This window comes from Globicephala melas, chromosome X (assembly GCF_963455315.2).
Source record: "Globicephala melas chromosome X, mGloMel1.2, whole genome shotgun sequence".
Taxonomy (NCBI): domain Eukaryota; kingdom Metazoa; phylum Chordata; class Mammalia; order Artiodactyla; family Delphinidae; genus Globicephala; species Globicephala melas.
In genome coordinates, this window is record NC_083335.1 from 42400684 (window position 1) to 42622421 (window position 221738).

A 221738-nucleotide genomic window follows, 5' to 3' on the forward strand; every position below is an offset into this window, starting at 1 on the left:
TTAACCTAAGATGGGGTTACAGGTGGGAAATGGCAGGATGTGGCAGGAGGTGAAGCTTTGGAAGCACACACAGAGGCACTAGGGTCATTTATGTTTTTGTTGTTTTTGTTTCAAGCAGGGAAGTGGCATGGTCAGATTTATGTTTTAGAAGTATCATTCTAATGGGTTTCATTGAAGAAACAATTTTTTTAAATTGAAGTATAGTTAATTTACAATATTAGTTTCAGGTGTACAACATAGTGATTCAATTTCTTTTATAGATTATTACTCCATTTAGAGTTATTACAAAATAATGGCTATATTTCCCTGGGCTGTAAAAGATATCCTTGTTGTTTATTTATTTTATACATAGTAGTTTGTGTCTCCTAATCCCCTCCCCCATCTCACCCCTCCCACCTCCCCACTGGTAAACACTAGCTTGTTCTTTGTATCTGTGAGTCTGCTTCTTTTTTTTATAGTCACTAGTTTGTTGTATATTTTAGATTCCACATATAGGTGACATCATACAGTATTTGTCTTTCCCTGCCTGACTTGTTTCACTTAGTATAATACCCTCCAGGTCCACTCATGTTGTTGTAAATGGCAAAATTTCACGAGCACTTAGGTTGCTTCCATATCTTGGCTATTATAAATAGTGCTGCTATGAACATAGGGGTGTATGTATCTTTTCTAATTAGTTTTTTTTCTTTTAATATACACTCAGAAGTGGATTGCTGGATCATATGGTAGTTCTATTTATAGGTTTTTGGGGACCCTCCATACTGTTCTCCATAGTGGCTGCACCAATTTAGAATCCCACCAAAAATGTCCTAGGGTTCCCTTTTCTCCACATCCTCGCCAACATTTGTGAAGAACAATTATTTATTTATTGCCCGCTACATGCTAGGTCTGTGCTAGACCCCAAGAGCACAGAGAAAACTTGAAAACTACCTTCAAGTTGCTCACAGTCTAATGGGTGAGACAACTAATGAAACATAAATACAATCGAGTGCAATGAACGATGAATTGGAGGAGAGGAAGGCTGGAAGCTTGGACACCTAGTAGGAGGTGGTTGTAGCACTCATCTGATGAGGGCCTGAAGCAGAGCAGTTGGTAGTGAGGGTGGGGCAGTGCCTCCAGCCTTAATGAATCTTCCTCATATTCTCCTTCCCTTTTATCATTTCTTCCTAGCCTAGCTTTACTACTTGCCAAGTTGCTAAAAGAGAAATAAACTGTGAATAGCTTTTTTGTCCTTGGTGGGTGGGGGAGAGGTAGTATAGGTAATTCCCATTGTCATTCCACAACCTTATTCATTGCCCCCCCCCACCGCCGACCATGTTTACCAAAAGTATTACTTCAAATCATTTCTACTCTTCTCAAACACCCAACCCATGCCCACCTACCTCAGCAAATAACCTCCATTCTTGTTTTGCTGAGAAGGTGAAAGCTATTCCTGCAAAAGTCTTCTCTGCCTCAGAACTTCTTTCTATCTTCTTCCCCTTCCATTATCCCCAGACAAAGAACCTCCCCCTGCTTTTTCCTCACCAAGGTCAATACCTCTGCTCATGACCTCACACCATTCTCTTCCTATCTTCTCTGGTAACTTCATAAATTTTTGTCTCTCTCTGGCTTTCATCTTCAACCTAATCCTTGCTTTTGACACTTTTCCCTGCTTTCTAAAAACATGTGAGGAGAAGGAAGTTTGCTGACTCCAGTGAGCTGGGAAGGGGGAAGAATGTTCCCCCACTAGAGAAAGCCCTCCCCTCTGCCCTGTAGGAACCCACCACACACACAACCCGGTCAAAACTGTCTTACCAACAAGTTTGGAGGGAAGAAACGTCATCAGGGCAAAGAATTCCCAGGTTTCAGGTAAGGTTAGGACATAAAAAGTAGAACTAAGAAAATGCAGAGAATAAGAATAATAAACATTTTTACCAAAAGGGAAAGGGGGGAGGGATAAATTGGGAATTTGAAATGAACATATACACACTATTATACATAAAGTAGGTAAACAACAAGGACCTACTCTATAGCACAGAGAACTGTATTCAATATCTTGTAATAACATATAATGGAAAAGAACCTCAAAAAGTTATATATATATATATGTATAATTGAATCACTTTGCTGTATACCGGAAACATTGTAAATCAACTATACTTCAATAAAAAAATTTTAAAGTAAAGAATAATAAACCTTGGCCAGTTATTTGCAGAGTGCTTTTTGCCACATTGTTTTTTATTTTGTTTTTTTTTTTGTTTTTAAATAAATTTATTTATCTTTGGCTGTGTTGCTGCATGCGGGCTTTCTCTAGTTGCGGAGAGTGGGGGCTACTCTTCGTTGCAGCGCGCGGGCTTCTCATTGCAGTGGCTTCTCTTGTTGCAGAGCACAGGCTCGAGGTGCGTGGGCTCAGTAGTTGCCACATTGTTTTATTTATCTAGCAGAGATTGCTTCCAACGAATGGGAATTTCATGTAGCAAAATAGAAAGGATTAAGTAGAGGGGCAGACAGAGGTGAAATGCCTGAGAAGTTGGGATTGTGAGAATGAGTCAGAGAGTAGAGGGGAGGGAGTTTCCCCAAGTGTGTATGACATAGACAACAGAGCAGGAAATTGGGTGATAAGTTGGAGGAACATGTTAGGAATGTAGGGGCGCACTGCTGAAAAGGCTGAATTTTGTCATTGAAGTTGGTAAGGAATAAGGCGAAGCCACAACAGAGAAGGGCTGAAGAATCAGTGTTGTCCCAGTCAATGTCCTGAGCACCCTCTGCTGTTTCTGCTGAACATCTCAAAATGTGGAACTCATCTTACACACTTGGTTACCTCCCACCCTCTTCTCCTGCTTTTCAAGCTTCTGCTGCACCAGACCCAGCAGCTGGGATGTTATATAACCAAATATTATGTTCTATTTATGTTTTTAAATATATTCCATTTAGACCAAAACCATTCAAGCTACGGTAAAATTGGTACAGTGGAAAGAACACTGAATTAGGAGTCAGAAGACAAAGGTTCTAGTCCCAATTTTGCTATTAAATTGCTGTTAACCTTTATGAGCCTTAGGGTTTTTTGCTTCACCAGAAAGAGGGTAATATCTGTCCTATTCACATGATTAGGTTGAGAATCAAACAGGATAATGGATATGAATATATATTGAACATACTGAAATTATAAAATGCTATTTAAATGTAAGAGATTACTATTTCCATTGCTTCAACGTCCTGGTGATTCTTCTATCTGCAGTTGTTGTGAGTATTACACCTAGTAATTACACCTAGTGAGTATTACAAGAGGTAATAGCTGTCAAGTGTCTTACACTGTGTTTGGCACAGAGGATGAGCTCCAAAAATGTTAGTTCCCTTCTCCTCTCAATGCAAGTTACAAGCAAGAAATGGGGCTTCCCTGGTGGTGCAGTGGTTGAGAGTCCGCCTGCCGATGCAGGGGACACGGGTTCGTGCCCCGGTCCGGGAAGATCCCACCTGCCGCGGAGCGGCTGGGCCCGTGAGCCATGGCCGCTGAGCCTGCGCGTCCGCAGCCTGTGCTCCGCAACGGGAGAGGCCACAACAGTGAGAGGCCCGCATACCGCAAAAAAAAAAAAAAAAAAAAATGCTCACAACAACTAGGTGAGGTAAGGATTATTGTTCCCAACTCTATAAACAAGGAAACTGCATCTCGGAAATGTTAAGTAACTTGTTCAAGTTCATTAAGCTAATAAGACATGAAAGCTGGAATTCCATCCCAAATCCATCTGACTCCAATGCTGATGCTCCTCCCACTTCTCTCCTTCTTCTAGGCAGGACATCAATATTCAAAGCAGGGCACATCCTAGAAATTACCACTTCTTGTTGCACTCAAAAGTACATATTGCCATAACATCTGGCAAGTACCTTGGCCACCAACAGGTAGAGTCCCCTTTCAGTGATGCCTCTAAATCCTGAAGTTGTTTTGGAATCTAAAGAAAGCCAGGACCTGGACTTCCCTGGTGGTCCAGTGGGTAAGACTGCGTTCCCAATGCAGGGGGCCCAGGTTCGATCCTCAGCTGGGGAACTAGATCCCACATTCATGCTGCAACTAAAAGATTTTGCATGTCACAACTAAAGATCCCTCACACCACAATGAAGATCCCACACACAGCAACGAACATCCCACGTGCTGCAACTAAGACTTGGCACAGCCAAAATAAATAGATAAATAAATATATTTTTAAAAAGAAAGAAAGAAAGCCTGGACCTAACAGACAAGAGCTATCTTTTACATCAAGTAGTGAGCTCTACACATCTCGCAAGACAGGCAAGATATTTGCTTGGCAGAGGCAAAGTGACAATTTCAAGCTGAGACTATCAGTGTTAAAAGGATGCCTCACACAGTGTTCTCTGGTCAATAACCAATCAAACTCAGAGCTACCACACTGGCCACTCCTTAGATTCAACCTTATAGGGGTGAATAGAGTTGGTAGGTATCTACCTGGTATGATTTGAGGAGAACTGAAATGCTATCACTAATCAAAATGATTTCCCCTCCTGGCCTTGCCATGAGACCTGCAATTTCCTACTAATCACTTCTTTCAGGTTAAGGCATCTGTCAAAATGTAAGTGCTGTCTTCAGTCATGATATATTATAATCATTCATTTATCACTTTCATTCTAATCACCAGACAGGTATGGGATACAGGGCAAATCATATTGAAGGAGAAGACAGAGAGGAAGCTTCAGTGTGATATATAATGGGCAGCTAGAGTCAAGCAAGTCCAGATCAAGACATTTAGAAACACTAAGCACCGAAGAGATAGTGTTACAAACTCTATAAACTAAACATAAGATGGAAACCTATAAACTAAGCATAAGATGGTTCAACACAATTTGACCTTTCCCGTAATTACAACTGCAATTCTTTTTTTTTATTATTTTTTATAAACTTTGACTTCACAAAAACTAAAACTGATTGCTTAAGTTTTTAGCACTGATGAGTGCTAAAAAAATAGCACTAATTATGCTATTTTTACCCTATTTTTCATGTGTTCTTATTTGCATTACTCCTGATCTCTTTTTTTTTTTAACATCTTTATTGGGGTATAATTGCTTTACAATGGTGTGTTAGTTTCTGCTTTATAACAAAGTGAATCAGTTATACATATACATATGTTCCCATATCTCTTCCCTCTTGGGTCTCCCTCCCTCCAACCCTTCCTATCCCACCCCTCTAGGCGGTCAAAAGCACCGAGCCGATCTCTCTGTGCTATGCGGCTGCTTCCCACTAGCTATCTACCTTATGTTTGGTAGTGTATATATGTCCATGCCTCTCTCTCGCTTTGTCACAGCTCACCCTTCCCCCTCCCCATATCCTCAAGTCCGTTCCCTAGTAGGTCTGTGGCTTTATTCCTGTCTTACCCCTAGGTTCTTCATGACATTTTTTTCTTAAATTCTATATATATGTGTTAGCATACAGTATTTGTCTTTCTCTTTCTGACTTACTTCACTCTGTATGACAGACTCTAGGTCTATCCACCTCATTACAAATAGCTCAATTTCGTTTCCTTTTATGGCTGAGTAATATTCCATTGTATACATGTGCCACATCTTTTTTTTATTAACATCTTTATTGGGGTATAATTGCTTTACAATGGTGTGTCAGTTTCTGCTTTATAACAAAGTGAATCAGTTATACATATACATATGTTCCCATATCTCTTCCCTCTTGCGTCTCCCTCCCTCCCACCCTCCCTATCGCACCCCTCCAGGTGGTCACAAAGAACCGAGCCGATATCCCTGCGACATGTGGCTGCTTCCCACTAGCTATCTACCTTACTTTGTTAGTGTATATATGTCCATGTCTCTCTCGCCCTGTCACAGCTCACCCTTCTCCCTCCCCATATCCTCAAGTCCGTTCTCCAGTAGGTCTGCGTCTTTATTCCTGTCTTACCCCTAGGTTCTTCATGACATTTTTTTCTTAAATTCCATATATATGTGTTAGCATACAGTATTTGTCTTTCTCTTTCTGACTTACTTCACTCTGTATGACAGACTCTAGGTCTATCCACCTCATTACAAATAGCTCAATTTCATTTCTTTTTAGGGCTGAGTAATATTCCATTGTATATATCTGCCACATCTTCTTTATCCATTCATCCGATGATGGGCACTTAGGTTGTTTCCATCTCCGGGCTATTGTAAATAGAGCTGCAGTGAACATTCTGGTACATGTCTCTTTTTGAATTATGGTTTTCTCAGGGTAGATGCCCAGTAGTGGGATTGCTGGGTCATATGGTAGTTCTATTTGTAGTTTTTTAAGGAACCTCCATACTGTTCTCCATAGTGGCTGTACCAATTCACATTCCCACCAGCAGTGCAAGAGTGTTCCCTTTTCTCCACACCATCTCCAGCATTTATTGTTTCTAGATTTTTTGATGATGGCCATTCTGACTGGTGTGAGGTGATACCTCATTGTAGTTTTGATTTGCATTTCTCTAATGATTAATGATGTTGAGCATTCTTTCATGTGTTTGTTGGCAGTCTGTATATCTTCTTTGGAGAAATGTCTATTTAGGTCTTCTGCCCATTTCTGGATTGGGTTGTTTGTTTTTCTGTTATTGAGCTGCATGAGCTGCTTGTAAATTTTGGAAATTAATCCTTTGTCAGTTGCTTCATTTGCAAATATTTTCTCCCATTCTGAGGGTTGTCTTTTGGTCTTGTTTATGGTTTCCTTTGCTGTACAAAAGCTTTGAAGTTTCATTAGGTCCCATTTGTTTATTTTTGTTTTTATTTCCATTTCTCTAGGAGGTGGGTCAAAAAGGATCTTGCTGTGATTTATGTCATAGAGTGTTCTGCCTATGTTTTCCTCTAAGAGTTTGATAGTTTCTGGCCTTACATTTAGGTCTTTAATCCATTTTGAGCTTATTTTTGTGTATGGTGTTAGGGAGTGATCTAATCTCCTCCTTTTACATGTACCTGTCCAGTTTGCCCAGCACCACTTATTGAAGAGGGTGTCCTTTCTCCACTGTACATTCCTGCCTCCTTTATCAAAGATAAGGTGACCATATTTGCGTGGGTTTATCTCTGGGCTTTCTATCCTGTTCCACTGATCTATATTTCTGCTTTTGTGCCAGTACCATACTGTCTTGATTACTGTAGCTTTGTAGTATACTCTGAAGTCAGGGAGCCTGATTCCTCCCGCTCCATTTTTCGTTCTCAAGATTGCTTTGGCTATTTGGGGTCTTTTGTGTTTCCATACCAATTGTGAAATTTTTTTGTTCTAGTTCTGTGAAAAATGCCAGTGGTAGTTTGATAGGGATTGCATTGAATCTGTAGATTGCTTTGGGTAGTAGAGTCATTTTCACAATTTTGATACTTCCAATCCAAGAACATGGTATATCTCTCCATCTACTTGTATCATCTTTAATTTATTTCATCGGTGTCTTATAATTTTCTGCATACAGGTCTTTTGTCTCCTTAGGTAGGTTTATTCCTAGATATTTTATTCTTTTTGTTGCAGTGGTAAATGGGAATGTTTTCTTGATTTCACTTTCAGATTTTTCATCATTAGTGTATAGGAATGCCAGAGATTTCTGTGCATCCATTTTGTATCCTGCAACTTTACCAAATACATTGATTAGCTCTAGTAGTTTTCTGGTAGCATCTTTAGGATTCTCTATGTATAGTATCATGTCATCTGCAAACAGTGACAGCTTTACTTCTTTTCCAATTTGGATTCCTTTTATTTCCTTTTCTTCTCTGATTGCTGTGGCTAAAACTTCCAAAACTATGTTGAATAAGAGTGGTGAGTGTGGGCTACCTTGTCTTGTTCCTGATCTTAGTGGAAATGTTTTCAGTTTTTCACCATTGAGGATGATGTTGGCTGTGGGTTTGTCATATATGGCCTTTATTATGTTGAGGAAGGTTCCCTCTATGCCTACTTTCTGCACGGTGTTTATCATAAATGGGTGTTGAATTTTGTCAAAAACTTTCTCTGCATCTATTGAGATGATCATATGGTTTTTCTCTTTCAATTTGTTAATATGGTTTATCACATTGATTGATTTGCATATATTGAAGAATCCTTGCATTCCTGGAATAAACCCCACTTGATCATGGTGTATGATCCTTTTAATATGCTGTTGGATTCTGTTTGCTAGTATTTTGTTGAGGATTTTTGCATCTATGTTCATCAGTGATATTGGCCTGTAGTTTTCTTTCTTTGTGACATCCTTGTCTGGTTTTGGTATCAAGGTGATGGTGGCCTCGTAGAATGAATTTGGGAATGTTCCTCCCTCTGCTATATTTTGGAAGAGTTTGAGAAGCATAGGTGTTAGCTCTTCTCTAAATGTTTCATAGAATTCACCTGTGAAGCCATCTGGTCCTGGGCTTTTGTTTGTTGGAAGATTTTTAATCACAGTTTCAATTTCAGTGATTGTGATTGGTCTGTTCATATTTTCTATTTTTTCCTGATTCAGTCTTAGCAGGTTGTGCATTTCTAAGAATTTGTCCATTTCTTCCAGGTTGTCCATTTTATTGGCTTGTAGTGATCTCTCATGATCTTTTGTATTTCTGCAGTGTCAGTTGTTACTTCTCCTTTTTCATTTCTAATTCTATTGATTTGAGTCCTCTCCTTTTTTTTTTGATGAGTCTAGGTAATGGTTTATCTATTTTGTTTATCTTCTGAAAGAACCAGCTTTTAGTTTTATTGATCTTTGCTATCATTTCCTTCATTTCTTTTTCATTTATTTCTGATCTGATTTTTATGAGTTCCTTCCTTCTGCTAACTTTGGGGTTTTTGGTTCTTCTTTCTCTAATTGCTTTAGGTGCAAGGTTACGTTGTTTATTCGAGATGTTTCCTGTTGCTTAAGGTGGGCTTGTATTGCTATAAACTTCCCTCTTAGAACTGCTATTGCTGCATCCCATAGGTTTTGGGTCATCGTGTCTCCACTGTCATTTGTTTCTAGGTATTTTTTGATTTCCTCTTTGATTTCTTCAGTGATCACTTCGTTATTAACTAGTGTATTGTTTAGCCTCCATGTGTTTGTATTTTTTACAGATCTTTTCATGTAATTGGTATCTAGTCTCATAGCGTTGTGGTCGGAAAAGATACTTGATACAATTTCAATTTTCTTAAATTTACCAAGGCTTGATTTGTGACCCAAGATATGATCTATCCTGGAGGATGTTCCATGAGCACTTGAGAAAAATGTGTATTCTGTTGCTTTTGGATGGAGTGTCCTATAAATATCAATTAAGTCCATCTTGTTTAATGTATCATTTAAAGCTTGTGTTTCCTTATTAATTTTCATTTTGGATGATCTGTCCATTGGTGAAAGTGTGGTGTTAAAGTCCCCTACTATGAATGTGTTACTGTTGATTTCCCCTTTTATGGCTGTTAGTATTTGCTTTATGTATTGTGGTGTTCCTATGTTGGGTGCATAAATATTTACAATTGTTATATCTTCTTCTTGGATCGATCCCTTGATCATTATGTAGTGTCCTTCTTTGTCTCTTCTAATAGTCTATTTAAAGTCTATTTTGTCTGATATGAGAATTGCTACTCCAGCTTTCTTTTGGTTTCCATTTGCATGGAATATCTTTTTCCATCCCCTTACTTTCAGTCTGTATGTGTCTCTAGGTCTGAAGTGGGTCTCTTGTAGACAGCATATATATGGGTCTTGTTTTTGTATCCATTCAGCCAATCTGTGTCTTTTGGTGGGAGCATTTAGTCCATTTACATTGAAGGTAATTATCGATATGTATGTTCCTATTCCCATTTTCTTAATTGTTTTGGGTTCGTTATTGTAGGTCTTTTCCTTCTCTTGTGTTTCTTGCCTAGAGAAGTTCCTTTAGCATTTGTTCTAAAGCTTGTCTGGTGGTGCTGAACTCTCTCAGCTTTTGCTTGTCTGTAAAGGTTTTAATTTCTCCATCAAATCTGAATGAGATCCTTGCTGGGTAGAGTAATCTTGGTTGCAGGTTTTTCTCCTTCATCACTTTAAATATGTCCTGCCACTCCCTTCTGGCTTGCAGAGTTTCTGCTGAAAGATCAGCTGTTAACCTTATGGGGATTCCCTTATGTGTTATTTGTTGGTTTTCCCTTGCTGCTTTTAATATGCTTTCTTTGTATTTAATTTTTGACCATTTTATTAATATGTGTCTTGGCGTGTTTCTCCTTGGATTTATCCTGTATGGGACTCTCTGTGCTTCCTGGACTTGATTAACTATTTCCTTTCCCATATTAGGGAAGTTTTCAACTATAATCTCTTCAAATATTTTCTCAGTCCCTTTCTTCTTCTCTTCTTCTTCTGGAACCCCTATAATTAGAATGTTGGTGTGTTTAATGTTGTCCCAGAGGTCTCTGAGACTGTCCTCAGTTCTTTTCATTCTTTTTTCTTTATTCTGCTCTGCAGTAGTTATTTCCACTATTTTATCTTCCACGTCACTTATCCGTTCTTCTGCCTCAGTTAGTCTGCTATTGATCCCATCTAGAGTATTTTTCATTTCATTTATTGTGTTGTTCATCATTGTTTGTTTCATCTTTAGTTCTTCTACGTCCTTGTGAAATGTTTCTTGCATTTTCTCTATTCTGTTTCCAAGATTTTGGATCATCTTTACTATCATTATTCTGAATTCTTTTCAGGTAGACTGCCTATTTCCTCTTCATTTGTTAGGTCTGGTGGGTTTTTATCTTGCTCCTTCATCTGCGGTGTGTTTTTCTGTCTTCTCATTTTGCTTATCTTACTGTGTTTGGGGTCTTCTTTTCACAGTCTGCAGGTTCATAGTTTCTGTTGTTTTTGGTGTCTGTCCCCAGTGGCTAAAGTTGGTTCGGTGGGTTGTGTAGGCTTCCTGGTGGAGGGGAGTAGTGCCTGTGTTCTGGTGGATGAGGCTGGATCTTGTCTTTCTGGTGGGCAAGTCCACGTCTGGTGTTGTGTTTTGGGGTGTCTGTGGACTTATTATGATTTTAGGAAGCCTCTCTGCTAATGGGTGGGGTTGTGTTCCTGTCTTGCTAGTTGTTTGGCATAGGATGTCCAGCACTGTAGCTTGCTGGTCGTTGAATGAAGCTGGGTGCTGGTGTTGAGATGGAGAACTCTGGGAGATTTTCGCCGTTTGATATTATGTGGAGTTGGGAGGTCTCTTGTGGACCAGTGTCCTGAAGTTGGCTTTCCCATCTCAGAGGCAGAGCACTTACTCCTGGCTGCAGCACCAAGAGCCTTTCATCCATACGGCTCAGAATAAAAGGGAGAAAAAGTAGAAAGAATGAATTACTAGAAGTAGAAAGAAAGAAAGAAAGGAGGGAGGAAGGGAGGGAGGGAGGAAGGAAGGAAGGAAGGAAAGAGGGAAGGAAGGAAAAAAATAAAGAAAGAAGATAAAGTAAAATAAAGTAAGATAAAATATAATAAAGTTATTAAAATAAAAAAATAAGGCTCGCCGTGCGTTCTCCTGGGGAAGTTGTCCCTGGATCCTGGGAACCTGGCAGTTGCAATTCTTTTTTATTGCCATATAATTCAGTCGTTAGAAGTGTACAATTAAATGGCGTATAATATATTCAAAGTTGTGCAACCCTCACAGCAATCAATTTTAGAATATTTCCATCACTTTTCCCCAAAAAAACCCCATATCAGTCACTCCCTTTACCCCCCACTCCCTCCCAACCCTAGGCAACCACTAATCTACTTTTTTTTGTGTGTGTGTGGTACCCGGGCCTCTCACTGTTGTGGCCTCTTCCTTTGCGGAGCACAGGCCCCGGACACTCAGGCTCAGCGGCCATGGCTCACGGGCCCAGCCGCTCCGCAGCATGTGGGATCTTCCCGGACCAGGGCACGAACCTGTGTCCCATGCATTGGCAGGTGGACTCTCAACCACTGCGCCACCAGGGAAGCCCACTAATCTACTTTTGGTCTATGTAGATTTTTCCTATTCTGGACATTCTCCATAAATGGAATCATACAATATGTGGTCTTTTGTGTCTGGCTTCTTTCACTCAGCATAATGTTATTCTCAGCATAATGTTATCAAGGTTATTGTTTGTTGTAGCATGTATCAGCACTTCATTCCTTTTTATGGTTGAATAATATTCCCTTGTATGGATATAACACATTTTGTTTAGCCATTCATCAGTTGATAGACATTTGGGTTGTTTCCACTTTTTGGCTATTATTGAGTATTGCTGCTATGAACATTTGTGTACAAATTTTTGTATGGACATATGTTCTCAATTCTTTTAAGTATATACCTAGGAATGGAATTGCTGGGTTATATGGTAACTCTCTGTTTAACTTTTGAGGCACTACCAGACTGTTTATCAAAGTGGCTGTACCATTTTACATTCCCACCACACCAATACTTGCTATTGTCTTTTTGATTATACCCATACTAGAGGGTATGAATTTGTATTTCATTGTGTCAATCCTTTTTTGAAATACCAAATATCCAATTCTTTAAAAAAATCTTTAATGCCTCTATTTAGTTGGTTTCCTAAGTATATGCTTGATCTGCCTATTATTAAAGCATCCAGGACTGGGATCAGCTAGAACTGATTTGGTTCCTCGGGTTGGAGGGCTATAAGGGAGGGCCTATCAGGTAAAACATTTCTAACACCAAACCAAGACACAAAGATGACTAAGCCACATTTCCTGTTTAATAGGGGAGCCAGTCACGTACCCAAAACAACTACAAAACAAAGTAGAATGAGGAAAGTGCTATAATAAGGCAAGGGAAGTACAGAAGGGTATCAGGACAAACCAGGTGCAGTTCTCTCAAAATACAGTGCTAAGCAACTCCAAACATCACCAAAGCAAACTGGCTCTCCACCCCTACCCAGCCACAGCGTGAATCCAGAGTCTTCTTGGAAACAGTTACAAGAGCAGGGAACAAGGCTCTTAGAGATATACTGTACTGAGCCTGAGAAGTATATTTGTCATCTTCTCATTTCAATTACTATTCATACTTACTACCCACTGGCTGGCTCTTTCAGACTTGGCCTCATTACTTTCAGTCTTACATCAATTTGTAAGACTGCACTGAAGAATGGTTGTAAAGTACTTTGTAAATCTAAAGTGCATTATAAATAATAATCTCCTATTGCAACCTTCTTAGCAACAAAAAACAAGTCTTATCCCGGAAGTTCCTCATTGCCCTCTCCCCAATCTACCATTTTACCTGAATTGTTCCCATCACACCTCTTTGCACCAGTACACCCCAACTTCTGGAGATGATGCTTACAATCAGCTAAGCCTTCAGAGAACCTTTGCAGTCTTAGAAGCATTTTGATTCTGTATTTTGCTTTGGAAATAGAAAGCAAGCCAAGGAGATTGCTCCCATTTCATCATGGAGAGGCTGAGGCATATGAAGATTAAGTGACCCAATAATTTTAAAGAAATCATGTTATCAGACTGAAGTTCTGTGTGTCCTCCCTGTTTTACCCCTACCTCTACCCATGAGAAAACTACAGCTATTGAGGTTGTGGGATTGGGATACCTACTCCCCAGGTCCCAAGCCTTTCTCCTGAGAGTAGCTAAGAGTAAGCAGGCTGCCTGAGCACAGCTCACTCATATTCAACAGACCAGAGAAGGTAATTTCACTTTTTTTTTTTTTTGCGGTACGCGGGCCTCTCACTGTTGCGGCCTCTCCCGTTGCGGAGCACAGGCTCCGGGTGCGCAGGCTCAGCAGCCATGGCTCATGGGCTTAGCTGCTTCGCGGCATGTGGGATCTTCCCGGACCAGGGCACGAACCAGTGTCCCCTGCATCGGAAGGCAGACTCTCAACCACTGCGCCACCAGGGAAGCCCAGGTAATTTCATTTTTGAACTGCTCTCTACTTTTCTGAAGTGGAACTCAATTGTGCTTGAAAAAGTCAAGCACAACCTAATTGCCCTCAACCATCTGTCTAAACCCTGCTCAGGGAAATGGGCCAGGGCGTTGTAAAAACACATGATTCTGCCTGAGGGAGCACTTGGAGGAAGCTCTTTGGAAAACAGAGACCTCTAATCACCTCTTTGTTTATTCAAATATTTATTGAGCACTTACTATCTGAATACTTCAGAGTAGTAATAGCAGAGGGGTCACCAGCACAGGTTCTGAAGGCCAACTGCCTGGGCTCAAATCCTGACTCTAATGCCTGCTTACTGACTTTAGTTTCTCTCTTGGTAAAATGAAAATAAAATTACTCATGCCATAGAGTAGACATGAGGACGAAATGAGATCCACATGTGAAGTGGCTAGTGCACTGCTTGGCCCGTGGGAAGTTTTCAATAAATGCTAGCTAATATTGCTATTCATGCAGAATCAGAGCAAACTTGTCAGGGATCAATGGATGAGAGTAAAATTTTACAGCCCTTCGGCCAGTTTCATGGGCCCATTGCTAGAACTTCTCTGGGAAACAAGCACATGCTGAGAAGAGTGGTAGGAAAAGTGTCATGATTGGAGGAGGTAAAGTAGAAACACTTGGATTTCAGGGAACTACTTGTTGCACTATGGAAGTTTCAGAAGAATATCAACACCAAAGAAGAAGTTATTGCACATCAATGCATTCTGCTCTAGGGTAAATGATTCCTGCTATCACAACCCAGCCCCTCCCTGTCCAGTTTTCCATCACACGACAAAGAGGACAATGCAGACTTAGGGAAGTGATTTTTAGGTGCAAAGCCCGGAACCTAACAAATTATTTTAACTTCCTCCCAGCAACACTTTTCCTGGAATTAGTCCTGTGAGTTGGGGTACCCAATTGACCCCAAGGAAAGACAAATATGGCAGAGAGAAAATCCAGTTGATGAGCCAACTTAGGAGAAGACTGATTTAGGACTAACTTGAGGGAGTAGAGGGTCTTTTGCTGAGACAAGGCTCAAAAGGAACGAGGGAGGGTGGGGCATGAAAGTGAGAATACTGTTTTGACCATGCTAATGGCTGTCAAGCAGGAATCTTTAAAACCCTTTCCTGCTTTCATGTTTATCGAGTGTTTCCTGTGTGCACAGTAATGCTGATATTGCAAGGGTCCCAAAAGAAGCAACAAATGTGCTTCCTGCTTCCAAACTGTGATTAAACTGAAGTGGGAAAAATAGTCTACACTTTCTGCCTGTAACTTAATTCCAGATTGGAGAGTACAATGGTAACAGCTGCACTAACTGCTTTCATTTTACATACAGCGCATAGAGTCAGAACCTCTTGAACTCAATTCACAAAGTGACATAAAAGCATACGTGGGCACTTCTGTTTGTTATAGGATTGTAGCCAGAACTGTATTAAATTCTCTGTTTATGTTCTCTACTGCACCAGTCTCTCATTGAACTGGCATTCCATAGTCTTTAAACAACAACCAACCCAGTAAAATGTCTCTGGTCCTCCCAGGGAAGGGCTGGAGGGCCCCAAGGGCATACACACAGTGTGTTAACATCATTGGGCATTCTTGTGCCAGGTCTGCTGTTTCCTCTCAATCCCTGTGCCATTTGAAAGCCCTGTTTTTGTTTTCCACTCATGATGGGCTGAACCTCAGAAACAGTGGGCTGGTGAACAACCATTTGTGACCAATCTAATTGTGAGGGAACGAAGGCAATGGCAGACTGAGCAGAATGAACCCAAAGCTCCAATGAGCTACCAACCCACGCATCGGTACACTTTCTGGATTCCTGTATCCCAGTTCCTCACACCTCTCACTTAGGGTAACAAGGCTCACAGTGAGGGGGAGGTACCAGGCAAGGCAAGTAGTTTGCTAGGATTATTTTTCTCTTCTATATGACATTCTCAAAAAGTTCTCCTTTGCTTGTCTAAAGTGGGTTAGGTATAGTTCTGCTGAAAGCAAAGAGATGGCCCCTTCCAGCCATGTGAACCTCTGGTTATACTTCCTGAACCCCACAGAGATGAGCCACCTTGTTTAGTGTCCACGCTGTCTAGTCTTTTTTTTTTCCTGTTTAAATCTACCAAGGACCAAGCTATCCAAAAGATCTCTGCTTATTGAAAGCTTGCTGCTACTGCTATTACTACTTTTTATTTTTTACATCTTTATTGGAGTATAATTGGTTTACAATGGTGTGTTAGTTTCTGCTTTATAACAAAGTGAATCAGTTATACATATACATATGTTCCCATATTTCTTCCCTCTTGCATCTCCCTCCCTCCCATCCTCCCTATCCCACCCCTCTAGGTGGTCACCAGGCACCGAGCTGATCTCCCTGTGGTATGTGGCTGCTTCCCACTAGCTATCTATTTTACGTTTGGTAGTGTATATATGTCCATGCCACTCTCTTGCTTTGTCACAGCTTACCCTTCCCCCTCCCCATATCCTCAAGTCCATTCTCTAGTAGGTCTGTGTCTTTATTCCTGTCTTACCCAGAGGTTCCTCATGACATTTTTTGTTTTTTTTCTTAAATTCCATATATATGTGTTAGCATATGGTATTTGTCTTTCTCTTTCTGACTTACTTCACTCTGTATGACAGACTCTAGGTCTATCCACCTCATTACAAATAGCTCAATTTCATTTCTTTTTAGGGCTGAGTAATATTCCATTGTATATATCTGCCACATCTTCTTTATCCATTCATCCGATGATGGACACTTAGGTTGTTTCCATCTCTGGGCTATTGTAAATAGAGCTGCAATGAACATTTTGGTACATGACTCTTTTTGAACTATGGTTTTCTCAGGGTATATGCCCAGTAGTGGGATTGCTGGGTCATATGGTAGTTCTATTTGTAGTTTTTAAGGAACCTCCATACTATTCTCCATAGTGGCTGTACCAATTCACATTCCCACCAGCAGTGCAAGAGTGTTCCCTTTTCTCCACACCCTCTCCAGCATTTATTGTTTCTAGATTTTTTGATGATGGCCATTCTGACTGGTGTGAGATGATATCTCATTGTAGTTTTGATTTGCATTTCTCTAATGATTAATGATGTTGAGCATCCTTTCATGTGTTTGTTGGCACTCTGTATATCTTCTTTGGAGAAATGTCTATTTAGGTCTTCTGCCCATTTTTGGATTGGGTTGTTTGTTAGAGCTGCATGGAATTTTATCACTGTTTCCTCCTCTTGGGGAAGCTCAGCCTGATAGCACAGTCACTAAGAAATTAATTCTGACCACAATGGGAGAGTCTGTGAGACTTCCAACAGAGGCTGATATTTAAATTGGTCACCAGACGGGGAAGGGCATTCCAGGATGAGAGCAACATGAGCAAGGGTTCAGGGGTACATAAGTGCATGGTGGATTCAAGAAAATGAATAGCTGAGCAGGACTACAGTGGAAGGTATCAGTGAAGTGAGAGTGATGCTCAGGAGACTGTAACAAGGTAAGGTGGGGCAGAATGTGAAGGACATTGAAAGCCAGGTTAAGTGGGTGGACTTACTCCTCTAGGCAATGGGGTGTTCTAAGCAGATGAAACACAATCCAATCCACATTTACAAAGAGAGCTCTGTGGGAGTATGGAGGCTTGATAGACAGAGGTAAAGAGACCATTGAGGAGGCTCTAGCAAAGGGCTAGATAAGAAATGAGAGCTATATCTAGGGTAGTGGTAGTGGGAACTGAAAGGTGGCAGATTTGAACACACTAAGAAGCAGTGATGTGCTGGTAAACAACTGGCTCTCCAGAAAAGAAAAGGAAAAAAAAGCCCCGATTTACAGTGTTTGTTGATTTCCATGGTGTAAATACTTCCCCATGGCTGATTTCAAGGTAACACTAGACGTCGCTGGATGTGGAATTGTGAAGAGGTGCGCTCAGTCAGCTCTCTTGAGCCAGTGTGTGCCGGCATACCACTACCAAGTGACCAGTTCAGTGTCGGGGAAGAAAGAGAAAAATCAAAGGTGATGGACATGGCTAATTTGGATGACTCCTTAGATGTTAATAGAGAAAGGGAACTCAGGAGGAAAAACAGACTTTATTTATTTATCTGTCTGTGGTGGGGGAGGATCAGGAGGTAAGAGGCATATCAGGAGGGAATTATGACTTTGGTTTTGGACATGTTGACTTGGAAGTCCTACCCTTGGAATTCAATTTTCAATGAGGCTCTGCCTTATAACAATAACTCATATTAATGGAATACTTATATTGTGCTAGGCACATTATATGTTTTTATGATCTTTCAGTTATACCACAACCCTATGGCTCTAGTAGAAAAGCTGGCAAATAGTAGTTACACAACAAATATCTTTTAAATGAACGAATGAATTAGGTACTCTTGTTTTTTTCATTTTATAAATGAGAGAAATGAGACACAAATTGATAGTAACTTTCACAAGGTCATTCAGCTGGGACTCAAACTCAAGCCTGTGTGATTCCAAAACCACTCTGCTATACTATATGTGTGTGCTGTGGAGATGAACCATGGCAGGGACCTTTTCTTTTTTATCTTTCTAAATCTAATCTATCGCAATGCTTATACATAGTGTTATAGACTGAATGTTTGTGTTCCCCCAAATTCGTATGTAGAAGCCCCAACCCCTAATATGACTGTATTTGGAGATTAGGTCTTTTCGGAGGTGACTGGGGTTAGATGAGGCCATAAGGGTAGGGCCCTCATCCGATGGGATTAGTGTCCTTGTACAAAGAGGAAGGGAGACCAGTGCTCGCTTGTGCTCTCTCTCTCTCTCTCTCTCTCTCTCTCTGTCTCCATTCACATGCACCGAGGGAAGTCTATGTGAGGGCACAACAAGAAGGTAGCCATCTGCAAACCAGGAATAGAACTCTCACCAGATGCCAAATTAGCACCTTGACTTTGGACTTTCCAGCCTCCAGAGCTGTGAGAAAATAATGTCTGTGTTTAAGCCACCTAGTCTGTGGTATTTTGTTTTGGTAGTCTGAGCTGACTAATACACAAGTACCGGATCATTAAATATTTGTTGACTGAATGAGGACTGATCCTAATATTTATACTGAAGTTACTATTTTTCAAAGATAAGGCCTAGTAGGACATAAGGAAGAGCTAGGAGTAAAAAGAGGCTCCACCTGAGAGATCTTTGGTAGGGGATTTTTCTCTGATGGAAGTTTTCCGCTGTGGGGCTGGTGAGGAGTTTCTTGCCAGGATTTTACAGCAGTATTACTGACCAGCCTCAGAAATATCCTTTCTTGGGGATCTTCATATTCTGCTTCCTCCATTCTTGATATACTTATGACATTAGGAATGCAATGGGATAATAAGAAAAGTATTTATTAATTTAACAAATACGCATTGAGTATCTTCTGTGCTGTACAATATGTACATTATGGTATTTATTTTTTTACCACAAGCCTGGGAGGTAGTTCATATTATCCCGTTTTTGCAATGAAAAAATTCAAGTTAGTAGAGGTTAATTTGCTCAAGGTTAAATTATAAGTGGAATCACACATTTGAACTTGTGTTTGACTTTTTAAAAACATTACCGTCTCTCTTTCTTCACCCTTCCTAACCAGAGAACACATTTTTATTTTAATTTTTTGCTGTTTGCAATCAAAGGACTCTGATTAAACCAAACTCAGTGAATGGTACTATTTTATTTACCCAGTAGGTTACGTCAGAAACCTGAGAATTCTGGGCTGATAAGATACTCCTATATCATCAGTCACAAGTCTGATACTGAGTCTACTTCTTAAATCTTTCTAATCAGTCTCTCTATTCTTATAGCTACTGCCTTGATTCAGGCCCCGTCTTGCCTTAATTGCAGCAAAAACCTCTTAGTTGGTCTTCTTGCTTTCTGAAAACCCAAATTGATCATGTTGCTCCTCTATTTAATACCTGTTGTGGTTCTTCATACCATTTAATATGAGTTTGAATTCCTTAGCTTAGCACAAAAGGCATTTATGACTAAGCCCCTGCCCACAATTCTCCCTCTTGAATAAAATGTAAAGTAAACCCACTATTTTTGTGCTAACATTCAACTACCCCCCGACACACACACACAGTACAAACCAATAGGCAGGAGATATTTTCAAAATATTCATCTAAAAGACCTTAACTCCTGGAGGGAGCAGACCTTTGTACAGTGCCTACTCATCATAGACACAATACTTAATTCCCTTCACTCTCTTTCCCATGCTGAATATTCCCCAGTAATTCCTCAGTGGTATAATTTCATTCCATTTCCTTCTTGCCTCGACTCTTCTCTACAAGCCAAAATGTACACATTATTGTCTTTTCTTTCTGTGGTGGTCCCCCAATGAGCCCATGCCTCCCTGTATTCACACCCTATGTGACCTATCCCATATCCTTCCCTTCCCCTTGAATCTTGACTGGTCTCGTGATTTTCTTTTAACCAATAGACAGAAGTGACTGTGTGAATGCTGAGGCAAGGTCAGAAAAAGCCTTACAGCTTCTACCTGGGCCACTGGGACCATTCCCTCTCAGAACTCAGCCATTATATTGTGATAAGCCCAGGACACACGGAGAGGGAGCAGGTAGTTGTTCCAGTTGACAGCCCCAGCTGAGTTCCTAGCCCAGAGCCAACATCAGCCACCAGTGATATGAATGATCCACCTTGAACATCCAGTCCAATAGAGCCTTTTGATGACTCCAACCCCAGCCAAGAATTGCCCAGCTGAGCCTAGTCAGCCCACAAAAATGTGAGGAGACAAAAATACAGTAATTTTAACTTTGGGGTAGTTTGTTACGCAACAAGAGATAATCAGAACGCTTTTCTCATTCCACCTTGTATCTAAAAAAAATTCTCATAGGTAAACTAGCTAATGTTGTATTGAACTTTCTTTCCTAGTCATACTATCATCTAGTCTAATAAGTTTTTCATCCTAGGACAAGCATTCAGAGACTCACCTAGATGATTCAGCCTTAATATACATCTTCTGCAGTTTCGAATTTCTCTTTATAAGATTGAATATACTCTTTTTAAACTTTTTAAAAAATAGGACTATTACTGATTACAGGATTTTAGTAATTGTAGGCTTGTGATGAAGTATTCTGAAATTCATCCTAAGTAATGGCTGGTTACTTTTTCTTTCAACTCTAAATGTCTGCCCTAGAACTCTTCTATTGGTAACTACAGATCCCATAGATACCTTTATCCCTACACTTGGTCTCCAGGAGTAAATCCCTCTTCTGTTTGTAATAGAAAGATGCTTAACAAGAGCAGACTACTGACATACCCATTTCTTTCCCAATGCTTCCCTTTCTTTTTTTCGTAGTGGCTATTCACTGGATTGTCAGTTTTACTTTCATTTGGTATGTTTTTCTGACAATATATATCAATGTCAAACGTTAAGAAGAACAAAGTTAACTATTTTCTCTATCTCACAACTCCTTCCTAAAAATCCTCAGTGTCTTCTTGACTAAAGATTCTCACTTCAAAGGAGAATTGCTAGGTAAGGATTCTGAGTCCATCAATTACTATCATGTTAAGCAAAATACTTCCTTCAAAACCAAACTGATGTTGGAGAAATGAAAGCTTATTGTTTCCTCCATATTAGTACTTAACGGTGGTAAATTGCATGAAGAAGTAATGATAATAATGGTTAACATTCATGAAGTGATCATTATATACTAAGCACTGTTCTAAGTGCTTTACATGTATTAATTCACATAATTTTTATAACAACCCTAAAAGGAAGGTGATATTATTACCCTTATTTTACATATAAGGAAACTGAGACACAGAGAAATTAAATAACTTGCCCAAAGCCACACACCTAGAGAGTGGCAGAGTCTAGATTCTAAACTAGACAATCTAGCCTCAGTGTCCACTCTCTTAACCACTATACCATTAGTTCAAGTTTTTATTCAAAGTTTCCGGATACTTAAACTTTAAAGAATGGAATAGAAAAAGCAAAATTACCCAGTATCTATTTTTCTTCTATTTTCTCTGTGTTAGAAAATGATTATTCATTGGTTTGGAAAGGGTAGAACAATTACTCATATGAATATTATATACAAAGATGAATTAAGCAACACTTAATACAACATCTCAACAATCTGTAAAAATTAAATTCTAGGGACCTGTGCCAGTAATTTACTCATTGCCCCTCAACTCTACTCCTACCATTCTATACTTCATGCATTTCCCAGGCTCTCTTGCTAACTAAGCTTACTGTTGGAGTCTGCCAATAAGAGGCAGTGACAGGAGATCAGAAGGTGGAGGAAGAGAGATGCTTCCTGCTTTTGGCTCTGATAGGTTGCAGTTGCTGATAGAAGATGTAGTGACAGCAATAGCAGTTTCTGGCCCTGGTTAGGTGATACTACTTTGGCAGATCTAGAATTGATTGTGATGTCTCTAACAGTGCAATAGTAGATACAAACTTGTGAACTACACTCCAAGAATATTAGTTTCTGATCTCTTGGTATCATCTTTTCTTCCTTTTGCCCACCCACCCTTCTCCATTTTGCTCTACCAGTCCTTTCAAAATTGTCGTAACTAATTCTTTTTATTAAATTCCCTGTTTGAAACACCAAGAGTAATTTCTTTTTACCTGTGTGGACCTTAAAACCCCAAAGAACTTACAGATGAGACTATTGGATCCCTCTCAATGATTTTTGAGAAACTGATAGTTACATCAGAAGATTGAAAGCAGCAAAACATTGTACTTAAAAACTTTTGGAGTTGGGTTTGGGGAAGGAGAGAAATAGGTGAGGGAAATTAAGAAGTACACACCTTCAGTTACAAAATAAATGAGTCATGGGTATGAAATGTACAGTGTGAGGAATATAGTCAATAATTATGTAATATCTTAGTATGGTGACAGATCATAACTAGACTTATGATGATCATTTTAAAATGTGTAGAAATATCGAATCACTATGATGTGTAATAGGAGCTAACATAATGTAGGTCAATTATACTTCAAAAACAAACAATCAAACTCATAGAAATAGAGATCAGATATTTGACCACCAGAGGTGGGGGCAGGGGGAATTAGATGAAGGTAGTCAAGAGGTACAAATTTCCTTTTATAAGATAAATTAAGTACTAGGGATCTAATGTACAGTGTGATAAAGATAATTAACACTGCTGTATGAAAGTTGTTAAGACAGTCCTAAGTGTAAAAAAATCCTAAGGTAAAAATTTTTTTCTATTTCTTTAATGTTGTACCTATATGAGACGATGTAATCATTTCATGATGTATGTAAGTCAAATCATCATATTGTACACCTTAACCTTATACATGTGCTGTATGTCAATTATATCTCAATAAAACTGGAAAAAAATTAATAAAAGTTTTAAAACTTTTTGTATTGTAAAGAATAACACATACAGAAAAGTGAGCACACAAAAACATATAGCTCAATGTTTACCAAGAATCAGCCAAGTAATCAGCACCCAGATCATGAAACAGAACATTACCGGCACCCCAGAATCCCCCTGCCAATCACTAAGTCCTCTCTCTTCAGCAAAGGTAACCATTAACCTGACTTTTATGAGAATCATGTCCTCATCTTTCTTTATAGCTTTACCACCTAAGCATGTATACCTGAACATAAATGGTTTAGTCTTTCTGTTTTTTGAACTGTTATATACGTAATCAAAAAATATGTGTTCTGGGCTTCCCTGGTGGCGCAGTGGTTGAGAGTCCGCCTGCCGATGCAGGGGACGCGGGTTCGTGCCCCGGTCCGGGAGGATCCCACATGCCGCCGGGCGGCTGGGCCCGTGAGCCATGGCAGCTGAGCCTGCGCATCCGGAGCCTGTGCTCCACAACGGGAGAGGCCACGGCAGTGAGAGGCTCGCGTATCACAAACAAACAAACAAACAAAAAACCCTAGTCTTACAAAATTCTTAAAGAAACCTAATAACACAAAAATGCAAAATATGAAGCGTTTAACTTGTCAAAGTTAAACCTATTTGGTGTTAGAATAAGACAAAATGCTAAGAAAAAATTAACCCTTATTAATGTCAAGGAAAAATCTGAGGTCCAGGGTAAAAGGAGCTAACGTAGTTATTAGTCAATATGTCTCAATATGTCTACTCTTATGTAAATGGCTGATAGGGGTAGGGTTTTTCAAGTGTAGGTCCCAGCCAGACTCAATTACTGTCTGACCCCTAGACCCTAAGTCATAGACCAAGAATCCTCAAGCTGAGGGAAGCTCAATTCCTTTCCAAACACAAGGGAAGTGGATCTTTGAAGTCGGGAAGGGCAGAAATCAGAAGAATTGTACTCTAGCTCCCCATTCAGCTCCACACACTCATTTCCTCTTCTTTCTCTGCACTAGGCAGAGGCTAAGTAGCAGAGGTCGAATTCTTAATTCCTTGTAGTGGGGTAAACGTCCAGCAGGGGGAGATGGTAGGATATCCTAGATTCAATAGTAATAAGGAATTCTAAACACAACCAAGAATGTTTTACACAGAGCATCTTAGAAACTCGGTTAAACAATTGAAATAAGGTTAACTTTTACAATTCTCACCTGAAATTAAATAGTTTAATACATTTTTCTTTACAATTATCCATATAAAGACGTGAAAATTGGACTTCCCTGGTGGCTCAGTGGTTAAGAATCTGCCTGCACATGCAGGGGACACAGGTTCGATGCCTGGTCCGGGAAGATCCCACATGCCACGGAGCAACTAAGCCTGTGCGCCACAACACTACTGAGCCTGCACTCTAGAGCCCGCGAGCCACAACTACTGAGCCCGCGTGCCACAACTACTGAAGCCTGCACGCCTAGAGCCTGTGCTCCACAACAAGAGAAGCCACCGCAATGAGAAGCCCACGCACCGCAACGAAGAGTAGCCCCACTCTCTGCAACTAGAGAAAGGCCACACGCAGCAACGAAGACCCAATGCAGCCAAAAATAAATAAATTTATTTTTTAAAAAAACGTGAAAATTTTCCATTTCTATTTAAAATATCATTCACTCTGGCTGTATCCTCATTCAGAATAAGGAAAATTAACTAAATATTTTGTTAGAAATTCAGTTGCATTTTATTTGTTTGAATACATCCATTATAGCTATATTATATTTTTATTTTTGGTAGAAAAATATGCAAATACCTCTAAAATTGATCAGAAACCTTTTTAAAGAGAAACAATATTACAATGATTTTTACCCACTATTTCATAACCTACTTCCACTTGCCTATCTATACTTTAGAAAATTATTCCAGCCTATCTTTTTTCCTTACTGACCCTAAAATATCTCAAATAAACATGTAAATCTGGTATCTAACTTTAAAAATTCTTTAAAATGCTTGATGGCTGCACAATTACCACATAAAATTCTCTTTGCATATTCCTAATTTCCTAGACTGGAAGAGGACAAGGTATGACATAGAAGAGAAGCAAATAATGATTTTATGACTATAATTTTTCCAAATTTGTTATTATACAGTTAAGATAATCATTATACAAACATGCGATCTTTAAGATTACTCATCTCATCCTTTCCCAAAACAGGAATTGAAACAGTTCTTGTAAGTTTTTTTTAAGAGCTTTAGTGATATAATTTAATAACATAAAATTCAGTGGTTTTTTATTATATTTACAGAGCTTAGAACACTTTTAGCATCTTAAAAAGAAACCTCATACCCATTAGCAGTCACTTCCCGTCTTAGTCCTTTGGGGCTGCTATAACAGAATACCATAAACTGGGTAGCATATACACTACAGAAATTTATTTCTCACAGCTCTGGAGGCTGGGGAGTCCAAGATCAAGGTGCTGGCAGATTAAGTGTGTCTGGTGAAGACCAGCTTCCTGGTTCATAGACAGCCATCTTCTTGCTATAACATTACCTGATGAAAGAGGCAAGGAAGCTCTCTGGGGCACTCAACCCATTCATAAGGGGTCCACTCTCCTGACCTAATCATCCCCAAAGGCCTCACCTCCAAATATCATCACATTGGAAATTCAGCATATGAATTTTGGGGGCACACAAAATTTCAGTCTATAGTACTCCCCATTACCTCCACCCTATCCCTGTCAGCCCCAGACAACCATTTAACTACTTTCTGTCTTTATCAATTTGCCTACTGTGGAATTTTCATGTAAATGAAACCATACAATATGTGCTCTTTTGTGACTGGCTTATTTCACTTTGTATAATGTTTTTGAGGTTTGTCCATTTTATAATATGTATGACTTCATTCCTTTTTTTTTTTTTTTTTTTGCTAAACAGTATTCCATTATATGGAAATAGCATATTTTATTTATCCATTCATCAGGACATTTGGGTTGATTCCACTTGGGGCTATTATGAATAATGTTGTTATGAACACTTGTGTACAAGTTTTTGTGAGGACATGTTTTCATTTCTCTCGAGTATATATCCAGGAGTACAATTACCATATCAGTCATGGATATGGAATACCATATCCGTCATATGGTATCTCTATGTTTAAAATTTTGAGGAGCTGCCAAATTGTATTCCAAAGTGGCTACAACCATTTATAGCCCAGGCAGCAATGTGTAAGTTTTAATTTCTCCACATCCTCACTTCTTTTTTATTACAGCCATCCTAAAGGGTGTGAGGTGGTATCTCACTATGGTTTTGATTCAATTTACCTAACGACTAATGATGTTGAGCACCTTTTCATGTTCTTATTACCCTTCTTTTCTGGGAAGAAATATTCAGATCCTTTGCCCATTTTTTAATTGAGTTATCCTTATTAGTGAGTTGTAAGAGTTCTTTATGGACTCTGGATACAAGACATTTATCAGATATATGATTTGCAAATATTTTCTCCCATTCTGTGAATTTTCTCTTCACTTTCTTGGTGGTCTCATTTGAAGCACAAAGTTTTTAATCTTGATGAAGTTCATGAATTTTTTCTTTTATTGTTTGTGCTTTTGTTATCAGAGCTACAAAATCAATGACTAACTTAAGGTCATGAAGATTTACTCCAATGTTTTGTCTAGGAGTTTTATAGTTTTAGACATTACATTTAGGCTTCTAACACACTTTAAGTTAATTTCTGTATTTGACGTGATAAACAGTCCAACCAGACTCTTTTGCATGGGGATATCCAGTTTTACCAGCACCACTTTCTTTCCCCATTGAACTGTCTTGGCATCCTTGTTGAAAATCAAATTGACCCTAGATGAATGGGTTTATTTCTGGACTCTCGATTCTATTCCATTGATCTTTGTGTATCCTTATGCCAGTACAACACTGTCTTGATTAGTGTGGCTTTGTAGTAAGCTTTGAAAGCGGGAAGTATGAGGCCTCCAATTTTGTTCTTCTTATTCAGTATTGTTCTGGTTATTCATAGTACTTTTCATTTCCATTTGAATTTTAGGATCAGCTTGTCAATTTCTGCAAAATGCCAGCTGGGGTTTTGATAGGGATTTCATTGAAACTGTAGATCAGTTTGGGGAGTATTACTATCTTAACAGTATTCAGTCTTCTGACCTATGATCATGGGACATCTTTGCATTTATTAGATGTATTTTTACTTTCTTTAAACAACATTTTGGTATGGTGTATTACATTGATGTTAAGCCAACCTTGTGCTACTGGGGTAAATCCCAGTTGGTCATGGATTATAATCCGTTTTATGTTGCTGGATTTGCTTCGCTAGTATTTTCCCAAGCTTCTTGAATGTATAGAGTGTTTTTCATCAAATTTGGGGCATTATCAGCCATCATTTCTTTAAATATTTTTTGTCGCTTTGTCTCCTCCTCTGGTATACCCATCATGAGTGTGTTTGTGTACTTAATGCTGTACTACATTTTCATAAGGCTCTGTTCATTTTTCTTCACTGTTTTCAAGTCCAGCACTTCCATTTGGGGTGTGGTGTGTATGTATTCGATTCTTTACTGGTATTTTCTTTTTGATGAGTCATTGTCATTACATATTCCTTTAATTATTTAAACATGGTTTAAGTTCTTTGAACATATTTATAATAGCTGCTTTGAAGTCCTTGTCCACCAAGTTCAATATTTGATTCCCCCTCAAAGGCAATTTGTCTTTTTTTCCCCTGAATATGGGTCACACTTTCCTATTTCTTTATTAATCTGAACAATTAGGTAATATATTGTAACAGCACTGGATTGTCCCTGCTCCAGAGTCTTATAGCAACTTGGCTAGACTAATTCTGTGAAATCAGTTCCCCCATAGTGTGGAGCCTCTAATTTTCCTGTTTGGATTTTTTATTTTTCATCTTGACACCTGGGTTCCTAAGGGTAATCCCTGGGTCAGTATAGTTTAGCAGTCATCCACTGATTGATTGGAGTTGTACTTAAGCCCCTGAGCCAATAAGGTTTTCATTTTTTGCTGTTTGACCTGTGTGGCTTAAAGACTGCTTTCACACTTCAGGGAGCTTACAAGTTTGTCTCACATTTAGTCAAGGACTAATAGTAAAGCAGTTTCCTCTCCAGTTGCTCCTGAGAGAGTGTGGCCTTAGGTATGTACACACTCTTCCTTATCACCAGGCCTCCTTTGCTGGCTCTTTCTCTGGTCTGTTAAACTTCTGGCTGGTCTGCCTCTATTAGTATCATACCATGCTTTTGGCCTCCACTGATTGTTTGCTGATTTTTATTTTGGACAGTTCCTTTGAGGCACAAATTGCTCCACAATACAAATAAAGTCAGGTCCCTCAGGCAGGGCCAGGGTGTTGCCAGCCTTTGAGGTTTTCTCTGACCCTGTTGGAACCTCTATATTATGGAACAGTATCTGGGAGAGATAGGAGCTGCCACTTGGCTGCCAAGCTCACTGTAATACCTCTTCTGCAACGCAGAGTTGGGTGGGAAAATGGGTGTAACCTCTATCTCACATGTTAAAGACTCCTACTACTATTACTGAATTTTGTAGATTTTGAATAAATGATTTTCAATTTGTTGCAAATCCCTTTATCATTCTCCAGAGACTTTGAATGACTGTCTTTGCTAATTTTGACCAATTAGGTAGATATTTTTTTCTGGGGAGAAGTTCCATTGAGCTTGACTATGCAGAAACTGACGATCAAGTTTGTGAATTTAACCTAGTCCACAAAACTGATTACAAATAGAAAAAGGATTCAGTTCTATTTTTTTAAGTTGAAATTCACATCTAATTAAACAATTATATACTACCTTCTTCCTCACTACCCCAGGTAATAGAAAGTTCACCTACAAATAGATACAAGGGCAAAGTACAGCATATTAAAAATGCAATCTTGTTCAATTTCATATGTGATATTAACTATGTTATTGTATCCAGGGCTGTAATACTCATAAATGCTTAGGATGTCAAACTATTAAGTAGGTTCTTATTCATTCATACTTTCAGCACTTTTCTCAGAAAGGCTCAGGAAACCTCTGTTCACACAGAAAGTAAAGTACAGAGAACGTGCATTACTTCAGTAAGCCAATACCTCCTGGAATAGTCTTTTTGTTTGTTTGTTTGTTTAAAAAGCCTTTATTCATTTTTGATCAGGGAAAGGACAATCTCAATGTCAACTTGTCACCTAATCATAAATTTGAACTTACAGGATTCACTGCCCTAAAGACACTGCACCTACTGACTTTGACAAGATAACTTAAAATGAAAATCTCCTTTCTGTTCCCTAAGGTTGCATGTTGAACGAATCAAACAATCCCTTGCAACAGCCAACATTGGTACTTGGCCTAGGTGTAAGGTCAAATAGCAAAACAGGAGCAAAAGGTCAAAAGCATTGTAACTTGATAGCCCAGCAAGTACAAACATCATCGGAACAAAGAAAGTTGCAGGCACCAAATAAAACAAGGCAGGTTCATTAGCATAAAAAAATTTATACTTGGTTGAAGGTGAGGTCAACTATTCCACATATGAACTTGTATGCCAATCCTAATGGCTAACATGGAACCACAGAAACAAAAACAAAAACCTTAAATTCAATAACTACACTGAATGTAAAATTCAAAACTTGAGTTTACCCAGGACATCCTCCAAAATCTACAGCTAAAACTTTTTTTTAATGCACCAGAAGATCTGTTGTAATGACATGACTTGGTCACACTTAGATTTGCATTTACATAAGATTTAAGGGATACCTTTCCCCACTATTCCTTTTACGTTTGAATATGGATATGCTTAACTATTCAGCTCATGCACTAACTGCGCTAAAAATGATGAAACTTACTACCATGATTTTTTCTAAGAACTCACACCACGTAACAGTTAACACCCAATACAGCTTCCTAAAAATGCCCCAACAGAAAACATTTTGTTCAGTTTGGTGCTTGCTGTGACATAATACCAACAGAATAGTATACAATTAATTTACTCATCCACTACGTCATATATTTTAATCTAACTTTTGTTCAAATTTTAGTAACTTCATACCTATTTGCCAAAATCCTTGTGTTAAATGTAACTACATCTGATATTCTTAAACTGTGGCTCCTATAACACAGTTCAAGTGTTTTTTCCCCTGGGTATATTTAGACAGTTTAATCAAGAAAACAAAGTTATGGTATTATGATTAGCCAAAGCTCTTTCTAGCAGACCACTGAATACAGCAAGTCATAACAAATGCCTTTCCAGAGACAAGAGCAAAGCAAAATATTTTCTATTCATAAAAGGAGCTACCAGCATGCTTTGTGCCATTAAAAAGTTACTTTTCAAAATATAACCAGAAGACTTATGGTCTACTAGAAAGCTTCCACTCATCACAACACTATAACTACGCCACAGAAACTTTCATGACAAAGTCCCCAGATATACAAAGAGAAAACAACATTACTTAAAGGTATGTGGAAGCCTCAGTTAACAGGGAAATGAAGCCTTAGAACACAGAATACATCTAACAAAAAGAGAACAGAGTAGATACTGTAGCTGGCTATTTGTAAAGGACCACAGTTTCTCCCTATGGATCAACACTCCCTACAAAATAAACTGTGCCTTAATTATTGCTTATTTAAAATTACACTTTTACAGGGCTATTTAGTACCTGACGCAGAAAAACAATCACATAAGGAAGCATTTATTTGAGGTTTAACATGAAATCATACAAATAAAATTTGTATAAACACAAATCCACGTCGAGTCATAACACAGATAGCAAAAGACAAAGTAAAAACAAAAACTAATTGGCGGCTATATACAGTTGGACACAGTTGTGTCTTGTACACTAGAAAGTCTTTTACAAAATAATCATCTTAGATCAACAGAAGACCAATCTTCAATGTCGTCCTGCAAGATGGGTTACTTTAGCAATCTCTTCCTGTTTTCTCCAACGTCCCCTTTTAGTATGGCTGGTAATTATTTTGGTGATTGCCACCCCCTCGAGATGCCTTGCCATAAGTGCTCTGTTGGCCTCGGCCACGACCCCTAGTACCACCTCGTCCACCAGCTGCAGCACCTCTTCCTCCTTTTTGTTGTTGCTGTTGCTGCCTATATACCTCTTTGGGTTGTGCAACTTTGATTTCACACTTCCCAGAACCAATTTGATGGTATCTGCTTTCTAACAATTTCTTTACTGGCTCTTCGTCTGTATATGTAATAAAACAAAATCCTCTTCTTTCATTTGTTTTTGTATCCATGGGAAGTTCAATATTTTCAATCTCTCCAAAGGCTCCAAAATATTCTTTAATTTGTTCTTCTGAAGTATCTGGGCTCAATCCACCCACAAAAACCTTTTTAGGGGGTTCCTTCCCTTTTAAAGCTTTGGCTCTTTTAGGGTCTATCAATTTGCCATCCAGCTTGTGTTCTTTCATTTCCAAAACCTTATCAACACTAGCAGCATCTTTGAAAAGCACAAATCCAAATCCTCTTGATCTTCCAGTGACTGGATCTGTTTTAATTGTGCAGTCTACAACTTCCCCAAATCGAGACAAATATTCAGTCAGATCTTTCTTGCTTGTATTCCAGCTCAAGCCTCCAATAAACATTTTACCATCATCCTGCTGATTCTTGCTCGCGTTGATCTTAGATCCCTCTGCAAATTCCTCTATGTTGCTGTACTCGTTCATGTCTTCCATAGCGGCTGAGTTATCGGCTGGGAGGCGCTGGCGTGCAATCCGTGTCGCGGCAGTAGCGGCGACAGAACGTTGTATGGAGCTGGATTTAAAATGGCGGCGGAAGAGCTGGAATAGTCTTTAATTGCATTTCTATAAGATATACTTTGATCAAATACAGCTTCCAAAGTAGGAAAAACTTTTCTATCTCTTTTCCCCTTTGTGGGTTTTCAATGAAAATTCTACAAATTTTCTATCATTTTACATGCCAAACCTTTGAAAGACAGACATCAGAATCTAAATTTTACCAAAGAGAGAATCAAGAGGCAAAGTATTTAAGTGACTTCCAAGGTCGTACAATTCACTAATGATGAACCTAAAACTAGAAGCAATAGAAGGACTCCTTAACATCCAGCCTCCAGCTCTGTGCACCAAATCTATTTAGATAAGCTAATATTCTTCCTGGCAAGCTGAAAAATGTTGCATTCCTGTTATATACTTTAAAATGGACTTTAATTCACATGTACTATTATGCTCCTTGGGAAGATATCCTCTTATGAGTATTACAAAAATAAAGCATTAATGATTCTGGTCAACAGTATATTCTGTTAAACACGATTGCCCATCGTCTTAATCAGATCAGGCTGCTATATAACAAAAATACCACAGACTGGGTGGCTTTAAAAAACAAATTTACTTCTCACAATTCTGAAGGCTAAAAGTCCAAGATCAGGGTGCCAGCATGGGTCCTCTTCCTAGCTTGTAGACAGCTGCCTTCTTGCTGGATCTTCACACAGTGGAGAGAAAGACTGTATCTCTCTTGTCTCATCTTATAAAGGCACTAATCCCATTAATGGGAGCGCCACCCTTACAATTGAATTACCTCCCAAAGGTCCCATCTCCAAACACCATCACATTGGGGGTTAGGGCTTCAACATATGAATCTGAGGGAAACAAACATTCAGTCCATAGCATCCATCTTTAATAGAAACAGATTTTTTTTACATGACAGAAACAGAGGCTCTCTATATTAAAAAACCTAATAATTTAAACAAAGTGAAAAGTAGTATCAACTGAAAAAAATCTTAAAAATATAATACTAATTTTAGAGAATATTTTTTCTTCTATCTAGTAAACCATTTTGTGATAAAAAATGTATCTGATATAAAGAGAATTTCTACTATGTTAATAAAAGTTATGTGAGGCACCATAGACTTATCTACTTTTCTTTCCAGATTGTCCCCCAAGACCAAAGGAGAAGTTATGATAAAAAGAAAAATAAAATGTTAGAAATCTAATAGCAGTGTTATTATTGAATATTAAGTCAATATTTAAAACATCAACAATTTTACACAAATACTGGGTAAACAAAGTGTTCTTTTTGTACAATTGGGAAAATAAACCACATTTTCTATTTCTTTTCTTTTCTAGGCATGTTTGGTACTGAAACAAAATAGCTATTCTTATTTAAATTTTGTTTTTCTTTGCCATGAAGATTCTTCAAAAAAGACTTTTCAAATAACTAGATTTGGCATACTTGCATAGCTGTATATCTAATCTTAAGTGGGTTAAAAAATTGATCAAGAGAAGAATATGGTCAAAAAGGTACCCAGGGAATCATTACTGAACAAAAAGGCAAACTAAAGGAGAAAATTTTTTTCTCCCAGAACATAAACTTAAGTTTAGAAAAGTTTCTTCCATGATCTGAAGATTGTTACTGGTTAAATTTCATAAAAACTAATCAAACCCCTTCTCACAATTTAAAGTTCTACATGATCTTAAGGATCAAAATACCATGTTCTGAAAAACAATATGGGAAGTTATTTGGAGTACAAACTTAAAAAAAAAGAGAGAATTCTCTAAATAGTTACCCATTGGGGAAGCTATCAGATTTACTTCAAAGCAGCTAAAGCTTCTTTTATCCAGGTATATAGGCTACATTCCACACCATTAAATAACCCTTCCGTTTTGAAACACTTTCTGTACTTGGCTTCCAGCATACCAGTCTCCTGATTTTTCTTTAAGCTCACTGGTGGGTCCTTCTCAGTCTTTTGCTGGTTCCTCCTCTACTTCTTAACATTGGCATACTCCAGGGCTCAGTCCTTTGCCATTTTCTTTTCAAGCTGTACTAAGTGATCTCATCCAATGTCATGGCTATTCAGTAAAGATTCCCAAATCACTTTTGTCAGTACCAAACTGTACCCTGAACTCTAGATTTGGATAGCCAACTGCCTATTTAGCATCTCCAACCTAACATGACTGAAAAAGAACTCGTGATTCCACATTCCTCCAAATCTGTTCCTCATCTCTCTGTTCCAGAATTCACCCAGCTACTGTTAAAAACCTAGGAGTCATCCTTTACTCCTCCCTTTCTCTCTCCTCATATCCAAGCTATCAGCAGATCCTATCTTCTTTACCTTTAGAGCTTGTGTCCAGTATCTAACTACCCCCCCCCCCACTCTCCATCATCCACCACACTAGTCTAAGACTCTTGCCTGGAACACTGTAATAACCTAACTGGTCTCTCTGCTTTCACCCTTAATCCTCTTCAGTCTAACCTTCACACTGCAGTTCCATACAGGTAAGTAAAATGATGCCACTCCTCTGCTCTCAGTCCTAATGGCTTCACATTACGTATCCATAACAGGCTATAAGGATCTTCATGAACTACTCTCTGGCTTTCTCCCCTATTTCTTTTCTTACCATGTTTCTCCCTTAATCACTATGGTGTAACCTTACTGGCCTCTGCTATTCCTCAAACATGCCAAGTAAGTTAACATTTTTAAGCCTTTTTACTTGCCTTTACCTCTTCCCGAATGCTCTTCCCCCAAATATTCACATGGTTCATACACTTATCTCATTAGGTCCTCTGCATTGGCCACCTCTTCAAACAGGCCTTCCCTAACCATCTTATCTAAAGTAGCAACCCCCTCAAACATGTATATCTCTTTATGTATAATTTGGTGGAAGGCAGAGTCTGATGATGAAGTCATTTTTCCCTAGTGGACTAAAGAATCTAGATCCTGAAAAATAAAATTAGCCACACTGAGGCTCTCTCTCCTTAGCCATGGATAGAAAGACAATCCAAGCACTCCCTAAGGATGGCAGTGTATTGGTGACGAGCATGGAAACTCAAGTGGAACCACTTGGCCTCTCTACCAATGAGGAAAGAATTTAGTCCCATACACTCAGTTTGTTTCTTTCTGTCCCTATTCCTTGCTTTTTCACCTGATATTGTACATTTGTTTACATCTGTATTATCTGTCTTCTCCAATGGAATGTAGTAAATTCCACAAAAGCAGATACTGTATAACCAGCACACAGAAGAATACATGGTATATGGTAAGCTCAATAAATATGTATTAAATCAAAAATGAATGAAAAAAATGAATGAATAAATAGTATTTCTAGTTTGAACACCATCCAATAATATAGTTTAGGGTTCTGTTTTGCTTTAAAAGGAAAAAAAGAGCCACAATGTGCACTTAAAAATAAAAATAGGGCTTCCCTGGTGGCGCAGTGGTTGAGAGTCCACCTGCCGATGCAGGGGACAGGGGTTCGTGCCCCGGTCCGGGAAGATCCCACATGCTGCGGAGCGGCTGGGCCCATGAGCCATGGCTGCTGAGCCTGTGGGTCCAGGGCCTGTGCTCCACAACGGGAGAGGCTACAACAGTGAGAGGCCCGCGTACCACAAAAAAAATAAATAATAAATAAATAAATAATAAAATAAAAATAAATTCAGCTTGATTTCCTTCAAATGATATGAATTTTATTAAAAGAGGGACAGTTATTCAGTAGCGCTGAAGCAAAATTTTGTAGTCAATTTTCAGCAAGATACTCTAGCTATTATACAATTTTTTAAAAGCTTCAGAATTATTCCTGAAAATAGTTACAGTTAGTTAATTTGGACCTAAACACTAAAAAATGGGATATATACATACACATACATGTGCACACACACAAAATAGAGCAGTTTTGTGAAATCAAACTGGTATAAATAGGAATGTAGATTATCCCACAATCCTCTTCCCTTCCTTCTCTCATCAAACTGCTACCAGTGAAGGCCCAGAAATCTACCAACTACTTAGAGCCACCTTTTAGAGCTAGAAATGTATCCTCTTAACTTGGTGTTGGTGTGGTTGTTCACAATAAGAAAAATGGCAATATCCACAGAGGTTTTACAGAGGCAGCTGAGTATTTTGCATGAATATGTCTGTAGCTTAACTGCCACCATATATTATTTACCTGCTCTCTTCCATCAAAAATGCAGCTCATAGTCCACAAGAATGTGAAAAATCCCACCACATAACAGATATGTCTCTTTATGTATAATTTGGTGGAAGGCAGAGCCTGATGATGAAGTCATTTTTCACTAATGAGCTAAAGAATCTAGATCCTGAAAAATAAAATTAGCCACATTGAGGCTCTCCTGAGCCATGGATAGAAGGCAAGTCTAAGCACTCCCTGAGGATGGCAGTCTGTTGGTGAAATGAGTATGGAAGCTCAAGTTGAGCTACTTGACCTCTCCAGCAACAAGGAAGGAATTTAGTCCCATATGCTCAGTTTGTTTCTGTCAACAATCATTTAATGTTGATCAGGTGGTTTATGCTCTCTGCTCAGGGGACAGAAGAACGATGAATACTGCTTCTTATGAAAAGTTTCAAGCCTTGTAACCCCTCTGAAAATAAATAGTCCAAATACCAGTTCCATTTCTTCCCCTGCAGGCACAAAAAAGGGAAAATTATTTATCAAATATTCCGTTTGCTTATTCTCTACCTCCTCTTCTTTGCCTAGGATAAGTTCCCAGCACCCTGGATGCACATACCAAGAGTTAGCTCGAGTGGCCAGGTTCGTAACTGAAACTCAGTCACTAAGTAACAGTCAAACCAGAGAGTACCCGAATTTTAAGGGCTAAATATTCCTTTTATTATACTGGCAAAAAAATTCAGCTGTTCAACTCTATGACATAAATCACAGCAAGATCCTTTTTGACCCACCTCCTAGAGAAATGGAAATAAAAACAAAAATAAACAAATGGGACCTAATGAAACTTCAAAGCTTTTGTACAGCAAAGGAAACCATAAACAAGACCAAAAGACAACCCTCAGAAAGGGAGAAAATATTTGCAAATGAAGCAACTGACAAAGGATTAATCTCCAAAATTTACAAGCAGCTCATGCAGCTCAATAACAAAAAAACAGACAACCCAATCCAAAAATGGGCAGAAGACCTAAATAGACATTTCTCCAAAGAAGATATACAGACTGCCAACAAACACATGAAAGAATGCTCAACATCATTAATCATTAGAGAAATGCAAATCAAAACTACAATGAGATATCATCTCACACCAGTCAGAATGGCCATCATCAAAAAATCTAGAAACAATAAATGCTAGAGAGGGTGTGGAGAAAAGGGAACACTCTTGCACTGCTGGTGGGAATGTGAATTGGTACAGCCACTATGGAGAACAGTATGGAGGTTCCTTAAAAACTACAAATAGAACTACCATATGACCCAGCAATCCCACTACTGGGCATCTACCCTGAGAAAACCATAATTCAAAGAGTCATGTACCAAAATGTTCATTGCAGCTCTATTTACAATAGCCCAGAGATGGAAACAACCTAAGTGTCCATCATCGGATGAATGGATAAAGAAGATGTGGCACATATATACAATGGAATATTACTCAGCCATAAGAAGAAACGAAATTGAGCTATTATTTGTAATGAGGTGGATAGACCTAGAGTCTGTCATACAGAGTGAAGTAACTCAGAAAGAGAAAGACAAATACTGTATGATAACACATATATATGGAATTTAAGAAAAAAAATGTCATGAAGAACCTAGGAGTAAGACAGGAATAAAGACACAGACCTACTAGAGAATGGACTTGAGGATATGGGGAGGGGGAAGGGTAAGCTGTGACAAAGCGAGAGAGAGGCATGGACATATATACACTACCAAACGCAAGGTAGATAGCTAGTGGGAAGCAGCCGCATAGCACAGGGAGATCAGCTCCGTGCTTTGTGACCACCTGGAGGGGTGGGATAGGGAGGGTGGGAGGGAGGGAGATGCAAAAGGGAAGAGATATGGGAACATATGTATATGTATAACTGATTCACTTTGTTATAAAGCAGAAACTAACACACCATTGTAAAGCAATTATACTCCAATAAAAAAAAATTCAGCTGTTCAAATGAACAAGTACTGTGAAATGGAAATGGGTCATCATTCCTGCACTCTAGGAATTTAACATATAAAACAGACAACACAGACATTATTATATTACTTCCTATATTAAATATGTACACAGCAGAGTTTCTATATTGAGACAATTGTGCTTGGCTTTGTTAAATAAGACGCATTACAGTGACACTTTGACTATATGCAAGTGTATTATAAAATAAGATGATGCACAGACACAACAGCAAGAGTCAAACTATGAATAGTTTTATCTATGTAGAGGGTATGTGCCAACAAAGTCACATAAAAGTCACTGGAATTAATTCAGAAGGCAAACACTTCACTTTGACTTTGTCTAGGCATCAGACTTGGGATTTGGGAAAAAGTAAAGGTATAAATTCTTCTAATGAAATAAAGCTTTATGAAATCCCTGAACATGATGAAAATAAATTTACTTACCCGAATAGAGCTCAAATTTACTTTCCTTTCTTTTGGCCATTCCTTTCAAAACAAAAACAAAAACAAAAAAGAAAACGGAGAGAAATGGGGATGAAAATATTTGGTTAGCAAAAATTACCAGAAAATTAAGATGGCTCTTCACTATCTGATTCATTTGCTATGTTCTATTCCTACCAACACTCTTGGATTCCTTTTGAATAAGCACCCACTATAACCTTCCATATTTCTCCCTAGAAGCACAAACAGAAAAAAAAAATCACAGTGGATAAAGTGAGCACCATTTTGCTAATATTTGGCTTCATTTTTTAAAATTCTGTACTCAGCCACTGGGGTGGAGATGGAAGGTGGGCTTTTTCTGAGGAATATGAGTACCTGAATTGAGTTTTGACGGATGAGGATGAAGTCTGGTGAGGTAGTCTGGGTACCCAGTAGATTCTATGAATTTGTAATTCTTTATAATATCTCAGAGCTATGTGAGCTAGCTAGTTATTCCCCGGTTTTAACTATCACCTACTGTACTTCATTGAAGAGCCATCAATTCTAACAAATTTTTATGTATCACTAAGAAAAAACTCTGCCTGTTAAACTACACATAACACAATGCATTTTTAACACTTAGAAGTTTTTATTTTATAATGATTGAAAGAGTTTTAGATGTAGGCAGATTTTGATCATATATCATTTTTACAAACATGAAATGGTAAATATAAACAAAATTAAGTGATGAAAGTATTTCTAAAACTTCACATTCAGAGTCCAACTCTTCTGAATTACTTTTCTACTCAAGGGTTGTGGATATCTATGTTTTTTCACACAATATCATCCTCTGTGCCAGAGTATCGATTATGTAGCATTTCTTAAAGGGACTAATAAAGGCTATGGTGCTTGGGTCCCAACTGCATAAATCTAACCTACTTTTGGCCCTTGCTTCAAGGAAAGTCCATAACATGTATGGTTCACCACTTCCCTCCCTTCTTCCTCCAAGTCATTTGGTTTTGAGAGCTTAAAACAGTGCTCCAGCATCGTCTCCTATCTTTCCCCCATGCTGCTGACATCCAATCTGCAAGGTCTGATTCTGGCAACCTGCCTGCACACACTCAAAAACAGCAAATGACAACTATATCATGATTGCTGCCTGGCTGACATCAATCACAAGATGCATCTTGATCTCTGAGAAGTTATAAAAAGTGAAAAAAATGTGTGTTTTTGGAACTGATGAAGTATAGTCCATGCTGATGAATTCCATATTGATTCCTCTCATTCCAACCACTCTCTTGAGTTCTAAGCCCCTATTTCAAACTGCCTACTTACACTTCTTCTTGGATATCTAACAGGCATCTCAAACTTAAGTACGTCAAAACGAAACTTCATTCTCAACTTGTCCTCTGCAAAAAACAAAATAACCTATCCTGTTCTTCTATCAGTATTCCTCTTATTAATAAATGGAACCACCATCAACCCACTTGCTCGATTCAAAAAACTCAAAAGTCCTTTCCTTTTTCTCATTCCCACTTCTGATCAAGCCATCAGGCCCTGTCTACTCTATCTCTGCAGTATATCTCCAATCAGTCCACTTCTATGCATCTTCACTACCACCACTTGCATACAAATCACTATCAATCTATTTTGTCTACACCAAGAGCCTCCTAATTGGTGCCTCTGCTTCCACTCAGGCCTCCTCTTATAACTCTATCCTCCACCAAAAAGCCAAAGTGATCTCCACTAAATGTCAACTCAGACCATACTACAACCCTGCTTAAAAATATTTCACAAAAGACCCCGAATAGCCAAAGCAGTCTTGAGGGGAAAAAAGGGATCTAGAGGAATCAGACTCCCTGACTTCAGACTATACTATAAAGCTACAGTAAACAAGACAATATGGTACTGGCACAAAAACAAAAACATAGATCAATGGAACAAGATAGAAAGCCCAGAGTTAAACCCATGCACCTATGGTCAACTAATCTATGACAAAAGAGGCAAGGATATACAATGGAGAAAAGACAGTCTCTTCAATAAGTGGTGCTGGGAAAACTGGACAGCTACATGTAAAAGAATGAAATTAGAACACTCCCTAACACCATACACAAAAATAAACTCAAAATGGATTAAAGACCTAAATATAAGACAAGACACATAAAACTCTTAGAGGAAAACATAGGAAGAACACTCTTTGACATAAATCACAGTAAGATCTTTTTTGATCCACCTCCTAGAGTAATGGAAATAAAAACAAAAATAAACAAATGGGACCTAATGAAACTTCAAAGCTTTTGCACAGCAAAGGAAACCATAAACAAGACAGAAAGACAACCCTCAGAATGGGAGAAAATATTTGCAAATGAAGCAACTGACAAAGGATTAATCTCCAAAATATATAAATAGCTCATGCAGCTCAATATTAAAAAAACAAACAACCCAATCCTAAAATGTGCAGAAGACCTAAATAGACATTTCTCCAAAGAAGATATAGAGATAGCTAACAAACACATGAAAGAATGCTCAACATCATTAATCATTAGAGAAATGCAAATCAAAACTACAATCATCTCACACTGGTCAGAATGGCCATCATCAAAAAATCTAGAAACAATAAATGCTGGAGAGGGTGTGGAGAAAAGGGAACACTCTTGCACTGCTGGTGAGAATGTAAATTGATACAGCCACTATGGAGAACAGTATGGAGGTTCCTTAAAAAACTACAAATAGAACTACCATACGACTCAGCAAGCCCACTACTGGGCATATACCCTGAGAAAACCATAATTCAAAAAGAGTCATGTACCAAAATGTTCATTGCAGCTCTGTTTACAATAGCCAGGAGATGGAAGCAACCTAAGTGTCCATCATCGCATGAATGGATAAAGAAGATGTGGCACATGTATACAATGGAATATTACTCAGCCATAAAAAGAAACGAAATTGAGTTATTTGTGGTGAGGTGGATGGACCTAGATCTGTCATACAGAGTGAAGTAAGTCAGAAAGAGAGAAACAAACACCGTATGCTAACACATATATATGGAATCTAAGAAAAAAAAAAGGTCATTAAGAACCTAGGGGTAAGACGGGAATAAAGACACAGACCTACTAGAGAATGGACTTCAGGATGGCGGGGAGGGGTAAGCTGTGACGGGGTGGGAGAGTGGCATGGACATATATACACTACTGGGCGTGAGGTGGATAGCTGGTGGGAGGCAGCCATGTGGCGCAGGGAGATCAGCTCGGTGCTTTGTGACCTCCTGGGGGGGGTGGGATAGGGAAGGTGGGAGGGAGGGAGACACAGGAGGGAGGAGATATGGGAACGTATGTATATGTATGGCTGATTCACTTTGTTATAAAGCAGAAACTAACACACCATTGTGAAGCAATTATACTCCAATAAAGATGTTAAAAATAAATAAATTTTAAAAAAAAGAATTAAACAACAACCAAAAAAGAAATAAAAAGTATTATCAAAACAACAAGGTCCTACTGTATAGCACAGGAAACTATATTCAATATCTTGTAATAAACCATAATGGAAAAGACATTTTTATTTTAAAAAAGTTATCAAGAAATTACATAAAAGCCCATGACCAGATGGCTTCAGGGGTAAAATTTACCAAATATTTAAAGAAGAATTAATGCCAATCCTTCACAAACTCTTCCAAAGAACAGGAGAGAGAATACTTCCTAACTTATTTTTTGAGGCCAGAATTAACCTGAAACCAAAACCAGACAGACATCATGAGGAGAAACCAATATCCCTTATCTTCCACAATCTACTGAGAGACCAAATCTGCAGGAAATTATGCTAGGTGAAATAAGCCAAACACAGAAGGGCAAATACTATAAGATACCACTTATATGATGAATCTGAAATAATCAAACTCATAGAAGCAGAGAGTATACTGGTCATTGCCAGGGGCTGGGGGGAGAAGGAAATGAGGAGGCATTAAAAAAAAGCACAAGCGATAAAAGAAAAAAGTAATAAATAGAGTTCATCAAAACTTAAACTTTTGTGCTTCAAAAGATACCAACCAAAAAATGAAAAGACACCCCAAAGAATAGGGGAAAACTTTGCAAATCATATATCTGATAAGCAACTTGAATCTACAATATAGACATGAGTCTTATAAGCCATTAAGACAAATAACCTAATTTAAAAAGGGGCAAAGGGCTGTTGGTAGGAATGTAAATTGATACAGCCACTATGGAGGTTCCTTAAAATAGATAGTTCTAAAAACAGAACTACCATATGACCCAGAAATCCCCCTACTGGGCATATACCCTGAGAAAACCATAATTCAAAAAGAGACATGTACCACAATGTTCATTGCAGCACTATTTACAATAGCCAAGACATGGAAGCAACCTAAGTGTCCATTGACCAATGAATGGATAAAGAAGATGTGGCACATATATACAATGGAATATTACTCGGCCATAAAAAGAAACAAAATTGAGTTATTTGTAGTGAGGTGGATGGACCTAAAGGCTGTCATACAGAGTGAAGTAAGTCAGAAAGAGAAAAACAAATACCGTATGCTAACACATATATATGGAATCTAAAAAAAAAAATAGTTCTGAAGAACCTAGGGGCAGGACAGGAATAAAGACAGACATTGATTGACATGTATACACCGATGTGTATAAAATTGATGACTAATAATGACCTGCTGTATAAAAAAATAAATAAAATTCAAAAATTCAAAAAAAAGAAAAAAAATACGCAGACATAGAGAATGGACTTGAGGACATGGGGAAGGGGAAGGGTAAGCTGGGACAAAGTGAGAGAGTGGCATGGACATATATACACTACCAAATGTAAAATAGATAGCTAGTGGGAAGCAGCTGCATAGCACAGGGAGATCAGCTCAGTGTTTTGTGACCACCTAGAGGGGTGGGATAGGGAGGGTGGGAGGGAGACGCAAGAGGGAGGAGATATGGGGATGTATGTATGTGTATAGCTGATTCACTTTGTTACACAGCAGAAACTAACATGCCATTGTATAGCAGTTATACTCCAATAAACATGTTTAAAAAAAAAAAAGCAGATCCTGGATATCACCCCAGTTAGTAAATCAAAATGTCAGGCTGGAAGCAATCAAGGATGTATACTTTGGAAAAGCAGCCCGGGTACTTCTGCTGCTGAGTCAGGGTAGAATCCCTGCTCAAGCCCTATAATTCTGCTTAAATTCCTCAAACATAGCATGCTCTAACATAGGGGTCCACAAACCACATCCAGTCCAATGCCTGTTTTTGTAAATAAACTGTTATGGAACACAACTATGCCCGTTTATTTACTCATTGTCTGTAGCCACTTTCACGCTACAACAGCAAGGTTGAGTAATCTTAACAGAGACCATGTGGCCTGCAAAGCCTGAAATATTTACAGTCTGGCCGCACACAGAAAAAGTTTGCTGTCCCCTGTTCTAGCTTTACACTTTTCCTCAAATACTGCTCCTGTCTTGACAAGCTCATACTCATCCTTTAAAACTCCAATTAGCATCACTTCTGTAAAGCCTGAACTGGCTCTACAGAAGCCCCCCTGTATATTTTTTCATCATTCTCTGTACTTTCCCTATATTACTCATCATTCTTTATTGTAAGATGTCTGTTTAATGACTGCCTCCCTGACTAGATTCCAAGCTCTACAAGGGCAGTACTCAGATGTGTCTTGTTCACCACAGTGCCTGGTTCTTACATGAATATATTAAACATTTACTCAATGAATATCTCCCCCGTTCTATACACTTTTTCATTTTGTTAGATTTCTCAATGTTCCAGTCTGTTCAGGGAATTCTGAATCCAGATTCTAACAGTGTATTTGTAATCCCATCCTGTTGTGTCATCCACACATATGATATGCACACCATTTGAGTTCTGTGAGTCACTGATAATGTTGAAAATGACAAGGCTGGTGTAAAGTCCTGAGAAGACCTCCTTGCTTACATACTGATATCAACCCATTAAATCAGCAGTCTTTGGCTAAGACTCCAACTCTAATTATAACATCATCTAGCCTACATTTTCCATCTTGCCTAGAAGGATTTTACTAAAGCTTCAACTTCTCTGTACCCTTTTCTTACCTGGCACCACCTCTACGCAGGTAGAACTGAACTAATATTCACTAATTCTCACAATTGTATCTCTTCTCACTTCACCTAACTGTATTGCAGTAATGTTCACAAATTTGTCTCTGCCACAAGCCCAAGCTCTTTGTGGGTAGAAACTAATTACTTAATTTTGAATCCCCAGAGCCTAGCACAATGCCCAAAAGTTAGCTGATACTCAAAAAGTATGACTGAACACGTCTTGCAATTCAGACACGCTAAATTTATGGTGTTTCCTATTTCTGCCATCATAGTATTCCTATAGAAAATCTAAAAATCATTTAAATACTCTTACCTGTAGCAGAAAGAAAACAGCATAACCCAAAAGAGCAGGATGATGGACTAAATTTAAACTGTTTTTGTACTCTGCTACTGAAGCTTTTTCTAAGACTTTGGGGTCAATATATAATCCTTTCTGGAAGGGTTTGGATGTCCACAGGCAACCAACCGTGGCTGTCAAATAGTGATTAAATTCTTGATAGGTCTTGCTGCTGAAGCTGAACTCTGATTTTGTCTATTGGGAAAGAAAAAAAATTGTCATCATCACCTATTCTCCCTTTCCTTCTTATTCCCAACAGATCATATATCTCTACACTCAATTTTTAAACAATGGTGATTTAAAACAGAGATTCATCATCCATACCTTTTGTACCAACTCATTTTTCTTTGCAGCAGTCAAATTTTTACGATACCTAAAGACAGAGCAAAGAGAACTTTTACCATTAAATGCCTTTGATATGTAAACATAAACAAAAGTTTACATTTTAAATGTAAATATATGCACATACACAAATATCCAGCTGTCTATTTAAGTTTTTTTTTCCTTTTGTGGTACATTTTCCTCAAAGAATAAAAATTAATAGAGGCTCAAATATTGAGTTGTACATTTAGGATAAGTACTTGTAAATTTAAGATATGCATTTAAGATATGACTCTAAATTATACTTCAGTAAAAAAGGAAATGCTTTTAATGTTTCACTGTTAAAAATTAATAGAGGCTCAAAAGCAGTCACTGATACAAAACATATTACAAAACGTATTTTCCTAATGTGGAAAAAAAGGTGCAGTAGAAAGGATAAAGGGAAAACTTAGAGATGTAATCTTTTCTTGCCTGAGAACTATTCTAAGTAGCTTTTCAACATTTTAACCTTGGCATAGTCTTATAAGTTATGCCAAAAGGGTCTACACTTATGGGCTAAAAAGAGCAATTTCAGTCCATAAGTGAAAAAATTAGAAGAGATCAGAAATAATACTTACAGTTTCATATAATTGGTAATAGCTCCCCTTATCTCCCAGAAAATGTTCTTTTTACCAGAGAAGCTATGTAGACTTAAACCAGTTGTCAGTAAATGACTAATTATTCTTTGAGACACAGCAGTGAGAATTAACAATGCCGAGTGCAACGGTACCACTGCACAAAAGATCCTTAACTGTGAATCCTTTTAATCCATATCCCCTCACAGTGACATTTTAAAAACATAGTTAAAATAGTCCCATGTTGGAAGGTCATTCCCTAAAGAAAGCCATGTGTCCTTTTTCCAAAGGTCCTGGCAGAAAATGGATAACAATATTATTGTATTTTATATTTCACTGTATTATGTACAATAAACTTATTGTAGTATATTCATAAATTATTGTATAGCTGGAAAATGAAGATGGAATTATGATGTATTAATTCATAAAATGGTAAAAAGGCTTTGTACCTGTCCATAATGTAACAGAGCTGGTTCAGGATACTGGAATCCAGGCTGAGGAGTGCAGGATAGAAGACCCCAGGAGGAAACAACACCACCAATGGAAGGTTATAATTTATATATATGTCACACACCTTTTGGGAAGAATGACAACACCAGTATATAAATTATTCCTCAGAACTCCTCAACCAACTTCACTCAAAGAATCACCACTAGAGAATAAGCAATAATATAACATCAGGTTTGGGCCTGCCTGATTCATAAATAGAATACGTAGCCACAACCTGCTTAAAAATGTACCTCACCAAACAGCAACCTTACAAGAGAGGATTATTTCTGCAAGGTAGTTATTAAACTCTTTTATTTTTTTCTGGGGAGAGATCTTAGAGTTAGGGAGAAAGGGGAAGGGAGCATTTCTTTCTTCTTAAGTCCTATAAATACTGAATTATCATATTAGTTAGCTGTCAACCTGGAAAACAAAGGAGCATGCTTCCAAGCAAATATAACACAAGACAACTAAGTATCAATGAAGGGAAGAAGCCAGGAAAACTGAGATTAGTGGGTACTTCCTGGATAATAGTTCTGTCTAGGTTGAATACTATAAAACAATAGAAGAGGACCAGAATCATAGGTACTGGGAGAAATAAGGCAGTTGAAAGGTGAGGGGTGGAGAGCTAAAGAAATAAAAGGTATTTTTGTTTTTTTACCAGGGGTTGGAAATGTACAATGGATGAGAAAAAAGTGATACTAAAGACAGACTTCTGTCTAGGGCCAGCATTATTCAGGGGAACGTCTATTAAAGTGGTACCTGGACTTCAAAAAAAGCTTTTGCTTTTTCCCCTTTGTTTTATGCATGTTAACTATTCAGGCCAGAATACAATCATTAACTTCAAAATACATAGCTTATCTCAAGTATGCTAATAAGGTCATAGCCCAACTTAATAGTTGTGCATAAAATTTAAACAATAGACTAGTAAAGCAGACAGCCATCACAAAAATCAAAGTAGCGAAAATGGGATGTGTACTACCTTCTCATAGAAATCCAAAATAAAGTGCAGCAAGAAGGTACTGTTGTTTTCCAAGCGCATTGCAGTAGTGGACAGCCACCCTACATAGTGAATCAGTTTAGACACAGAATTCATGGATCCACCTAAAGTTGTCTCTCTGCAATAAGAAACCAAGATCCATATTAGCAAAACTCCTCACATTTTCCAAGCTAAAGCTGGATTAAATATACAGCAGAAAGTCGGTGGGAATTTCAGAAAACGATCAGTGCTCCAATGTATAATTCACATTTTTTTTAACTGCAGTGATTAATCATAAAACTATACAGCCCTCTAGGGAACCATTAAGATCAATTCATAGAACATCCCTGAGCAACCATTCTACTAGTAAATACCAGAGAAAGAAAGGATTAAGCTCCAGACTTTAGATAATATCACCAATGTGCAGGGACCATAGCAGTCAGCAAATTAGTTTCTAAGTACACAAATCCAAACCGAGTTTTGCCTAAATTCCTGAACTAAAATGCTGTTAAAAATATTTTCACTTTAATTTAACTGGAATTCAATTCTAAAACTGAATGAGTAAAATTTTTGGCATCTTTTATTCTAGTAAAAACCAGATCTAGATATTTATATTCTTCCCAAATCAGTGAACCATGTCTCTTTAAATTACACATGGGTATAACTGGTTCAATCCATCCATCTCCCCACCCCTCTCCTTCAATCCACTGTTGAGTGGATTAGGAAAAGACTGGGAAATGTGATTTCATAGCTTTAACCTCAGATCTAGGTAGCCAACAACAGTTATGCACAAGGAAAAAGGAATAGCATATATATAGTCTTAAAGCCTGAGATGATGATAACTCTACCATTACCCACCACCATGATGATTCTGTGCCAGAGCAAGCAGGGAAAGATTAAGAGACGGTTCAAATAGGTGGGCATACATACAGTCAGCCCATCACTTGCAAAACTGTACTTTATGATTTCTGGCAGCATCTGACAAATATGTCTGAAATAATTTGTACAATGATGATTGCTCAGGTAGCATCTTTGAAAGTGTTTCTCCACAGGACACTACTGGCATTTTGGATGACACAATTCACCATTCAGGACTGCCTCCTACTCCTCACCCACTACAGAACGTTTAGCACCTCTGGCTCCTACCTACTAAAAGATGCTAGCACCCTCTTCCCAGTCACTGTGCCAACCAAAAATGCCCCCTGGAGAGCCACTGCTGAGAATGGTTTCCCACCCTTCTCTCCTTGTGATCTACAACTACAATTTACTCCCTCTTTGCCAGTCATATGGCATATTGTCATACGATGGAGACATAGCATTACACTCATATCTCCAAGATAGAAAAATTATTGAGAACTTAACAGCTATATTATATAATGCCAAGTAGTATTATGACAAGCAAAGTTACCTACAATTATGTCCATTTATTTGTTTTAAGAATTTTAGAAAGCAGAGCCCCTTTGTAAATGCCCTCTCAAAATTTATGACACTAATTAAAAAGGATCCTAGGATTTTTATAAAGAAAATATATAAATTATAAAGCACCTGTATTAGGGTGCCTAAGACTTACATTGCAAATTGGCCAAAGATTATAAATGCAAACATACTATTCTTAATAGAATTGAGGTGTTTGAAGAGGTTAACTATTCAAACGGAATTTCTTTATGATAGTGGTTCACAAACTTTAGCTTGCACCAAAATTATGGAAGCATTTGTTAAAACACAGATTACTGGGCTCTACCTCCAGAGTTTACTTCAGTAGGTCTAGGGTAGTACCTGAGAATTTGTATCTCTACAGGACCCCCGGTGATGCTGATGCTGCTGGTTCAGGGACCACACTTTGAGAAGCACTGCTTTACAAGATACTTTCACTATGCACTAATGCTCCATTTCCTTCTAAAAGTGATCAGACATACACGATATATGGAAGCACTGCAATAATGAATATGAAGAATTAAAAAGTTTCCAGGCAACTCCCAAGAAGCTTCTATTCTCCTAACAAAGTAGGAGATAACTATAAGGAAAAGAACATATAGAAAAATAGATCTGGGCTAATCTAACTAAGCCAACCACCAGCTACTTGCAGTTGGAGCTAAGGGATCCTTATCTTATAAAGTAAGAATGTGACTGATAATACAGGGAATCTGAACATCCATTAGATATTTGAACATATTAACAACTATTAATTTTTAGGTGTTATACTGGTATCATTTTTCAACAGCTGAAATGATGTCTGGGTTTTGCTTAAAAAATATCTAGTACAAAGGAGGAGGAAAGTGAGGGGTGTTATAGATGAAAAAAAGTTAACCATGAGTTGATAACTGTTGAAGCCGGGTGATGCGTACATAAGGGTAACAATTGTACTATTTTCTCTACTTTTGAATATGTTTGTAATTTTCTATAATATAAAAAAAATTAATGTTAAAAAAGAATACAGGAGAAGCAAAAGACTCTAGGTAGAAAGAGTCAAAAAAAACCTGATCAGGCAGTTCCTTGAAATTCAGTCAGGCTTTTACTTTCACTTTGAGGTTTCACATTTAACAGTAATGAACATAATGGAAATTCAGGGCTCTTTTTTAATTACGAAGTGAAAATAAATTAACATATATAAGCAAAATACATCAGAGAAACATAAAAAAAAATCTGTACAGCAAAATTACAGATCTTCCTAGCCATCATCAAAATTGACTTCACATATAAGCAAGAATACATTTTATAAAATGAGCTAAACTGAATGGAAGTCAAAGTTGCAAGTTCTAACATCAGCTGGCCATTGTTTTGCTATATTAACTCTTGCAAGTGACTCAGAGGCTTGGGGGTTGCTTTCTGACTTATAGAATAAAACTTGAAGAATTAACTTTCCTCACAGGATTGTAGGGAAGAGTGAAAAGTAACAAAAAACATTTTTTTTAGAAAAGTACAATTAAGCATTTACATGAAGCAATTAGGTTTTATGCCACACTATTAAACTCCATATGCAAACAGTTTTGTAGAGATCAACTCTTAAGGAGGGTTGTAAGATAACTCACAGAGGACTGTTCACAGATTTCACGTGGATGTCCATAGAAAGCCACAACAGCCAATTCTGCAGTAGCTCTTTCAGACACTGAAGAACACTACACTGTGGACACAAAACCAAAAAAATCATCAGACATACCATAGTGCTGAGAACTAACAGACTAAACCAGAGGCCTAGAGGTGGAAGGGACTGTGGAGATAACCACATCCAATTCAGAACCCAATAGCTGCTTCTCCAACCTAATCGGTCACCAAGAGACAGATTAATGCAAGTACAAGTTTATTTTACCATTTTCTCTACAAGCCTGCCCCCATCTTATCAGTGAGGAACAGACTCTTGTTTCTTTAAATTATATTAATTCATAACATATATTACATCACCCACCCCTTATTATTTCCCCTCAGAGATCCTTTGAAGCTGCTACAGATAGGAGTTTCCCACCCTTTTCGCCTTGTGTCTACAACTGCAATTTACTCTTTTTGTTGGTCATAAAATTTATCTTCTGTGATTGTGGAAAACAAACAATCCTATAGTTTTTCCTTTGTCAGGCCTTGCCTTGATTTCCCAGGGACTCATTCACATACAAAAAATATAGTCTTGAAATAAGTGTGCCTGGAACACTTATAAGGATAAATCATAATATCTATAAATTTGAAAGCAATCCATACCATCCCAAAACCTAACACAGGAAACCTTTCTTAAATATCCTTAATAAATGATGGTCTAGATACTATTTATATTTGAGTATCTCCAGTGATAAAATGCTTACTGCTACCTCATAGCACAGTTCAATTAATATTTTTTTAGGGACTTCCCTGGTGGCGCAGTGCTTAAGAATCCACCTGCCAATGCAGGGGACACGGGTTCGATCCCTGGTCCAGGAAGATCCCACATGCTGCAGGGCAACTAAGCCCGTGCGCCACAACTATGGAGCCTGCGCTCTAGAGCCCGCGAACCACAACTACTGAGCCCACGTGCTGCAACTACTGAAGCCTGCACGCCTAGAGCCCATGCTCAACAAGAGAAGCCACTGCAATGAGAAGCCCGCGCACCACAATGAAGAGTAGCCCCAGCTCGCCGCAACTAGAGAAAGCCCATGTGCAGCAACGAAGACCCCAACACAGCCAAAAATAGATAAATACATAAATTAATTAAGAAACATATATTTTTTTAGAAAGTGACACCTCACATTCAGGTTATAAATATGTTCAATTTGAAAGCAACCTTGGAATCACCTAAAACAATCCTCTATTTTGGTATCAATTTAACACTTGAAAAGATATTCGATATTACTATGACATATTCAGAAAATCTCCACTCACCTACTCTACCCCATCCAGCCTCCACATTAAAGGAAGGCATGAGATTCTTACGTTTATGAGAAGGGGGCATGGGCTTAAAACAAAAATGGTTGAGAAGCACAGCTCTACACTCCTAAGTTATGGTCTCCAACTTCATCTGGGCTCTTAATGAAGCTCAATAATCCTTTTTACTATATTTCTCTTCAATTAGCTGTCTCTCGCTCCCATTCTTTTTAATGGCTAAGCACATAACACCATCTTGAAGCCCCCTACTCAATTCTGTCCTCTACAATGCACTTCCTATTTTGAGAAATTTAACATTTTTAGGCACAAGTATTTCAATTTCTTGCTCTTTTTTCAAACTGTACAAATGTATCTATATGTCCACCTATCTCTACATCCTCATCCCCAATCTTAGAGAATAAGTAGTACCTCCCAACCTCTTACCAACCATTCAATCAAAGTCCTCTACCTAGTCTTAAAACAATACCTTCATGCTTTTTCTGAAACCCTGCCACTGTCAATTATCCCTCATCTTTCCCCCATTTTCAACCTCTCTCTCTTCTCATCTGGCTCCTTGCATCCTATCTATAAACATGTGCAGGTTTTTCTCACTCTGGGGACAAAGAAAATTACAACCTTCCCTTGATTCAAAGTCCCACTACAGCTCTCTCTCTCTCTCTCTACCTCTTCTTTTTAGCCAAACTTTTGGAAACACAGTCAATACTCATTGTCTTGTCTTCATTTCTCATCAACTCCTCAACCTCCACAATTTGGTTTTTACCCCCACACTCCACTGAACCTGCTCACAAAGGTAGCCAAGACCTCTGTATTATCAATTCCAAAAGAAACTTTTTTTTGGTCCACATCTTTCTGGACCCTCTTGGGATATGTAGCAACATTATCCCTTCACTCCTTCTTGATAGCCTGTATTCTCTCTGTTTCTTTGGCGCTACTGTTCTCCTGGTTCTTTTCCTACCTCTTGAAAAGGTTCCTTCATAGACACCTCCTTTTCAGTGAGAATTAAACAGTGAGCATTCCCCTGATTTCTGTCTTTGGCCTTCTGTCTGTTTCCCTTCCTCTCCCCACCCCCCACTCTCAAATATAAAAATATGCATGTGTGTATAAATGTATATATACTTATTAGGCTGGAACATATGAAACTGCCAATTGTCAAACATCTTTGACTTATTAGGTTAAACCTATTCATATGGTTTAACCTAATATTTACAGATAAATAGCGCTCTAGATTGGTAGAATAAGAGAAGAAATAAAGAATAACTGAATTAGAAGATCGGAAGAGAATCACAGAAAGTTGCAAAATGAAGTCTCTGAAAATGTGTTATCTGGGAGAAGCAGTGGGTATTGTCATGTGAATGACATGACATGGTAAGGTACAAAGTTACAAATAATATAAATAAAACTTGAATCCAAGTTAATGTGATAGGTAATTATAAAGTACCAGTTGATTATGACAAACACTAACCAGGACAACATATTTTTCCTGTAAATGTGGCAAACAGTAAGTGATTTAAGGTGAAAAAAAGAAACATTAATTATATTGTCACTCTTTTAGAAAAGGAATAACCATTCTATAAAAAAGTGGCTCTCAAACTTAGTCCTGGAAGCCACAGTGGGTTTTTTTTGGAGCACACCGCAAAATAGTAACAACTTTTAATTTTATTATATAAGGTTAGAACAATTTTATTAGCAGAAAATGACTATATTATAACACATAGTGGGTGCTCAATACACATTTGAGAAATGAATAAGTGTATCTACAAAATTATCAACCACAACAATCAAACTAAGTATGCTTAAGTTATTTCCCAGTTTGTTTTTATTAATACTCATTTGCCACCTGTTCATTCACTTTGTCATCTGTTACAGTTCAGGAAAATTACATGTAACAAAACCTTAAAAACAGAAGATTCTACACATTAACTTTGATTTGAATGATGCAGGACCTCAAGTCCAGGTCCAAGCAACTCCTGTTACAAAACACTGCTATAGTGTGGGTTTAAAACTGTGTACCACCAGCCACAGACTAATATTTCCTATTGAATCTAAGCAAGACAATTTTTTTACCTTGAAATAAATAGTTGATGTAAAGAAGAGCCGTGACAGATGGTCAAAAAGAAGTGGTTTCACCTCTAAAAGTAATAAAAAAAATTATTCATCCTTTTAATTAATATTACATTAAATTAAATGACTCCAAATTTTCGCGATACATACCAGAGAAGCTACTAAAAGGAATCCAGCTCACAAGTTGAAGGAACTGTGATCGACAACAGAGGCCATCCCAGAGAGGAAGGCTCTTATACAGGAATGCTTCACAGGAATAAAACCCCTCCTGTAACACAAGTTGATAGTAAAACCTTGCATGGAACTCTTCACTTGTAATTACTCTTGAAACAACCAGTTTACTTTGTGCTATAGTTGTTTTACCCTTAGACTAATGTTTTTTGTCATAAATATAATTAAAAGCCTTGGATTAGGTGCCAGACTTTCTCATAAAAAGGATCAGATGATTAATATTTGGATACATTACCATCTTTATCAACATAGTTTTCAAACACCATAAAACTTTACCAATTGGAAAGAAGGTAAGAAGTCAAGTTATGGAATATTTTTAAAGATAAATGAAATTGTATTATTTTGGAGTACATGATAGTCAATAGAGTGTATACAATGTTGTATAATAAGGCTGGAATTTCATTAGGGGCCATAGACCAAACCCAAACTCTGGGCAGCACCATCTGGAGAGGCCTGAATGTCTAGGCTGCCTCTGTTTTTACCAGAGTGAAGATCCAGGGTTTTCCTTAACTTTGTCGTCCTGAGCCTTAAATAGTGGCGTGCACCAAGACTCTATTCTGGACCTTCTTTTCATGACATGAATTCTGTGGACAATCTCATCTATAACATAGCTAAAACCACCACCTATATCATGAGGAGTCCAAAATTTCTGCATCTCTAGCCCAAATCTCACTCCTGAGCTCTAGGCTCATTATCTAACTGCCTACTGGACCTCTTAGATATCCCACAGGCATCTTTCAAATCAAATATATCTTTCCTTCCTAGCCTGCTTTTCTTATATTCCCATCATCATCCTCCCAAGCAGGAAATCTAAAAAATCAACCTAAATTCATCCTTTTATCCTCACCACCATTATCCACACCCAACTTCTAATTCAATGGTTTCACACCATACCCTTAAGATTTATTCAACAAACATTTATTGAGAATCTCTTTTGTATCAGGTACCAAGTTGAACACCCATACATGAAGAAAAGTTAGACATGGTTCCCACCTGTCCACAGCTCATAATGTGTGGAAAAACAGATGCTGAAAGTACCACGATACAGGTAAACACAGAGAGCTAAGGAAGCACGTAGAACAAACATCTAACCCAGACTGAGTAAAGGCTTCTTGATGGTGCTGATATCTGAGTGGCAGCTTAAAAGTATAACTCAGGGTTACCCAGGCCAAATAATTAATTGGCTGGAACATATTCGACAATCAAAAAATGTTTGTTGATTATAAGGACACAAGTAGTGACCCTATGAGATTTATCTTACTGGCTAATTCAATTAATTTAATGCATTCAATTACATCTTCAGTTTGTTCTCTTAAATTATAGACCTTTCTCTCTTTTTTTGGGGGGGTAGGGGGCTCACGGGATTTTAGTTCCCTGACCAGGGATTGAACACAGCCCCTCGGCAGTGAGAGCGCCGGAGTCCTAACCACTGGACAGCTAGGGAATTCCCTATACCTTTCTCTCTTATTTGCATAATTTAACAAATTCTTTCTTCAAATCCAACAGTACAAAGATAAACGACAGTGCAACTTGGCTCTATTTATAATGAATTTTGAATTGAATAAATATTGTTTACAAAAGATGTCAAGTACTAAAGAAAACGTTTTTAATGGATATCTAAATAAATTAAGAAGTGGTGGGACTTACCTGGTAGTCCAGTGGCTAAGACTTCACGCTCCCAATGCAGGGGGCCTGGGTTCGATCCCTGGGTTCGATCCCTGGGTTCGATCTAGTTCGTCAGGGAACTAGATCCTACATGCCTCAACTAAGAGTTCGCATGCCACAACTAAAGATCCTGCATGCCGCAACTAAAACCCAGCGCAGCTCAATAAATAAATATATATATATATTTTTTTTTAAATGGTGAAGTGTGTAGGAAACAAGCAGAATCTTACTTGTAAGAAGCATTCTGCCTTGAGGATAGTGTCCAGGAAGTTGGTAAATTCTTTTCCATGTTCATAATTATTCACCTTGTACCAAATACATTCTGGAACAAAAATATTAAACATAAGGCTCCGGTTGCACAACACTAAAAACTACACAAAACATAACCACCACAACTCTAAAGTGACAAATAAATGACAAATATAAACAAGCTATCTGTCTCATACATCCTAGCCAACTCACACTGGAGACTATAATATATATGTGGAAGTGATAGTGTGATGTTTCTCAAGAACTTGGTAATATAGGGGGAAAGCTTACGGTGAAAAAATAAACTAGTAAATGTTACATATAATGAATGTGATTAGCTTTATGCCACACAGTAATCCAAAAGACTATAAGTGTATGAATTAAAAGTTTGAGAATGCCTAAACTTCAATTAGGGTGAGCTGGGGGTAATCTAAGGGTGGCAGAACTTTAGTTAGTGGAAATCTAACAAACTGTATCATATCCTATGTAAAGAAAGACTGAGTAGGAAAAGGAGAGTTATCCTGGAACCAACTAAAACTGACCTTAAACACTTGAAGAGTCAGGATTTACTTATCCAGGAAAGAAATAATCTGGTGAACTCAATACTATGTTTAGAGAAATCGACCTCCTTGGAGGAATGAAATGATCAGGCTTTACTATGGCCTGGATGAAAAACTCCCTCACTGCCTTTTCCTTCAGTTCTACAATTAAGAAACTTTCTGATGACTAATGTGGCCCCCATATATATTGATAGCAGAGAGGAGCTATTCTAGTCGGCAAACATGAAAATTTTGGTCACCAGAATTACTTCTATTATGAAATAAAAAGTTGACATTCTGGCTTACACAACAGTCTCTGAGTTTGGTTAGCATTAATCTGATGGTTCTGGGGGCTTAACAGCAAGTTTCTGAACATACAAAGATGAAGAGGCCTTGGACTGTGACAGTCATCAAAGTAGAGCCACCCAGTGAGTTTTGGTGGCCATCCAGCAGTGTTTCCTTAACAATACACCTCCTTTCTTACTACCCCTTAAAATTACAACAGCAGCAGCATTCAGGCTCTGAATACATGATTACCAGAAAAATAATTACAGCATATGAAGGCTCCTCCTGTCTAGAAGTTGGCACCCTTTTAAAAGAAACCCATTTGTAAACCATCTTATTCCTTCTTCATTCATCTAACACTTCTAAGTATCAATTTTTACCTTCTTGTAATGTTTGACTCAACCAGTGATAGAGCCTCAGTAAGACTGACTCATCTCTGACACAGTTAATATAGTGTAGTAGCAGAGAGTTGTTCAGCACTGCGCCCATCTGAGAAGGCAGCTGCAAAGACAGAACAATCGGTCAACTGTAAGTATATAAAAAGGAGATCAGAGCAACAAGGAAATCATCAGATAGGAAATATATAACAAAAATAAAGGCCATGAAGATCAAATGGAAAATGCAAATAAGCACATGGTCCAGTCACATACCTCTAAGCAATGGATGTTCTGTAAGAGTTGAGGGAAGCTTTTAAGCTGTTCCAGTGGAAATGATCCATTGCTACTGAAATAATCAGAAAGATTCATCCCCTTTTTCCCACTTTCTTTACTGTAGTTACGGGAATTTAGCACTGGTATAACTGAGTGAGAATTCCATTTCTAAAAAAGAAAGATAATAAAACAATCCATCAATGGACTAAGCAGATTACAAACTATAAATGTAAAAGCACTTGTTAAGGTGGTTTAATGAATGGAGTCTGAATATAGTTTGCATAGAATACTGGGTAATTAAAATGTACTTAAATATTTATAATCTCTTCCAACATCTGAATGGTTATTGTTTGAATTTAATAAAAGAATACTGCAAGTCACTTGGGGTTTTAGATACTTACTCTTTTTATAGGATGGACATTAGCTAACATCAACTTTAGAGGTTCTGGAGGAAGTCCCTGATTCCTTTGCCTCACAGCAAGTAGAGCTGTCTTCCACAGATTCTCTGAATTCTTAAAATAGATCTATAAATTTGAATGTAAAGTACACGAGAGGAGGTATCCATAAGTCGGAGCAGCATAAAACCTAAAACTCTTCATTAATTGAAAGTATATTAATTATGAAATATTTTACACCCATGCAAATCCATTTAAGTTTTTTTTTCTAATCAGGAATCTATTACATTGAATGGAATACATTGAATGGAATCAAAATGAAGTGCTAATCCCTAAAAACACTCAGAAACAGCGCCACAATATTAGATCTTAAAACAGTATGCTGTAAACATTTTAGTCCAAATCTATAAATTAACTTACTCAAAACAACATATTTCTATCTCAATATGACTTACTGCTCCTTAATCCCTTACCTTCTTCCTCATAGGCAAAGATACAGAAATCAAAGTAGGAACAAAGAATTTATATAGTGACAACAAAGCCTGGAGATGAGGCTGCATTCCCTGAAATAAAATAAGAGTTTCAATTTTCAATTCTGTGGCCAGTAAGAAAAAAAAAGTAACAATAAAATAAAAAGATTAAACATATATTCAGACCCTAATTTTATTATGTGATATAGCTATAGGAAGATGCTATAGAAAATCAAGGAATAGAAACTCAAACATTTAAATCAACTATCATAAAGCAACCCTCGCCAACTTGTCATCTTCTCTTTTGTGACCTTTTTCCATATTTTACTTCTTCCTTATATTTTCTCTCTTCTTCTCTGCCCGTGCCTTAGGCTTACCAGTCATATCTGCTAGCATGGCTTACTCTCACTGGTATAATACTCAGGACTCAAAGTTTACTCATTCTTGATTTAGACAGGAAGGTGGAAGGACAAAAAGGGAAGCCAAGAAAACAGAGCAAAGGAAATATTAATACCTTAGCATCATGATCCTTGGAAAATTCACTAGGATATCTAACAATTAGTATGCAGAAGTCAAACAGCTTGATATAACTGAAGTCTTTACAAAAACATTAATTTTATGACAGAAGTCCTTACTGCTGGATACCTGTGTTTGATATATCTGGCTATCCAGAGGAAGCATACCACTAAAATTCCAAGGAAGAAACCGAACTGTTTTATTATATTACTATTTTATTGAATCAACTACTATACAAAATAAGGAAGGCAGAAAATGGGGATTAGAAATACAGTATTCCTATTTTATAATAGCTTCCTGAAATTAAATTTATGATAACAAAACCAAAATGACCCAGGCTATCTATGCTGAAATATCTTCTGATCTCTGTACTCATTATCAATTAGCACCAGAGTGTTTGCTTTGAGTTGGAATGTTTTTGAAAGAGCAAATACTTAGGAGTGGAGAGACCTTTAGAACTTATTGTCTAGTTAACTAAACCTATCTTTATTGTTAAAAAGTTAACACTTTCTTAAAAGAAAGAGAGAGAGAGACTTCCAGTTAAACATGGCATACTGAACATACATGTTTAATTCTGGGTCCTCATAAAGCCCCACTAAAAAGTAAAGGAATGGAAAAATGCATAAAGCACAAGTTCAAAGAGAACAAGAAGGCAGACAATAGCACATGTGAGGTCTCAACAAGATTTTGGAACCTCAAATGAAGATGGACAAACAATAATCAATTTAGCAGAATAGAGAAAACGAAAGCTAAGGCAGCAACAGAAAAAGCCTCAAAAGCAGCAGATTCATGCTTGAGAACTCCCAGAAAGGCTCAGAAATTTGAGGGAAATTGCACTTCTGTTTTTCAGCCCTCTTGCACCTCTGAAAAGTGGAGGTGCAAGAGGGCTGAAAAACAGAAGGACTGGTTGAAAGCCTACATAAGAAGCAGTTAGAACCCCAAATTCCTTCACTACACTGGCAAACATCAGGGTTTTACTCACTGAAGATAAAAGCTGGACTCATACAGTTTGCAGAACTGAGGGAGTGTACCAGAACCTATCCCCAATCTTTTCTACTGCTTAAGTCCCAGAGTGCTAGTAGCCAGGTTTATAGCCCTGTGGCAAGTAATTTTACATGTCAACTTTGCTGGGCCATGGGGTGCCCAAATCAAATGTTCTGGGTGTTTCTGATGAGATTAACGTTTAAATGGGTGGACTCTTGAGTAAAGCAGACTACCCACCATAATGTGGGTGGGCCTCATTCAATCAGTTGAAGGCCTATACAGAACAAAAAGACTAGCTCCCCCAAGCAAGAGAGTATTCTCCACCAGACTGCCGACTGCCGATGAACTCAAACTGGAACATCAGCTCTCCTGGATCTCCAGCCTGCAGGCCCACCCTACAGATGTTGGACTTATGAGTCTCTATAATCTTGTGAGCCAATCCCTTATAAAAATCTTTCTCTATATATACACACATCCTAGTGGTTCTGTTTCTCTGGAGAAGCCTGACGAATACAACCCCTAGTCAGGAAACAGGAGAATTTTTATTTTATTTTATTTTATTTATTTATTTTTTGGCTGCGTTGGGTCTTCGTTGTTGCACGTGGGCTTTCTCTAGTTGAGGCGATCAGGGGCTACTCTTTGTTGAGGTGCGCAGGCTCTAGGCACACAGGCTCAGTAGTTGTGGCACACGGGCTTAGTTGCTCCGCGGCATGGGGGACCTTCCCAGACCAGGGCTCGAACCCGTGTCCCCTGCATTGGCAGGCGGATTCTTAACCACTGCGCCACCAGGGAAGTCCCCAGGAGAATTTCTTAGGAAAAATTACACCATCATCTGGGGAATTTCCCAATGAAACATCAAGATCCTACAATGAACAAGTCCTGCTCACGTACACAAGTTTCCAATGACCATTTTAGTGCTTTATTATTAAATATGGGCAAACAATGTTTACCAGGTATTTGAGGAAAGCATCTACCATGAAAGACCAAACAAACAAGAAAGGAACTCCCCCTTCCTTTTCCAAAGACTGCTCTCAAAGGGTCTGGTGCGTATAAGATAACAACGTGCCTGCTCCACTTCCCACCATTCATGCTTGCCACCAGAAAGACAATTTCTCTGTTCTGTGTCCATCATGATGGGAAGTTATGGGGCACGGATGGGTATAGAGGGACACATACCTTTGCAGGTATCAAAAATTCACATACCCAATACATTTGCTTACATGGGCTGATTATGCCTGTTACCATTTTACATGTTCAGTTACATGTGAGCATGGCTATGTCTTCTAGGCTCGGTATTGCTGGATGTGATCAAAGTCACCAAAATCCAGCTTATCAAAACAATTTTATGAATGTATCTTTATAAATAGGCATTGATAATGGGGTAATTTAGTAATGTACTATATAGAATATTAATAATGAAGCCATATATTTAATGTCTGGGTTAAAAATTTTTAGACACTGTACTGAGTCATTTTTTTAACTTGAACATATACTTGTCTCAGTTAATACAAATCAACAAGATGTTATTTATGGTAAGATTTTCTTATTCCATTGAATTGTTTTGCTGTTAACATGGAAAAATGTATATCGTTTTCATAATTTCTATTAATGTGAAATAAAATTAAATTTGGACAAAAACATTATCATTACTATCCTCAGAGAGCTACGAGAATATACTGCACCCAGAGAGCCAAAATAGGAAGCTATAAAACAAGAACAATCATTGAATTGTACCAACAGGAAACCTCACAATGGAGAAGCACACATGTGCGCATGTGTTTGTATTTTTCATGAAATTTGAATGCCTCTACATAGGTTACGCAGGCTTCAACAGTTAGGCATAGGCACTACAACTTCCTATTGTTTTACACCCAAAGCTTCACAGACTTCTGTTACCTGGCAGGTATAGTGGAAATAACAATGCAAGAGAGCTGTAAGGACAAGAGATAAAAGTCAGGGAATATACTGAAGTTTAAGTATCCAGAAAAGAATGCTTTCCTAGATCACAGCCACAGAATAAATAAGCTAGTCACTTTAATAAAATAAAGTAGTCATTTTTGACTACTCCCTAACACTTATTTTCCAGCCATACCAACCCAGTTCCGTAAACGGTTTCTGCTATTTGGTATCGACCTGGCTTTGCTCATGCTGTTCCCTCTGCCAAGAGTGCCCTTCTCTTCTTTCTTGGCCTAGTTAAATTCTACTCACCATCACCACTCCTCCTTGACCCCAGTCTGATTCTGATTTTTTATTTTGTTGACTGAGCTCCCCAGGCAATTAAGTTCCTTGAAGGTAATGACGCATTCGATTTTACATCCGCAAAGCCTAGCTCGGTACCTAGCACAAAGTACACTGGCCAGTCTTAGGTCTTTTCAGTACTCACCATTTTGGCCTGAAGATCAAGCAGTTTTCTCACACGAAATGGTTTGACTAGAAAAGGTAAAGAAAAGAATTACTAGTCTGTGGTTCAGAATAAAAAGAAACCTTGTTCAGATAGCTTCTCCTTACAACACATTAAGAATATAATTACGCTGTTCAGTTAAGCCATTAAGCAGATGTTCTTAGATAAAAGTACTAAAAAGAAATCCCACAAAACCTTGTCATAGAACTAATGCTAACAGTTAACTTTATAAAGGCCGATACAAATGCTAATTCCACAGAGTGAATGTAATACAATTGGAATGAAAATACTCACCATTCTCTTTTTTGGTAAGTAAATACAACAAATGGCAGACATAAGGGCACTGTCAAAATATAAAAAATAAAAGAAAAAAATGACAATATATCTTGAACAGAGCAACAATGCATTTTCCTCAAATGTCAATCTTATACTAAGAAAAAAGGCTTTGGGACTTCATTGAACAATAGTTTTACAAAGCTTCTCTTTTTCATACTACATAGTAGTGATAAAAAAAAACAATAGTTTTAATTGGCACCCCTTTATGCCATTTTAAAGTTATTTTTGGAATACAACGACAATGCAGACAATTTGAAAACCAGAAAAAGATTCTTCTACCTAACAAAAATTCATGTATTCCTTCTAGTAGGTCCATATTTATTAAGATACAAACTTAAAATTTTTATCCTGATTTCCCACTTAAAAGTGTTTTCCCATGTTACTTGGTCTTCAAAATGATCATTTTCAATGATCTTAATATTCCAGTGAGTGGATATACCAGAATTTAATTAATCATTTAGCCCTCAGTTTGGCAAATATCACATAATAAATTTGTTAAACTACTAAATGATTCCTTGGTTCCCTTATACCACTTCATTTTGAGCGTCCATTTGTTGAGGTTTTATTCTAGATCAGGGGTCAGCAAACTACAGTCCACCTGTTTTTGCAAATCAAGCTTTACTGGAACACAGCCGCAGTCACTCATTTATGTATTGGCCATGGCTGCTTTCTCACTACAACAGCAGAGCTGAGCAGTTGTGACACAGACTGAGTGGCCTGCAAAGCCTAAGATATTCACTATCTGGCCCTTTACAGGAAAAGTTTGCTGATACCTGTTCTAGAAGAAAACTAGAGTAGAATATCTTCAGGACCAGAGGGTGGCAGTGTTTTTCTTTCATTAAAAAAAAATGATAACCATAAAATAAAACATAAAAAAAACCAATAAATTAGAGTTCATTAAATTAAGAATATCTGTTTATCAGACAAGGAAATAATACTCTATTGGAGGGATGGGTAAACAACAACCTGTGGGTCAAATCCAGCCCACTGCTGGTTATTGTGAATAAAGTTTTATTGGAACACAGTCATTCATTTATGTATTTACTGTCTGTAGCTGCTTTTGCACTACACCAGCAGAGTGAGTACTTGTGACAGTATGGCACTCAAACCTAAATATTTACTACCTGGCCCTTTAAGAAAAAAATTGCCAATACCTGCTTTAAACGTTAGGAAACTGAAAAAGTAAATTATTAAATAGGACTAGAGAAGGCAACAAAAGCAAAGATTTTCTTTAAACAAACTCAAATTTAGTAGTCTTGATTCTAAACTTTGAAGTACAGCATTCCATATTGCCACTCCTTTACTTAGAAATGGGTTGATAAAGAATGAACATACTTGTAATAAGTGTGGATTTATATATAGGGTCTTCTTGTTTTTAAGGAAAGAATACATGTTATGACCAAGTCTGCCACATTGTACACAAAATATAGTAACTTTCAGTAAAAAAAAAACCAAAAAACAAAAGAAACTCACTGCCTCACATCCCTAGGATATGAACCATTAGCAATACTGTTTATCATGTTGGGTATGAAACGAGTGCCACCCTAGGTCCCAGCATTCTATCTGACATTCTCCTTTAATCACATCTAGAAAGGAAAAATTCATGTGCATCTAAGACTTTACAATTGCTTTTCTGGCAAATAGTTAACCACCACATCTCAGTCACTACAGAGTCAGGCGCCTGCCAAGTTGTGACTTTTAATGCTTTTAAAAGTTAGGATCCCTATTTCTTGATCTGGCTGATATTTATACAAATATGTTCGGTTTATAAAAATTAATTGAGCTGATAACTTATAAGTAATTTTGTGTATGTATACTTCAGTAAGTATTTTTTAAAAGATAGAAAAAAAGAAAAGAAAAAGAAAAAAAGCAGGCCCCCTTCCCCTCTGCCATGCTGAGCAAGAAACTCTCTAGTCAGCATCATGAAAACTACTCAAGTATATTGCAATTATTTGACAAACATTTATGAATAGCTCCTATTCATTCATTCACTCATGAAACAAGTACTTATTAAGCAGTGGATAAAACAGACAAAAAGGTCTGCTCTTATGAAGTTTACAATACTAAATACCTGGGTTATAAGAGGCTCAGTCCCTGCCTGGAAGAACTCCTAAGTATGTATCCAAAAGAATTCTAAGCAGGGACTTGTACAGGCACTTGCATGCCAACGTTTACTGCAGCATTATTCATGTTAGCCAAAAGATAGAAACAACCCAAGGGTTCATCAACAGATAATGGATAAACAAAATGTGGTATAAACATACAATGGAATACTATTCAGCCATAAAAATGAAGTTCTGACACATGCTATAACATGGATGAACTTTGAAGACACGCTAAGTGAAAGAAGCCAGACACAAAAGGACAAATACTGGATGATTCCACTTATATGAGGCACCTAGAATAGGCAAATTCATAGACAGAAAGTAGATTAGAGGTTCCCAGGGGCTGGGTGGAGGAGGAATGGGGAGTTATTGCTTACTGGCTAGAGAGTTTCTGTTTATGGTAATACAAAAGTTTTGAAAATAGATAGCAGTGATGGTTGTACAACATTATGAATGCAATTAATAACAATTAATAACACAAAAATTAATAACACTTAAAAATTTATAACCATTAATAACACTTAAAATAGTTAAAATGGTAAATTTTACATTATGGAAAAAAGATAACAGGTTAAAAGAATGAAGTACTCATACATGCTGACAACATGGCTGAATCTTGAAAGCATTATGCTAAGTAAAAGAAGCCAGTCAAAAAAGACCCCATATTAGGGACTTCCCTGGCGGTCCAGTGGTTAAGACTCCATGCTTCCACTCTAGGGAACCTGGGTTTGATCTCTGGTTGGGGAACTAGGATCCTGCATGCTGCGCAGGGCAGCCAAAAACAAAAAGAAAAGAAAAAGAAAAAAAGACCCCATATTGTATGATTCCATTTATGTGAAATGTCCAGAATAGGCAAATCTCTAAAGACACAAAATAGATTAAGAGTTGCTTAAGAACCTCTAAATAGGAAGATGGGGGTGATAGCTAAAAGGTATGAGTTTTTTTTTAATAAAGTGAAAGAATGTCACAATAAAGCAAGTCACATGACTTTTTTGGTTTCCCAAGAGGTATGAGATTTTTGAGGTGATGAAAATGTTCTAAAACTGATTCTGTTCATGGTTGAACATATCTGTGAACATACTAAAAACCAGTGGATTTTACTTTGAGTGGACTGTATGGTATGTGAGTTACATCTCAACAAAGCTGTTTTAAAAAAGTATCCAGCGAGAAAAGAAATGACATACTACAATTAGACTGATTCGACAACAATGGAAAGGAGGTGCCAGTGCAATATTGTCAATGTCCTGAGAGAATTTCACTGTCACCCTAGAGTTCTACACACAGCAGAACCAATTTTCAAGAGCAAGGGCATAGTAAAGATATTTTTAGGCAAAGATTTTACTGAAAGAATATTCTAGAAAATGAACTCGATTGAAGGTCTGAGATGCAAAAACAAATGATGAGCAAAGATATTGGCAAATATGTGGGCAAATCTAGACAAACACCAACTGTGAAGAAAATAATGTCTACTGTATGTGTATGTGGAGGAGGATGGAGAAGAAAGAGCCAGAACTAAAACCAGATAATAGCATATAATCTGGGAGGGGTGTGATCAGAGTTAAAGCATTCTAAGGTCCTTGTATCATTCAAGATGAAGGTAAAGATATTAGTTACCTTTAGACTTTAAGAAAAAAAATTAAAAATTTAAACTGAGAACATTATAAAGTTATTAATTCATTAAAAAATAATAAACCCATTATATGCTAGATGACATATTTTATGAAAAATAACTACATTTTCCAAACAAAAGAAAAACAGTAAGAAGGATGACACTGTTTTACATTTTACACTATATATGCATGTTAAAATAGGTACAATAACAGCTAAAACAACACACACAGAATGTGTAATTTCCAACCAAGAATGGGGGAAAACCACAATCAATCCAAAATAAGAGGGATGAGGGAAAGAATCAGAAAAAAGCAGATCATTTAGAAAGCTCAAAATAAGATACTGATATTTCAATTCATTTCTACTGTATCAACAATCACTACAAAAGTAAATAAACTAATTTTCCAGGTAAAAGTGAAAATCATCAGACAGGATTTAAAAATAAAATCTAGTTATATGCTATTGAAAAGAGGCATCTAAGGGATTTCCCTGGTGGTCCAGCGGTAAAGAATCTGCCTTCCAATGCAGGGGATGCAGGTTCGATCCCTGGTTGGGGAGCTAAGATCCCACATGCCATGGGGCAACAAAGCCCACACTGTGAGCCTCAAAGAGACAGCCTGCTCGAGTGCCACAAACTACAAAGCCCATGTGCTCTGGACCCTGTGCGCCACAACTACAGAGCCCACACACCCTGGAGCCCGCGCCACAACTAAAGAGAAGCCCGCGCACCACAACGAAGAGCCCGTGCTGCAACGAAAGATCCCACGTGCCGCAACTAAGACCTGATGCAGCCAAAAATATAAAAAGAAAATAGTTTTTTAAAAATAAATAAATAAAAGGGGCATCTAAGACACGAGGGCAAAAGAAGATTTTTCAAAAAACCAAAAGATGGTAATATACCAAGCAATATACTAGCCAATGTCAATATCAAACGAAATGACTAAAACAAAAAGCATTTCTAACAAAGGGCAACTCCATGATAAAGGTTTGATTCAGCAGGACAATATATGAAAACTATAATTGTGCATATACCTAATAATAGACTCAAAATATATAAAGTAAAATTTGACAGAACTTTAAAGGAAAACTAACAAATCTGCCTTCATAGTGGGAGATTTTCAACATACCTCCCTCTATAATTGATAAATGGGCAGCAACAACAATAAATCCATAAGGATAGAGAAAATTTCAATTCCAATAACCTTCATCCCCTCACACTACTTCAACAACTCACCCCATTGTCACTCTGAATCTTGTCATCACATTGAACCACCCCCTCCTGAAATCTTAAACTCCACTGCTACAATTTCTATTATTCCAGTTTTTAAACCCAATACATTTCCTGAATGTCACCAAGGCATCCTGAACCTCAGCTGCGTGTGCTCCCCATCTGCCCTGTTTTGTCTTCACCTTCTCCCTTTTCTCTCTAGACTTCCTGATCCATCGGCGGTCACTCTCTTGCCTCCTTGTCCCACCCTGGAGAAATTACCTATCACAAATTCGTGCTCCCTAAACTCATCTGGTCCTTCAGAACGGTGTCTCTAACCTCCTATTTCTATTACCACCGAAAGCTATTTCAAAATGTATACTCTCTCCTCAAACATAATATTCTATCTTCCCATCCTCATTCTCAGCAGAAGACCTTGCCTCCTACTTAAGTGAAACTTTGAGGAAAAAAAATCACTAAAACCACTGGCCAGGAATTCCCTCAATCATCTCCCTTACTAACCCACAAACGTATTGACATCAACACCCATGTCTCTTCCTGTTGAAAACAAATTCCTATGACTTTAACCCTGATCCCCAGTCTTATTTTGCTACCTCTCCTTTATACTCACATGGAACTCTGTGGATACTATCACAGGATTTATTCACACTGTACTTATCTTCTCTCCTACTACATTTAAAGACCTTCAAGGCTCAGCCTCTTACTAGATAGCTTACCTTAGCCAAGTTATGTAACTTTTCCAAGCCTCAGTTGTCTCATCTCTAAAATGGGAATATCATTTTCCATAAATTCTGGCTCTAGTCACGTGACTCTGGGTAATTATTTGACTTCTCTGTGCCTCAGCTTCCTCACCTCTAAAATGGGGATAAAAGTGTATACCACAGGGCTTCCCTGGTGGCGCAGTGGTTGGGAGTCGCCTGCCGATGTAGGGGACGCGGGTTCGTGCCCCAGTCCGGGAGGATCCCACGTGCTGTGGAGCGGCTGGGCCCGTGAGCCATGGCCGCTGAGCCTGCGCATCCGGAGCCTGTGCTCCGCGGTGGGAGAGGCCACAACAGTGAGAGGCCTGCATACCACAAAGAAAAAAAAAAAAAGTGTATACCACATAAGGCTCGCAAGAGGTTCATGTGAGTTAAAACCACTTCTTATCTAGTGTGTGTTTTACACTTACAACACATTTCAGTTTGGCCTAGCCACATTCCCAGTGCTCACTTAGTCAAATGAAGTTAGTGGCTACTATACTGGTAGCACAAGTGTAGAAAATAGTAGGTGCTCAATAAATTTTTTTTTAGAATACTGATGTAAGAAAAGAACTTTCAGACCCTCAGAACTGGGAAAAAAATATTTTACATAGTCTAACATTTCTTTCTCTACATTTTAACATCTCTGAAAACAGAACTAATCCTAAAATCCATATCATGTGATAGCTTTAATGGCAGCATTCTATTGTAATGGTTCATAAGATAATGATGCATCTTAACACTAATGGCATCTTAGAGATGATGAAATACTGTGTATATAAAGTATACTAGTGCCTGGCATATAAGCCTCATATAATTTAACTATATGAGGCTTATAGTTAACTTATTCTAACTCATATTTGTATTTCTAATACTAGTTTAATGCCATTCATATTATGTGGTTAATAAATGTTCATTGAGTGAATTTCTAAAGGATGTAGCCTCAAACTTTGTACATCTAAAGCCAAACATATTATATTCCTTCCAAAACTACCTCCATTTCACAAATTCCCTTTTACGGTCAAAGGTACCATCATTCTGAGTCATGCTGCCTTAAAAACTTGGATCTTCATCTCTTGACCCTTCCCTTAATCCAATATAGGTAGCAAGTCAATTCTTCCTTTACAATTTCCCCTAAAATTTGTCCTTTCAATTTTTCATTCCCCTTAGTCTAGGATAGTGATTCTCAAACTTTTTGGTCTTGGGACTCTTTACATTCTTAAAAATTAGAGGACCCCAAAGAGCTTTTGTTTATCTGGTTTATATCTGTTGATATTTACCATATAAGAAACTAAAACTCGGAAATTTTTAAATGTTTACTAACTCATTTAAAAAATAAGCCCAGGGCTTCCCTGGTGGCGCAGTGGTTGAGAGTCCGCCTGCCGATGCAAGGGACACGGGTTCGTGCCCCGGTCCGGGAGGATCCCACGTGCCGCAGAGCGGCTGGGCCCGTGAGCCATGGCCGCTGAGCCTGCGCGTCTGGAGCCTGTGCTCCGCAGCGGGAGAGGCCACAGCGGTGAGAGGCCTGCGTACTGCAAAAAATAAAAATAAAAATAAGCCCATCACATGCTAACAATAAATGAAATATTTTATGAAAAATAACTATATTTTCCCCAAAAATGACTTAGAGTGACACAGTTTTACATTTCTACAAATTTCTTTAATGTTTCTGACTTAATAGAATACAGCTGGATTCTCTGCTTCTGCATTAAATCCGCTACAATATGTTGTTCTGATTGAAGTACATGAAGAAAAGCCAGCCTCACACAGATATGTAGTTGGAGAAGAAAGTAATATTTTAATAGCCTTTTCAGAAAATCGCGGATATTAGTCTTTGATACTTCACTAAAACTTGGTAAGTGATAGCCTCTTAGGGAACAGCTGCAATGTGGAATCTGAAATCTTATCAATGAACCGTCTTTGTACTCTGTTCCATTAAAATTCATTGATATATCTTACACTTTGGATGGCTCTTTTACCCATGCATAATTTCATAATATCATACTTGATAATTTGGAAATCAGCTATACCAAGCTTCCAAATATTGACACATTTCATTATACAATATCTAAAAATCACATTCATTAATATTGCTACCATCCTCATCAGGAAAGTCTTTAAGTATTGGGAAGCTGTCAAGTTCACAGTGGCAGATACAAATTTTCCAAACTTGTAATTTTCGCTTAAAAGCTCAAATTTTATCACTGGCAAAAAACAGTGCCAGTTGTTTTCTTTGAAATGACCAGCTCACTTTGTTCATTTTCAAGAAAACATCTGCCAAATACCCAAGTCTGAATAACCACATTTTATATGTCAGTCACTCTTTGAAGTAAAAATGGTATTCTGTGAAAAAAGCAGCTGGTTTAGCTCACAACTCAATCACACAAGTGCTTTTCCTCAGGACAACTGTTGTACTTTAGTATGCAGAAGGGATTTATTTGTACTTCCCATTTCATCAAACATAATATTAAAGATGTGTCTCACAGGTTGAAGTTTAATATAATTAATGAAGTAATTTTTACTGCTTCATTTGGGACAGTATTAAGTAAAACTAGCATTTTTGTTTTTTACTGCAGTGAAGAACACAATGACCACTAGTACAGTCTGGCCCCACTGCCCTTATTTGTGCTAAGGCGCCAGCAGTTTTATCCACCATCAGTACAAATGTCAACACAGTGAAAATAGCTAATAACATCTTGATATTGCTATAAAGATAACTTGAACCACTGAGACCTCCTGAAAGGTTCTCAGGGAGCCTCAAGGGGTCCACAGAGCGTATCTGAGAACTGCTAGTTTAGGATGTCATCATCAAGTTAGTCTCCTAATTAGTTTTCCTGACTCTAGCCTCCATCATAATTCATAATGTTTGGCACTACTAGATACAGCTTCCTACAGTGTTGCTTTCAACATGTTCTGCCCCAAGTTTTTCAGTGATTTCCCCACTGGATATAGGATAAAGTTCAAATTCCTTACCATCACATTTAAAGACCTCTACAATTTTTCCTCACCCAACTTTTTCAGCCTTACCACCCACCACTGCTTGACACCAATTGTAATTAAGTCAATCTGATCTATTTAAGGTCTCTTGAAATACAATTTACACAGTTCACAACTTTGCTTGAAATATTCCTGTCATATCAAACACCAAATCTCAAATCCTACACAACCTTCACGGCCTAGCTCAATGCCTACATACTTTATGATGCTTTTTCTAATCACTCTGGTTTACAGTGTTCTTTCCTTCCTGGGAATATCACAGCAATTATTATCCTCGTGTTAACATATACTGTCTTTGATAATTTAACTTATACATTATTTAACTTTATCTGCTTTCCTTAGTCCCCCAACTGGATTATAAACCCCTGGAATATGGAAACTCTCTGCTAAACTTTGAATCTTCTACATTGCCTCGATCAATGCAATGAACACAGTCAATTTTTTAAAAATGAAATCAATGAATGAATTCCCTTTCCAGAAGCAAGAGGAATTCAGTTAGATGAATGGTTCACATGGTCTGTGAACTACTGATGGTCCTTGAAAGTCCTCCATGTGGACAGTAGATTGATTTCTTAGAGTTATTAACGTTTTCAATGGGAATAATTATGCTATTTTATCAAAATCAGCCCATTGGCATCTCATGAAAAGTAATCCTCTCCTCATTAATTCTGATGAGGTTTTCACAGTGTTAATCAAGAAACTGGAAACCATAAACAAGACCAAAAGACAACCCTCAGAATGGGAGAAAATATTTGCAAATGAAGCAACTGACAAAGGATTAATCTCCAAAATTTACAAGCAGCTCATGAAGCTCAATAACAAAAAAACAAACAACCCAATCCAAAAATGGGCAGAAGACCTAAATAGACGTTTCTCCAAAGAAGATATACAGATTGCCAACAAACACATGAAAGAATGCTCAACATCATTAATCATTAGAGAAATGCAAATCAAAACTACAATGAGATATCATCTCACACCGGTCAGAATGGCCATCATCAAAAAATCTACAAACAATAAATGCTGGAGAGAGTGTGGAGAAAAGGAAACACTCTTGCACTGCTGGTGGGAATGTGAACTGGTACAGCCACTATGGAGAACAGTATGGAGGTTCCTTAAAAAACTACAAATAGAACTACCACATGACCCAGCAATCCCACTACTGGGCATATACCCTGAGAAAACCATAATTCAAAAAGAGTCATGTACCAAAATATTCACTGCAGCCCGGAGATGGAAGCAACCAACCTAAGTGTCCATCATCAGATGAATGGATAAAGGAGACGTGGCACATATATACAATGCAATATTACTCAGCCATAAAAAGAAACGAAATTGAGTTATTTTTAGTGAGGTGGATAGACCTAGAGTCTGTCATACAGAGTGAAGTAAATCAGAAAGAGAAAGACAAATACCGTATGCTAATACATATATACGGAATCTAAGGGGAAAAAATGTCATGAAGAACCTAGGGGTAAGATAGGAATAAAGACACAGACCTACTAGAGAATGGACTTGAGGATATGGGGAGGGGGAAGGGTAAGCTGTGACAAAGTGAGAGAGTGGCATGGACATATATACACTACCAAATGTAAAACAGATAGCTAGTGGGAAGCAGCCGCATAGCACAGGGAGATCAGCTAGGTGGTTTGTGACCACCTAGAGGAGTGGGATAGGGAGGGTGGGAGGGAGGGAGACGCAAGAGGGAAGAGATATGGGAACATATGTATATGTATAACTGATTCACTTTGTTATAAAGCAGAAACTAACACACCATTGTAAAGCAATTATACTCCAATAAAGATGTTAAAAAAAAAGAAAAAAGAAACTGTACAATAAGTGACTCCAAGGACCCTGTTGAAGTGGTTTAAAAGGGAAAAGGTGGCAATCATTGCTCTAGATCAGCAAAGAGACTCCAATGTGAACTCAATTCTATCTGTTACAATTATTTCCTTAAAAAAGATATAAAGCAAATGCTATAAAAATTTTATTTGTTAAACTGAGAGACAGGTGTAAAGATGTTTTTTATGTTACTCTTTATACTTTTCTATGTGTTTCATATATTTTAAAATAAGTAAGGAAAGTGGTGTGGCACTTTGAAGCACATATGGTGCATCGATATACAAGCGCGTACCATTTGATCGATGCATGATGCTGTCCAATTTTTACTTACCAGTGCATCATCTTGCAATGAAGCAAAAAAGAAGCCATAGAGTAAGTTAATTTGCTCCTTGTGATCAATGAAGTCAAACATTGCAACCAGCCAACGATAAAAAAGTACCTATTGAGAGACAAAATGCTTATCTTTAGAGAAATATAACTTGCAGAGAGCTTAATTTCCCCCTCAGGGCTGTTTTAGAAGCCTCTAGCACAAAGAAGGATAATAAATTTTATCTCTCAGTAAAAATTTCTGTTTGAACAGACTCCTTGCATCAAGCTACATTGTTCCAAAACTACAGGCTTTGCACAAAAGGCCACTGCCATTACTCCATAAGTGGCTCTTCCTTGCCAGCCCTTAAGTAGTTCTGAAGGACTTACCATCAAAGTGTTTAAAAAGATTACCTTGGTGCTACCAGAACACTTGCCAACACAAAGCCAAGAGACCGCCGTAACCACAGAATCTTCTGATATTAGAGTTGCTGGAATCATACACTTGAATATCCGAGTGTTTACAGCACTCCCTGGAAAGCAGACAAACTCTAAATCAAACTACATTTTGGGATCTTGACTGTTTCCTTACTATTATTAACTCTTAGTCCTAAAAAGTTCACTTCACATTGAAGGCAATAAAATAATATTCAATATCTCTTATCATCATTATAAAACATAGTTTGAAACAAAAATGTACCTTTAACTTTTAATATAAACTATAAAGCAAATTCTTTGGTTCTAATATTTTTATCTAACAAGGGAGGATGAGTACAGGATTTCTTCTTGGCATGATGAAAATGTTTGGAAATTAGATAGTGGTGATGGTTGCACAACTCTATGAATATGCTAAAAAAAAAAAAAACCTGAATTGTATGCTTCAAAAGGGTGAATTTTATGGTACGTGAATTACACCTCAAAAGAAGTCTTTTACTCCTAGGAAAATTTCAAGGACTTTTTAAAATGGCATAATAGATTCTGATTTATTTAAAGCTACTCTAAGATATCTTGCATGAGCTGCTACATTTAAGAATAAATAGATATATTTCTAGTCTCCATTCCCCCCCCAAAAGTGGGAAGGATAGCAGAATCAAACAACTATACTATTAGCTGGTAGTAATATCATTCTATATTGGTCCAATCTTTCCATCATACTCTCTTGGCTTCTATGCTATCCTCCCATCTGCTAATAGAAGTGAGTTTGCAAGTAGTTTTGTGTATACCCTATGTCAACTTCTGCTTATTAAGGCTTCAATAATTAAATATACATGTATATCATCAATTTCTTTTTGTATTTAAACATTGTTTTATTCACATTATACAGTGGTGATCACAACCATTCACTGGAAAAAACAGTGTTCTCAACTTCTCATGCAAGTAGAAGCCTCAACAATATCTTGGATACATGTGTCTTTAACCACTGTTTTACAGGTATTATAGCGTGGTAATCACATCCATTCAGTATAACACTGTTCTCAATTTCTCCCACAAGTAGCATTCTTAGAAACATACAGGTCTTTAAACGCTGTCTTACATGCATTATAGCACGGTGATCACATCCATTCACCAAGATAACACTGTTCTTAACTTCGCCTGCAAGTAGCATTCTCAGAAACATCTTATACATCTTTTCTTTTCCTACTAGTGTAGACCTCTTATTTTTTAATAAAAACTGTATATATTTAAGATGCACAACATGATGATATGATATAATCAGCCCTCCATATCCATATGGATATGGATAAGATGCACCTGTGGATTCAACCAACCACAGACAGAAAATATTCGTTTAAAAAAAATTCCAGAAAGTTCCAAAAAACAAAACTTGAATTAGCCACACAAGACAACTATTTACGTGGCATTTACATTGTATTTACAACTATTTACCTAGTGTTTACATTGTATTAGGTATTATAAGTAATCTAGAGATGATTTAAAGTATATAGGAGGATGTGTGTAGGTTATATGCAAATATTACGCCATTTTATCAAGGGATTTGAGCATCCTAGGATTTTTGTATCCGCAGGGGGTCCTGGAACCAACACCCGGCAGATACTATATACCTATATATAATAAAATGACTACTACAGTCAAGTTAATTAACATTTTATCTCCTCACATAGTTACCATTCTTTGTGTGTGGTAAGAGCACATGAAATCTATTCTCTTGCAAATTTCCAGTATTCTATACAATATTACTAACTATAGTCATCATGTTGTACATCAGATCTCTAGATTTATATATCCTACATAACTTCAATATATCTCATCAATTCCTACCCCATCATTCTGTGGAGAAGAAAGGAAGCAGTGATGGCAGGTAATGAATCACAAGAATAAAAATCTCTGCTTTCCAGTCTCATGGTATCTTGTTTTTACTCCTCTCTTCTCCCCTACTCCCATCCCCCAACCCTTGTAAAGTTTACAACAGTCTGACCGCTAACACTTTACACATGTACCAAATTCAAAGGGAGAATTCAATATAGACTCTATTCTTACTTCCCAGTGACTTTTCAATTACTAAAGAGTCCAAAGTCCCTTTGTACCTAATTATGACATTTCTAGCACACCTGCCCCTCAATATGTATTTCAACTTAGCAAAAGAGCTACATATAAAGATCTGGTAGTGATGGTGGATATCACAGAAATAACTAAAAGGAGAAAAGCAATTAATGAGGCTACATATAATGTCACCAAATTCCAGCTCAACAGAAAAACGAAATTAGACTAGAAAGCCAGAGATTATTTTTTAAATTGTTACATACAAGTTTCTAACTCTGAGGCATGCATTTTGAAACATGCATGCATTTGCAATAAGACCTGGCAAACATCACAAAAACCTTCTAAACATTAATTTCTGAGATATCAAAAAAGAAAAGAGAAATTCCAAAATAGAAAACATCTGTACATTCTATACATGTTTTAAGGGGAGAAGGGATAGATAGAATTGTTCTCGATAAACACTAATCAGTTAAATATGAATTCCTAGAAATTTGTCAAAACCAATTTGAAACCACTTAGAAGAAGACCAATTTTATTAGGTCAAATTTAACTTTGTAGGAAAACAAAGAGAACTAATCAGGTAAAAATAGAGAACTAGGGACTTGCCTGGTGGCACAGTGGTTAAGAACCCGCCTGCCAATGCAGGGGACATGGGTTTGAGCCCCGGTCCAGGAAGATCCCACATGCTGTGGAGCAACGAAGCCCATGCACCACAACTACTGAGCCTGTGCTCTAGAGTCCATGAGCCACAACTACTGAGCCCGCGTGCCACAACTACTGAAGCCCATGCACCTAGAGCCCGTGCTCCGCAACAAGAGAAGCCACTGCAATGAGAAGCCCGTGCACTGCAACGAAGAGTAGCCCCCACTCGCCGCAACTAGAGAAAAGCCTGCACGCAGCAACAAAGACCCAACACAGACAAAAATAAATAAATAAAATTTTTTTAAAATATAGAGAACTAAAATTCCTGGAAGTCATATACTGAATTTGGCTAGTAATGTGTTGTCTCTCTCTCTCAGACACACACACACACACACACACACACACACACACACCTGCAAACATGATAGGGTATGCACAAAGGAACCCAATATGCAAGGGCTAGAAAATGGTATATAAAGTATTCAATTTTGATAGGTGTCTTAATTTAAAAAAAAAAAGGAGAAAACCCAGTAGCAGTGTGGTGCAGCATAAACACTAGAAGGGGAGTTAGGAGATCTGAGTTCCCCAGTTCTAGCTCTGAGATTAAGCAAGTCTCTTTAACCACTCTGGGCTTCAGTTTCCTCACCTTTAAAATGAGAATGTTCAAGGGCTAAAATACTCTCTAAGTCTAAATTTGGGTGAGGGTAGGTAAAAAGGTTCTTCTCAAGTAAAAAGAATAATGGACAGATATTATTTCTTTCTAAGAATCTCCCCCCACTGCCATTACAAATGAACTTAGAACAGAAAAGGAAGCATTGGCACAAAAGAAAAAGCATCTTGACTATTAAGGCCACAGAGACTGGAATGGAGACAGTATCAACAGGGACTTGCCATAGATAAGTGAACCTAAAGGCAATAAAATAGACCAAGTGATCTCTTAATGTGCCTTCTGGCAACACTATTTAAATTATTATCTATCCTTCCTAAGAGAAATACTAAAAATGGCTCCCATGTATTTGGTGACAAGAATTCATTTTATTGGGGCTTCCCTGGTGGCGCAGTGGTTGAGAGTCCGCCTGATGCAGGGGACGTGGGTTTGTGCCCCGGTCCGGGAGGATCCCACATGCCGCGGAGCGGCTGGGCCCGTGAGCCATGGCCGCTGAGCCTGTGCATCCGGAGCCTGTAGCTCCGCAACGGAAGAGGCCACAACAGTGAGAGGCCCATTTTATTTGTAAAGATATGTGATAACTAGCCATTTTCAGCATATGCACATAGAAACTTTTAGTTCATAAGGTAGTCTGAACACAAGAAAGGCCCATCTTATTGATATAATCTTATCAGATTGGTTTTATGAAGAGAATAGGAAAATATATAGTTCTTTAACTGCAGCTGATTCCAATCAACAATCTAATTCAAAGTCTGAAAGGCAAAACAAATAGCAAACTGAAAAATTTATCCCCTTGACATACCAAATTTGCCACTGAGTGCCACATTTAATAGAATGTCGATTCCTTCTGGAGCTAAGCCATTCTTCCATGCCACATTTTCCACAGTTTTCAAGTGTTTCTCCAAGGTTTTATCTTTACTCTGTGAAGTTTTAATGGAACCTGGAAGAGGAACAGTATTAAATAGTGAGGATTTTAAAACTCTCTCACTCCTCAGCCTCAACAGTTACAAATTAGGATTCTTCAAAGGAATAGCTTTACGTAAAAGATGTCTTCCTAAAAACCCTTCAAAGCCTTTAAAACCCTTGAATACTTCACAGCAAAGCAGGAAAACTGAATCCTGCCCTGGCTTCTCTGCTCTAAACTAACTAAAAGCACTGAACTTAGACTAAGCTGTTTCAAAAACTAGGGCAGTGGTTCCCAAACTTTGCTGCACATTGGAATCACCTAAGGAGCCATTAAAAAATCCCAATGCCTAGCTTGTATCCCATACCAATAAAATCAGAAAGTCTAAGAGTGGATGCCAGGTACCAGTGGGTTTTAAAGATTCTCGGGAAATCCCAATGTGTAACAGTTTGGAAACCACTCTGCCAGGAACATGCTTTGTTGCTATATCCCTAGTACCTAGCATATTGATACGTAGTAAGTGCTCAATAAATGTGCATTAAATAAACAAAAATCACAAATGAGCAAAAATATGCTTTCCTTTAAAAATCCTTAAGAAAAAAAGTCTGAATATTTTTAAAGGAATAGGACTTAACATAAGGAAAACAATCTGTCTTACCTTTCTCAAAGTATGTCAGTGCTATTTGCAGAGCGCCTTCTGCTTGATCATCAGCACGTTCATAATCTTCCACTGGATTGTTTTGTCCATGTTTCGAGATGCTCTTTGAGTCACTTAGGTCCTCTGTTACTTTCCAGGCTGAGAGTGTAGTCTGATAGCTATTACTACCTTGTGAAGTCCTCTTTCGTGCCTGAGAGTTCTTAACTTTCCGTTGAAGTGACATTACTGCACGTGTTCTATACAGAAACAAGTGTCAAGTTACCATTAACCAGCCAAACTGTCCCTCCCTTTTTACTCCACAAAGACAGGGATCACACATGCCTGTATTCCCACATTTAGTACAGAGGACCTAGCATACAAGTACACAATAAAAAAACTGACAGCAATCCAGGCAACAAAAGCTATAGGTTAACTTTCTCAAAAAGCCCTTGACCTAAATAGGAACAGAAATGACTCTCCAAGGTAACATTCACTAGCCAGCCTTGTGAGGGGAAAAAAACAGTAAGAGTACAGGCAACATAACAAATTCTCTTAAAAGGGCTATATCACATAAGTGAGTCCAAAACTAATCCATCTCATGAACTCAATGTTACTTTCTCCGCTCCTATTTTTCTCCACCCTGCCTTGATTTTGCTTTTAATCTTTAATACTGCCTGCTTTGTCAGTGCTAAGTTAAAGACAAACTGGTGGCCAAACTAAGGATTCTCAGAACAGAAACATGCCCCGATAATTCACTTATTCAATAAATAATTACTGAGCATCATCTACAATATATGCCACGCACAATTCTACTCACCAGGGATAAAATAACAAAACAGTCAAGGTCTGTGCTCTCATGAAACTTATGGGGGTGGAGTGAAGAGGAGCTGTGAGAGTCAATAAATAAGTAAATAATAGTGAACATAATATACAGTGATGTCATAGAAAAGAGGTGGGGGTGAGAAGCTACTTTGGAATAAGTGTTCAGAGAATGCCTCTCTGATGTGAACTGTAAGCTGAGATTTGAATGCCAGGAGGAACCAACCATGTTAAGAGCTGGTGGAAGGGTATTTCATGGAGAGGAAAGAACAAGATATGCTAAGACCTTAAAGCAAGAGCTCTGTGTGTTAAAGAAACAGCAACAACACCAGTAAGAGGCGAGGGTCGGTGGGGGTAGTAGCATGAAAGAGGTACAGAGTAGTAGGAGACGAAGTCAAAAAGGCAGACAGCGACTGCTATATTGGGGCTTGTAAGCCAGAACAAGGAATTTGGTTTTTAAGTGTCATAGGCAACTATGGGGGAAGGAAAGACTGTTACAGAGGGGAGTGATACCATCTGATTTATGTTTTAAGATCATTTTAGCTGCAGTACGAAGAATAGAATGTTAGGGGTGCAGGAGTGGAAACAGACAATTAAAAGGGTCTAGCAAAAGTCCAGAAGAGATATGACTGCAATCTGAACCTGGCCTAAGGTGTAAATGGTAGGAAAGGTAGAAAATGATGGTATTTGTGAAATGTTTTGGAAGGAGACTGGGCAAGGCCGTAATAAAGGAATTAGATGTAGGGAAAAAGAAAGAGAGGAAGCCAGAATGACTTCTAAGTTTTGGGCTTCAAATAGGAAAAACTAAGGGAATGGTCGTAATGACACTCAACCCCACCTCCCTAGAACAGATGAGGCTGGAGCAGAAGAGCAATATGCATGTCTAACCCACCGAGAGGTTCCAGGTTCCGAGTTGTTTTTTAGGGTCCTACGAAAGAAGGGCGGGCGAGCAGCTTCTGGCCCTTTCCAGTGGAACCGTCCCATCGCTCCCCAAGGACCCCCTTTCACAGCCTGCCCCAGCAAGGACCGAACTTGGCCGCGACAACTGACCCATTGGGCAGATTCCCGTTCTGGGGGAAAACCCGACACCTTGTAGGACAGTCTTACTCAGAAGTCAGGAGATTGATTCCCTTCGGCCTCGGGGCTCCCACTTTGCCCGGTGTTTAAAAGCACCTCACCTAAAATACTCCTCAGTCCCAAAGCCTCTGGAGTCCAAACGTCACCTCCCGGATTCAAATGAGCGGGCTCCGCCCCGCGCATGCGCTTCCGAGGCGACACAGGGGGCTTCAGGGCGGAGCCGCGCGCTCTGCTGAAGCCTGATTGGTTGGGTCACAGCTCAATGGCGCGAGGCGGCGCGCGCGCCCACGCTGACGCAAACGCAATTCCTCAGAGCCGCCGGCCACACCCGCCAGGCCCGGGTACGCCCGGCTAGCGGGCAGTTGCTGCTGAAATCAGCCGATTGGCTGATGTTCCCACTGTTCTAATATTGTTCCCATTCGTCACTGTGCCTAAAACGGAACAATTAGTATCTCGGTTCTTGAGTTTAACAAGACCAATTACAGTGATCCATTTGCTCAGATTGACCCCAAATGTCGGGCTTTGAATCTGTAGGAAAATATGAAACTGCAAACTTCTCAATTAAAGCTGCTTCTCCCATGTTGGGCAAGAGAATTAGGTTAAAGGGTCTGACACCTCTGAAGCTGTCGCTAGGAGGTGGGAGGAAAGGACGGCGGCTGAATTTGCCCTCCTTTTACCGAGGATGGGCACGCATACCTTCTAGAGTATGCTGGAAACGTATATCCTGAGCCAGATGTGGCATCTTGTAGGTAGCCGGCCAGTCAACAAGTAAAGATTCCTAACTTTGAGGAATCGATGGACCTTAAAGAAACTGGCTAAAACAGCAGCAAGGGCTTAGTCTGAGACCTGAACTTAGTCCCTAGTTTAGTCTCTTACTAGAGTAGGAACTGGAGAAGAAAGATAAAAATTTAATGACTCTCACTGATTTTTTGAGGCGAAAATATACCCATAAACTATAGGCAAAAGTGTGGGAGGGGGCTTCCCTGGTGGCGCAGTGGTTGAGAATCCTGCCAATGCAGGGGACGTAGCTTCGTGCCCCGGTCCGGGAAGATCCCACATGCCGCGGAGCGGCTGGGCCCGTGAGCCACGACAGCTGAGCCTGCGCGTCCGGAGCCTGTGCTCCGCAACGGGAGAGGCCACAACAGTGAGAGGCCCGCGTACCGCAAAAAAAATAAATAAATAAAAATAGAAGTGTGGGAGGAAACTTTGCAATCTTGGGGAGAGATGAAGAATCAGACTAAGTTGATGTATTTGGGAAAGACTACAGCAAAAAATGATTATTTACCACATCTTACATTGTTTTCAAAGTACTTTCAAGAAATCATATTTAATCATGTATGAGAACTGAGTGTTCAATATTTACTATGATAGCTGATCTTCCTATCTAGTAAAACTGAAAATTTCTCGAGTCATTTTTTAATAATCATTTCATACTCAAATGTAAATTGGAAAGAATTTTAAGCCTTCAATCCTCTTATTTTTGTAAATGAAATTGGGGCCCTGAGTAGTAAAATAACTTGCCTAATGTGACAAGTCTGTGGCACTGGAATTTATGCCAGTTTGTGGATGCATATATAGTGAGACACTGGTTCATCTTTACTTAATATACCTGCAATTATTTCTGAAATCATTCTTCTACCTTCCCTTGGCATCACCTAATAAAGCAGAACTCCCCAAACCTGGGAATTGTATTGAGATCTAATTTTGTGGCTTTCTGTCTTATGTGCTGACATCACAGAAGTGTGAGGAAACTTAAATGAGATTGGAAAGTTAGTAACCTCATTAGTATATTAAGTTATTGTACTCCCCCTTCTCTTTATTCTCCTCCCTCATCCACTCAAAAATAAGACAACCTGAATCCCATGACATGACCCTTTCTTTCCAGATTTTCATTATTTGTCCAGACCATTTCCTCCAAACTTCAAAAATTTTTATTTTGAAAGAATGAGAGAAATAAGACAGAGAGGTATCAATCAACAAGAACAATGATATCGAAGAAAATACAATAATTTGTACTCCCCCCACACACAACACTCCCACCCCTTTCCCTATCCCTGGCACAATAATATTAAAACCATCAAAGTACATCTAACAAGGAGAAGCAGCAGTACGTAATGAAGAAAGCAAATTTTCATACTGCTCAATCCAACTAACCTATATCAAATGTCCTTCCCCCAGCTAAACTCAACTCACTGGAATGATAAAGAGGTGTAGAGGAGACAGCTGTGGGGGTAACTTGGATCTCTGCTTACACTAGCAAAGCTTAGTGAAAATTCAATAGGAATAGTGAATCTGTTTGGCAGAGAAACACTGGATACGGCTCCTCTGTCAAATTTCAGATGATTTAAGAGAACAGCTAGTTTGAGATTCACAGACTTCTAACGGGACTAATCCTCGCTCCCTCAACCACAACAGTGGAGCAGCTGCCAAATCCTGGTTAGCTGCTGAGAATAGTGGAAGTGAGGCAGCGTTTGGCTTAAGAAAATCCGAAAAAGATGTCCGATATAAAGTTTACTGTTTCAGTTTCCAAGTGTGAGTAAAGGAGCTTAGTAGGTTGGGCTCCGACAAAGGCAAGGTGAAACTTCTAATTTTATCACTTGAAGAATTAGATTATCTATTGACTGCACATTTCCCTTATTTTAATTAAACTCAGTATGGAGTATTTACAATTTAAACAACTGTTAAAGTAGAAGTTAATTCATTTTACATGTAACTCAGTGTCTCAAATTGAAGGAAATTTTTCCTAAAGTGGTAGGTTTAAGTTTTCAGCTTAATCTAGTGAGGGATTCCTCCATCCCATGGGAATACATAGTTTGTTTTATACCAAGAAGTAAGTAGCGTTCTCTTTATAGGAGATTTATTTTATTCTGCCTTCACTAGAATCAGTCGATAAAGGGAAGATACCTATGCAGGATTAGTTCAAGATCAGAGCCTTCTCCTTCGCACGTGTGTGCAAACACGCAAACACACACACACAGTAAGTAACATTTTCCCACACTTAATCTCACAGTCACATGCTTGCTGGAGTCCATCTCACAAATACACTTCAATAGTTAGCCATATACATGTACATGCAGCAAGATGTGAGAGTTGCCCCAGAGTGATTAAAGGTGGTGCACATACATCTATGTGGGGAGGTCATTTTAGGGTATAGGTGTACACAAGCCAATAGGGCCATTAATTTGTAGGTTATATTTGTCCCTTTTCCCCCAAGATAAATAAATCAAATGAAAAACACACACTGACATCTTCCTGGGTGTCATGGAGGCAACTGCCTGGAAGGTCCACTTTTTTGCACTTCCGCTTTCCTACGACAATTTCATTTTGCCCTGAGGGGCCTTCTCATATAAGGACGGCTGCTCCTCGGTATTTCCCGCATTGCCGGTACTCCCCGCATTCCCTGGCAGCGAGGATTTCTTCTCAGAGGACCGGTCTTCGGGCTTTCGGGCAATCAGTAGGCGGCAGGTGAGCAGGATGCCGAACACCAGGGCATGGGCGTAGCGTTTGAGAGGATCACCGACTAGCTGGTGGAAGAAGAGCACAGCCAACACCAGCAAAAGTAGGAAGAAGTTGGCCACATCTTTGGGACGCCCAGGCACAAGGGTCATGACAATGCCACAGGCCACCTCAAGAGCACCAATGCTTTTGCGGAGGAGAATGGAATTGATCCCCATTTTCTTCAGCAGAGGGAGGGCTCGGACATAGCTCTTGTAAGCACGTTTCTAGAGTGGAATACCATAAGGAAATCGCTGCATTAACCATGGTTTTAACATTAGAATGAAGAAAACACAAGCAAGGTCCTTCTTCCCCACCATTCCCTTTCCACACCAGCGAAGCGTGTCATATTCTTTTTTTACTGTGCCCCCTAAATAAAAGCCTTGTAATTAAGGAAAAAAGCAAGCAATCTGTTGAGATCCCTGTGATTTAAACCTTAGTAACAGCACCAAAGGTAAGAGAATTTGGCTTCATAGTTTAAAAAAAAAATTTTGGGGGGGGGGCACACACCATGTGGGCGGGATGCGGGATCTTAGTTCCCCAGTCAGGAATCAAACCCATGCCCTCTGCAGTGGAAGCACCTTTTATTAAAAAATTTTTTTTCTGATCATAAATCATAAACAACATTAAGAATTTAAAAGAAAATTCACTGGGCCCATAAAAACTGGTACCGATTAGCCATATCCACATTTTCTAGTGCCTACCTTGTCCAAACCCAGATGCATATGAATACCAACAAAAATGAGACAAGGCGGTAAAGCCTCACTAATTTGGACTTCCCTAATTTGGAATCTGTGTTAATTCAAAAAAGAGCTGAGTTGGAGTTTACATTTGTGGAATCTGTAAAAATAAAAAAAGTGTGTGCTAAGCAAACAGAAAAATTTAAATGTATGCAAATGTTAGCCCCTTATATATCTTTAAAATATGGTAAGACAAAAATCGTTCTTATGATCATTGAGATAAATCCCTAGGATTTTACAAGACACTACTTTGATTAGCCTGGTTCAAGTTCATTAATTTTAATTCAATAAACATTTATTGAATACCTATTATGGATTATGTGATGGAGATATAGAGATGAATATGATAGGGTCAAGAAGCTCTCAGTGTAGTGGGGGGAAACAGATGCATAAACAACATTATAAAGCAGCACGGTTAGTGGTATATAATAGAGTACTGTATAAGGTCTAATTGTAGCCCAAAGGCAGATATCATGGAACAGAGAAGGGAGGCACTGGATATACTACAAAGTAATAGAATTATACTGACCTTAGAGTAATAGATAATCATATTTTTCACTATTCAGATTGACCCAATCCTCATTTTGTAGTAAATTGATGAGATTTTATCAAGTGTCTTTCTGGTTTTGCCCACTACTTTGTTTTCATGAAGTATCCGTTAATTCATTCAATATTTATTAAGTGCCTCCTGTGCTAGGCATTGTACTCGGTACTCCGGACACAGACATCAATCATTCAAAAGCCCTGCCTTCCTGAAGTTTGAGTTTATGAGAAGAAAAGCTATGGAAGTACATAAGTGCAATAAAGTGTTATGGGTGCTGAAATAAACTATGTAGTAGGTACAGTGGAGGCACACCAGAGTGGTCAAATCTCCCTAGATGGGGACTGAGAAAAGCTAGAGTGGAATGTTAAAAGAAGAGCGGATGTTTGCAAGATCAATAAAGGAAGGGCATCGAGGGCAGAGGAAGCTGGATGAGCAAAGGCCCTGAAGCACAAAATAGACTGGTGTGTTTCGAACACTGCCCCAGCTCAGCATAGGTTGGGGGAGGAAGGGGGAAAGGGTGAGACATGAGACAGAGAAGACAGATATGAATCAGATCATGGACTGTTACGTTGTGGAGCTGGACTTTATCCTATAAGCCAGGGGAACAACATAATTTGCTTTTAAGGAAGGTCCCTCTGGAAGTAGCATGGAGGATGGATTGGAAGGGGTATGCTTGGAAGCCAGGAGATCAGGTGAGAGAACTGGACTAGAGTAATGACAGTAAGGATAAAGGGAAGGGGAGAGACTCAAGGATACTTTGAATGCACAATCAACAGGAATTGATGTCTCATTGGATGTGGACACTGAGGGAAACGGAGAAGTCAAGAATGCATCCAGAAGAAGAGGGGGATGGGGCAGGAAGGAATGAGGAACTCAATTTGGAGTTTTTTAGTTGAAGTATCTCTAAGACACCTAAGTGGAGATTTCTAGTAGGCAGCTCAATAATAGAGGGTAAAGATACAGAATTGACAGTTATCAGTATGCCCAGGTAGAATGTATACAGTGGGAAAATGTGTGACAGACATTTAAAAAATGGGAGGAGGAAGAGAATCCACAAAATAAACAGAAGCAAGTGTGGTCAGAAAAGTAGGAGGAAAACCAGGAGAGATGGGGTCATAGGGGCCAAAAATTTTAAGAAGAGAATAGTCAAAAGCACCAGATGCAAGACAAGTATTACAAGAATCAGGCAGAAAGCCAACTTGACCTGTCAGTAGCATCTGGTGCTTAGAATAGTGTTCACACACTCTAGTTTGGAACAAATGTTAAGTCATTTCTCTAGTGAATGCACCTTTATTTCATGGATTAATTATCATGAGTAGCACAAGATAGTCCTTTATGAGTACTGTTTCAAGACCAGTGGTTTAGTAAAAAATAGAATGGATTTGGATTCAAACAGGCTTGGCTTCAAATCCGATATCTGTCATTTTCTAGTTGGTGTCCCTGGGCAAATTATTTGCCCTCTCTGAGCCTCATTTTCCTGAGCAGGGCTGGGACTAAGATAAAGTAAGCCTATGTCCCCTGAGTGTAAAATTTAAGAAGGCACCAAAACACTCATTGATTAAGGTAAATAATATCCACAACAAATAAAATATCACAACTTTAAATAGAGGCAGGATCTGATTCTGCACTTGCACAACACTGCCTCACACCTCTTCCGAATCCTAGCCCTGTCAGATCCTGTCTTTATTTACCTTTATTCACCTCTAGTCCCTAACCTGTTCCTGAGCATATAGTGAAACACAAAGTATCAGTCGTTCTTCCTCCCTCTTCCCATTTTAGGTTAAATCAGGGATTTTCAGAGAGAAATTAGGAGAGAGGTTGACCAGTAGGCAGAGTAAAACCCTGGGCTGAACTGAGCTAGACCCATGTGGAGCAGAGCTGAGCCGAGGATTAGGGCATCTGGCAGTTTCCTCTCACTATTAACCTAGATGTCACCTGCCCACTCTCTCTCCCTCAACACTCTGGTGATGGTAGCAGGGGGGCATAAGGGAAAGAAATCTAGACCCAAGAGTTTTCCTTAACACTTTTAAGCTAGGACCTTTTAAAATTAGCAACACAAAGCTCCCCAAGAGGCAGTTCCTAAATCCTAAGTGTAACCTTCTGACATAATGAACACAGGAAGCAGGATGAGCTTCTTACAGCCAGTGCACAGCCAAGATTTCCAGATGCTGACTGAATGGCTTCTGGAAACATTCCTTTTTTGCCTAGGGCTAACCACCCATCATTTAGGAATATATTTTTATGTATACTATAGTGAAATCTGTAGGCCAAATTTCAGGTCTCTAAATCAAGTTCCTATGACTTCAGTGATCATTGTTCTCTGCATTTGCTCTAACTACATATTACTTTTTCAGTTGTTTATCTAACCTCTTAAACTGCGGCTGTAGATATTTTTATGCAGCAGTTGCCTCTTTCCTTCTTTTCTCAAGAGGAAACTGCATGTGGATAAGCCATTTCATCAAATCTTTAGTTCAAAGCTGAGTAGGTACAGATAGCATCTATTCTCCACGACTCCAGACAGGGAATGTTTAACTTGTTAGAGATGGGACTAAGCTTGGATGAGGTTTTGACAGTCTAGGAAGCCGTTCATTCTTTCTCCTGTGGAGTAGGATAGAGACATCAAAAGTATCCTACTATTGCCAGCAGCAACAATACTTGGTCTGGGCCACCTCAATTCCAACAACAGAAGGGTCATGTGTCTTAAGTCTATAGTAATTAGATCTCTAACGACTTTAATTGTTCTGACAGTAAGAATAAAGGGAGTTGACTGAGTCACTCTCCCAAAAGGCTCTGGAAGCTCACTTTGTTATGTCTGTTTCTTTTTCATTGCCCAGACCCTGAAACCATAGTTTCCTTATAGGGGAAGGAAGCAGGAGACAGAAGGGTTTAGTCAAATGTTTCAAACCCCTTTAATCAAAGGCAGTCATCTAGCAATATCCTTGGGCTAAGACAAGCTAAATTCCAATTTTAGTTTTGCCCCTAAATTGCTTGCAGAAAATTACTAAGTATTTTATTACCTCAGTTTCCCCTTTTGTAAATTAAATGAGCATTTTGGAGATTTGGTCAAAGAATCATAACGTCATAGCATCAACCAAGGTCCACACACACATATTTTATCATTAATGAACCACACAATTAGAAATCCATATGTTTGCAAGCCACAGTAATTATTTTAATGATAATAGCAATGATTCAAGCAGGTCCGTTTTTATAGTATGAGACTATATGATTCAGACATGAGTCAAAAGCATATGGAGCCTTTCTTTAGTTATACCTTTTTTCTTTTTATCATTTATTCTTCACAACACCCCAGGGGCCATGATCTCATATTAATTACATTAAACTTGAGCAGCTCACAACTGGTTTACTTTAGTTCATTTATGCTAGTTAAGTAAAAGAAAAAAAATAGCTAATATACTGTATAATTCCATTTATATAAAGTTCAAAAACAGGTGAAACTAACTTATATTGTTGGAGTTGGGATTTACCCTTGGGGAGGTAGTAATCGGAAGGGGCCAGGAGGGAGGTTTCTAGGATGCTGGTCATGTTCTGCTTCTTGATATGGGTGCTGGTTACACAGGGGGATTCTGAAAATTCCTCAAGCTGTATACACTTAGGTGCACATTTCAGTATGTATGTTATACTTCAATACAATTTACAGGGAAAAAAACTATATGAAAGCAAAAGAGGACACTGACAAAAATATATTTTGGCTAAAAATCTCAGCCTGGTTGATACCTTAGATCATAAAGGCTACATAAGTGCTGCAAAATTTACTGTTTCAAGTATGATTTTCCTGAATCTCTGTAGGAAAAATAGCCATATGTGAATCATAGATCATTTCTTAAATGCAATAATAAACCATCACATGTTTAATTGCCAAATATCCATGTGAATGAAAAACACCTTTTAAGCAGTTCTACCTTCCACTGTCATATAATGCCCACCTAAAAAGGAAGCTGGCAAACCTGGTCCTACTAACAAAAGTGGATCCCTCCCAGATTGCATCTAAGGGGAGAAGGGTCTGACTTCCACTGTCAGTCAAAAGTCGCTCTGAAACAAGCACAGCTGTTGGCCATTGAGAGGCTATAAGCTCCCTGGCACAAATGTCAATGTAGTTTAGCTTAGGATGGCTAGCTGTGTGAACTACGCAAAGTCATTTCACATCTCAGGGTCAGTTGCCTCTCTGAGGGAATAAACGTACTGTAACACCTCAGAGAACAGTCTAAGCATCAGTAAATTACTATCTTATTATTATTATCTTAGTATTATTACCTTATCATTCCAACTATTATGTAGTTGGAAAGCAATTAATAGTGTGATTGGAAGTATAAAAGATCGCCTATGGACATTAAATAAACTGCCCAAACCTATCTGGAGTATTTTCCTAGGGCTACACAAACCCTGGGGAAATACCAGAGGGCATTTAACTATAAATAAGCAAATCATCCAAATCAACAACAAACCTTCCCTATAAGGGGATGCAAACAAGTGGCAGAGACCTGCCCTGTCAGAGACTTGCCCTCTCTTCCTCATGGTCAAAATCCTTTAGCTTCAATGTGACAGGATTTGTGGTGTTTTCTTACTATTCCATTTGTGGCCCTTTGTGCTTACAGGATAGAACCACTGTCACAAAGAGCTGAATACCAAATTTAGAGCAAGTCAACCATTCATATGTTAAACTGCTTAGCAGCATTTGTAAGTGCTGTCTCACAATTTCAAGTGAATTAATGAAGGCATTTAGTCAGGGGAGTGGTCAGTCGTGTTGAATTCACGTGGGATTTAGAGTACTCTATAATGACACTTGCTAAATTGGGAGGAGGTATGGAGTGACACATACCAAACAGGCTATTCAAGAGAGGCATCCGGAAATTCTGCATGGGATCCACTGTGTATTACCCAGCAGCAAGTGTGGAGTTTTCTATATTAGCTGACTGCATAGAGGTCTGTTCACCATGGCATAAGGAAATAGCATCTTGCTCTTTTACATGCCTGATTTCAATCCCTTAAACTGGCCATTTGAATTAGTCAGGAAACCACTGAGTAAAATAGAATCAATTATCATCACCTCAACCCAGAGCATTTCTTGAACACCTACCATATTCATACACTGTACTAGATGCTTCCATATGTAATCTCAGTTAATATTTACAACAAATTCCTGTGGTAGGTTGTTATCCTCATTTTACAGATGAGGAAACTGAGACAGACACTAAGAGTGTCAGGTCTTGAACCCAAACCTACATGACTCAAAGTCTGTACTCCTTCCACTAACCTTTCCTGACTTCCCCAGTAGAGACAGGAAAGAAATTCATAGTCATTTGTTTGTCTGGTTTTTAGCAGTGATTTTCTATGCAGGGGATAATACCTAAGCATAACACTAATGGCTTTAGAACAAGAAAAAATAGTTGACAGAAAAGCAAAAAAAAAAAAAAAAAACTCTAAATTTGAAAAATTGGTTTCGAAGTAAAAATGAAACCCCAAAATATGGGATTGGGGCAGTTAAACTGGTACCAAAAAAGGAGAAAAAATGTGCCAGATATTTTCAAGAATCGGTTGTAAGTTCTGACATCCAAAAAAGCAGTTGTAACCATTAATGACTCCTCTACTGGGAATACTGAGTCACAGACTTGGTTTCTAATCTCTGCTCCAACAGCAGCTTACCCTAGGATCTTGGATAAGTCATTAAACTTGCTCTGTTTCAGTTTATCCATCAGTAAAATAAGCATAACTTTAAAAAATAAATCTACCTCACAGAGATGTTTTAAAGAATAAACAACAAGAGCAACAACAACACCTTGAGATTTTATACAAAAAGCCACTGCAGTCAATACATGACTAACTCCATCAATGCAAAGGAATCACTCCTAAATGCAAAACAGAAAATCCCAGAGAGTCATCCCAGCTGATCTCTGGTTGGGCAAGAAATGGCTTCTGAACTGCATCATCAAGAGCCAACCAGAGAAATCTGAAGGGTGGTGACAAGCCAAGACAATGCTACAATGACTCATTCATTCACCCAGCCACTCAACAAATATAAACTGAGCAACTTCTGTGTACTAGAACTGAATCGTCCCCACTCCCTATGGATTCAACAATAAAGCTGGGCCGGCCCAGGCACTATGCAGTGGGCCCTATGCCAGAAAGCCATCTCTAGCCTGGGGCCCAATGCTCAATGCAGGAGGGGATCCTGGAAAACGGCGGTCTGAAAATCCTCCTCAAGCTTCATGCTACTGTGAAGTTTACCTCCCAGCTAGATATAGTTCTTCCATTGCCTCCAGATGCCCCTGAGCACAGAAGCACGGAATTGTGCATACATACACACACACAATGGTTCTGTACTGCTGTATTAGATTATACCTATTTAAATATGTTCCTTTGTATGATATGGAATCGTCATATATTTCTTCTGCCTTTCATTGAACTGTAATAGACAGCTCCACGCCCTAGGAAGAAACCTACTGAAAACCCATTTGTGGCTGGTCCTCCTCATGAGCTCCTGCCAAGCTGATAGGAAGCTTCCCGGTGACTCCATCTTAGTTGGATTGCCTGCAAAACCTAACACTGTACTTAGGGTGCAGCTTGGGAGGCCTCTAAAGCAGCTGAGCAGGATATAGGGAGACAGGGAGTATACTGAAGAGGGGTACTATGTCCCTAAGGCAAGGGAAAGCTTAAATATACCCAAGGCACACACACATAAACATATAAATGTATGCATATATGAAAAGGAAAGAAAAGCAAGAGCATATGCATTTATTTATAATCTAACGCCAAACTACTGCTGCCAAGACAAAAATATAGTGGCAATTCCCCTCCACCTTTTCCCTCTGCCTTTGGTGGCTTCTGCTACCCCACTTCCCCTCCCCTCCCCAATGCAGGCTGCCTTGGATACTCATTTTGACCTGATTTCAATTCCATCTGGTCAAATGTTCTGGGAGGAGGGAAAGGGGGAAGGAGAAACACATTAGGATTTGCAACTGGGGCTAGACCTTGGCCCCTGAGTCCCAGCCACCCTCCCCGACGCCAAGGTGATCCTGTGGTGAGAGAGACATGGGAAACACCAGCTCAAACCCTGAGACAGAAGCCAGAGCTGCCTGCAAACATTTCTGAGCGTCTACAATTTGCCAGACTCCATCCACTTGCAGCTCACGTTGAGGGGCTCTGGAAGGCTCCGCAGTGAGCTCCAGGAGAGCTATTTATTCCTGTCAACTGTCAACGTGTGGAGCTATTCCTCCTTGCGTTAGCCCTAATGGGGAATCCCTCTTGTCTTTCTTCTCTCTCCCTCCTGTTCCTCCCCTAAGCTCTTTTCCTTCTTGACCTTGAGAACCCATTAATGGGCTCCCTCCCATTACTGGCAGCCTGGCAAAAGCAATGAGAAGCAGGTTCTCTTCAGCTGGGGCGGGGAAATGAAGAGGCAAAGTGACAGGGGGAGAAGCGAGAGCGGAAGTGCTGGAAACATCCCCTGCCATCACCTCGTACTCCACAGCATAGGAACAAGTCCTCTTCACACCCAACTGTGGAGAGCAGCCCAGCCCCCAGGTTGCAGAGGAGATGTTTTGGCCATTCACCTTCAGGTGATTCTAACTCTGCGGAGGGGAAAACCTGCAGAGGGCCTGGCCCTGGGCATCCACGGGAGACAAGGTGGGGATTAAGGACTATTTTGCAGGAGAGGAAAAGCAGACTTTACAGATTTTGCAGATTAGCCCATATACAAAACAAAATAAAACAAAACATCCAGCTCTCCCTTGAGAGAAGGGGAAGAAGCAGGCTCTCAGTGACCTTTATTTGGGTCAAGTCGGCTTTGTCTCAAGGATATAGACACACACCCAGGCAGCTAGGGGAACACCATCGGCTCTCCGCCAGGGATGAGGAATACCTTCCCCGCCCCTAAAAATTGCTTGTTTCAGTAGCCCATTCGCCCTCAGCTCTTTCCTCCTTGCCTTTTGTTCTTCCCCAAGATAAATAAACTCTCCAGCTTGCTAAACTCTTAGCTCCAAGGGAAGGAATCAGACTTGCAGACTGGCTGCCGGGACTTTGGGTGTGCTGGAAGGAGGGGAGGACTCCTGCCAATGACAGGTGTTACGCAGGTCTCAGCCCTCCGGTTTACTTGGGGGTGGGGGTACTCACTGGGCAACCCCTCCCCCAACTGGCGTTCAGTGGCTCCAAAACAGTTGCTCCCGGCATAGCCTGCAAATGAAATCGCTCTCATCCAGCTGCTCCTTCCCAGCTGCAAAGTTGTTGGGGAGAAGGGAGGGTCAGGGGTGGGGGTAGGGGTGAAAGGGCTGGGACCATGGACCGGGAAGGAAAGAAGGGGAGAGGTACTCGCCATCCCTTGGGGGTGCGCTCCTCATCACCCGTTTGCTTCACTTACCATCTCACTGTAGGCATCCTTGCTGAGCCTGGGGGTCAACTTGATAGTCCCCATGAAAACAAAGAAGAGTCCCAGGGCCACTGAGAGTGCCACGACGGTTACGGTTCTAGGGGATGCCATGGGGTCACCAAGGCAGGTCCCGACTAACACTGCTGCTTTGCGCACCCTGTCTAAGGCGCAGGCACTTAGCACAGAGAGAGCTAGAGGGACGCTGCGGAGGCAGCAGGCAGCTAGAATGACAAAGGGAGAGGAGGGAGCTCGAGGGAAAAATTGAGAGACCGAGATTCAACCTCTCTCACTACAACAATCGCTGGGTCCTAATGCCCTACGCTTGCTCCACACTGGCCAAAAGCACAGTCTCGATATTAAATGAAGTCCTAAACTGAGGTGGAAACTTCAAGTCTTAAATGGGGGAAAAGGTAGGTTACGCTTCGAGTTCAGTCCCTGGACTGCCTCTGCAAAGAGGAATTAAGGAAGACCGTTCTATCACTTCGCACCAGGAGTGCTTTTTATCTGTATAGTCCTTTAATTATTCACCCCCCTTTTCCAACCTCCCCCCTTCTCTCTCCTTTTCCTTTCCCTCAGTCAAAACATTAGTCCTCAGAGTTGGTGGTTTCTGCAGTTGGTAACACTCGAGGATAAATCTGCAAAGTTGTCCAGCTTGATTGCTGCCAAAGAAGGCTTTATCTTCCTCTTCCTCCAAAACCTTTCATGGCTCCCATTGCCCAGTGGTTAACTCCAGAATTTTAAATTTGGCATTTAAGGGCCTCCACATTTTGACCTCTGCCTCTCTTCAGAGGTTTATCTTCCAGTAATTCCCACTGCCACCCCTCATCTCCTATCCACTCATGGTCCCATCCAACCTGAGATTTCCTACCTCCCCTACATTCCCTTTCCCTGCTCTATCACTCTTCATTAGCATTCAGCCTTTTTTTCAATGTCACCTCCTTTGCCTTCCCTGATCCACTGCTAGCTGGATATGATTTCTCCCTCCTCTGATTTCCTGTGATAGTAACCAATATTTATTGACCATTTACTAAGTGCTAGACACTGCCCTTGACTTGTATTAACTAATTTCATCTTAACAGCAACACTGTGAGCTAGATATGAGTTCCTATTTTATGGATGGGACACTGAGGCACAGGGAAGTTAAGTAACTTGCCCAAGAGTATATATGCTAGTAAGTGGAGACACAGAATTCAAACCTGGGCAGTCATTTCCAGAGCCCAGGTTCTTATCCATTGCTTTACTGCCTCTCTGTATAATATTTTGCATCGTAAATAGGGCACTTACCTGATACTGCCGAGCACTGTAATTACACAGTGTGCGCGTGCACACACACACACACACACACCTTTTTAAGAGGCAATGTTCATTAAGAAAGAGAGAACAGTCTGGCATCAGACCCTGAAGGTCCAGGGTTTCAATCCCAGCTCTACCACTAACTCTGTGAACTTGGATAAGTCATTTATCTGAGCCTCCATTTCTACATTTATAAAATGTGAATGAGGGCTTCCCTGGTGGCGCAGTGGTGGAGAGTCCGCCTGCCCTGCCGATGCAGGGGACGCGGGTTCGTGCCCCGGTCCGGGAGGATCCCACGTGCCGCGGAGCGGCTGGGCCCGTGGGCCATGGCCGCTGGGCCTGCGCGTCCAGAGCCTGTGCTCCGCGACGGGAGAGGCCGCGGCAGTGAGAGGCCCGCGTACCGCAAAAAAAAAAAAAAATGTGAATGAAAATTCTGCCTCAAAGGTTTGTTGTAAGAATTCCATGTTCGTAAATTGCCTAGCACAGTGTCTAACATAATGATACCTCAATGGATGTGGTTCTCTTTTTGCTTCTTCCGCCTTCCTAATCAACTCCACAACTAGTTTAGATTATAAGCATTTAAAGGGGAGGAACAACTTCTGTATATCCCCTACAGTACCTAGAACAACCCCTGTTGTGCACCAGATCCTAATATATCTTGATTGGGAAAAATTTGATGATTAAATGCAAATATCCTGGGGAGTGGTAACACTTTAAGATTTAGCAATCATTTATATCTTATAGTGGAAGCATTTCAGACTCTTTTCTTATTATGATTCGACCTATAAATTAGTGAGTGACTACAACGTGCATACAAGTGAATTAGGCACTGTAGGGAATACACAGATAAATGAGGCATAGACCCTGCTCCCAATGGGCTTGTTGCATAGTAGAGAGTAGGATTTGTTAGAGACGAGAAAATTTCTTCATACATAAAAGAAAGACTGGAAAGAATAAACCAAAATGAAATGTTTGTCTTTATAATTTGTTTTCCAAATGTCCTACATTGAATATGGCAGTAAAATGAGTACTTAGGGAAGCACATTCACATACTTAAGCAAATGATCAAAATATATATATGCTATTTTCCTTTCAAATTACATGATAATGGGAATAACTCTACTAATTATAAAAATGTATAAAGTACTGAATAATAAATATTACAAGGAAAAAATAACTCTATCCCAGTGTGCAGAGATAAACATTCTTAATATTTTGATGGGTCAATATTTTAATTGACCTTTTTCTTAAATACCTATGTACAAAATATATATAAATTATTTTTCAAAATTTAATCTTACTATAGAGTCAGTTTTATGCCCTGCTTTTTTTTCCGTTGTTAGCAATTTTTCTGTATCATTAGACTGTCTTCAAAAACACAGTCTTTTAAAAATGATTGTATAATGCCCCAGCATCATTTGAATATACTATAATTCATTTAACTATTCTCCTATTGCTAGATATTGATGTTGTTTCCATGGTTTTTCCTTCTGCATATCCTTGTATATCAGTCTTTTCTGAATTCCTGAATTTTTCCTTAAGATAAATTCCTAGAAGGTGAATAGGTCAAAATTATGAATTTTTCATATATACATATGCATATGTATACAAATTTAATAACAGCTAACATTTACTCATCACTTAGAGGATGCCAAATACTATGCTAAGTGACTTGCATGTATTGTGAGATTAGTACTATTAATTCTCTCCATTTCGTGAATGAGGAAACTGAGCCAGCAGGGAAGCAGCTCCCCAAGTCCAGAGCAGGGCTGCCACCTGTTGGGGTACTCAACTTAAACCTGTATTGTTCCTCAGTTTGCTGCTGCTGCTCCTTTAATTCATTTAGAAGATATGAATATTTAAAAGACTCGATACATATTACTAAAGAGCTTTCCAGGAAAAAAATTTACCCTCTGATCAGCAGTATAGAAATATATATGCATCACCACATCAGATCTGCATTGAGAGTATCAGTGCATTTTTCATCTTTACTAATTTCATTATTTAGAATTTTGTATTTTGTGGATTATTTGTGTGTTACAACATTTTTTCATATATTTATTTGTAGTATGTATATCTTCTGTTTATGTCCTTTGCTATTTCTATTTTGAGTGTTAGTGGTTTTTGATTGATTCATAAGAGATCTATATGACATCAATCATGTTTTAAATATTTTTCCAGTTTGTGTTTGTCAATAAATTTGATGGAGTCAAATCTAACAACACTTTTATGATTTTTTCATTGCTTTTATGCTTAGAAAATTCTTCCCAATCTGAAGATTAAACATTTGCCTATATTTCCTTAAAGCAGTTCTATTCTTTCATCTTTTTTTACATTTAATATTGTTGACTAACTCTATCCTCATTGGTCTGTGATGCTTCTTTTATTGTATATCAGGTTCTTATCTTTTTCTAGGTGAGACTCAAGGCTTTCTGTTCAGTCCTACTGATTTGTTTGTTGATTCTTGTGACAGTACTATGTTTTAAATATTATAACTTATGTATACATGTTAATATCTTATAAGCCAAGTCTCCCATCACTATTATTCTTTTTCTAAAATTTCTTTGCCATTCTCCCCTATTTATTGTTTTAGGTGAACTTTAGAATCACTTTATCAAGGTAAAATAACTTTGAATTTTGACTGGATTGAATTAAACATGTAATTAATTTTAAAAGTTGATATCTTACAAAATTTAGCTTTCCCATCCAGAAATATGGCATCAGTTTCCATTTATTCAAATCCCAGTTGCTGAGAGATGTACAAATATCCTTGTTTTCTTTGTGTAGAGCCTATACATTTTTTTAAAAGTTATTCCTATGGATTTTATGCTATTTTTTTGTCATCATGAATGGATTTTTTTTCTCCATTATATCTTCTAACTTGTTGTTGCTGACTTACAGGAAAACTATTGATTGGTATTCAACCACTCTGCTGAACTCTTTTCTGAACTCTCTTGTTAAATCTATGAGTGTTTCAATTGATTCCCTTGGGTGTTTTCTGGATCGACAACTGGATCAGCTGCAAATAATGACGATTTTTGTCTCCCTTACAATACTTATGCCTCCTTTCTTTTTCACATCTTACTGTGTTAGCTACAGGCCAGCTTCTAACATTTGCCTGGCCTGGGGCAAGAGTACAAATGGAGGCCCACTTACCACATGTCAAGGAACCATGATTTGGAGCACAAAAAGAAACATGAAAGCCAATGCTTGTTACTACTGGGAAACAATCATTGTTATGAAAGAATCTATTCCTATTGAGAGAGGAAGGACTTGACAAGTTAATTTGTGTTTTCTCTTACTAAGCACTTCCGCTGCTCAAATTCTCCCTGTGCACCAAAGCAGTGTCTGACATCAGCGGCAGCATAACTCACATCATGGCATTTGGATGTATTTGCCTTTTGTTTCAAGTTAGTAAAGAGCTATCATTTACTGAGGGCTTACCATGTGTCAAATGACATTCTAGGTGTTTTACATACATAATCTCATTCATTCCTTATAGCAACCCTAAAAAGTAGGAACTATCATTGTTAGGCTTCGATTAAGTAACTTACTCAAAGTCACATGCCTGTATGTCCCTGGGCTGGCATTTAAAACCCAGGTAGGGGGACTTCCCTGGTGGTCCAGTGGTTAAGACTTTGCCTTCCTAATGCAGGGGGTGCAGGTTCGATCCCTGGTTGTGAGCTAAGATCCCACATGCCTCGCGGCCAAAATATCAAAATATGAAACAGAAGCAGTACTGTAACAAATTCAATAAAGACTTTAAATATGGTCCACATCAAAAAAATCTTTAAAAGAATAAAATAAAACCCAGGTAGGTCTGAAACCAAAAGTTCATTTTGTTAACAACTACATTATACTAACTTCTATTTTATCATTTATCATGATGTTGGCTATTGGTTGAGATAGATATTCTTTATTTGGCTCTGGAGGTGAAATAGAATACTGGATTTTTCAACTTGAAGTTGAAACTGAGCTGAGACCTTATACCTGGTTCCTACAAAGAGGTGGCCCTCTTTGTTGTCTCTTAGGGCCTGAGAAATTCTGTTCTTGATCCATCTCATTCCTTACATCTTACCACTTAAATATCTGTAGGTTTTTGCTTCAACTGTAGAGGTCTCTGGATGGTGACTGCCCAAGGGTTCACAAACTCACATGCCTGCAGAGAGTGAAGAGTTAACATAAATGTGTAAATTAGTGAGACATTAGGCAACAGAACTGGGTTGTTTTTTTGTATTGTGACCCCTGAATGCTCTGGAAATTCTGGGGTAACTGCTAATGAGGTGACCAGCTATAGCACAGATCATCCCGCATTCTTTTGGTGGTTCTCAAAGTGTGGTCTGAGAACCCCAAGTGGTCTATTATTCCCTTGAGGTATTTTGTGGGCTGCTCTCTTAGACTATTAATGTTACTTTGTTTCTGGTTTGCATTTACTTGTGTCTTATTCAAATAAGCATCATTTCCTCAGTTTGTTATGGGAGAGGTTTGCTGTGATGTACAGTAGATGTTCTGCAGAGTCATTTGCCTTGTAATAGCAGTCCTGATTGAAAGACTGTGAGATCCACCCAAGAGTGGGTACAACACCCACATCTCCCATAGGGTCACAATCTGAGGACTTGCTCTGTAGACTGAAGTGGGATGCCTTAATTTTATTACTGGCTACCATCTAGAGAGAGATCTCTCTGTGCTAGGCACTGTATCATTACAGTGCATTATATACACCAGCCCATTTAATCCTCCAGACAGCCCTATGAAACAAGTCCAATGGGTTCAATTATTATGCCAGGTTTTACAGATGGAAGAAAGCGAGGCTCAGAGAGGTTAGGCCATCTTTTCCTAAGTGGCAGAGCTAGAAGTGGAGTCTGCCCCATAGCAGAGCCTATATTTTTGGATCATTATTGGTCCTTAAACTTGGTTAGCATTAGAATCACCTGGAAATGTGTTTTTAATGCATATTAGTGGGGCCCATCTGCAGAGACTCTGATTTAATTGGTCTGGGGGGGTTCCCAGCACTGGTATTTTTACAAAGCTGTCCAAGCGATTCTAGTGTGCAGCTACACTAATGAACACCTCACTCTGCTGCCTTGAAACTCAGCAGCCTCAGCTGTATCTCAGGAAACTACAAGGCACATGGTGGAAAAAATGAAAAGAGAAATAACGTTATGGTGGGGTAATTGTTATGTTCAACGTGTGCCTCTGTCTACTGTAGGTAACATGTGTTCTTTATAAGGTAGGTGTGAACAACCAGCTCTAAGGAGAGCTTGCAAGGTAATGGCTCTTTCCTCAGCTTCACAAGTGGTGCTAATCGAGCCCCTCCGCAGCCTCAGACTGAATGTGTGAGTTATATCAAAATCCCAACTGACAGGTAGCTATACTCAGCAAATACTGAGCTTCAATTTTAACGCTTCAGGTTACTTCCAAAGGAGAACCAAGATCACATGATACATGCAGCAGGTTTTTATAGCTGTCAGGACTAAGTTAGAAACTGAGCCTAACTCAGGATATGTCCAGTTCTTTCCAGAAATATTGTATTCTATGAAAGCAGCCTATGCACTGTGTACTCCCCCAGGGTGGAGTCTCTAGTCAGTTGTCTGGTCTTCCTGGAGTGGCAGAGGTAGTGACTGAAACCTGCAGATCAGAACATCCCCAGGATCCCTGAGCACTGAGCCATGAGGAGAGCACAAGCCCCCTGTGCTTCATTTCAGCTGTAGGCTCTTCTGCTCTTGACCGGAGGCAGTAGAGTACAGAGTGCAGGTCCTATGCTCCAGCAGCATCAGCATCAGCACCACTTGGGCACTTGTTAGAAATGCAAATTATCAGGCCCTGCCCCAGACCTACTGAATCAGAATCTCTGGAGATGGGACCCAGCAATCTGTGTTTTAAGGAGCCCTCCAGGGAATTTTGATGCATGCTGGCATCAAAATTTGAGAACCGCTGGCTGAAAGTTAAAGGATTAAGAGTGGAGATGTGGCACCAGACAGTTGAATTCAAGTTCTGGTTCCATCACTTACTGTGTGACCTGGGGCAAGTTACTGATCCTTCTCTAAGTCTCAGTTATCGCATCTATAAAATACAGCCGCCAATTTTCTTATCTGTAAAATAGGTACTTACATGGAATAATGCATATAGAACACGGAACACAGTGGGAGGCACAAAGTAAGGATTCAATAAATGTTGGATACTCATTACCTTCTTAAATTAGTTAATTAGTTAACTTTTGGTTGCGTTGGGTCTTCGTTGCTGCGAGCGGGCTTTCTCTAGTTGTGGCGAATGGGGGCTACTCTGTTGCGGTGCGCGGGCTTCTCACTGGGGGGGCCTCTCTTGTTGCAGAGCATGGGCTCTAGGCACATGGGTTTCAGTAGTTGTGGCACGTGGACTCAGTAGTTGTGGCTCACAGGCTCTAGAACGCAGGCTCAGTAGTTGTGGCGCACAGGCTTAGTTGCTCCGCGGCATGTGGGATCTCCCCGGACCAGGGCTCGAACCCGTGTTCCCTGCATTGGCAGGCGGATTCTTAACCACTGCACCACCAGGGAAGCCCTGGATACTCATTATTATTATTATATTGGCTGTTCTGGATAATCAACTTTCATTTCCAATGTGATTGGGTTCCTCTGGAAAAGATCTTAATTATAAGATCAGAAACCAAATAGTGTATCTTAAACAACTCAATGGGAATGGGGCAGAAAGTATTTCATCTAGCAGTCTCTTCACAGAATCATGGAATATAAAAGTGGGTGCATGCCTAAAAGCAGTCTAGTTCTACCATTCCATTCAGCCTAATAATGGCTCTTAAAAGAAATCCAGGTACATAGCATCAGGAAAGAAAGTAGAGATGAGTCTCTTTATTATTGAGCATTTGCTGAGGATGGTGATTTGGAAAGGACTGAAATTTTAGCCTCTAGGTAATTTGTAGAATTTGTGCCCTCAGTGCTGAGTCCCAAGCATGAAGCCAAGGTTCATGTACTGATGGCATTCCAATGTAGAGCAGGACATGGGATAGGTGTCCCCATGTTATTTCTCTACATCTAGATCTAAGGGATGACTGTCAGTGCTGGGATGATACTGGCATTGAATTGCAAATTTCAACACTATAAAAAGCAAAGGGTTGAGACCTTATTAAGTCAGAAAATGAACATTAGCACTAGCCATGTAAATGTGAGGTAGTAAATATCTGTGTTACCCTGGAAACCAGAACATAAAGGTAGCTAGGTAGTTTGGTGACAGTTTCCAGGGTAATTCCTCCCACCTCCAACATAAGAGCTTTCCTATTATGTTAACTCTTTCTCTACATGCCCACTGGACCTTCACTCGATGTTGCACTATCATCTCCCTCTCCCAAAAGATTCCCTGATTTCCCTAAGTAAGTGCCAGTGCCATTCTCCTAAGTACTATTGTCAAAAACCCTTAACGTTTATCAGGGAACTGAAGGGCCCCAAAAGTAATGTGTATCTCCAAACCTAAGAGGTAGAGTTTAGAAAAAATTAGACACATAAATCAGGAAATGATAGACTCTTCAACTGAAAATTAAAAAAAAATAAAAGCTCACAGTGGATGAAACTAGCTGTCTGTGACTCTTCCCCGAAGTGGCTTCTTGTAAATATAATTTGTAGATATACTGCAGATGAGATTAAGATGCTTCCCAATATCTCACCTGGGAGCTACCAACCTGGAATGTAATTCATGTAAGATGAGCTGTTACCTTGGCAACTGTGACATGTAATGAGGCTAGGAGGCAGTTAATATTGTAATGACAGAAGATTCTGGCAACTAGTTAGAGATGGTGGAAAAAGAACATTGGAGTGTCAGTGTTTATCCAGCATTGTTCAAGTAACAGGAACACTGATCTGGTAAAATGTGTTACAAATAACCCAGCCAAAGAGCTCCCTCAAAACCATTCAGCTCCATATATTCAAATTACAAATGATCGTTAGTTTGGTTTCACAGGTACATCAATAGTAGGTAGGTATAACCTTATACAGGAGATAAGAATATGTCAGTCACTAGATACTGTATTCCTCACTGGCATTTGGCTCGTAAGCCAGTCTCCTATTAATCTGCTTAGTGTAAATTAGTCCCTCAGAGTCTAAATCACTTCCACGGGAACTGATGAAATCTAGTTCTCAGTTCCATATACTGGACTATGGGAGCTTCACCAAGATTCATCAAGTCACTTTTTTCTCTGATATTTTAGGTGTTTTTCTCTCCCCCCTAATTTTCAATGTAATGACTGTCTATTGTATAAAAAATTAGAAAGTACAGAAATGGAAAAAAATTGCAAATGATCACCCCAAGCCTACTCTCTAGAAGCAACCACTGAAAACAGCTGGCATATTGCCTTCCAATGCATTTTTTTCTTTACAAATTTAAAATCATACTGAATGCACAATTTTTTACCCTGCCCTTTTCACTTAAGGTTGCCTTCTACACATATTTCTATGTCATTATAAACTTTTCAAAGACACAATTTTAAGTTAAAAATTTTTTTAAATTAATTTTTGGCTGCATTGGGTCTTTGTTGCTGTGTGCAGGCTTTTCTCTAGTTGCAGCCAGCGGGGTCTACTCTTCGTTGCGGTGCGTGGGCTTCTCATTGGGTGGCTTCTCTTGTTGCAGAGCACGGGCTCTAGGTGCATGGACTTCAGTAGTTGTGGCACTCGGGCTCAGTAGTAGTTGTGGCTCGCGGGCTCTAGAGTGCAGGCTCAGTAGTTGCGGAGCACGGGCTTAGTTGCTCCGCGGCATGTGGGATCTTCCGGAGCAGGGCTCGAACTCATGTCCCCTGAATTGGCAGGCAGATTCTTAACCACTGAGCCACCAGGGAAGCCCTAAGTTAAAATTTTTATTGAAGTGTAACACATACAGAAAAGCACACATATGAAGAGTATAACAATGAATTTTCACAAAGTGAATACATCTTTATAACCAGCACCCAGATGAAGAAATAGAATACTACCAGCACCTCAGAAGCCTCCTCATACCCCCTGCCAGCCACTCCCTGCACCAGAAAGGTAATGCCATCCTGACTTCTAACACCATACTATGAGCATAATTTTTAGTGTCTAATAGTCTATGGACAGACCATATTTTACATAACCATTCTCTATTTTTCTAATGTTGGACCTTGAAGATGGTTTCTTATTTTTAACTTTGAGAGCCTCTGGGCATATATCTTTGTTCACATCTCTATTTCTTTAGAATAGATGCCTAGACGTGGAATTTCTGGGGCAAATAGTATAAAAATTTTAAAGGCTCTGGATTCTAATTGCTTTCCAGGAAGTTTGTATCAATTTACAATCCCACCAGCAATGCATGAGAGCATCTGCCTCACTGTCCATGGTCTACTTTGAGGAATATCAGTTCTTTTTTAAATCTTCATCAATTTTATAGATAAAATAGTATTATCTACTTGATGTATAGTTTGCATGTTCTGTCATTATTAGTGAGGTAGAACAAAGCATTTTTTGACTAGTTATGTTTCTTTTCCTGCGAATTACCTCTCCATGTCTTTGCCAAGGTCTCTATTGTGGTCATTGGATTTTTCTTATCAGTTTATATAGCTCTTTATACAATAAAGAAAATGACCTTTTGCCATAGTCATATATATTTTTCTGTTTGTTTATGATTGAATTTAATTATATTTTTGTCATATAGAAGTTTGTCAGATTTATGTAGTAAAATCTATGTATGTGGTGGTTTTTTCCCACTGCTAAAGTTCTCCTGCCTCCAAATTTCAGATGTATAATCATCTATATTTTATTTTAGGGCTTTTACGATTTTATTTTATTTTTTTGACCTTCAACTAATTCATCTGGAATTTGAGTTGATGCCTGGTAGTAGGGCTCAAATTTTCACGGGCATCACTGGGGTGCTTGTTAAAAACCCAGATATTCTTGGGCCCTACCCCTCTCGGATTTTGATTCTGTAAGTGTGGGGTGGGGCTCAGGAACCTGCACGTGTTACAATCACCCCAGATGATTACGTTGCACACGGGCCCCTGTGCACATTTTGAGAAACTCTTGCAAAGTGCAGTGTAGCCTGCCTTAGTACAGAGACTCAGCACCTCCCATCTGGATGACTATAGCAGTCTCCCTCAGCTTCCAAGTCACTACACCCTAAAATCCATCCTAAACACAGCTGCTAAAGTTCACTTCCAGAAACATCTCATGAAAAATTCTTCACTAGCTGCCTGTTGTTAAGGGAACTAGATCAAACCCCTCATCCCAGCACTACAACTCCAGGCCCTTCTTTTTTTTTTCCTATTTAATAAAAATGTTTAATGCTGCCCAAAAGTATAAAAATACAGTATGAATGGCTCCAGGCCCTTTATCTTCCTGGACCTATTGATCTCCACTGACTTTGGCACCACAGTCCCTTCCAGCCGGGCCTGCCTCCTCCTGGGCCTTGAACATATATTTTGCTCATTCCTCTTTTCATGCTGCAGCCCCCACCTCCTCTCAGGTGATTAAAATTCTATGCATTAATTCAATTCTCATTCTCTTCCTTCCTTGACTACCAAGAATATCCTCTGCTTTTCTAGAATTACCAAAGCCCATGGTTGTGTATTCTGACTTTGTGAGCCTTGTCTTTCCATCAGGTCACATACTCTCGAGGGTGCAGGCTATGTCTATCCCTCATGGCCTCTAACACAGGCCTAGAGGCCTGGGAAGCACACCTGAAGAACACGGCTAATGCAACCAAATCAGCCCTAACTGCCAAGTGATTTTATTTGTTTATTTATTTTTCCAAGTGATTTAATACATGTTATTTCTGAGAGCTAATGAAATCTTTAGCCTCTCAGAAATCCTTTCTTTGGTCCAAAATGAGAATATTTGACAAATTTCTAGAGATTTCACTTTGTAGTGATTTGGTTTGCTGGTAACAAAGTTAAGCAAAGGTTATCTTGGTTTCGGCTCTTATTTAATTCAACAATATTTCTTATCACCTATGACATGTTCATTTATTGACTTTCCTGTTGACGAGTCTAACCTTTTCTATAATATGGGATATTTTACCCCTCTTACAAATGTAATGATTTCACTTGTAGAGAAGAACATGGTTTATCAGATTAAATATATATAGAAATGTTAAGGCTAAGTAATTACATTATAGCTTCCTTAATCTCTTTTCTCTGGTCACCCCTCAGGGTTCTGCCTTCTCAAATGACAGACCTGCTTTAAATGAGTTCGATTGGATGCTCAGAGCAGGTGAGGGTGGGGGTGAGCGAAGATATGCCCTTTTCCTTTCAGTAGACAAGGTGGGATTCAAATCAATTCAACAAATATTTATCGAGCTCCTATTGGGCACCTGGCTCTGGTCTAGGCACAACAAAAGATGCCAAGATGAGAAATTATAAAGGAGCAGAAGGGCATGGGAAGGAGAAGAAAGGGGAAGAAGAGGTGAGGAAAGGAGTAGAGCTGGCTTTCTGAATAAGAGGGGATTAAGAGGAGAGAAAGGGAGAAGAGACCCAAAAGCACACTCTCTGGCCTGGTTTCACTTGCTAGCCCAGTGCAGGCCTAGAAACCTGAAGCAGTGGTTTGCACTCCAATTTTGCTCAAGAGCCATTAGAGCAGTTAGGAAGGCCACAATCTGAGTCAAGCAGTTACCTGCTCAAGTCTTTAGAATGGGAAGCAAAGATCTCTCTTCTTTTCTTTTTTTTAGTGGATTAAAAAATTTTTTTCATTAGGGTATAGTTGATGTATAATACTCTATTAGTTTCAGGTGTACAACATAGTGATTCAAAACGCTTACAGATTATACTCCATTTAAAGTTATTATAAAATATTGGGTGTATTCCCTGTGTTGTACAATATATCCTTGTAGTTTATTTATTTTACACATCGTATAAAGACCTTTTTTAAAAAAAGGTATATATGCACATGTGTGTGTATATACACACACAGTATATACAATTATTTTTGAATGATAATAGCTAACATTTATTGAGTGTGTGCTCACTCTGTTCTAAGCACTTTGCATGCATTAACTTCTTTAATCTTTATCAAAACCCAGTGAGGTAGGTACAATTGATAAGGACATTTTTTCAGATGAGAAAAATGAGGCACTGAGCAATTAAGTAACTGGCCCAAATTCACACAGCTTATAAGTGGCAGATCTGTGCTTTGAACCTTGGTCAGGCTGACAATGTTTGCTGTTATGTGAGTTATTGGTCCTTGTTTAACTTACTGCTGTACTCAATAGGGTTAATGCATTGCCTTGCACATAATAGGCATATTATGCTTTGAATAAATAACTGAAATGTTGACTATAAAGTGTTTTCCATTTAAGCCCAATTACTATTAAGCATACAAATCGAGCGTCATAAAATGTAGATTCACTTTGCTGTAAATTTTATTCTGTTAAAGTAACAGAATAAAAACAATTTTTTTTACAGCACATACGTGTGCATCCTTCAATGCTGCGATTTGAGGAAGCCACCCCGCTCTTCCTCTCCCAATCTTCCAATCCATTATGGATCTGATGCCTGCAATTCTACCATTAGAAAACTATTCTTTTGGTTGTAGGCTACCCCTATAGAGGTAGCGCTGTTTACGCTACAGTAGTGAGAATTTCTAAGTGATTTAGGAGATTTATCCAGATCCACCAATGGGAGGGTGAGGCGAGCAGGCAGGGGGCGGGGCCGCGCGGAGGGGTCGCTGGGAAGTGAAGGCGCCGGGCCTTAGCGCAACGAGTTCTTTGGCGGAAGATTTCTAGAGAAGCACCGGGACAAAGGCGGGGGAAGGGCTCACGAGACAAGCTTCCAGGTGTCGGGCCAGCCGGGGGAGCCCAGCGTCCCGTCGCGTCTGTTCCGGGAGTAGAGGCGCTGGGCGCACCAGGAAGTGACTCTCCCCAGCGGCTGCGATGTGGACCCTTAGCTGATTTTGTCGTTAACCGCCTCCGGTTTGTAAGAAGATTTATAGGTTACGAAGGTAAGAGGGGTACGTGGAGTGTCCGAAAACCCGATTTATCCCCTGCGGTAGAGAAAACTGTTTACTGCGCCAAGCTGCCTCCTGGGCGGGGAGTTGGGAAGGCCGGCGAGGTGGGGGAGGGGACGACCGGACGCTGGCTGCTTGTGGTCGCATCCAGCTCTGCTTCCGCCTGTGTTCTGACCTCCCCCTGTTCCCCTTGTCGGCTCTTCTGGCCCTGCAGCCCGCCCAAGTTCAGTGGTAGCCTTTCCTAGTGTCTCTTCCTCGTTACCCTTCTTACAAACACGGTGGGCAGAACTTGCCCAAAGAGGAGAGGGATGGAAGGGCTGGTGAAGGGGGTCTGGTGGGGGAAGGAAGGACCTGACTGCACGTGGGCTGCAGTCAGGACGCAGCAGTACCCATCTGTCCGTCTGGTTTAGCCAGGAACCATGTCTGGGGCCAGGCCAGCTGCAAGAAGGGTGAACGGAGAGTGTAAGCAGGATCCTTTTCCGTGGGTGAACATTTGCTCCAAGGAGATCCTTGGCTCTGTGAGGATTAAACCTACTACATAGTCTCTGCTTTGAACCTCTCTGAGCATTTCAGGCTGGTTAGCTATTCAGCCCTAGAGAGTTAGTATACCTTGCTCTCTGGCAGCTCTGGACCTTGGGTCTCTTTCTGATCAATTCCTGAGGCAGAAATAGAGCAGTTGTCACATTCTTTTTTTTTTTTTAACCCAAGCATTTATTTAAAACAGGAAACACTATAAAAACAAAATATAACTCACTTTGACTGGTATTAACTATACTGCCTTGAAAACTATATTTCACTTGAGAAATTACTAAGTATGATGAGAGACTCTTTACCAGGAGAGATGTCTGGTTGGCACCCTGAAATAGTAGAGTCCTATTGTAGACTATATCTGACCATTTGGAGAAATGTAGAAGGACAAGGGGTACAGGGCAAGTGGAGCACAGTCATGGTGGCTAGTCACCAGGGAGAGGGCCCACACTCACAAAAAGTCTAAATATCATGGGATAGAGATAGCTGTACTCAAATTCCTCAGCTCCCCTGCCCCTCTGCCAACCCCCAGTGGGCCTGCAGTTTCCTTCTTCCTTCCCTGCCAGCTGGAGGGACAGGGCCCCTTTCCTGGAAGAGCACCACTCTCTCCACCTGTAGTGTGGGCCTCCTCAGTGCCCCTCTCCGTACCATTCTTTATTCTTTGTCTCCTGCCCCTTCGCTCATTCCTTTCTCTGGTTTTGCTTTTCAAATATACACATCTGTCTCACCTTGGAAAAAGGTCTACCACAGGTCACACATTTGGTAGTATTAACAGGTGGTCCTGAGTGGGCCTTAAGTTCACCACACTCCAGCAGGCACTGAGGTTAGGAGAGTTTGCGTGTGTGCGTTGTTTAAGTTTCCACGTAATTGTTCTTATGCTCACAGCACTCGCATGCATTATATCTCACCAGATTTACAGGTTGGACACATTAAGGCGCAAAGAAGTCAGGTGACACACTTCGAATCAGAGCCTGAGGCAGGGCAGTGACACATGTTGAACAGCTGCTGTGTTAGGCACAGACCTGAGTGCTTCCTATATATGAGCTCATTTAATTCTTACCACAACCCTGAAAGGTAGGTGTTACCAGTCATATTTTTATAGATGGTGACACTGAGATTCATAACACTTAAGTAACTTGCCCAGAGTCAGAGCTAGTGAGAAGAAGAGCTGGGATTAGAACATGGCCCCAGAGCCCATGTTCTTAACGACTTGTCCCTTCCTGGGAGCTGGGTGGTGTGTGTTATTGTTAACATCTGAACTCCGGGCCAGCTTAAATTTATTCTGTTAGAAATTTGAAATCCTCAGAATGCTTCCAAGCTATGACAGTTACTTTCTTTAGTACTTTGTAAACATACAAAATACTGTATGGGCTAAATATTACAGCACCCATGTCAGCATCCTCTAAATTATGTAGTGATCATGCATACTAATTTTACAGTAATAGAGGGAGCCATGGAAGAATCTTTTTAATTTTTAAAATAAATTTATTTATTTATTTATTTTTGGTTGCATTGAGTCCATGGAAGAATCTTTGTTAATAAACCTATTCCATATGTTGGACTTGAAATGTATTTCATTATGAATTAAGGTATGACTTAACATTAGGATGAAATCCAAGGTAGAGGGCAAGGGCAAAAAGGTAATTTCATGGCAGATCAGTGAGGTGTCTGGCCAAGTCCATACATGTGTCCTGGGTACTCAAAATAGTTAAACATCAATGATCAGGCACCATTAGGTAAATAGGCAACAACAGAGAGTCCTGTGTGGGAGGAAGAGGGGTTCCTTCCTCTTTCCAAAGTGAGGCCCTCCACCTGTTCTAACTCTTCCAGCTTTTGACTCATAGTTATTCCCACTATTCCTTCCCCCTGCTCCCTTCCTTTAATATTGCCACCCCCATTCAGTCCCATACTGTCTTTAAACATCATGACAGTTGTAATTAACATGTACTGAGTTTTTCCCAGGCACTGGACACTGCTCAGAGCTTTACAAACATCTTGTCTATTTAATCTTCTGCTGAGTGCTTTTTTTTAACATCTTTATTGGAGTATAATTGCTTCACAATGGTGTGTTAGTTTCTGCTTTATAACAAAGTGAATCAGCTATACATATACATATATCCCCATTTCTCCTCCCTCTTTTGTCTCCCTCCCACCCTCCCTATCCCACCCCTCTAGGTGGTCACAAAGCACTGAGCTGATCTCGCTGTGTGTGCTATGCGGCTGCTTCCCACTAGCTATCTGTTTTACATTTGGTAGTGTATATATGTCCATGCCATCCTCTCACTTTTTCCCAGCTTACCCTTCCCCCTCCCCGTGTCCTCAAGTCCATTCTCTACATCTGTGTCTTTATTCCTATCCTGCCCCTAGGCTCTTCAGAACCATTTTTTTAAGATTCCATATATATGTGTTAGCATACAGTATTTGTTTTTCTCTTTCTGACTTACTTCACTCTGTATGACAGACTCTAGGTCCATCCACCTCACTACAAATAACTCAATTTCGTTTCCTTTTATGGCTTAGTAATATTCCATTGTATGTATGTGCCACATCTTCTTTATCCATTCATCTGTCAGTGGACACTTAGGTTGCTTCCATGTCCTGGTTACTGTAAATAGAGCTGCAGTGAACATTGTGGTACATGTCTCTTTTTGAATTATGGTTCTCTCAGGGTATATGCCCAGTAGTGGGATTGCTGGGTCATATGGTAGTTCTATTTTTAGTTTTTTAAGGAACCTCCGTACTGTTCTCCATAGTGGCTGTATCAATTTACATTCCCACCAGCAGTGCAAGAGGGTTCCCTTTTCTCCACACCCTCTCCAGCATTTATTGTTTGTAGATTTTTTGATGATGGCCATTCTGACTGGTGTGAGGTGATACCTCATTGTAGTTGTGATTTGCGTGTCTCTAAGGATTAGTGCTGTTGAGCATTCTTTGATGTGTTTGTTGGCAGTCTGTATATCTTCTTCGGAGAAATGTCTATTTAGGTCTTATGCCCATTTTTGGATTGGGTTGTTTGTTTTTTTGATATTGAGCTGCATGAGCTGCTTGTATATTTTGGAGAGTAATCCTCTGTCAGTTGCTTCATTTGCAAATATTTTCTCCCATTCTGAGGGTTGTCTTTTCATCTTGTTTATGGTTTCCTTTGCTGTGCAAAAGCTTTTAAGTTTCATTAGGTCGTATTTGTTTATTTTTGATTTTTGTTTTTTATTTCCATTTCTCTAGGAGGTGGGTCAAAAGGGATCTTGCTGTGATTTATGTCATAGAGTGTTCTGCCTATGTTTTCCTCTAAGAGTTTTAGTGTCTGGCCTTACATTTAAGTCTTTAATCCATTTTGAGTTTATTTTTGTGTATGGTGTTAGGGAGTGTTCTAATTTCATTCTTTTTCATGTAGCTGTCCAGTTTTCCCAGCACCGTGCTAAGTGTTTTTTATTATCCTTTATTTAACTCTTGCAACCACTCTATAAGGTAGATGCTATTATTATTTGCTCCCCTGGTGTGCCAGAAAACCTCCAGGTTGGTCACAACTCTTTCTGGGCTCAGCATGTAAGGGAAACTTCACCCACATGATAGCCAAGAAGTGTCAAAGAAGACAGAAAAGTCAGAAGAAACCAAAACATCTTGGACCACTAGATGATTCCTGGCAGGAAAGGTAAGGCCCTGGGTGATATCCCTTCCCCTTAACAAATCTGAATCTCTGGGCCTACTGAAATTCTGTATGCCTGACGTACAGTGTGGCATTTGCAGGGATTCAGGGGGGCACCTCAGGTAGGATACCCAGGGCAAACTTAAGACATCTAAGGAATGTTGGTGGAAATGCTTTGTGATTGCAGAAAATGTTCTCCTTGCCTTTATGTGTGTTTTTGGCAGAAAGAGAATATTTAACTGGGACCTTGTGTCTCAAAAGGTCCAGGACAGGTATACTGAAAACCAGGGACTTAGAGATGAGATGAATTAGAAATGAATAGTCCCACCGCAGCCATGCAAACACAAATATACCTCATTTTATGCAACAACTGTATTTTCTAAATCAAATTATATTTTAAAAGTGTTAGGGAGGTGAGCTATTTAAAGGAATGCAACAGTGAAGCCTTTTTATAATATGATTAATTACCTCCTGATAAATCTGGATTTTTCTTATATTAGGTTTGCCCATCTGTTCGGCTTTGTTAAGTAGACAGCACCAAAATGGGCTCTCCTCCCAGACTCCATCTCCCCAGGGGCCTGAGAGTTAGGTCTTCTGAATGATAAGTAAAATGCCAGAGCAAATGGTGGCAGGAAGTACTTATGCGTAGTAGGTGCTCAGTACATATTTAGATAATGAATGAGGTGCCTGGATTATTTTATTCAAGGCTGGCTGATGTTGTGATGCCACTCTGGAGGCTGAGCCATGAAGAACAGCTCAAGGTAGGTACCCAGCTTAAGTCTTCACTCCTCCATTCTATCAGGTGCTAGACTTGTAGGAAGCTTGGCTGAACAGGTCTACCCAGATGCCCCAACGTGTCCTTAAACTCAATATGCTAATGACTCTGAAATTTTCACTTTAGGCCAGTTATGTCTTCCAAACTCTAGAGCCTTATATCCGAATGCCTGTTTCCTTTCTTCCTTGCTTTTTTTGGGGGTTATTCTTATAGCTCTGTGTGTGTGAGTAGCAAGTGTTCTTGCTGCTTCATATATAGCTGCACTTTCCAACACAGTAGCCACTAGCTACTGGAAGCCTTTGATGCAGAGCATGATCACAAGATTAATTGGAGATGTGGTATATATATACACAATGGAATATTGCTCAGCTACAAAAAATGAAATAATGCCATTTGCAGCAATGTGGACCTAGAGATTATCATATTAAGTGAGGTAAGCCAGACAGAGAAAAACAAATATATCATTTATATGTGGAATCAAAAAAAAATGATACAAATGAACTTACTTGCAAACCAGAAATAGACCCACAGACATAGAAAACAAACTTATGGTTACCAAAGGGGAAAGTGGGGGAGGGATAAATTAGGAGTTTGGGATTAACATACACTACTATAACATACACTATAAATCCATACAGTGGATTTATACACTACTATATATAAAATAGATGACCAACAAGGGCCTACTGTATAGCACAGGGAACTGTACTCAATATTTTGTAATAACCTATAAAGGAAAAGAATCTAAAATATATATATATATGTATATGTATATATATACATATAAAACTGAATCACTGTGCTGTACACCTGAAAGTAACACAACATTGTAAATCAACTATACTTCAATTTAAAAAAAGGCATTAAAAAATAAGATTAATTGGGGATACTTTTTGGTGAGTAGTCATTGTATTATAGTGCTAGGAATCAACCTCCCCGCCCCCCAGCTTTCTTCCTCTAAAAGCCATATGCCTGAGACCTAGTAAGCACTTCATAAATATTGATGCTGGTGCTGCTGGTCTCATTATCATCACTGTTGTCAACATCGTCGTCATCATCATTGTTATCATTTTATGTTACTTTCTGTACTGGGAGCAGTCTCCTGCTTATTAGAGACATGCCCTTTCTATTTCACATCCCCATATCCCTGAAAGTTAAGAGCTTTCTGCGATAAATCTGCCTTAAAAGAACTGGTAGGGGAGGTGAGTGCTGGTGAGAGAAATCACAGTGGCATATTTCTGAGACTTAATTCCAGTATCCATTCCTAGATTCTATTCCTGAACTTACCATTTGCCCATTTTCAATAAATCCACTTGAAACACCATCATTTTATATTAGTTACACTGTTTAATATCCATATGCCTTAAACTACAGTTCATTAGGGTAGGCACTTGGCTTTCTTTTTTTCCCCTGTGTGCTGAATTAAATGAGTATATGACGTCAGTGTTCTGTTATTCACTAACAGAAAAACAAAACCCATTACATTTTACTTCCCTCTTAAAATCTGAACAGAAAGCAGACATTATCATATTGTACATTTGTGGCATGAGAGAAAATATTGCGGACTAGCTCCATTAAGAATAAGCTTTTTAATGGCCAGACCAGGAAACAGGTTTTCTCTGAAAAATGGCCTTGAGCATGAATTAGGTACTTTGCTTCTTCATATTTGCATATGCCTCTTTGGATTAGGGGATTTGAGTTGCTAGACATTTTATTCTAAATAATCTTTTAGGAAGAAAACCATGTAAATCAAATTCTTTTTCTTTCCATAGACAGGAACATGGTCTGTGTACGGTCTAACCATCTGAAAAACATCCCCAAGAAACACAGTCAAGTGGCACAGGTAATAAGGAACAAAGGCTGGTTGAAGATGACCCCAGGCATTGCAGTCTATAACGGCAGCATGCCTGATATTTTAATCATAGAGCTCTTCTAGTGCTACAGGGGAGGAGGGGTTCTGTTCTGAAAGTGTACTTCTTAACGGTGGAGAGAACATTGCTAGTGTTTCATTTCAGAGAGGGTGGAGAGGAGGAGAGAGAACTGCATCCATTATTGCAAATGTCAAGCATCCAAGGAATTTAATACAAGGGAAATTTAGGACAGAGAGATACTGATAAGGGCAGGATAGCAAGTGGCAGGTGTCTGTATTTGGAAGGCTAGTGTTTTCAGCAGAACAAGGTTGAAACATATCATGAGAGATGTGGGAATGGGCGTAAGGCATCTACATCATTAGATTGGCCTCTGAGACATTTTAGTATCCCTCTATTTCATGTACCCACTATTTATTGAGTACCTACTATGTGTCAGGCACTGGACTAGGTGCTGGGGATCCAGTGGTGATTCAAACAAACATGGTGCCTGCCCTCCTGGAACTTAAAAGAAAAAGGCAAAAGAAACAGGACTTCCAAATGACATACTTGTTCCCTGTTTATACTTACAGCACCCATCCTCCTAATGATTCAGCTTTCTGACACTTGGGTGGTGCCTTCTCATAGGACACATCTTGACCTCAAAGATTTCCTGGCTAGAACACAACTCCCATCATAGGATCATTCTCTGGAAATCTTCCTGCATGACCCTTGTCAGCTTCTTCTCCCATTGTCTTCAGTGACTATTCCAAACTCTTACCTCTCCTCGAATTTCCTATCCCATCACATTTACCCTTGCTCTTGACAGATGGCTGTGCCTGGTTCTTCACTGGAAAATTAAGACCAACAGATGAGGATTCCCTTAGCTGCTTCCCCTACCATCTACCAATTTCGCTGAAATCTTACCCCTCCTTTCCCTCCTATCTCAGTGAAATGCTGTTAGTCTTCTACCTGTCCAAGGCTATTCTTCCTTGAAACACCATCTTGGACTCATCTCCTCTCTCCCCAGGTTCCTTATTCCTTTGTTACATTCCCTCTTTCTCCCGTTTCTTTACCTACTTTTCTCCACCTCTACCGGCTCTTTTCTTTCATAAACATATTCAATTAAAAAAAATCTGATGGTTCTTGCTTCTGCCCCCAACAATTCCTAGAAATTAATCTTGCCAAATTCATCAGTGAGCTCTGTTTTGCCAAATTAAATGGAAACTTTCTGCCCCTAACTTACTCAACTTTTCTCTGCCTTTGGTACCACTTATTATTCTTATTTTCCTCCTTGGGAACACTGTCTTTGTTTGGTTTCTGTGATACCATTCTCTGATGGTTTTCCTCCTATTTCGCTGGCCACTTCTTAGTCGTTCTCATGGGATCTTTTTCTCCCTTTCTTTCCCACGATAAGTGTTGGTGTCCTCCAGGACTCTGTCCTTGGCCTTCTTTTTGAATATATTCATGGGAGATTGCACACCACTATAGCTGATGATTGGAATGACCACCTGTAAATTGACAACTCCTAAACTTATATTTGCATACCAGCTCCATCTTGAGCTTCAGGAGGTGGGGTTCCAAAGGCTACCGAACATCCTCACCTAGTTTTCCTGTAGAGCTCTTCAAATCAGCATTGGCCCAGATCCAGATTTCTCAACCTTCGCACTATTAACATTTTGGGTTGGATGGTTATTTATTGTGTGGGGCTATTAGGTGCACTGGAGGATGTTTAGCAGCATCCGTGGCCTCTGCCCCTAGAGGCCATGAGTTGTGACAACCAAAACTGCCTCCAGATATCTCTTGTGGGGCACAATCACCTCCGGTTGAGAACCATTGCCCTAAACTAAATTTACCCTCTTCCCTTTCCAAATGTGCCCTTTTTTCTCACGTTAGTAAATGGTAGCAACGTGTACTAGAAACATATGTCCTCTTAGACTCCTCTGTCTTAATCCTACCACTTCCTCCTCAGCCACATATAATAAATCTCCACGTCCTTTCAGTTTTCCTTTCTTTCTTTTTTGTTTTCTTATTTATTTCGTTCAGTTTTCCTTTCTAAAAATACTTTGACTCTACCCTCTTCTTTCTATTTCCACCACCATCATCACCACTCCAGTCCAAGCAACTGGTCTCTAGCATCTGTATTGTTATGACTGTAGATATTCACTCCTGAGCCAAGTAGATGTACTAAGATTTTGTGTCCTTTATTGTACTGTTTTTTTCTTTCATTTTATGTTGTGGAAAATTACAAACGTGTAAAAGTATAGAATGGTATAACAAACCCCATGTACCCATTACCCAGCTTCAGTAACTATCAACACATGGCCCATCTTGCTTTCACTATACTCTCACCCACTTTCCACCAGCCCCTTTGGATTTGTTTGAGGCAAATTCCAGACATTATATCATATAAGATATAAATACCACAGCATGAGTTTTAACAGAAAGGACTTAATTTTTTAACATAGTTTCATACCATTGTCACACCTGCAAATAAACATTTATCCCATAATATCATCAACTACCTAGTAAATGTTCAGATTAGGCACTGTTTTATCTCATAAAAAGCTTAATTGATATAGTTGGCTTGTTCAAATCAGGATTCAAACAAGGTATATACATTGCATTTGATTAACATGTCTCTTTAGCCTCTTAATTTTTAAGTACCCCTCCCTATTAATTTTTTTGTCCCTGCAATTTACTTTTTGAAGAAACTGGTTTGTTTTCCTCTGGAGATTCTCCCATTCTGGATTTTGCTGATTGAATCCCCTTGATATCATTGAATGTTCTTCCTCTATCCCCTGTATTTCCTCTAAGCTGGTAGATCTAGAGTGTTGATCAGATTCAGGTTTGATTTTTGGCAAGAATGTTTTTATATGTAGATGTCTAATGGGCTCTCTTTTTTGGTGATGTTAACATTGAACAGCGGATTCAGGTGTCATCAGTCTGATTCACTCATTGAAAAGTTCCCTGTCAGCTTTTCGCTTAATGGTTTAGCTGTCATTAGTGATCAGTGCCTAGATCTCTTATTTTTGGGGGGGGGGTTGCAATGCAGTTCTGTTCTAAATCTATTATTTATTAGCTGGAATTCTTCTAGAAATAACTTTTCCCTATCAACCCTTTGGTTACTCTAAGGTACTCTTACAGGAAAGGCAGGATAAATCCTTGGTTCTTTCACCTTCCTCAAAAGATGATCAGTTAATGTGTTTGTTTTGGTATCATTAGGAACTCATAGATTTTTAACATACTTGATATGTTTCAATCTACTGCAGATACTAGGGGTTTTTTGGTACTCCAGTTACTCCATTTTTGGCCAATTGGAACCTCTTTTAATTGGCTGTGAGACCTAGATGGCCGTGATAGTTCTGGAATGATAAGATATTTCTAGCACATCTAGTCCATTTTATGCCTGGGAGCTGGAATCAGCCGTTTCTTTTTTTTTTTTTGCGGTACGCGGGCCTCTCACTGTTGTGGCCTCTCCCATTGTGGAGCAAGGCTCCGAACGCGCAGACTCAGCGGCCATGGCTCACGGGCCCAGCCGCTCCGCTGCATGTGGGATCTTCCAGGACTGGGGCACGAACCCGCGTCCCCTGCATCGGCAGGCGGACTCTCAACCACTGCGCCACCAGGGAAGCCCTCAGCCGTTTCTTTAAGGAATCCTTGTCTCTGTTAGTGGGAAATGGCAGGGTGCTAGGTGCGTGCTTATTTATACTGAGTTGGTCATATTTCAATGCCTTTTTAGTGGACAGAGCTAGGAAATATTTTTTAAAAGAAAATATATCATGAGTTCACAGTAATATGTCCAAATCAAATTAAAAATTATAGTTTTTACTTAAATCCTTTGATTTTATATTTTTATCTCTTGTCTCTTACAATTAAAACTTTAGTCCTGACAACATTAGAATACTTACAATTGACCCTTGAACAAGGACATAGTTAAGGGCGCCAACCCCTGTGCGGTTGAAAATCCACTTCGTATCTGTGGTTCCACATCTGTGGATTCAATCAGCCATGCGTCGTGTAGTACTGTAGTACACGTTTAGTGAAAAAAACTTCATATAAGTGGACCTGTGCAGTTCAAACCCATGTTGTTCAAGGGTCAGCTGTACTTATTTATTCCATCCTACTCTTTACATATAATTTCAGAACAACAATACTAGTATTATTACTAACAAATGATTACTGAAAAGAGCTCAAGATTTCTGTCCAGTTCTTTTTGTCCAATTATTGTGGCTCTGAAGGAATTCATCTCTTTGTAGTTACACCACCAACTTGACATGATACATGGATTCTTTTTTTTTCTTCATTCTTGCTTTCAAATTTTAGGGATTGATTTTTTTCTTTTTCCTTTTGATTAAATTTTTGTTTTATAATTTTGTAAGATATTTACATGGTTTCAAAGTCATATCTACAAAATAAAGGTGTATTTTCTTTTTGTTTTGTTTTTTGGCCGCGCCACATGCAGGATCTTAGTTCCCTGACCAGAGATTGAACCCGCCCCCCCTGCAGTGGAAGTGCAGAGTCTTAACCACTGGACCTCCAGGGAAGTCCCATAAAGGTGTATTTAAAGAGGTCTAGTTTTCACTTCTGTCCCCTCTGCCCAGTTCCCTTCCTCCTTCTATGGGTAACATTTTTATTCACTTTTATTTATTTTAAAAAATGGAAACATATTTGTATCTCCCCTTTTCTTAGCTAAAAGGTAGCTTAATATGGACACAGTTCTGTACCTTTTTTCCACATAATAATATGCTTCATTTTTTTAATATTTACAATTGTTATATCTTCTTGGATTGATCCTTTGATCATTTTTTTAACATCTTTATTGGAGTATAATTGCTTTACAATGGTGTGTTAGTTTCTGCTGTATGCTTCATTTAAAAAAAATAACTGCTTAGTCCTATGTAATATGATGGATTTTACAACTTCTAGTTTTCATTGGCTTGAATAATTACCTAATTTTCTCATTGGCTTAGTTTTCTCTGAACCTATTGCTATTTTTTTTTCTGAGTGCTCTAAGAGCTCTGTCAAACATCAATGTTCTCCATATGGTCTAAAACTTGAGTTTAGTATTTTCCCTGAAGACCTTTTTTCTGAAGTCTCCATCCTAGGCTCCTGAGGCCTTCTGCCTAGCTGTTATCTTGGGACTCCTTTTGCTGTTCTTCTGTCTTTACCCCTGTTTCTCAGATCCCCTGTCTTCCTTTTTCTGGTTTACATCCTCATTTAGTTGGAATACAACCTCCATTAGCTTCCTGAGGAAGGGTGCCTAGGAGTAAACTTTGAGTCTTTGCATGTCTATAAATGTCTTAGTTCTTTCCTGACATATGACTGAGAGTATTTCTAGATTTCAAATACTAGGTTTGAATCATTTGCCTTTATAAATTTGAAGACATGGTCTCATTGTCATCTGGCCGCTAATATTGTGTAAGCCTGGATGCTACTTTAAGTCCTATTCCTTTGTAGATAATCTCTCCCCTCTTTATTTCTCTAGAAGCTTTTAGGGAATCTCTGTCCGTGAAACTTCATGATCATGTGGCCCTTCTTTCATTAATTGTGATGGACACTTTCTAGTCCTTGTGAAGCTGGAAACTAATACTTTCAGACATGGGAAATTTTCCTGTATTATTATTTTTTTAATTTATTTTTTATTTTTATATTTTTGGCCATGCCACGTGGCTTGTGGGATCTTACTTCCCCAACCAGGGACTGAACCCGGGCCCCTGCAGTGAAAGTGCCAAGTCCTTACCACTGGACCACCAGGGAATTCCCTATTTTTATTTTTTTTTATTGAAGTATAGTTGATTTACAATGTTGTGTTAGTTTCAAGTGTACGGCAAACTGATTCAGTTATATATATATATTCTTTATCAGATTCTTTTCCATTATAGGTTATTATAAGGTGTTGAATATACTTCCCAGTGCCATACAGTAGATCCTTGTTGTTTCTCTATTTTATATATAGTAGTGTGTATATGTTAATCCCCAAATTCTAATTTATCCCTCCCCTGCCCCTTCCCCTTTGGTAACCATAAGTTTGTTTCTATATCTGTGAGTCTGTTTCTGTTTTATTTTATGTATGTATGTATGTATGACTGGCTGTGTTGGGTCTTCATTGCTGTGTGTGGGCTTTCTCTAGTTGCGGTGAGTGGGGGCTACTCTTTGTTGTGGTGCGTGGGCTTCTCATTGTTGTGGCTTCTCTTGTTGCAGAGCATGGGCTCTAGGCACGCAGGCTTCAGTAGTTGTGGCACATGGGCTCAATAGTTGTGATTTGTGGGCTCTAGAGCTCAGGCTCAGTAGTTGTGGTGCACGGGCTTAGTTGCTCCGCGACATGTGGGATCTTCCTGGGCCAGGGCGAACCCATGTCCCTTGTATTGGCAGGCAGATTCTTAACCACTGCGCCACCAGGGAAGCCCTCTGTTTGGTAAATAAGTTCATTTGTATCATTGTTTTAGATTCCACATATAAGTGATATCATATGATATTTATGTTTCTCTGTCTGACTTACTTCACTTTGTATGATAATCTCTAGGCCCATCTATGGGTTACTGCACATGGCATTATTTCATTCTTTTTATGGCTGAGTAATATTTCATTGTATATATGTACCACATCTTCTTTATCCGTTCCTCTGTCGATGGACATTTAGGTTGTTTCCATGTCTGGGCTATTGTAAATAGAGCTGCAATGAACACTGTGGTCCATGACTCTTTTTGAATTATGGTTTTCTCAGGGTATATGCCCAGCAGTGGATTGCTGGATCATATGGCAACTCTATTTTTAGTCTTTTAAGGAACCTCCATACTGTTCTCCATAGTGGCTGCACCACTTTACATTCCCACTGACACTGCAGGAGGGTTCCCTTTTCTCCACACCCTCTCTGCCATTTATTTGTAGACTTTTTTTTTAATTGGAGTATAGTTGCTTTACAAAGTTGTATTAGTTTCTGCTGTACAGCAAAGTGATTCAGTTATACATATATATATATATATCCACTATTTTTTAGATTTCCTTCCCATTTAGGTCACCACAGAGCATTGAGTAAAGTTCCCTGTGCTATACAGTACATTCTCATTAGTTATCTATTTTATATATAGTATTTGTAGACTTTTTGATGATGGCCATTCTGACTGGTGTGATGTATTATTTCTTTAAGTACTTCCTCTCATTTTCTTTGTTCTCTCTATACCTCCTATTATTTGGATTTTGGACTTCATGAATTGATTCTGTAATCTGCTACTCATTCCTCTTCTATTTTCCATCTCTTTTCCCTTTTGTTCTTCTTTTTGTGAAATTTTCTTGAAATAAATGCCAACATTTTTATTGACTTTTTTTCTACCACCTTTTAATTTTCAAAAGCTTTTGCTTGTTCTCTGATTGTTCCTTTTGTATAGCATCTTCTTTTTTTAAAATAATGTAATATATATATATATATATTTTTAATCTTGCTTTTTCCTTTTTTTCCTTTTTTTCTTTTTTTTTTTTTTTTTTTTTTTTTTTTTGGCGGTACGTGGGCCTCTCACTGTTGTGGCCTCTCCCGTTGCGGAGCAAGCACAGGCTCCAGACGTGCAGGCTCAGCGGCCATGGTTCACGGGCCCAGCCGCTCCGCGTCATGTGGGATCTTCCCGGACCAGGGCACGAACTCGTGTCCCCTGCATCGGCAGGCAGACTCTCAACCACTGCGCCACCAGGGAAGCCCTTTTTCCTGTTTTTTGAATTGTCTGCTTCCTTCAGGGATTTTTTTTCCCTGTTTGTTTTGGGTATTGTCTTTTGCAATGAAGGCTTTAATCAAGTAGCTGGTGGTAGTTGCCTGACCGTTCATGTTTAAGCATGAGGCTTTAAATTGATTGGCAGTTCAGCTTGAGTGGGTTTGTTGATTCTTGGCTTGCCTGCTGGTGCTTGTGGGTGGGGGCCCATATCTCTCTCGGGAGATCATTACTCTGGGACTATTCAGTTTCTTGAGAGAATTTACATTGAATCTTCCTGTTTCCACCCCTGTGCCACCACTCCGCCTGGTATTTCCTGGTATTTGTGTGTTCATTTTTTCCTAAGGGAAAAAACATCCCCAACCTCCTGCTACAGAAGGATAGAGGTTTTTGGTAGGATGAGGTTGTTTACCAGTTTTATGTCCAGACTTTCAACCAAACCCTGTTTTAAGCCCTGTACCTTATCCCATCTCTATCTCCTTGCACTTCAAGTTTGAGCCTTTCCAGGCTTGTGTGGAGCAGATAAGCCTTACCTCTCATCAGATCCCCCTTTGTAGGCAATCCGGATGTAGCTTCCTTCATCTTGCTAAGTCAGTTGCCATTCCAGTCTTTTATCTGGTTTGCTCTTGTTGTCTTCTCTCCCATTATCTCTGTTCTTTCTTTCATTTATTCATTCAACAAGTACAATTGAGTACCTACAAATGCCAGGCACTATTCTAGGTGCTTAGGATACAATAATGAAGAAAATATCCCTTCCCTTGTGGAACTTATATTTTAGTGGGGGGAGACAGATTTTTTTAAAAAAATAATAAAGTAAATTATATAATATGTTAGAAGGTGATAAGTGCAGTGCTGGTCTGAATGTTTCTGTCCCTCCAAATTTCATATGTTGAAATCCTCACCCCCAAGGTAATAGTATTAAGAGGTTGGGGCCTTTGGGCAGTGCTTAGGTCATGAGAGTGGAGCCTTCATGATTAGGATTAGTGCCCTTATAAAAGAGGACCCAGAGAACTAGCTTGTCCTTTCTTTTCATTTATTTATTTGTTTGTTTTTTAAAATTTTTTTGGCTGTGTTGGGTCATCGTTGCTGTGCACGGGCTTTCTGTAGTTGTGGTGAGCGGGGGCTACTCTTCGTTGTGGTGCGTGGGCTTCTCATTGTGGTGGCTTCTCTTGTTGCAGAGCATGGGTTCTAGGCACGCAGGCTTCAGTAGTTGTGGCATGTGGGCTCAGTAGTTGTGGCTCATGGTCTCTTGAGCGCAGGCTCAGTAGTTGTGGCGCACGGGCTTAGTTGCTCCGTGGCATGTGGGATCTTCCCGGACCAGGGCTCAAACCCGTGTCCCCTGCATTGGCAGGCAGATTCTTAACCACTGCGCCACCAGGGAAGCCCCTAGCTTGTCCATTCTGCCATGTGAGGTTCCAGTGAAAAGACAGAAGCCGTCACTGAGGAAGCTGTCACCAGACACTGAATCTGCCGGAACCTTGATTTTGGATTTCCCAGTCTCCGGAACTGAGGAATTTTTGTTGTTTATAAGTCATCCAGTTTATGGTACTTTTGTTTTAGCAGTCCAAACAGACTAAGACGAATGCCCTGGGGAAAATGCAGCAGGATAAGGAGGATGAGAAGTCATAAGTTTGGGGGAAATGCGGGTTGTAATTTTAAATGGGATCAATGTAGGCTTCATTGAGAAGGTGATATTTGAATAAAGCAGTAGTTCTCAACTGGAATTAGTTTTGCCCTACAGGGGACATTTAGCAATGTTGGAGACATTTTTGGTTGTCACCACTGGGGGATAGTTGGACGGTGCTACTGGTATCTTTCTAGTGAGTAGAGGCCAAGGATGCTGTTAAACATCCTGCAGTGCAGAGGACAGCCCCCCACAACACAGAATTGACAATAGTGCCAAGGTTGAGAAACTTTGGAATTAAGACTTAAAGGAAATGAGGGTGTCAACCATGTGAAGGTCTGAGGGAAGAGCATTCTAGCCAAAGAGAACAGCCATGGCAAAGGCCCTAAGGTAGGAGTATGGCATGCTTTCTGGAGGAACTGAAAGTAGACTCAGAAGAGTAATAGGAGAAGAGGTAAGGTAGTTAATGGGGACCAGATAGTGTAGTGCCTTAGAGGTCATTGTTGGGACTTTGGCTTTTATTCTGAGCTGTTGGAGGTTTTGATTGGGGGGCGGGCATCCCATGATATGATTTAGGTTTTAAACAGGATCACTCTGGCTATTATATTGTGTATGGATTGTTGCAGGGAAAGGTAGAAGCAGGGAGAGACTAGTTAGGAGGCTCATGTGGTAATCCAGATGTGAGATGATATAGCCCAGTGGGAGCAGCAGAGGAGGTGGATATATCTTGAAGACAGAACTGCAGGATTTCTTGATTGATTGAGTGAAAGGTATAAGAGAAAGAGAGGAGTGAAAAATGGCTCTAGGTTTTTGGGAGGAGAAAGTGGAACAGTGGAGTTACTATCTACGGAAATGGAAAAAGCTATGGCAGAGCAGATTTGAGCAGGGGGAGGTTAGTAGCTCAATTTTGGACATGTTGCATTGAGATACCTATTAGGCATCTGAGTAGATATGTTAAATAGGTAGTTGGATCTGTTAGGATGAGGTTCAAGAATTAGAAATCTTGGAGTTGTTAACATGTAGATGTTATTTAAAATCATGAGACTGGAAGAGATGACCAAGGGAGTGAGAGTAGATAGAAAGAGAACAGGAACATGGACTGAACCCAGGGGCATTCCCATTTTAAGAGGTCTGGGAGGAGAAGAGGAACCAGTAAAGGTGACTGAGAAGGGGCAGCCAGTGAGGTCAGAGGAAACCAGGAGAGTGTGGGATCCTGAAAGCCTAGTGAAGACAGTGAACTGAGGAGGAGGGGCTCATCAGCTGTGCCAGTGCTGCTAGTAGGTCAAGTAAGATGAGGAGTGTGAATTGACCTTTGAACTGCATGACACGGAGGTCGTTGGTGACCATAATGGGAGCTGTTTAGGTGGAGTGGTGGGGACCTGATTTGAGTGGGTGAGTAGAAGGAGAGGAATGGGAGGCAGTGAATATAGACAGTTCTTTTGAGGAGCTTTGCTACAAAGAGGAGCGGAGAAATGGAACAGTGGCTGGAGGGGAAAGTGGGTTCGAGAAGGTTACTTTTCTTTTTAAAGGTGGGAGAGTTAGAAGAACATGCTTGTGTATTGATGGGAATGATCCAGTAGTGAGGGAGGAAAATGATGCAAGAGAGAGAGAAGGGAGAATTGGTGGATCAATGAGTTTAAGTACATTTATGTCTTTTTTATTCCTTTATTTCATTTTAGTAGGATTTTAAAGAGGAATAGTCTGTTATTTGAACCAGAAGGCCCTTTCACTCTTTTTAAAAATTTTATTTTATTGAGGTATAATTGACATGCAACATTGTGTAAGTTTAGGGTGTACAGTGTGTTGATTTGATACAGTTGACCCTTGAACAACATGGGGGTTGGGGCGCTGACCCTCTGCACAGTTGAAAATGCACCTATAACTCTGTAGTTGGCCCTCCATATCCTTGGTTTTCCCATATCTGCAGTTCCATGTCTCGAGTTCAACCAACCCCAGATTCAACCAACCACAGATTGTGTAGTAATGTAGTACATATTTATTGAAAAAAATCCACATGTAAGTGGACCCACACAGTTCCAACCCATGCTGTTCAAGGGTCAACTGTATATTGCAATATGATGCTTAGGCATTCCCATGTAAGAATAGGAGTTTCAGGCTCTATTTTATAAATGAAGAAACCAAAGCCTTGGCTCATACAGTGGAGAAGCTGTATTTCATATTTACTTACCCATTATCTTCCAGGTCAGACTCAGTTTTTCAGTTCCCATCCTTCTAGGACCTCAAAGACATTTGAATCTTCTTCCAGAAAACATTCCTTTCCAACCAGCAAGTAAACAACAGTTGAACCAGTCTTTCTTTAAATCACCAACTTCAAAATTTGGAAAAATTTGTTCAGTATAAGTATAGTTAAGCATCTTATGTTGCATTTATATGAAATTATAGCAGAAGTGGTCAAGTGCACCCTTAATTGATTTTTACCCTCTCAAGTGGCACTGTTTTTTGGTGTAACTCTCCCTTCCATGCACTATTTTGGGTTTGTGTGAAAATGCAGTGGATCCAGAACCCATGCATTATGAAAACAAGAGGACCTAGTAGATCAGATAGTGTGTCCTGTTGTGGCAGCAACTGGCTTGTGTTTGAAGTTTGGCTTTAAGGATTTCTGATATCTCAACACTGAATCAGGATTGCTTTTGACCTGTATTTACCAGGGGAAGATGAAGGATCCAACTAAGCTAGTTGGCACCTGGTTATATGAAGAAATACAGAAACAATGGGCTTACATCAGGAAGTTATAAGTAAGAATGGAATTATAGCAGCTTAGTAGTATATTAGGAATTGCTGCCAGGAGGAATTCACAGAAATGGATGATTATTGTATTCCACGCTGTGTACACAACAAGCTGAAATTCTTCATACAGATACCTTTGCTGTTTCATAACTTCTTTCAATAATAATTATTGAGCACTGGTTATGTGCTAGACTCAGGATACAACTCTGAGCCTTCATGGAACATACTTTTTGGGCTGTCATGGATAGGATCCCTCAGTAAGGTTGCAGGGCAGTGATCATGTTTCTTATATCACTGCATTAGTTTGCTAGGACTGCCATAACAAAATCCCACAGACTGGGTGGCTTAAACAACATAAACTTATTTTCTCACAGTCCCGGAGGCTGGAAGTCCAAGATCAAGGTGTCAGCAGGTTTGGTTTCTTCGGAGACCTCTCTCCTTGGCTTGCAGATGGCTGCCTTTCTGCTGTGTCCTCATGTGGGCTTTCCTCTGTGCACGTGCACATCCCTGATGTTTCTGTGTATCCAAATTTCCTCTTCTTATAAGGACAACAGTCAGATTGGATTAGAGTCCACCTTAACTGCCTCATTTTAACTAATCACCTACTTAAAGGCCCTATTTCCAAACACAGTCACATTTTGAGGTACTGGGGGTTAGGACTTCAATGTATGAATCCTAGGGGGACACAGTTCAGCCCACAACACTCTCCTCTGGACCCCCAAAATTCATGTTCTTCTCACATGCAAAATACATTCACCCCCATTCCAACAGCCCAAAATTCTTAACACATTCCAGCATCAACTCTAAGTCCTAAATCTCATCTAAATGAAGTGTGGATGAGAGGTATCAGTCAAGGTATAATTCATCCTAAGACAGAATTAGCTGTGAACCAGTGAAGCTGGAAATATTATCTGCTTCCCAAATACAATCGTAGGACAGGCATAGGATAGACATTCCCATTCCAAAAGGAACAAATCAGAAAGAAGAAAGGGGTCTTGGGTCCCAAGCAAATCTGAAACCTAGCAGGGCAAATTCCACTAAATTTTAAGGCTTGAGAATAATCCTCTATGGGTTGATACTGTCCTCCAGGCCCACTGGTGTGGTGGGCCCACTGGGGTAGCAGCGTGGCCAACTGAAACCACAGCATTCGGACCCACCCTAATGGCCTAATTTTAACTTAAACACATCTTTAAAGACCTCGTCTCCAAATCTGGTCACATTCTGAGGTACTAAGCGTTCAACATATGAATTTGTGTGTAGGGGGGGATACGCTTCAGCCCGTAACAGTCGCTCAGCATGAATAATGAGCTGTCAAACTGTTAGTTTTGCCTGTGTAATAGTACTGTTTTCTTCCTAGTACTACGAAGTATTCCTTCAACAGTCCCCATTGGAGCCCTGCCTTCTGTTTCGTGAAGGTGGGTACTGGCGTGAGCTCATAGCCCACACCAATAGCCAAGGGCACACAATGGCCATCATCTCTTTCCATCCCCAGGAATTAAGGCAGGTGAGACTCAAAGGATGATAAGGAACAGCTTCTATAGCAGCCCTTACTATCAATATGCTGCAGTTGGTATTTGGAGGTTTCAGGGAAGATAGCAGAAACAATGCATCCATAGAATGTATGGGTTGGAAAGAAGGGTTGGGGATGATGATGAGGAGATGGCAAGGATCCTGTTAACCATGCTGCTGGCATAATGAAACCAAAGAGACTGAGGCTAGGTTACCAAGTTAATTATCATGTGAGGACTCCTGAGGATTTTCACAAGAACTTTGCCCACAGAACTTATTAGGTGTTCTACTAATTCCAGAAGCCAATTTAATAGAGACTAGAATATGGTCAGAATTTCATAATCTACATAATACTTTTACATTTGTAATACACTTAGAGCTTTCAAACATGCCTGTATCAAAATATTCTAATACTTATGTGATCATCTCAAGCAACTTGTGAAGTAGGCTGGAGAGGGAGAGGTATTGTTCCCTTCATTTCACAGCTGAGCAAATGGAGGCATAGAGGTACGCAAGGTTAAAGAGCTAGTAAATAGCAAAGCTATAGGACTTGAACCCAGGTCGTTGATTCCTGGCCTTTTAACTCTATAGCTCCAACATAGTTTATTGTCATATGTCCTTGTGTCTAGCTGATGGATAGGGCTCTCTGTAGTGACGTAAGAATTTTAAAACGTTTAGAACTTGAAGAAAGGATTTAGTTACTGTGCTCATTCTGTTCCGTGCCCTTTCTTTCCTTTCTCTTAGGACGTGTGTCTTCTGAGGTGGTGTTTGGATGGGTGGATGGGATATTTGAAGTAGAGAAGTGTGAAAGGAATTGAAAGGTTATTGCTTGTTTGTGATGGGACAAAAGCTTAGTTTAGCTCCTAGGTTACAACAAGAATAACTCTCACACTTTCTTTAGAGAACTATTAAAGAGGCTCAAACCAGAGAAAGTGCCATGTCTGTTGTATAGCATTTGTCAAAAGCCAATAAGCAAAGGAGTGCTTCTGCTGAGATGTGAAAATAGCTTTTTTTTTTTTTTTTGGTCCTACAGAACATTGCTTTAAGTGTTATCTATAATAGGATTTGAGTAATGTGCCTTCTTGTCTGACTACTGCAGGGCTGATTACCATAGAGCTTGGAGAGAAAATTTGTCAGAGGTGGGTTTTTGCTTGACTCCTGATTTTGTGGTCTGGGCAGGAGGAGCTCTGTGTTCAGAAGGAGACTGTAAAGAAGTTTTTCACCAAAGGGCCAGGAGCAGTCTGTGACTTGACATCACTTTACTTCCAGGAAAGGTAAACCTGGGACAGCCCAACAGCAAGCCGCAGTCTGATGGCTTGCCATAGTCTGGGTTGTGGATTACTGAGGCAGCGCCGCTGATGACCAAGTGTTTGCATGTACCTCCATCCCCTGAGAGGGAAACTCCTCCAGAGCTCTCAGGGCCATGCCATGGAGGCTTTGTCTCCTAGCTGAGATGCTGGGGCCTCCCTCTCCAACCAACCACTAGAGATAGGTTGGTCTGCCATTCCAAGGTGCTTTCTTCTTTTATTCTTTTCTAGCACTACGACCCGTTGCAGCCATCAGCAGTCCCCTTACCAGCTCCTGTTTGGGGAACCCCACATCTTTGAAGATCTCCTGGGGTTGAAGATCTGCATCTCTCCAGATGCCTTTTTCCAGGTTAACATTGCTGGTGCAGAGATACTGTATCGGACTATGGGGGAGCTGAGTGGAGTGAACTCTAACACCATCCTCCTTGACATCTGCTGTGTAACTGGCAAGTGGCAGCCCAGGGCAGAATCAACATGCAGCTTATCTCCCCAACACCATCCACGCAGCACCCAGGGCCCTTGCAGCCGAGGTGGGGAGGTGGTGATAGTGGTGCAGGCATAACCTCATTGGTAATACCATAAAATACCCTCCTCTTATTCTCTCCTACTTCCCCAGGTGTGATTGGCCTCTCTCTGGCTCAGTATACCTCCTAGGTCCTTGGGATTGAGTTGGTGGAGCAGGCGGTAGAGGATGCCAGGTGGACTGTAGCCTTCAATGGTACACTGCTCACATTCTGGGGAGAAATTAAGAGCTGTAGTTGTTCTGTACTATGGGAACGGTTGTGTGGGAAAGGGCATCTACTGTATCCATGAGTGGGGAGGAAGGGAAGGTGTTCTGGAGTGCTCAGAGTTGGATCCTGATGACTTTCTAAAAGAGGTCCCCCTTTTTTTTTCTTTTTTTTAAAAATTGAAGTATAGTTGATTTCAATGTTGTGTTAGTTTCAGGTATACAGCAAAGTGATTCAGTTATATATTTATACATATATATATATATATACACACATATGTATATATATATATTCTTTTCCAAATCATTTTCCCTGGGCTTCCCTGGTGGTGCAGTGGTTGAGAATCCTCCTGCCAATGCAGGGGTCACGAGTTCAGGCCCTGGTCCAGGAGGATCCCACATGCTGCGGAGCAGCTGGATCCATGCGCCCCAACTGCTGAGCCTGCACTCTAGAGCCCGCGAGCCACAACTACTGAAGTCTGTGCTCCGCAGCGGGAGAGGCCACAGCAATTGGAGGCCCGTGCACTGTGGCGAGGAGTGGCCCCCACTCACCACAGCTAGAGGGAGCCCGGGCACAGCAACGGGGACCCAACACAGCCAAAAATAAATAAATTCATTAAAAAAATTATTTTCCCTTATAGGTTATTACAAAATATTGAGTAGAGTTCCCTGTGTTATACAGTAGGTCTTTGTTGGTTACCTATTTTATATATAGTAGTGTGTATATGTTAATTCCAAACTCCTAATTTATCCCTCCCTAATCTTTTTGTTTCTATCTGGAAAAAGCCTAAGGGAAGGAATAAGCCTAGCTGATAGGAAGGGAACTTGGCAAAACTTTGAATAATATAGAAGAGCCTTCTTGACATTAGACTCATGAGGCATCATAACAATACAATAGGTTTCAAACTATTTTTAGCAGTAGGACCTTTTCTTTGAACAAAGTCTTAGGCCAAACTGCAACATAGAAAAAAGATTTTCTTTCCCCTCTACCTCACTTCTAGACAGCTCCTGAGGCTCCATGTGAAAGCCTCCAATATAGCAGAAGGAGCACTTGAGTTATAGTCAAGGTTCTCTTCTTGGTATAGGTCCTTATGTGCTGTGTGAGTCACTAAGTTGTAAAATAACACATCTAGTCTCTCAAGCTGAAAGGCCTACAGAGATATTGCAAGGGAAAGCGCATTGGAAAAAATGAAGCAGCTCCAAAAGCATTTCTTCCATTGTTATGCAGAAGTATGTTAGATCTAAAGGGAAGATGGCAGAGCCCTCCCTGCTTTCTGTACGTTTCTATAAAGCTGAAGCTCCCCACCCCCAACTGCTTGGCTTACATTTTGAGTTATGGCACGTGGGCCTCTCTTTTGCAGGCATCACCAACTGTGAATTCCATACTGGTCGAGCAGAGAAGATTTTGCCACAGCTACTGAAGTCAAAGGAAGATGGGCAGTTAATTGTTGCTGTAGTGAACCCAGCCCGGGCCGGGACTGCGTAAGGATGACTAGATTTCCTGCTACAGAGCTAGTTAGGTATTCCCATGATGTCCACCAGCTTTGGTCTCTCATTTCTATACCATGTTAAGGCTGCTCTCAGTGAGCTGGCTCTGAACCTGCTTCTCCTCTTTTCCTAACCAGTGCTATGTGCCAGCCAGTTGCAAGTTTGTGATAACCTGGACCATGATAGTTTAATTATATTAATAGCAATGTGTTTCTTCCTTTAGATTACCAGGTGGTTCAAGCCATTCGAAACTACGGGGCCATCCGCATACTAGTTTTTGTTTCCTGCAAGCCCCATGGTGAAATCACAAGGAACATCATTGAGTGAGTCTTGACTTCGTTTTTAAATTATTTTTCCTGGGCTTCCCTGGTGGCGCAGTGGTTGAGAGTCTGCCTGCCGATGCAGGGAACATGGGTTCGTGCCCCGGTCCGGGAAGATCCTACATGCCACGGAGCGGCTAGGCCCGTGAGCCATGGCCGCTGAGCCTGCGCGTCCGGAACCTGTGCTCCACAACCGGAGAGGCCACAACAGTGAGAGGCCCGCGTACCGCAAAAAATTAATTAATTAATTTTTCCTGATGGTCAAAGTAATCCTTATTGTTATGCTTATTGTGCAGAATTTGGAAAGTGTACAGAAGTATAAAGAAATAAAAAAGTCATTATACTGTCATCAAGAGTCAATTATAAGGCCAGGTCTTGGATGAGGCAAATAAAGCAACCCACATCAGGTACAAAATTTAAGAGGATGCCCCAAATCTTAGTAATCAAGTTGCATTTTTTTTTTTTTTTTTTGCGTTACGCGGGCCTCTCCCATTGCGGAGCACAGGCTCCAGACGCGCAGGCTCAGCGGCCGTGGCTCACGGGCCCAGCCGCTCCACGGCATGTGGGATCTTCCCGGACCAGGGCACAAACCCGTGTCCCCTGCATTGGCAGGCGGACTCTCAATCACTGCGCCACCAGGGAAGCCCCAAGATGCATTTTTAATGCAGTATTTTCAGAAATTAAATTGTTTCAAAATACCTGTGAACAAAATATTAAGTTTTTTTAAAAAGTGAGATCCACTCCTGTACTTGGTAAGCCATGCCTCAGTCACCTTACTCTAGTCCTGGCCCTAGTTCCGATAAAACTGTATTTATGAAAGCAGGCAGCCAGCCTGCTGGCCATAATTTTACAATTTGACTTTCCAAATTATTGCATCAAGATATCATTTGTCTTGATTACTGAGTTTTTGGCACCCTCTTAAATTGTGCACCCACGGGGAATGCCTTCTGCTTCACTCCCAGTTCTGGCCCTGCTCAATTATTTTGATTTTTGAAATGTTTTCTTCTTGTAATCTCTCTCTCTTTTTTACATAAATAACACAATTTCTTTGTAATATTGGAACAACATAGGTGGGTATAAAGTACAGATGAGGGAATTCCCTGGTGGTCCAGTGGTTAGGACTCTGCACTTTCACTGCTGAGGACCTGGGTTCAAGCCCTGGTCTTGGAATTAAGATCCCACAAGCTGTGTGGCACAGCCAAAATAAATAAATTAATAAATAAAGTACAGATGAAATACCTAGATGAAACAAATGAGAATTAAAAGGAAATAAATTGAGCTTTCAAGTCAGTGAGCTAGAAGAACAATAAAGCTAACGAAAACTGAAGGAAGAAATCAATAACATTTTAAAAATCCAGAAATTAATGAACTACAAAGGCAAGGCAGAAATAGAGACACAGAAATAGAGAACAAATGTATGGACACTAATGGGAAGTGGATGGGGGGATGAATTGGGAGAATGGGATTGACATATATACACTAATATTTATAAAATAGATAACTAATAAGAACCTTCTGTATAGCACAGGGAACTCCATTTTGCTGTACAGTAGAAACTAAGACAACATTGTAAAACAACTACACCCCAGTAAAAAAAAAAACAAAAACCTATAGACTCAACAAATAAACCAGAAGGTGTTATTGGAAGAAGAAAATAAAATAGATAAGTAAACCTAATCAAGAATATGAAGTCTTAAATGAGAAAAAGGAGCATAACTATAGATATGAAGAAATTTTTAAAAATATAAGAAAGTACTTTGTATAACTCCTTCCTAATACGTTTGAAAACCTAGATGAAATGGGACATTTCCCGGAAGAATGCAAATGGCTAATATTAATTCTAGAAGCTACAGTAAACCTAAACACACCAGTACCAAAGGGAAAAAATTGAGAAAGTTGTCAAAGAGCTGCTTCTACCCAAAATAAAATCATGAGGCCCGTATATTTTCACACTTATTTCCTTATCTTTTCCTGCATACTCTTCCAGTTGTCCTTTATTTTTATTTTCATTATACAGTTTAAAAATGTTTTTATATACATATCATGAAGGTGGCACCTCAAATCAATGGGGGAACAAATGAACTATTTAATAGATGATGGTGGACAACTGGGTAGCTAAGGCAAAAAAAAAAAAAAAAAAAAAAAAAAAGGTTGGATCTACATCTCATGTTGCAGACCAGGATAAATTATAGAAGAGTTAAGAGATTTAAGTGTAAACAGGGGAAATCATAAATGTACCCTAGGAAATCAGAGAATTTTTTTTATAATCTTGGAGTGCAGAAGCCCTTTCTAACTATGAAAATTCAGAAGACATATAATAAAAGGTTGTTAAATTTGGCTACATAAAACAAAACTTCCTTCATTACACCATACACAGAAATGAATTCAAAATGGATTATAGAAGTAAATGTAAGAGCTTGAAACATGGGAGTAAATCTTTGTGAACTTGGGTTAGGCAAAGCCTTCATACATATAACATCAAAGACCCAAGGAACAGCTACAAGAAAGTGTGTGTGTGTGTGTGTGTGTGTGTGTGTGTGTAATTGAACATCATCAAAGTTAAAAAAAACTTTTTGTGCTGCAAATGATACCATCAAGAAAGTGAAAAGATGAAAAGACAACCCACAGAATGGGAGAAAAGATTTGAAAATCATTTACCTGATAAGGGACTGGTATCCAGAAGCCAGACACAAAAGGCCACTTATTCCGTTTATAGGAAAATGTCCAGACTAGGCAAATCTCTAGAGACAGACAGTAGATTTATGGTTGTCTAGGGCTTAGGGTGGGGGGTTTCAGGAGAAATGGGGAGTGACTGCTAAGGAGTTAATGAAAATATTCCAAAATTGATTGTTGTGATAGATGCATAATCCTGTGAATATACTAAAAACCACTGAACTGAATAAGTGGTTGAGCTGTGAATGATATTGCAATAGAACAGTTTTAAAAATCAATAACTTGCATGATAAAAAACACCAAAAGCAAAGAGAGGAAACAATGTACAAACTGGAAAAAAATTTGCAGTTCATATTACAAACTTTTTTCCTTAATTTATTAACAAACTCCTGGAAATCAGTAAGAAAAACAACAGCGCAAAAGAAGAATGAATGCAAGATATAAAAAGAGAACATAAATGTGTATGAACCATGAAAGGATGCTCAGTCTCTTCCATTATAGTGGAAATGCAGATTAAAAGTACCCTGAGATACCACTTTTTGTATCTCAGGTTGGCAAAAGTTCCAAAGTTTGATAATGCACTGTTGGCAATACTATGGGGAAACATGAATTCTAAAAAGTTACTGGTCAGAGTGTAAATTGGCACTATCCCATGGAAGGAAATTTAGCAATATAGATTAAGATCATAAATGTATATATACCTTTTGACCCAGTAATTCCATTCCTGAGGCTTTATCCTACAAATATACTGACACGCATGTAAAATGACATGCATTGATTGATTGATTGATTGCAATATTGTAACAGCAAATGATGAGATGTCCTAAAAGTCCATCAGTGAGGAACTAGTTAAATCAAATATGTACATCCATACAATGGAATACCATGCTGCTATAAAAAAGAATGAAGATGTTCTCTGTTTACTGATACGGAAAGATCTCTAAGGTACGTTATTTTCTGTTAACAACTTTATTGAGATATAACTCACATATCATAAAATTCAACCTTAATTAAAATGTACAATTCAAAGGTTTTTGGTACATTCTCAGACTTGTGCAGCCATCACTACTGTCTAATTGTGAACACTTTCATCGCTCCAAAAGAAACCCTGCACTTCTCACCTGTCACTTCCCATTTTTTCCCAACCCCCTGGCCCTAGGCAACCACTAATCGACCTTATGTCTGTATGGATTTGCCTATTCTGCAGAATTCATACAAGTGAAGTTCTTTGCAAATGTGGTCCTTCACATCTGGCTTCTTTCTCTTAGCATGATGTTTGTAAGGTTCGTCTGTGTTGTAGCATGTAGCAGTACTTCATTCCTTTTTGTGGCTGAATAATATTCCATTCTATGGATATATACCACATTTATTCACTCATCAGTTGATGGACACTTAGGTTGTTTCCACCTTTTGGCTCTTATGAATAATGTTGCTATGAACATTCATGTGCTAGTTTTTGTGGGGACATATGTTTTCATTTCTCTTGGGTAGATACCTAGTAGTGTAATTACTGGGTCGTATGGTACCTATTTTAACCTTTTGAGGAACTGCCAGACTATTTCCAAAGCAGCCTCCCATCTTAAATTCCCTCCAGCGGTATATGAGTGTTCCAATTTCTCTACGTCTTTGTTAACTCTACTGTCGTCTTTTTTATTATACACATCCTAATGGGTGAGAAGTGGTACCTCCTTGTGTTTTTGATTGCATTTCCCCATGGTTAATGATGTTGAACATTTTTTCATATGTTTATTGGCCATTTATATATATATATATATATATATATATATATCTTTTTTTTTTTTTTTCGGTACGCGGGCCTCTCACTGTTGTGGCCTCTCCCGTTGTGGAGCACAGGCTCCAGATGTGCAGGCTCAGCGGCCATGGCTCACGGGCCCAGCCGCTCCACGGCATGTGGAATCTTCCCGGACCAGGGCACGAACCTGTGTCCCCTGCATCGGTAGGCGGACTCTCAACCACTGCACCACCAGGGAAGCCCTATATATATCTTCTTTGGAGACCTGTCTATTTAGATCTTTTGCCCATTTTTCAGTTGGGTCATCTTTTTATTATTGAGTTTTAAGAATTCTTTTAAAATTCTAGATATAAGTTCCTTATCAGATATATGATTTACAGAAATTTTCTTTTCTGTGGGTTGTCTGTTCACTTTCTTGACATTATCCTTTGAAGCACAAGATTATTTAATTGTGGTGATGTCCAGTCTGTTTTTTCTTTTGTGGCTTGTGATTTTGGTTCTGAATAGAAATAGCAAGGTATGCAGAATTGTTGATATAATGATAGCTATCTTTGTAAAAACGGACAAAAGGTGAAGAGAATATTGATTTGTATTTGCTGTATATGCATACAGAAACTGGTAAGTTTTATAAGAAACTGATTAGTAGAAAAAAATTAAGAAAAAAAAAGAATTTCCCTGGTGGTTCAGTGGTTAAGTCTCTGTGCTTCCACTGCAGAGGGCACCAGTTCGATTCCTGGTCGGGGAACTAAGGTCCTACATACTGCGATGTGCGGCCCAAAAAAACAAAAATAAAAACAAAAAACTGATAATAGTAGTTATCTATGGTGGGGGAAAACTGCAGGGATGGGAGTCAGAGGTGTGGAGAAACTTCACTATATACCTTTATATGTTTCACTTTTGAATAAAATGAAAATATTTATTTTGCAAAACAATAGATTAAAAAATGCAACGATTAAGAGTAAGCCTAGGATTCTGCTAACACTCAGACTGAGTAAAACAATAAACATGGCCTCAGAAAGGCAAGAAAAAGTTACTTTGAAAAGACAGTGTGTGCATATGGTAGGAAAAAAAAACAGTACATAAGAGTGCATGTGCATGCAGTGAATAATGAGTCTTCTTATTCCTGGCTCCTAGTCCTTCAGATGTCACCACTCTTCCTAGTTTCTTGTGTAGCCTACCAGATATATTCTGTGTGTGTGTGTGTGTACATCGCTCTTTCTTTTGTAAACAGATAGAAACAGACTATAAACACTGTTCTGCTGGACCTAGAGATTATCGTATTAAGTGAAATAAGTCAAAGCCAAAAAAATCATATGATGTCACTTATATGTGGAACCTAAAAAAGTGATATATAAACAAACTTATTTACAAAACAGAAATAGACTCACAGATGTAGAAAACAAACTTATGGTTACCAAAGGGGATAGCGGTGGTGGTGGGGGAGATAAATTAGGAGTTTGGAATTAACGTATACACACTACTGTGTATAGAGTAGGTAAACAACAAGGACCTACTGAATAGCACAGGGAACTATACTCAGTATCTTGTAATAACCTATAATGGAAAAGAATTTTTAAAAAATATATATATGTATGTATAACTAAATCACTTTGCTGTACACCTGAAACTAACACAACATTGTATATGAACTATACTTCAATTTAAAAAATTTTTAAAAACTCACTATTCTGCACCATGCTTGTCACTTAACAGTAGATTTTGGAGATTGTTCTACAATGATGTAGGATCTGCATCAGTACTTAAAGGTCTACTTAATTTTTAAAATAGGCTGTATAGTTTTAACTTACATAAATATATAATTTAACTTGTCCCTTTGAAGGGACATTCATCCTAATGAATTTTGAGGTTGTTTCTACTCTATTGTTACCACAGTGTTGCAGTGAATGTCCTTGTACATATATCTTTGTGTATTTTTGCAATGACTATGTATATGTGATGAATAAGTGTATGTGATAGTATATTTATTAGATAAATCCCTGATGTGGAATTGCTGGGTTAAAGGATATATGCTCTTAACGTTTTCATGTATTTTCTAACAGAGCTCTAGAATCAACTTATCAAAAATATTCTTTTGGGCTTGTGATTGGAATTTATTGATTCCAATTAATTTAAGGAGAATTGAAATCTTTTACAGTATTTTTTCTATACAGGTATGTGACCTATCTCTTCAATTACTCTAGGCTTATGGAATTCTCTAAATATAAACACGTATTTTTTTCCCAATACAGGTCTTTTTTCTTAAGATTAATACAAGATATTGTAAAGTTTTTATTGCTTTTATGACAGGGACCTTTTTCATGATATTTTCTAACTCGTTATTGCTGATTTTGTGTCAAGCTACCTATTCTTTTATTTGTTTTACAGGTTTTCCAGTTGATTCTCTTTCATTTTCTTGGTAGCTGGCCATATGATCACCATATAAAAGCAGTTTTGTCTCTCTCCTTCTAATACTTTTTTTTTCTTATTACATTGGATAAGAAGATGTTCCAGTGTAGGAGTGATAGTGAATATCTTGTCTTGTTCCTTATTTGAATAGGACAGTTCTATTTAAACGACTGAGTGTTAGCCAGGGAAACAAGAACTCATCTGGTTTGTTGGTTTGAGTGTAAATTAGTACAACCTTTTTTAACAAGGTTTAAAAAGGTTTAGTCATACATATCTTAGGGCCTTAAAAACATACAGGCCCTTCAACTCAGCAGTTCTTCTAAATAACTAAAAATGTAAGCAAAGATATAACTATAAGAATATTCATGAAGGGACTTTTTGAAATAGCAAAAGGTTAGAAACAGCTTACATTTCCAATAGCAAGGAATTAGATAAATAAGCTACATTACATTTATTTAATGAAATACCATATAGCCAATAAAAGTGAGGTAACTACATATAGTGGAGAGATGCTCATGATGTGTTATTATGTGAAGAAGCTGTTGTAAAACAGTGTGTATAGTATGTACAGTATGACTCCACTTTAAGAAACCAATTTAAATGTACATATTTGGAAAGATATATCCTGAAAAGTTAGAAGCATGTATTCTTCTCTGAATGGTGAGTTTATAGGTGAATTTTTGTTCTCATTTTTACTTGACTTCCTGTGATAAGGGAAAAAGTAATTTGCTTAGGAAGTTTTCAGTAGAATAATTCAGTAATATATATATTAATAACCTATTGTGTGTAAATCATACAGAAAAGTGTATGACTCAGGCCCCTTGCTCCATTCACCATTGAACCCCTACTCTGTGTCACACACTGAGAACACAGAGATGAATAATAAGCAGTTTTTGCCTCATTTCTAGCCTCAAAAAGATTATATACTCCCATGAGGAAGATGGTTTAAAAAACCCAGGTAGTTACATTAAATGTGATAGCTGTGGGAACACAGAGGAAGGGCTTAAATTTTAAGGAATTGTGTTCCTGTAGTTTCTCCTTGGTTTATCAAACTGAATATTTTTTCTTTGAATTTTTGAATTTTATTTTATTTATTTTTTTATACAGCAGGTTCTTATTAGTTATCATTTGCCTTATGTATTGAGGTGCTTCTATGTTGGGTGCGTATATATTTATAATTGTTACATCTTCTTCTTGGATTGATCTCTTGATCATTATGTAGTGTCCTTCCTTGTCTCTTGTAACATTCTTTATTTTAAAGTATTTTATCTGATATGAGTATTGCTACTCCAGCTTTCTTTTGATTTCCATTTGCATGGAATATCTTTTTTCCATCCCCTCACTTTCAGTCTGTATGTGTCCCTAGGTCTGAAGTGGGTCTCTTGTAGACAGCATATATATGGGTCTTGTTTTTGTATCCATTCAGCGAGCCTGTGTCTTTTTTTTTTTTTTTTTTGCGGTACGCGGGCCTCTCACTGTTGTGGCCTCTCCCGTTGCGGAGCACAGGCTCCAGACGCACAGGCTCAGCGGCCATGGCTCACGGGCCTAGCCGCTCTGCGGCATGTGGGATCCTCCCGGACCAGGGCACGAACCCGTGTCCCCTGCATCGGCAGGCGGACTCTCAACCACTGCACCACCAGGGAAGCCCGAGCCTGTGTCTTTTGGTTGGAGCATTTAATCCATTCACATTTAAGGTAATTATAAATATGTAAGTTCCTGTTACCATTTTCTTAATTGTTTTGGGTTTGTTTTTGTAGGTCCTTTTCTTCTCTTGTGTTTCCCGCCTAGAGAAGTTCCTTTAGCATTTGTTGTAGAGCTCGTTTGGTGGTGCTGAATTCTCTTAGCTTTTGCTTGTCTGTAAAGCTTTTGATTTCTCCATCAAATCTGAAGGAGATCCTTGCTAGGTAGAGTAATCTTGGTTGTAGGTTCTTCCCTTTCATCACTTTAAATGTGTCATACCACTCCCTTCTGACTTGTAGAGTTTCTGCTGAGAAATCAGCTGTTAACCTTATGGGAGTTCCCTTGTATGTTATTTGTCGTTTTTCCCTTGTTGCTTTCAATACTTTCTTTGTCTTTAATTTTTGCCAATTTGATTACTATGTGTCTTGGCGTGTTTCTTCTTGGGTTTATCCAGTATGGGACTCTCTGCACTTCCTGGACTTGGGTGGCTATTTCCTTTTCCATATTAGGGAAGTTTTTGACTGTAATCTCTTCAAATATTTTCTCAGGTTCTGTCTCTCTCTCTCTCTTCTCCTTCTGGGACCTGTATAATGCGAATGTTGTTGTGTTTAATGTTGTCCCAGAGGTCTCTTAGGCTGTCTTCATTTCTTTTCATTCTTTATTCTGTTCCACAGCAGTGAATTCCACCATTCTGTCTTCCAGGTTACTTATCCATTCTTCTGCCTCAGTTATTCTATTGATTCCTTCTAGTGTATTTTTCGTTTCAGTTATTGTATTGTTCATCTCTGTTTAGGTGTTTGTTCTTTAATTCTTGTAGGTCTTTGTTAAACATTTCTTGCATCTTCTCAATCTTTGCCTTCATTCTTTTTCCGAGGTCCTGGGTCATCTTCACTATCATTATTCTGAATTCTTTTTCTGGAAGGTTGCCTATCTCCACTTCATTTAGTTGTTTTTCTGGGGGTTTATCTTGTTCCTTCATCTGATACTTAGCCCTCTGCCTTTTCATCTTGTCTATCTTTCTGTGAATGTGGTTTTCATTCCACAGGCTGCAGGATTGTAGTTCTTCTTGCTTCTGCTGTCTGCCCTCTGGTGGATTAGGCTATCTCAAACTGATATTATGATTTCTTTCTACAGGTTGTGCTGTCCTCCAAACTCTGCCAAGAAGCTCCTTGGCGAGCCTTTCGTCCTAAGACAAGCTGTGCCTGTGGATCTGTTCCCCCACACCCCGCACTGTGAGCTGGTGCTTCTCTTCACTCAATAAGCAGCCTCCTACAAGCCTGCAGGTTCTTTGTTAAGGCTGAAGTGTCAGTAACTTCCAGGTCTAGCATATTGCTACATCGCTGACCCTGAGAGCATTACCGAGGAAACCAATCTTTGGACCCTGAGCAGGAAGAATATAGTGGACCTCCTACCTGAGGTAGATTTATAACCTTAGTTTTCACGTTTGCTGCCTCTCTTGCGTGTTTGCCTGGTTGTGACTACTCCTTAGCCCTGGATCTGGACTGTTCCTTCTTTTTGCTGTCAGTCTATCATGGCTCCCTTGATCCTAGTTTACAGTCTGTCTCCTCTGTCTAGCTCTGCCTGTGGTGGAGTGACAACTGAGCTTTTTTCCACATCTGGTCATAATTTCACATTGACTCGGGTTTCTGTATTTGCCTGGAGATTTTACTAGATGTGTTCTGCATTCATGAGGTAGCCAAGGATTAGAACTAGAAACAAGTCTAGCTTTTTTAAAAAGCAGAGTAAGCTATGAAATGATTGCAGAGTGACTGTGTGATCTCAGTAGAGATTCATTACTTTGGGTTTTCTAGGCTTTGAGGCTTCCAGAACAGCTTTTAAAAATGTGGTTTCCCTTAGGAGCAATACCACCAATTAGCTCTCACCTGTGGAGGGAGAAGTGGTTGTAGTAGAGACCCTATGGGAAAGGAGAGCTTCAAAGAAGAAACTGAATACCTATAATTGGGCTGTGTAGTATGGGTATTGAAACTGACGTTCTCTAGTCATGATTTCTTCAACTCCGGAGTTGTTCTTGGATATGTGCCCAACAATTAAATTATGTTTTGAATCTTAACAGACTAAGGACGTGTAACTTAGTGAGCACTGTCTGATTTACAAACTGATATCAGGTCAGCTAGTGTTTTTAATTTTTCTCAATCCTAAATACCTCTAGAGAAGCCCCTTTCTCAGAAAAATATGGCTCTTAAAGCTACTATATAAATATCCATATAAAAAATATTAGAAGGAAATAATCTAAAATGACAAAAAATGTTTATTAATGGTAGTCAGATAAGTTTTATTCCCATTTCCCTATTTTTCATTTTATGTAAATAATATATATTTGTATATTACATACATTATGTTTCCATTTCCCTAGTTTATTTTATATAAATAATATTATTTTTGTAGCTGAAAAACCTTAATGTAAAACATAAATGAAAAGTGACTTTTATTTTCTCCTCCTTTGTTGCCTATATCTGTAAATGGCAATCCCATCTATTAGTTATGTAAACCGGAAGTTGGAGTTATCTTTCTCATTCTCATATCCAACTGCCGACAAGGTGGATTCCACCTGGATATCTTCTAGGTACTCTGAAATCAACATATCTAATGTTGCATGCTTCACATCTTTCCCCCAAACCTGTTCTTGCTCCTATATTTCCAATCTTTTTTTTTACATCTTTATTGGAGTATAATTGCTTTACAATGCTGTGTTAGTTTCTGCTTTCAAAGTGAATCTGTTATACATATACATATGTCCCCATATCTCTTCCCTCTTGCATCTCCCTCCCTCCCACCCTCCCTATCCCATCCCTCCAGGTGGTCACAAAGCACCGAGCTGATCTCCCTGTGCTATGCGGCTGCTTCCGACTAACTCTATTTTGGTAGTGTATATATGTCCATGCCACTCTCTCACTTTCTCCCAGCTTACCCTTCCCCCTCCCCACATCCTCAAGTCCATTCTATAGTAGGTCTGCATCTTTATTCCATCTTGCCCCTAGGTTCTTCTGACCAGTTTCTTCCTTTCTTTTTTTTTTTTTTTTTTTTAGATTCCATATATATGTGTTAGCATACAGTATTTGTCTTTCTCTTTCTGACTGACTTCACTCTGTATGACAGACTCCAATCTACTTGGTCACTCAAGCCAGAAGCCTGGGAATTATATCTGAGTCCTTCTTTTCCCATACCCTCTGCCCACATGCAGTGTATCACCAAGTCTCCATCCCTACAAGTTACCATCATCTCTCACCAGATTATTTACTGAAAGGGCCATGTTCTTAACTTGTGCTGCTGTCTTCATTCTTGCCCCCATCCATTCTGTTCTCTACAGCCACAGTGAGTTTTCTAAAATGCCAGTCTCATTGTGTTTCTCTGGTGCTTGAAATCTGTCTGTTATGGGCTCCTTCTTGCCTTTAAAATTAAGTCTCAGATTCTTCATGAAGCCTCAAAGCCCCTTCATAATCTGGGTAGCCTCATTTTTCTATACACATTGAGTTCCTTTCCTTGAAAAAGATAATTTTTTTCCATTCTGGTCCTTTCTCATTCTGTTTCCTCAGCTGGGAATGTGCTTTTTTCTTTTGGCTAACTCGACTCATTTTTCTATTTTTAACTTAGCTATCCCCTGAGGAATATCTGATGAATAAATATAGGATTAGCTGTAGGTAATCAGCTTCCAGGTAATTCTGTTAGTGTTACACCTTGTAAGTAAGATGATCTTAGAATTATGCTTTCGTCACTTCTATAATGAAAAGTTTTAGGCATACAAGAAAGTTGAAAGAATAATACAATGAACACCAGTATACCCACCGCCAGGATTCAACAAATGTTAACATTTTGCCATATTTGCTTTATCTGTGTGTGTATCTATTCTTTGATAAACCATTTGAAAGTAAGTGGTAGACACCATGGCACTTCACCTTTAAACGTCTCAGCATCCATCTTCTAAGTGTAAGGACATTTTTCTACATAACCATAATACCGTAAGCCCAGCCAAAAAAGAAATTACCAGTACCTCAGTGATCTTTGCTAGTGTTATCCATTATCTAGTACAGTGCTTCCCAACGTGTGGTCTGCAAACTGCTTGATGGTTCAGAGGGAGATAAGGAGCTTGTACCAGAGTGTGTATCAGTGCACCACATCCTTCATTGAGGAAGTTTTCTTACCAAAAATATGTCAGCCAGATTAAATAGTATGATTAGTGACCTGGTTCATTTACATCTGTGGGCTAGCTGAGTAGTACGGCTCTATATTTAGATTTCCCCAGCTGTCCCCTGAAGTCTTTTATGGCCAGTTCACATGTTGCATTTGAGTGTGGTCTCTCTTTAGTGTCTTTTAATCTAGAACAGTCTCCCCACTTTTTGTTAATCACTGACTTTTAGAGACCAGGTCTGCCCCACTTATGAATCTTTCTGACTGTTGTGTGTGTGCCCAACCGTCCTAGTTTTCCTGGGACTCTCCTGGTTTAACACTGATCCTGCATCCTGGACAGTCCTCAGTCCTGGGTAAACCAGGATGGTTTGTTTTCTTATGATGGTGTTTAGCTTTCCCTTCCAGCACCTGAGTTTCCTGTAAACTGGAAGTTGTTAGGTCCAGAGGCTTGATTAGATTCAGTTTTGATAAGTATGCTTCATAAATAATGCTGTGTACTTCATGTAGCATCCCATCCAGTGGTACATAATGGCAGTTGTCCACTCTTAGTAAAGGTGATGGTTAAGGTGGTGGCCCTCAGAACTCTCCATGTAATTTTAATTTTCTCTTCCTAATTAGCAAGAAATCTGGGGTGTTACTTTGGTACCATGTGACTGTCCTGTTCCCCAATAACCTCTCACCTAAAATTTCAGCATCCATCAATTCCTGTTTCCTCACTCAGTAATTTGTTTTTCTAATTTTTAAAATGTATTTCCTGACTTTGTGATTTAATCAGGGGTTGCAAGATGGTGATTTCCTAATTCTATCATCCAGTCTATGTTTCTTAGCTGGCATTCTTCTGTAAAGATGAGCTTTTTCTCATCTATAGGATATGAACCAAAAAGATCATGTAAAGGCCTAATTCTTTTCCCTCGAATACCAATTTTCAGAGCAAGTTGTTGTAATAGTTACTTCCAATAGTAGAGAAGTAGTTTTACTTATTGTTTTGGAAGTCACTTAATTCAATGTTTTTCTTAATGTAAATTCAGTGCTTTACATTCAGTTCAGCATTTTCTTTGTAATGCTCAAATTTTCTCCAGTTTGGCCAGTGGGAGTCCCTTTAGTCCTTTTGACATGCTTCCATGAGTCTTTGAGCACTTCCTTAGATTCTGACAGAAAATTCCTAGGCTCACCATACATTTCTCTGCCCTAGTCCTGGAATCAGGTGTTTCCAAGGAGCCCTGGTTCCTTTTAGTGGAGGATGGATGCTGGATGTTAGAAGCAAAATCTAATAGTACTGGGCTTCCCTGGTGGCGCAGTGGTTGAGAGTCCGCCTGCCGATGCAGGGGACACGGGTTCGTGTCCCGGTCCGGGAAGATCCCACATGCCGCGGAGCGGCTGGGCCCGTGAGCCATGGCCGCTGAGCCTGCGCGTCCAGAGCCTGTGCTCCGCAAGGGGAGAGGCCACCACAGTGAGAGGCCCGCGTACAGAAAAAATTAAAAAATCTAATAGTACTGTATTCCAATCTGTGAGCTGTAAAACATTACCACAGTGACCAACTGTCCCGATTTACTCTGAATCTGGAACTTTCGGTGCTAAAACCAGGAGCGTCCTAAGCAAACCAGGACAACAAGTTGGTCACCCTAAATTGGTCACATTGTTTTTTTAATTATTATTTTTAATTTTATTGAAGTACAGTTGATTTACAATCCCCATTGTTAATACACAGTAATGATTAAGGAAGAATAGTGGAAATTGGGATTGGGACATCTGGACCAGTAGTAGCTAAAGTAGCTATAAATTCTCAGGAAATTTAAGGGTTTATACTAAATGATCTCTTCCAGCTGTAAAATATCTAGGTCTAGGGCAGTGGATCACAAGCCTCAGTGCACATTTGTATCACCTTTAAAAACGCTGATCCCTGGGCCTCAGACATTACAATTTAATTGGTTTAGGGAGGGGCTCAGACATCAGTATTTTTTAAATGCCCACCAGTGATTCTCATGTGCAGCCAAGGCTGAGAACCAGTGGTCCACGGGGAGCTCTACCTTTCAAAGTGTGGTCCCTGGACCAACAGCATTGGCATCACCTAGGAGCCTGTTAGAAATGCAGACTTTCAGGTTCCACCCTAACTGGATCAGAACCTCTGAGGGTGAGACCCAGCTATGTGTGTTTTATTTAATGTGCCCTCCAGGTGACTCTGATGCACACTCAAGTTTGAGAACCACTGGTTTAGAGTGACAGTTCTCAGCCTTGGTTGTGTCAACTGAAATAAAAACGCATAACTTGAGAGCTGTGAGTTCAGTTTTATTTGGGGACTTAACTGAGGACTAAAGCCCGGGAGACAGCCTATCAGAGAGCTCTGAGGAACTGCTCCAAAGAGGTAAGGGGGGAGGTCAGCATGTATGTGATTTTGGCGAAGGGGATATGTGCAACCAAGCACACATCCTGGTAGAAGGTTGCTGCTAGTCACGAGGCACAGACATCTTAGCTAATGATTTTAGTGCTTTTCTAAGTATGGGAAGATGCAAGAATCTGGGTTCATAAAAATTTTTCCTGAAAATGTTGTAACTGAGGGCTTGTTCTGCCTGTTTTCCCAGAGCAGAGTGCCTCATTCTTGATCTTCGCTCTGCATTCCTTTCAGGGTGTACTGTAGGTAGAACTGGATGGTGGGCAATATTCTCTGTTTTACAGTTGCAACATTAGAATCACCTGGGGACCTTTTTTTTAGCATTTTTAAGCAATTTTTACTTTTAAAAGTATTTTTATTTAAGATATGTATTTTTAAAAATGTTTATTTTATATTGGAGTATAGTTGATTTACAGTGTTATGTTAGTTTCAGGTGTACAGAAAAGTGATTTAGTTATACATATACATATATCCATTCTTTTTCAGATTCTTTTTCAGATTCTTTTCCCATATAGGTTATTACAGAATATTGAGTAGAGTTCCCTGTGCTATACAGTAGGTCCTTGTTGATTATCTAGTTTATACATGGTGGTGTGTATATGTTAATCCCAACCTCCTAGTTTATCCCTCTCCCTCACCTTTTCACCTGGGGACCTTTTTTTCTTTTTTCTGGGGACCTTTTAAAACAGAGATTCCTGGATGTCATCCCCTCAGAGATTGATTTAATTCACTTTGGGTGTGGCCCTAGCCTCATTATTTTAAAAGCTCCCTAGATGTCTCTAATGTGTAGGTAAGGCTGAGAATCATGGTCTAGGGCTTTTTTCCTCCAAGCCCAGAGTTTGGCTTGGTGAGTAAAAATGCACATGAAGTTGCAGGTAAAAACTAACTAGTTGGATAATACGTAGGTCAAATAGCTTGCTTTTCTGCTTCCTCCTTGTCTACATCCATGCAGGGTCTCTGAGCAGTGGTTTGCAGCCCTTTGCAAAGGTTTTCATCCCTTTAAAGTACTTTATTTCCCATTCTTTCTGCAGTTATTTTGGTGGGTGTGGTAGGGAGTGGGGCTTAGATACCATCAGTTACTAGTGATCCTAGACAAGCCTTAAAAGTTGACCCTCATACATGGCAAGAGAAAAGTGAGCTCATTTTAATATTAAAGTAGGACAGTTGTTCTAAGGGTTTGTCCTCAGCCTGCTTCCCACCTGGCTTCTAGAACTGGCTTCTTCACATTAGGCTCATCTTAGAGTTGCTGAACGTCTGAGTGCAAATTTTGCCTTTGCCCTTATTGCAAGTGTGGAGTTGCACCTACGGCCGTGCTTCTCAGCCTTGGCTGCACATTGAACTCCTCTGGGAGTTCAAAAAATCCTGGTTGTTTGAAAAATCCTTCTCAAAAAATCCTGGTTCCTGGGACTTGAGCACTACCCCCACATCTTCTAATTTAATTGGTCTGGGATGTGGCCCAAGCATCTGGACTTTTTAAAGATGCCCCGAAGATGATTCTAATGTGCAGCCAGGGTTATGATCCTCCGATTAGGGCTGTGGTTCCCAAACTTGTCTGCACATTAAAATCCCCTGGGGTTCTTTTAAAACTTCCAAAACCCAGGCCACACCCCAGATCAATTAAGTCTTCACAGTCTCTGGGGGTGGGACACAGGCATTGGTAATTTTGAAGTTTCCCCAGTGATTCCCATATGCAGCCAGCCTCGAAAACCACAGGGTTAGGGTATTTGATTGTTTGGAGGCTGGGAGAGAGAAGAGAATGATTGTCATTTGCTGAGATTTAAGTCTTCCAGCCCTTCACTTTTAAAATCACGTTGCCAGTTTATAATTTACAGGGTCATCATTGTCATTTTTCTAAGAAATATATTTCAAAATGGAATGCCATATAGTGATGAACCAGTTGAAGCTCCCTTAGAGCTCACCAATTAATGCAAGTGTGAAAAGACAGTTGAAATGGAATATAATTATTGTGTCCCAGACTTTAAAAATTTCCATCAGCTGATTTGATTTCATCATTATATGTATCTGCACATTATAGTTCCCATTGTTTCTCATCAAAGGAGACTAAGTGGCAGGGTGGGGGTGTGTGTGTGCAATGCTGACATCTAGCTCAGAGCCACAAAATGGAGGAACATGTCAGTATCCTCAAGTTCATTCCTAACTGTTAGGGATCCTCAGGGTACACAGAGGGGAAAGGACTTTTCTCTGAGGACCTAAAAAAGGAATTTAAATATATAAAGGTGTTGGGATTCACTGATTGCATTTACTGATCACCTTTACTTGTAACCAATCCAAGGAATACCTAAGGAGAAGAGAGGGCTGTTACTTAGCTCCTTAATGGTCTCTCTCCTCCAACTAGACTGTAAGATTTGAGGGAATAAGGGCTGTTCAGTGTTGTATCTCTGTCTAGCACCCAGCGCAGTGACTGAAATGGAGCAGGTGCTCAGAGCGGCAATATAGCGTACTGGCCAAGACGACCAGCTCTGGAATCAGGCTGACCCAGCCTTGAATTCTGGCTCCATCACTCTATGCTGTGTGACCTTGGGTGAGTTACTTAACCTCTTAAATCCTCTGGAAACAATATTTGTAAAGCACTTTGCAAATTGCCTGGCACATAGTTGGCATGGATTAAGGGGGGAGTTATTCTTGATTATCCGATTATTTGTTGAAGGAATAAATGGATGTTATAGCCTGCTTTCCCTTTCCTCTCAAGATTAACGAGTCAAAATAACCTAATCAATTTGGTTTTTGTAAGATTTCAATACTTAATTTCAGGCAAACAAAACCAAACACACATTGGAAAGAGTACCTTCCCTGTTGGTGTGGGTGTTTCTCAGCATTTATGTTACACTCAAATATTACAGCTTCTAGTAAAAAGTTTCAATACAGTTTGAAGAAAAATGACACATAGGAAACAGATAAGGCCATCCTGCTCATTTTGTCACCCTCATAATATTGGTTGCTAAAATAACCCACTTGTCAAATCCCTTTGTACTACTGTGAGAAGTGCTGATGTAAGACATGTTTTCTGAAAATAACCATGATGAGGTGTTCTGAATTAAGGGCTTTGGTACAGAAGTGATAGAGTTCCCTTCTGGGTAGAATAGCTCAGGATCATAAATTGCCCAGACACCTACTGGCTTACCTGTTCCACCTCCTAAAAGGAAACTTGTTTCTAGGGGTGTTTTTTTTTAACTAAACATTCTATATATAATCACTACATGGGATCCTGGATTGGATCCTGCACAGAAGAAGGACATTAGTGGAAAAACTGGTGAAATATGAATGAAGTCTGTAGTTTAGTAAATAGTTTTTGTTTTTTGTTTTTTGTTTTTTTGCGGTATGCGGGCCTCTTACTGTTGTGGCCTCTCGCATTGCGGAGCACAGGCTCCGGATGCGCAGGCTCAGCGGCCATGGCTCACGGGCCCAGCCGCTCTGCGGCATGTGGGATCTTCCCGGACCGGGGCATGAACCCGTATCCCCTGCATCGGCAGGCGGACTCTCAACCACTGCGCCACCAGGGAAGCCCTGTAGTTTAGTAAATAGTATTGTGCTAACATTAATGTCATAGTTTTGATCAATATACCAGAGTTATATGAGGTGTTAACCTTAGGGGAAGCTGGGTGAAGGGTATCTAGGAACTCTTTATACTATATTTACAACTCTTCTGTAAATCTAAAATTATTTCAAAATACAAAGTTTTAAAAAACATCTACACATAGTCTTTTAAAAACTAAACATACTGATTGGAAGCTAATTCTAGAAAAACCAAGTCTGGGCAGGTGTTGAAGCCAGGACCCCAGAAAGAGAATAGTGCTCACCCAGACACCCAAATATGTGCTAGATGTTTGGCTAACTCTAAGCACTACCAGTGACAAGGTGACAAGGGGTGGGGTTGGGGGAGAGCATTTAGCAATTCTTTTTCAATAAGGAATTTCTGTCAGCCTCTGAAAAAACAGTTCCTTTCTCTCCATATAAGCTAGCTTAGTTCAAAACACAGCAGTCCGACTTCAGAGAGGTCCAAATACATGTTTCCTTAAACTCCCATCTTAGAGTTTGGTGGGCTAGGTGTTTTGAAGGAATTTCTCATTGGAGTGCTAAACCTGAAATGATAACGTGCCCTGATCTTGAGAAGGGGCGTGGGAAGAGGAAGAATCCAGTCATTTTAAAGCACCAGCCCCCTTAGCATTCAGTTCTTCTTTATTCCCTGAATTAAATGATCTGCAGAGTTAACTCCTGTGTCACTTAAAAGACAGGTGCCTCAGTAACCTAGCATGACCAGCATGACAGTTTTAAAAAAGTGTATTATAATAAAAGGTGGTGTGTATGTGGGGGGGGGGTGGTGGAAACTCAAAGGACTGTGGTGCTCTTCATTTTCTTTGGTTCTTTAGGGATGAACTCTTCGATGTGTGTTTTCCATAGTTGTGATTGGCATGTGTACCTATTTCCTACTTTGCTGTTTTCATGTAACATTATTTCGCATTCTGGTTCCCACCTGCACAGTGTGCATAGTTTGCATCTTTAATGGCCGTATAACATTCCATTGTATTGAATAGCAGGATCGTTCTTAGGGCTGGGCTCATTTTTCTGAGCAGATATAAAAGGCCTGCTGTCTCTTAGCATCAGAGGTCTATTTTAGCTCCTGGAAGTGGCGACTGGCAGGAGCGTGGGATTGCGTGGGATTCTTGAGTCATCATAGAACAGCACAGTTTGAGGCTTTGTTAACATCGTTCTGCCCGGCACCTGACAGCAGAGCCTCCCGGGCTCCCTGAACCTGAGCTGGGCACTTCAGGGGCACCGGAGTGGAAGTACAAGCCCCCTGACTCCCACGACCCTCAGCTGATACTATCTCCCTGCCAACAGCAGGAAGTTCCTCCTGCTTTCTCTCTTGCCTGGGATAACAACTCCACCTGTGTTTCCCACGTAACTTGATATGGAAGAAAAGGCAAGGAGGAGTGGGAGGATGGATTATTATAGCTAAAGGAATAAGGCACAGGTCGGGGCGCCATGGCTGCAGTTCTTTTAGGCACACCTGTGAAAATAAAGTGGGATGGGGGATGGTTTCAAGTCCTGGAAAGCTGGGCGATAGAGCTCCTGTTCTCTACACCCCTTCCTGTCAGAAATCCAAGTTTGGCCCATCCAATAAAGGGTTTACAGGGGTGAGTGACAAAGCAGTGAGTCCAGGCTTGAGCGCTACTCCACCCATAGCCAATGGTGTTTTATAGTTAAGGATGCTAATTGGCAAAATTCTCCTGAGTGGTGTTGTGTTCGGTGTATTTGGTTACGTCTTGCCAGTTGCAACTGCCTTGAAAACGAGTGATTTTTAATAGGATACTGGGAGGGAAGAGTGATATTAGAAACACCACTGGGATGGCCCAGACACTCAAATCTCCATGGGATTTGTGACTAGGTTAGTTATTCCTGGTTTCCATCTCCAACCCTAAATTACCACAGTTCTTCCTTAACCCTTATGGTGTACTGAATCTCTGACCCATGTTCTGCACATCATACTGGATACCAACCTTACTGATTGGGCAATACACGGTGGGTAGAAACAGTATATGAAGAGTAGTAACAAGATTTCAGGAGTAAAAACCATTCAGAGCAGAGGGACACCTCTACCTATACATATGGAATTCTCTAGTCTGAAAACCCAGACCTGTCTTTCAAGACAAAGTGGACAAGTATCCGGAGCCACATGGGGCTTGTTGAATGATGGGCCAGGGTTATATGTTCAAAGTGTCTCTGACAGGAGCTAGACTTTAAAAATCCTGGAGGAGGGAGGCCAAGACCTTGACAATGAGAGAAACTCCAAGGCAACCGCTTGCCTGAAAGAAAATTTACCCTCAAGGCTCAAGAAACTCTCACTGATCTTGGTTCCTGGGCTGCCACGCTAAGACAGATTTGTAAGACTTCTTTGGCAGGTTTAGGATTCTCAAACCTGGGAATCATTGCTTGGCAGTGGTTATAGTTACCCTAGATCCCTATACTATTTGTATTTTAGAATCTAAGACCTCTCTCTTTGGGTTGTTCTTTGCAGAAAAGAGGATACTTCTCTCAGAAAGGGGGTATAGCTATCTAATGATCTAAGATCCTCCCCTAATCATAATAATAGTAGCTAACATTTCATGAGCTACTTATTATGTGCCAGGCACTCTGCTAAGCATTTTGCTCTGGATTGTCCCCTTTGATTCTCCCAACAAGCCCGTTAGGTACATACTCTTATTCCAGTCTTCACTGGGGGAAATTGCTTGGCCACCCAGCTTGATAAGGGGTTTGGAGTATGGTAACAGCCTGCAGCAACAAAACTATTCACTGAAAAATAAATAAGAATACACTAATGATGAAAAATCTGAAAGAGAAATTAAAGAAACACTCCCATTTACCATTGCAACAAAAAGCATAAAATACCTAGGAATAGACCTACCTAAGGAGAAAAAAGACCTGTATGCAGGAAACTAAGACACTGATGAAAGAAATTAAAGATGATACAAACAGATGGAGGGATATATACCATGTTCTTGGATTGGAAGAATCAACATTGTGAAAATGACTATAGATTCAATGCAATTCCCATCAAACCACCTATGGCATTTTTCACAGAACTAGAACAAAAAAGTTCACAATTTGTATGGAAACACAAAAGACCCCGAATAGCCAAAGCAATCTTGAGAAAGAAAAACGGAGCCGGAGGAATCAGGCTCCTGGACTTAAGACTATACTACAAGCTACAGTAATCAAGACAGTATGGTACTGTCACAAAAACAGAAATATAGATCAATGGAACAGGATAGAAAGCCCAGAGATAAACCCATGCACCTTTGGTCACCTTATCTTTGATAAAGGAGGCTAGAGTATACAGTGGAGAAAAGACAGCCTCTTCAATAAGTGGTGCTGGGAAAACTGGACAGCTACATGTAAAAGAATGAAATTAGAACACTCCCTAACACCATACACAAAAATAAACTCAAAATGGATTAAAGACCTAAATGTAAGGCCAGACACTATAAAACTCTCAGAGGAAAACATAGGCAGAACACTCTATGACATAAATCACAGGAAGATCCTTTTGACCCACCTCCTAGAGAAATGGAAATAAAAACAAAAATAAACAAATGGGACCTAATGAAACTTCAAAGCTTTTGCACAGCAAAGGAAACCATAAACAAGACCAAAAGACAACCCTCAGAATGAGAGAAAATATTTGCAAATGAAGCAGCTGACAGAGGATTAATCTCCAAAATTTACAAGCAGCTCATGCAGCTCAATATCAAAAAAACAAACAACCCAATCCAAAAATGGACAGAAGACCTAAACAGACATTTCTCCAAAGAAGATATGCAGACTGCCAACAAACACATGAAAGAATGCTCAACATCACTAATCATTAGAGAAATGCAAATCAAAACTACAGTCAGGTATCACCTCACACTGGTCCGAATGGCCATCATCAAAAAATCTAGAAACAATAAATGCTGGAGAGAGTGTGGAGAAAAGGGAACCCTCTTGCACTGTTGGTGGGAATGTAAATTGATACAGCCACAATGGAGAACAGTATGGAGGTTCCTTAAGAAGCTACAAATAGAACTACCATATGACCCAGCAATCCCACTCCTGGGCATATACCCTGAGAAACCACAATTCAAAGAGTCATGTACCACAGTGTTCTTTGCAGCACTGTTTACAATAGCCAGGACATGGAAGCAACCTACGTGTCCATCAACAGATGAATGAATAAAGAAGGTGTGGCACATTGTACAGTGGAATATTACTCAGCCATAAAAAGAAATGAAATTGAGTTATTTGTAGTGAGGTGGATGGACCTAGAGTCTGTCATACAGAGTGAAGTAAGTCAGGAAGAGAAAAACAAATACCATATGCTAAAACATATATATGGAATCTAAAGGAAAAAAATGGTTCTGAAGAACCTAGGGGCAGGATAGGAATAAAGACACAGATGTAGAGAATGCACTTGACACAGGAAGGGGGAAGGGTAAACTGGGACGAAGTGAGAGAATAGCGTTGACATACATACTCTACCAAATGTAAAATAGATAGCTAATGGGAAGCAGCCGCATTGCACAGGGAGATCAGCTCGGTGCTTTGTGACCACCTGGAGGGGTGGGATGGGGAGGGTGGGAGGGAGACAGAAGAGGGAGGGGATATGGGGATATATGTATACATATAGCTGATTCACTTTGTTATACAGCAGCAACTAAACATTGTAAAGCAATTATACTTCAGTAAAGATGTTAAATAAGAGTATGCTGGCTGTATTGGGGGGTATTCTTTAAATTTTTATTTATTAATCATTTTATTATTTATTCATTTTATTATTGATTGATTGATTGCTGCGTTGGGTCTTCATTGCTGCCTGTGGGCTTTCTTGAGTTGTGGCGAGCGGGGGCTACTCTTCGTTGAGGTGCGTGGGCTTCTCATTGTGGTGGCTTCTCGTTACAGAGCATGGGCTCTAGGCGTGTGGGCTTCAGTAGTTGTAGCACGCAGGGTTCAGTAATTGTGGCTCGTGGGCTCTAGAGTGCAGGCTCAGTGGTTGTGGCACACAGGCTTAGTTGCTCCACAGCATGTGGGATCTTCCCGGACCAGGGCTGGAACTTGTGTCCCCTACATTGGCAGGCGGATTCTTAACCATTCTGCCACCAGGGAAGCCCTCTTTAAATAATTTTGGTTGATAGATTTTATGTAGGAAAATTTGGTTGACACCCAGGAACACATATATTGTACAAAGGGAAGTATGCCAATATACTGAAATTCAGTTTTGTCAGAGGTCGTTTCAACCTAAATTCTCCACCCTGCCCATATTCATAGATAGCATTCCCACACCCTTTTAGCCATACTTTTCCTTCTCTCTTGGCTGAGAAAGTATGCCTGCCTCATAGACATACATGCCATATAGAGAAATGTGGGTGGTCCAATTTTCTGAAGAACCTTGGTTTGTTGAATTATAGTCTCCTGCCTGATAAAACTGTTCTTCAGTAGAGGTATTTGCTGCGTCCCTGGGTGAGAATGATTGTCAGCAGAATTCTCCAGTGATATTTATTGGGCAAATTGGAGGAAAGTAGGTGGGTCAAGAGTGGCCAGAGAAGCCCCAGAGAGGGTGTAGTACATTGGGGCATGGAAGATAGCACACTGGCTTGGGCATGCAGGAGATCTGGATTTTAGGAGCATGTCTGTCAGTGATCGCTCTACAGTCATGGGCAAGTCACTTAACCTTTCTGTACCAAATTCCTAATCTGTATAACAACTGGGGTTGGACTAGAGGTGTAAGGTTCCTTCCAGCTCCATGACTAATAAGCTGAGCCTTAGTCAGAATCCTGTCAAAGACCCACAAAGTGCCTGGGGTGATCCTCTTGGACATGAGGCCATATGCAACGCATAAAACAAATGCTGCAGTCTTTGACAGTGTCAGGCCCTCCAGAAGGGGTTGTGAGACTGATCCTTTATGTGCCAGGTTTCTATCTCTCAGAAACAATTATAGGCTAGTTGGTTTATACTGCCTGGTGAGACCATATAGGATAGGAATTAAGAGCATGAGTTATGGAGTTGGAGCTTAGTTTGAAAACCAGTTCTGCCATTTCCTAATGGGTGCCCTGGGGTAAATGATTTGACCTCTCTGAACATTAATTTCTGCCTCCGCAAGATGATGATAATAGAACCGACCTCATAGGCTTGTGACGATGCAAGGCAGTAATGTATGTAAACCACTTAGCCCAGCGTCTGGCAGAATGGAAGTGCTCACTCACCCGTGTCTGCCACTACCATGGGTGTGCTTATTGCTGTCAACGTAGTTCTGACATGGGCGTGGTGAGGCTTCAGCATCTTTCCTAGGTATAGCTTTCTCTTTCTGGGTAGAGTTTGAGCAAAGCATAAGCAGATCTTTCTGGCCTAAAGTAGCTCTAGAGTCAGATCTGGATTTGGTTCCCTGCTCTGCATCTTACAGGCTGTGGGACCTTGGATAAGTTATTTAACTTCCCTACCCCTTAGTTACTTCATCTGTAAAATGCAGGCAGGTATACTGCCTACCCCCAAGGTTTTTGTGAATAAGATAATGAACGTGAAGAGCTTAGTGCTGCGTCTGACATCCAGAAGGCACTCGGTAAATGGGGGCTGTGGTATTGATGGTGAAAGTAACAGCTGAACTAATAGTGAAGAATGATTACCACCACTACTACTGCCTTCCTTGGGATGGAGAGTTGAATGTGTTTAAGCTCGTACGGTTTTTGCATACCTAACCTAAGTGTTAGGAGAGACAGCAATTGCTATTCCTGAAGGGACAGCAAAAGAATTGTCGCCAGGCTTCTCAGACAGTGGTAGGGAATTTAAAACTGAGTTGTTTTCAGAGGCATGATTGAAATTGATTCAGCAGAGCATAATTCTCAGCAGAACAGTTCTATTTATTTATGCCAGTCCCCTTCCACCCAAGAACATAGGGGGAAAATGTAATTCTAAACTGACCCTGTACTTCTAAGGCTCAACTGCAGTTGGTCACCCACAACATGTTGCTCACAAACTTCATCGGGAGCACCTGGGTACAAAGACGTCAAGGCTCTGATCTTCTTTGCCAACGTTGTCTTCACTCTCAAACGGATGCCGCCTAACTGTTCTTGAGCCTCTCGGTGGGGATAAGATTCATTTTATGGCTCGAATGTCGATGTACAGGCACAATGGGAGTTCTCAGGGATATTATGTTAGAGTAGGTGGAGTTGTAGGGGGACTGTAGAGGTACTAACAAACAGAAATTGAAAAACTGAATAATCCTAATGGTTCTGTAGATGAACCCATTTACTAAAGGAGGGATATGAGGTGTTTCTTTTGACTTCCCTTCATTTTCCTCTTTAGCACTCTGTTAAAAGTCTAAAAAAAGAAAGAAAATAGGTAGTCACTGCAAGCAAAGCTAAGCACCAGGCTTCCTGTCCATCCAGGTGAGGAGGGTGTTAGCTACTTTCCAAGGTCCCCAGTGTCTTCTCTCTTTTTTGCCCTTGGTTCTGAGGTTATAGAAATGAAAAATGGATTTCAATTTTGGACAGAGATTTAAAGGTAGATTCTGACATCTAGAAAGACACTTCCTCCACTCTTCTGCCAGATTCCATCCACTCACCTCTCATCCTCCTTCCCAGAGCAGTACCTCTCTCCTCCTCAATGTTCCTATCTAGGGCCCTCTGTGTAGGTGTAACAACCCAAGGCTCTGGGGTAGCCTGAAGGGCCAGATCCTTTGGAGAGCAGAAGTGACATTATAATATTGACAGTTTATTGTCATGGAGACTGGGGCCAAGGAACACTGAGATGGAGAAGACATTAACAACAATGGGCCTTTAAGTCATCACAGATTTTTTTAGTGCCTTTAGTATATTGGGAGAAATCATATATGATTATTAAAAAAATTTCCAGTAATAACAAAAATCCAAAGAAAGTTACCTTGGCTCTTCTCAAAATCACCTAGAATCTTACCCCTAGAGAAAACCACTGCTTGTGTTCGGTGATTCCCCTCCAGATGTTCTATGCATGTGTACACATCATGCTATATGTGCTGTGCTCTCAATTGCCATTTTCTCTAACAAAACTTTGGGTTGTGGAAAACTTTCCATGTCAGTAAATATAAGTCAACATTAGCCCTTTTAAGGTCTGCATAGTATTCCATTGTGTGGGTGCACCATAATTGATTTAGCCATTCACTATTGTTAGGCATTTAGCTTGTTTCCAACTTTTAGCTGTTATACACAATGCTATGATTGAGCAACCATGAGCATCCTTTTTGTGTACTTGTGTAATTATCTTTGGCTTCAGTTCAAGACATGAGATGATTGGCTCATAGGGTTTCCACAGTTTTAAAGTTCTCGATATATATCTATTGAGAGAGAGAGGGAGAGTAGGAGGGAGACATACAACCAAACTACTCTCCCTAAAGGTTGTACCAATTTGTACTTCCACCACTGGAAATCATAACCTTTAAGATAACCTTATAGCCATCCAAACAAAGATCTTGGGGCATCATACTGGACGGCCAGAGGGTGATCCCCAAGCACTTCATCTACATATCTTTCTTCTGACCACCAACCATAGTATGAGAAAAGAGTTTTGGACTCAAAATACGAATACTGTTTTATAAATTGTGAGGAAAAGCCTTTATATCTTTTCTTCTCTGACTAACCACTGATCCAGGATTACCTTCAAAAAGCTTTCTCAGCATATGGAGCTGGGGGCTCTGATTGTAGCCAGGCTCAGTGGTGTTACAAGCTCCATTTCCCCCATAACATTCATCCTCCTCCTTGGGTTCGTCTAAAGCAAATGTTACTGATGTGTTCTTTTTAGGTCTTGTTATACCTTCTTTCTGTATAGCAGGAAGATGAAGGAAAAAAAAGTCAGTTGGTGCCCGAGAGCTCAGGGATTGGTCCCTGGGGCAATAACATTTAGTGAGCCACTTACCTGTAGGATTGGCTTTAGAGGCCTAGGTTCCATTGAGTGTTGTCCTAGGTGCTGTCTTTTTTCTTCGGACTTTCCCATCCTGGTAGTGAAGCTGGGGAAGATAGAAAGGACAAAGCCATAGTGAAAACAGATGCAAGCTCCTTAATCAAATCCAGCTGTCCCCCCATCCCTGCCATATGTCTTTGGAACAATTAAAGGGACAACAGAACAAGAGGACATTTAGTCCTTTTATTCCTCAAAACCTTGATCACCCCGTTTTCTTTATTTTTCTTCTTCTTTTCTATATTCCTGTTCCCTCCCATCTTTCCTTATCATTGGGATGATCAGAGAACAGGAAGCGGAGAATGTGGGGCACCTCCAGGGTATTTAGCCATAGAATATTGCCAATAAGCTCCTTAAGGGGCTCGTGCTCCTTTTCTCCTCTCTGTGACAAACCAGGGAATTGAAACCCTGTTTTGGAGACAATGTAATACTGATGACTTAACTTATCCCACTGACGTGACCACTCAAATTGTGCCGAGGGGAGGGTGTACCTAACAATGTTGGTATGTTTGTGGTCACTGCCCTCGCCCCATTTGGGCCAACTGATCTTGAGAGACTTGCTCAGCACCGCACAGAATCCATGCCCCTCCCAGAACTCACTGCTTAGGTTGAAGACTGACTTTTGCATCTATTCTTTTTTTTTTTTTTTTTGCGGTACGCGGGCCTCTCACTGTTGTGGCCTCTCCCATTGCAGGGCACAGGCTCGGGATGCGCAGGCTCAGCGGCCATGGCTCACGGGCCTAGCCGCTCCGAGGCACGTGGGATCTTCCCGGACCGGGACACGAACCCGTGTCCCCTGCATCAGCAGGCGGACTCTCAACCACTGTGCCACCAGGGAAGCCCTTTTTCATCTATTCTTATCAGTACACCTAATAGAGACAGCTTGGTACCTGTCTGATGAGCATATTTCCCCAAAGCCTCTGGTGCTCTTGGGGGCTGGGATGCTCGATGGGAGTGGCTGTTGGTGAGCACACAGCTCTTCATATTTATCCCCAATGGCAGATAACAGCCAGCGCAGGCCTCCAATTATAGGCTCATGGTTCCTTCTCTGGCGGTTTTTGATGGCTGAACAGGGCTCCTGTGACAAAAAGAGAAGGCTCCAGCCCAGCAACCTGGGACCCCTGGGGCTCACAGTCCCAGTCACCCTCAGCCAAAGAGCACAGGTGCACATAAGCTCTGCTGTGCCTAGAGAGGCTCTTAAGACTTCCTAGGAGATTCTCAGCATTCACTCCTGAGAAGGTATATGAAAGGTACAAAAGCTAAGATCCTTTAATCAAGTGTAATGTCTTGGATGTGTGATCTCGGACAGGTCACTCAGAGTCTCTGAGCCTTAACTTTCTTAACCATAAAATGAAGCTATTGAAACTTCCAACTTTAAAGAGCTATTTTGCAGGCCTAATGAGAAAACAGATGTGAAAGTGTTGTAAGAGTGTGATATTTATTATCACTGTTGAGTCAGAAATCATCACTGTAGTTGTTGCCTGGCAAAGAGAGGCTCTGCCTAAGACCCGGCATAGGAGGCTGATTATGGGCCAAGGGAGGCATCGGCCTTGCTTGAGAGGACAAGGGAGGGGAGGGCTAGACACTTACCACTCGGCACAGGGACTGGTTCTTGTTTGTTAGCCTTTCCAGCAGCAGATATTCAGTAATATCACGAAGTAGCAAGGCGTCCTTCTTGTCTTGCTTGTTGGCCAGGCTAAAGCCGGGCATTGGAGAGAGGGAGGGAAGAAGAGAGGAAGAGTAAAACTGAGATAGAGGCCAAGGGAAAGAAAAGAAGGGAAAGAGGGGGACAACCAATTCTGGTACAGCTGCTACATATCCAGGGACTAGCTTTTAAGCCATACCCAGTGCGATGAGCCCGACATTTTTCTAGCCAACTCTCAGTGGAGGAAAGAATAGCACAAGTAATTTGAATCCGAGATAATCCCCAGGCCTCATTTCTCACTTCCTCTACACTGCACCATCAAACTTTAATTAGAATTGCTAACTGGGATACGAATGAATTTGGCGCTTCTACATCCTCCCCCAAACTCTGTCCACGCTTGGGTTGGTGGTCCTAACGGGGAACAAAAAAGGCTAAAACGGAGTGGGGGAGGGGTGAGGATTGACTGGCCACCTGAATCATCACCCTGGGGTAAGAGTTAGTTACATAACTCTCGGGCAGTTTACCAGGGGAGGAGGCCATTGGCACTGAATATACAAAATAGGGGTTTTCTGCCATCATCTCAGGGTCAAAGACCGAAGCCAGAAAAAAGAAGCAAATTTAGGAAGGCAGTCTTCAGGAAGAGTCGAGGGATGGGTTGGGGCGGGGGGTGCAGTGGAAGATCCAGATATTACTCTCCATTTCCCTCTGATGCTTGCCTTCAAAATTACCTTTGCACAGTTAGGTAACAGGTTCCCCCATGGCAGTGCCTGGTAGAAAGTGGCTCTTGAAAACAGCCCCCAGAGGACTGGGCCACTCCCCCTCAGCCAAAGAGGAGAGGAAGTCTAACTGGATGTGACACAGGGACCACTTAACCCTTCCTCTGTCTACTTCTTCTAAAGGCACAAAATGGGAAGGGGAAATTGGACACAAAGGCAGACTCTTACAATAGGATGGGTTTCCCGGCCACTCTTTCATCAGACAGCAGGTGTGGTAAGATGACCTTCACTTCCTGCATGCGGCTTAAGTCACTGGAATCCAGGACAAAAACAAGTCCATGTGCCTGCGCGTAGTAGCTTGGCCAGATTTCTCGGCCATTCCTGTCTCCATTCAGATCATAGACGGAAACTTCATAATCATCCAGGAGGAGTGTGGTCAGTTCAGGTTTCATACTACCGCCCGTCCTACTGGGGAGTACTATACATGGGGGAAGAGAGGAGAAGCAACAACAAAATGGGGCTATAGTTAGATGAATTTGTTAAACGATGATCTGAACTTTGACTAGAGCCTGCCCTGAGGAATCCTACGAATGTATCCTGCCATCTGGCTCATGCTCGCCAATCCATCCTCCTAAACCGCACTTTGCTCATGCTACCCTCTCCTGGCTCAGTAACCTTCCGTGAGTACCCACTGCTCCGAAGGTAGAATACAGACTCCTTTGCCTCCTAACCTGCCAGATCCATCTCTTCCCTGACTGGTGTCCAGGGTCCCTGGTACCCAGTCTCTTCCTCCCTATGCTTCTTGATTCATGTGCCTCTCTACCCCCCACTCCACATGATTGTCATGCTCTTTCTTGCCCTGGGCCTTCACAAGATGCTATTCCTGCTGGTTAGAACACTCTTCCACTACTCTCTGCTTGGTTAACACCTATTTTGTTTTTTAAATATCAATTTAGATCTTGTTCCTTCTAGAAAGTTTTCTCTAACTCACACCACCATCCCCCACTTTCTTCTGGGCTTACCACCATCACAGCACATATTACAGTGTTATAAATTCTATGATTTATTTATCTGGGTTATAAACTGCAACAGGATAGGAATCCCTTCAGTTTTACTTACTGTTATATACATAATGCCAAGCACAGAGGTTGGCACACAGGTGCTCAATAAATATTTGTTGAATGAATTTGATGAGTGAATGAATGAATGAACAGGACGCTCTTCTCTCGCATCCTTTCTTCAAGGCCCAGCTCAAGTACCACTTACTTTAGGAAGCTTCTCTGACCAGTCCAGCTCTCACTTCTCTCTCTTTTTGAACACGTGACCTGTTAAACTGGCCCTTCACCTCATTCTGTGCATGTCCTGTCTCCCCAGCTAAAATCTAAGCTCTGTGAGGGAGGGGCTCTGCATTCCCTTATGCACAGTAGGTGTTCAGTAAATGTTTATGGTGCCTGTTACTGTGGATGAGCGTATGAAGTCCTCTTCCTCCTATCTCCTCCGAGAAACCATGCCAAACTCAGATACCTTTGCCCTTTCAAGGCTATGGCCAGACCATACAATCCCACAGGGCATTCCACCCCTCACTCAGCCCCCAGAGAAATGTGGTTCAGCATGACAGTCCATAGACACATTCCAGTCTGTTGAACTGACCGTTCTGGCCCAGCTCTCTGCCCATATTAGTAGCAAAATGATTTTATAGATTCTCTACACTCATACCTGGGAGTTCTAAGACCAGAATCAGTAGCTTCTTATTTATAGTTTCAAATCTACCTGGAACATTTTCCATAGGATTGCCAGAATAAGTCGTTTAACTGACAAGTTAATAGGATGCTTTCAGATCTTTGGAAATGTATGATTATACACACATTTACATGTATACATGTCTCTCTATATGTGTGTATATGTACATATTATTACATTTTAATGTCATCTCATAATGTCCTCTTCTGTTTTTATGTTAGTCAATGATTTATTTTTAATTATAGCTTTCACAGAACATATAATTTTCAGTCACAGCTTTGATATGTTATTTGTTATGTCTGTATTAGACTACTTAAAAATAATAAGTGAAGAGGTTAAAACTCTAAAGGTAATTTTAAAATCTTGTTTTCAGTATCAGTGCAAGCTTTATCTTTCCCCATTTTTTTTCTTTTTACTTGAAACCTTACCATTTCTTCAATAATTCAATGTACTGTTGGCAAACTCTAGATGCCACCAGAAGTTGTCCCCTGAAAATTTACATTTCTCTTATTTCCTCTATTAATTTATAAACACTCTGAGGACAGGTACTGAGATGAATCCATTTCTATATCCCTAGCAGAGTGTTGCATAAAGCATAGTTTGGGGACTGTCTGCTTTAGAGTTACATGTGGGTGATTGTTAAGCCCTACCCTGTACCAAATGAATCAGAATCTCTAGGCTTGGGACCCAAGCATCTGTATGTTTAGCAAACTCCTACATTTAACAAAATCCCCAGGTGATTCTTCTGCACCTTACATTTTGAGACCCACTGCCTTAAAGAGCAGTAAAATTCATGCCTGTTGTGTCTCAGCATCATCTGGTGCGCTTGTTAAGATTTTGATTCCCTGGGCCTTCTCCAGGCCAAAATATCTGAACCTTCAGGTCCCAGATCAGTTGGTGTGAAAGCTCTTCAGGTGATTCTGATTTTTGGCTCTCAGTACTGATTATGCTTCAGGATCACCTGTGGAGCTTTTCAAACCTATGACATTAGGCCTCATTCTCTGAGAGTTTGATGCCATAGATCTGGGGCGGGGCTCAGGCAGCATTTTCTTTTAAAGCTCCCCAGATGATTGAAATGTATAGCCGGGTTTGAGAGAAACTGCTTTAAACGCCCTCATTTAGGGCACCTGCTTGTGCTCATGCTTGGGTTTCTTGCCCCATATGACCATGCCAGACAAAATAGTTATAGTGAATGATGTTGTTAATGATAATGGCTTATGTCCCCAAATATTTTATAGCTGGTGTCTTCAGAGATTCACACAAGTTACTACTTGTAGATTGGAACTTCCTCCCTAGGCTGTTACCTGTTTTTGGCAATCATAAACATTTGCAGGAGCTGGTGGGGGGGCAAGCTATTGCATTTTGGGTACAGAGGAACCTACTAGATTGACTCTGGCAGTCCTGCATGGACAGAGGTGGCCTGAGATGTTCTTTAGAATGTGACATCAGTGGCACTTTGCTTCTTAGCCATTAAAAACTTCTCCGTGAATGAAGTCACAACCATAAACCTATTGGTTTATCAATCAGCCCCAAGTTATTCACCAAGCACAAGGCAAGTTATACAGTAACAAATTAAATAGACTCCAGGCTCTGTCCTCCAGGAATTAGAATGGAAAGCAGATGCTATTCTCATAGGCAAAATAGCATAGGGCTAATTACAGATGAGTGCTTCCCAAAGCTGATTGGCCAATTGAAAGGCCTGGGGAGTTCTTAAAACATAGATTCCCGGGCCCCACCCAGACTGGATGGGAATCTAGGGGTGGGGCTGAGTTGGGCTCTAAAAATTATCCCCACTTTTATCAGTAATTTTGTGATTTACCCTGGCTCCTTGATTTTCTTGGTGCTGCTTACCTTTTTACCATTTCTGCCAATCAGAGAATTGGGAGAGGCAGTCAAGTCTGCTGCCCATAAGGTGGGATACCAGGCTGAACCATTGGCTAAAATGTGCTTGGGGCTGCCACTCTGAGGGTGGGGGGAGGGGAAGAGAGGGAAAAGTTGGAATGAGGCAACATGTAGCCTGAGGAGAATGGTGGAATGAGGGAGAACATTCATTCCACAAGTGAATGAGTACCTACCTGAACGTACTAAAAGTACAGAGACTGAAGATACAGAGCTGAAAAAAATCCATTATTTTTCCTCAAGGGCTCACAGTGTAGGGGATGGACTTGCAGTTGTGCAATGAGGTTGTGATAAGTGCATGATCGAGGGAGGCACAGAATAGAGTAGAAGCTGAAGAAGGAGGCGCTGGGCATTAGGGATGGCTTTCCTGAGGTCAAGCTTAGGCTGTGTCTTGAGGCATTTGATTAAGCAGGTAGATGATGGAGGGGATGAAATGCTAGGTAGCAGGAGAGCATGTACAGAAAGCGTGGGCATGTGAACTAGAATGGTATAGTGGCAGATGAATGGCAAGTCATTTGTTTTGGCTCCATCAAGGGGCCTATGTGCAGAGCATGGGAAATGAAGCTGGAAAAATCAGGGACCAAATCATGGAGGGCCTTCCTTGTGTGCAGCTGAGGAACTTAAGTTTTATTTTGATGACAACAGGGAGGCATTGAGTGGTTTCATGCAGGGTTGGGTCATGATCAGATGTTTGCATTAAGTCCTTCGGGCAGCTGTGTGGACTGAATACTGGGGAGACAGCTACAGACGGCAAGATCAGCCAGCAGGCTGTTGCTGTATTTCAACGAAATTGATGCTGGCTTCAAGTAGGCCAGAGGCAGAGGAGTCAAGTTAGCCCTTTCCTCTACTTTGTAGATTGTTGCCAGCCTATATAAAACAACCACCTCATCATAACCCTTCTTTTATTTAATAAAAATCAGTGGAGGGCATCCTGTGCCAACCACTGTGCTGGGCTCTTTGGCTAGCAGTTAGCTGTGTCTTCACAACCGGAAAAGTAGCTCCCTGAAATTCTGTGTAACGGCTTCTTGAAATGTCAAGGTATTAAACTGGAGATTTGGTATTAAACTTGCACGTCTCTGAACTGACACCATTTCTCAAGCTCCAACCCTCTATATGAACTGTCACAAAGAGTTTCACGTTATTGAACTTCTTCATCATCCCCCACTTGTCTGTCTTATCTAGACCAAATTCCACTTTAATTGAGCTCTGAAACTAGACACTTTCAAACATGCTATCCTTCCTAATCGACTGTGGTGCTTTACATAGTCTGAGTTCATTCATACTGACATTATGAGAAGACCTTCAATTAGGATATCTTATAAAGGGAGCAGGTGACAGGCATTACATAAACAGGCTGATAACACCCAAGGAGAGCAGAGAGAGAGAGAGAGAGAGAGAGAGGAGAGAGAGAGAGAGTGTGTGTGTGTGTGTGTGTGTGGAAGTGTTTACCTTAAAAGAGGAAACTCAAGGGTCATGAAGTAAGGCTAGGAAGGAATGATTGTTTCATTGGTCGCTGGGACCCATGGGAGACCTAAACCAGGATCTAATACTCTCAATTCCTTACGTCTCTGGAATGCCTTCACAAGAACAGTTTTGCCTGAGTTGTCCAGTCCAATGATAATGATGGTCACATTCCTAGAAATGGAAAATGAGCCAAAGCTTTAAAAGTACTGTTAGTTCTTAGGCTAAAGAAAGAATTATACTCTTCCTTGGTGTTTAGGGCTCTGCCTGCAGTGGTCCCAATGCAGTCATAAAAGGCACAGCCAGGTGGTAGAAGGTGGTGTGGGGACCCCTCCCCAAAGCCTCCAAGGATGCTTTTCTTCCCTGATTCACTTGCCTTATAGAATTGGCCATCCTCCCCAACCCTGCCCTTAATCTTGTAGACACTACTTAGTCACTTCCCCTAATAATATATATCATAAAGATTTGTTCTTTGAGGGACTGTGGGCAGGTACATTGGAGGAAATGGTGGAACAGGTCTAGAGAAATAATTACAGTATTACCTTCGTGTCTCTTCAGTTGCGTTTACACGAGGCCAGCAGGAGGTCAGTATCCGGAACATGATTCAGCTTAGTTCTTTAATATTAAGGGAAACAAGTAAACAAGAAATCAGCCCCATTATTAACTCTGAACCTAAATCAGCTTATGAGTACACAGGTACTGATAAACAGGAAGCCTGGGACTGTCAGAAGTCCATTACTTCATTCTATCCAACCTTGTCTATGTCATAGAGGGAGGGACTGGTTATCGTCAACTCTAGTGGCAAAATGGGGTGATTTCTTATTAAAGCAACCCACATAGGCATGATGGCATCAGGTGTGACCTATCCCTTCAGCCATAGTTCATTCCTGTTATGAATATCTTCATGCAACCTTGGGGGTGCGGGTGGGGTGGAGAGATGCCTTGGAGAAGAACCAGCTTAGAGTTCAATTGGAAGACCTGTTCTAATGAACAACAGTTCATTGGGCTTGGTTCTCTTACTGCCTGTGCTTCCAAAATGTGGGTGTTGGTGACCCACTATCATAGATTTCATACAATTCCTAGTGCTATAAGGGATTTTAGAGATCATCTACTCTAACTGATTTCAAACATCAGTCCAGGTACCCTACTCTCAAAGATTCTCAGGGAGCAGCATAAGCTCCCCAGGTGATATCAAAGTACAGCCGTATTTGGAAGTGATTGCCTAAGTAGAAAGGGTAATTTACACAGTCACTTTACAGTTAATCCGTGTTTTAGCATGTATTAGTATTTCATTACTTTTTATGGCTGAATAATATTCCATTGTATGGATATACCACCTTTTGTTTATCCATTTATCAGTTGATGGACATTTGGATTGTATTTACTTTTTGACTCTTATGAATAATCCTGCTATATACATGTGTGTACAAGTTTTGTGAGGACATATGTTTTCAGTTCTCTTGGGTATATACCTAGGAGTGTAATTGCTCGGTCATATGATAACTCTATGTTTAACCTTTTTAGGAAGTGTCAGATTGTTTCTACATTTTACATTCCTACCAGCAAGGCAGGATGGTTCAAATTTCTCCACATCCTCACCAACTCTCACTGTATTTTTTATAGCCATACTAGTGGATGTGAAGTGGTATCTAATTGTGGTTTTGCTTTATATTTTCCTAATGACTAATTACGTTGGGGCCCAGAGCTGGGGGAAGCTCTGGTTGGGTTAACAAAGGACTTAGGCTGATACTCAGATGGGCTTTTCTTAGCTATCTGATGAGCACAGTGTATGTGCCAGCTTATCAATGAATAACTTAGCAGGGTTCTGCAGAGTCACCCACTGTTTTAGAGAATAGCCATCCCCAAATAGGGACTCACATTTCATAGCATGTTTTAGAGCATAGTTCATTCCCTAGAAAATTATTTGGATTCCCATAAGGACCTCCTGGAGAATAGCTCTGGCTTATGCCAGATGAAAGGGAAACCTTATATGTGGCCTGTGATCAAAACCAGCCTTACTCCAGCTTTGCTCATGAAACTGATAAGACCTGGAGCCTGAAACACCAGAGTCTGATTGTCTGGGTTCCATGATAGCCATCTCCCTTTGAGACAAGAAGTAGCAGCTTCATGTCTACTTCCTGATAATTAGCAGAGCTTCCTAACTTGATCTCAGGCAGTCTGTATTTGTTAGTACCACTAAAAAAGGTCAAACTGGCATCACACAAATTCTTCATTAAGAACATATCTTAAAGAAGGATCATGTACCACAATGTTCATTGCAGCTCTGTTTAGCCAGGACATGTAAGCAACCTAAGTGTCCATCGACAGATGAATGGATAAAGATGTGGCACATATATACAATGCAATATTAGCCATAAAAAGAAATGAAATTGAGTCATTTGTAGTGAGGTGGATGGACCTAGAGTCTGTCATACAGAGTGAAGTAAGTCAGGAAGAGAAAAACAAATACCGTATGCTGACACAAATATATGGAATCTTAAAAAAAAGTTTCTGAAGAACCTAGGGGCAGGACAGGAATAAAGATGCAGACATAGAGAATGGACTTGAGGACACGGGGAGGGGGAAGGGTAAGCTGGGACGAAGTGAGAGAGTGGCATGGACATATATACACTACCAAACGTAAAATAGATAGCTAGTGGGAAGCAGCCACATAGCACAGGGAGATCAGCTCGGTGCTTTGTGACCACCTAGAGCGGTGGGATAGGGAAGGTGGGAGGGAGATTCAAGAGGGAGGAGATATGGGGATATATGTATTTGTATAGCTGATTCACTTTGTTATAAAGCAGAAACTAACACACCATTGTAAAGCAATTATACTCCAATAAAGATGTAAAAAAAATAAAATTAAACCTACCATTTTCAGATTTCTTATCTACAGAATGGAGATAATGATACATTTTGCTTACCTTGGGGTGGTTAATTATGTATCTGATTAGAAGTTGGTTCTTTTTGGGTGAAAGAAATAGGATGGGTAGAGTAATAGGAAGGTGTATTGAGCTTTCTAGCCTTCTTGCCAGAGTAACACAGCTTAGTTGCCCCCTTATGAAGAGTAAGTCCACATCCTAACAGTGGCTGTCAAGGTTCTGGCATATCCATGGTAATCACTGCCTAGTTCATAGCAGCCAAACCCCCACATCTCCCTACCTTGTCTGATTAAAGCTAATTACTAAATGAACTTTTTTTTTTTGGCTGTGTTGGGTCTTCACTGCTCCGCGCAGTCTTTCTCTAGTTGTGGTGTGTGGGCTTCTCATTGCGGTGGCTTCTCTTGTTGCGGAGCACGGGCTGTTGGTGCGCGGACTTAAGTAGTTGTGGCTCACAGACTCTAGAGTGCAGGCTCAGTAGCTGGGGCACACGGGCTTAGTTGCTCTGTGGCATGTGGGATCTTCCCGGACCAGGGCTCGAACCCGTGTCCCCTGCATTGGCAGGCAGATTCTTAACCACTGTGCCACCAGGGAAGCCCACTAAATGAACTTCTGGTCATCATGGTTTTTTTAAGTTTACAAAGTATTTATATAGAACTTACTATGTGCCAGCACTCTTTTTAGCACTTTATACATATTAAACTCACTTAATCCTTATTATAACAAAAAATAGGGGCTATCATTCTTTTTAAGAGATGAGGGGGCTTCCCTGGTGGCGCAGTGGTTGAGAGTCCGCCTGCCGATGCAGGGGATGCGGGTTCGTGCCCCGGCCCGGGAGGATCCCACATGCCGCGGAGCGGCTGGGCCCGTGAGCCATGGCCGCTGGGCCTGCGCGTCCGGAGCCTGTGCCCCGCAACGGGAGAGGCCACAACAGTGAGAGGCCCGCATAGTGCAAAAAAAAAAAAAAAAAGAGATGAGGTTCAGTATATTAATGCATATATGTGGAATCTAGAAAAATGGTACAGATGAACCAGTTTGCAAGGCAGAAGTAGAGACACAGATGTAGAGAACAAACGTATTGACACCAAGAGGGGAAAGTGGGGTGGGGGTGGGATGAATTGGGAGATTGGAATTGATATATATACACTAATATGTATAAAATAGATAACTAATAAGAACCTGCTTTATAAAAAATAAATTAAATTTTTAAAAAAAGAGAGAGGTGAGGTTCACAAAGAGGTTGAGTAATTTGCCCAAGTTTACCCAGCTAGTTAGTGGTAAAGCCCAGAATTCAAACCCAGGCAGTCTGGTTTCAGAGTCTGTGTATTAAGTTAAGGGACTCACAGGCTGTGTGAGTGAGATTTCAGAGACCAGAGAAACTGCCTCAGCTCTGGGCCTTTCCATCTTTTCTGGACAGACTATATTGTACTTCTTCTTTTTTTAAAGTCAACTTTAAAAAAACTTTATTTTTTAGAACAGTTTTAGATATACAGTTTTAGAAAAATTACAAAGATAGTACAGAGAGTTCCCATATACCCTGTACACATTTTCCCCTTTTATTAAGTGTTGACCTAAATCACATAGGCTGCTGGTTATTTCTCCAGCAAAAATGGGTTTATTCGGGATCAACAGAGAATTACAATTTGGGGTCTGCAACCATGACAAGCCAAACATAAGCACCCCTCACAGCAAGGAGGAGAAAAGGAAGTTGGGTGGGCTATACTAAACAAAAAGTCCATTCAAGGAATTGAGAGTTTGAAGTATAGTGGCTTTTCATTGGCTGAGTTGTGACAATCTCATTGGCTGAACTCTTGCCAGGCAAGAAAAGGAAGTCTTCCTGTTGGTCTCTGCTGTTGTCATAGGGTGTGAGACCTCCCCCTTCTAGCCTCTTGACTATTTTAATTGTGGTTTTTGTTTATTAATTTTTACATTTCCTCCTTTTGATCATGATCGTTCTCTGAAAGCATCACTGGTTAAGAGTCAGGTTTTCTGGTTTCAGTGGCTTTTTGTCCCTCAGTGCCAGAAGGGACCTTTCCTGGGTGTAGTGTCCCACAATGCAGGGAAAGTGCACATACTGGAAACTTATTGAGATCACATTTGAGTAACAAGGAAGGGCAGGAGGGACAGCTCTGAGGCACTTTTTATCTAAAGTCCATATATCATCAAGATCATAGACATTGGAGATCATATGACATGTTGTATCATCATCAAAGGATTGGCAGACAAACTTCTGACAAGCCTGTCCTAGATATCTTTGGAAAGTTGTCTCATCAGATGTTGTCTGCTTCAATTCTGGGAACTATTTACTTTCAGGTCACCAGATGATGTGCAGGTCCACTCAGGGTGCGGCGCTTTCTTTACATGTGTCATGTGAATCAAAGAGTCTGTTCCCTGGAGTTTGATGGCACAAGGGTTGGTTAGCAGTACCTGATAGGGGCCTTTACAGTGACGTTAAAGAGAGTCCTTCTGGAGGTGTCCTTTTTATAAATTTTTTAATATTTATTTTATTTATTTTTGGCTGTGTTGGGTCTTTGTAGCTGCGTGCGGGCTTTCTCTAGTTGCGGTGAGCGGGGGCTACTCTTCATTGTGGTGCGCGGGCCTCTCATTGCAGTGGCTTCTCTTGTTGCAGAGCATGGGCTTTAGGCGTGCAGGCTTCAGTAGTTGCAGCACACGGGCTCAGTGGTTGTGGCTCACAGGCTTAGTTGCTCCACAGCATGTGGGATCTTCCCGGAACAGGGCTCGAACCCATGTCCCCTGCATTGGCAGGCAGATTCTTAACCACTGCGCCACCAGGGAAGTCCTGGAGGTGTCTTTTCCAGTACATGAAATCTCCAGGCTGCGAGGGTGCTTAAGGTCTTTGTCTCCTGAGAGCGCACTGTGAAAACATTGCTCTACTAAAACATGGTTATTTTTTAAATTTATTTATTTTTTGCGGTACGCGGGCCTCTCACTGCCGTGGCCTCTCCCACTGCGGAGCACAGGCTCCAGACGCGCAGGCTCAGCGGCCATGGCTCACGGGCCCAGCTGCTCTGCGGCATGTGGTATCCTCCCGGACCGGGGCACGAACCCGTATCCCCTGCACTGGCAGGCGGACTCTCAACCACTGCGCCACCAGGGAAGCCCAAACATGGTTATTTTTAATAGAAGCGATTAGGCCTTTGCAATATTGGAGTATTTCTCATTTTGTCAGTTGTGGGGCAAAAGAGGTAGGAACCAAGTGCATTGAGTGACCTGTGACTATCTCAAAGGGTGAGCGTTTGAGTTCCAAAAGGGATGGATATAAGATTTAGAAGGATCAATGGCAGTGCTTTTGGCCAACGTATTTGGAGGGCCCATACAAATTTTGCCAATTGAGTTTTAATAATGCCGTTACTGCATTTGAATAAACCAGAGGATTGAAGGTGCTAAGTGCAGTGAAACTTGTAAAACTGGCCAAACAGCACAGACGTCAAAAATACCTGACCAGTAAAATGGGTCCCTTGATCATTATGAAGTTTGAGAGGATTTTCCCAGGTAGGTATAATATTTTCCAAAAGGACTTTAGCCACAGAAGAGGCAGTAGCCTCTCTGCAAGGGAAGGCTTCAGTCCAGTGTGAAAACATTCAGGCCATGACCAAAACGTATTTATTTACATCCCTGAGATGGAGGAAGTTGTATGAAATCCAATTGCTAGACCTTGAATGGTCTATAAGGCAGTTTAAAATACTTGGGAGCAGTAAGAATAGGCTTCCCTGGGTTGTACTTTGGACCAGTGGGACAAATGAGGTAGGCATTTTTTTCAGCTTTGTTAATGTTTCCCGACGAACATTGATTCATGAAAATTGTAATTTTGTCAGTAGACCAATGGTTTAATGCATATACAATGATTAGGAGTAGGAATATTAGAGTCTTCAGTAAGACTGAATTGTTATTTGATCTGAACCAAAGCTTTCGCTTTTTATCAAACCAAGAGTTGTTGAATTTCCAATCTTGTGTTTCCTTTTCTGAGGCCAATTATTGGGCTTCTCCAGCCAGTTTTTCTAAGTTATCATTTGGGGAAATATCCCTTGGGACCGTGACAGAAGTTTGACTGCTTTTGGTTCCTTTAAGTGCAGCATTCCGTGTGGAACTGTCAGCAAGGTAATTTCCCTTAGCTTCCAGGGAGTCAAGTTCAGAATTTTCTGGAATTTTAATAATAGCTTAAGTGGCAGGTAAAAGTATTACATTCAATAATTCCTGAACATAGGGGCCATTTAAAATTTTATTTCCACTGGAAGTTAGGAAGCCATGTTGCTTCCACAATATTCCAAAATCATGAGCTTTTCCAAAAGCATGTCTACTATCAGTATAAATATTGGCAGTTTTGTACTTGGCTGAAGTACAGCCCTGTTGGGCTGAAGTAGCCATAGGTAAAGATGCTGCCTCAACAACATAAAAAGGAGTTCTGATAGCATCCCCAGCACAATATTTACTATGATCACCTTTTAAAAAAGAACCATCAGCAAACCATGAGAAGTCAACATTACCCAAATGATTTTCCTGCAGATCATCACGAGGTATCGGGAGGTGATCCATAAGTGTTAAGCAGTTGTGAGGGACTTCGTTGATGATGGAGGAGAGAGGAGTCACAGGGTTAATGTTATTACAACCTAAAAGAGTTATGTGAGGAAGTTAACAAAAGGACTTCTTAGGAGTTGAGGTGGCTGAGAAATGTTGAGTGTGATGAGAATTCAGAAGGGCTTCTACCGCATGAGGTACAAAAATGGTTAAAAGGGATCCCACCACGATCTTTTTGATAGCCTTAACCAAAAAGGCAGTGGCAGTAATGGCTCTAAGGCAAGGTGTGGGGTGGGGGTGTCCCTGTGCCACAGGGTCCAGTTGCTGGCTATAATACCCTGTGGATCAATGGTGGTCCCCATGTTTTTGGGTGAGTACCCCAAAGGCATTACCTTCCTTTTCATACATAAACATGGAAAAGGGAATCTGATCATTGGATGCCCAAGGGTGTGTGGGTTCATCAAACTCTCCTTTAAGGCCTTAAAGGCTATTTTGTCTGGTTCTTCCCATAAAATTGTGTTGGGGTTGCTCTTTAGTAAAATATACAGAGATTTGGCTGTAAGAGAGAAATCTGGAATCCAGTTTCAGCAATATCCACCTAGCCCGAGAGAACCTTGTAGTTGGCGCTTAGTTTTGGATTTTCAGAAACTCAGGACATCATGAAGCCTTCTGGATCCAGGTATAGCCCTTTTTCTGGTATCAGATGCCCTAAATATCGAACCTGGGTTTGGGAAAACTGCAATTTTTCCTTGGCAACCTTATGTCACTTTAAGGCTAAAAGCTTTAGCAAGTGGATGCTGTTTTCCTATGAGAAGGCTTGAGAAGGAGGGCAAAGAAGCAAATCATCCACATACTGCAACAAAGTAGAACCCCAAAGGAACTTTATACCATCCAGATCAGCCTTCAGGATTTGTGAGAAATAAGGACTCTCAGTAAAACCCTGAGGCATTACTGTGCAGGTGAATTGTTTCTCTTCCCAAATGAAGGCAAAAAGGTATTGGTTAGAATGCGCTGCATAAATCAATCATAGTAAAGAGTTTGCTTCTGTTGGAAACGGATGTTAGTAGCATATGAAAGTCCAGAATAACAGGGTGTTGAAGGATAACAGTCTTGTTTATTGCTCAGAGGTCCTGGACAAACTTCCACCCTCAGCCCTTAGGTTTTCTTTCTGGTAAAATCAGAGGACTACAGGGATTAGTACAAGGGATAATGAGGCCTTGAGCCTTGTTATCTTCTATTAAGGGCTTTTTACCTTGAAGCCTTCCTTACTTACAGGGTGCTGATTAATTCTGGGGAGAAGTTTGGGAGGTATTTGGATCTTGATGGGATGTACACTGTGAATTACCAATATCAGTTGGAGATTTTGCCCACAAGGAGGGTAGTAGCTGATCCAATAGGGACAAATGATCAATGTTTCCAGAATCAGCTGTAGTACCATCAGAGACAGAGCAAATAAAAGATGTCAAAGGGTCATTTAATTCACCTGATTGACTGCTTTGATGACTACTGTCAAACTGTAGAATTATTTCTTCCTTTTGGGAGAGAAAAATTCTGGCATGACGCTGTACTTCTCTAAGAAGACTCAGTGAAATAAATGGATAGGGGTGGAGGAACTAAGGAGAAAAGGGTGTGTATCTCTCAAAGGGCCTAAACAAAAGAGAATAGGTTCAGAGACAGGAACCTCTTGAGGTTCATTAGGGATCCCTACTATTTGAACTGTCTTAGTGCTCCAAGGTAGAAACCATTTTATTGTAGTGGGGTTGAGCATCAAGAGTGTGGCTCTGGTGTCAGGGCTGGAAAAGATTTATCCTTAATCTGGAGAAATGTTCTTCAAGATAATTAAGAGGGAGGGATTGGGAATAGCCCTTATAGTTCCTTTGAATCCTGTCATTGAGAATTGGGAGGATGTTGGATAGGCAAGTTAGAAGGCTGAAGGCACCTGAAGTGCTTAAATTGGTAACAATCTCTTTTCTGATATCCTGGCTCTTTGCAATAATAGCAGAAACTAGGAGGGTTTTGGTTTTGTTTAGGGGCCTCCATTTGCTGGAGTTGAAGATCAAGAATTTTAGCAGTTTTCCTTTTATGTGACTCATCTAGAGTGTAAGAGAGCTGGTTTGCCAGATTAACTAAATCTGGAATGGACAAAGTTTCCCATTCCATCCTGGTCCTTTTTACTAGAAGAGAAAAACCCTGGTTCAGCCCACTAATAAAAATAGAGTTGAAAGCTACCCAGGAAGAACAACATCTGAGGGAAGATTAGAATTTTCCTTAAACACATTCTGAAGTTGATCATAATAGTCATAAACAGGTTCATTAGGCTTTTGTGTGCAAGCCTGAATTTTGTTCCAATCAACAGGCTTTGGAAAAGCACTATGAATTGCTCTATAAAGTCACTTAGCGATTGCCTGAGCTTGACTGGTAAATAGGCTGGTCTCCCAGTTGTAATTCTAGAGACCTTTCAGGATGTCCCCAGTTGGTGATTTTCATCCAAAGCTGGGCCTGGCCTTCACTGACAAGCATATGAACTAGCTGATTTAAGTCAGAGTTGATAAGTCTGAATGACTATATTAAATTCCTCAGCATATCTGTAAGGATTTCAGTTCCTTTGGGAAAATCTTTGACTATAGCTTTGCAGTTCCACTTTAGTCCAGGGGATATAAAAAAATTAAGAGTTTAGTCTCTGGATCCTCACAAGGCTTAATTTTAGAGAGAGAGGTTCTGGTAAGTTCAGAGGAAATGGCAGTGGGGAGAGTTTCAGAGAGAAGGGCAAGTTTGGTGAGAGAATTAGTATGGGGGAACTGAGGGTTACAGAGGAGGGATAGGTGGCATAAAAGGGAAGAAGGAGGATGGCACTGGAGGCAGAGCCAGGGGAAAGGAATAAGATGACACTGGAGGCAGTATCTGTGATGCAGAAGCCAGGGAAGAGGAACATGAGGCTTTTGCAGCCATTCTATCTTTCTTTGTTTGCCTCAGAGGATCTTAAAATCTTATTTTGCAGAGATGCAATTTTAGGCTCCTGATAATGTTTGGAAGCCTCAAAATAATTGAAATAGGCATTCCATTCAGTTTTGGAAATTTTACAGGTGTGGTTGTCAATTTGGTCTTAAGAAAAGTAAGTTTGGAATTTCATAGTTCTCCATAATGACCATTCATGTTCTAAATTGCCTTTGGTTAGGTTGGTCCATTTACTTAGAAATGTACATGAGGAAGGAGTGCGGTTTTTTGTTGTTTTTTTTTTTGCGGTACGCGGGCCTCTCACTGTTGTGGCTTCTCCCGTTGCGGAGCACAGGCTCTGGACGCGCAGGCTCAGTGGCCATGGCTCACGGGCCCAGCCGCTCCGCGGCATGTGGGAACCTTCTCAGACCGGGGCACGAACCCGTGTCCCCTGCATCGGCAGGCGGACTCTCAACCACTGTGCCACCAGGGAATTCCAGGACTGCAGTTTTTAAACGTAAAATCAGCCAGGGTCCCTGTAGGTAAGGGTGCCCTCAAGTATTTAGATAATTGGGATCCCATTTCTCAGAGGTTTTTCTTTAGAGTAAAATAGTAATTTTCAAACAGCCTAAACAGCTTAAACAGGCTCAAACAGCCTGCAGGACTACTACCAGCCAGTTCTAAGGGAACAATCTAATCTCAAAGGAGCCAGGCCAAAGACTGCTCGGAGCAGCCTAATCCTGAAGGAATCAGGCTGAAGGCTGAATAGCACAGTTCCAATGAAACAACTCCTGTTCCAAAAGAAATCAAGCTGAAGGCTACCACAGTTCCAGTTGGAATAGCCTGATTTCAAAAAAAAAAAAAATAACAGGCCAAAGTGCCAAAGAAGTACTCACTGACAGAATAAGGCCTTAATCAGAAAGAATAAACCATTAAAATAGATCCCAAATTAAACCTGGAGAGCTTCAAAACACAAAGAGGGCAGGAGCTTGGATCCAGGAGAAAAACTTGCCCTTAAACCTCGGGGTCAGCAATAAAAAACCGTTCAGTGGGATTTTTAGTTACCATACCTGTCTGTGCACCAGCCTCAGAGTTGTTGGGGGTCTCCTCTGGATCCCTGTATGGGCCCGCAAAATGTTGACCTTAAACAAACGGACTGCCAGTTACTTCTCAGGTAAAAGTGGATTTACTCAGAGTCAGCAAAGAATTGTAATTTGGTGTCTGCAACTGTGGTGAGCCACAGGCAAGTCCCTCCGCCACAAGGAGGAGAGACCTCTTACTGACAGTTCGAAGAGGAAGTTGGGAAGGCTAGTAAGCAGAGAGTCCATTGGAGGAATTGAGAGTTTGAAGTATAGTGGCTTTTCATTGGCTGAGTTTTGGCAGTCTCTCATTGGCTGAGCTCTTGCCAGGCAAAAGGACTAAGGTTTTTTTCTGCCTGTTGGGGGCTGCTATTGTCGTAGGTTGTGAGAGCTCCCCCTTCTGGCTTCTTTTTTTTTTGTTTTGTTTTGCGGGGCCTCTCACTGCTGTGGCCTCTCCCGTTGCGGAGCACAGGCTCCGGACGCGCAGGCTCAGCGGCCACGGCTCACGGGCCTAACCGCTTCGCGGCATGTGGGATCTTCCCAGACCGGGGCACAAACCCGTGTCCCCTGCATCGGCAGACGGACTCTCAACCACTGCGCCACCAGGGAAGCCCCCCTTCTGGCTTCTTGACTCTATTTTATTTGAGGTTTCTGTTTGTTAATTTTTACAATACCTCACACTAGTATTTGTTAAAATTAAAGAACCAGTATCGATACATTATTATTAACTAAAGTATATACCTCATTCACATTTCCTTAGTGCATTCTCTTTTGCCTTCAGTGTTACAGACTCCACTTATTTCCAAAGTCAGTTGGGTCACCACACTTACCCTGCCTCCTTCAATGAAGTTGTTTCATACATTTGTAATACACATACTGTAATAAGTTAATTTTGTGTGTCAACTTGACTGGGCCATGGGGTGCCCAGATATTTGGCCAAACATTATTCTGGGTGTTTCTGTGAAGGTGTTTATGGGTGAGATTAACATTTAAATAGACTGAGTAAAGCAAATTGCTCTCCCTAATTTGACTTCATTCAACCAGTTGGAGGCAGGACTAAGAACAAAAAGGCTGACCCTCCCCCAAGTAAGAGAGGAAGGAGTCAGAAGTCTGACTGCCTTTGAGTTGGGACATTGACTTCTTTTCTGCCTTCAGACTCAAAGTGAAACAACCCAGGCTCTTCCTGGGTCTTGAGTCCGCTGGCCTTTGGACTGGAACTACAACCATCCACTCTTCTGGTTTTCAGGCCTTCGGACTCGTACTGGAACTAAACAGTCGGCTCTCCTGAATCTCTAGCTTGCCAATTCACCCTGCAGATTTTGGGACTTGCCAGACTATATAAATGCATGAGCCAGTACCTTATAATAAATCTACACACACACACACACCTCCTGTTGCTGGGATGTGAACAGCTACATGTTCTTGCATCAGGACCTCCTTCTATCCTACCCCTTCTCTCCTGCCTCCAGTTCTCTGCCTCAAATACTCTCCTCCCACCCTTCACTTTCATGGTTCGTTCTCATCTCTCAGTTCTCTCATCTTCCTGTCACCTCCTCAAAAGAAGCCTTTCCTGACCCAGGTTATTTCCATTTCCCTTTTCATCCCTGTTATTTTTATTTTAAACAACTTTTTAGTTAAAATAAAGATACAGAAAACTACACAAAACAAAACTTAGCTTAAAGAGTTACTATAAAGTGAACACCCTAGTAACCATCATCTTATTTAATCTACATGTTTATCCTCTATTCCTTTCTCTTTTCTTTTCAACATTACCATACCTTAAAATAGACTTTAAAAACCCACATCTATACAGTTTTAAGACACATAGATTCATGTATCCACAATCTATAGACAGAACAGTTCCATCACCCCAAAAAGCTCTCTGTTGCTATCCCTTTATAGTTTCACCTCTTCCCCAACCTCCCCCACCCCACTAACCTCTGGCAACTAATAATCTGTTTTCTATTATTATAGTTTTGTCATTTCGAGAATGTTATATATATGGAATCATACATTTATGATTAAAACTGGCTTTTTAACATCAGCTTCATGCCATTGAAATTCATCCAAATAGTTGTATATATAAATAGTCGGTTTCTCTTTATTGCTAAATAGTATTCCATTGTGTGGATGTACCACAGTGTATTTATTCTATCTTTTGAGGAACATTTGAATTATTTCTAATTGGGGCAGTTGTGAATGGAGCTAGAATAAACATTCATGTTCAGGATTTTTTTTTTTTTTTTTTTTTTCCTGTACGTGGGCCTCTCACTGTCGTGGCCTCTCCCATTGCGGAGCACAGGCTCCAGACGCGCAGGCTCAGCAGCCATGGTGCACGGGCTCAGCCACTCCGCGGCATGTGGGATCCTCCTGGACTGGGGCATGATGTCCCCAATGTCCCCTGCATTGGCAGGCAGACTCTCAACCACTGTGCCACCAGGGAAGCCCTATGTTCAGGATTTTTTTTAACAAGATGAATGTTTATATTTTTTTAATTGAGGTATAGTTGATTTATAATATATTAACTTCAGGTGTACAAGATAATGATTCAGAATTTTTCTAGATTATACTCCATTTATAGTTATTATAAAATATTGACTGTTTTCCCTGTGCTGTACAATATATCCTTGTAGCTTATTTATTTTATACATAGTAGTTCGTACCTCTTAATCCCCTACCCATATCTTGCCCTTTCCCCTTCCCTGTCCCCACTGGTAATCACTAGTTTGTCCTCTATATCTGTGAGTCTGTTTCTTTTTTGTTATATTCACTAGTTTTAGTTCTTAGGTTCCACATATAAGTGATAATATAGTATTTGTCTTTCTCTGTCTGATTTATTTCACTAAGCATAATGCCCTCCAGGTCCATCCATGTTGTTGCAAATGGCAAATTTTCATTTTTTTATGGCTGAGTAATATCCCATTGTGTGTGTATGTGTGTGTGTGTGTGTGTGTGTGTGTGTGTATAACTTCTTTATCCATTTGTCTGTTGATGGTATATTCAGGATTTTTACTTTTTATTTTGAAATAACTATAGATTCACAGTACAAGGAGGTCCTATGTACATTTCACCTGGCTTTCCCTATTATTAATAATAGTTTGTATAACTATAGTACAGTATTAGAACTATGAAACTGACACTGATAAAAATGCACAAACCTTACTCAGATTTCACCGGTTTTACATGAACTCATTTATGTGCGTGTATAGTTCTATGCATTTTAAAAAATAACAGCTTTATTGAGACATAATTCACAAACCATACAGTTCTTCCATTTAAAATGTGCAATTCAGTGGTTTTTAGTATATTCAAAGAGTTGTGCATCCATCACTGCAATCAATATTAGAACATATTTTCTGTATTCTGTAAGTTTTGGTATGTTGTATTTCCATTTTTATTTTTCTCAAGATGTTTTTTTATTTATCTTTTGATTTCTTCTTTGACTCATTGGTTGTTCGGTAGCATTTTGCTTAACCTCCAACTATTTGTGAATTTTCTGGTTTTCTTCTTGTAATTGATTTCTAATTTCATACCATTGTGTTTAGAAAAGATGTTTGATATGATTTCAATCTTCTTAAATTTATTAAGACTTATGGCCTAACATATGATCTATCCTGGAGAATGTCCCATGTGTGCTTGAGGAGAATGTTTATGTTTATGTAATGTTTCTTTTCAACCTACGTATGTCATTATGTTTGAATTGGATTTCTTGTAGACACCGTGTTTGGGTCATGTTTTTTTAAGCCACTCTACCAAACTCGTTTTTTAATTGGTTTTTTTAGGCCATTTACATTCAATGTAATTGTTGATATGTTAAGGCTTATGTTTCCTGCTTTATTTTTGTTTCTTGTTTGTTCCCTCTATTTTTTGTTCCTCTTCTCAATTTTTTCTGCCTTGCTGTGTGTTACTTAAACTTTTTTTTCAATTTTTAATTTTTCTAGAAAGATATTTATTTATTTATTTATTTATTCTTGGCTGCATTGGGTCTTCATTGCTTCAAGCAGGCTTTCTCTAGTTGTGTCGAGCGGGGGCTACTCTTCATTGCTGTGTGCAGGCTTCTCATTGTGGTGGCTTCTCTTGTTGCAGAGCACAGGCTCTAGGCACGCAGGCTTCAGTAGTTGTGGCACACAGGCTCCAGAGTGAAAGCTCAGTAGTTGTGGCGCACGGGCTTAGTTGCTCCGCAGCATGTGGGATCTTCCCAGACCAGGGCTTGAACCCGTGTCCCCTGCATTGGCAGACAGTTTCTTAACCACTGCGCCACCAGGGATGTCCCTTGAACCTTTTTAAAGAATTCCATTTTGGTTTATCTATACACGTTTTGAACATATTTTTCAATAGATTTTTTAGTGGTTACTCTAATTATTACATTATACATAAGTAATTTATCACAGTCTACTAATATCCACATTTTCATCTTTGGGAAGCTTTCAGCCAGTTATTTCTTCAAATACTTTTTCAGCCCTATAGTCTTTTTTCTCTTTTTCTGAGACTCCAATGATATAAATTCTGTCCTTCTTTCATTTTCCCACAGCCCCCCTGAGGCTCTGTTAATTTCTTTCCAGTTACTTCCTGAAGGGTGTGGAAGTTCAGCTCCTTGCTAGATCTCCTCAACACCAGATGGAAAAATGGGGAATGGAGGGTTGACTCTCACTACCTCACAGCTGCCAGGTGGGGATGGCCCCACTAACATTACTCCAGTGGGCTAATGGAGTGCCAGCTAGCACCACCTTGCATTGCCTTGTTCCACTTCTTTGCTACCAGGGAGGTGGGGTGGAAGTTCTGTTCTCTGTTTGGTCCCACTGATATCACACTTGTGGGGGAAACAGAGGGCCAACTCTCCCTGTCTAACTGCTGCCATGAGGGGCCAGACATGGGTGACTCTATTTGGCACCACTGACACCACAGGGAAGGGACAGTTTTTCCTCTGATGTTTGGTTAGAGTAGGTTGGGTATTATCAAAAATATTTTTCTGTTCTGGCTAGGCAGCCATTTCCCTGATTATTTAACTAAAGGGAACAATCTTCTCTTGGGGCTTTTCTTGGTCTGGGCCTTTTTGGCAATTTCAGGTTGTAGTCTTCTCCAGTGCCTTATCTGCAATATATGGGAAGCAAAAAGAAATCCCAGGCAACTCACCACTGTAGTGTTCCTCACATCCTAAAGTCTCCAGGCAGTCCACTTTCTTCTTTCCACTTTTCAGAGTCTTCCTACACTTGATTGTTATTTTGTCCAGGTTTTTTTTGTTGTTGTAAGAAGGAAGACTAGAGAGAAGTGGGCCATTAATTTTGAAAAAATATTTAATTATTTCTTTGGGTATATTTTATTGTTATTTATGTGTATTCTTGAGTTGACTTTAATTCATTTTTTGTCAGTGAAAATAATTCATGTATTATCAGTTGAAATATATTTGAATATATTGGAATAAATAAATGAATTTAATGCTATAGCTTTCTTATGAGTACCACTTTAGCTGCATATCATGGGTTTTGACTTCCTTGCTGATCATTTCTAAAAAGTTTGTAATTTCTGTTTTGATTCTCTATTTAACCCAAGGGTTACTTAGAAGAGTGTTTTAAAAATGCTAAGTGGATAGATGAGCACAGAGCTGTCCTTTGTGCTTGCATATTTCTACGTAAGGCCAGGCAGTTCTTCAGAGAGCCTTTTTCTGAGAAGCTATCATAGAAAAATGAGATTAAAAATTTGAATCCTGCTATTCTTTCCTTATTCTTCATTCTTTAGGTGTTTATCATGTACATATATTCAGTAAGTCTCAAGATGCTTGGTCTTGACAAGGAGAAAAAAATAAAGTTAAGACATAGTTCCTGCCTTCAAGAAGTGTACTATTTAGTTGGGGCAATGGTATATATACCCCAAACTAGTTAAATAACAATACCTGACACTAGTGACTAAATTACTGGCAATGAGGGTCCAGAGAAAAGGGAAATCACTGTAGGCTAAAATAGCTGGGGGAAGACCTTTTGAAGGAGGGAGAAGTGTTTGAGTTAGAACTTAAAGGTAAGTAGGTAAGATTTAAATATACAAGGAGGAAAGGGAAGAATGTTTCAGGCTGAGAGACTAACATATCAAAGGCCACCTTTGATAGAAATGGGAAAGTTGAGTTATGGTGATAGAGGAAGATGATTTCAGTTGTAGCTGTGTTGAGTTTTGGATGATTATAGGACATCTGATGGGGAGATACCCTGGAAATTATTGATCCTCATTTGGTGATAAACTAGTTGAGTTTAGCTTTGTCTAAAATAGTAGTCTGTTCTCTTTTGGCTTGGTCAGAATAGTATTCTGTTTTGGATAGAATTTTGGTTGAGTATATGTGTCATGGATGATGTACCAGATATCTTTTGCTTACCCTTCCTGATCCACCCTCTGCCCTTTTATACCCTGCTCTGTGCCCCAGGAGGCTAACCTATATGGATTACATCAGTGAGTTCCCTTTCCTTCTTGGCCTCTGGTAGGGTTTGGGCAGTGGAGATCCCTGGCAGGACATCAAAGGGAGAAAAGAAACTGAGGTCAGGTTGTTTATTCCTGGCTTCCTTCTTATAGGATTGCTTCTGGTTGGCTGCTATCCCTTAACTAAAGGTCATAGCACCTTTCAAGGGGACCCTCTCTACACCACATTCTCCTTTTTCTGGTATCTGTTCCCTCCCCTCATACTTTTGGGTGTAGGGGTGGTAACAGCACCAAGTTACTGCACTATGTATCCCTCTTTGTTTTCCTATACTCTGCTCACACTTGTGGATAGTCCTTTTCGTAAACTTTCCACTAATTATGCTAATGCAAGTGCACCATCTGTTCCCTGCTGGGACCCTGACTGAAACAGATGAAGTCTCAATTTTCAAAGGCTTAGAATACAATAAAGTAAGCCTAACATAAAATATGACTAAATATGATTCAACATAAAATATGACTAAATATGATTCAATCTGTCTCTCTGTGATTAATCTAGGCTCTTGCAGTGCTTCCAGATAATCATTCTGAAGCAGTCTTCAGAGTATCATAATGTGTAGGAGTGCCAGTTCGTGGAATATTAACAATAACTGGCATTTATCAATTACTTACTCTTTCCATGCACTGGGCTATACATGTTTTATATGCATTATTTTACTTAACCTTCACAGCAAACCTATGAAGTAGGTAATTTTTATCTTTTTATAGGCGAGGAAACTAAGGCTCAGAGAGATTAAATAGCTTACCAGAGATTTCACAGCTAAGAAAGCAGAGCTGGGATTTAAACTCGGGTCTGTCTGGCTCCATAGCTCATGTTGTAAGCACAAAGTATGGTCCTGGATCAGCAGCATCCAGGAGCTTGTTAGAAGCACAGAATCTCAGGTGTCACCTCATATATCCTGAATCAGAATCTGCATTGTAACTGATCTCCAGGGGATTCACACATACATGAAGGCTTGAGATGCAGTGATCTAAACCATGTTACTTTACAGTCTATTACTGAATACCATAGAAAGTTCTGTTTGATTGGTGCTAGGTAAAAAGAACATTTTTTTAAAAGGTAACTATGTGAGATGATAGATATGTTAATTAGCTTGATTGTAGTAATCATTTCACAATGTATAAATGTATCAAAACATCATGTTGTACACCTTAAATATTTACAATTTTATTTTGTCAATCATACTTCAGTAAAGCTGGAAGGGAAGAATATTTACCATTCTGTGCTCTTTAACATTGGTATCATGTGGCCTTGTAAGTGGAATCCACAAAGCCAGAGCTGTCATTTTTTGAGATGAGGGCATTGAGAGCCCGTTCGGAACTCGACTTGTTGAAAGGTGCCAGGAAGCAGCCAGAGCTGCTGCTCTTGTGGAAAAGAGAACTTGGCCTTTGGTCGCTGCCAGATTTTTATGATTTACTTCAAACATGTTTAACATACACTTTTACATGCACCTTTATAGCACCTTTAGCTGCTGAATTTAAGAGACTTCCAAATCTGTGTACACTTGGCTAGCCCTCAGAAAAACTGGTCTGCTTAGAAAGTGTGATTTAATGTCCTTAGGCTCCCCTTTCTACAGTGTTATCATCCCACACCCATCCCTTAGTCACTACCTCCCCCCCATGTCCTTCCTCTCACCTCTTTCTCATTCTTGTCCATATCTCCTTTAAGAAAGCATATCAGATGATAAACCTATGAAATGTGCTCCATCTCACTAGTCATCATGGGAATTAAACTTAAACCACAATGAGATCCCACTACACATCCATCAGAGTGGTTAAAATGAAAAAAGACCTACAATACCACGTACTGATGAAAATGTGGGTCAGTTGGAACTTTCTTCCACTATTGGTGGTAGTGTAAATTGGTACAACTACTTTGGAAAAGTATTTGCCAGTGTCTACTAAAGCTGAACTTATGCATACCCTATGACCAAGTAATTCCACTCATGGATTTTTTTTAAATTGTACATTTTATTTATTTATTTATTGCTTGATTGATTGATTGATTGACTGAAGTATAGTTGATTTACAATGTCGTGTTAGTTTCCGGTGTACAGCACTCATGGATTTTTAATCAAGAGAAACTCTCCCACATGTGAATAAGGATACGTATGCACGTACAGATGTCCACTGAAGGATTTAGTTTGTGATAGTCATTTAGGTTGTTTTCCATTTTTTACTATCAACAGAATGAATACATAAATTATAGTATGGTGAATTCATCTGATGATATTCCATAAAGCAGTTGAAATGAGTTATAACTACATGTAGCAATATAGAGCTAGAGCAAAATGTAACAAAACCATACTGTTGAGAAAAAACTTGCATAAAATTCTGTATAATTACGCTTATGTAAAATATAAGAACACAAAACAATACCCTATAATATTTATGGTACATGAATGGATAGTAAAAAGAAAAAAGTTCTCACTAAATATTTGTACACACACACACACACATACACATGCATAGCCAGTTAGTGGCAGAGCTAGGAAGAGAAGCCAATATTCCTTCTTTTTCTTTTTTTATTAAGACTTTATTGTTTTAATTAATTTTATTGACGTATAGTTGATTTACAATGTGTTAATTTCTGCTGTACAGCAAAGTGACTCAGTTATACATATATACATTCTTTTTCATATTCTTTTCCATTGTGGTTTATCAAGGATATTGAATATAGTTCCCTGTGCTATACAGTAGGACCTTGTTGTTTATCCATCCTCTATATACTAGTTTGCATCTGCTAATCCCAAACTCCCAATCCGTCCCTCCCCCAGACCTTGGCAACCACAGAGACTTTTTTAGAACAGTTTAATGTTCACAGCAAAATTGAGGAGAAGGTACAGAGATTTTCCATACTCCTTATTCTTCTTTAACCTAAGTAATGGAGGCTTCAAACCCTAAAGGGTCTGCATAGTCATTAACGTAGCTCCCTGTCTCGAGTAACTACGCCTTACGTAGCTCAGAACACATTATAGGAGCCTGGTGAGTTTAGGGGATCAACAGGTTGTCTCTTTTACATGAAGTCAGGGCTCAGAGTTGCTATAAACTTTTTTTCCTATATCCTCACCCTCGGTGTACTGGCCACGAATGCTTACGTTTGACCTGCTTAAGGGTATCAGTAAACAGGGCAATGTGAAACACTAGTAAGTAGGTGACTGTTCCAGCCTAAAGCCAGACTCCTCCAGCATTTCTATTATGTTTGACTACCTCTAGTAGTAGCTGCTGGACACAAAGTCTAGCCCAGAGAACAGAAAAGCTATAAACAGTCTCCAGTGTAATTAAAATGGACTATTGGCAGAGTGCTTGAATCGAAATTCCAAGTCCTGAACAACACAAGTTTTAATGTTAAGGGCCTACAGGGTATTTAGGAAAAAACAGAATTCCTGAAAATGAAAGGCAATATATGGTCCCTGCTCTCCCTGACCTACTATGGTTACTTTTTCTCAAGTACTTATTAAGTGGGTTTAAATTCCCCAGGCTGTTAAGACCTTGAAAATCTATCAGAGGCCTATGTGAGATAGAATAAAAGAGAGTTTTAGAAGGGCAGGGAAGAAAAAGGGAGAAAAGAAAAGAAGAGATTCCCTTCGATGGGTTGTTTCCTTTCTTTGATGTTGTAATTGATGGTCTGCCTTGCCTATTTTAGGCATTTGATCTAGTAATGACCCTTGAGAAAAACCTTAAGAGAGGTTTAGGTTTCTAGTCCAAGCACCACCACTTCCTAGCTCTGTGACCTTGAGCAAATCAATTAACCTCTTTGAACTTTAGATACCTCATCTATAAAATGGTGATAATAGTATTTACCTAATATGGTTGATGAGGTATGTAAAATGCTTAGCACAGTGCCTTGCACACAGTAAGAGCTCAGTATATTAATGGTGATCGTTCTGGTTGTTACAGCGTCATGGAAGCAAAGGAGGAGAGCATTTTGAGTAGACAAGGGAAATCTGCTCTACATAATGCCACATACAGCCGAGGGGTCAAGGAGGATGAGAGCTGAGAAAAGGCAAGGGTTTTGAGACTTGATTAGAAATGCTGAGTGATATTTACATTCGAAACTTATCTTCTGAGCTCCTTATTTTTACTGGAAATAGGAATCAGAGTTTAAAAAGAAAATGCATCACTTTTTTGTGGTCAGGATACATATTTACTTAACTTCACAGCAAGTAATGTTTATAGGGAGTGTATATAAGAAGGTAGCTGTGGCTGTGACAGCCATAGCAGACTCCTGCAACGCTGTCCATTAGAACTTTCTGTGACGTGGAAATGTTCTCTCTCTGTGCTGACCAATACACATGTGGCTGTTAAGCACTTGAAATGTGGCTAGTGTGACTGAGGAATGGAAATTTTAATTGTATTTAATCAATTAGCTTAAATTTAAATAGCCACATGTGGGTAGTGGCAGCCATCAATCTAATTGGGGAAGCAAGGCATATACTCTTGAAACCCGTTAAATACCAAAAGGATTGAGGTCAGACAGTAGAGACTTAATTGTTCAATCCTTCTGGTCTGGAGAGTTTAAGGATTTTAAGTCTTGTAGAGCAGGTGAAACTAGGGCTTTACCTTGAAGGATGTATAGTGTTTGGATAGGAGGAAAGAAGGCAGGAGGTCATTCCAGATGGGTAGGATGGTGTGGGCAAAGGTTTAGAGTTAGAAACGCTTCCTATATGAGAAGTTAGAGGACAATGGCCTTTCTAGAATAGAGTATTCATATCAGGAGTTAGATGGGTTGGGGCCAGGTCATGGACAGCCTTGAATGCTAGAACAGTGTTTGGGCTTTGTCCACATAGGCCAATGTTTTGCAAAGCTTGTTTAAAACACAGATTCCCAGGCCCCACCCTAACCTACTAAATCAAGTTTTCTGGGTCACAGCTTAGGAAATCAGTATTATAAGTAAGCTCCACAGGTGTGTATGATGCACATTCAAGTTTCAGATCTATCAGATAGGCAGAAAGGAGCCCTTGGAAGCTTTTTGATCAAAGGAGTGACATGTTGATAGAGGAATCATAGGAAGCTTGATAAAGACAGAAGATGTAGGATATAGAAACTAGCCAAGGAAACCATTTAAGTGACTGTTCAGATATGGACTTCACAAATCCTGATCTTTCTGGCTGGTGTCCTTGGAATTGTTCAGTCGATTCCTAATATTTCCCTGCAGGCCCTATTTGAATTTTCCACACAATTTGTTTGTTGTTTTAAATGACTAGGGCCCAGGCACCACAGCTTGACTGCCTAGGCTCAAATCCCAGCTGTACTATCTAAGCTGTTTTAGCTCAGACAAGCCACTTAACTTTTCTGCGCTTCAATGTCCTTATCTGTCAGCTGGAAATGATCATAGCCCCATCCCATAAGGGCATCGTGAGTATTAAATCACATCATAAACGACTTACAACAGTACCTGCCACATAATAAGCACTCAATTAATGCTGGTATTAATATTATTTAAACTAAAGAGCTCTTGGGATTTCCCTGGTGGTCCAGTGGTAAAGAATCCACCTTCCAATTCAGGGGACATGGGTTCGATCCCTGGTCGGGGAACTAAGATCCCACATGCCACGGGGCAACTAAGCCCGTGTGCCACAACCACTGAGCTTGTATGCCTCAACGAGAGAGCCCGCGTGCCACAAATTACAGAGCCCACGCACTCTGGAGCCCGTGCACCACAACTAGAGAGAGAAAACCCACACACCACAACTAGAGAGAAGTCCGTGCACCACAACAAAAGACCCCATGTGCCGCAACTAAGACCCGACGCAGCCAAAAAAAAAAAGAAAAAAGAAAATTAATAATAATAAAAGAAAACTAAAGAGCTCTTTCATTTATTCCAAGTTATATAATAGTTAAAGCTAATCTTCACCAACAAAGTGTTAAATTTGCCCATCCAGAATATTAAACCCAAGCCTTAGACTTTTTGCTTAATGAGTTGTATTTCAAAGCATGATTCTTCACTAAATTTAACATATGATTATCCTTCATAAAATAAGTCTAAATAGAGGACAAATTGTTCTTCCCACTGAACATTTTAATCTATGGTTAGTTCTTGGCTATGAATTATATATCTTTTAAAACTTTGTACCTTTTATATTGCTACTAGCTTTCAGTGAATGCTCTTTATGATATTCATTTCAGAAAAAAAGAATGAACTCTTTTTTTGTTCTTATAGGGGACTGATAATGGACTGATAATGCAAAGATATATATCTCATCTGGTGTCAGTGAGCTCACGATGTACTGTGGGTGCAGTGACAGGTTTTTCAAGGACTGAGAAATTCTCTTTAGATGCCTACTTGGTAGTTTGTGAACTTTTGGCTTCTGCTTCACTTTTCTTCCAGGCCTCACCGGAATAGAAGCTTCTCCTAGTCTCTCCAGTTTCTGTTGACAGTCAGCTGCCTGAAGCAACTCTCAAGATGTACCTTCAAGCTTGAAGGCAGAGAGGGAAGGAAACAGCTGAAGACCCATCATAGCTACCTACACACTTCTGAGACAGGCTGAGCCAAGAAATTGCCTTAGACTCTTCTTTCTGCTTTCAGAAACAAAGTCTCTTCCCACTTTGTTCACTTACGTTCTGCTAGATGGTTGAAAAAGATGGGTTTGTGACATGGCTCGTTAAGGTTCTTTTTTATGTTTTGAACAGATGAATATCTATTTTCCCTACTACCATCTCCCTCATTGTCCATTTCCCTTCACTGGAGTCAGTCACTGTTACCAGTTTCTTGTGTATCCTTCTTGAGATATTCTATGCATATTTGTATATGTACACCCCTAATTTTTATACAATTGTAGCATACCATAAATGCTATTCTGCACCCTACTTTTTTCACTTTTTACATAGAAGGCTGTTTCATATCAGTACATAAAGAGCTTCTTTATGTCTACATGGCTGCACAGCGTTCCATAATTATTAGAGATATACCAGAATTTATTTAAGCAGTTCTTTGTTGATGGATGTTTAGGTAGTGTCCAACCTTTGGCTGTTATAAACATGCTTATACATATTATAATTCACATGTGAGAGTATATCTCTAGGAGAAATTGATTAGGACACTTTGGTCATTGGCTTGTTCAGTTGCTTGGTGGCGATAAAACCACAGTACTACGTGTGGAATCAAAGATTCTAGGAGGCCTAGCCATGCCTAACTACACCGATGTCATGGGATGTTAAGCTAGACAGAATCTTGGAGATCCCAGAGAGGACCAAGATCACACAAAGATTTAGAAGCAGATCCAGGATTAAAACCCACAGTGTTTTACTCCAGTCTATAATGTAGCTCTTTTTACTACACCACACTGCTGTGGGTCAGAGAGATTTGGCATGGCCTGATTTCTGTCCTGCCAGGCAGGACTGTGCATTATCTGGCCCACGGTGATCTCACTACCCTGTCTTTACATGATTTCTCTTCCCGGGATCTGACTTTGCCAACCTAATTTATCCTACTTTTCCCTGCTGCTCTGACTTCTGCCACTAATAATAACTCCATCTTTTTTAAAAGTTAGAACTGAAGTCCTTGACAATTGGGGGACCCTTTAGTAGTAAAGCCAAGTAGGAGAGGCAGGAGTACTGGGAAGGATGTCTGGTAATGGCGTAAGATTTATGATCTTACACAAGCTTTCTACTCTTAGTTCATCCGTTGAGTCATCGTATAGTGTAGGAGGAGTCCCTTTCTCCTCTTGGCACGGCTGGAATATCTCCTTTCCTTGGCCATAAGGTCAAACACCTTAAGGTCCAACAAGCATATAATGTGCCCAATAGGAAAGAATATGAAAGTGTGTGCGGATAGTTTAATTCTTACTGAATTGTGCTAGGGAGCAAACTACAGGTGATATTCTTCGTGGGCAGCCCAAGGAAATCAAGGACCCATATGTGGACTGACTCTTAAGTCTATCTTCACTTTGGCTCAGGCCACAGAGGGGTCAACTGCTGCCAGTATTTATGAAATGCGCACTATGATGATGGATAAAATTGTTTTAGGAGCAGATTGTAGAGCTGTCCCTGGGACAGTTTTTCTCAAGTTATGATCCTCTGAGCACTTGCATTACTCGAAGGATGGGGCCCTGGAATCTGCAAGTAGTCTTCTTTCCCAAATAATTCTTATGTGAATGTAACTATGAGAACTACTTCCTAAGGAATGGTAAATTGAGAAGGTGGTTGTGAGCCTTTGAATTTGGGGTGGCCTGTAAAATTAGTGAGAAGAGCTGACCAGCAATTCCAGGTAGCATATGGATATTTCATTTGAGAGGATATAAAGACTGGGTTAGGTGCCTCCTATGTGCTTCCACAGATTCTGTGCTTCTATCATAACCCTTGTCACACTGTATTGTAGTTGAATGTTTTTGTCCCTTCCCCTATAATCCAGAGGGTTCTTAGTTGTGAGCAACAGAAATTGATTGGCTAATTTAAGCAGAAAATGCTTGTCTTAAAAGCATATTGAATAGCTCCCAGAATCACAAGTTGGACTGGAGAACCAGACTCAGGGCTACACAGCCAACATCACAGCTGTCACCATTACTACCGCCATGCTAGCACCATTAGTGGGTTGGCTTAGGTCCTCAGAGATGCAGAAACCAAGCTGGGATTAGATATGCAGGAGATTTATTGGGGAAAATGTCAGTGAGAGAACATAGGGAGGAAGCTGGGAGAGATGTTAAACTGCAGTGTAAATCTGACCTTTATGGATGAGAGAAGGAAAGAAGAAGGTTAGGTAGGAAGTGTCGTAGACTGAAGTGCAGTGCTAATAAAGTTTGACCAGGCTGATGGGGAGTTCTGTTGCCACAGTCACAGGCCACATAGTCCTGTGTCTCCCAGAAATGGGGCCGACTTAGTATCCCTGCTGTGCTCAGTCACTGGCTGGGAGCAGTGTGGCTTCAGAACAAAGCAGCAAATATTGGGGTGAATTTAAAGCACAGCAGCTGGGGCAAAGGTCAATGACACTTCCCACATTGGAAGAACCAAGAGGCACATTTTCATTACTGTCTGAATTGGAGAAGATTGTCCACTTCTTTGGGTCACTGGCTCCCAATTCAAGGGATGGATCCTTGGATTGAGGGAGCCTAAGTCACATGCCTGTGCCCCAACTACAAGGGGGCCCTGCTTCTTAGCAAGAGTCCTGTGTCCTCTCCCCCAGATAAAGGGTTCAAATGCTGTACAGCGACACCCCTAAAAGGACAAATGTCTATTATACCATTACACTCTGTGAACCCCTTGAGAGCAGAGATCTTTGTCTTACTGCTATTACAAATAAATGTTTATTGAAATAACTGAATGAGTGTGGCCAGCTAGTGTTCAAACGACCTTGTACACACACACACACACACACACACACACAAACAATTTAGCCATCAGGGAAATGCAAATGAAAAACCACTAGGATGGTTATAATGAAAAAAGATAAGTGCCGTTGAGGATGTGGAGAAACACAGTGCTGATAGAAATGTAAAATGGTGCAGCCAGTTTGGAAAATGGATGGTGAGGGAGTGGCTTGGAAAAGGATAATCAAAAGTCTTTGTCCTCAGGGAGCTTAGAGCAAAAAGAGAAGGCCCAGAGGATACCTGACTGATTTTGCATTACATATCTCTTAAGGATTCTAACAGTCCAAACCGAGCATTCTACAGACGGAAGCCATTCTTCCATCCTAACTACTGATTCTCCAGGCCTTGTCCATCACCTCTCACCAGATAGTGTTCTGTGACTGGACTATCAGCCACTTGCAGCACATCTCTCTCCTTCCTCTCCTCTTCCCTCATGGATGCCAGCTACCTCTTATGAATCAGCTCTGGCTGTAGGGGCTTGGTAAGCTCAAACCTATCTCCGAACCGTATGTAGTTCAGAGGGGTTCTGAAAGCTGATAAATACGCCAAGAGCTTTTCGATCAAACTGCTTTTAGACCCGTTCTCTGTTCCTGCTGAGTCGGGGGCTGGAGGTAGGGGGAGTGGGGAGTCAAATCTTGGGTCTCCCTTTCTTGCAGAACCAAACCCCTGAACACGGCCTAGCATTCAAGGGGAAGCACGGGGTTATCACCTCAGATGATCAGTCCTTGGGAGAACAGTGCTCCTAATGGGGAAGGGGTTCCCAGGTCCTCAGCAGTCTGATGAGTATCAACATTTCCAGGTCTGTAGTCTTAAGAAGAGTAAAGGGCTGGAGTCTAGAGATTGTCTAAAAGAGGAAGGAGAGTTGGACAGAAACAGGGCAAATTCTCAGTCAGTTTCTCCCAGCAGGGCAAAAGGAACAAGGAAATAAGAGACCAGAGGATTTAGTGACCTAAAGCGCCAGGGAGTCCTAGGGCTGAAAACAGAGAAGCTAGTGGGTGAGGGGGATCAAATGGCAGGAGATTTACACGTATATATCAACCTTGGGGGTCCAAAAAAAATGTAACAGTAGGGTCTCTGCCTTCAAGGAGCTTATGGTAATTTAGTGGTGAAATAAAGATTAATATACTTGAAATAATTTGTAATTTGGTGCTAAACTGTGGGATTGACCCAAAAAAGTGCTGTAGGAGCTCTGAGAAGGGAGAGATCATGTGGGCTGACATCCTCTGTGAGCTGAATGGCTGACTGAGGCAGTAGGTGCCCCACAGGACTTTATGCTCCAGCTACAGTGGCTACAGCTTTTAGAGATGAGTGTGCCTGAGTCTTGTATGTTTTCCTGGAGGAAACACAGGGGAGGAAGCTTCATCATCATCACTATTTGTTAATCACTATCATCAACAAGAACCACAATAAACATTGAGCATCCCTCCCTGAGTCTACACTTCTGTTTAGGAGGCAGGGCAGACAGAAGGAGTTGAAGGACTAGAGCAAGAGAGTATATGCCAGTAGCACGAAGACAGAGGGAAAAGTGAGAGCTGGGGAGGTGAGGGAAGGCTTCCTGGAGGAGGTAATACTTGAACTGACCCTTGAAAGAAGATTAGGCTTTGGGCTAATGCAGAAAAGAGTGAAGGGGGTTGTAAACAGCCTCAACACGGCACTGAGAGAGCAAGGCAAGTGTGATTAAGTGAGAAAACCTGCTGGACTGAAGCAAAGGGTATGGCAGGGTAGCGTGGGTGATGAAGTTGGAGAGGAAAATAGTCTGATGATTATAGAGAGCCTTAAATGTCAGACAGAAGGAGTCATATTGGAACAAAGTAGGAAGGCAGTGTAGATTTGTGTATTTGGGGAATGAGAAGGGCACAAGGAAGAAGGAGAGGCTAAAAGAAAAACATGGGGATTCTACATTCTTCCTAGTTTCAGTCTCCCATGTCAGGGTGGCCAACTCATCCCAACACAGCAAACAGATGAGTTTCTCACCCTACTTGTGATCCATCTTGGGAATAGGTCCTGAAGAAGCCTACAAGAAGTTCTGCACCGTATACTGTTGGCAGAGAACTTTGTGCCTTTTGGAAAGGCCCAAGCCATCAACACTATGAAGTGTTCTCAGATAGCATTGCCCCGCCTTGTGAAACAGAAAGGAGGAAGGGTCAGCCTCCTAACCCAGCTGCTAACACAGGTACAGACCAAGATGGGACATCTTCTTCAAAAGCAACAACCTTTTGAAGCTGATCTGTTCTTGAATCAGCCCTGAGGAAAGGAGACAGCAATTGCAGGAATCTTAAAAACCAATACAACAGCAAGACTAAGCCTTTCTTGAAGCCATCATTTTGGTGGCTGCTACTTGGCCACTCCTCACATAGATCTTTTTTACTGACTTCCTGCAGCAAAAGAAGATTGGCACAGGCTACATTTATATTATTACCAGGAGGCAGATGTTTTCTCTTTTCCCCTGGGGTTTAGAATTATGCAAATGAAGGCACAGAAACAAAAGCTCAGCAAGGTGGGGGAAGATTGCTCTTAAGAATCTAGGCAATTTTCAGAGCTCTTTAAGACACACCTCTCAGTTCTTACTAACAGCTCTCCTGGCTCCTCTCCAGTCTATTTAGAATTTGGCACCTCTTCAGAACCTTACAGCCAAAGACCTGAAAGTTCATTCTTAAGTTCCCATCCTGGCCTCATTTTGCAAGTGGAGAAATTAAGGCATATAATATGGGTCTGTGGGCTGACTTTGAGTCTTTCTTTGACATTCCCTCTTTCTCTTTCTTCCTTCTGCTACATACACTCTCGCTTGGAAAGGAAACTCTACGGCCCAATTGCCCTCCAGGTCTCTCCCCAGCCCCACCTTGATAAAATCTGTAGGGCAATAGGACCTAGGGAAATTCAACCCTGAGGCCGAGAGAGACATTCCTGCTTAACCGCCTGGCTTGAGCGAGTGTGGAAGCGAGCTAGTTAGGGAGGGCGGGGTAGAACTGGGGATCTGCTGCTGTTGGCGAAGAGGAAAGCTGTGGCTCCCTCCAGGGTCCGGGGGTCGTGATGAGAAGTGCTTCTGAAGGTTGGCCCAAGCCCCTTTTTGTCGCGCCTCTGTGCACCGAGCATCCTTCATCTGCCCGCCCTGGAAGTCGCAGGCTGGTTTTGTTTGGCCCCAGCTGTCTCTCCCATTTCGTGCAGCCCGGCCATCGGTGCCTTCGTTCCTGAAGCCACCGACCTCTCACAGCTGGAACTGCGAGCCAGGCAGGACCCCGGCAGCAGACGGCGCCCAAGAGTTTGCCGACATCCGTCGGGCCGGGTTGGCGCCCCGCATGTCGTGTTTTTCGCTAGTAAAGTTTCTCTGTGGAAAAGAAGCCCCTCCAGCTTTCTCTTGATCCTGCAGCGGGCGCGTGCTCTGCTTCTCTCCCCGGTGACTGCGCTCGGGGCCGGGGTTGTGACTTTGCTCCTGTCCCTGGCCTGGCGGCCTTGGGGGCGGAGCTTGGGGAATTGGAGGAGCCGCCGTGAGAACTCTTGACTGAGCGCGGGTGCGGAGACAGCGCCGGCGAGCAGGCGAGCTAATAGCCGCAGCCTAGCATTAGCTAGGGTGCCTGGGCAGTGAACTGGATCCCCGAAGGGACGCTCAGGCTGCGCCCCCTCTTCTGCCCTGGCTCAGTTCTCAGCTGATTTGAGAGAGCACACTGGTCAGGGCTCCTCAAGAGGAGCTGCTGAGTGTTGGTGCCCGCGAGAGTGGCTACCCGTCCTGCCTGGGGGGCTGCGAAAGGCGGAGCCGCCACGGAAACAGCTGTTCCCATGGCTCTTGACGCGCCTGGAATTGGACTCCGGACTGGGCGCTAAGATGATTGCTTTTGCCTTGTCCAACTTCCACAGCACGTAGTTGACGATTGGAATCCTGGGCCAATCAAGAGTCTAGTTTCAAAGTGGTACTCCTGGGCTCTTCATCCCAGACTCCAACAAGTCTAATTTGAGACGAGAAGAGAGCGGTCTCCTGCTCTAACTAGTAGATCTCCGTTCTGGAATTGGACTTGACAGCTCTCCTAACCAATACTTGCACTGCAGTGGTTACAGGGTTCTCTTGGGAGGTGGGGATGGGAGTGCTCTGAAGACCAGACCACAACACTCAGAACCTCGACAATGGACCGAGTTTTTGAAATTCCTGAGGAGCCAAGCGTGGAGCCGATATCCTCTCTGGAGGAAGATGTCATCCGTGGGACGAACCCCCGATTTACCTTTCCATTTGGCATCCTCTTCTCCACGTTTTTGTACTGTGGGGAGGCAGCATCTGCCTTGTACATGGTTAGAATCTATCGGAAGAATAGTGAAACCTACTGGATGGCATACACCTTTTCCTTCTTTATGTTTTCATCCATTATGGTCCAGTTGACCCTCATTTTTGTCCACAGAGATCTGGCCAAAGACAAGCCACTATCATTGTTTATGCATCTAATCCTCTTGGGACCTGTTATCAGGTGAGCAACTTTTAAATCTTTTCCCTCCTCCCCTACCCCCCAACTGTGCAGAGGAAGATGAATTTAATATTTTTAAGGCTGTTACTGTGCCTTGAATCGAATCGATTCTCCCATTCCCTCCCACTCTTGGTTTCCCTGCCTACCATCCAAAAAGTCTTATCTGCAGTCTTAAGTGCCACCACAATGAACATATGGCATGTACCTGTGTTCCGAAACCATGTATGGTACCGTTAATAAGACTTCATTTGACAATGTTTGCTATCTGGATTCGGGTTGTGAAATTGGTATGAGACCAATTGATGTGGTCACCTTGTAAACACAGGCTATAGCTTCAGAGTGTGTTATTTTGACTCTGCCTTTTAGATGCTCTTTAAATTGGGTGGAAGTTCCTTACCCCCTCCATCCCATCTCACATTCAGTTTCTTTACCCTGAGTTGCTTGGGCTGCTGCTACTGATATTTTCAAATTTTCTGGAGTTATTTGACATCTGGAAAGTATTTTAAGCCATTTGTGCTCATCTGGTACCCAAACCCATTGTAGTTTATTTTTCTCTGTCAGTTTATTGGTCTCCTATTTATCTCTGTATCTTTCTGCAATAAAGGTACACGTTAGAAGGGGGCAAAGGAAGATAGCCTATCTCTCCATCTGGATGCTGTAGCACAATGTAATAGTATTGAGTCTTTCCATTCAGATTGTTTTGAAGGGACAAGAATGTGCCTTCAGGGAGATCAGCTGGGTGCTTTGTGACCACCTAGAGGGGTGGGATAGGGAGGGTGGAAGGGAGACACAAGAGGGAGGAGATATGGGGATATATGTATATGTATAGCTGATTCACTTTGTTATAAAGCAGAAACTAACACACCATTGTAAAGCAACTATACTCCAATAAAGATGTTAAAAAACAAAAGAAAGAATGTGCCTTATCCTAGGAATACAGGCATCTGTGTCAGAAGTCTCATCTGAATGCTATGTGATTTTCAAGGTAGAGAGATGTTGCAAAACTTCTGAGGTCAGTAGGAAAGAATGGACCAAATTTATCTTGATTGCAAGAGAGGCAGAAACTTGCAGTCAGCTGAGGAATATGGGTCAGAGTGTTGATGTTGTAATTGCAATGGGAAGATATTTCATCCTTAGAAATAAACACAGTCTGAAGTTCAGGATGGAACTGCCCCCTTTAAAAAAAATTATCAATATGTTTAAATGGGGAGGAATTGATTACGCTCCATCAGCGAAAATATGAGACATCAACAGAAACAGTGGCCTGGAATTCAGGAGACCTGGAATCTAGTTTGCCCTTGCCATTGACTAGTTACATGGCCTTGGTGAAATCCCTGAAGATGCCTTGAGCCTCAGGTCCTTCATCTGTAAAATAAATGGGTTGGGCTAGATCATGGGTCGTAAACTCAAACACTTACGGGGGCCAGGCAGGTATCATAAATGAGTGAAGCAAGCCAAGGATGAGAAAAAACAGTAGTTTCATGTGTGATGATAAGTAAAAATGAAGTCTCGGTGTTAGAGAAATGATGGAGTGTTAGTGAGTACTGTGGTAATCTGGAGTCCTCAAGATCTGCCTAAAGGAGGCCAGCCTCTCTACAGCTCCAGCCCATTGTTTCCCTGTTGGAATTCAGACCCCGTATTGCCAAGGCCGCAACTTTTCAGGACAAGCTCCCAAGACAGGATTTTATGTGAAATGGAATGATTGAACATGTTGACAACTGATTTTGGTAATTAAATAAAAGAACTGTCTGGGCCAAACACGCCACAGCTGTTCGTCAGATGTGACTCAACTGGCCTATGCAACCTCTGTACTAGGTAATCTAAAGGGCCTTTCCAGTTCTAAATCTTTGAAGTTAAACTGTGAAAGGAAGACCTCATCTCGAACTTGGAACCAAGATGTCATTTAGAGATGTCATTAGAGGAGCAAGGAAACCATTCTTCTTGCCCTTTTCAAATGCAATAAATTGAGTTAACGGATCAATCACTCTTCAGATGCAAATTTCAGTAAGTTCTGCCCCAGCTGCGTTTCTACTTCTCTTTGCTTTGTGGCCTCCCAAGCCATCTTTGATTTGGACCATCCATATGGAGTGCTGAGTACTATGTTTCATTTTTGTCATTTAGCTCCCACTAGAAATGATTGGAAAGCATTTATAATCTCAGTCAGCTACCCCACAGCAGGGAAAAAATAATTAAAAGCTCATAAATCATATCCTTGATAATGCTTATTTTCAAGGCAAATTACTTTTTAGGTAGGCAGGAACTTGATGAATGCTATTAGGCACATGAAGGTGTTTGGAGGTCCTGGCTCCCTTATATGTAATGCAAAGATACTTCTGAAAATGAAAATGTACTCTCATTTGCTGCCGCTTATAAGCAAGGCAAACACGCTTACTTAAACCAGTAAATGGCCTTAAGAATAGAAGCACAAACAGAATTCTTCATGCCACCGCCTCCCCCAATGTTTTATTCAGCAATAGTATTGATGGGCTTGGGTTAAAATCTAAACTCTCTTGGTGGAAATGCACTTATGCATTTTTCCTGAATAAGAAGAGAAAGTTGCTTTTTTTCCTTTTCTGTTCTCTCCTTCCATCTTTTTCTCTCCTGGATTTTAGAGTTTTCCCTACAACATGGATGTTTCAAACTATGTGCTTTAGGCCAGTACAATGCACCAGTCTCAAAGGGATCCTGTGGAAAAATGATACAAATGAACTTATTTACAAAACAGACTCACAGACTTAGAAAACAAACTTATGGTTACCAAAGGGGAAAGGTGATGGGGGGAGGGATAAATTGCGAGTTTGGGATTGACATATACACACTACTATGTTTAAAATAGATAACCAACAAGGACCTACTGTATAGCACAGAGAACTCTGCTCAATATTCTGTAATTACCTAAATGGGAAAAGAATTTGAAAAAGAATAGATATATGTATATGTATAACTGAATCACTTTGCTGTACACCTGAAGCTAACACAACATTGTAAATCAACTATAGTCAAATATAAAATATTTTTTTTTAAAAAAGGGATCCTGTGGAGAATGGCAGCCAGCACTGTTCCAAGCTTTTCTATTGGGAGCCAAAGGCCTAGAGAGCATATAAATCTGAGCTCGTCTTTGGTCTGTTTTTTTGTTGTTGTTGTTAAATTACATTGCCATTATTAATTATAATCTTCTCCTTCCATCACTTCTCACCCTGTATTCTTTTTTTCCTTCTAACTCTTTCATTTACTCAGCAAATATTTATCAAATGCCCACTATGTGATAAGGGCGGTGAGTAAGATAAATGCAACCCGTGCCCTCAGCCTATCAGGAAAGACTGCTTAATTTTTGACACAACTGTTCTTACTTAGAAGAAATAGTTCACAGTTTCCATTTATTTCAGTGTGAGTGGGGGAAGTAGTAACTCAGGTGTTCCAAAACAAGATGTTCTAGTTGCTTCTCTTTTCACCACATCAGAACTGCTAAAGACTTCTGATTTATATGGGGGTTATGGGACGGGTACAGCAGGAAATGTGGTCTTAATATTATTTCAAGGATGATAAGATCTCCTAAGTATGTTTTACTCTTTGTAGAGAAAGAATGAAGTTTAAAAGGCTATTGTTCCCAAACAGGTCAAGAGGCCCCAGAACAACCTTGAAAGAGATCTTTTGAGGTTCCCTAGGTATATAGTATATTCGGTTCTGAGTTGTCAAGCCTTTTAAGTACCTCCGTTGCTAAATGGCTTTCCTGTGTATTTGAGAGATTTTTCCAGATCCCTTCCAAGGCTTTTTGGCTGAGACAGTTATAGTTGTGGGCTTTGTTTTGAAAAAGCAGAGCTCAAAAGTTCTGATTATGGAGCTGAAAGCTTTGAATAAAGAATGCTTTACCTCAGGAACCTGAGGTGTTATGAAAACCAGAGCCTTTTGGAACCTTCATCATTTTCTCCCAACAAATTTTTAATGTCTTTGTGTTCTAGCCATTTTTCTGTCACAGGCTTATTCTTAAGTCCTCAAGCACTTCTGAATTGGAGTTCTTAGGTTGGTCGATTGCCAACCCAACACAAAGGATTTAGACTGAAGTGACACGTGGAAGGCATGACCAACTCCTTGCCTCATGAGAAATGAGTAGAACAGGAGAGAAGGAATGGCAAAAAGTAGCACAGCCCTCCTGAGTTATTTTTACCCCCTCACTACAACTTTCCTTCCTAGGACAGCTTTAGTTAAGTACTCATGATGCTTTACTTCTGCAGATGTTTGGAAGCCATGATTAAGTACCTCACACTGTGGAAGAAAGGAGGGCAGGAGGAGCCCTATGTCAGCCTCACCCGAAAGAAGATGCTAATAAATGGCGAGGAGGTGCTGATAGAATGGGAGGTGGGCCACTCCATCCGGACCCTGGCTATGCACCGCAGTGCCTACAAACGTATGTCACAGATCCAAGCCTTCCTGGGCTCAGTGCCCCAGCTGACCTGTCAGCTCTATGTGACCCTGATCTCTGCAGAGGTCCCCGTGGGTAGAGGTGAGTGGTGTCAGGAGAGGGGAGGGCTCCACTGAAATCAAGGGTCTTAGAAATCTAGACCTGAGTGTCCAATATACTGGCCACCAGCTTCATGTGGCTATTTAAATTAAAATTAAAAATTAAAAATTGATTTCCTCAGTCATACTAGCCACATTTCAAGTGCTCAGTAGCTATGTGTGCCTAGTGATTACTCTATTGGTATTATAGAACTAGTTCTATTGTACAGCACTGAGAGTCAACTTGGGGAGCCAGACATCTCAGGCCTACCAGATTTCTGAAACTGGGGTAAGGTGTTTAGACTAAAAATGCCACAGAAAAACCCTCTCTGGACCCAGAAGAAGCGAGTAATACCAGAAGCCAGTAGGACATGTTCCCTATCCACAGTGTTTAAATTGTACTGAGTGTGTTTTGTTGGTTGGTTGGTTGGTTGGTTGGTTTAGGGATGGCTGCCTTTAAGTAAGAGGTTCCCAAATATTACGGATCATGAGAAAACATAATTACTGGATGAAAGCTTCCTTTAAAACTTACATCCCATACTCAGACCTGAATCAATCTGAGTGTGGGGAGGCCAAGAATCTGCATTTTTTAACGTACCCCAGTTGATTCTGATCAGCCACTTTTGGGAACCACTGATTTAATCACTCCTTCCAACTTCAGTGGGGAGAAAGAAAAAGGGGTGTGGAATGAATACTGATGCGAGTCAGGCCTGGTCCGGGTTCTGACCTTCTCTGTAATCTTTAGAGGAAGTTACCAAAGAGGTCACTGTCTTAATTTCCCACTTGTAAAAGAGGGATCCCGAGATGAGTAAGCCTCTAGCTTGGACTGGAGCTGGTACAGCTGTGGGTACAGCTTTGGACCGTTTCCTTATTATTAGGTGCTGACCCTGCTTGGCAAAGCCCTATGTTTCAAATAAAGGAGGAAATGTGCCCTCTTTTTTTCTCTACTAAGAATTGTTCATGAAGTTCTACTGGTCTTGAAGCTTTTTACATACCTAGAATTGACAGTAGTATGGGGAGAAAAATCTGGAAATGATGATGCTCTTCCTCCTGAGAATTTTGAGGGTAATTACATCATCTAATTAAAATATGTATGCATTATAAAAGTAATACATGCACAAACCGGATGGCCTGCAGGTAATTGTATATGCACAGACTATTTCTAGAAAGATATGCAAGGAACCATTTACCTCTAGCGAGTGAAAATGAGAAGTCAGCTGACTTTTATTAGCTTTTACTTTATACCCTTTTATATGGCTTGGATTTCTTTTTACCATGATCATGTATTACTATTTTTGGTCCTTATTGTTTTTAATTATAAAAATCAGACATGGTTATGGTAAAGACTCAAAACTGTACAGAATATATACAAAATAAGAGATGTAATCTCATTTCCCAAAGGTAATCTGTTTACCATTTAGTGTATATCCTTCCAGACTCTTTCCTTCCTCCCTCCCTCCCTCCCTCCCTCTCTCTCTTTCTCTCTTTCTCTTCCTTTCTTTCTCTCTCTCTCTCTCTCTTTTTCTTTCTTTCCTGTGCTATACAGCAGGTTCTCATTAGTTATCTATTTTATACAAAGTAGTGCAGACTTCTTTTTATTATGTAAATATAAACATACATATAACATATATATGTGTATATATATATTTGCCAAAAAAGGAAAATTAAACATTCTATTCAGCAGCATGTTTTTTTCAAAAGTATGCCAATATTTCTTCAACAGTTATCTATATATATAATAATAATGATAAATATACTATATATTTCCTTTATATGAATTGGACCATTCTTTCTTATTTCCCTAATCTTCTGTTGGTAGGATTAAAGTTTGTTTATAATTTTTCCATCCATGCAAAAAAGTTTTTCTCTGATTACAGACTATGCTCCTGTGAACACCTTTATAAGCACCTGTGTACTGGAATGAGACTTTGTAGAATAACTTCTTAGCAGTAGAATTGCTGGGAGAAAAGATATGCATATTTAGAATTTTAGCAGTACTGCCAAAAGGTTGCATGAATTTGTATTCCCACCAGCAGTGTATGAAGATGCCTGTTTCTTTATATCTTAAACTAAATATTTATATAATTATAAAATAACTGTTTTAATAATTTACTTTATGAGTGAAACTGAGCATCATTTCATGTTTGGTCATTCTATTCTTTAAATATCTTATTTATATGTTACTCACTTTTTCTAGTGGGTTGTTTATCTTTTCCTCATTAATTTGGGGGATCTATTTACTTATTCTGGCTATTAATCCTTTCTCTGCTGTGGATAAGTGTGTATGTATACATTTGTATAATGTTCTGTATTTGTGTACATACACACATTTTAAATGTGCATATACATGTCATACATGTAACAGATGTGCAACACACTATATGTAAGAGACAATATACTTGTAGTATTTTCTGGCATTTTGAAGTATTACATTTTTATGTATTCAAATTCTTTATTGCTTTTAGGTCTTGTGCCTTTCAAAGGCCTTTCACAGCTCAGATCTAGTAGAGCAATTTAGCCTGATCTTCCAAACAGAATGAATTTTCACAATCAATTTGTCAATTCCCCCACCAGAAAACAAAACAAAGCAAAACAATAACAACAAAAGAAAAAACATTTTATTGAGACTGTGATTGGGATTGCATTCAATTATTTAGGTTATTTTGGAGGGAGTTTACATCTTTACAGGATCAATTTCATATTAGAAGATAATTTAAGTCTCCATTTCATTAAATATTTAAAAATCACTTCATCGAGGTACAATTGACAAACAAAAACCTCTACCTATTTAATGTGTACAACTTGATGAGTTTGGAGATAAATATACATCCGTGCAGCATCACTACACTCTGTGCCATAAATATGTAAGACCCGTAGCAAGAAAACTATACTTGACCCTGGGTATCTTCAGCGGATTGTTTCCAGGACCCCCTGCGGATACCAAAATCCGTAGATTCTCAAATCCCTTATATAAAATGGTGTAGTATTTGTGTATAACCTGTGTACATCCTCCCGTATAGTTTACATCATCGCTAGCTTACTTATAATACCTAATACAATGTAAATACTATGTAAATAGTTATGAATATGATGTAAATGCTAAGTAAATAGTTGCCAGTACATGGCAAATTCAAGTTTTGCTTTTGGAACTTACTGGAATTTTTTCCCGAGTATTTTCTATCCATGGTTTTGGCTGAATCTGTGGATGGAGAGGGCCAACTATATACAAGTTTACCGAAGTACATGTCATTAAATATTTTTAAATATACTTCAGTAAAATTGTATCATTTTCTTATTATAGGTTTTTCACATTTTTGTAAGGCTTATGTCTAGATGTTCTATCAGTTTTGAAATCACTTGATTTCCTAAGTGTCAGGGTAACACCTAAACAAAGTAAATGCATCTCCTGTACTTTTGGAAATAGAGGATGGTGATGATGATGATGATGATGATGATAGGAGCTAACAGATAGCATTTACTATGTTCCAGGCATTTCTCTAATTATTTCATTTAAATCTTCACAACAACACTATGAGGTACTTGTTATTATCCACATCTTACAAATGAGAAAACAGAGGCACCAAGAGGCTAAGCAAATTTCCCCACAAGGTTCCATAAGTAATAGATGGCAAAGAGGATTGGAATGCAGGACATCTGCCTTTAGGATCCGTGTTTCTAACTATAGGTCACTCTACAAAGGATGTAAGGGAATCTTTCTACAAGGCCTTGTTTTCAATTCTTCAGTGATTTCTCCTATTAAAAACTTTCTGACAACACCCTCTCTTTTAAGGTTTTGTGAATTACTTTTTGGTTTTAGTTTTCCTCACTTTCACCCACCCTCCTGTCTTCTCTTTGCTACCCCTTTTCTTATTCCTTTTTCTCTGGGAGGCCGTCTGGATCAGCATAGATGAGCAAATTTCACTAGCAGCATTATGACCTCTTATGGCATGTGTCTTTTTGTAGGGAGACAGATGGAAGGTGTTTTTACATTTATTGGAAGCATCAGGCTTTCTGCTTTTTATTACACTACTATCAATAAACGAGTTCTAAATTTAAGGGAAAGCATCACCACACTTAGCTGGCTGTACATACACCCTGATGTTCCAAACTCTACAAGGAGCATCAACTCTTGAGGATGGGACTTAGAGTGGTTTATAAAGCTAAGAGTATATCAAATCATTATGCTGTACACCTTAAACTAATACAATGTTATATGTCGATTATATCTCAATAAAGCTGGAAAAAATAATAAATAATAAAAGTAAAGATAAGAGTAGACACTTTAAGAGAGTCTTCCAGTCTTTGAGACTGCAACCCTCTGCTTAGAGCTGGAAAAGATCTCAGAAACAACGCTGTGCTTCTTTCTGGGTTTCTGTCGGAAGGTCTTTACTTTTCTTGCAGATTAAATTGACATTTCAATGGCTCTAGTTCCCTGGATCCAGTGTTTTTATGGGAACAGAAAGCTCCAGCTTTTCTTTTGGATGAGTATACTCCGGTGTCTCACTCTCCTTGAGAGCACTAGATTTTTCTTAGTGATTGGTATCCTCTGATATAAAGAAAGGAAGAAAAGGAAAGAGCCACTGTGTGACCTATAGTTGAGACTTAGGATAGCAGGATTAGAGGGCATCCTGATCCTTCAGGGCCCCTACTCTAACGCACAGTGGTATGGATGTTATGGGCTAGGAAGTAGGATTTAAAAATTTTTAAACCACTCTGCCAGAAGTTTGGGGACTCCTAAAGTATACCAAAGCATTGGGAAATTGGTATTGCTGATGAGTAATACAAGCAACTCTAGAGTATGTCAGTGACCTAGGGGACCGAGGCACATGGATATTCAGTGAGTCACACAAGCTCTCACACTGCTGAACCAAGCACTTCTAATCGTAGGTATGTTATGGTGCCTCTCTAAACTCAGAATTCTTCATTAATTCCACAAACATTTGTTGAGCACCTACTATGCTCCAGGCAGTGTGCTAGGCTCTGGTGATACAGCAGTGAACAAAACAGACATGGTCCCTTCTGCTCTCATGGAATTTCCAGTATATATTTTATGTTCTAGAAGCACACACAAACAAGATTAGTTCCTTGAAGAAGATGTTCATCAAAGCAGGGACTTCTATAACCAAAGGGATTCTCTCTGAGTCTCCTAAGACTGGATTTTTTTCAGATCAAGTTCTCTCTGCCTCCAGCACTGTTTTCTCAGAAGCTTGTTTCATCAGGTAGATGCTGCCCATCCCTTTATATGTACTCTTCTTGGGTTAGTGACCTCTCAATGCTAGTGACCCCTCAGTGATGGTTCTGAGGCCCACTGTTTTTTTACTTTATTTTGTATGTTTATATGATTATTAAAATATTGCCAGTATATGTTCATTTCTTATTTCATGGGAAATTTAGAAACTAGAGAAATGTAGAAAAAATTAAAAACTGCCCCAATCCCTGTCACGCAAAATAATTTAGTTTATTTCCATTTTCTTTCTGTGTATGCTGTTTGTTTACATAGCTCTGTTCATTCGTAGGTTTGCTCTTGACTTGGGCCCTTGAGTCTCACCTATCATCTCTCTGGACCTCTGGGTCAGAGTACAAGCTTCACCAACATTGACTGATTATCTATTTTCTTCTGTTTCTTTTTTTTTCTTACAGCTGTGCTAATAGTCTTTTCCCTGATATCTGTCACCTATGGGGCTACCCTCTGCAATATGTTGGCTATCCAGATCAAGTACGATGAATACAAGATTCGCCTTGGTCCACTAGAAGTCCTGTGCATCACCATTTGGCGGACATTGGAGATCACCTCCCGCCTCATGATTCTCGTGCTCTTTTCAGCCACCTTGAAATTGAAGGCTGTGCCCTTCTTATTGCTGAACTTCCTGATCATCCTCTTTGAGCCTTGGGTTAAGTTCTGGAGGAGTGGTGCCCACATGCCCAATAACATTGAGAAAAATTTCAGCCGACTTGGCACCTTAGTGGTGTTGATTTCCGTTACCGTCCTCTATGCTGGCATCAACTTCTCTTGCTGGTCAGCTTTGCAGTTGAAGTTAGCAGACAGCGACCTTGTTGAGAAAGGTCAGAACTGGGGACATATGGGCCTGCACTATAGTGTGAGATTGTTAGAGAATGTGATCATGGTCTTGGTTTTTAAGTTCTTTGGAGTGAAAGTGTTACTGAATTACTGTCATTCCTTGATTGCCTTGCAGCTCATTATTGCTTATCTGATTTCCATTGGCTTCATGCTCCTTTTCTTCCAGTACTTGCACCCGTTGCGCTCACTCTTCACCCACAATGTAGTGGACTATCTCCACTGTGTCTGCTGCTACCAGCACCCTCGGGGCAGGGTTGAGAACTCAGAGCCATCCATTGATGCTGAAGCAAGGCAAAGCATTGTCTGATTCTGTCTTTTGGGTATTTTGGGATGGGTTGGGGTTGCCAAGAGCAACTGTGAAATTGAAGGAGACGATGAGGCTTATGGGTGAGTACCCACCAGGACATTGTTTTGAGTTTTCTGAAAGCCTATCAGAAGAAAGAGCAGCCCCCAAATAGATTTTATTTCCTTAAGATTGACTACTATGTTTGGACACCAAGGTAACCACTGTGTACCTGGGAGGGTCAGATATATCATTCACATTCCTCCCACCCAGGTCAGCTGTCTGGCTGTCCTATGAGATAACTTACCTCCATGCACCTAAGGCTCTCTGTGACCTTTAAGCTCTGCTCATTCGCTTGAGCATTACTGAGGTTTCTGTGGGCTGAACCAAATGTCCCAGAATCCCACCAGAATATATCCTGACTGATCAGAGGATGTGCCTGCTTATCAGCTATGGGTACCTCCCGGGAAACAGTCTGACTTATGTGAAACCTGTAACTGTGAACGTGGCTGGGGTCTTTTAATTCCAGTGAGAAACACTGATTAAGAGGAAAACCCCCACTATTAAAAGAGCTGCTCCTTAAATGAGTTAGCTCTCCATTAGGACTTTACTAGTGATCATTCATCAAGGATCTTTCCTTTCAGTGGCCCTTCAAAGGCACACTCTGAGGAGGGAGTACAGAGTGGGTTTCCTTCAAGGCATAAAGCAGAATGACTATCTCAGGGACCTGCATGGGCCTCCACTGTGCTGAGTGGAGTGGTTGAATCAAAGCTCTCACTTCATGCCTCCTTATCAGGGATTCCCTCCAACCTGGCTTTTCTGTGCTCGTTGACCAACATTTGATGTATATCTCAGAGAAGCTGAACTGTAATTGAAAATGTTTCTAATGTGTGGAAGAAATGAAGATTGCTTTGTGTTTCCTACTATCCTGAGTATTTTGTTGATTTGTTTTTTAGGGGAGAGAGAGGTAATAATAGCTAGGACATTGCCTTTATGTTGTTTGGGGTTGGGAGAGTGGCTAACACTCCAAGGTAGAGTGAAGGCAGAGGAGGGAAATGAGATCACATTAAATCATCATCGGTACTGCTTTCTGCCCACAGGATTTTATTTTCTAATAAGGAGCATATGCTTATCAACCATCTGCTCACTCCCACACCCCCAGGGGATGAATGCAGTTCTCCCTTCCTTATGTATCTTAATGTTTATATCTTATATGAGTTGGATATTTTGATGAGAAAGTCAGCTGGATGCCTCTAAAGTCACCAAGGAATTGAAGTTACTATGGCCACTGCCTATTGGGATCGAGTATCCCAGCATCTACCTAACTAATGCTTGCCCCTCACAGACCAGGAAAGTGAGAACTCCTAGTAGCATGTACAGTTGTGCCCACCACAGTGCTGTGAAGAACTGTGAACAATCTAAGCTAAGGCTTTTCATTCTCATCCAGTTTTACTCTTGGGATCATGTTAAGAATTTATCTTTAGCCATTTCCCCTCCTCTTATACAGTGTCAGGACATTATGTTGGAAGAGCTCCCTCTTCTAAGTAGCAGTGCTATGAGCCAGAATTGTCCTATTTGCTGATATGTCTAGTGTGGTTTTCCCATCTTCAACCACTGTTTGGGGCTAAATGGATTGCATACTTAATTGGGGGAGAGTGAAGTGACTTGCTTTGGATCAGTGGAGATTTCCTTTTTCAACCTAACTCCTGCATTCCTCATCCTCATCTTTCATGATGGAGATGTAGGTTGTTGTCATAAGAAGCACACACTGCTGTCTTCTGACTGTTATTCAAGGTGAATTTGAAAGAAATAATCTACCAAACCTCCAGAAGAACACACTGCCTCTTTGGAATTCAAGCAACAATTTCTCCCTAATGGTTAATATGCCTTCCATTAAGAGCAAGAGCAGTGTGGAACTATAATTTGGTCCATAAAAACCATGTGACTCAGCTACTTAAGGGTCAGATGCTATGAGAACACAGAGACACACAGTGAGCAAGGCAAGCCAATTAGAGCTGGAGTGGAGATACACACAGGGCAGAAAAATGTGCCTCATGCCAGACCAGGCATATGTCCCCCCATGTATCCTCTCCAGCCTCAGTGACTTTATATCCCAGGAATGCAGCGAGTTTAGGGTAAAGAGTGTGGAGCAAGTTCCACCTGAAAAACCTGCTGCCCTTACCTACAGAGAAGAGACACTAGTGATACATTATACAAACGAACCTTCAGAACCTCCTGTCGGTGGTAGCCTTTCTGTTCCACAGCAATCTCATAAATACACAGGAGATGAAGAAATTGTGGAATACGGGGGATAGAGCAGAGGAAAGTGCTCCCTTCCACCGGCAAACACTTCTTTAATTGACTACTCTCTTTTTATCCTCAAATCTTAAAGTAACACAGGGTACTTTTGTAGGGGCAAGTCTAACGGAGTGGGAGAGGAGGCAGAGATGGGGCCAGCAAAAGGGTCTTGAAAAAGGAATGCAGAATCACAAAGTTTGGGTGTAAATGCTAGGCCATTGTAACAACAACTATCCTCGTGTCATTGGAAAGTCAGTAGGCTAAAAAGTATGGGCAAATGAACATATTAAGGAAACGTATTAAATAAACTAATGGTCGTCAATTTCATTTGCTCCACAAATGCCTTAAAGACTATGGGCATAGAACCATGAGGCACTGTCAGATAATTAAATACTAGCTAATATTTATGAGCACTTACGATATGTGTGGCATAGTCCTATATATGCATTATTTCATTCAATCCTCAAAACAACTCTTAGGAGGGTAGGTAATGTTATTCCGCATTTTACAGATGAGGATTCTAAGGCATAGAAAAGTGAAGTGACCTGCCTGAGGTCACAGAGAGTGTCAGAGCCAGATTCAGTCTTGGGCACTCAGGCTCCAGACCTTACACTCTTGATCATGATGTAAACCTCTAAGTTCTCTTAGGTCCTTTGTGAAATTATTTTAATATGTTAGTGGTTTCAAGAATATTTTATGGGCTATGGCTGGGTTCATATCAAGCATGCTTTCTCACAAACACTCCTTATCAAGGGGCACCACTCAATTCACTCTAGAGAAGGGTCAAGTCCTAAAAAGTTTAGGATGAAAACCGAGCATGTGTTCACATGCACTTATAGGCTGGGGACTGGGAGAGTTAGGAAGTGGGGTTGCAGGGGAGGGGAAGGATGGTGAAGGGAATCATTTCCTTTCTAGTTTCAGGATTTTGTCTCCTGTATATTCTTAGACACACACCTTCTAGACCCTGGTTGTGGGAATAAAACTGGAGGGAGCAATTCCCAGTCAGGTTTGTATGAGTACTTCCTCCAGAAATAACCAATCAGAGCAGGGTAGTGCTGAAGCTCATTCTCTTATACTTTCTCTTGCCAACACTGCTCTTACTCCTGCTGAGAAGCTGACTCCCAGAGCAGGCCAGAGGATGGGGATGGTACAGAATAATGCCCCTCTGGGAGCTGTCACAGTCCTGAGAGACTAGGTCAACCTTGAGTGCTCTTTCAGCTAGCCCCCTCATTCCTGCACCTCACAACGTCATAGTCCTTAGCATTACAGAATTGATTGCTACTTCCTGGGATAGGGCGAGGTGGGCGGCTGTAGGGTTGGGTACTCCCCAGAACATTCCATCTAAATCCATGAGACTCTGTCTCTGAGAAATCTTTTAGTACAAAATCAGTTGACTCTGGACCGTCCAAAATATTTATCCAAGAATGGAGATGCTCCTTCTCTGAAGATTTTGCTATTGGACTTTATTACTGTTGGGAGGCGGGGATATTGAGTAATACCCTCTGAACTGAGAAGGAACTTTAAGACCAAAAAGCGAAGCAGGCAACTCCATAAAGTACAATTATGAAGTTTACTGGGGGTAACTTACATACAGGCAGGATCGGGTGGACAATGATCTAGAGGTATTCACAGCTGCACTCTGTGCCCCCAAAAGGGGCATGGGGGAGTTTAAAGGGCCAAAGCTAAAAATAGAATCTGGTTACCAAGGGAGAAGCACGGCTGCACCTATGGGAACCAGGCTTTTTTCCTCCCCCACCCCAGGGGTCTCATTACCATTACCCATCTATGTCAGCAGAAGGTATTCTTCTAGTTTTCATATCAGATGAAGGCAAGGGTAAAAGTTGATAGGGAACTTATCTGGCTTGGGTGCATTCCTAGTGAGTAGGCTAAAGCTCAGTCATGCAGAAAGGGGAGGGGGTAGGACTGCGGGCCTAAGATGGAGCTGATAAAATGGAGTCAGTGTGGTGCAGCCACACAATTACTATCTTCAGGGGACACATATGCCCATAATCTTATCATGCCTTTCCTCCTAAAAGACTGGCACCATCAGTCACACACTTTAGACCTTAGAGCCTGTGGGGTGCACAGTGAAAGTATGTTATGGGCCTTGGCAACAAAGCTTATACCATGTGAACCTGGGAAGCAGCAAGGCCAATCTGTGTGAGATATGAGAACTACCTGTGAAAACACATTTCCATGTATAGAAGTAACTAACATCTGAATAACACTTTATAATATTCAAGACACACACATATTGCTCTCTTACCAATGTGCCATTGTTAGCACAAGCCCTCTGAGTTGTACACATGAATTTGCATTGTTCTAATGAGAGGGATAAATTAGGAGGATGGGATTAACATATACACACTACTATGTATAAAATAGATGAACGACAAGGTCTTACTGTATAGCACAGGGAATTATAATCAATATCTTATAATAACCTATATTGGAAAAGAGACTGAAAAAGAACTGAAAAAGAAACTGAATCACTTTGCTGTACACTTGAAGCTAACACAATCTTGTAAATCAACTACACTTGAATTAAAAAAAGAAGAAGCCTGGCAAGAAGGATGATGTAATAAGGATAAATAAATTTAGCCATGAGTATTAAATAAATAAATAAATACAATAGCTAACTTTCAATTCAATTCATCAAACAATTATTAAACTCTTATTCTGTGCCTGTAAATCCGATACAAATATCTCAAAGTGCTACATAGATGCTGAAAGACAAGTGAATCCAAAATATCAAGTGTATAGCAGAGGGAGGAACACTCCCAAACTCATTCTACGAGGCCAACATCACCCTGATACCAAAACCAGACAAAGATGTCACAAAAAAGAAAACTACAGGCCAATATCACTGATGAACATAGATGCAAAAATCCTCAACAAAAAACTAGCAAACAGAATCCAACAGCACATTAAAAGGATCATACAGCATGATCAAGTGGGGTTTATCCCAGGAATGCAAGGATTCTTCAATATATGCAAATCAATCAATGTGATACACCATATTAACAAATTGAAGGAGAAAAACCATATGGTCATCTCAATAGATGCAGAGAAAGCTTTTGACAAAATTCAACACCCATTTATGATAAAAACCCACCAGAAAGTAGGCATAGAGGGAACTTACCTCAACATAATAAAGGCCATATATGACAAACCCACAGCCAATATCGTCCTCAATGGTGAAAAACTGAAACCATTTCCACTAAGATCAGGAACAAGACAACGTTGCCCACTCTCACCACTCTTATTCAACATTGTTTTGGAAGTTTTAGCCAAAGCAATCAGAGAAGGAAAAGAAATAAAAGGAATCCAAATCGAAAAAGAGAAAGTAAAGCTGTCACTGTTTGCAGATGACATGGTACTATACATAGAGGATCCTAAAGATGGTACCAGAAAGCTACTAGAGCTAACTGATGTTTTGGTAAAGTAGCAGGATACAAAATTAATTTACAGAAATCTCTGGCATTCCTATACACTAACGATGAAAAATCTGAAAGTGAAATTAAGAAAACACTCCCATTTACCATTGCAACAAAAAGAATAAAATATCTAGGAATAAACCTACCTAAGGAGACAAAAGACCTGTATGCAGAAAATTATAAGACACTGATGAAAGAAATTAAAGATGATACAAATAGATGGAGAGATATACCATGTTCTTGGATTGGAAGAATCAACATTGTGAAAATGACTCTACTACCCAAAGCAATCTACAGATTCAATGCAATCCCTATCAAACTACCACTGGCATTTTTCACAGAACTAAAACAAAAACTTTTACAATTTGTATGGAGACACCAAGGACCCCGAATAGCCAAAGCAATCTTGAGAACAAAAAATGCAACTGAAGGAATCAGGCTCCCTGACTTCAGACTATACTACAAAGCTACAGTAATCAAGACAGTATGGTACTGGCCCAAAAGCAGAAATATAGATCAATGGAACAGGATAGTAAGCCCAGAGATAAACCCACGCACATATGGACACCTTATCTTTGATAAAAGAGGCAAGAATATACAGTGGAGAAAAGACAGCCTCTTCAATAAGTGGTGCTGGGAAAACTGGACAGCTACATGTAAAAGTATGAAATTAGAACACTCCCTAACACCATACACAAAAATAAACTCAAAATGGATTAAAGACCTAAATGTAAGGCCAGACACTATAAAACTCTCAGAGGAAAACATAGGCAGAACACTCTATGACATAAATCACAGCAAGATCTGTTTTGACCCATCTCCTAGAGAAATGGAAATAAAAACAAAAATAAACAAATGGGAGCTAATGAAACTTCAAAGCTTTTGCACAGCAAAGGAAACCATAAACAAGTCAGAAAGACAACCCTCAGAATGAGAGAAAATATTTGCAAATGAAGCAGCTGACAGAGGATTAATCTCCAAAATTTACAAGCAGCTCATGCAGTTCAATATCAAAAAAAAACAAACAACCCAATCCAAAAATGGGCAGAAGACCTAAACAGACATTTCTGCAAAGAAGATATACAGACTGCCAACAAACACATGAAAGAATGCTCAACATCATTAATCATTAGAGAAATGCAAATCAAGGCTACAGTGAGATATTACCTCACACCAGTCCGAATGGCTATTCTCAAAAAATCTAGAAACAATAAATGCTGGAGAGGGTGTGGAGAAAAGGGAACCCTCTTGCACTGTTGGTGGGAATGTAAGTTGGTACAGCCACTATGGAAAACAGTATGGAAGCTCCTTAAAAACCTAAAAATAGAACTACCATACGACCCAGCAATCCCACTCCTGGGTATATACCCTGAGAAAACCATAATTCAGAGATAGTCATGTACCACAATGTTCATTGCAGCTCTATTTACAATAGCCAGGACATGGAAGCAACCTAAGTATCCACTGACAGATGAATGGATAAAGAAGATGTGGCACATGTATACAATGGAATATTACTCAGCCATAAAAAGAAATGAAATTGAGTTATTTGTAGTAAGGTGGATGGACCTAGAGTCTGTCATACAGAGTGAAGCAAGTCAGAAAGAGAAAAACAAATACTGTATGCTAACACATATATATGGAATCTAACAACAACAACAAATGGTCATGAAGAACCTAGGGGTAGGACTGGAATAAAGACGCAGACCTATTAGAGAATTGACTTGAGGACAGGAGGAGGGGGAAGGGTAAGCTGGGACAAAGTGAGAGAGTGGTATGGACATATATATACTACCAAATATAAAATCGATAGCTAATAGGAAGCAGCCACATATCACAGGGAGATCAGCTGGGTGCTTTGTGACCACCTAGAGGGGTGGGAGGGAGGGAGACGCAAGAGGGAAGGGGTATGGGGATATATGTATGTGTATAGCTGATTCACTTTGTTATAAAGCAGAAACTAACACACCATTGTAAAGCAATTATACTCCAGTAAAGATGTTAAAAAAATATATCAAGTGTAAGTGATGTTGGAGGTAAATAGGCACTCTCATATATTACTAGTATGAGAGTAAAATATTCACACAAATTTTCAGAAGGCAGCTTGTCAGTATTAGTCAAAATTAAATGGGCATACTTTTTGTCTCAGAATTTTAACCTCTAGGATTTTTTCCTATGGAAACATAGCCACAGTTGTGCAGAGAGATATGTACAAGAATGTTCATTGAGGCACTGTTCATAACCATGAAAAACTGGTAACTTAAATTTCCATCTACAGGGAAATGACTAAATTCTGGCAATTCCATAACTGGAATACTGTCCAGTCATTAAGAAGAATGTGGGTGGGGGCTTCCCTGGTGGTGCAGTGGTTAAGAATCTGCTTGCCAACGCAGGGGACACGGGTTTGAGCCCTTGTCCGGGAAGATCCCACATACCACGGAGCAACTAAGCCCATGTGCCGCAACTACTGAGCCTGTGCTCTAGAGCCCGCAAGCCACAACTACTGAGCCCATGCGCCACAACTACTGAAGCCCACATGCCCAGAGCCTGTGCTCCGCACCAAGAGAAGCCACTGCAATGAGAAGCCCACGCACCTCAACGAAGTGTAGCCCCCACTCTCCACAACTAGAGAAAGCCCACGTGCAGCAATGGAGACCCAACGCAGCCAAAAATAAATAAATAAATAAATTTATTTTTTAAAAAAGAAGAATGGGGTAGGTGTATACAGCATGTGCTGAGTGAAAACATAGGTGAAAAAAAGCAAGTTGGAGAGAAAAATATATAGCATAAGGTTATGAAGAATTACTCAGAATTTGGAAACAGGGGTGTGATAGGAAGAATGATACCCACTCCCTCCCACTCTGCCCCAAAGATCTCCCTTGTTCTAATTCTCAGAACCTGTGAATATGTCATGTTACATGGCAAGGGAGAATTAAGGAGGAATTGAGGTTGCTAATCAGTTGGTCTTGAAATAGGAAGTTACCCTGGATTATCCAGGTGTGCTAGATGTAATCATAAAGGTCCTTATAAGAGAGAAGGTGATGTGAAGATGGAGGCAGAGATATTTGAAGATGTTACACTGTTGGCTTTAAGATGGAGGAGGGGGCCACAAACTTAGAAATGCAGCTCTAGAACCTGTAAAAAGCAAGGAAATGGATTCTCCCATAGAGCCTGCGGAAGGAGCAGGGCCCTGCTGACACTTTGATTTCGGCCCCATGAAACTGGTTTTGGATTTCTGACTGTCAGGACTATAAGGAAATGTTCTTTTTTTTTTAATAAAAGTACCTAGTTTGTGGTACTTTATTAAAGTGGCACTAGGAAACTAATACAAAGGGGAAAGATGATTACTTGATGCTTTAATGTCACGTTGAGAGCATTTTCTAACAGGCTTGTTTAAGTGTCATCTGACTCTCTAGGTCTAAGAGAAGTGTAATTTAGCACAACTGATCAGGGTTTAGTCATTTTAAAATTCTGTAAAACTGATACAGTGACATTTTCTGTCCACCTAAATAAGACACCATGATTATGGCTCTTATTGCTCTGTTGGACATTTATCAGTTTTGAGTCTAACTTAGCAATATTATTTTAACATTCCTTTGTTTTTTAACTGACTATATATAAAATACCAGTTCTCACATCCTCTTTTGAGTTAACTTTGCCATCCTGCTGGTTTCTTCCTTCATGAGTTAAACTTTGACACATGCTCACAATCTTTGTATAAAACTTTTTCTGAACATTTTGAAAATCATACTTTAACAATGATCCCATTTTTGTAAAAACAAAACAAAAACAACAATATGGTGGTGGGAGGAGCTGGAAGAAAATGGTCCAAACTCTTCACAGCAGTTCTCTGGTTGGGGAAGTGGGGGACATGATTGAGGATTTCTTTTGTGTTAAGTAGTTTGTAATATTTGAATTTTGTATAATTTTACATGATGTTTGTAATCTGAAAAATGTATTACTTTAAAAAGTAAATATATGTAAAGAAATCATTCACACACAGTGTCTGCCCCCAACAAGTTTAAGATCTGGTTGAAGAGGGAGAGATGTACTGCATACAGCTAAGTAGAAATATAAGACAAATTAAGATAGGTGCCCATGAAGGATATGGGCTATCATCTGTTGAGTGCTTATTAGATACCAAGGTTCATGTCGGATCACTTACATAATTTTATTTCATCACAACACTCCTCTGAGATAGATTCTATCTATCTACATTTTTCAGACAAAGAAACTGAAGCTGACAGTGACTTGCCTAAGGTCACACAACTACTCAGGGAAAGAGGCAGAATTTGAATCCTGGTCTTTTTTATTGCAAAGCTCATATCCTTCCCATTCTACTACACTGCCTCCCATAGATGTTTGGTCCAATGGTCTGGACTGGGTAGGACTGAAGTCAGTGGGTATTTTATACTCAGCTTTGGCTTTTTAAATGGGGCAGGTGCATTCACAGAAAGGAACAAAGGGTGCTTATCTCTGATATATACCCAAACTAACCTATGGCTTAGCCTGCTCTGTATAGTTTCCTGACCTCCATGCGCTCATATTCTTGGCTTTGGACTCCAGTCCCTTCTTGCTTTCCAGACCCATTTTACTCTGCTTCTCTGGTTTACCAACCTCTGCCTGCCTCACTTGACTCTTCAATTTGCTCTTTTCCATTGGATTGGCTCACTGCAATCAGGACACAAAACAATTTCAATACCCAAAAGAATTTCCTTATACTACCCCTTTACAGTCACACCTTCCCCACCCCCAAACCCCTGGCAACCACTGATCTGTTCTCTTTCCCTATAGTGTTGTCTTTTTGAGAATGTCATACATATGGAATTATACAGTACACAGCCTCTTGCATTGAGGGTTTTTGAGCAGAGGAGGGACGTAGTTAGGGCTATTTCAAGAAGATCACTTTGGTGGTGTGTGAAGGATGGATTACACAAGGGTAAAACTAGAAGTCGAGAGACCAGCTGCAAGAATTTAAACTAGAGATGACTATATGTGGTACATATTCATTAAAGGGCCGATTGTAATTAATCAAAGAGCTGTAGGGGAAAAAAGAAACTAAACTAGGTCATGTTTACATATCTATAATGTTTTGATATATTTTAGTTTCCATTGATTACTCAAAGGGTATAATAGTACACACTATAGACAAAACAAAACAAAACAAACAAAAAAAACTAGCCACAAAAGGACACATACAGAATAGTCCAAATCTTATTTTTAAAAAAGACATGTATATATAGATAGTAAAATGTCTGGAAGGTATATAAATATACACTAAGATCTTAATGTGTTATTTCTGCATGATGAAATTAGAAGTGATAGTTTTCTTCTCTATAATAGTTTACATTTCCAAAAGCCATATTTCCTCTCCTCCCACTTCCCCACCCCAACCCGGATGCCTGGAGAATAGGTAGTATATATACAGTTCTTTGTTCCTTTGTACTACTTGGCATAATTCTAGGCACACATTAGACAATAAATTTTATCATTATTTTATCAGTTATAATTTCTAAGTTACTAAGGAAAGAGTTAAGGTACTGTAATGAAGTGGCTTGGCCAGGATCACACAACTAATTAAGGATAAATCAGAATGTAAACTAGGGCTCATACTCCTAGTCTATACTTCTTTTTTTAAAAAACTTTTTATTATAAAAGTGTTCAAACATACATAAAAGAGAGAATATAATATAGTTTCATGTACCACCAACCAGCTTCAACAATTATCATTTTGCCATTCTTATTTCATCAAGCTTCCAATAATTGTTTCTTTTCATCTGGCTGGAGGATTTTTTTAAAAAATTTACAATAATTAATTTGGTGTGCAATCTATAACTGTTAAAGACATTAAAAATACACATAGCACTATACCATCATCACAACCAACAAAATTAACAATAATTCCTTAATTTCAGTCCATATTCAAATTTTCTCAACTGTTTTCAAGATGTCTTTGTACTGTTGGTTTGTTCAGATCAGGATCCAAACAAGATCTACACATTGCACTTGGGTAATAGGTCTCAAGTCTCTCTTATTTTGTAATAGTCCATACTCCCTTTTTTATGTCACTGATTTATTGAAGAAACGGGATCACTTTTTCTGTAGACTGTCATGCACTCTGGATTTGGGCAATTGCTTCCTTATGATATTGTTTAACTTGCTCTCCCATCACCTATATTTCCTATGAACTGTTAGATCTAGAGATTTGATTAGATTCAGCATCAATTTTTTGGCAAGGATACCTGATAGATGGTGCTAGGTGCTTCCTACCACATCAGCTTGTGAGGTGCATTATGTCTGCATATCTCATTTTGATTGATGCTAAGATCAATCAGTGAGTTTAGATGATGCCAGCTTATCTCCCCTATTATAAAGCTCTCCATCAACCTTTGCCTAGATTATTATGGAATTGCAAGATGGTGATTTTCTAGTGCTAACATTTCTTCGGCATTTATTAGCTGGAATTCTATAAATAATAACTTTCCCTCATCAGCTATCTGCTTACTCTGAGAAGCAATTTAAACAAGGAAAGGCAGAATAAATGCTTCATTTCTTTTCTCTTT

The 221738-nt window shown here is 40.0% G+C and overlaps 5 protein-coding genes and 1 pseudogene across 6 annotated transcripts; 2 read left to right on the forward strand and 4 right to left on the reverse strand.

Annotated features, from left to right (window-relative positions):
• Positions 1-30698: 30698 nt before the first annotated feature.
• LOC115843944 (heterogeneous nuclear ribonucleoprotein D-like pseudogene) lies at positions 30699-31809 on the reverse strand (annotated as a pseudogene).
• Positions 31810-35436: 3627 nt separating this feature from the next.
• CENPI (centromere protein I) lies at positions 35437-93630 on the reverse strand. 2 transcript variants are annotated; one of them, XM_060292732.1, is made up of 21 exons: positions 93507-93630; positions 78482-78717; positions 77722-77859; positions 73523-73641; positions 73134-73241; positions 62241-62289; positions 61929-61975; positions 58049-58138; positions 57582-57704; positions 57181-57348; positions 56911-57031; positions 55688-55779; positions 53712-53829; positions 53565-53629; positions 50186-50277; positions 47160-47295; positions 46141-46265; positions 45081-45129; positions 44733-44951; positions 38341-38382; positions 35437-36410 (listed from the first exon to the last, which is right to left on the reverse strand). In XM_060292732.1, exons 2-21 carry the CDS (start codon positions 78702-78704, stop codon positions 36309-36311), a joined length of 2226 nt encoding a protein of 741 aa, XP_060148715.1. In that variant the 5' UTR covers positions 78705-78717; positions 93507-93630; the 3' UTR covers positions 35437-36308. The 2 variants fall into 2 exon arrangements, with proteins under 2 accessions (XP_060148715.1, XP_030696393.1); XM_030840533.2 differs by lacking the exon at positions 93507-93630 and adding an exon at positions 80458-80484.
• Positions 82283-93761, reverse strand: TMEM35A (transmembrane protein 35A). The gene is made up of 2 exons (XM_030840546.2): positions 93507-93761; positions 82283-84078 (listed from the first exon to the last, which is right to left on the reverse strand). Exons 1-2 carry the CDS (start codon positions 93624-93626, stop codon positions 83665-83667), a joined length of 534 nt encoding a protein of 177 aa, XP_030696406.1. The 5' UTR covers positions 93627-93761; the 3' UTR covers positions 82283-83664.
• Positions 93762-108153: 14392 nt separating this feature from the next.
• Positions 108154-194096, forward strand: TRMT2B (tRNA methyltransferase 2 homolog B). Its single transcript, XM_070044663.1, is given in 12 exon segments — positions 108154-108215; positions 111765-111911; positions 112612-112666; positions 113835-113892; positions 114453-114523; positions 129288-129382; positions 129647-129861; positions 130032-130133; positions 131504-131624; positions 131834-131953; positions 141597-141879; positions 191160-194096. Coding segments are annotated over 11 exon segments (1173 nt in total). The 3' UTR covers positions 141724-141879; positions 191160-194096.
• Positions 157607-167539, reverse strand: ARL13A (ARF like GTPase 13A). Its single transcript, XM_030840560.1, has 8 exons — positions 167481-167539; positions 167042-167112; positions 162067-162316; positions 161068-161173; positions 160368-160555; positions 159436-159526; positions 159178-159340; positions 157607-157737 (listed from the first exon to the last, which is right to left on the reverse strand). Exons 1-8 carry the CDS (start codon positions 167537-167539, stop codon positions 157607-157609), a joined length of 1059 nt encoding a protein of 352 aa, XP_030696420.1.
• Positions 194097-195537: 1441 nt separating the features above from the next.
• On the forward strand, positions 195538-210364 carry XKRX (XK related X-linked). The gene is made up of 3 exons (XM_030840529.2): positions 195538-198584; positions 202814-203082; positions 208719-210364. Exons 1-3 carry the CDS (start codon positions 198250-198252, stop codon positions 209462-209464), a joined length of 1350 nt encoding a protein of 449 aa, XP_030696389.1. The 5' UTR covers positions 195538-198249; the 3' UTR covers positions 209465-210364.
• Positions 210365-221738: the final 11374 nt, after the last annotated feature.

Bases quoted from the DNA above. Each gene is read 5' to 3' on its own strand.
- CENPI (XM_060292732.1), bottom strand. From the start codon at position 78,704: ATGTCACTTCAACGGAAAGTTAAGAACTCTCAGGCACGAAAGAGGACT. The intron at 57,032-57,180 runs GTATGTGACTGG...CTGTCTTTGCAG, and splicing joins AGAACATCCATTGCTTAGAG to CTGCCTTCTCAGATGGGCGC. The intron at 44,952-45,080 runs GTATGGATGATG...CTTTCCCAATAG, and splicing joins AAAATGAGTTGGTACAAAAG to ACAAAATCAGAGTTCAGCTT.
- TMEM35A (XM_030840546.2), bottom strand. From the start codon at position 93,626: ATGGCATCCCCTAGAACCGTAACCGTCGTGGCACTCTCAGTGGCCCTG. The intron at 84,079-93,506 runs GTAAGTGAAGCA...ATTCCACTCTAG, and splicing joins AGGATGCCTACAGTGAGATG to AAACGTGCTTACAAGAGCTA.
- ARL13A (XM_030840560.1), bottom strand. From the start codon at position 167,539: ATGTTCCGGATACTGACCTCCTGCTGGCCTCGTGTAAACGCAACTGAA. The intron at 167,113-167,480 runs GTAATACTGTAA...TTCCATTTCTAG, and splicing joins GCAACTGAAGAGACACGAAG to GAATGTGACCATCATTATCA. The intron at 159,341-159,435 runs GTAAGTGGCTCA...CCTGCTATACAG, and splicing joins CTCTAAAGCCAATCCTACAG to AAAGAAGGTATAACAAGACC.
- XKRX (XM_030840529.2), top strand. From the start codon at position 198,250: ATGGACCGAGTTTTTGAAATTCCTGAGGAGCCAAGCGTGGAGCCGATA. The intron at 198,585-202,813 runs GTGAGCAACTTT...TTACTTCTGCAG, and splicing joins CTCTTGGGACCTGTTATCAG to ATGTTTGGAAGCCATGATTA. The intron at 203,083-208,718 runs GTGAGTGGTGTC...TTTTTCTTACAG, and splicing joins AGAGGTCCCCGTGGGTAGAG to CTGTGCTAATAGTCTTTTCC.